The following is a 288358-nucleotide window of genomic DNA, read 5'->3' on the forward strand; positions in this document are numbered from 1 at the left end:
ACAGAGGACGTGTGGATTCAGATCCAACAGTGGGAACATTTTAATGGCCTCAGCAGAGGTAGAAAAAAATATGCTGCTCTACAAATACTGTAATAATAACAATAATAATAATTAGACCCAGCTTTCATTAAACTCCTCCCTGACCACTGTCTCTCCATATTTCATTAAAATCAGTCAACTTTCACTTCACTCTCCCTCCACCACCCCGTCACATTAGTTCCACCTCTGTAGTTGGTTGGAGGAGATAAAATTTTTGTTCTTTTTCTTTATTGTGGCACTTTAACGCTTCACCAACAAACTCACTAAGTCCCTCTTCCTGCAGTACTTCCTTTGTCCAGTAGGAGGCAGAAAACTTGCACGGACCGTCACCTCTGACGTCATCTTTTAAATGTTTTGATGGTAATAAACCTGGTGACCTGGTAACCATTTTAAAAGCTATATATTCATAAATATGTGGATTGTGTAAATTCACAGATTAATAAGAACAACATGAATAATAATAATAATAATAATAATAATACAGAAAAACCTCTTTTGAAAATATTTATTTAAAAAACCTGAAGTTGGTGTAAGAGCGACCACTTCACTGGGTTGCGTTGGGGTTTTCTTTTTTCCATTTATGTATTCATTTATTTATTTGTTGGGGCGGGGGGGGAGGTTGGACAAATACATTTTTGTTTTAACAGTCACTAAGTAAAAAAGATTAAAATCTATTTTACATATAAACTTACATATATTTGCAGTTATTTTACTACAACTAAAAATAATTAAATACAAAATGCAAATACATTTGCATCAATAAAACAAAGTGCAGAAAATTATGTGCAGTCCAAATAAATAAATAAAATATGAGTCATGTAACACAGTACTTCAGAGACCATCGTCCCTTTAAAGGTTTCATTTAACAACTTAAGAAAACTTATTACTTTACTGACAAGATGACAAAAGTCTAAAGTTGGACTTGGAACAGCAAAATTAAAACCTTTTACAATCTGAGTTGATTATGAAAAAGTTTTAATGATTTATGTCATCAGATGATTTATTGTTAAAATACTTGTAATTTGTGAACTTTCACCTTGAACTATCACTACTCTTATGGAAGCCCGTTTGTGCCACTTGAAAAAAAAAGGTTTTTTGATTAATTGCGAGATAGTATCTCGCAATTCTGACTTATCTCACAATTCTGAGATAGTTATCTCACAATTCTGACTTATTATCTCACAATTCTGAGATACTATCTCACAATTCTGAGTTACTATGTTGCAATTCTGAGATACTTTACGTTACGAAATGCATTGCCCCCTACCCCACATGGTCATTCCATGGATTCAATCATTGAAAGCTATTTTCGGTGTGGTTTCACAAACAGTGAGATTCGGACGCTATTACATGAGGAGCATGACATTGAAATAAGCCTCCGAACTTTACAAAGAACTTTGGCAAGGAACCATCTCTGGCGCAGGCGAAATAAAACGGATGTTGTCGAGATGGCACGTTATGAATGGCAAATGTGCACCCAGTCTGCTTCTCAACTGTACGAGGTCTGTGAGAAAAGTATCTGACCTTATTATTTTTTTAAAAGTTTATCCGGACATTCCACTGTTAAAGGAGATTTTTTAAATGAAAGACGTGCGGACGGATTGGTGCGTTGGCTCGCAGCCGGCGCGGCATGCCCGCCACAGGAAAATCACCTCCGTTGGAAGCCTTAAGGACAAGTTGGAACATGCTCTACTGTTAAACAATTTCTCAGATACTCACTCAACTGAAAGCCACCAACAGCCGCCTGGATTTTACAAATGGTTATCAACACGGAGGTGTTTTTCCTGTGGCGGGCGCGCCGCGCCGGCTGCGAGCCGACGCACCAATCCGTCCGCACGTCTTTCATTTAAAAAATCTCCTTTAACAGTGGAATGTCCGGATAAACTGCTGATTCCGACCTCTTCTGAAAGTTCTCTGTTCTCTCACGACATCCTGGGTCAACAGAGGCTTAAATTTGGAGGTTTTCAGCTTGAAACAGGATGACGACGTCACCTCGGAGCGCTGCGCGACGTCCCGCTCCGTGGGAAGTCCTTACAGCGATAGAAACAATCCAAAATCTCTCATCAGCCATTAAAATTTACACCGAAAACCAGCTGAATTTCTCGAATAGTGTCCACTCAGATGTGCCTCACAGTTTTTGAAAAAATTTTGATCAAGCACAGCGCCAGTCTCTCAGCAACTTCTCAGACAAAGGAATTCCGACGAGGGGGCTGGACCACTCCTTCCACAAGGTGTGCTCACAGGTGAATGACGTCACCGACAGGCGTGAAAAAACTCACGCATGCGCACGAGGGTTCAAGGTTGGCTGATGTAATCACACGTGATTCAAATCCATATAGTTTTAAAAAAAAAAACTGTCGGTTTCTTTTCTAATAGACAGGATAGGATGCCCATAGGCAGGAGCGTGGGAAGCGAAACGGAGACGGAGCGTACTGCCACCGTGTTGATCAGATGGTATCTCAGAATTGCGAGATATTTACCTCACAATTGTGAGATAATATGTCAGAATTGCGAGTTAGTATCTCGGAATTGCGAGATAGTATCTCAGAATTGTGAGATAATAAGTGAGATACTATCTTAGAATTGCAACATACTATCTCGCATTTATTCAAAAACCTTTTTTTTTTCAAGTGGCACAAACGGGCTTCCATATTTATACTCTTAAAGTCTGAACTGACCAAATATTTTCTGAAATTTCTCAAATAAAATGGTGTGTGGAGTCTATCTTCCTGCCTTATCAGCTCTCTGCCACAAGGTGTCACACTTTCTTAAGACAAGAACAAATATATATGACGTACCAGCAGCAATTATTAAGAGGCCTTTCAATGGCACTTTTCCACCTGAGCAAGTGCTCAAAAAAACTTTAACACTGACTTCAGAAGCTGCATGCCAAATGTTCACCTGCACATCTGTGCACAGCTGTGGTCATTTCAATTAAAAACACTTTTTTTTTCATCTCAGCTACAAACATGTCACCAAGAATATTGATTCCAAATTTAATGAATGAATGAATGAACGATCAATTAATTCATTAATTAATGATGTGCATGCCCCCAAAAGGAATGAAGTGATCCATTCCTTCTTTTAAAAAAAAAAAAAAAAAATATATGACATTACAGTCCCCCCCCAACCATCCACCCCACCCTTTTCTCTTTAGTTCATCCAAATAAGATTAGATTTTTAATTAGCCCTGATTGTCAAGTATGTGTGCAAATATGACATTATTTAACAGGGGAACTTTAATTTGGATAACAATGGTAAATGGACTGCATTTATATAGCGCTTTTCCATCTGCATCAGACGCTCAAAGAGCTTTACAATTATGCCTCACATTCACCCCGATGTCAGGGTGCTGCCATACAAGGCGCTCACTACACACCGGGAGCAATAGGGGATTAAAGACCTTGCCCAAAGGCCTGGTCTCAAGCCCAACACCTTAACCACTAGACCATCAAAATCTCAGGCAACCCCTTGGGGGGCGGGGGTGGGGGGGTGTTTGGGGCACACACTGACATTTGAATCATCCTGACTGATCTAGAAAAAGTTAAGGTCAGCACCTCCTGAACTCATATGAGTGAGTTGTGAGTTGAACTTATATTCCAAATATGTTGGGTTTGCCAATGACTTGGTGCGTTGAAGGCTTATTTTTACAGACTAACAGATTTTTACCCATCCTGTCTTCTTGTCTTAGGTAGTTTTTGGAGTTACTGGGGTGTATGTGTGTCTTGTCATGTGTCTCTATCTCTACACACCTACTTCATGTTTTCATTCACGCACCTGTTTGTCTCGTTATCATGTTTTCTGAGTTTTCAGTTGGTCTTTTGTCAGATTGTCTTTTTAATTTTTTCCTCATGTTTTCTCCAGCTCAAATTTTCTGATCTGCAAGAACAATACAGTCATATTTTGTCCATCGATTTGCTGTAAATAAATCACTTTATTTACAACTACTCATCTGTGATTTGGGAAATGGCTTTGGATTCTTGTATCTGCTATGACAAGATTTGAACCAGAAAAAGACTTGGTGTGGAGTCATCATGCGGTGAAGGCTACGGATGTGTAAGAGTGACCAGCAGGAGGTGCTGTGCATTAAATTAAATGTCATTCCCATCGGCCTCAAATTTGCAGACGTCATCTGGAAGTCAGCTGGGCAGTGAAATAATAAATACCGGATCTCAGCATCTGTAGCGACAGACCCATCAGGGTGTGAGGTCTCCTTCACTGCACAGCAACTCCTACTGGCTACCAGTACAGACGCACATGGATGGAACTCATTTCGACAGCTTGCACATGTTGGCAGCGGGAATTAAAAAGTCCCAAGAACTAAGATCAGTTAAATGGCCCTTTGAGGTTACCAAGAATTTCTACTATTACATTTTATTAATTTAATAAGAAAGTCGGCCGAAAAGCTTGATAAGAGAGTGAAGAGAAGTAGGGCAGATTTACACCCACAGTTCAGTTTTCAACATATTTTCTCTCTCAGCAAGAAGAAAAAAAGGATGATGAAACCTGGAGGGGAAGCGCGGCGGGCGCTTTGCTCCTCGAGGATATTATGTCAAGGCTGGTGTCAATATTTTTGACACAAACAGAATATATGAAGTTTTGGGGGGAAAGATTTATTCTCACCTTTGGATGAACTCCCCAAACTGAAGGCAGGCTAGAAGTGAGGAGGAGGAGGATGAAAGCTAACCGAAATAGAAGAAGGAGGAGGAAGAGGAGGAGGAGAAAGCAAGGCTCAGCTCTATGTAAATGATCCGCATTGTTCAGCTAATGCTGTGTGAACGCACAAACATCAAACGACGCGTTCAGGGTACAGGCTGGTGCGTCCTCATCCCTCACGGAGAGTGTTTTAATCCCCCCAAACACATAAAAGAGAGACATCCTTCTATCCAAGTGTCTGTGATGGCCACCAGCTCACCACAAACACAAATGTGGAGCTGCCAGCTCATCAACATGCAGTGATTCCTTTGGCATCCCAGCGCAGGCCGCTAATTGGCCGCCGAGCAGAGTGTGCGCTGCAAAGCGAGGCCTGCTTCCATATTTTCATCACGTCACGGTGCTTCGATTAAGATGTTGTTCCAGTTTCCAACAGACATATATGCACACAGGAGGAGGAGGTGAGGACGTGGGATTGCAGAGGAGATGCTGCAGGGTCCTGGTGGATTTACACTTTGGACCATATATATGTGGACAACGTTAGAGCATGTTATTATACGAATCACCAACCCTGCTCCTGGAGATCACCTAACCTTCTCCTGGAAATCACCAACCCTGCTCCTGGAGGTCACCTAACCTGCTCCTGGAAATCACCAACCATGCTTCTGAAGATCATCTAACCTGCTCCTGGAAATCACCAACCCTGCTTCTGGAGATCACCTAACTTGCTCCCAGAGGTCAGCGGCTCTGCTCCTGGAAGTCATCAACTCTGCTTCTGGAAATCACCTAGTCTGCTCCTGGAGGTCACCAAACCTCCAATTTACAACATGGTTGAAACATTAAATTGTAAATATTCACTGAGAGAATCCAATAAATTTAGGTGTAACAAATTGGAGTAAAATTTTTTAAAAGTTAATTCAAGTTTCCCTGACCACCGATGTCCACCATGGTGTGTAAGGGTTGCCACCTCTTGAGGCACCTAAGACCTTCACTCCACAGCTTCAGCAATGTAAGCTTTGAATGTTGCCCATTCTGGTTCAATGCCCCCAACCTCCACAGGGATGCCAGAAAAGCTCCACTGGAGGTGTGAGTTGAAGATCCTTCAGACAGTGGGCTCCTCCAGATGTCCCCATTTCACCCACACTATCCGTTTGGGTTTACCAGATCTATCCAAAGTCCTCCCCATCCTCTGATCCAACTCACCACCAGATGGTGATCAATTTACCGCTCTGTTCCTCTCTTCACCCGAGTGTCCAGAACATGTGGCCTCAGATCAGATGATACGATCACAAAATCGATCATTGACCTTTCCCCTAGGGTGCTCTGTACACTTATGAGCATCCTTATGTTCTAACCTTATGTTCATTATGGACAGTTCATGACTAGCACAGAAGTCCAACAACAAACGACAATTGGGTTTCGATCGGGGAGGCCATTCATCCCAATGACACCTCTCGAGGTGTCTCCGTCATTGCCCATGTGTACGCTGAAGTCCCCCAGCAGAACAATGGCAACCCCATTGGAACCCCATACAGGACTCCAGTCAGGGACTCCAAGAAGGCCAAATACTCTGAACTGTTGTTTGGTGTATAAGCACAAACAACAGTCAGAGTCCCGCCAGCAAAATGCAAAGGGAGGTGGCCCTCTCATCTTGGAAAACTCCAATGTAGCGGCGCTCAGCCGGGGACTTGCAAGTATCAACACACCTGCCCGGTGCCTCACACCCTGGTCAACTCCAGAGAAGAATAAGGTCCAGCCCTATCAAGCTGAGTGGTTCCGGAGCCGAGGCTGTGTGGAAGCAAGACCCAAAAGATCTAACTGGTAGCGTTCCATTTCCTGCTCAAGCTTCGACTCCTTCCACCACAGTGAGGTGATGTTCCACGCCCCCAGAGCTAGTCTCTACCACCTGGGTCAATCAAGTCCTTCAACTTTCATTACCACCCATGGGACAGCACACCCGAATCCAGCGGTTCCCCTGGCGGGTGATGAGCCCACAGGGTGGAGATGGAAAATCCATGTTGCCTTTTTGAGCTGTGCCCAAATGGATTCCGTGGCAAGCCTGGCCATTAGGCAGTTGTTGAAGGGCCATCCGTCCAGGCCTGGTTCCAGACAGGGGTCTCCAGATTCTGGCCCCTCGCCTGAGACCAATTTGCCAAGGAAAACCCTACCAGGAGCACGAAGGCTCCAGAGAACACAGCTCAGGTTCATAGGGGCACACAAACGTCTCCACTATGATAAGGTGATGATTCCGGGAGAACTCAGGGAAGCAGCCCGACTGAAGAAGGAGTCCTTCTGGGATATGTTATCTTGGAGGACTCTGGAGCAACTGGCTGTAAGGGCAGCAACCTCTGCTGTGAGGGAGGCAAAGCAGCGGGTGTGGGAGGACTTCGGAGTAAACATGGAGAAGTTGTTTTGGTTGGCACCAAGGTGCTTCTGGCGGAAAGTGAGGCACCTCAAGAGGGGAAAACGGGGAACCATCCAAGCTGTCTACAGTAAGGATGGGACTCTGATGACCTCAACAGTTAAATAGCACAATCCAAAGTACAGTACAGCCAGATTTTTCAGGGTGCTTGTTGGCTTCTTTTGTAAAGGTGGACGAATCACTATGTGGCAATACCTATATCCCATAGAGGCTCCGCCCACTAACTTATTTAACATATGGATTGATGACTCCATCAGATTTTGTGCTCAGCTCCAAAACTTATTAAATCTAGTTGACAGAGAAAGAAACAATGCAGCTGAAAATATGACATCCTTAATAGAGGTTAAAAATAATAATAGAGAAAAGCGCATCATGCAGTTAGAGAGGGATCAAGATAGTAATTTGAAGGCTACAGATTCTGAACTTTCCGTTCATGCCCTAATGAAGCCATGAGAGACTTTTCTGACATTTCTAGGTCACACAAAGGAAACACAAACCTGCTCTGCATAAACATGCACACACACACACACACACACACACACACACACACACACACACACACACACACACACACACACACACACACACACACACACACACACACACACACACACACACACACACACACACACACAGGTTTCGCTGCAGATTGCTGGTTATGTAATTCTGTCGGGGGAGACGCGAGGGAAGCTGGAGGACAGCTGCTGTGTCTCAGCTGTCTGTCACTCGTTGATGCCTTATTTAAATCATTATGTGTCAAAATATTATCATTTCAGACAGACTTTCCTTATTGTCAGAGTCAGATGGTGACAGCTAACATTAACCAGTTACCAAACCCAAGATAACTTAACATCACTTATTTCCAAAATCATGTCATCATCATCATCATCATCAGAACAAACCTGCAACCAGCCACCGACATGTCTACAGTATGAGGGAATATTAAAGCTGCTTCATCTCAATGCACACAAATCTATCGTGCATGTATGATGAAGTTCATATTTTGGACAGAAAATGCAAAATGCATCAACAATTAAACCGGCACCATAAATCATTGAATCAGCAGTGACCTTATGAAATGAAAAATTGACAAACAAGCTCATTTCAAGATCCATGGAACTTCAGAACCACTTATATTTTTGCCCAGCTGCATTCATTTTATAAAAGTCCTTTCTGCAGGGCTGTATGGATTTGTGACTTATTTGAGTTTTTGAATGTAACTGCTGTTACAGCACATTCAGAAAGTATTCACAGTGCTTCACTTTTTACACATTTTGCTATGTTACATACAGCCTTACTTCAAAATAGACTAAATTCTTTTTCCCCTCAAAATTCTACTTACAACACCCCATAATGACAACATGAAAAAAGTTATTTTTTTCAAATTTATTAAAAAAAAACACCTAAGAAATCACGTGAATTCAAGTGTTCACAGCCTTTACTCAACACTTTGTTAATGCACCTTTGGCAGCAATTACAGCCTCAAGTCTTGAATATGATGCTACAAGCAATCCTCTTTGCAGCACCTCTCAAGCTCCATCAGGTTGGATGGGGAGTGTCGATGCACAGCCATTTTCAAACCTCTCCAAGGCTGTTCAGTTGGATTCAAGTCTGGGCTCTGGCTGGGCCACTCAAAGACATTAATTCACAGAGTTGTCCTGAAGCCACTCCTTTCATATCTTGTTTGTGTGCTTAAGGTTATTGTCCTAGTGAAAGATGAACCGTTGCCACAGTATGAGATCAAGAGCGCTCTGGAGCAGGTTTTCATCCAGGATGTCTCTGTACATTGCTGCATTCATCTTTCCCTCAATCCTGACTAGTCTCCCAGTTCCTGCCACTGAAAAACATCCTCACAGCATGATGCTGCCATCACCATGCTTCACTGTAGGGATGGTGCCTGGTTTTCTCCAAACATGACACCTGCCATTCACAGCAAAGAGTTTGATCGTTGTCTCATCAGACCAGAAAATTTTGTTTTCCTCAGGTGTCTTTTGGTAAACTCCAGGTGGGCTGCCATGTGCCTTTTACTAAGGAGTGGCTTCCGTCTGGCATCTCTGCCACACATGCCTTATTTGTGTATTGCTGCAGAGATGGTTGGCCTTCTGGAAGGTTCTCCTCTCTCCACAGAGGAATGCTGGAGTTCTGACCAAGTGACCATCGGGAGGCCACTGTGCTCATTGGGACCTTCAAAGCAGCAGAAATGTTTCTGTACCCTTTCCCAGATATGCGTCTCGAAACAGTTTTGTCTTGGAGGTCTATACAGACAATTCCCTTGACTTCATGTTTGGTTTGTGCTCTGACCTGCACTGTCAACTGTGGGACCTTACATGACAGGTGCCTTTACAAATCATGTTCAATCAACTGAATTTACTCCAGGTGGACTCCAATTAAGCTGTAAAAACATCTCAAGGATGATCAGTGGAAACAGGATTCACCTGAGCTCAGTTTTGTGATACGCGGCAAAGGCTGTGAACACTTATATACATCGTTTGCCATCAAACACCAATGTCAATAACAAAATCCAAGACCGACTCAAGTGTGCAGAAACTACCTTCGGGCAGCTTCACACCATGCTTTAAACAACAGAGACCTTCAACACAAGATGAAAATCCTAATCTACAAATCTGTCATCATGCCAACTCTGCTGTACGGATCTGAGACCTGGCCCAACTACCACTGCCGCTTGAAGACCCTCTAGCAATTCCACCAATGCTGCCTAGTATTTTCTGCATCAGGTGGGAAGACTACTGTACCAACATCAGAGCTGGCTGATGTCATCATCAAGAACCAGCATTGGTGGCTGGGCCATGTTGTTAGGATGGATGATATAGCCGACTTCCCAAGCAAATCTTCTGCTCTGAGTTGTGCAAAGGAAAACAGTCCAGAGGAGGTCAGAAGACACGCTACAAGGACCTCCTGAAGCACAATCTCAAGAACTGCACCATCGACTGGAAGACCTGAGAAGAACAAGTGAGAGACTGCACCAGATGATGAGCAATGATCTGCATGGTAGTGGAGGTCTTCAAAAAATGCAGATGAACAACACAGAGGAGAAAGAAGGCAAGAGAGCTAAATCCTGACCGGCAGAATCCTCCTGCAGGATACTACCTGCGCTGCTAACAACAAATATCAGTACCGATTTGATCTCAGAGACCACTCAGTGGATTTCCTTAATTAAAAAAAAAAAAAAAAAGTTTCCTGCTACAATGTCATTATGACCAACCAGCATACAACCATTTAAAAAGTTGCACACTGCCAGTTTATGACCAGTAATGTTCATATATCACACTGCAAGTTATGATGTGGACATTTACCACCCCCTGTCCTCTACCTCGTCTATTTGTCTGGACTTCAGTTTATAAGTCTTATGCTGTAAGTAATTAATAATATTTAATTTCACCACGTGTCATAAACTGGTAATGTCTGGACACATCTCCAGTTACAGCCATTATTCTAGTATTTGCACCTACTGCTGATGAGAGTGCGACAGTGACTTTGTAAGTTCTTCAGTGTGCATGAAAGACCAAAGGTGACCTCAAGGTGCAATCATGTGTGTTTAATGGAGGATAATTAAATGCAAAATAGAAAACAGCCTTTTCTAATCACTATTGATTTGGGGTCCAATACGCTAAAGCCGAGTCTGTGAGAGACATCTGATGCTCCAAGGTTAGCTATCAAAAAGCTTTCATGTTTTAATGGTTTTATTTAATCCATCGCTGTGTGTTAAACCCTGCACTCACAAATTCCCAAAGCAAGTAACAAATCCATAAACTGGATCCTCCAATCAATGACGTCTGATGAAAATTAATAATCAGTCAGCAGCTTCTTGTTCTATCGCAAACATTATCTGCTCTTTCAAGCTGAGACATGTACAAAAAGATCAACAAATGTCAATAGACAGAGCACATACCTCAGCCAAGGCCCTAAACCCCCAAACATACACAGTTCAAACCTCAAAATGGTCAGAAAAATTGTCTGGCTTTTTAAAATGATTATTTTACACATTGCGTTACGGGTAAATAAAATAATTCTTTAACTAGTGCAAACATAAATTTCTGTTAATTTGGGGTAGATATTTTAGGGGAGAGATCTCAAATATTAAAGTAGTAATGTGAAATAGTAAAGTAAGTAAAATAGTAATGTGTGTAAAATGAACACATATATGAAATAAATATGAAATATTTCAACTACATAGTTAAATTATTACATAATATGAGGAAGTGTACATCAGCTTAACAAGCTAGCAAAACAAGCTAGTTGCATTTGTTTGCTACTGCGGTGACTGTGCTATTAGCTAGTTAGCAAAGTTGCTAACCAGACAATAAATGAAAGATTACAAAAGCAAATGTATTTATACTTTTCAGTCTAATCTTAAAACTTGCTTCAAAGTGTATTTGTGTTTCCTGAACATTTCATAAGCACTTTATACCATTTGTGACAGCTAGCTACTCTAATAGCCACCACTGTTATTTTTTGAAGATTATTTCAAGAAAGCAGATTGTATTGGTAACATTATGCGTTACCCAATATGTCCCTGCCGAAACAAATCTTTCTTTTGTTTGTCTCGACTGTTAGACAATGTATATTTTGTGCCTTTTTTGTGCTTCTGTTTCTTCATTGAACCCACATTCCTGTTTGCAAGCCTTGGTTCTTGTAACAAACAAACCTTGAGGCAGCCACGTCTTTTCCACACATGGCATCTAAAATAACATCATTTTGATTTACAACTCCCCATTTATGAGGTAAATGCAGGACTGTAATGACAAGCATCAAAATTGATCATAACTTTGTATTAAAGTGAATTTGTGGGTCAAATTCACCCAAACTCATGTTGACTTTCTGTTTTTGTTCTTTTGTTTTTGTAATAAAATGTAGTACATTTTCATAACATGCTCACCCGTTGCTGACTAATTTTAACCCTAACCATAACCCCAAATACCCCTCTGTGTCACCATCACAAAAATCAACTGTGTTGTGTTAATAAATTAAATCATTTTTCGTGATCACATCATGAATTTGGTGTGAGATCAGGTTGAATTCACCAGTGCTGAAGTCGACATAAAATAATTCACACGGATAATCCAAACTGTGGTGGATTCCACGGAAGATCACTAGAAAATGCTTGTGTGAGCGACTGTATGATATGAGTTGAGTCCATTAGATGTTGAAACAACAGTGAACACACGTTTACACATGTTCCGTGTTGTAATTGCCTCATCGACAAAACAAATGTTACTCTTTACTGTAAATTTTTAAAATGACCACATGCACGTTCCAGGCAGTTTGTGCGCTTCATGTGAGCCTTTGTTCTGCAGTGTTTGTCGGCCTATGACAATGGGCAGCTGTGATGAATGAGAGCGAGTCGATAATTGTGACAAGGACGCGGCATTAACACTGAAGCCGGGACAACGTGAAGCCCGTGAGGGGGCAGGAAGGAAGTATGCGCAGCGCGTCGAAGCGAGGTTATCTATAAAGTGATGTATGGACGCACGGCTGCATGGACGTGATACCGGGAAGAATCTGTGGATTATTTGGGGGATGTTTGAGAAAGATGTGCACCTCAAGGTGTACTGACAGGACAACCAATTAAGTGCAAACAATCATTTATTCAGATAAATAGAGGCTGCTGCACAAATAACCATAAACTACAGTTTTATATTAAAAAAAAAAAATCAACTCAAATAGTTCATCAGAATGTAGAAATTAATCATACATCATTTGTCACCCGTCAACATTTTACACATTTTATGTTTTTGTGACATCAGAGTTAAAGCTACAGTGTGCACTATTTCTCTGTTTCTTAGCAGAAATTGAATATAGCATTCATAACCCTCTGTTTATTAGTGTATAATTACCTGCAACAAGAAGTAAGAAATAATAAGCTTAAAATGAGTCCTACATATATCTACATGGGAGTGGACCTCTTCATGAAGGCTGCCATGTTGATACAGTAGCCCAAAAGGGACAAACATTATCCACCTTTCACATTTTGCAGCACAGCCAGAAGACTGAAGAAAAGAGAAACCAGTGGTTGCTCCCTTATACACTGTCTACTGGTAGCTCATCAGGCTGACAAGTTTCAGAACCCTCATTTTTGTGAACTAGAGGATGAGACATATTGTTTATCACAATATGTGATAAGCAATGCACCAATAACATGCTAATGTGTCAGGTGGCATGGTGGAGTATTGGGTAGCACTGACGCCTCACAGCACAAAGGTTGTAGGATCACTTCCCACCTTTTCTGTGTGGTGTTTGCATGGTCTGTCAGTGTTGTATGGTTTCGCTCCGGTTTCCTCCCACAATCACAAACATGCTGTGGCACATCTACTAGGGACAACAGATGGAAATTAGCGGCTGGCTATAATCTGGCTTGTTCATTTCACTGTATGGCGATGTAGATGAATTTGCACTGTGTCTTCACAAATAAATAAAAAATAACAAGAAGGCATGGGAGCAGGAATCCCTGTCATCAAAGAAAAGAAAACATGAACATAAACAAAATCATAACAAGTGACAGCACAATGTAATATGCAAACTCACCACTAGAGGACGCTAAATACTACATAGTGTAGCTTTAATGGTGTAAATTTCACAAAATTTACTTTGTGTTGAAATCTAGTTATTATTATAAAATAGCTCATATGCTGCAAAAAAAAAAAAAAAAAAAAAAAAAAATCTGTGAAATTTTCCCAATTTTTGCCTGGACTTATTCCCACCATGATCTCTTGCACCCTGAATTTATTAGCTGTGTACATTACTGTCTTTGCATTTCCATTATATATATATATATATATATATATATAATTTTATTTTTTATTTTGGCAGTGTCAGTCACAACAATTGAGTCTGCTGCGCCTCCAATTAAGAAATATAAAGTCTTTTTCATATTGAAATTTCTAAAAATGTACACTTTAAATTTACAGACAAAGAAAATTTCTACATCACGTAAATATTAAAGCCAAAACAATGATGTTCATGACATGCAATCTACAGCTCCATGGTGGTGTGGCAAAAAAATCTGATAGGCATGAGTGAAAATATAAAAACAATCATTTATTTAAATTATACATCTACTTTACTCATTTTTTAAAATTATTATACCTGCAGAGATGTTTTGTTGTGAAACTAGTACTTATCAAACATTATTGTTTTTAATCTGCTGCAAAATAAACGATGTGCTGTATATTAAAGTGTGTTTATATTTCAGTGCAAACGTGGTTGGGGGGGGGGGGGTTCTGTTCATGATGAGGTCAGGAGGTTCAGTGTTGCAGGTAATGGATTTGGTCTATTTTAAGTTTTTCTCTGCTTTGACATTTGTTCCGTCTTGCCTTTGGTGTCAGTAAGCTGATAAAATATGCATGGTTTGCACTTTTCACCTTTGCGATTTTTATTCCTTGTATAAATCAAAGGAAAATGGAGCCTTTCATGGTTGGAGCTCATCCATGTTTGATGTGCAGCCAGGAGGGAGACCCAGATAATAGAAGCTATCAGAGAAATCCAGAGCACTGCACTCCATGCCGCATGCTGCGCTTCAGGATTCTGTTTTATTCTCAGGCTTTAATGGATGTATTATGAAACACAGCATCAGATGGACTGACACTGAGCTAAGTGCATTCACACATTAACAACCACATTCACAGTCACAACAAAAACAAGTGCCTGCTTTAAATCAGAAGAATTTTTAACATTCCTGACAGATTTCTGAACCATTCTGCAGGTCAGATCTCTTTTTCATTCCTCAGATTCAAACATTTAGATGTTACAAATTTAAATTTGATCATCTGTTAGGGCCCCTTCACACACAATGCGAATTTGGTTGACTGTGCGCTGTGCAAGCCCACCGAACCCTCTCGCGGCAGGTGTCGGCCAAATTCCAGGTGACATGCACAAACATCTAACACCGTTCATTTGGCCATTCACACTATTAACACAACAGTCAGCAGAAAATCACTGTCGTGCTGGCAGTGAAATTTGTCTAAGTGCCCCACGAGTGTGGCTTTGGTCTGTGAACTGAACTGGCAGGAGGTGAAACGGACCAGCAGATCAGAACACGCAGCGGGCAAACTGACTGTTACGTCACCCACGTGAGCTCTGTTCCACATGACGCGGTGTCAGTCCTGCGGTGAGCCATCCACAGGACACATGTGTCAGGCAGGACACGCGCCAGCAGATGTGGACATGATGACACAAGCAAACTGCTTCTCATTCATGTCATTTCATGACTGTACATCTGTGACCATGGGTCATCTACAGAGGAACAGACGGATCATATTTGTATTGCCCACTTGATAAGAGGGATTCAATATAATGCGATGTTTTTATATGGTGTGTGGTTTTATTTTTTTCAACATCCATGTCCTTCCTGATATCAGGCAGTTTCCTGCATCCTTCATAGGCCAGCAATGGTAGCAATGGTTTTTTGCCAGCTTGCACTCGACCGAGACGGACGCACTTTTCTCTTCTCCCTCCCTCATCTTTCCTGCTTTTGTGGCGTGTTGTCTGTGAGGCTGCAGCTTTGCTCTTCTGGAAACGACAAAAATGGATCTGTTAAAGTGGTCTCTGAACGCAATTGACACTATTTTTTCTACAAGACCTTCGGGAGCGGAGGACACGACCTGTCCTGCTGGGACGCATGTGATGGGTTACGTGATGGACTCGTGGAGGAGATGGCAGGTCATGTGCCTTTACATGCTTTCTGTGGAGGACGCTGAAGATGTGTACATATTCGGCTTGGTGGTGACCGGCTTTTTGATGTGTGGAGCGGGCACTCTGCTGGTTTACCGGAAAATCAAGAAAGTGGAAGCAGCTTTGATTGGTCATTCCAAGCTGCCCTATATGATTGATTCGATTGGGAAGGCAGTGGCTGCGCAGTCGGCGGGGGTTAACCGTGCATTGGATGACATCTCTAGGAAGATTGCAGCCCTGGAAACCCGCTATGACCGTCTGTGAAGACCACATTCTACATTTCAGATGCATTGAGAGCCACTCTGTTCTCAGAACTGTGGAATCTTTCAGGCGTCTGTTAATCTGGCTATTCATTTGGCTTCCCCAAACACAGCTGCACTTCAAGGTCGCTGTGATAAGAAACCTCCTCAGAAGAACACACTTAAGCCTCGCTCCCTGGTCTTCCCCCCTCCCCTCAGCTTCTCCAGCTCTGACGTGAACTGTGGACTGTCCAGGACTTTCTCAGCCTGCGCAGGGCTGTTCCCTTCCCCCCCGAGACTGTCAGAGAAGGCCGTCGACGGCGCCGAAACTGGCTGCCTTCCGGAGTGTTCTGATAAACTGGTCCTTTCAAATCTCGGTTGTCGTCCTGTGTCCTTGTTTTGTCTCTGTGATTATTGTTTTTTGTGCTGATGGGATTTTTTTTTTTCCTCATAGCCGCTGCATTACACAGCGGCTATGAGGGTTTTTTTTTTTTTTCTTCTCCTTTTCCCTCGTGTTTTGCTTTCATATATATGTTTTATGTACCGGGCCGGCCTATGTGTTGTGTGTTATGTGTGTTGTTTGTTATGGGTCGGTGTTGGTTTGCTCAGCCCTGCTGTTGACCAAGGCAGGGATGTACATCTGGAGCTGGTCCCCGGGCGCCTAATGGCGACCTCTGCTCCTACTGGCAAATAGGATGGGTTAAATGCAGTAGCCACATTTCATTGTGCAGGAAAGTTCTTCTGTTCTGTGCATATGACAATAAAATTTCCTTGATTCCTTGATTCAGTGGTAAAGTTTCTGACTGGCAACCAGAGCTTTTGGAAAGCGCGGGTTCAAATCCCATGGGTAACTTTTTTTTTTTGTTTTCACAGCAGCTGCGCGATGTGGTTACACATCGCACTGCGTTCCTGCATGCATGAAACCATTGCAACATGCATTTTTTTAAATTTTATATTTATTTTTTCTTCACAGCTAACCACATCGCGCAGCTGCTGGCACTGTGTTCCCGCTTGCACGAACCATCGCAGCGATGTTTCATGATGCCTCATATGAGCTCTACCGCCGTGGGTCGCCCTGAGTTGTATGTATTCGCGCGCGCGTGAGAGAGAGAGAGCGCTGTCTGTCTCTCTGGCTTTATTTTTCAAAACTCTGGTGTTTCTGATCACCGGGCGCTGTGGCTGTGTGGATCAAGCAGTCAGTCACACGCACGTGCGCAGTTCTGATCACGCACGCACAGGTGCTGTGTAAGTGGATCAGACACACACACGCACGCGCTTCACCTTCTCTCCAGCTGATTCACTCTGGATGAATGCATTCAGTGTTTGGATGTGTTGTAGTACACGCATATGTACACGCGTGCACAAAAGAACTGCCTCGTACATGATTTAGCGACTCAAACGTTCAGAAAAGAATGCAGCCATTTGCGATCACACTCGGTTTTCCATTTTTATATGTCACACCTCTGTCGATCAAAGCTGTTCACACGTGAATGCCCGCTGCTGCTGGAAGTTTTTACACACTTGAAAGTCACGCTTCTGTAAACTGCCTCCTGGTTTGCACAAACGGAGGCGCAGTTCGCTGTGAGAAATCACAGCAGATGACATGAAATATTATTACGTCGTGTCTAGGGATGGGTATTGATAAGATTTTATCGATATCGATGCCATTATCGATTCTGCTTATCGATCCGATTCCTTATCGATTCCCTTATCGATACCTCTTGTAAATTTTGTACTAAAAGTAGGCTTTACAGGTTTTCTATGTATATCATTGAGTCTTAAAGTAAATAAATATGAAATTGGTCACTGTACCCTTGATCTCTGGACATAAATAAAAATAAACAAAACAGTGTTTTGCTTTGAAGTTATTAATTCAGACTGGATTCTATCGTTCTAACTTGACTCAGCAGAGAGCCGCATAGTGTTTGGAGCTGTGTGAACAGAACGGAGGACGATTCTCATTTCTTTCTTACAACAAGATAGGAGTCCCAGTTAGTAACTTTAATCCGCACAAACATGACTCAAGATTGACATATTCAGGGATGAAAGTGGTGAAAAACAAAAAAAAGCTGAAACCCAAAATTACCCCCCAACACCACCTGAACGAAAATGTTTGAATTCTAGAAGCTCTAAAATGCAATCTGGGACTATTCCAGATGATAAACTGCAGTGAGTGCAGCATCCATTCAGTGAGGAAAAAAAAACAACAACTTTCCTTATTCAAATTCATTCCAGTAGTATTCTGCTCTTACTAGGATGCAGCAGTTTTCTAGTTTGGCAGATAGTTCTGGAGGAAATCACTGAAGAAATTAACACATTGAAAATATGGTTTGACTGAAACAAACTGTCATTAAACTTAAATAAGACAGGGATGAAATGGAGGTGTAAGAGTCACTAGGTGTTCACAGGAAACACTTATTTCTGTATGTATGTATTTATTTATGTTCATTGTTAGTTGCTATTATATATTTTCTGTTGTGTTTCTATTCAGGTTCTTTTTGTCTCTTTCTCTAAAATTGTATATAATAATCATTAGATTATTAATATATAAACAAAAATAAATTTAAGAAATATTACAATTTGAAAACAAATGCACCCAAACGTGATGACGGCTGGAACTGCGTAATGCTAACTTTTAACATTGAAAATGCCATAGACATGCTAACGCGTTAGCATCGCTCCCGTTTTTAAGTTATAAAATACATCTATCAATTGTTTCAGAAGACCATAACAGGTCGGTTTAACATAGAAAAGGTAAATAATACTCACAGACGCATGCTCTTTAGGGTTTTAGCGGGGGAAAATTAAGCGAAAGAAAGAAAGTATAAACGAAGCTACAGATCAAAGCATTGTTTCAATCTGCGAACCACTGCTTCGATTGGTTCAAGGTTCAGAGCAAAGCCGCGCTGCAGAAAAGTTGATCACGGACCCGCTGCAGGGTCTGTAATCAATGTAGAGAAATTATAATTTTCCTGACAAACACCCCCCAAAACAACGGCCACTCTGAAGGACCGATAACAGAATCGTTAAGCACAAAGCTTATTGATGTCGGTGGATCGAATAATTTCTTAACGATACCCGAAAGGAACCAGTTCTCGATACCCATCCCTTGTCGTGTCAGCCCTCAGCTCCACTGAAACAAAGCTGATCGCGCTCCTGCAAAGCCCCCTGCTGCGAACAAATACTCAGTGATCAAGGATCACTTCCTCAAAACTTTTGAACTGTCAGACTGAAAGGGCCAGCAGGCACAGGCTGGAGGACAGTAAACCCTTCACAGTTCATGGACAGAATGCTGCACCTCTGGTCGGCCGTTTTGTGCAGGAACTCTGTCCTTAGGTGCATGCAGTGCTGGAACAACACCACGATCACGGACTGCCATGCACTGGTGGGGGAGGCCGACAAATTCTTCCTGGCCAGCCAGCACCATGGCATGACTGCAGGAGCACTCGCCGGCTTCTATACTATGTGAAAACATTCAGCTGGTTGAACAAAGTCAAAGTAAACGCTAACATTACAAAAACTAAGCAAACAATAAGAAACCATCAAGAACTACAGCAAAACAAAATATGGACAAATTGAGGTTTTTGGTAGGATTTGTTCAAATTTTTCGACAGTTTAAAATTCCAGACGAAGCACCAGCTGCAGGAAGGTTAAACGATGTCAACGAAAGTCAACATAAATTCAGATTTCTTCTTTCATTTGGGCTTTGTTGCCCTTTGTTAAGTGCTGTGTGACTGGGCCATAAAATGACTCAAAGAGCCAATATCACACTTATTAGTCAGGCAGTCAAATTCTTACAGCACTAAAATGTCTCAGTGAGCCAATAGCATGTCAAAATCTTACATCACTAAAATTACTTAGCGAGCCAATAACATGCTAACGAGCCACACAGCAGGAGTCTTCCATATCTAAAGTGAGTCAGCGATAACACTCTGACTAGTCAGGACTTTTATTGCTAAAATGACTCTGCAAACCCATAACATGCTAACTAGCCAGGTAGCCAAACCACTTCATTGAAATGTCACCCAAAACACACAAAACCAAATAAATTAAGCCACCATTAACAGTGACAATGTTTAAACTATTTTGAATTCATCAAATTACACCAGTTTAGTCAAGTCTAGGGGTGGTGGATAAATGGTTAGTCCACTTGGTTTCAGTGCAAAAGGTTCCTGGTTCAAACCCCACCCCTGCCACATTTCTCCATGTAATGTGGAGTTGCGATGGAGGGCATCTGGTGTAAAACCTGTGCCAAATCAACATGCACATCCACCTCGGATTTGCTGTGGCGACCTTGCGTGCAAACAAGGGGGCAGCCGAAGGGACCTATATCAATTTAATCAGGTTGTTGAACGCAGCCAAGCCTCTGAACTCGTCTATTTTGATGGATTGTGGTGATCAAATGATCTTTGTGAAGCCCACTGTGAAACACAGGAAGTAGATTTTGTGTGAAGGTGAAACGGTTTGTTCCACCGCACCTTTTTCCTGTTGCATGCATTAGCATGAATATCATCAGTGCACAGACACCACAAATCAAATTCATGACCTATAACGTGAATTCCATGAAGACAGTGAAGGACTGAGGTTCTTACTCACGTGAATTAGACATGAATGACATAATTACAAATGTCACACAGGTCCACGGGGAGATACGCTGAGAAGGGAAAGTGTCACTTTTCTTATTGAAATCCAACATTCAGGTGATAAATTGGCATCATTACTGTGCTGCACCAATATTAAGACAGATGGAACGTTATCCATACACAATATATTCTCAAGGTGATGAACTGCAGGTTATGCAGATCAGAGCAAAATCACATTTTCATGACATGTAATACAAAAAGTCATCCACTTGTTTTACTGGAGTTTTTTTTTTTTTTTTTTCATCCAAAAATGTAAAGCATTGATTTTCTTTTTAGGGTTCGCTTTTGATGTTGAGAATTTTCCCCATTTTGATATTCAATTTATGTTTATTGTTTCAAATTTGCTGTGCTTAAATAAATACAATTTGAACAAATATGACTTTGTTACTTTGACATGACTCCACTTACACTAATCAATCACAAATATTTCAACCCAGTCTCATAGCAGTTCGTGGGACTGGGTTACAAAAAGTACATTAATCTATGGGTTTGTGACGGGTGGTATGAAAATGGGCTGTTTTTCATAACGGGGGCACAAATTTATTTTGTGACGGGGCACAAAATGTGGGATGAAAGGGGAGGGGTCTGGGGACGTCATGGTTAATGTTTGGGGAGGGTACACACTTACGCTACGGTTAGAGTTAGGAGAAGGGGAAGATTATAGCAAAATAAAAACCAAACCGTGTCACGAGAAGTGGCCGGTTATCGTGATGGAAGCACGAAAAAAAACAAACAAACGTGAGACTGGGCTGAATATTGTGCTGCTCAATATAAACTTCAGATCATCTCTCTTGACCTATTGGTTGTGGAGATATAGAAGAAAATATGCTGTTTGCACCATGTTTTTGTTGTCCAATCCTATCCAAAAATTAATAATCTTGACATATTTGCCCAAGTAATATTCCCACCAGATTTGTTGAAAATCTGTTCAGTCATGTTTATCTTGTTCACAGACAGATGTGCACAGAGTTTACATTAACTGAACTTCATTCAGCTAAACTGAATTTAATAATTAAATATAATTATGCAAAACTGAATATGCTGAACGATGAAATTCAATGAAAATGTGATTTGTACCGCCACCTGCTGTTTTATGTATTAGTCGGAATAAATTAATTTCTTTTGAAGTTTTTCCAGTAGATGAATCCTGAATCTCACATAGAGTGAAAAACAAAGTATCTGTAGGATGTTTTTGCCGCATTAACTTCAGCTTGGTTTAACTTCCTCGTCTCGTGTGAGGTGAGTGCAAGGATCTGTGAGTGCATGACTGATTGTGGAGAATATATGGCAAGCAGACGCTGCGGAGGATAATTCCCCATCAGCTCTCAGCAGGTAATGTCAAAATAATTATCAAAGCAGACAGCTCAGTGTGCAGGCGACACTTCTTTATGGAGCGAGGTTGAGGGGGCTAACAACCTCATTGTATGACATTTGACAGGAAACTCTTCAAAAGCTGCTTCACTTCAATCAGGAGTTTTTTTATTTTCAGGTTTCTTTACATGATTTCTTTATGATTTGATGGTTTCTTTACACCGTTAGACCACCGTGGCTCTGAGTTCTTATAGAAACTCCACAGGAAGCTCTGTTGGAGCGAAGCTTTCTTGATGTTGAATTTAGTCTCTTCAGTTTTTAGCTGCTGGTGGAATCAATGCTTTGGAAAAGTAGATTACACCAAATGTGTGTTGATTGAGGAGTTACTGTAATGGCACAGACACAGGACCCCAACGCAGAAAACCATAGGGATGGTCGGTAAATGCTGGTTTACTCGGTACTTTAACGTTTACCTTAATGCCCCTGGTGGCCCCCTGCGCTTCCAAAAATGTACCGCAGACGTCCAGAGTCTCACCGCGCATGTAAACAATAGGTAACAAGGATGTGGATGGTGTTGATCCAGCGGATTCATGGACAATTATAATGATAAAACATTTTCCTAAGTTAAGAGGGTTATCTAAAAGAGGTGTAGAGCCTGTAGTGAACTTCTGTCATGCCCCAATGTTGCCTTGTTGTCGATACTTCACGACGTTTGTTTACCCTGAACCGGAACACTGCTGAAACTAGTGGTGGGCACAGCTAACCAAAAAGTTAGCTTCGATAACAGATAATCAGCTAACTGAAAAGTTATCTTTTATAAAGCTAAACCGATAAACTACCCACAAATTTATCGGAAGCTACAGATAACTTCCAGTATTGTCTCCGGTACACTTGCAACTACTAACAAGCTGATCTTGAGTTTTAACACCACGATCGCTTCTGGCAGCATCAAACGCAACTACAGACCCAAACAATGAGTCAGCACTTCTGTCTTTGAGCACCCTGCCCACTGCTGGAAGCTCCTGTTTATTACATAGGTTCCAGAGCTTCCAGCAGTGAAGCAGCTGAGAGGAACAGCGAAGCTCAACTCTCTATTCAATAACAGCCTTGCCGTGAAGCAGAGGTCTTGGAAAATAAAGCAGTGCTGGTTTATAAATAAAATTAATACTAATGGTTTTCAAAGTTATCTGAAAAGTTAATCCGATAATGAAAACATTATCTTTGATAATTAGCAGTAGTGGATTAGTGGAACTGTGCCCACCACTGGCTGAAACTGATCTCTTGCATGAGTCATGGACTGCGAGACGGCGCGAGATTCACAACTGCGAAACACTGAAATATTAACAGTTCCAGCAGACTGTATCAGAGGAATCAACAGTCCACAAACTATAACAGTCCGTGGACAATAGGGTTGCTTGCTTAAATCAGGCAGAGGTGAAAAATGCAGGAGATCAGTGCAATAAGCAACAATGTCTTTAAATGTCGCAGCAGAAGGGTTATCTAAATACACAAGCAGAGCTTTAATGTCTAGATATCTGTCGTACTAGGCGACCAAATCCAGAATCAGCAGGAAAGGCTCAGGAAACATGGAATGGCAGCATGCAACAGGAACACAGGGAAATAATGCGAGAAATCAGGCATGAAGTCAGACAATCTGCCAAGGATGTCATACGCTGTGTGAGGTTATACAACCCCTGGCAGTAATTATGGAATCACCGGCCTCAGAGGATGTTCATTCAGTTGTTTAATTTTGTAGGAAAAAAAAGCAGATCACAGACATGACACAAAACTAAAGTCATTTCAAATGGCAACTTTCTGGCTTTAAGAAACACTATAAGAAATCAAGAAAAAAAAAAATTGTGGCAGTCAGTAACAGTTACTTTTTTAGACGAAGCAGAGGGAAAAAAAATATGGACTCACTCAATTCTGAGGAATAAATTATGGAATCACCCTGTAAATTTTCATCCCCAAAACTAACACCTGCATTAAATCAGATCTGCTCATTAGTCTGCATCTAAAAAGGAGTGATCACACCTTGGATAGCTGTTGCACCAAGTGGACTGACATGAATCATGGCTCCAACACGAGAGATGTCAATTGAAACAAAGGAGAGGATTATCAAACTCTTAAAAGAGGGTAAATCGTCACGCAATGTTGCAAAAGATGTTGGTTGTTCACAGTCAGCTGTGTGTAAACTCTGGACCAAATACAAACAACATGGGAAGGTTGTTAAAGGCAAACATACTGGTAGACCAAGGAAGACATCAAAGCATTAAGACAGAAAACTTAAAGCAATATGTCTCAAAAATCGAAAATGCATAAAAAAACAAATGAGGAACGATTGGGAGGAAACTGGAGTCAATGTCTGTGACCGAACTGTAAGAAACCGCCTAAAGGAAATGGGATTTACATACAGAAAAGCTAAACGAAAGCCATCATTAACACCTAAAACAGAAAAAAAACAAGGTTACAATGGGCTAAGGAAAAGCAATCGTGGACTGTGGATGACTGGATGAAAGTCATATTCAGTGATGAATCTCGAATCTGCATTGGGCAAGGTGATGATGCTGGAACTTTTGTTTGGTGCCGTTCCAATTAGATTTATAAAGATGACTGCCTGAAGAGAACATGTAAATGTCCACAGTCACTGATGATATGGGGCTGCATGTCAGGTAAAGGCACTGGGGAGATGGCTGTCATTACATCATCAATAAATGCACACGTTGATATTTTGGACACTTTTCTTATCCCATCAATTGAAAGGATGTTTGGGGATGATGAAATCATTTTTCAAGATGATAATGCATCTTGCCATAGAGCAAAAACTGTGAAAACATTCCTTGCAAAAAGACACATAGGGTCAATGTCATGGCCTGCAAATAGTCCGGATCTTAATCCAATTGAAAATCTTTGGTGGAAGTTGAAAAAAATGGTCCATGACAAGGCTCCAACCTGCAAAGCTGATCTGGCAACAGCAATCAGAGAAAGTTGGAGCCAGATTGATGAAGAGTACTGTTTGTCACTCATTAAGTCCATGCCTCAGAGACTGCAAGCTGTTATAAAAGCCAGAGGTGGTGCAACAAAATACTAGTGATGTGTTGGAGCGTTCTTTTGTTTTTCATGATTCCATAATTTTTTCCTCAGAATTGAGTGATTCCATATTTTTTTCCCTCTGCTTGGTCTAAAAAAGTAACCATTACTGACTGCCACAATTTTTTTCGTGATTTCTTATAGTGTTTCTTAAAGCCACAAAGTTGCCATTTGAAATGACTGTAGTTTTGTGTCATGTCTGTGATCTGCTTTTTTTCTACAAAATTAAACAACTGAATGAAAATCCTCCGAGGCCGGTGATTCCATAATTTTTGCCAGGGGTTGTAAAAGCAGGAAAGAATTAGTCACATAAGTGCAGAGACACGCAAATCCAGAAACCAGCAAACAGGAAGTAAAGCATTATGGATTAAAATACAGAGATGTCAGAGTGAAAGCACAAAAAATGATTAACACATAGGAGAATCACTAGAGATCCTGAGGAATAACTAAGACAGAGGAGAGTGTCACTAGAAGGCAATGAAATAAGATGAAATATAATAATAATAATAAGTGGGATATGCTACTAAAAACAAAGTAACCCTGAGGCCGGTAATATAGGCAGAGGTTGGGCACATGAGTGGTCAGTCCAAAAGGCAACAGTTTTTGAGAGGAAACAGCAAACGGGTTATCCAGTGTACAGGCAGTAGGTCAGTACACAGACATATATCATACCCAGCAAACATATACAAGATGGCAGGCAAAAAGTCCGGAAAGAGGAAATGGCAGCATTAGTCTGTAACAGGCAAAACTCTGGATAACACTGGGAATCACAGAGATGATATAGCAGGTAAAAACCTAGACAATCTGGCGATAAAGGAACAGTAACAGCAGCTAAAAAGGCAAACAAACAAATGGTAAAGGAAATGGGAACCAGGAAGCCCAGAGAACAAGAAGTGATACTACACAGGGGGAATTCAGAGGGGACGTCAAAGTAAAAGCACCACAGACTGTAACATGGCAGAAAATTAACCAGATAACATGAGAAATAATAATAATACACTCAACAAAAATATAAACGCAACACTTTTGGTTTTGCTCCCATTTTGTATGAGATGAACTCAAAGATCTAAAACTTTTTCCACATACACAATATCACCATTTCCCTCAAATATTGTTCACAAACCAGTCTAAATCTGTGATAGTGAGCACTTCTCCTTTGCTGAGAGAATCCATCCCACCTCACAGGTGTGCCATATCAAGATGCTGATTAGACACCATGATTAGTGCACAGGTGTGCCTTAGACTGCCCACAATAAAAGGCCACTCTGAAAGGTGCAGTTTTATCACACAGCACAATGCCACAGATGTCACAAGATTTGAGGGAGCGTGCAATTGGAATGCTGACAGCAGGAATGTCAACCAGAGCTGTTGCTCGTGTATTGAATGTTCATTTCTCTACCATAAGCCGTCTCCAAAGGCGTTTCAGAGAATTTGGCAGTACATCCAACCAGCCTCACAACCGCAGACCACGTGTAACCACACCAGCCCAGGACCTCCACATCCAGCATGTTCACCTCCAAGATCATCTGAGACCAGCCACTTGGACAGCTGCTGAAACAATCGGTTTGCATAACCAAGGAATTTCTGCACAAACTGTCAGAAACCGTCTCAGGGAAGCTCATCTGCCTGCTCGTCGTCCTCATCGGGGTCTCGACCTGACTCCAGTTCGTCGTCGTAACCGACTTGAGTGGGCAAATGCTCACATTCGCTGGCGTTTGGCACATTGGAGAGGTGTTCTCTTCACGGATGAATCCCGGTTCACACTGTCCAGGGCAGATGGCAGACAGCGTGTGTGGCATCGTGTGGGTGAGCGGTTTTCTGATGTCAATGTTGTGGATCGAGTGGCCCATGGTGGCGGGGGGGTTACGGTATGGGCAGGCGTCTGTTATGGACGAAGAACACAGGTGCATTTTATTGATGGCATTTTGAATGCACAGAGATACCGTGACGAGATCCTGAGGCCCATTGTTGTGCCATACATCCAAGAACATCACCTCATGTTGCAGCAGGATAATACACGGCCCCATGTTGCAAGGATCTGTACACAATTCTTGGAAGCTGAAAATGTCCCAGTTCTTGCATGGCCAGCATACTCACCGGACATGTCACCCATTGAGCATGTTTGGGATGCTCTGGACCGGCGTATACGACAGCGTGTACCAGTTCCTGCCAATATCCAGCAACTTTGCACAGCCATTGAAGAGGAGTGGACCAACATTCCACAGGCCACAATTGACAACCTGATCAACTCTATGCGAAGGAGATGTGTTGCACTGCATAAGGCAAATGGTGGTCACACCAGATACTGACTGGTATCCCCCCCAATAAAACAAAACTGTACCTTTCAGAGTGGCCTTTTATTGTGGACAGTCTAAGGCACACCTGTGCACTAATCATGGTGTCTAATCAGCATCTTGGTATGGCACACCTGTGAGGTGGGATGGATTATCTCAGCAAAGGAGAAGTGCTCACTATCACAGATTTAGACTGGTTTGTGAACAATATTTGAGGGAAATGGTGATATTGTGTATGTGGAAAAAGTTTTAGATCTTTGAGTTCATCTCATACAAAATGGGAGCAAAACCAAAAGTGTTGCGTTTATATTTTTGTTGAGTGTAATTGGAAAATACTAGAAACAAAATAACTCAGAAAACAGAACTAAATGTCAAAACATGACAATGTTTTTGAAGAAAAATTAAGAACATTTAAGAATCTGTTCATGAATAGAAAAAATGTAAATTATGTCACTATTTTTCACCCTTAAAAACTTTTAGCATTTTTAGAAGCTAATAAATGATTAACAGAGAGCAAGATCTGTACGGGAAAATATCAGACCAAGGTGTTGACAGCACAGACAGAGCGAAAAACACCGAGGTCTGATATTCCCGTACAGAACGAGCAAGCTTCACTCAGTTTGTACAGTTTCTAAGAACATGGCTTTATTCAAAATTTTAAAGTAACTTATTAGTTAATGACTGCAACCTTCTTTGTAATATTATATACCAGGCAGGACATTAGCAAAGGGGTTTTTGTTTTGGATTTTTTTTTTCCCCTTTTGGAAGTGATTTATGAATTAATAATTGATTAGCTTCATGAATGATTTTTTTGTTTGTTTCTCTGTTTCTTGTTTGGACATTTAAAATTCGATTTTCTGTTGACCCTCCGATTAAGCAAAAAACAATAACTGATTTTTGAATACTTCATTGTTTTAGTCATTTTGAGGTTCCTAAAACGTTTTGCACATTTTAATAAAAGCATTGCAGATGATTACATCAGTAATGGCAGAAACGTGCGTTCTTGTGAAACGTGGATCAAACTGTGCAGTATAAACACACCTCCCGATCAGAATAAAAGTGTTTCCTTTGACTGAGGAGTCAGACTTATTGTTATTAATATGTTCTGTCCCGTCTCCCGGGTGAACTGCATTTTCAGCTCACCTTGACCGACCTCCCTTCCCCCCATCCACATCCAGGCGTTACACCACAGGGACTTCACATTAGGGACATTTCAGCTCCTATGATTGACTGCCTCCAATAAAAGACCTTGGAACAACATCTGGGAAAGTGACAAATGTGTCCCCATTGCTGCCTTTGTGTGAAGGAGACACATTTTGTGGTGAGACACCCACCACGGCGACTTATCTTCACTGCTAACAACCTGCTCGCGTCCTTGTAGCTCCCCGACATCACACAACTGTCCAATGGCAAACTTCAGGGATCAGTCACAGAATGGATCAGTTTTACCAGCAGCTGATTTAATCAAACCGTCTCCCTCACTTTAAGAGACGCTCAGGGTCACTGGGTCATCTGTTCATTTGTACCCGGCCCTATCATCTGCAAGAAAAGTGACTTTAAATGATCACTTTTTACATAAACCTTGAAGGACTTAAGTGGTCAAAGTCCTGGACTACAGGGAGGAACGGTGATGTTGCATCGACACTGAAGACTGCACCAGTATTTTGGACTGTATTGCCTGAAGTACAGATTAATGTGGTAAATAATGTTTAGGCACCACTGCATATGTGCAAAACAAGTAGGTCACCACTTCCTCTAGCTCACAGCATTCAACACACAAAACGATCCCTGAAGCTAAGCTTATGCTGTGAAGTCATTTGTATTGTTTTCTGCAGCATTTAGTGTCTGGTTAAATCGGTTTGCAACATCGGGTACCAGCTGCCTTGTTGCTCAGTGAGAAGCAAGAAAATGTGTTTTTAATATGTTGTTCACAGATTAACTTTTATTTGAACGTAATCATGTAGTTTGTGCATAAGGAAAGACATTTTTCTTCATATTTATATACAGAAAGTGAAGAAACATTTTAGGTTTACTGTGGATAAGCACATATTTTCACAGACTAAAGTTAATTATGGAGTTCCACAAGGTTCTGTGCTAGGACCAATTTTATTCACTTTATACATGCTTCCCTTAGGCAGTATTATTAGACGGTATTGCTTAAATTTTCATTGTTACGCAGATGATACCCAGCTTTATCTATCCATGAAGCCAGAGGATACACACCAATTAGCTAAACTGCAGGATTGTCTTACAGACATAAAGACATGGATGACCTCTAATTTCCTGCTTTTAAACTCAGATAAAACTGAAGTTATTGTACTTGGCCCCACAAATCTTAGAAACATGGTGTCTAACCAGATCGTTACTCTGGATGGCATTTCCCTGATCTCTAGTAATACTGTGAGAAATCTTGGAGTCATTTTTGATCAGGATATGTCATTCAAAGCGCATATTAAACAAATATGTAGGACTGCCTTTTTGCATTTACGCAATATCTCTAAAATCAGAAAGGTCTTGTCTCAGAGTGATGCTGAAAAACTAATTCATGCATTTATTTCCTCTAGGCTGGACTATTGTAATTCATTATTATCAGGTTGTCCTAAAAGTTCCCTTAAAAGCCTTCAGTTGGTTCAGAATGCTGCAGCTAGAGTACTGACGGGGACTAGCAGGAGAGAGCATATCTCACCCGTGTTGGCCTCTCTTCATTGGCTTCCTGTTAATTCTAGAATAGAATTTAAAATTCTTCTTCTTACTTATAAGGTTTTGAATAATCAGGCCCCATCTTATCTTAGGGACCTCGTAGTACCATATTACCCCATTAGAGCGCTTCGCTCTCAGACTGCGGGCTTACTTGTAGTTCCTAGGGTTTGTAAGAGTAGAATGGGAGGCAGAGCCTTCAGCTTTCAGGTTCCTCTCCTGTGGAACCAGCTCCCAATTCAGATCAGGGAGACAGATACCCTCTCTACTTTTAAGATTAGGCTTAAAACTTTCCTTTTCGCTAAGGCTTATAGTTAGGGCTGGATCGGGTGACCCTGGACCATCCCTTGGTTATGTTGCTTTAGACGTAGACTGTGGGGGGGTTCCCATGATGCACTGTTTCTTTCTCTTTTTGCTCCGTATGCATCACTCTGCATTTAATCATTAGTGATCGATCTCTGCCCCCCTTCTCAGCATGTCTTTTTCCTGGTTGTTTCCCTCAGCCCCAACCAGTCTCAGCAGAAGACTGCCCCTCCCTGAGCCTGGTTCTGCTGGAGGTTTCTTCCTGTTAAAAGGGAGTTTTTCCTTCCCACTGTGGCCAAGTGCTTGCTCATAGGGGGTCGTTTTGACCGTTGGGGTTTTTCATAATTATTGTATGGCCTTGCCTTACAATATGGAGCGCCTTGGGGCAACTGTTTGTTGTGATTTGGCGCTATATAAGAAAAAAAGTTGATTGATTGATTGATATTTAGAAATCTTACTAAATTGGGCCATGGCTAGGTGGAGGTATACGTTACTAGAGCTCTTGGAAAAATTCTATTGTACCTGCATTAAATTCCACCAGATGGAGATATTGCTCTATTTCAAGAACTGCGGGACCTGACAAACCTGTTACTTATAGTAGTAGATAAATTTTGTCACTCTAAGAAGCCCAGTATCAGAGAAATGCAGCATGTTGAAGCACAGCAACGTGAAAGAGCATAGCAACAACATTCAAGTGCAGCTACAATCGGTCCCGGATATGAAAGTTATCAAAAATAAAAATAAAGAAAGAAAAAGAAATACTGGAAAATATAGCGCCTCGCAGTTTCGCAGATTTTTTTAGTCCAATTTTGTATGTTTTTTTTTTTTTACAGTGCATTGTGCTCTGCGTCCTCATCAAGTAGGCCGGTGTTCTGTCGAGATGACGGGACACCTGTTGCGGCACCATGAAGGGAGAGCACGCGCATTGTGTTCTGCTTGTCTGTTTATAAGAATCTTCTCGCCCGGAAGAAAAAAGAGCGCCAACAACTATCCATAACTGTGTTCTTCACTCAGAAAAAGACACCTGCAGCGAGGTGTGACTCAGTGGAAAAAGGCACGACAGTGGCGTGGCGCCAGGACGAAGAGGCGCGATCAGAGGAACTGTGAAATACTGGTCCAGTCACTATTAATAATTTCTGTTGTGTCCCTAACCCTTGTAGGTTGATTGTTAAAATTAAATTTGTTAGTTCTAAAAGCCATCATAATTATTTATAGGAAAACGTTCTATTTTTATTTCTCAAACAAATGTTTGGGCCTGAAAACAGGTTGGTCTTATTTTTCTACTAAGGTTTGAACATTGAGAGTGTTTAGACACGAGAGAAAAGTGAGAAAATGTTAATGCCTGTTTGAGAAAAGTGTATAGTGTGTAGTGAGGGGTTTTACAGCCTTAAAACGTCTGTAATAATTGTAAAAAATAATGCTGACTACTTCACGGATTTCGCCTATCGCGGGCTATTTTTAGAACGTAACTCCCACGATAAACGAGGGACCACTGTATATCTACATGAAAGGTTGATGTGGGGTTAATCTACTGTCTCGTGTCATTTCTCAGATCAGTTGTTGCTTTGGTTTTGTGGTATGCAGGAGATCACTTGACCGAGGGTCTATATGTTCAAATAATAATTTAAAAATACTGTCATCATTCTTTACTCTTAGTCAGTCTTTTACAACGGTGTAGCCTAAATACACAAGCTTTATAGGAGCGCACCCAATTCATTACACACGCTCAGAGGCAGGTACCCTCCGGTGCGCACTTTTTTTGTGGGGGGGGGGGAGACCCCGCCCCCTGTGATAAACTCATCGCCCCCTTAATATTTTTTTTCTGGCGCCGGGCCTGGCTGCAATGCATCAGAGCACAGCAACACTGATCCAGCAAAATGACGTGACTGAACGCAGCAACGATGTGTCAGAGTGCGGCAATGACGTGCCCGAGCACAGCAGTGCAATCTGAGTTAATACTGATGACAAAAACTTGCAATGTAACATATAAAACAATGTCATAAATATTTCATATAAAAACCAGTTTTGCGTCACTGAACACTTTGAAAATAGGTCCATGGAAAAGTTCATCTATGAATATTTGATTTTTTTTTTAATGTATAAGGGCAAATAAGATTAATATTTTTTCCAGGTATTAAAATGTAAGGTGTGAGGAGGCTGATAAAGGTAACCAATCTCAAATGTAGTAGCTGGTAGAATTTCCTGTTTACCTTTAACAAGGTTAAAGTGCCTTAAAATCTAATTTCCATAAACAATGAAAAAGACAAATGCAGTGACTTAGACTGTGGCCCATTTGCAGAAAACAACAATAAAAGCATAAAATGAGTGTAACCATCTACAGCTGATAGTTTTCCTGCTGGTTCTGGCATAAAAAAAAAAACATTTGAAGACTCGTCCCATAAGATCTGCAGCAGCATTGTCTGAATTTCCTGCAGAGTTCCCACAATAACGTGAGCTCAATCCTATAAAAACGTCAGAGATCCACTCAAACATAAACTGACACACAATCACACTTGCAAACACACACAGACACACAAAGTGAGAGCTGAAGGTCATTCATAATGATTAAAGAGGCGCCTCTGCAATGATTTTCAAATGACCCTCGGGACGCCTCGACCACTGACACCTCTTGAAGAGAAAATTACTTTATTGTGCCGTGGGACAGCTGACTGTAGTCTGACACAGTGACAGTCTAATAGACAGCGAGGTGGTGAGGTAAAGGCAAACACAGAGCTCGACAGGTGTGTAAAGACACACATACGTGCAGCGAGCGAGAACGCTCGCAATCAGCACCTTTTGGGGATTCGACCTCCACGTGGCCCCAACGCCTTCCAGTTCCACCCCCAAGCTGCTGATCAAAAGTTTCAGTAATAGCCTCACTGATGGTGTGATGGCTAATTTCACCTTCATAGTTTACGTGTACGAGTGTAATAATCACCTTGAGCCATGAAGCTGGTGGATTTCCCCCGAGATGGGCTCCATCTGACAAACACAAACCGCTCAGTGGTCACATTTACATATAAAGTAAGAATAAAGCCAGACTCAAGGTTAGCAAAAAAAAAAAATAAAAAAAATAAAAAAACAAAGGATGGGTGAAAGATGGTTTTAGTAGTTTTATTTTTTATTCTATTTGCATCCCAACAAAGAAATGAAATTCTCTTTAAAATTTTTATTTTCTTGTAAAGTGTTTGCTGCAGGGGTGTCGCGACTATGATAGTTGATAGATGGATCAGGGCATCATCTAATGTTTTACAGACACTGTAAAGAACGCTGTTGTGGTGAAGGAGCTGAGCCAGAAGTCGAGACTCTCACTTTTTGCACCTGTCCTCAGCTATGGTCACAAACTCTGGGTAATGGCCAAAACAACAAGGTCACGGATACAAGCGCCGGAGATGAGATTCCTCTGTCGGGTATCTGGGCTTACAATCCTGGACAAAGTGACTATCTGGAAAGAACTGAGTAGACGTACTGTTTCTTTGCATTGAAAGGAGCCAGTTGAGGTGGTTCAGGCATCTGGTCATGATGTCCCCTGGTGGTCTCCCTACAGAGGAGTAACCCTGAGGCCGGTAATGCAGGCAGAGGTCGGACACACGAGTGATCAGTCCAAAAGGCAACAGTTTTTGAGAGGAAACAGCAAATGGTTATCCAATGTACAGGCAGTAGGTCAGTGCACAGAGATATATCATACCCAGCAAACATATACAAGATGGCAGGCATCTTCTAGGCACATTGAACTGGGACGTGGACCCTGGGAAGCCCCAGGGCACAGTTGATTTGGGAACACCTTGGAATCCCCCAGGACAAGTTACAGGACTTGGCTGAGGATAGGGAAGTGCGGGATGAGCTGCTTGATGTGCTGCCTCTGTGACCCGAACCCAGATAAGCAGCAGAAAATGAATGAATGAATCAATGGAGGTGTTCAATTAACACTTCCAACACAGAAATTGGTCGACCTACCTGCTTTAAATAGCAATTCCTCTCAGAAAAATGACTTGAGATGTTAAAATTCCATTTAAGGTATGTGTAAAATTTGATGTGTCAACTTAATTTCATATGCTGAAATTACATTTATTTGTCAAATTTTAGGTTACACAGTGAAACATCACTAAATGTACAGTAGTGTTCAGAATAATAATAGTGCTATGTGACTAAAAAGATTAATCCAGGTTTTGAGTATATTTCTTATTGTTACATGGGAAACAAGGTACCAGTAGATTCAGTAGATTCTCACAAATCCAACAAGACCAAGCATTCATGATATGCTCATTCTTAAGGCTATGAAATTGGGCTATTAGTAAAAAAAAAAAAAAAGTAGAAAAGGGGGTGTTCACAGTAATACTGCTGTTGAGGCTACAAACTCAAAACTATTATGTTCAAACTGCTTTTTTAGCAATCCTATGAATCACTAAACTAGTATTTAGTTGTATAACCACAGTTTTTCATGATTTCTTCACATCTGCGAGGCATTCATTTTGTTGGTTTGGAACCAAGATTTTGCTCGTTTACTAGTGTGCTTGGGGTCATTGTCTTGTTGAAACACCCATTTCAAGGGCATGTCCTCTTCAGCATAAGGCAACATGACCTCAAGTATTTTGACATATCCAAACTGATCCATGATACCTGGTATGCAATATTTAGGCCCAACACCATAGTAGGAGAAACATGCCCATATCATGATGCTTGCACCACCATGCTTCACTGTCTTCACTGTGAACTGTGGCTTGAATTCAGAGTTTGGGGGTCGTCTCACAAACTGTCTGCGGCCCTTGGACCCAAAAAGAACAATTTTACTCTCATCAGTCCACAAAATATTCCTCCATTTCTCTTTAGGCCAGTTGATGTGTTCTTTGGCAAATTGTAACCTCTTCTGCACATGTCTTTTATTTAACAGAGGGACTTTGCGGGGGATTCTTGCAAATAAATTAGCTTCACACAGGTGTCTTCTAACTGTCACAGCACTTACAGGTAACTCCAGACTGTCTTTGATCATCCTGGAGCTGATCAGTGGGTGAGCCTTTGCCATTCTGGTTATTCTTCTGTCCATTTTGATGGTTGTTTTCCATTTTCTTCCACACGTCTCTGTTTTTTTTGTCCATTTTAAAGCATTGGAGATCATTGTAGATGAACAGCCTATCATTTTTTGCACCTGCATATAGGTTTCCCTCTCTCCAATCAACTTTTTAATCAAACTACGCTGTTCTTCTGAACAATGTCTTGAACGTCCCATTTTCCTCAGGCTTTCAAAGAGAAAAGCATGTTCAACAGGTGCTGGCTTCATCCTTAAATAGGGGACACCTGACAAACTCACTGATTGAATGCCACACTACTATTATTGTGAACACCCCCTTTTCTACTTTTTTTTTTTTACTAATAGCCCAATTTCATAGGCTTAAGAGTGTGCATATCATGAATGCTTGGTCTTGTTGGATTTGTGAGAATCTACTGAATCTACTGGTACCTTGTTTCCCATGTAACAATAATAAATATACTCAAAACCTGGATTAATCTTTTTAGTCACATAGCACTAATATTATTCTGAACACTACTGTATGTACGATACAAGTGCCTTTGATAACTATATCACATTTTAGCCTCCTTGCCTAGCAAGGGAGCTAGCTAGCAAAAAGGGTGTCTTGCTTCGCTGATTTTACAGTAACCTAGTCGGGACACATTTAAGGAATTGAGAAATATATTGTGTAAAATTTTATGTGTTTGGGGGAGGGGGCATCAAGTTCAGAAGATCACTGGAAGGGCTCCTCATAGGACACTGCATCACGGGCACCCCACCCGAAAGAAGATGCGTTATAGTTGCCATGGCAATCGCTCTGTGGCGAGGAAGATTGTCTCTTGGTTGATTCCTGGGCAGAAGGGTGGAATTTCACATCCAGGATCGATCCAGACATACAAATGACGATCCATGTCGATCCAGGTTTAAGGAGGGAATGCTTTTGCACACCAACAAACACACGGTCCTTGACACATCTTTAGCCTGGTGTGATGGCTGGGAAATCCCCAACGATCAGGGTCTGGGTACCTTCTGCAGCCTTCACCCACCTTCACAGCCACTGGGTTACAAGCCATCAACTCTGACTGATACACTGTTCAGAACTTGTTTCACTAGAGCCCCATTAGTCTCTTGTTCAGGGTTCCTGTTGGGTCTTCATGGTTTCCGTAGCAGCTGCAGGACACAAAAGGTTCCCACTGTATTTCACACCAATCCCCTACTTGATTTATTGCCCAAGTGTCATGACTAGGGTTGGGTATCGAGAACTGGTTCTTTTCGGGTATCATTAAGAAATGATTTGATCCACTGACATCAATAGCCTTTTTGCTTAACAATTCCCTTATCAGTCCTTCAGAGCGGCCGTTGTTTTTCAGGGTGTTTGTCGGGAAAACTGATTATTTCTCTACATTGATTACAGACCCTGCAGCAGGTCTGTAATCAACAGTTTCTGTAGCACGGCTTTGCTCTGAAGCTTGAACCAATGAAGCAGTGCGTTTATCCGCTGCTTCTTTGGATCTTTGCTTCGCTCCTCTTCAGAAGCGGCAACTCCGCTTCTTAACCCCTCTCAAAGCCATTAAAATGTCAAACATGAGTCACTTTTGTGTGGATTAAAGTGACTAACTGGGACTCCTGTCTTGTTGCGAGAAAGAAACGAGAATCGTCTTCTGTTCTGCACACCAAACGCTGCACCGCCGAGTCAAGTTAGAAAGAGTCTGCTCGAAATTTATAACTTCAAAGCAAATCACCATTTAAATCAAATGACACATCTTTCCAAACATTGTAATACAAACAATAAACTGTAATTGATCAAAATGATTTTTTTTTTCCTCCCAAAATGAGACGTCCTGGCTGAGGTGCAGCAACCCAAGACTGTATGGCTGCAGACTCCAGCGGCCAGCTGAGCTCAGCTCAGACGTATGGAGAGACTTTCATACCATTAATGTCTGAAAGGAAATACTTTCGACAAAAACTACAGATTTTTTTTCTATGTCCAGAGATCAAGGATCCACCATGTAGAGTTTATTTATGTCCAGAGATCAAGGATCCAGTGACCAGTTTCATATTTATTTACTTTAAGACTCAATAAGATGTTTGACATAGAAAACCTGTAAAGCCTACTTTTTGTACACAGAAAATTCACAGGAGGGATTGCTAAGAGAATCGATAAGGAATCGGATTGATAAGCGGAATCGATAGATAAAATCTTATCAATACCCATCCCTAGACATGACACAGAAAAGGGGTTGGATTTTGACACCCACATGATATTTTGTTGCTGTAGAGGGGATGTCATCATAATTTACTGTATGAAGTGGCGTCACCAAATAGGGCAATTCCTCTTGTTTTCACCAATTGCAAGGGCACTTCAACGACATCTTTTCAATTATGGGACACCCTGGGAAAGGCAAAGAGGGAGTTGGGGATTGTACCCTACCACTCCCATGAGTCCGCCAGATGAAAATGGGGAGGTCCAACATGGTTTATATAAAACTTAAAATAGCAGGACACATTATGAAAATGTTTTATTCATGCCATCAAATTAAAGCTGCACCAAGAGTAATTCTTTTTTTATTTTATTGCAAAAATAGAATTTGATAACACTACAAAAACATCAACACAAACATAATACATGACGATTTCAAAGACAAAGCAATAACACATCAATAGCGAAGAATTTTTACTGTGCTTTTAAGGAATCATCATTTAAAACCTTTAATATAACTGTCTTTGAGGGGAAACCCAGTAATAACTGCAAACCTACTTTTGGATGTTTGTACTCTGAAGCAAAAATCATATGGCATGCATGCAAACAAAATGTACCAACTGATCTCTTCCTGAGACATGAAATACACAGCAGAGGTGGGTGGAGCTTTTGGTATTATTTCACCACTGTAAATGGGAAGAATATTTATTTTTTTTTCATCTTATAAACATAAAATTATTAAAGTGTCTGAATGTTTTTGAGAAATTTTGAAATGGAGATAAAAAATACAATAGCCATAAGCCCATTGAAAATGTCAGCCAGAGCTGAATTTAATAATTTTAGTTTAACTTATCCAAAGGGTACTGATGAATTTATGCCCCACCTTTCACACCATTGTTCACAGATGACAGACTTAAATACAGTGAGTGGTTGTTTAATAGTGTAATATTTTTCAGATTTTTGCAGCATGCTACACTCCACCCTCAACAAATTATTACTTTTTAAAATCATCTCCTAATTAGCAGCAAAAACGGGTTTTACTTCATGGAAGAATTATTCAGTGCACCTTACTACAACAATTTATTTGTGTGTTGCTTGGGATCACAGCGGTTGCCAGCAACTATGTGTTGACTGAGAAATATGTAGATGTTAATTGTCATAAAACAGTTGGAAGATTTGTCAACATCTCGAATTTGTTGAATCCTGCAATGGATATTGTGCTATCAGTATTGTGTAGCAGTAATCACAAAACATTAGTTTGCTACAGTCAAATTAGCTACAAACTATGGTGACACGCAGTTGGTTTGTCCTTTGATGGGTGTTTTGGGGCATCCACGCAACAAGATGTCTGGTAAATCACTTCAATTTCAATTTATTTTCATTTATATAGCACCAAATCACAACAGAGGTGCCTCAAGGCGCTTCACACAAGTAAGGTCTAACCTTACTAACCCCCAGAGCAACAGTGGTAAGGAAAAAATCCCTCTGAGGAAGAAACCTCAAGCAGACCAGACTCAAAGGGGTGACCCTCTGCTTAGGCAACACTTCAATGGTGTTATGTGGTTAGATTTAGAAGTGTTTATTTCTTGCTAACTTATACAAAACATATGATAAACAGATTTACACAGAAATAAGCTGTTTTGGAGCATTTTCTGCCATGACATTTTGTTTGAACGAACAACCAGCGGACGTTACGCTGCCTATTCACTCAGATTGACCGTCACTGTGTCACATCACTCAGTATTTGTATAAAATAGACTTCAGATCTATTTTGGCCCTGCCTAGCTGGTGACAGAGCTCCCATTATCCTTTGCCGCTGCAAAACACCCACTCCCATTGAAAATGAAAGACAAACTGTTGCTTGTCGCTAATATAACCTTAGCTTAAATGTCAGCACTGCGAGGTTAAATTAGTTCGCAAAATCCCTAAGTGGGTACTGGTTTACTGTTACCTGATGAACACATATTTCCTCAAAATTCAGATTAGCTAATTCCTTTTTGTCTGAGCCATATTCTCAAGGTTGGCGCTATGTCACTTTGACTTTATTGACGAGTCTGACCCCTTTGAAAAGTGAACAAATTACATGTATTTGTATTGAGCTTGGCAATGTTTTCACCGAGAAAACACACCCCTCAAGGTTAACTGCCTGGATACCAACCTTGAGAATAAGCAGAGTGGCATGGTACTAACCACTGTAGTAACTTGGCCCAGCTAGCTAACAAAGTTCATTGCTAACTAGCCAAGTTAAGAATTTTTTGGGAAATAGGAGCCCTGTAATACCAACTTTCAACTTACTGCAAATTACAGCTAGGTATTTAGAAGTGTTTGCACTCGCAAATGTATTGTAGCACATTACTAGCTAGCACAGTAGCTGCCTATTTTGGAAACAATTTCCTGCTGTCAATTCAAGTGGTTTCCAAAAAAGGGCCAACACAAACCTGTGTGTCAGAGTTAATCACTATTAAATCTGTTGCCAAATATTTATGTAGATTATCTAAGCAATGAGAACTCATGTACAATAAGAATTTAAATTAAAATAAATTGACAAATTTACAACCAAAATTACTTCCAAATTAGTTATCAAGAATGAATCTGACAGTTTATTTTTACAGAACTGTATCTTAGCATGGAGCTAGTTTTCAAGTTAGCATGTTGAGCAGTTTATGCTACAGAGCATATATTCTGTTAATGTGTTCGGCAGGTAACATTGGCCTAAGAAACCAATCATTTTACAAAATAAAGAAACAAAAAGTACATGCAGGAATTTGCAACAATTCGCCTGTTGGGTTTTGCAAAGTATTGCTTACATTTTGTTTTTCCCCCCCCATCATGCCATGCTTTGGGTATTTAGACTGACCACATTTCAAGTCAGGTCCAATGATCTCTTTCAATTTAGATATATTTTAAAGAATAAGAACTATAAGATCAGGGCCTCATGTACAAAGACTTGCGTACTTCAAAACCCATTAAAGTAGCGTAAGCCAAAAAAAAAAAAAAAAAAAATCAGATGTATCAAAGTGTGCATATGCATGGCTCCATGTATGTTCTGTTTGTACATCCCACTGAACATGGACTTAAGCGCACATGCACAAAGCTCCTCCCTTTCCACGTGCCTATTTAAATATGCAAATCCATGTAAATAGGCCCTGGGAGCTGAGAATCCCCTCCATCAGATCAGTCAACATGAACACAGAGAAGAAATGATACCGAATGTGAGCTACAGATGACAGAGACATGCAGCGATAGCTTATTTGGTACCCTGTCAAACGGAATAAACCATAAACTGTAAAAGAGTTAGGAGCGTGTGTGTGAGGCTGCAACGCTGTGGCCTCAGGGCGGCGCGCCCACAAATTAAGTAAAAGATGTGAGGGGTGCCGCGGCTGACACTGTGTGACATTCACAACTTTACACAGGTGTTTATTGAAAAATACTGAACACAGGGGGCTTTTTAAGAAGCTCTAGTTTCACAATAAAAAAAAATTAAAATAAAAAAATACATATTTGAATGTGCCCTTATCCAAATGTGTCTGTGCTGGTTTTCATTCAGAACAATTACATAAGTAAATTATTTTCACATTGCACACGTGTCAGATGGGGGTACGAAATACGAGGTGACACGGGGGGTTATGGCTAGAGTTAGGGGAAGGGGTTAGTCAGGAAGAAATGAGTCACGCATTGAATCAGGCCACCTAACCATGATGTTGGTTAAATGCATTTGAGCATCACATATGATATGAATGTCGATGGAATGAAAGTTTCCTGTTAAAAACAAATTCATCATGACAGCGCCTAAACCTGCTCTCGCTGCAAATTGACCTTTAATGTTGGGATGCGATGTAAATTCGGATAATTACGTTCCACACAGTTGGCATGGCTCGGCTCGACGATGACTGGCACACTCCTGACTGATCAATCAGCTGATGCTGCAATGCCCCTGGTGCCAGGAAGTGCAGCGTGGTCAGCATCTGTGTGGTCACAGACAACCCCTGGCTCCTCTCCGTGTTGTGCTCTGGGCTGGCTGCAGTTCTGTGCACAATTCCAGTGACAGTGGCCTTGGTAAATGAAATCGGCTTATGATCCAATTATTGTCATTTGAGCACAGTGGCTTAGTGGTTAGCGCTGTTGCCTCACAGCAAGAAGGTCGTGGGATCACTTCCTGCCCTTTCTGTGTGGAGTTTGCATATTCTCCCCGTGTCTGTGTGGGTTTCCTCCCACAGTCAAAAACATGCTTATGCATGAATTTGTATTTTAAATTTTGTCCCCTAACAACGCTAATACAGCCATTGTTAATGCCACTTTATACATCACTTTCAGATGCTTTTATGTCCACCCATATAATTGCAAACGCACATCACTCCGATGACCTCTTGCTTTTACACTATTAACAGTGTCCCAACATCACCTCTAAGTGTCGGCAGTGGACCAACAGCTGTAGAAATGTGCACACTCCTGCCAGGATTTTTGTCTGAGGCATTGCATGTTTCTAAGGTCATTTCACTTTTGATACATCTGAACATTATTGTGGAGAAGGATGTATGCCACGCTTTTGTGCATACGCACACTTTGTACATGAGGCCTCAAGTTCATGTAGGTTTTGTCAAGTGTATTTTGGGACATGTTGAAAATTTGCAGCCTAGAAAGACCATTACATCACAACGCGGGTTTATGAAGAGCATTGGCTGTACACGGGCCAAGTGTGGCAACCCCATACAGTCTTCATCTACAAACTTTTTGATATAAATATCCCTGCCCTTGCAAATGTTAAAAATGCTAGCCACATAAGCTAGCTCTGTATACATAAGCAATCAATGGAACCCCACCCACCCCCCGGATCACCACCACCACCGTCATCTTGCTTACGGTGGTTCAATGCCAAGCCAATACTGCTACCAACATGTATGATGACCACATCTCCATGCACTGTCGTATGTAAATACAGCAAAATCAGTTATCAGGTATTGCTTTTGAACATTTGCTTGAAGTCACTCAGATCTCCTCTCACACAGTTTACGCCATGCTTTTAATCAGTCAAAACACCAAACGGAGGATTCTGCACGCGCATGGATGAGAATATATTAGATTACCCTGTTCTCAAAGTGTTTAAAAAGACAAAGTTGTTAAGAAAATGTTGAAAATGCATTTAATTGGCTCCTGCAGAAACGCAGCATGCATGACTGTGGTAGCTGATGAGTTTTTGCTGGTTTGCATTGTTTCTTTGTGCTGAACTCATTTACATGTAAAGATCAGGAAAAAAGAAATCATGCCACTGCAAAAGTGCTGGTCACAAAAAAACTGAATCTATTTAACAAAATCACTTTTTGTAAACCAGTGCCCATATATAAACTGCAGTGTTTGCAGGAATCCAAATCCATACTTGTGTTTATGCAACTGCACTGAATATGTATTAACACTAAAAAAAAAAAAAGAAGTCTGGCTGAAGTCTGTGATTTTACAGAATCCTCTCACCATCTTAGATTTGTGTGCTTACATTCTGAAGGTGTCATTGTGCCGTATGTTGAAAAAAATATCAAAATTTTCACAAAAACTCATGAAAATGTGGAACTAATGCCCCTAAATTTGTGAATTACAGTGGAAAACAGTCCAGACCCGGAACATTTTCAATAAGTGTAAATAAACAAACAATTTTCACACCACTGGTATTGTTTGTTGTTCTGAGGACTTTGGAATTTTGGGTTGTTTTGCACCAATTGTGCCATTATGGCTCTGGTACTATGGTCTCTGATGTTTTATTAGTTCCTGCTCTAGCATTTCCACTCTGATGGTGCAGACAAGAACTAAACTGAACCAGGCAGACATTTGCAGCAAACCAAAAACGTTGTTTGGAGTTAAATAACGAGTGTGAATTCCAAAGATGTCAAAACTCAAACAAGACGAGAACGACAACGGTGCACAAGCAAGGAAAAGTGGCAGCAAAAACCGTACAGGAACTACATCAAACTGGTTCCTAACATGACTGACATGGTGCATGTTTTCAGTGCAACCAGACTGCAACAGGTGATGCCACTGATTAGCTCCTCCCCTTTACTCAAAGTAGTGTTATCCAGTTAAATCACCTGGTGGAGTCAGTGGATATCCTCTACCCTTCTAGGCTTATTCTGGAACCAGTTCAGGTGCTGTGGACATGTGGTCAACGGGTTGAGCTGTGTCTGGATTACAGAACTTTAAATTACGGACTGGAGCCAATGTGTACCTTGACAGAGGTCAGCTCGTTAATTAGTTTTTCCTTCCTTCTTTAATTTTGTGCTTCTCTGACACTTCAAACCATTCAAAGTTTTGAGAATTTAAAGCATCATCAGCATCAGGGAACTCAGTAGTTACACCTTAAATAACCAGGAGTCAAGTCACCTTCAGACATTACAGTCAAACAAAAAAGGACAACAAATTCCTCATAAAGTGCAAATTAAATCAGTTCCAACATACAAATCGTCTGACATTCGTATTATTGCCTGGAGACGGTGTCAATAAAGAGCCATTGGGGTGAAACCGGTGGTACTCCAAAGATGAGAGGCACTTATTAGGATGTGCTCCTCACCAACTGTTCAAATCCCAGACAAAAGCCCAACAATATTCCATTTAGAGTGGTACGATCAATATCTCCAACTTCATGTAACCAAGGAAACGCTAATCAAAAACACACTGGGGTGTAAATTAAACGCAGCCAGCCTAATTATTTCCACTCAACATGCCTGATATTGTCAAATATAAAGGTTTTATCATTATACACAGACTCATTACCATGAAAACAAAAACAAAAATCAGATTCTGCACAGCCATAATTCACATTGCCAGAAGCTTCATACAGATTCATCAAGACTAATGAGGAGGCTATGCAGAAAATTTAAGCAAACTTGACTTTTTTCAAACAAACGGGATATTAACTGCAATTAATTTCCTTTTGTGCTCTTTTATAAACAGTCAAAATATTATCTCTCAGAAATACTTCAGTTTGAAAGTAGCCGGTAAAGCTTGAACATCACAGGTGTAGAGATTTCACCTGGAACATAACTGAAAATGCATAAAAGCAAACATATCCCTTTAAATCATTACATTCTTCTTCTGTGCTTCTCTGTCACTTCTACACCTCATGAACAAAACCTTTACAATCTCATTTCTATCTGTTCACCTCACGCCACAGCACTAATCGTGATGCATTTTCAAGTCAAGACGAAAATGTCAAGTCATCTGTAAAGATATTTCATATATACACTCCGCATATAATCCTGCCTTATGTGAACAATGAACAAAAACATTTTTAACAATGGAGCGCTCATCTATCAGCAAAGAAAAGTACAGCAAGGGCGCGGTCAGTGACATTACCGTATAGGTCTCATCCTCAGTGTAAACCAGCTTTTTGAACAACCGCCCCAATTATGTTTGTGCATTTGAGGTCAATGTTCATGACTAATGTTCCTGTGGGGCATAATTTTGAAATGAAACATTATGCCATGATTATATAATCTTTCTGAACACACCTGTAGGTTACATCACTGCCTCTGGGTGAGTACGCAAAATCACAAACCGGGCAGTGACATAAGCTAGTGAACACATCCGTACAGACTGAACTAAGCTAGCTATGATAACAGGTTTGCTGAGATCTTCTCTTCGTCACATTTGCTGGAAGTAAACCTCCCAGTTTGCAAGTTAGCCTCCGCAGTGCACTGGTAACATACACCTCAGTGTGGAGGCTGTCAAAAATTGGCTGCCAAAATGTTAATGTGACCCTTACACAGGAAGTGATGTATTAGTTGAACCCGCCTGACAGCGCCATGGGTCCAAGTAGCGATTTAACGTGTACTTCTCCGACATGCTTGATCAGTAGTATCCAATGTGCCACACGATGGCAGACAGAATTACAATGCTCCCTGCTTTAAATATATAATACAATATATACATGAATGACACATATCATTAATACACTACATGTTCGGTGAGATGGCAGATGCTGCGACGTCTGGCACCAACGCTTGCACCAAAACCTGACATGTAGGCAAATCCGCTCAGTAATATAAACCAGGATGGTGTATTATGAAGCAACACAAACTATCTACATCATTTCTGTCCATTTTCAAACAGCATAAATTAATCAATGATGATCACGTTGATCAATAATGCCTCTGTGCTTTCAGCAGTTCTTCAGAGACTGAGGTTTTTCGCGGCAGCACGGTGAAGTCAGACTGTTGAGGGTTTGGTGTGGTACCTGAAGGTTGTGGGTTCCAAATGAAGGCTGTAAAATCTGAGTGTCATTTCCATTAGAATATTCAGAAAAGGTCCCGTCGTGATCCAAACGGCATCTTCTGGTTCCATCAGGATCAAGTGGACGCTCAGACTGAGTTCTGCTGAACATGACAGCTGAGTGACATTTCCATTTGAAGCTGTCAGTTTTCAGTCTGAATGCTGTTAGAACCAGTATGAAGGTTCTGTTAGAAGCTAAACAATCCCAGTGAAAAATCCAAAAGTATCCACGAAATATCAATTCCAGTTTTGGTGATGCTGAGCCTTTGCACAGATACAGTCATCAAGAAATTACAGCTGGTCCAGATGCTTCAGAAAGTACGAAAACATTCTGATCATAGTTTGTTTGATAATTCCACTCAATTAAAGAAAATGTAAGTGAAGTTGGGAAAATACGGAATACGACAGTCATACCATTAGTAATGCCAACATTTTTCTTTACGATTCCTAAAAATCATTGCATAAGAATGATTTGTTCCTTCACAGTCACCACACAATGGTGCATTTGTGTAAATCTCATAATTCACACTATTCTGGTTTAAGAATCAACAAGTTAAATGTGTTCAGAACATGACATGATTTTTTTTTCGGCATTTGATTCCTTTAAAATGAAAAAAAAAAAGTCATTTGCAGAAGAAATGTTGGTAAAATAAATTATTCCAGACTCCAAATAGCCTGTTGAAGTTTTAAGATTTGATTGCAGAGAAGGTTCTTGTGAAACCTGTCAGTATGTGTGGATTTTTTTTTTTTTTTTTTTTTTTTTTTTTTTTTTTTGAGAGAGCGATTTTGGAGATGACATAAAACCAGATGAGTGTCTGAAGCTCGATTTTTAAGGACCAGACTTGACCCACTTTGGCAAAACTTTGTTGCACTTTGTTACTTAAATGCACATTGTTCTTTTTTCCCCCTCAAACCAGGAGAGTATCCACACTTTTCATCACACTCCAGTCTCAACCTCTTTAATCAACTAATGTTGTATTTATTTATTTATTTGATGATGTACAGGAGGTCCCTGCTTTGCAAAGACGTTTGGTCCAACAAACGTACTTTGCCCAGATTAACAAAGTTTTATTCAGCTACATACACGTTAACTACATCCTTATATGAACGGTTGCATCATAAATATGTTCAAAATATGATGTGATGTGGCTGATAAGGAAATCATATCTAACAATCCATCGCAGGATTGTACAAAAAAAAAAAAAACGCTTTTACGAGATGTTGCAAAACTATTGTGAGATCTCGATGATACTTAAGGGCTCCTTACCACATCAAGATCTTCACAGTAAAAACAAATCCAAAATTCATTGAGACTTCTTCGCGGATCCGTGTTTAGCGGAGTCTGCATGAAACTGGTGTACTGGCGTAATTATGGCAATTTACACGAGGATCGAGCTATGGTGACGCGGCTACACTTAAGAAGACTCTGCAGTGGATGATTGGCTAACTCTAACTACGTTGACCACTATAAATTCTGCGATGGAGTACCAGTTTTGTGCAAATCTGCAATGACAATGAATTCTCGAGTCATTATCTTGGGCAATACCGAAAAGAGCCTAACAAATCCGCTTTGCTTCAGATGTCAGTAAGACACCAAAATCAAACTGCAAATGTATTCCAAAATGATGAAACTACTTCTATCTATGATATATATATATATATATATATATATATATATATATATATATATATATATATATATATATAATATTTTAGCTACATTTCCACTGCAGCAATTACTGTCTTATACAACCCCTGGCAAAAATTATGGAATCATTGGCCTCGGAGGATGTTCATTCAGTTGTTTAATTTTGTAGAAAAAAAAAGCAGATCACAGACATGACACAAAACTAAAGTCATTTCAAATGGCAACTATCTGGCTTTAAGAAACACTAAGAAATCAGGAAAAAAAAATTGTAGCAGACAGTAACGGTTACTTTTTTAGACCAAGCAGAGGGAAAAAAAAATATGGAATCACTCAATTCTCAGGAAAAAATTATGGAATCATGAAAAACAAAAGAACGCTCCAACACATCACTAGTATTTTGTTGCACCACCTCTGGCTTTTATAACAGCTTGCAGTCTTTGAGGCATGGACTTATTGAGTGACAAACAGTACTCCATCAATCTGGCTCCAACTTTCTCTGATTGCTGTTGCCAGATCAGCTTTGCAGGTTGGAGCCTTGTCATGGACCATTTTCTTCAACTTCCACCAAAGATTTTCAATTGGATTAAGATCCGGACTATTTGCAGGCCATGACAGTGACCCTATGTGTCTTTCTGCAAGGAATGTTTTCACAGTTTTTGCTCTATGGCAAGACGCATTATCATCTTGAAAAATGATTTCATCATCCCCAAACATCCTTTCAATTGATGGGATAAGAAAAGTGTCCAAAATATCAACGTAAACTTGTGCATTTATTGATGATGTAATGACAGCCATCTCCCCAGTGCCTTTACCTGACATGCAGCCCCATATCATCAATGACTATGGAAATTTACATGTTCTCTTCAGGCAGTCATCTTTATAAATCTCATTGGAACGGCACCAAACAAAAGTTCCAGCATCATCACCTTGCCCAATGCAGATTCGAGATTCCTCACTGAATATGACTTTCATCCAGTCATCCACAGTCCACGATTGCTTTTCCTTAGCCCATTGTAACCTTGTTTTTTTCTCTTTAGGTGTTAATGATGGCTTTCGTTTAGCTTTTCTGTATGTAAATCCCATTTCCTTTTGGCGGTTTCTTACAGTTCGGTCACAGACGTTGACTCCAGTTTCTTCCATTCGTTCCTCATTTGTTTTGTTGTGCATTTTCGATTTTTGAGACATATTGCTTTAAGTTTTCTGTCTTGACGCTTTGATGTCTTCCTTGGTCTACCAGTATGTTTGCCTTTAACAACCTTCCCATGTTGTTTGTATTTGGTCCAGAGTTTAGACACAGCTGACTGTGAACAACCAACATCTTTTGCAACATTGCGTGATGATTTACCCTCTTTTAAGAGTTTGATAATCCTCTCCTTTGTTTCAATTGACATCTCTTGTGTTGGAGCCATGATTCATGTCAGTCCACTTGGTGCAACAGCTCTCCAAGGTGTGATCACTCCTTTTTAGATGCAGACTAACGAGCAGATCTGATTTGATGCAGGTGTTAGTTTTGGGGATGAAAATTTACAGGGTGATTCCATAATTTATTCCTCAGAATTGAGTGAGTCCATATTTTTTTCCCTCTGCTTGGTCTAATAAAGTAACCGTTACTGACTGCCACAATTTGTTTTCTTGATTTCTTATAGTGTTTCTTAAAGCCAGAAAGTTGCCATTTGAAATGACTTTAGTTTTGTGTCATGTCTGTGATCTGCTTTTTTTCTACAAAATTAAACAATTGAATGAACATCCTCCGAGGCCGGTGATTCCAGAATTATTGCCAGGGGTTGTATATTCTGAATCCTTTTTTTAAAGTTGAACTGAAAATTATCCCCAAAATAGCCATTTATGTAAGACCATACAGTGTTGTACCATGTGCGATAAACTCACAAACTATAATATGTAGCCCTAAAAATTATATATATTCTGAATCATGACATGGGGAACAAACTGGTACCATTTTTTAAAGTTGAACTGAAAATTACCCCCCAAAATAGCCATTTATGTAAGACCATACAGTGTTTCTTATAGTGTTTCTTAAAGCCAGAAAGTTGCCATTTGAAATGACTTTAGTTTTGTGTCATGTCTGATCTGCTTTTTTTTCTACAAAATTAAACAACTGAATGAACATCCTCAGAGGCCAGTGATTCCATCATTTTTGCCAGGGGTTGTAATCTCAGGAGAATGTTTAATGCCTGCTTGGCCACGCACCACATTTCAGGTTAAAAATTACACCAGTAAGTTCTTCGATCCCAGTGACTTCCTGTTCCATTTCATGAAACACTGTCTTCAGAACAATTTATGAAAAACTCAGATTTCTTCAGGACATACAAGTCCAAAAGAACTAAATGTGACAGAAACATGCGGTCCAAAAATATGACTCCAACCCACTGCAGTGCTTCATGCTCCAACCAGGTTCATTTAAAAGCTTCGCTCACCCCCCAGTGCTCAAAAATTTCTCAATGAGGTCTGGATTTCAAATATTTAAGATTTAGGATTCTGTATCTGACTTCCAGCTACAAACTGAGTCTCAGGCTCCACCCACAGAAGCTAAATCATGGTCAGATCTGGGAGCATTTATCGCATTCTGGAACCACCATGGGGTCCAATTCCATCCAGACCATCGGTCCACCTGAAAACCCAGAAATTCCAAAAGCAAGGGTTCTTTTAAACCTTTTTTGTCTCAACATTTCAAAATGATACTTTCATTATTTCCTGTCAATTTAAGGTGCTGTAGCCACACATTGCCTCTTAATAATAATAATTATTGATGAAGATGAAGACAATGATGATGATCATCATCAAAATCCTGTATAAACCTTGAGGCCTGTTGGTGCTTATCCTTGGGTCCTGCAAGTGCAAAATGGTTGGAGTACCAGTCTATCACAGGTTTCTTCCCCAGCCAAGGCCAGAGCCCATTTCCAGCTGGGTGGACTGAGATGAAGCACATGACGTGACACATACAGGTAGCCTGACAGGGAATCAAACCCAGGTCTACATACTGGCAGTCCAAAGTTTTATCCCACTGAGCTGCTATAAATGATTGACAGATGTTGCAGTATAAGTGCTTACAGATCTTGGATTGTTTTTGGGACCCTTTGCAACTCAACGACCCCCTGCACGATATCTTCTGTAAATTGTAGAATTGATTTAATGCGATTAGCGTTGGCCTGAGACTGGGCAACAAACACCAAAACATCAACATGGTAAAGAAGGAACGGAAACAGACTGTTCTCTTGGTCCTGCATGAATGTGGCGAGTAATTCAACGACTCCTGATGGAACTGTACCTCCAGAGAAAACTGACAAAGTCAGAGCTAGGCTGAGGCCACCTGAGACCAAACAAAAAGGTTTGGTTTGCGCCCATACTTGAGACACAGCCAAAAAGTGCAGGTTGCTCTCAGAGCCAGATGTGCAATCTCTAATCAGTGTATTGATCGTAGAGAATCCAGTGCAGAGGATCCAGCAGAATCCTCACAATTCACAGACGGAATAATTACAAAAGTCCTAACGCGAGTTCAGCTCAGCCCACCTTCATCGGCTGCTCATGAAGATTCATTTGAGTGGTGGAGCGTCTCTGCCGATGGCCAGTCCAAATATCACACCCCAGAACCCAAATGAGTGGGTCCTCTTCTTTAGATCCATCCACGTTTAGATTCACTGTCAGCAAAAAGTGCTCAGCCGCTCTAGGTCCAACCTTCTAAACTTGACATCACATAGGTCTGAATATCCTGTGTGTACTTTTGTTGCGTGTATGCGAGTGTGTCTGCCTGTAAAAAACCATCAGATGTTTACAGCTGAGCTGCTGCTGTTCATAAGGACTCTCATCTCCTGAATGTTTGTGATGATTTTTTTCTGATGTCCAGCCAAGGTCACTCCCACCCGCCTCAAGTCTCTGAAAAACACACAGACACCGTATCTTATACATAATTACAATACAAAATACAGAAGTCAGTTGTGGGCGTGTATGTGTGCCCGCCTTTGACTGGCCATTGCCTTGCAAGAGTTACAGTGGCAATGCCCCCCTCCTCCCACACAACCTCTTCCCCCGTCTCTCACAAACACACAGTCGCACTTCCTTCCTTTCTGCAATGTCCAAAATACTTAATGAACATTAAGTCCTAATGCCCAGTCAATAAAATTATTGATTAGTTAAGATCAAAGTCAAAGAGAAAGATTAAAGTTGGCCTTAGAGTGGGATAAGGCAATGTCCAAATATTTATGGACCTGAGTGTCAAAGCAGAGGGGGATGGAGGTTGCCAGGCAACTGTACTGTCAAAGGCAAAGCAATCACAAATGTCGACGAGCTTTCACACTCGGGCATTGCCTGCTGTGGTTAAATAACAGGTCATGAGACACAGAATGAGCAGTCAGACGGGTCCTTCAGTTTATTGGACAAAGAGTCAAGAGCACTCCAGAAGAGCAAAGTGAAGACATTGATTATTAGCCTTCTGCGTGGACGCCTCCCATTGTTAGTGAGTTTCTTCATCCTCATGTGGCCAAAAGATCTGATGTCCTCGGATCAGGACCCGCTGACTGTTTCTCGCTCCGGTCTGAAAACTGATCTCAGACTGTCACTCCTAAACTCTGGAACACACCCCAATTGGATTGGAGACGAGGGATTTTTGTGTTTAAGCTCCATCACCCAATAAGCATCAACTTCCAGTGAATAATAACCAATAAATGTTAAGGAGAAAAAAATTCTAATTATAATAAAGCGCATGCTACATGCATCTGATTATCTACGAAATTATATAAAAATTAATAAATGCCAATGCAAGAGCTCATGAAAATTCAGTAGATATATCTTATATATTATATTCCAATTCTAAGGTGGAACTATGCTAGTATACTAAGGTATATCTAAATATCTAAAAAGGAAGCGTAAAATAGAAGAGTAGAAAAGAGTCGAGTAGAGCAATATAGGTGCCTGGTCTTGAGAACCAGGTATGGTAGGTAGGTAGTCATGAACAAGAACAATAAGATTAAACTACTACTAATTACTATTATTCATGGTTTTAGTCCAAAATAAAATTATTTCAGAACCTGAGGCATCAGTTCAAAGTTTTGATGAAACCTTTTTGTGTTTGCATAGAGGCACTCTTACTCTGATGTCATCTGAGCCACCATATCCAATGTAGAGTAGCCCCCCTCCATGAAGAGCTCTGTGTAGCGACCCATCTTTATGGTGTCCAGCCACTCGCCAACGCTTTGGATCCGATTGGTTCCATCCCCCTCCACGCTTGTGTGCTCCACTAACAAGTTAGAAACTCTGGTTTACAGAGAAGGACGGTGAGAAAAGAGGCAGAACACAAAGGGAACGTCAACATGGAGCAGAAACAGAAGCCCAAAAGGCAACAACATCAACATACAACAGCATCATAATAACCAAACAGAAAATGAAACCCACTCTTTACATCAAGTCCAATAATGATAATTTTAAGTATTTTCTCCTAAATTATACACGTGTACAGCAAACACAATTCACAAAACCATATCAAAGTACACTCATGTGCCACTTTATTAGGCACAACCTGCTCGGGCTGGGTTGGACCCTTTTGCCTTCAGAACTGCCTGAACTCTGTGGCACTGATTTAAAACAGTCCTGAAAACATTTCTCAGAGATTTTGATGCACATTGATATGATACCATCAAAAATGCAACACTGTTACGCCACCGCCGCAGCTGCCAGCACGCTGAACCCTTCATACGAGACAGGATGGCTCCATACTTTCAAATTCTGGATGTGGCAGGCAGGGTTATGAACCAGAACTTTTATCTTACTATAGCGTTGATGTGGCAAAATATTCAACCATTTCACATTTGATGTATCACTCCCCACCCTGACTGACTACGCACAGTGGTGGGCACAGTTCTGCTAATCTGCTAACTGCTAATTAGTGAGGCTTAGTTTTTTGTTAGTGGATTAGCATTTCAGATAACTTCAAAAACCATCAGCAGACCAATTAGGTTCTGCTAAATTTAGTTTCGCTAACTTTTAGTCCGCTAATGTTTTTTGCTGGCATAGTAAGTCAAGTTGAACGGTCAAAAAGGTTTGTAAACGCTAAAATCACATGTTAGTTCCTGTCTGTTATATGTATTGCAGCAGTCAGGCAGCTGTGAGGTGTTGAACTCAACCCGACCCCGGCAGAAAGGGCCTGGCTGCCCGGCTGCTACAAAGAGAAAAAAAAAAAGTTTTTTACATTCAACATAGAGTGCCCCAGATGTGTGGCAAAAGGCATAAAAGACAAAGCAGGTTTGTCTTATGGTGTGACTTAAAAACCAAACTTAAAAACCAAAATTTCGGCCGTTTTATTGATTGTAACATCAACACTGTCATTTTTACAAATTGAAAATATCTCAAATCTCTTTTAGTTTAAAATGCACTAATTTTGAAGGTTTGAGCACTAAAACTCACAGATGCCAAAAGGCATTATGGGAAAATAAGACTCCTCATCACTTGGTTGGTTGGTTTATTTGTAAATAACCAACACAAACACACAAGTTACTGTAGCGTGTGTATTGGTTTTTACAAATAAATGTGTATTTGTAAATATGTCATTTGTTTTTCCATTTGTAAAAAAAGGCATTTGCATTGCGATGAATCACACTTAAACAGAAGTTTTAGTTTTGCAAATGCCTTTTGCAAAACCACGTGTATACAGTCTTGACAATGTTTAACAAGCCACTTAGTTTGGCTGCTTAGAATGTTACGCTCAAAAATTACGCTCATTAAAGAAAATTTTTCCTTGCAGGTGAACAAAGATTCGGGTCTTTGGAGTCCTGATGCTTCTGTATTGAATGTCTAGATCTGAGACCTAGGCTCTTATCTTCCAAACAGTCTTCATTTTCACAGCCAGCACCCACATCATAGGTGTGTTCATGTAAAAATACAGTGTGGGTCGGCGTCATACATGATCACTGCTACTGTTAAAGATTTTGTATAGTGTATATAAGTTATCACTGTTAAACATTTGTACCTTACTCTTTCTTCATTTAATTGTACAGGCCTGCTGTGTGGTATCTGTGACACTGTTATTTTGGCTGTTGTGATTTTATGACCTTATGCTGTGCAAGTGCTGTGCAAGCAGGAACAGCAGATGCAGAACAGATGATAAGTGCAACCAGACAAGCCTGCAAGAACAGGATGTGCTGACCACCACTGATAGACTAAACAAAAGGAAACAAAACTGTTTCTCCACGCAGCTGCAATCATTGGCATACGTGCCATGAGATGTTTTGTATTACGGGAGGAAACTTGTCATGCGATGTTTCCCCCCACCCTTAGGACAAGTTTCACAATGTGGGTAGGGCTTCTCCTAATAAAAAGAGTGAGCATGCAGCAGTCCTCAGTGCTCACAGTGGTACTACGTGTACGGACTGTCTGCACTCCTCGCGAACTTCAATTGATATTCTGTCTCACTGGTGTTCTTGACTCTGTTTGTCTTGTTAAAGGTTTTAAGAATGTTTGGAGGAGAAAATACCCAACATTGACTGGGGGCTCGTCCGGGATCTCAACAACACCGGAGGTGTCCGGCGGAGGTCGTCAAGTCCAGACGTAAATCCTTGGCCAAGGTCCGATCGATTGATCGTGTCTGCAATTGTCGACCGCCGTTGGCATCGTCTGGTTGACGAGATTTTCCCGAAGAAAACAGACAGGAAGTCGAGTCAGTGAGTAGAATTTCTTTGTAAAAGTACTGAATGAGTGGTGATCAGATCACATAAAACATTTAAACTCCGTAAGCGATGGCGTGGAATCGTCTGTTAATGAAACACAGTTAAACTCCGCGAGGAGGGCGGACTCCTCTACGGTAGCGAGGAACGCACGTAGTTAAATTCCGAAGGAGGGTACGGACTCCTCTGTTTTAAAAGGAAATACCGGTTAGAGAATAAAAGTGTGGAAGTGTAATACTTTGGACAAGGGAGTGACAACCGTGTGTGGAAGCAGAGGCAAGTGATTCCGCTTCCTACGGGGAGGTGAAAGGAATCAATCACACGACGGAATAGTAATGGTCACATCCAAAGAAAGTGAAAACTTCAGATTTAGAACACCCTAGGTGTGCCCCCGTCTGAAGTCCAAATTATAACAAAGAATAATAAAAATGGGGGGAGAGACGTCTAAAAAGAAAGAAAATCAACTGACGATGGGAAATTTATGGAAGCAAAAAATCCAAAAACAACAAAAAAATTGGAGACCTGGATTAATAAACATGACTTTGACGGACGACTAAACTTGACCAGTATTCAGAAGATGAAGGAGAAGCTGGAAAAAGAACATAAAGGGGATGAGAAAAAGAAGCAGAAAGTAGGAGCAGACTTAGTGGCATTTTGGGAAGAAGAGGCGCAGAGCAGACAGAAAGGAGCAGAGAAGAGGAGGGTGGAAAAGGCAAGGAAAAAGAAATGCCAGGAACACCGGTTTATGAACAACAATTAAAGAATGCTCTGATCCAACACTCTAACAAAGATATAAAAGCTTGGATACAGAAACATTGGATTGGGCTGCCGACAGACACATTGGAAGAAACACACACTCACTGCTGCCATGCAGGAGAGGTTTTGAAACAAAAGAAAAAGGGAGACAGTGTTAAAGGAGTGTATGTGGCACAAGGAGATGATGAAATATATTACCAACAGGGCAATCTAAGGCAGCAGAAACAGTGGAAACAACCACAAAAGCCATGGCAAAATAGACAGGGTGGACAGCCACAACAACGTCAGCCGCCATTCCGACCACAACAACGGAATAGACAAGGAGGGGCACCACGTGGTCCCCTGATATGTTGGAACTGTGGCAGAGAAGGACATATTGCAAGACAGTGTCCACCACCACCAGCAGAGGGAGCAATGGGAGGCTTCCCACAAGGAAACAACCCTCCACAACCACAGTATCCACAATGACTAGATTCCATAATCCACAATATCACACCAGTGAGTGATCCTGAGTGTGATATGGATTTATGTGCACTACTGGGAAATCCAGTACCAAAACCAGAAGTGACTTTGTTATTGGATGGACTACCAGTGGTGTTTCTTTGTGACACAGGTGCGTGCAGAACTACATGTAATGACAACATACCTGTTCATAAATTAAGTAGCGAAACCTTTAGGGTTCGTTCTGCAAATGGACAGACATCAGACGTCTCTATTACCAAACCAGTAACACTGGAAGATCCATTCGGAATGACGTGTACAATGCCATTGCTGAATATGCCGCAGTGTCCCGTAAATCTCCTGGGACGAGATGGGATAACAGCATTGGGATTGTCCATAATTGTAGAACAAGGGAAACTAGTTGTCAAACGTGTAGGGGACGTCACTATGGTCAGAGAAGACAGTGAGGACTCCATATTCCATTATTATTATACATTTGACATTTCTGAAGAAGATGCTGCAGGATGGGGTAAAGATATCGTCCTGCAAACTATAGCCTTGCTGAAACAACCTGAACAAAAGATGTCACCACCTGACCTGCATGTCACAATGTGGCACAAAGACACTCCAGGTCCTGATGGTGACTACGAAAACAAATTGAATGGCATTTCACCTGTAAAGATGGAAATGACAGATTTGATTCATGACGGCAACTCAACAGCTGTCATAACCGTGACAGGTGCCACTGAAGATATATTGAAATTAAGACTCACAGGCATGCCATTACATGTGTCACTCTGTAAGCCATATTTGGCGGAATGGCAAGATCTAGGAGTGATGACTATGACGGCATTGTCAGTAACTGATTGGGGCAGAGTTGGGCCACACACTGAGTTTAGCCCATCAACAAAATTGTACAAGGTCCCAGTTAACGTGTCTATATTGCTGAAGGCAGGAATACATATTGATGTGTCCACTTCACAGTCCTGAGTGTTTCAGTTGAGTCCTGAAGAAGATTAACTCCTTTCTTCAGTACCTTCAGGACAGTGGACAACAGGTCCTTCAGATGTAGGACTAATTAAGAATGCACAGAAGCAGGAGTAGTAATTCCATGTCCAGACTCTCCATGTAACACACCGATATTTCCGGTTAAAAAGGCTCCACCCTCAGTGGGATGGAGAATGATTCAAGACCTCCAAGCTGTAAATGCTGCTGTGGTTAAAAGAGCACCGTGTGTTCCAGATCCGCACACTTTATTGAATTCATTAAGACCAAATTCCAGCTGTTTTTCTGTAATAGACATCAGTAATGCCTTTTTCTCTGTACCGGTAGATCCAGATAGTCAATTTTGGTTTGCCTTTACCTTCAAAGGGCAACGATATACATTTACCAGATTGCCACAGGGTTATGCAGGACGTCCAACCATTTATTCCCAAGTCATGTCAGCCTGCTTAGCTAATTTTGTTCCACCTGCAGACAGCCAATTGTTAGTGTATGTTGATGACATCTTAATTGCTTCTGATACACGTGAAAACTGCATCACTGACACAGTAGCACTGCTGTGTTTTCTATTTGACAATGGCCATAAAGTGAGCAAAAATAAAGTGCAGTTGTGTAGGGATAAAGTGACTATTTAGGGCATGAACTATCAGCTACAGGACACACTATGCTGTCTGATAGGAAAGAAGCACTTTTAAATGCTCCAAAACCACAAACCAAAAAGCAGATGATGTCATTTCTTGGACTGACAAACTATTGCAGAGCGTGGATTCCTTGCTATGCAGAGTTGACTAGTCCACTTTCAGATTTGATGTATAAAGATGATATTTCAATGTCAACCGTGTTGGAATGGAACAAAGATGCTGAGGAAGCCTTTGTGAAAGTAAAACAAACATTAGTGTCATCTACAGTTTTGGCACTACCGGATTATAGTAAGCCATTCATTCAGACAGTGGATTGTAGAAACAATTTCATGACAAGTGTCTTATTACAATCACATGGCACCAAATTAAGACCAGTGGCATACTACTCATCTAGATTGGATGCAGTGGCAAGTGCCTTGCCGCCATGTGTGCGAGCTGTGATTGCAGCCTCCATAGCTATTCAAAGTAGTAGTAACGTTGTTCTGTTCCATCAGTTGACATTGAAAGTCCCACATGCAGTTTCAGCACTTCTATTGCAAACAAACATGACATTCTTGTCTCCGGCTAGACATCTTTCGTGTATGTCTTTGCTGTTGTCACAACCACATCTAACAGTAGAAAGGTGCACGACATTGAATCCGTCAACACTGATACCTTTGCCTGAGGACGGTGAGCCGCACAATTGCCTTGACGTGGCAACAGTCTGTATGAAGGCTCGCCAAGATCTTCAAGATACGCCCATCCCACACAGTACAGTCGTGTATGTGGATGGCTCGTCCACTAAAGATGCTTGTGGACAGACACAATCTGGGTATGCTGTTGTCACAAGTTCAAAAGTATTAGACTCCTCTTCGCTACCCTCTTCGTTTTCAGCTCAGGCTGCGGAATTAGTCGCGTTGACAGCCGCTTGTCATTTGTTTAAAGGTAAATCTGTAACTATCTATACAGACAGCCAGTATGCTTTCAGCACAGTACATGTGTTTGCAAAGGTTGTTGAGGAGCGTGGTATGCTAACATCATCAGGAAAACCTGTGACTCACGCCACCCTTTTGACAGCCTTACTGAAAGCTGTCCAATTACCACAGAGGATTGCTATATGTAAATGTGCGGCTCACACCAAAGGTTCAGATGTAGTCTCGAAAGGAAATGACTTCGCTGACAGAACTGCAAAAGCAGCTGCAGTGTCCTCTCTTTTCGTTGTACAAGAGACCACTTTAGATACGAATTTGGATCATACACTGCTCACTGAGATGCAGCAGTAGGCACCTAAGAGATAAAAACAAATGTGGTTAAACAAAGGAGCTACGTTCGCGAATGATCTGTACACGTGACCACAAAAGAAACCCATATTGCCAAAAAACGTTTAAATGGGCGGCGGTTATGAGCCATGGCGTTACTCATGTCTCATCAGGGGGTATGATATCCCAATTACAGCCTATTTATTGTCTTTGTGGGTTTGATGCGTTTGCAAAGCAGTATTGCAGAGCATGCATGACATGTGCAAAACACAACTCACAAGGCCACTTGAGGCCCCAGAGAGGCAAATTTCCAACACCACAATACCCCTTTCAAGTAAATAAATATGAAGGAAAGGAATTTTGTTTAGTCATAATTGATGCCTTCTCAAAATGGGTAGAATTGTTCCCTACCAAGCATGCAGATGCACTTACAGTAGCGAAAGCGTTGTGTAAGGATATCATTCCACGATTTGGAATACCAGAAACCGTCTATCCAGATAATGGAGCACACTTCGTTAACGCTGTGGTGCAACATATAGGAGAAGCGCTACAGCATCACTGTGCTTATCATCCACAAAGTGCCGGATTAGTGGAAAGAATGAATGGTACGGTCAAGAACAGATTAAAGAAAACTATGGACGAAACAGGCAGACCATGGACACACTGTATAGATTTGGTGAAGATGTACATAAACATTACCAGTATGACAGTATGCCATACCGTCTCCCACATTATGGGCAAATCTGGGACGTTCCAGAAGAAGCAAATTTGGCAGATTATATGAGAAAAATGCTGGAAAAGCAAAAGGACAGGACCTCAAACATTGGAGAGAGACAAACGTGGATACATTTAACACATTGTAAGAAAGTGATCTCTGTAAACCCAGTGTGAGTACGGGAAGTGAGCAAGTCTGATAATAGTGTGTGGCTCGGGTGTTAAGATCCAGAGCAGACACGAAAATCAGCAGAAGCAATTACAAGCCACTGACCAGAAACTTAGGACACTGGCTTTAGGGAGATCCTGACTATGGGGCGCCATACACCATTATGGATGAAAACAGCATTGTGCTGCTGGGCGTTAGCGTTGGGAGCCATAACGGTCACTATATGGGGAATGCATGTGTGGAAAAAGGGAATTGACAACGGGAACGTAGAGAACACCACAACCAGAACAGATGAAATTACAATTAGTAATGCAATCGCTGGGTTAGCGACCCGGAACAATGGCTGCATTATGATTTTTATATGACTACAGGTTTTCCCCGAGCCAGTCATTGGTGGGGAAATACCTTTCTAACAAATGGCCACTGGGCGCAAAATTCTTATGGGTGGACAGATGATGCAGTTAAGTGGAAAAATATCATATCAAATTTAACAGTCAGCGGCCGAACCAAAACAGTGACATTCACAATAAATTCATTAGCAGTCCCGATAAGTAACCCAGTGCATGTCTGCCACACATTTGCACTGTGCGCCTACAAAGCGGGATATGATCCCTGCTGGAAGATTGTGCTGTGTCCAAAAACACCGTTCAAACCAACATGCCCTTTAAGCCAGTAAGCAGAAGTGACGTGTGGTGGTGGTGTGGAGATAATAGGCTTTTTGATAGATTGCCTAGGAATCCATCCCACTTTAGAGGGAGCAGCTCTCAATTCTAGAAATCTGGCCAATTTTTTTGGATCCTCCAAACTGTGACTGTCTAGCGTTGGGACCAGGAGGCAGAGCTGTGGTCTTATACACCTCTCTGCAGCTTCTCTCCCCCTGCCATCCCCTTATTACCCCATCCCCGTAGAGACGGTGCCTGCTCCCAGACCACCAATAACTAGCAAAAATCTATTTAAGCATAAAAATTCAAAAAGAAAAAATAATATAGCACCTTCAATTGCACCACAGACTAAAACAGTTAAATGTGGTCTATTAAACATTAGGTCTCTTTCTTCTAAGTCCCTGTTGGTAAATGATATAATAATTGATCAACGTATTGATTTATTATGCCTAACAGAAACTTGGTTACAGCAGGATGAATATGTTAGTTTAAATGAGTCAACACCCCCGAGTCACACTAACTGTCAGAATGCTTGTAGCACGGGCCGGGGCGGAGGATTAGCAGCAATCTTCCATTCCAGCTTATTAATTAATCAAAAACCTAGACAGAGCTTTAATTCATTTGAAAGCTTGTCTCTTAGTCTTGTCCATCCAAATTGGAAGTCCCAAAAACCAGTTTTATTTGTTATTATCTATCGTCCACCTGGTCGTTACTGTGAGTTTCTCTGTGAATTTTCAGACCTTTTGTCTGACTTAGTGCTTAGCTCAGATAAGATAATTATAGTGGGCGATTTTAACATCCACACAGATGCTGAGAATGACAGCCTCAACACTGCATTTAATCTATTATTAGACTCTATCGGCTTTGCTCAAAAAGTAAATGAGTCCACCCACCACTTTAATCATATTTTAGATCTTGTTCTGACTTATGGTATGGAAATAGAAGACTTAACAGTATTCCCTGAAAACTCCCTTCTGTCTGATCATTTTTTAATAACATTTACATTTACCCTGATGGACTACCTGCAGTGGGGAATAAGTTTCATTACACTAGAAGTCTTTCAGAAAGCGCTGTAACTAGGTTTAAGGATATGATTCCTTCTTTATGTTCTCTAATGTCATATACCAACACAGAGCAGAGTAGCTACCTAAACTCTGTAAGGGAGCTAGAGTATCTCGTCAATAGTTTTACATCCTCATTGAAGACAACTTTGGATGCTGTAGCTCCTCTGAAAAAGAGAGCTTTAAATCAGAAGTGTCTGACTCCGTGGTATAACTCACAAACTCGTAGCTTAAAGCAGATAACCCGTAAGTTGGAGAGGAAATGGCGTCTCACTAATTTAGAAGATCTTCACTTAGCCTGGAAAAAGAGTTTGTTGCTCTATAAGAAAGCCCTCCGTGAAGCTAGGACATCTTTCTACTCATCACTAATTGAAGAAAATAAGAACAACCCAGGTTTCTTTTCAGCACTGTAGCCAGGCTGACAAAGAGTCAGAGCTCTATTGAGCTGAGTATTCCATTAACTTTAACTAGTGATGACTTCATGACTTTCTTTGCTAACAAAATTTTGACTATTAGAGAAAAAATTACTCATAACCATCCCAAAGATGTATCGTTATCTTTGGCTGCTTTCAGTGATGCCGGTATTTGGTTAGACTCTTTCTCTCCGATTGTTCTGTCTGAGTTATTTTCATTAGTTACTTCATCCAAACCATCAACATGCTTATTAGACCCCATTCCTGCCAGGCTGCTCAAGGAAGTCCTACCATTATTTAATGCTTCAATCTTAAATATGATCAATCTATCTTTGTTAGTTGGTTATGTACCACAGGCCTTTAAGGTGGCAGTAATTAAACCATTACTTAAAAAGCCATCACTTGACCCAGCTATCTTAGCTAATTATAGGCCAATCTCCAACCTTCCTCTTCTCTCAAAGATTCTTGAGAGGGTAGTTGTAAAACAGCTAACTGATCACCTGCAGAGGAATGGTCTATTTGAAGAGTTTCAGTCAGGTTTTAGAATTCATCATAGTACAGAAACAGCATTAGTGAAGGTTACAAATGATGTTCTTATGGCTTCGGACAGTGGACTTATCTCTGTGCTTGTTCTGTTGGACCTCAGTGCTGCTTTTGATACTGTTAAAATAAAATTTTATTACAGAGATTAGAGCATGTCATAGGTATTAAAGGCACTGCGCTGCGGTGGTTTGAATCATATTTGTCTAATAGATTACAGTTTGTTCATGTAAATGGGGAATCTTCTTCACAGACTAAAGTTAATTATGGAGTTCCACAAGGTTCTGTGCTAGGACCAATTTTATTCACTTTATACATGCTTCCCTTGGGCAGTATTATTAGACGCTATTGCTTAAATTTCATTGTTACGCAGATGATACCCAGCTTTATCTATCCATGAAGCCAGAGGATACACACCAATTAGCTAAACTGCAGGATTGTCTTACAGACATAAAGACATGGATGACCTCTAATTTCCTGCTTTTAAACTCAGATAAAACTGAAGTTATTGTACTTGGCCCCACAAATCTTAGAAGCATGGTGTCTAACCAGATCGTTACTCTGGATGGCATTTCCCTGATCTCTAGTAATACTGTGAGAAATCTTGGAGTTATTTTTGATCAGGATATGTCATTCAAAGCGCATATTAAACAAATATGTAGGACTGCCTTTTGCATTTACGCAATATCTCTAAAATCAGAAAGGTCTTGTCTCAGAGTGATGCTGAAAAACTAATTCATGCATTTATTTCCTCTAGGCTGGACTATTGTAATTCATTATTATCAGGTTGTCCTAAAAGTTCCCTAAAAAGCCTTCAGTTGGTTCAGAATGCTGCAGCTAGAGTACTGACGGGGACTAGCAGGAGAGAGCATATCTCACCCGTGTTGGCCTCTCTTCATTGGCTTCCTGTTAATTCTAGAATAGAATTTAAAATTCTTCTTCTTACTTATAAGGTTTTGAATAATCAGGTCCCATCTTATCTTAGGGACCTCGTAGTACCATATTACCCCATTAGAGCGCTTCGCTCTCAGACTGCGGGCTTACTTGTAGTTCCTAGGGTTTGTAAGAGAAGAATGGGGGGCAGAGCCTTCAGCTTTCAGGCTCCTCTCCTGTGGAACCAGCTCCCAATTCAGATCAGGGAGACAGATACCCTCTCTACTTTTAAGATTAGGCTTAAAACTTTCCTTTTCGCTAAGGCTTATAGTTAGGGCTGGATCGGGTGACCCTGGACCATCCCTTGGTTATGTTGCTTTAGACGTAGACTGTGGGGGGGTTCCCATGATGCACTGTTTCTTTCTTTTTTTTGCTCCGTATGCATCACTCTGCATTTAATCATTAGTGATCGATCTCTGCCCCCCTTCTCGGCATGTCTTTTTCCTGGTTCTTTCCCTCAGCCCCAACCAGTCTCAGCAGAAGACTGCCCCTCCCTGAGCCTGGTTCTGCTGGAGGTTTCTTCCTGTTAAAAGGTGGCCAAGTGCTTGCTCATAGGGGGTCGTTTTGACCGTTGGGGTTTTTCATGGTTATTGTATGGCCTTGCCTTGCAATATGGAGCGCCTTGGGGCAACTGTTTGTTGTGATTTGGCGCTATATAAGAAAAAAGTTGATTGAGTTGAATGTGTCGGGCTACTGTGCCTTAGTGTCCCTACTCCTCCCAGTAAAGGCCATTCCCATTTTAGCTAAGGACTTGCTGTCGCACCTACAGTCTGTGGTGCCTGAAAATTGGCATAGAGTAAAAAGAGATTGGAAAGGAGTGGGAGATCCAACATATATTGATGCAATAGGAGTCCCCAGAGGAGTGCCTGATGAGTATAAACTGGCTGATCAGATAGCAGCTGGATTCGAATCCTCCATCTGTTGGTGGTGTTCAATTAATAAGAACGTGGACAGAATAAACTACATCCACTACAATGTACAGAAATTAGGAAATTGGACTGAGGATTTAAGGCTGTCCATTCACAGTTAGCAGCCACATCCCTTATGGCCTTCCAGAACCGGATTGCTCTGGATATGTTGTTGGCAGAGAAAGGAGGTGTTTGTGCCATGTTCGGAGAACAATGCTGCACATTCATTCCCAACAACACAGCTGCAGATGGCAGCCTCACTCAAGCCATCGACGGTCTGAGGACGTTGAACAGGAAGATGAAAGAGCACAGTGGAGTAAACACCGAAGGCTGGGATTGGTGGCTGGAAGGGATGGGAAAATGGAGGTCTTTGATTTCTTCACTATTAGTGTCTATAGCAGTGTTTGCTGCGGTTCTGACATTGTGTGGATGTTGTTGTATTCCGTGTATACGTGGACTTATTAATCGAATGATTACAACAGCAATAGGGCCAGGAATGCCCACTTCAGCTGCATACCCTCTCCTCGGACCCGAAGCCGGGGACGATGACGAGGATGAAGATGGCCACAATGATGACTGGGAGCAAGGAGTTCCTGAACTTTTCCCTGACCAAACTAAGTACGATGACCCAGACACCGATGATGATGAAGACGATGACATAACCTCTGGGGTGTAAGCCTGTAGAACATACCATGATGAACCTCTTAGTGAAAATCTCACAAAACAGAAGTGCTAAGCTAGGTGGTGACTACTATATGTTTAACAGGCGATAATCAGGAGGGAAATGTTAAAGATTTTGTATAGTGTATATACGTTATCACTGTTAAACATTTGTACCTTACTCTTTCTTCATTTAATTGTACAGGCCTGCTGTGTGGTATCTGTGACACTGTTATTTTGGCTGTTGTGATTTTATGACCTTATGCTGTGCAAGTGCTGTGCAAGCAGGAACAGCAGATGCAGAACAGATGATAAGTGCAACCAGACAAGCCTGCAAGAACAGGATGTGCTGACCGCCACTGATAGACTAAACAAAAGGAAACGAAACTGTTTCTCCACGCAGCTGCAATCATTGGCATACGTGCCATGAGATGTTTTGTATTACGGGAGGAAACTTGTCATGCGATGTTTCCCCCCACCCTTAGGACAAGTTTCACAATGTGGGTAGGGCTTCTCCTAATAAAAAGAGTGAGCATGCAGCAGTCCTCAGTGCTCACAGTGGTACTACGTGTACGGACTGTCTGCACTCCTTGCGAGCTTCAATTGATATTCTGTCTCACTGGTGTTCTTGACTCTGTTTGTCTTGTTAAAGGTTTTAAGAATGTTTGGAGGAGAAAATACCCAACAGCTACCATGTGGCAGCAGAAAGCAAATGCACTATGGGCCACCAAAAATGTGGGGATGCAGGTTCATGATGCACCAACGCTCCATTTTCACACACAGCAAAACTCAAATGAAAACAACCATTAAATGAAATATAAGTAACCACAAAGGGAAAAATATAAAACATCACCTCAGGGAGCTTTAGTGGCAGATCACTGCTTGCACACTTTGATGCATTGATGCTGATCTGTTAACTCGCTCGAATAACTTTTGTCTGCTTTCTAAAGAGTACAGCATGTTCTTAGAAGGGTTGAGAGATGACCATGTAGCTGGTTTATTGTATGTGACATCCAAAGGCCTTTGACATCGAGAAACACCTGGGAAGAGCTAGTTACGAGTTCATTAGACAGGTTTTTAGAGATGCATTTATCTTTTCAGGAAAATGAAGGTCCAAGTCTTTAAAGTCCTGGTGCTGCATGTCTTGCACTATGGATGCAATAACTGGATGCTAACCAGAGCCTAAGGCAACGACTACATGTCATTAGTACTAGGTCTCTTCAGAGGATCCTCCTTGGGCACCGCTGGAATGTCTTTGTATCAAAGGAGCACTTACTATGGGAGACTAAGATGAGGAGGATCGCTATGAGGGAGCATCAGCTTTGACATTTTGGCTATGTGTCAAGTTTCTCTGTGCATGATCCAGCATGCAGGTGCTTGAGTGTTGAAGACCCTAGTGGATGGAGAAGGTCACTGTGGTCAGATTGTGGACCAGTTATTTTGCTGGGTGGTTGCCATCCGCGACCCAACGCAGTTCTGTGGTGTTGTGAATGCAACGAAGTGTGGCAGCAGTGCATGCGCCGAGATTTGACTTGACACTCAAAGCATGTCCATGACTAATAAAAAATAAATTCAACCCCTTTGTCCCCCTGTGCCTTATTTTGGTGTCAGATTATGCAATTTAGAGTTAGACACCCCCTAAATGGACTTGTAATATGGACTATAAACCCTGCGCCATATATGATCAAGATAAGCCCCTAGATTCTAGTCAGTTACTTAAGATCAATGCCTTCGGTACTTGGTGCGTCCAGAGGTCTGTCACTGGAATGACTTGGTGTCAAATAAGCAGTTACTTAGGCAAATTAGTTGGAATACTATGACCATGTAGTGTGATTTTGTTAGGGATGGGCTTGGTTCTGATCATTTGACGACCCATCAGATATTGTTTGGGCAGATTGATACCTTATTAATTTATTAACTATGAGCTTATGTGAGCATAAAACAGCGAGAAAAAAGAAAATAAAACAGACAAAAACTGATCTCCCATTATTTCTGCAAAGACAATGAGGCAGTGATGGTGGTGGCAGCTAAATATCTGCTTTGGCGCACTTCGACTCATTTCATGCCATTATACACAAATGTAATGAATACGCAAAGTGAGAAAATACTAATTGGGTGTCCAAATGTTGAGGACGCCCCACTGATGACAATTCGCAGTAATGTGTTTGGGAAAATTGAGCTACTTTCATTTACTTCTCTGCTTGTCTTTGCTGGAAAAAGTTCAGAGCTCATTAGATTGAAGTTGTTGACGTCTGATGTGACACACCTCAGATTCTGTGCAATAATGACAAATACCTTCCGATTGTGACTGTGGTGGATACTAGTTTCAAAAAACAAAAAGAAAGTGTGACACCTTAAGAAAACAAAGTAAAATTAAAGACAAATCAAAGTTAATATCTATTGACAGCATAAATCCGACCATAAGCAATACCTGCACTCACATTCTGAATGAACCAGTTCTTCAGGCATAAATATTCATCTCCACGCATCATCCAAGCTGATACCTGTGACATCTCACAGAAACTGTTTCAAATTCAAAATGCATGCTTGTTCTGCAGTGCAAGTTCCCACCTGTGTGAGGAGTTGACCAGTTTTTTTAATGAGCTGGGGTTGCGGATGAGTTTGTCGAGGAGGCAGACAATCTCATCAAACTTGGGGCGTCTGCTGCGTTCTCGCTCCCAACAGTCCATCATTAGATGGTATAGAGCCTCAGGGCAGTCCATAGGACCCGGTAACCTGTAGCTCTCCTCCACCGCCTTTATTACCTGCACCCAGAAAAAAACGAGAGAGAGAGAGAGAGAGACTAGAATCATCAAGAACCACAAGCAAGCCCTTAAAGTTGTCGTTCATGTTGGAGTATCACCGGTCCCGGTTTCATAAAAGGTCTAATCTTGTTTAGTTAACTAAACTCATTTAATCGACTAATCTTTTAAATGGACTGCATTTATATAGTGCTTTTCCATCTGCATCAGACGCTCAAAGCGCTTTACAATTTATGCCTCACATTCACCCCGATGTCAGGGTGCTGCCATACAAGGTGCTCACTACACACTGGGAGCAATAGGAGATTAAAGACCTTGCCCAAGGGCCCTTAGTGATTTTCCAGTCAGGCGTGGATTTGAACCCAGGATCTTCTGGTCTCAAGCCCAACACCTCCCCTATTTTGTTTTGACGTTAGTCGTTGCCCAAAGTGTGTAGTTGGCTAAAGTTTTGCGTTACCCAAGTGAAGTTTTTAGCCCGGTACAGAGGAGGCTAATCTTATTTTAGTCGATAAAACTTCAGTGTCTTACCTCAGAAATGGCCGCTCTCATGTACCAGCACTTAATGGAACACTCAAGATCACACCTACGTCACTTGTATTCTTTCAAAAGGAGAGTTTCCTCTGCTTTTGGCCATGGTTGTAGCAGGCGGCTGTCATGATATGTTTGTGACAGTTCTCACATTAGCCACTGGGTGTCACTGTTATGCTGAGCAGTGTTGTGTGCACAAAAAGGCTTGATGGAAGTGTAGAAGAAGAATTGTTCAGAGCTAAGCATGTTGTTCAGCAGTTCGTATGTGTCTGTAAATATTACTAAAGCCAGTTAATGAAACAAAGGCTGGATAGTTCATGACAATGACCAACCCGGAAGTAAACAAAACTCTCACGCATTGGAAACGTTTCTTGCCAGCGCCGCTCACGAGGCCACTATGTCCGTGAAAATCGTTGACTAACATAAGATGGCTAATCTACAAGTTTAGCAGTCGATGTGAAACAACGATAAGACGGATAATGTTGGACGACTAACTGTAGTCGACTAAGTTTAATAGATTAAAAGATTAGGCTGCTTTATGAAACCGGACTCAGGAGGATTTCCATAGGCGGCGTGGTGCACTAAAGTTACACTACAGGTATGCTACTGTTGTTTTTCTACACATTGCATGGTACAAGCCTGGTGCTTTAAGAAAGACGCACTATATAGCAATGCTTTACAACATCGCAAGGTGCACTATAACAGATTTTTGTTGCAATTTGGTACTTTATACATCAATAAATTGAACAGAAGTTAATCAAGTTGCAATAGCTAGTGTCTGACTGAAATGTGACATTTTTGTCCACTCTATTTTATCTCAGCTGGTTTGTATTTGCTACTAAACGGCAGAATAGGCTTCTCTGTGGATGACACTCGAAGCTGATTTGCTACTAATCCTGCAGAGTTTCTGCTGTTTATCTGACCCCACTCTGAAAACTCCAATGAGACTGCAAGCAAAGAATCCCACTGTGAAGATCAACTAATCCCAAAAACATGATTTAATTTGCACGGCCTACAGCCCAGTTATCACTTCTGTCTGCAACAAGATGCAGCAGTGAATCACAGAAACATTTTTTTTCCTGAGTTGGCTGAATAATAAATAAAGCCCGGCTCTTACCGCAGTGGAAAACAGGCTGCAGTTTTCAGCCTCGCTCTGCCAGTGCAAGACACTGGAAAGAATTGAGTTGTTAAGTTCATGACAGTCAGTGCTTGTGTCAAACTTGCAGAAAATATAAATATGAGCGCACCCGATGCAGGTGCACGCCCAAACGTACACGCAGAGTGAAGCATGAGCTAACAGCTGCACGTCAGACTGACATGGAGAAAAGATCAGAGCGTGAATGACAGACAGGGGTGGGAAATGTGGAGGACGGGCAAGGCGAAAGAAAGGGCAAGAAGAGGCTGCATTTTGGAGAGGGAGAAAGGAGGAGTGAGAAGAGAGACAAAGTGAGAGAAAAGCAGAAACAGAAGGAGAGAAAGAGAGAGCGCGAGAGAGAGCACGAGTACTTTCTTGTGCAGATCACAGAAACATAACATGATAACATGCATAACACTTTCAATTAAACATCAAACGTCTTCTCCTCTGCTCTCATCCTCCTCTCCAGACTTCTCACAGACAGACTAATAACCAAACGGAGAGGGAGGAGGAGGAGAAGAGCTCAGGATGAAGAGGTCACTGCCGGGCTGCACGTTCATACAGTTGGATCCATTAATCTTTGGACACTGTTATTTTTCCCCCATTTACCACAGAATACTTAACAAGTAATGAACATTCAAAGTTCAGAATTTCAGCTTTAATTTGAGATTTACATCTAAATCAGGTGCAGGATGCAGGAATCAGCTGTTTCTTGTATGTGGAAGCTCTTTTAAGAGATCAGAATTAGAGAGAGTAAGATCTGCTAAACCTGAAAATCTTTGTTGAGATTCTTGAAATGCCAGATGGCGGCTTTCATCACTGCCAACGCTCTGCCAGGCTTCCACTCCACCCGTTTTTAGCTCCTGCTGGTTCGTGCAGCATTTTGCCTTCAGACTTGCCTTCAGGAATCGAAAGGTTCACTCTACCTTTTTGCATTCGAAACTTCTCAGGTTGATTTTTTTTTCTCCTCAGTTTGCACAGCAAACAGCTTGTGAACCATTCAGCTAATTGTGAGGTAATATTTTCATCTTCAACGCTGCAGAAGGTGCCCTGCTGTTTTTTCGTCAGCTGCATCATCAATAAACAGAGAATCGCCTCATTTGACAGCCATACACACACTTCAACGTTAATTTGGGGGAATTTTTACTTGTCCTATAGGGGGAATAAAGATTTTTTTCTAAAATGATGAGACAAAGCCAAACTGAATGAAGACCAATGCCAAAATGCTCACAATTAAATTAAACTTTATTCACTGAAATTTTAAATAAAAATTCTCAGTAAATTTGGAAAAAGCAGGACCAAGAGACACTGAAGTCCTTTGGACTGAAAGAGTAATTTTGACCAAATATGGGGAAAGTGGCATTAAGAAAGTCATTTGTATATATATTCTCCCAAAACTGTTAACCTATCTGAGGGGAGCATGGGCATTCAATTGGAAAGTCCAACTTATCAAGGCCAGATAGTCACCCAAGGAATGTCTGCACAGCATCTCAAAAAATTCACTGAATAGTTTTTGAGAAAATTAAAAAATTTACAGTTTTTCAATTGCAACTCAAAATGCAAAATGAAAGTAGAAAAAGGAAAGTTACTGAGCAGTTTTCCTGCAATTGAAAAGGATGCAAAATGTCATTTTGGCACTTTTGGGGGTCCCTTGGAATTATTCAGGGACAATGAGTGTATTTTGTTTGTCTGCAGGCAGCCCCCATAAGTTTCTTTATGCAAAATTAGAGAAAAAGTTATTGAACAGAGTTTCTGCAATAAATTGAACAGTGCGAAAAATGGGCTTTTTTGTTTGTTTTTTTTCCCTGTTTTTTTGCCGTTCTTGGGAGGCCCACAGGCATTCAAATAGCTCCAAATTAGAGGTGTTCGACCTTGCGTGGTGTGATGCTATCTTAGATTATAAGCATGCACTACTGGCTACAAAGTGGGCCTATTATTGTGATTTGATCAGTAAAAACAAGCATAATTCCAAGTTTTTGTTTGACACAGTAGCATTACTCATTCATGGACAGCCACCTGTTAGTCGCTGTCCCTTTTCAGCACAGGACTTCTTGGATTATTTTGAGAAGAAAATAGAAGGCATTAGGTTAAGCATATCCCAGCATGCCTTGGCCCAGCCACTGCACCCTGCTATGGAGGTGGGTGTTACCACTGTGGTGTAACCTAGATTTACAGAATTTGATAGTATCTCACTAGGTGCGATGATGAAACTTGTAACCTCTACAAAAACCACAACCTGCAGTGATTAAACCATTACTTAAGAAATCTAATCTTGACCTTAGTGTATTGAAAAAAATATAGGCCAATATCAGATCTATCATTTTGCTCTAAAATTCTGGAAAAAGTGGTTTCACGGTAACTCATGGATCATCTTACTGAGAATAATCTTTTTGAGGCATTGCAGTCTGCCTTTTCAAACATATCACTCCACAGAGACAGCGCTCATTGAAGTAATGAATGACCTTCTGGGAGCAATGGACTCGGACACCACGACGGCTTTGGTGCTGTTAGATCTTAGTGCGCCGTTTGATAGAGTGGATCATAATATTTTAATTGATAGGCTGGAGAATCAGGTTGGGATTACTGGAAGTGCCCTTGTGTGGTTGACGTCATACTTGTCCAGTTGTTCTTACTGTGTTTTGTACAATAACACTACCTCTAACCATAAGCCCCTTTTCACACCGGACCTGCTTCGAGTTGCGTCCTGTGGCGTCATGACAATGCAAGAATGTCTGCGTCAGGTGCGAGTCAGAGAGAAGGTGAAACGCAGCCTGTAGGTTCTCTGCATAGAGAAATCAGAGTGCACAGTTTGGCTGCAGCCAAACTGTGCACTCTGATTTCTCTTCTAGTTTATATTTGTTCTGGTGCTGAGCTGCAGGTTTGTGCTCTGAGTTCTGTTATAGTTTATCTTTCTTCCTTTGACCGTGTGCACGTGCGTGCAAACGAACAGTCTGTGAGTAAATGTGGAGATGTCTGGAGTTATATTTGATGTGTACATGTCCTGTCTCTGGCAATCAGTCTGTGAGTAGGACTTTTATGGACTTTATTTAAACACATTTGTGAGAGAAGAGTGAGAAGCTGAAATCAGCAGCATTTTTTTTTCTGTGCTCTTTCTGAACGTGTAGTTTCACTGCATTGTGTACACGGTATAAAAACAATCCTGCCTGATTTTACACTGTGGGAACAATGGAACACAGCAGGAATCATAAATTGACGTTGTGTAACGTTGTATTGTGAGGGTGTGGCTTCCAGTCACATCAAGTAACGTCGTTTTGCCCTGACTTGCGCTGAAACCACTTCCTTTCTGCATCGCGTACAGGACGCAAAAAAATTAAACGTTTAATTTTTGGCATCTGATTTGCTTCGTCCTTTGCGCCCCTCGCGCTGTTGCGGCGTCGAGCTGCATCGTCTCAACACTGAGTTGCTTCCACGTGGCGGTGTCATGACGACGCCCGACGCAACTCGAACCAGCCCCGGTGTGAAAGGGGCTTTAGTGACATGAAGTTTGGGGTTCCACAGGGATCTGTCTTAGGCCCCCTGTTTTTCTCCCTTTATGTAGCACCCCTTGGCCATATACTGCAGCCTTTTGGGATTGCCTTTCATTGCTATGCTGACAATACTCAGTTGTACATGCCGATAACGGCTGGTAATCTCATTCACATAAAATCCTTAGAAGACTGCCTTGCATCATTGAGAAGCCAGATGTCTGGTAACGTCCTACTTTTAAAGTCTGATAAGGCTGAAATTATCCTACATTATCCTTCGACCTCCACATTAGAGACATTACGAGGACTGCTCTCTTTCATCTGTGAAATACGATAGCGAAGATTTGTCCCATCCTCTCTGCGGCTGATGCTGAGACCCCCGATTCATGCATTTATTTCTTCTAGATTGGACTATTGTAATGCTCTATTTTCTGGTTTACCACAGTCCAGCATTAGGGGTCTTCCATTGGTTTAAAATGCTGCTATCAGACTTTTGGCACGAAGCAGAAAGTTTAATCACATTATGCTCATTTTGGCATCCCTTCATTGGCTTCCTGTCTCTGTGAGATCAGATTTTAAGGTTCTGCTACTGGCCTATAAAATTGTTCACGGGCTGGCACCTCCCTTCCTGGCTGACCTGGTTAAGCCCTACGTACCGGCTCAGGCCCTGTGTTCGCAGGGTGCAAGACTTCTCTGTGTTCCTAAGGTGAATAAAAAGTCTGCGGGTCAGAGCTTTCTCTTATGCCCCTGCTCTGTGGAACGATCTCCCTGCGCACTTAAGGCAGTCGGATTCTGTGGAGACTTTTAAATCAAGACTTAAGACCCATTTGTTTTCCTTGTTTTTCCGTTAGTATATTATGTTATTTTTTATTCTTTTTACTCTTTTATGTTTTGCTTTTATTATGTTTTTAATCTTTTAATTCATTTTGTTCTGTTTTCCGAGTTGTGTTCTGTGAAGCGCCTTGAGGCGACTGTCATGAGTTGGCACTATATAAATTAATCAATTTGATTTGACTTTGATTTGATTCAATCAGAAAGCCCGACTTACCATGACCACACAGTCCCCCAAGGACTGTTTCTACCAAATTTCCAAAAGATTCATCGAACGTTTAATGTACGAGCATGCTATGGACCTTCACCCAAAGCACTAAAAATTACTGATCAATAACTACAATGTTGCATGCTGTTTCATGTTCACAAAAATTGTGCAGTGTGGCTTCCAGCTTGAATGATCAAAGTGTGTGCGCTATACATTACTTGACCAGTAGGTGTCAGAAGTCTCTAGTTTCTTTTATTTTTTCATTAAAACCTGTTGGTTTCCTGAGTAATCCTGCTGACGGACATGAGTGAAAACTTCATAACAGAAATAGAAAAAATAATTCTATACTTGACATAAAATATACGTCACACGTTGTCTGTTCAATCAAACTTACATCTTGATTGGACATCTCCCAGTAGGGTCTCTCTCCATATGACATCACTTCCCACATAACAATCCCATAACTCCACACATCACTGGCCGAAGTGAACTTTCTGAAGGCGATCGCCTCTGGAGCCGTCCAGCGAATAGGAATCTTCCCTCCCTGTGACAGAAACAGAAACGATGCGGGTTCAGACATCACCATGACACCCTGTGACATCACAAAAAGATCAGAACACACTGTTGTAGCCCTTTGAAATAATCAATTTAGGGTTATGCTGTGAACTTGCTCCTGTGTGAATGTTGAATCTGAGCCAATTATGAACCAGTTCTCACCTGTGGTAATGAATTCTAGACAGTGAATAAATGGACAAGAGTTTGGATACAAGACGTAGAGACGCTGCCTTGGTCAGTGGAAGAGAAAGGAGCAGACCCTTAAAAAACATGTTTTTGATTATGGGAGGAAACTGAGGAAAGCCACACAAACATGGGGAGAACATGGAAACTCCAGATAGAAAGGGCGGGAAGCGATCCCACAACCTTCTTGCCGTGAGGCATTAGTCGTAACCACTAAGCCACCGTGCCGCCAAGAGCCACATGTTATCTGAGGCCATTCACTGTGTGATGAAGGTGTCTGCAACACACCTTACATTGACCTTCTGAGCACATCCAACAGGAATGTGATCGATCCAGAACATGCTGGAAGGAGTATATATCTTATCTGGCCTGGGAACACCTTGGAATCCCCAAAGAGGAGCTGGGGGATGTGGCTCGGAGGGACATCTGAGCGATCTTACTTAACCCGCTACCACTGCAGTCGCCATGGAGAACAAAGTCCAAAACCTCGACGAACACAAATTTGTTACCAAGTTGTACTTTCTTCTACAATTTGTCAGAGATTAAACTACTACTTCTCGTTTTTGTCATCTTCATTATCACATTTAGTTTGCCAAGACTGAAAAGTTCACAGGACAACTGCTGAGTTCCAGAGGAAACTGTTACTTCAGCTGATGAGTAGGGAAATGAGTGTGATGAAGAACACAGCAGCAGGTTATCTTTGCTTCTGATTAGTTGAAGGGTGTGAATTATATGACTCACAGCTCTGTCAGGGAGAGCGATGAGCGAGGCAGTGAGAGGTAACTGACAAGATATTTGGTGCCGAGGCAGTGAGACTGTGCTAATTGAGTGCTGTAGTGCCTGAACCGGGTACTAATTGGCCCTTCTTCTGCAGGAGACAACCCATCTCCGATTGACAGGACGCCACTCAGACACCAACGCACAGCTCAACTTAAAACCTGACGCTGCTGATTGTGCGGACGTGTTTGTGTCACACCAGTGGTGCTAACTCCCTGCAGCCAGGACCACCTTAAAGGCTCATTTATGGTCAACATTAAATATGGGCGGAGCATTCTGTTCATGCTCTATGTTCATTTCGTACATATTTCTGTCTGTTTTCAGAAAGCCGACGTTTATAGTACCACCGGAAATAATAAGACAGTATAGGCAAGGTTCAAGTGAGACACATTCATAGGCAAAAGAACACAATGTCGGAATACTTTGATGAGAGATTTTTTTTTTTTTTAATGTATACCTTAATTTTTGAAGTACAACTCACACCTGTCCAAAAAAAAAAAAAAAAAAAAAAATCCATTTTGAAGATAAAAAAAAAAAGGAATACAAGTCACACACCATTTCTGTACGAGGAAATCTCTTTTTTAGCACATGTCCATACCACAGCCTGTGCTGTTACTTAATATAAGCATTTGTAAATTAAAAAAATAGAGCAAGATAGACAAATAGACATGCATTTTTGCAACAAATAACTGGTTACTTTGGGAGACTCAGATGAGGTGCATTACTTGCATTGTCACCATGGCCACATGGCTTGCTTCCCAGACAAGGATTCAGTGTGCAAGTCCCTTAGTGTTGAAGACCTCTACCAATCAGAAAAGGCAAAGGGCATGCCCATATGTCCCTTAGGAACAGCAGATAAATGGTTACTTTTGAGAGGTGGGAACGGACCAGATGTCTGTCTGGACGGCTGCCAACCACTATCCAGGGTAGTTCCTTAGTTTGGTGAATGCGGCAACATGCAGTAGGAGCACATGTTTGCAGTCCTGGTACAGCCCAAAACAAGACTCAACAGATGTCATCTACAACATACTAAACTCAGTTTTAGTGGGAAAAATTCCCACCAGCCACTTGACCAGATCCTCCTCTGGGACACCAATGTGTTCCACTGCCAAATAGAGTATACTGTTTAATTCCTGTTGCATGTTGTGGATCTACTCTGAAGTCTCCTCCAGTTGGCTGTGCCTGTCAAAGCTCCCAATAGTCTTCATCAGACACCAAACAGCTCATCTTAAAGTGGAGCAGTGGTTCTACTTCATGGTTCTTCCATTTCCTCACCTTGTCCATAAGGTTGAGTCCAGCAAATGGTAAATGGACTGCATTTATATAGCGCTTTTCCATCTGCATCAGATGCAGAAAGCGCTTTACAATTACACTCAACAAAAATATAAACTCAACACTTTTGGTTTTGCTCCCATTTTGTATGAGATGAACTCAAAGATCTAAAACTTTTTCCACATACACAATATCACCATTTCCCTCAAATATTGTTCACAAACCAGTCGAAATCTGTGATAATGAGCACTTCTCCTTTGCTGAGATAATCCATCCCACCTCACAGGTGTGCCATATCAAGATGCTGATTAGACACCATGATTAGTGCACAGGTGTGCCTTAGACTGCCCACAATAAAAGGCCACTCTGAAAGGTGCAGTTTTATCACACAGCACAATGCCACAGATGTCGCAAGATTTGAGGGAGCGTGCAATTGGCATGCTGACAGCAGGAATGTCAACCAGAGCTGTTGCTCGTGTATTGAATGTTCATTTCTCTACCATAAGCCGTCTCCAAAGGCGTTTCAGAGAATTTGGCAGTACATCCAACCAGCCTCACAACCGCAGACCACGTGTAACCACACCAGCCCAGGACCTCCACATCCAGCATGTTCACCTCCAAGATCGTCTGAGACCAGCCACTCGGACAGCTGCTGAAACAATCGGTTTGCATAACCAAAGAATTTCTGCACAAACTGTCAGAAACCGTCTCAGGGAAGCTCATCTGCATGCTCGTCGTCCTCATCGGGGTCTCGACCTGACTCCAGTTCGTTGTCGTAACCGACTTGAGTGGGCAAATGCTCACAATCGCTGGCGTTTGGCACGTTGGAAAGGTGTTCTCTTCACGGAAGAATCCCGGTTCACACTGTCCAGGGCAGATGGCAGACAGCGTGTGTGGCGTTGTGTGGGTGAGCGGTTTTCTGATGTCAGTGTTGTGGATCGAGTGGTCCATGGTGGCGGTGGGGTTATGGTATGGGCAGGCGTCTGTTATGGACGAAGAACACAGGTGCATTTTATTGATGGCATTTTGAATGCACAGCGATACCGTGACGAGATCCTGAGGCCCATTGTTGTGCCATCCAAGAACATCACCTCATGTTGCAGCAGGATAAGGCACGGCCCCATGTTGCAAGGATCTGTACACAATTCTTGGAAGCTGAAAATGTCCCAGTTCTTGATGGCCGGCATACTCACCGGACATGTCACCCACTGAGCATGTTTGGGATGCTCTGGACCGGCGTATACGACAGCGTGTACCAGTTCCTGCCAATATCCAGCAACTTCGCACAGCCATTGAAGAGGAGTGGACCAACATTCCACAGGCCACAATTGACAACCTGATCAACTCTATGCGAAGGAGATGTGTTGCACTGCATGAGGCAAATGGTGGTCACACCAGATACTGACTGGTATCCCCCCCCAATAAAACAAAACTGCACCTTTCAGAGTGGCCTTTTATTGTGGGCAGTCTAAGGCACACCTGTGCACTAATCATGGTGTCTAATCAGCATCTTGATATGGCACACCTGTGAGGTGGGATGGATTATCTCAGCAAAGGAGAAGTGCTCACTATCACAGATTTAGACTGGTTTGTGAACAATATTTGAGGGAAATGGTGATATTGTGTATGTGGAAAAAGTTTTAGATCTTTGAGTTCATCTCATACAAAATGGGAGCAAAACCAAAAGTGTTGCGTTTATATTTTTGTTGAGTGTATGTCTCACATTCACCCTGATGTCAGGGTGCTGCCATACAAGGCACTCACTACACACCGGGAGCAATAGGGGATTAAAGGCCTTGCCCAAGGGCCCTTAGTGATTTTCCAGTCAGGCGGGGATTTGAACCCATGATCTTCTGGACTCAAGCCCAACACCTTAACCACTAGACCATCACCTCCCACCAGCAATCCTGTAAGGAAGTCCCATTTCATCTGCTTCTATACGTATGAACCATAGGTGAAGGAAATCAAATCCACTGCTAAAAATTAAGAGCTTTTTCTTTCATAGTGGCTCTTCTCTGTTAAAGCTGCTTCAGATATTATAATTCTGTATTCTTCTTTATAATTTTATTCCTTTTTTGCTCTTCTTTCTGTACCACTTCAGACTCTGCAGTATTCTAAGATCACATGAAATTCTATTACTGAAGGACTCCATTTCAAGTCACGGACATTTCTGCATAAGCGCTTCCTCCTCGTAATCACTTCTGAGTTTGCTGCATTTTCTGTGAACCAAAGTTCTAACATTTGGGAAAATGCTGCTGTTAACGTCTGAGCAGCGACCCTCTGAAGATCCATGTATTTATTATAGACTCGCTAGACATGAAAAATGGTTCAATAGCTATATTTTAGAATGAACCAAAACATTCCTAGTCCTTTGGAGTGAGGTTCTGATTTTCTGAGAAGTTTGTAGTTCCTGAAAAAATTCCTGAAGTGTGGAAGAACCTTTAGAACGTTCCACACAACACAAAATGTGAGAGAAAGCCAGTAAACTCAGAATTAAACTCAAGCTCCGCGCTCGTAAAGCGCAAACCTCTGCCAACACCAGTTTCCAATTCCACAAATCTCTACCTTGTAAAATATTTTCAAGGTCAAAGTCCTGTTAGAAGTGGCTTTTCATAAGCTAAATTAGATGTGATCACATGTCAGCACTATGTATTTAGTTCATGCACTTGAATCAAACTTTTTTTTGTGGTGGTGTCAGGTTTTTTTTTTTCAAACTTTTTTGGTTTCTGAATTCTTTTTCAACTGGAAGATAGACGAATAGGCATAAAATTGGAACCTCCATCCAATTTTGATGGTGTAGATCCACAACAAAAAAATGAGAGTGATTGAAGAAGTTTTGACTAAGACATAATGCAAAATGTACATTAAATGGGTTTTTCAATATTAAATTCAAATGTCCACAAAATCCACAATCCAGATCAGATCCAGATTAAACTTTGTCAGGCGACAGTGAGTCCCAGTTTGTACCTCACTTTCAAATATGAGAGTGATTGGGGCATGTTTAAGATATAATCTAAAATATACATTAAATGTGGTTTTCAATGTAAAATTTAAATGGCCACAAAATCTGTAATCCAGATCAGATCCAGATCAAACTTTGTCAGCCAGTAAAGGACACCATCCTACATAAAGCTCTCAAATGTGAAAGAAATTCAATTTTGACAGTTGTGATTTTTTGAAAATTTGTTCAATATTAAATATAGGGATTTTTTTCCAATTTTCCAAGATTTTACCTGACTTTGACCTTCACCCTCTGACCTTGAAAACTGAATCAGTTCTTGCCTATCAGGATATGAATCCTCTGTGAAAAAAATAAAATTCATAATGATATATATGAAAAATTGTGGGTTACAGGCTGTTCACAAACAAACAAACAAACAAACAGGGGCGAAAACATTACCTCGTCCAACTTCCTTGGTGGAGGTAAGGAGAATGTCCACTGAAGTAAATCTAGACTTTTTCTCTTGCTATTATTCTTTCAAGACAATAGTCCAGTCTTACCCGTGTTGTGTATGCAGCCTCTGGGTCATCTTCCAGAACTCTGGAGAGTCCAAAATCTGACACTTTGCACACCAGATTGCTGTTGACCAGGATGTTCCGAGCTGCAAGGTCCCGGTGGATATAGCCCATGTCAGAAAGGTACCTGCATTTATGAAAGCACAGAACAGGATTAAACCACATCCAGGTCTCACTGAGAAGCCAACCATTCTCAATCGGCGTCGTGTTTTGGTACCTCATGCCAGATGCAATGCCACGCAGCATTCCAACCAGCTGGATTACAGTAAACTGAGCATCATTTTTCTGAAAAAAGGAGAAAACTATGACAGTAAAGATGTCATTATTCACCATTTTTCCCCAAACTGGTTCAGTTTCAGCATTTTTGTTTGCAAAATTATTTACTATTAACAGATGCAAATGCCGAAACAAATTATCAATTTAGGATGAGATGATAAATCACTTTTTAAATAAAAAAACAGGTAGATCAGTTATCTGACTGAACATCTCCAAACAAGATCAAGATCAGATTTTGTCAATGCTGACATGTAAATTCTCCAAGATATACAATCACATCGCTGTCTCAGTATGGGTGACCTTTGATGTAATAAGTTATTTTTCAAAAGAGGGTGTGTGGCTATCATAATGTTACATAATCCATGCAGTCGTTTTGACATAATCTTCTGACAGACAAATAAATAAATCAATGCAGATCATTTTATTACGTCCTTGGCGGATGTACGTAAAAATAAATAAATTAAAAACTCCCAACAGAACTTGGTTTTGGTAAGGAATCAAACCAACACCTTGATGCTGTGAGAGCGAACCACAGTTCTTTTGTCTGCACTATGGTGCTGCTGTAAGTTGCAAGAAACTTTGGTTATTTATACCCCAATGTGCAGTAAATGACAGGTGTAAACAGTATGTCTACACCTCATGGTAATGACTACACTCTGGCAAACATCTACACTTAATTATAATTAAAAAGCTCTGTAATGATAATCAAACAAGCCTGAATGCCTGGAGTGCTGCGTATCATCGATGGAAAACTGGGTCAGCCTCAATCATGGGGGGGCATCTATGACCTCTTCTTAAAAAAAAAAAATAATAATAATAATAAGTTATGGCATTCAGTTACTCGTCTTTTTAAATCTACCTTCCAGCAAAAAATCCATACAGACATCAATAATCAGCAAAGAAATTAACCTATGATATAGCAGCAAGGTCGTCAGCGAAACAAACCCAAACATCTGCTGGCTTTCCTGCTATCTTATGTGCTCTAAGTCATGTTAGCTCAAAAACGAGCTCAATGAAATCCTTTTAAGGCAAAAATCACCTAGTAATATATAAAATTACATGTGTTCTATTGGGTAATGTCTCAGCCACAACCTCTGGTGCTGAAACCTGAAGCCAATGCGGAAGCATCTAAACCTGCAGTTCCTTGAATGGCCACTTAACGGCGTCTCCAAAAGAGCGTCACTTCCCATGGTATAAAGTCCAACTTTAAAGCAGATAAAAGCATGTCGACAGCGCGATACAAAAATGGTTTTGACCTATACAGCCAGTCCCACCCCTGCCCCCTTCATGAAAAACATTGAGGGTTTATTTATATGCATCTCAAGATTTAAAGCTGTTTTAAATCATAAAATTATAAATACTTAAGAGCATGGACACTGTGAGTGACAACTAGTGTGCTGGGTTCTGCTAGTAGTAGCCACTAGCACTACCAGTGACTGCTACCTGCTGTGGACTTGAATGTGTAGTTTATTTTTACTACAAATATGGTCTAATATGTCTTGCTGTGCAGCTAATGGTATTAATGGACCGCTTAAGAAGTTGGTGCTCCAGTATTTACAAATAGTAAAATTTTAGCATTAATTTGTGTGTTAGTGCAGCAGCTCGCTCTGTGATGTGTTTCTGTTGTGACTCCTCCCACTCCTCCCTTGGGGACACAAACCCACGATGTCTGGCATGGGAAGCGGATGCTCTGACCAGTTGATTAAAACCCGAACATGCAAACTCCACACAGAAAGGGCAGGAAGTGATCCCACAACCTTCTTGCTATTGCAGAAGATTTGTCCAGCATATATTGTTTCCATCTCACCCTGTCCTCTGTATCTTCCTCTGTCACACCAACCACCTGCATGTCCTCCCTCAGCACATCCATAAACCTCCTCTTTGGCCTCCCTCTTCTCCTCCTGCCTGGTGGCTCCATCCTCAGCATCCTTCTCCCTATATACCCTGGGTCCCTCCTCTGCACATGTCCAAACCATCTCAATCTCACCTCTCTGACTTTGTCTCCAAACCGTCCCACCTGAGCTGTCCCTCTGATATGGTCATTCCTAATCTTGTCCATTCTTGTCACTCCCAAAGAGAATCTCAACATCTTCAGCTCTGCCACCTCCAGCTCTGCCTCCTGTCTTTTTGTTAGTGCCACCGTCTCTAAACCATACAACATAGCTGGTCTCACTACTGTCTTGTAAACTTTCCCCTTCACTCTTGCTGATTTTCTTCGGTCACAAATCACTCCTGCCACCTTTCTCCACCCACTCCACCCTGCCTGCACTCTCTTCTTCACCTCTTTACCACACTCTCCATTATTTTGAACAGTTGACCCCAAATATTTAAAGTCATCTTCTTTCACCACTTCTACTCCTTGTAACTGCACTATTCCACTGGGCTCCATCCCATTCACACACATATACTCAGTCTTGCTTCTACTGACTTTCATTCCCCTTCTCTCCAAAGCATATCTCCACCTCTCCAGACTAGACTCAACTTGCTCTCTACTCTCACTACAGATCACAATGTCATCTGCAAACATCATAGTCCATGGGGACTCCTGTCTAATCTCATCCGTCAACCTGTCCATCACCACTGCAAACAAGAAAGGACTCAGAGCTGATCCTTGGTGTAATCCCACCTCCACCTTGAATGAGTCTGTCATTCCAACTGCGCATCTCACCTCTGTCACACTATTCTTGTACATGTCCTGCACTACCCTAACGTACTTCTCTGCTACTCCAGACTTCCTCATACAATACCACGGCTCTTCTCTTGGCACCCTATCATAGGCTTTTTCTAAGTCCACAAACACACAATGTAACTTTTTCTGGCCTTCTCTGTACTTCAACAGTATTCTCAGAGCAAATATTGCATCTGTAGTGCTCTTTCTCAGCATGAAACCATATTGCTGCTCACAGATCTTCACCTGTTTTCTAAGCCTAGCTTCTACTGCTCTTTCCCATAACTTCATGCTGTAGCTGATTAACTTTATGCCTCTGTAGTTACTGCAGCTCTGCACATCACCTTTGTTCTTGAAAATAGGAACCAGCAGACTTCGTCTCCACTCCTCAGGCATCCTCTCACTTTCCAAGATATATATATATATATATATATATATATATATATATATATACACACACACACACACACACACACGTACACACACACACACACACACACACACACACACACACACACACACACACACACACACACACACACACACACACACACACACACACACACACACACACACACACACACACACACAGTCTGGGGTCATGTGACACAACCTGTTTTAAACACATTATTAAACTTTGCAGTTGTGACATTCATTTGTTTACATATGATGATTAGCTCCACCCACACTGACAACACATTGGCTGCAGCACAGACTATTAAAAAGAAAACCTGCACAAAGGTTCCAGCTTCACGTATTTTTGTTGTTTTTGTGTGGTCCAGCAAAAACAAGAAAACAGCACAAAATATCAGCTCAAAGAGAAATATGTGCAAATAATGGAGCCTTTATTTCTAAATGTAGACCTTCACACCTTCTCATCTTTTACCTCATTTGCACAGGCAGGCATTTTCTGGCTCCAACCTAGAAACACTCCCACGAACCCGTCCGCTGAACATCCCACTTACAAGAGCAGAAAGATGTTCAGTTATGAGCCTTTCTCCTAACGCATGGCTGAGACAGCTAATCCTGGTTCCAGTCCAGACCCTGGTTTTGTCACAGCCATGTCATTTAGACTCGTCTCAGGACACCAGCCATGCATGTAATTACTTCACAGCGTTTTTCTACAGCTCCTCTGATGCCCTTTGCCATTAGAAACGACTCCCCAAGGCTCCCGGCACTGCTGCATCAGCACCTTTACGGACCACAGTCCATGCGCTCATATCTTCTGAAATTTGTCTTCCGCAGTCTACATGAACACATCCTGTCATATGACCATGTTTTACGTTCATTGTTGTGAAATGTCTTTACCACCGTATTGTCAAATATCTAAAAACTGGATTCTGAAATCACCCATAGCCTCAAAATTTCTCGTGTTTGCAAACATATTCCATTTCCAATAAAAATGCAGCAAAATTTCACATTTTAGAAGCTGAAATGAATGAAATCTTGACTTCAACCATGATCCAAACAACTTTTCATTATCTTCTGTTGGTTACTTATTTCTCCTCGTTTCCTACCTTAAGAAAAGTGTCCAGGGATCCGTTCTCCATGTACTCTGTAATAATCATCACTGGCTTGCCTAAAATAAAAATCAAGAACAAAAATACCCATAAATGGTCTAAACAAAAAATGACAAATACTTTAGTGCACTGATTACACAAAGTGAAGGTGACAGTGCATCTACAGTCATACATTTTATATATAATTACATACATACATACACAGGTGAACCTCGTACACACACCCACACACAGGTGAACCCCGTTAACTCACATAAGTCGGGGTCCACTAAATCGAACCACAAGTTAATAGGGTTGACCAAAAAGATAAAGTAGTCTTTATGCAGTAGTCTAAATTGTCGGGGTGGACAAATCGGCCGCAAGTAAAGCCAAATGTGAATTACACATAGGCAAGTTAATGGAGTTTACTTGTACATACACACACACATATACACATACATACACATATATATATATACATATATATATATATATATATACATATATATATATATATATATATACATACACATATATATATATATATATACATACATATATATATATATACACATATACACACACACAAACACGTACATACACATATATACAGTAGTGTTCAGAATAATAGTAGTGCTATGTGACTAAAAAGATTAATCCAGGTTTTGAGTATATTTGTTATTGTTATATGGGAAACAAAGTACCAGTAGATTCAGTAGATTCTCACAAATCCAACAAGACCAAGTATTCATGATATGCACACTCTTAAGGCTATGAAATTGGGCTATTAGTAAAAAAAAGCAGAAAAAGGGGTGTTCACAATAATATTTGTGTGGCATTCAGTCAGTGAGTTCGTCAATTTTGTGGAACAAACAGGTGTGAATCAGGTGTCCCCTATTTAAGGATGAAGCCAGCACCTGTTGAACATGCTTTTCTCTTTGAAAGCCTGAGGAAAATGGGACATTCAAGACATTGTTCAGAAGAACAGCGTAGTTTGATTAAAAAGTTGATTGGAGAGGGGAAAATCTATACGCAGGTGCAAAAAATTATAGGCTGTTCATCTACAATGATCTCCAATGCTTTAAAATGGACAAAAAATCCAGAGACGCGTGGAAGAAAACGGAAAACAACCATCAAAATGGATAGAAGAATAACCAGAATGGCAAACCTGGATTAATCTTTTTAGTCACATAGCACTACTATTATTCTGAACACTACTGTGTATATATACTCAACAAAAATATAAACGCAACACTTTTGGTTTTGCTCCCATTTTGCATGAGATTAACTCAACGATCTAAAACTTTTTCCACATACACAATATCACCATTTCCCTCAAATACTGTGCACAAACCAGTCTAAATCTGTGATATTGAGCACTTCTCCTTTGCTGAGATAATCCATCCCACCTCACAGGTGTGCCATATCAAGATGCTGATTAGACACCATGATTAGTGCACAGGTGTGCCTTAGACTGCCCACAATAAAAGGCCACTCTGAAAGGTGCAGTTTTGTTTTATTGGGGGGGGATACCAGTCAGTATCTGGTGTGACCACCATTTGCCTCATGCAGTGCAACACATCTCCTTCGCATCATCCGTGAAGAGAACACCTCTCCAACGTGCCAAACGGCAGCAAATGTGAGCATTTGCCCACTCAAATCGGTTACAACGACGAACTGGAGTCAGGTCGAGACCCCGATGAGGACGACGAGCATGCACATGAGCTTCCCTGAGACAGTTTCTGACAGTTTGTGCAGAAATTCTTTGGTTATGCAAACCGATTGTTCCAGTAGCTGTCCGAGTGGATGGTCTCAGATGATCTTGGAGGTGAACATGCTGGATGTGGAGGTCCTGGGCTGGTGTAGTTACACGTGGTCTGCGGTTGTGAGGCTGGTTGGATGTACTGCCAAATTCTCTGAAACGCCTTTGGAGACGGCTTATGGTAGAGAAATGAACATTCAATACACGAGCAACAGTTCTGGTTGACATTCCTGCTGTCAGCATGCCAATTGCACACTCCCTCAAATCTTGCGACATCTGTGGCATTGTGCTGTGTGATAAAACTGCACCTTTCAGAGTGGCCTTTTATTGTGGGCAGTCTAAGGCACACCTGTGCACTAATCATGGTGTCTAATCAGCATCTTGATATGGCACACCTGTGAGGTGGGATGGATTATCTCAACAAAGGAGAAGTGCTCACTATCACAGATTCAGACTGGTTTGTGAACAATATTTGAGAGAAATGGTAATATTGTATATGTGGAAAAAGTTTTAGATCTTTGAGTTCATCTCACACAAAATGGGAGCAAAACCAAAAGTGTTGCGTTTATATTTTTGTTGAGTATATATACACACACACCCTAGTGTTCAGAATAATAGTAGTGCTATGTGACTAAAAAGATTAATCCAGGTTTTGAGTATATTTCTTATTGTTATATGGGAACAAGGTAGCAGTAGATTCTCACAAATCCAACAAGACCAAGCATTCATGATATGCACACTCTTAAGCCTATGAAATGTATATATATATATATATATATATATATATACACACACATCATTGAAAACACATAACCCTTCTCAAATTTTTAATTTGCAAAGGTCAAAGAATAATGTTGCCATATTAACATATGTGTTTTTACTGTACATAAGCAGGTATTTGTAGCAACAGCTTATTGAGAATTTATACACAGAAGTGATTTTTGTGGTATTCAGGAGAAAACATTTTGGAATCTGACAAAATGTCTTTAAAATGTTTAAATGATACATTGGGTCAACTCTTTTTTTCAGCACTTTATTGTTTCCCATAATACTCCTGCGCTACCCAGAATGCACCACTGCACCAGCAGAGTTCCGGCATTTCAAAGCCATATAAACAATGGCTAGTGAGGATGTGGATGGCGCTGATTCAGCGAGTTTACGGGCGATTATGATGATACCATACCATACCCTTTATTTATATAGCACATTTCACAAACAGTTTCCAAAGTGCTGTACACAAAAAAAAAAAACACACAGAGGACCACACACTCACGCGGTGCTAAAAGCCAAAGCATAAAAATGGGTCTTTAGACGAGACTTAAAACACTCTACAGTGGGGGCTGTTCAGATATTAAGGGGCAAATCATTCCACAGCTGAGGGCCCACCACAGAAAAAGCCCCGTCTCCCCTGGTTTTAAGTCTCGTCACAGGCACCACAAGCTGGAACTGGCCCTCAGACCGCAAAAGATGGGGAGGCTGATAAATTCGGATGAGGTCCGAAATGTACGTTGGGGCGAGTCCATTCAAAGCTTTAAAAACAAACAATAAAATCTTAAAATCAACTCTAAAACAAACTGGAAGCCAGTGCAGAGACGCCAGAACTGGAGCAATGTGCTCCGTGACGATGACGCTCCGTGATGATGACACGTTCTCCCAAGTTGAGAGGTTATCTACAGGAGGTGTAGCACCTGTGATGAGCTTCTGCTGAGCCCCGATGTCTTGTAGTCCATACTTCACAATGTTTGTTTACATTGTGCCCTAAACCAGAACTCTGCTGAAAGCGACCTCTCACGTGAATCACGGACCATGAGACAGCACGAGATTCACAACTGCGAATGGCAGAATGTTTTAATGCCAGAATTTCAAAAGCTTCAGACTGGGAGACAGAGGCAAGAAACTGCAGACAAACCACACACACGTTGATGGTTGATGGGAAGGTCCTACATGTTCAGGATAGGTCCAGAGAAATGTGCAGAATCACATACTCTAGGTTCTTGTACTTTAGTCTCTCCCTCTCTCTCTCATTACATAGGAAGGTTTGACTGCACCATTTGTCTTGGACTTCCATCATCCACTGTTGGTTTTGCACTTGTTTTCCCATCTCCCAATCATCTCCGTCATTGACATGTTCTGACAATCCCTCAGTGGCAAAGAAGACTGACTCTCGGTTAATTCCTGGACAGGATGGTGGAATTCTACATCCAGGGTCGATGTAGAGGATCGATCCTGTAGGTGGGTTTGTTGAACATATGTGTTGCACACCGAGAAACACACGGCCCTTGACAGATCCTTAGCCTGGTCCAATGGCTGGGAAATCCCACATGATCAGGGTCTGTGGTGTGTAGTGAGCGCCTCGCATGGTAGCATCCTGACATCGGTGTGTGACTGCGTCTGTGTGAATGGGTGAATGTGAGGCATAATTGTAAAGTGTTTTGAGTGTCTGATGCAGATGGAGAAGCACTATATAAATGCAGTCCATTTAAGGTTGCTCACCTTTACAAATAAAAAGAAATGTAAAAAACAAAAAAGAAAAAACTGAAATGTAGCCATTTTGGATGCCACCTTGGATTTTGAAAGCCACAAGGGGGAAGTTCGGGGACTTTTAATTTGTGATTCTATTCTTTTTTTTTTTTTAATATCCTGAAAATTTGTTGGCAAAATTTCAATTTCATTTGAGCATATGCTCTTGGAAACAACTTAAGACCAATTTTAATGTAGCAGAACTCCGGATTCTAAACTATAAATACCCAATCATTACCCACAATCCACCTGGCAACCTGATATTTGATATATAAAACTTAAATACAAAGAGATCAACCTCTAGACCTCCTACATATTAATGCAGCTGGAATTTATGAGAAGAAAATAGAAACTGCGTCTCCGTCACTGCTCGAAGTGATCGGACGACTTGAAGCCGAGTCTGATGGACGTTTTATAATTCCGAGCTTCAGTGTGAAAATGGATGAAAATAAAGTCTTGCATGTCGACCTGAGCCTGACAAGTTGATCCTGAGCTGCCTGAACCATCAACACAGTAAAACCACGTTGGGTAGTAATCTGCATTGACATTTTTCATAAATTCTACAGTGAGCGTTAAAGTCCAGAAGTAAAACACGGTGTGTTAAAGCAGACACGTCGATGACTCACTCTTTGTGATCACGCCCTCCAGATGGATGATGTTTGGATGGTTGAACTGGCCCATGATTGACGCCTCCCACAGAAAGTCTCGTCTCTGCTGCTCTGTGTAACCCGCCTTCAAGGTCTTAATGGCAACCTGGATTTCTCTTTTCCCAGGAATCCTCAGCGGGCCGCTGCACACCTCCCCAAATTCCCCTAAACAAACAGACATGGGCGCTTAGATGTGATTTCAGCATTCAAACAATGTTTTTTTGGAAAAAACCAACAAAGATCATGCTGGTGACTGAGTGGAACCCAGAATAAACTGTAAACAAAGTCCACAATGTCCACCAACTGGACTTATGTGTGACTGTCTTTCTCTGTGTAAATGAGAACAGGAGAGAGTAGCTATATATCACACATCTTCCAAAATTATATACATTCATGTGTGATTTATATTTCAGCGTTCAATATTGCAACAAGTACAAGCTAACCTTTGTTAATTTGCAAGTGTTCTGTTTGTAAGATTGTTTTATTTGCAACTCTGTTGTCCCATTAAAAAAAAAATATTTTTTTTCTGAAATGTTATTTCTCAGTCGATGCCTTTTCTGAAATACATCCATTTACCTATTTTACTGTGTTTGCACTGCAATTGTCATATGTAATAATATTGAGTCTTATAAATGGCATGTCCAGTTTTTTGAAATGCCAATAATTTTCTAAAAATTACAGCACACAAAATATTTTCCAAATTGTGTTTCATGAAATGTTGCATCTTGTGAAGTGTCTTTTAAAATATTTTCTACAATATTCTTTATTCCAAAATATTGTATTTTCTGTAGTTGAAGCATTTTTCTTGTCAATTTGTATTGTTAAATATTTCTCATTTGCACTACAGGGCCACTGTATGATAGTCAAAAAAACCAAAGTAATAACTGAAATCATTAAATAATCAAGTGATAATTATCATCAAAACTAATTAAAATCCCACCTCACCCAAAAAATAAATAAAACTGTGCAAATGAAGGACGTACATATTTTACTTCAAACATTCTTACTGTTAATCATGGAGACCAGTACAATGCTCTACCACAATATTTGTTTAAAGCGACAATGTGTGAATTTCATTCAGCTTGAGGACATTTCAACAGTGACGAGAAATGAAAAGTTTTTATGCCAAATGTTTCAGCATGTCAAAAACAAAACAAAACAAAAAAATAATAATGAAAACAGGCAGAAAAATCCCTCAGACAGACACAGAAAGGCAGAGTTGGCTCACCGGCTCCGATAATCCTCTCTATGGAGATGAACGACACGTCAATTTCTTGAGCAAATTCATGCACAGCCTGGTTGGGATCCTCGTAGGTCAGAGGGTCAATGTAGGTACGCACCCCTGGGAACTTTACTGCAGACACACACGCACACCATCTCCACCATTTTTATTATTCCCCACATCAACACAAGCAATTAGTGAGTCTAAGACAGAAAAGCACATTATAAGACCACAGCATGAGTGACCCAGGTCCAAAAAATAACATTTAAACTTATACGTGTTAGCAATGAAATTATAGGCCTTTTCAGCTAACTAATATAGATCATCAAGTGTCCACGTGGGTGTATCTTACAGAGCACAAAGTGGCTCAGAATGGCTCAAAACGTGACCTTGGCCTGTGACCTTGTCTTTTAACCGAATCTTCTCAAAATCCACTCACTTTGTCCCTGATTGAGCCTCAATTATTCCACCAAATGTGATCAAATCTGAGTAGTTTGTTCACACTCAGACACCCAGGATCGACAAACAACACCCCCACATTCACTAAGGCATTCGCCCGGGTGTAAATATGACAGCTTTTACAAATGTTGCCACTTCTGAAACCACTACCGAGAATACTGCCAATACTGCAGCCCAGCTGGTACAACAGAATACAACGATTCATAACTTCAATTTTCCAAAAATGAAGACATTTTCTGCATAACACTGTAACTAATTACACTGTCATTTTACTGTAATTTGTTTTATGGTCTAAATCAATATGACAAGATGTTCTGGCAGTGCAATGGGTGCTTCTTCTGCAGCTGATGACCGACCCAACAGATGGGGAGCAGCAGACAATGGCCAGAAAAAAAGTGGCAGAGTACATTAAGCTGTCAGGGCCAATAAATCATTGTGTGTGTGTGTGTGTGTGTGTGTGTGTGTGTGTGTGTGTGTGTGTGTGTGTGTGTGTGTGTGTGTGTGTGTGTGTGTGTGTGTGTGTGTGTGTGTGTGTGTATGTTTGCCATGACAGCAGGAAGTGAACTGTACACACGCCTACAAACTTACAAACGCGGCCACTGTTCAAACTCAATGACGGCATCAAAGCTTGGAGATGGTCAGGAAGTCCTGACTTACTGTGACCGTTGTGGAAGTGCATCTTCTCCTCTTCAGGGTCCTGCTTTGCTTTGCTGTAGCCACATCGCCTTCAAAAGAAGAAAAACAGAGAATCAAAAAGAACGGCACTCAAAGTGCACACACCTCTGTCGCACAATTTTATAGTTGGATTAACATCATAAATGCATGTTTGTGGGTGTGTTTCTTCCTGCACAACAACGCTGTTCAAATAATGCACACACAGACATGCCGACAATGACCTACTTTTTCTGGGTCAAATGCAAACATTTAAATAATCTGACCGCATGAACGTCCGTTCGTTAATGATAATGGTCTGCAATCATGGTGAGATGGAGGCCACACCATGCAAATATAGTGGCCCTGCATTCAACCCGTGGAACATTATAGTGAGTACTGTATTTTGCAGGGGGGGTTTTTTTTTGGGGGGGGGGGTGTTTTTTGGCTACATGATCTTGAAAAGCAGGTCAAGGTCACTCATCTCTGAACTCATCCAAGACCTCCAACAGGTCCATAAGTATTGCAAATTAGGTAGGCTCCATCCCAGCCTATAGAAACTTATTTCAAGTACTGCATTTTTCAATTGATTTTTGTTTTCTGTTGTATTTTATGTGGTATATGATCTTGAAAATTAGATCAAGGACACTCATCAATGAACTGTACAATGATCCCCAACAGGTGCATATATGGTGGAAATTTGGTGTCTCTGCACTCAACCTGTGGAAAGTTATTGTGAGTACTGTGCCCACCCCATCCCCAGCCAGCCCCACCACACACACCGCTTTTATTTTTGTATTTTTCATTTTTGGCTGGCATGACCGTGAAATGCAGGTTAAGGTCATTCATCATTTAACTCATGCAAGACTTCCAACAGATCCATAAATGTTGCAAATTTGGGGGCCCTGCAGCCAATGTATGGAAACCCATTGCAAGTACTGCTTCTTTTTTCTGATTTTTGTGACCTTGAAAATTAGATCAAAGTCGATCAACATCATCCTCAACAGGTGCATATATGGTGCAAATGTGGTTGCCCTGCGCCCAACGTATGGAAACCCACTGCAATTACTGCAGTGGGTGACGGGGAGCAGAAACTTGGTTGTCTTGGTTGTCTGTGTTTTGTTAGTAATGCAGTAATTCATCTCACCTTCCACTGAGCAGGAATCCAGCAACAACTGCAAGCAGAACCACAGCCAATGTGACGGCCACGGCCACGATGGACGCCTGAGCGCGCTCACTGGTGGCAGTTACTGCTGAGAAAAACACAATGCACAAACAGATATATAAACACAGGAAAGACTAATTAAACAGCAGCTTTGGTGTCTCGACGATCTCTGAGGTTAGAGTGAAGAAGCAAAAGCCTCCTGTAGTGAGAAGAAGCAGAGTTCACTGTCAAAGTTATTACTCGGTGTCAAGTCAAGTCTGGAACCAAACGCTAGTGCTGCACTTCACAACATCCATAACACCATGGAATTGCCCTGGATCGTAACCACCCAGACAGACAACCGGTCCGTTCTCAATCCTCTGTCCAAAAATCTCATGGCTCTTCTGAGGCTCCTCTCGATCTCAAAGGTGGAGAACCCAGAGACATGCAAGTCATTGCTGAGTGACTGCCTCTACAAGTTCAACACTTTCACCACATACAGATACATTTCTGATGGCCAAGTCCAGGAAGTTATTAAAAGCCTGAATCTTAGACTTGATCCAAGACAATCACAAACTCAGATACTCTGATTCCTCACTCAGCTTCTCAAGTGCTGCAATCACAACATCCATGTAATTCCACAAAGAACATAGCATCGTCTGTCAAGTCAAGGTCAGTAAACCTGTCCTCACCAATAAAAGCAACCAAATCACTAGTGCCCACAACGCAAACCTAACACCTAGTCCAGGCAAACAATGAACAGTGAAGGAGCCTGAACACATTCCTGAGGAACACCAGGGAAACTCTCAGTCTTTGCATTCACTCTGCACAGCACTCACAGTATGTGTGTACAGGCTGGCTATGATATCCAGCAGCTTGTTGGGCATCCCACAAATTCTCAGGATGTCGTAGAGGACAGTCCACAAACCTGAACCAAACACTTTGCAAAAATCAAAACAGGCTGTGAAAAAGCACTGCTGATATTCAGGCTTGTGTTCCCCTGAGTACCCACAGGGCTAGAATGCAGATGATTGCAGATTTCTCAGGGGTGAAGCCAGACTGTGCCAGTCGCTGAGCAGCAAATAGCTGGAACAGAATCCTATTAAGAATGATCCTTGTAAGCACCTTCCCTGGCACAGACAGCAGTGTGACACCCCCTGTAGCTTTACAACCCGTGTGATCACCCTTTCCTTCCCACATTGTGGAACCTTTCTTCTAATGTTTTCTTCTGAACTGAGCATCAGACAGCAGTTTAAATGATGACTACAAAATCTGTATTTTTATACATTATCAGGATTTTTAACAACCTGGATGACTTAAAGTAGATTTAAGCATAAAAAGCAGCAAGTGACCTGTAGAATCTGACTAGAGGGCTTAAACTTGAATGTGCAGATGCGCATAGTGAAAAAGTGTAGGAATTCCACATTCTGTTACTTTGAAGAAAATTAAATAAAAACAAAAACACACCTGCTGCAAAAACTTTGACCTGATGATCACACAGAGACTCCAGGGCAGCAAGAGACTGAACACTAAAGCCATCTGATCCAAACCCCATCAGAGACTGAAGTCACTTCAGATTACACCCGAGCAGAAAGGACGCCTTACTTAATGTTTGGTCGCACTAATTTAATGTTTCATCCATTCTGGCCTGCTACTGTGTGTTTCTCGAGGATGCAATAAGACGTACTCACAGTAAGGGCTGGTCTGGAACTCAAAACGACGGCTAAAAGCACCATATCCTGCAGAGGTCCTTGCTCGCACCTGTAATACAAAATATTAAAAACATCTTCATTCATATCAAGTCACGTTCATCTGTAAAAGTGCGTAATAAAAGGTTGCACTGAAAAGCCTTGATAATATGAATCTTATCCGTGTTGTATAAACACGCAATTACAATTTCAACTAAATCCACTGTGATCCACGGATGGACTCAGAATGGCTGCACTAGTGTCGTCACATCCCCCACACGACATTAACACTGTGTGTCCTGACTTTCAACTACCTAATGGATCACAGGTTCATCCACACCTCACCTGCAGCAGTCAGGCGATACGTGGACTTGTCCTTTTCCAGTTGCTGGCCTCCTCAACACTGAGGCACCTGCACGCTGAATCGTGCTCAGAGAAATGCACAACGCGACTGTTGTGTTGCAGCTGATGTTACCTCACAATGAAAGTCTGAATCAGAGACTCCCCAAGTAAGCACTCTTTTGACCCAAAGTCAATCTAGTGGTACCACTAATCCTCCAGAGACCCAAAAGCTAAGACATCCAGTTGACACGTTAGATCACCGGTTAGAATCCAAATCTCACAACCACACAGCAAGTCAGGAAGCACCAGCACCTTGAAAACTTGTAGACCATAATCCAGTGATCAATTTTGACCTCATCAGTAACATGTTAGGGGGCTAAACGACACTTTCAATCCAGCTTCAGTACTATGACCTACACAAAAAGGTATGGTGGTTATTTCAGGGTGATAGCTGTAGCCAGCTAGGGATCAACGAAGGGTTATGCAGGAGTCAAAATTTTAAAAAGCGCCAATCATATTGAATAGTATACCACGTTATTACCACATTATTTGTCTGATCATAATGATTCCAAAAAGGTATAGTTTGGACTAACTGTGACTGAATGTTATGGAGTTAAAACGGCACAAATTGTGACAAGCTGCTCCAATTTTTGTAAAAAGTGATGAAAATTATTGATTGAGCTAAAAGGATTAATAAAAGGAATAGTTTTGACTGTGCTGAGTGTTTGGTTGGTCAAACAACGTCGACATCCATGACATTCTACGACGTGACATATGTTACCCCGTCAAGTGATAAGCATGACAGATGGTGCAAACTATTCCTTTTTAAAGCCCTATTAACTAAACCAATAATTTCCAACAGTTATTACGAAAATTAGAGCAAGTTTTTGACCCCTGTACAAACTGAAATTGACCTTTCGGTTTTTACCTTGTAACTCCAGAACACTTAGTCACATATAGTCCAAACTATACCTTTTTGGTATCTTTATGATCAGACAAATAATGTGGTGTACATTTCAATATCACTGGAGCATTTTCCATTTTTGACCCCCACCTGGTTACATGTCACCATGGGATGGCCACCATACATTTACGTGTAAGCCCTAGTGTACTGAGGCTCTAAGAGTTATTTAGTACCCTGTAATAACATCTGCATCACCAAACACCTGTCCAACAACCTGATAAAGCCACAGACTAGTTCTAGTTGCTACATTTCACACCAAGCATTGTGATAATCTTTCTTTTGCTCAGGGTCACCGCTATGCATCTGCATGTTGACTTCTCACAAATTTTTCCACACTGACAACATGGTAGCTGCAGCAGGAGCATAAATTTCAAAGCTTCCCGTGTTGCTCATTCTTCATACAAAACCTGGATCACAAATTTTTTTTCTTTTTTAATCATTAATTTGCCTTTCCTCATATTTGATCAGGATTAAACACTTGAAGTGCTTGTGTTCATTTTTCTAACCTGGAAGATGTAGCTTGAAGACGGTTTCAGTCCTTCCACCACCATCTCGGTCTCCTTGGATTTTATTATTGTGTAACTGGAATCCTGTTCCTGTGGGCGGCGTTAGAGAGGAGGTTATGCAAAATGACACAGGAGCCTAACACACACACACACACAGAAGTATCACACACACACACAGAAGTATCATTTTAAACTTTGCCAACTGGTTTTAGTTTGAGTAATCATTCTGTAACATGCAATGTGTGTGTGTGTGTGTGTGTGTGTGTGTGTGTGTGTGTGTGTGTGTGTGTGTGTGTGTGTGTCCTGGCCCTCATCATTTGCACACTTGCATATTGTCCTGCAGTGAGTTTGTGTGCACGGATCGGGTTTAAACGCAGCTAAATGTCCCCTCCATTAGCCAGAAGCCATTAGCAAAACCACTGACCACAAACCTGCCTTTCCTGTCCCGTACACCTTTATTCCGTCCTTCCCCGAAAAGATGACTTCAGAGGACAGAAAAAGAAGAAGGGCAGCGGAACAATGGCATGAAAAGCAGAATCAAGTTGCGTTTTGCTGGAGTTCAGTTTTAAAATAATACAGTGGGAAAAAAAAACAAAAAACATACAATACTGCTCACCTTTAAGATACTTTTTGGTGGAGTGGGGTAGATACATTTTGTTTAAAAAACTGTTGATGTAACATTGGGTTTGAGAAAAACTTCTTTCTTGCAACAAAAGACTACAGCAACAAAAATAAATAAAACTGCAAAATAAGCAGGGGTGGTGGCCAAGTGGTTAATGCGCTTGGTTTCAGTGCAGAAGGTTCCGGGTTCAAATCCCACCCCTGCCACATTTCTCCATGTAATGTGGAGTTGCGTCAGGAAGGGCATCTGGCGTAAAAACTATGCCAATTCAACATGCAGATCCACCTTGGATTTGCTGTGGCGACCCCAAGTGCAAACAAGGGAGCAGCCGAAGGGACTTATAATATTCATTGTAAAACTAAACAGGAGCTGTTTCACAGATTGTTTTTTACATGTAAACTGTAGAATTACATCCTAATAAACCATGTATATTTCATGCATCCTTCTGTCTGGCCACGCTACCATGCAGGTCTGATTGGTGGATTGCTGCAGAGATGGTTGTTCTTCTGGAAGGTTCTCCTCTCTCCACAGAGGAATCCTGGAACTCAGACAGAGTGACCATCAGGTTCTTGGTCACTTCCCTGACTAAGGCCCTTCTCCACTAATCACTCAGTTTAGATGGGCAGCCAGCTCTAGGAAGAGTCCTATTGGATCTGAACTTCTTCCATTTATGGATGATGGAGGCCACTGTGCTCATTGGGACCCTCACAGCAGCAGAAATGTTTCTGTACCCTTCCCCAGATTTGTGCCTCGAGACAATCCTGTCTCAGAGGTCTACAGACAATTCCTTTGACTTCATGTCTGCTTTGTGCTCTGACATACACTGTCAACTGTATGACCTTATATGTAGACAGGTGTGTGTCTTTCCAAATCATGTCCAATCAACTAAATTTACTCCAGGTGAACTCCAATTAAACTGTAGAAACATCCCAAGGATGATCAGTGGAAACAGGATGCATCTGAGCTCAATATTGTGAGCTTCATGAAAAATGCTATGAATACATGTGATTTCTTCATGTTTTATTTTTTAATAAATTTGCAAAAATCTAAAAAAAAAAAAAAATTTTTCACATAATCAATATGGAGTATTATGTGTAGAAATCTGAGGAAAAAAATAATTTCATCCATTTTGGAATAATATAATGAAATGTGGAAAAAGAGAAGCATTGTAAAGATTTAGATTAGAACTTTATTAATCCCTTGGGAAAACCCCCCTTCAGGGAAATTAAGGTTCCAGCAGCATTGTATAGCAGCACACAGGGTAAGAAGCACAGAGTCTCAAAAGCAGAAGTAAAAAGCAATTTGCAAAATGTAAATACAAATATAAATACCAGAACTACTGCTTGCTGCTGGTTTGCTGACTACTACTGTTCCTCTCTTTCCCGTCCTGTGTGTCTTTCATGTGTCACATGTTTTCAACAGGAAGTTTGTCTTTTATTTCTCAGGTAGGTTAAGGCCCATTAAGCTCATTTTAATAACTTAAGCTTCTGCGGTCCAGTAGAATCTGTGTGCAAAGTTTGGTTTTGTTGACAGCAATGGTCTGGGTTACCCCTCAAAAAGTCAGTTTTCCATGTTTGCTAATTTGTGGGAAAACCCATCTAGGCACAAATGGGTGTCACCTAACTCAGTTCGAGACAGTGAATGCATTCATATAAGGCACTTAAATGTGCGATGTACGGTTTGGGAGTTATAGAACAAAATGCAAACATTCTACTATAGCACCTCCTATATGCAGATTTGTTGCACATTTTTGTATCAGAGCTCATTGCAGGGTTTTGTACCAGTTCTGAAATAGCCACCTCTCCAACTTAATTCTTATAATAAAAGCGCAATGCTAAAATACCCACGGCCATGCAAATCAAGGAATATTTGTAGATTACCCTCTGTGATTTCCAGTTATTAATGAGACAAATATAATTCGATAGGAAGTTAGTTTTGAGTTAGCAAAAAAGTTAGCGTGCAAGCTAACGTCCGCAAAATGTCTTGTAAATGACTCCAGAGGTGTTATCGGGTTACAAAAACTGTTTTCAATTTTAGAAGTGTTTATTTCTCACTATGTTTTACATAATATATGATAAACATGTATGTAAACACACAAAACAAAGCAGTTTTGGAAAGAGCAGCCACTGACATCACAGTGCTGTCACCTGCGTCACTCAAAAACAAAACGGATCAGATTGAAATAGAATGTGACTTTTTAACCTCTTAAAATACATCAAGATTAGCCATTTTTGAACTTGTCCAAGGTCTGTGTCCCAAGAATGCTCCCTGTAAATTTCAAGAGTCTGGCAGTAATAGGACTGGACTTATGCTGAGCACAGACAGACAGACGGACAGACAGACACACAAAAAGCCTTCTCAATACCCAATGGACATATCTGATGGCCTCGGGTAAAAAACAGAATGAAAACAATAGGGTTTCCAGCCTGCTGGGTGCAGGCTGGGAACCCTAAAAATTAACACCTTGATAAACACCTCCAGACCACAATGGAAACAAGCACTTCTCACTTTCTTGTGCTATTCGTGTATTTTAATGCGCAAATATGTATATATTTCATGCATTATTTTACTAAATAAATTCAATCAATCGATTACAGAAATACTTTACATTCATCAAATTATGCTACACAGAAATATGAATTTTCACCAGATTAAAAAAAACAACTGAAAGTTCATTTCTGACCAAACAAACTAATCAGCCGCGTACGTGTTTTACAGTACAAAACATCACAAATATGATGAGGTATAAACAAACAAAGAAATGACAGTTGAGGATGACATAAGACTAATTGAAGTCACATCAGACTTCAATTAGTTTTTTTATTGTTACGATGATGGAAACGAGTTGCAAAGATTTTTACCCAAGGCCAAACTATGGTCATCGAGTATTGCGTCCGTCTGTTCATTTGTCTGTGCTCAGCAAGGGTCTTCAAATTCACAGGGAGCATTCTTGGGACACAGACCTTTTACAAGTTTAAAGATGGTTATAACCTTGACCTATTATAAAGGTCAAAAGGTCACATTCTGCTTCCTATTTTTATGCTCATGTGGCCGAGGTTATTTTAGCACTGAGTTATAGTTACAGATTTTAATTTAAAAGCTGAAGTTCTTACCTTTTCAAAGTATTTGATTTCATACTCCAGGATAATGCCATTGGGACGATCAGGCTCTGCCCATGAAAGTGCGATGCTGCTCTTCCCAGTGTGACCTTTTCTCACCACACTGACAGGGGAGGGCGCTAGAAACACAAATAAAACAAATATTAAAAAAATGTGCAGTTAAAAACAAAGCAAATATGAAACCACGTACGGCAAACGATAAAAACAAATATTAAACAGTAAGAACATGAAGGTCAATATGAAAATGTACTGTCAAAGACAAAAGCAAACGTGAAAACATGTATAGTAAAAAAAAAAATTATGAAAATAGTATGGGAAAAACAAAAGAAATAATATAAAAACATACTGAAAATAAGCAAATATGGAAACGTACATGAAAAACAAAAACATCTGAAAACATACTGTAAAAGACAAAAGAGCAAATACAAAAACAGGCACAGTTAAAAAAGAACATGAACACACAATGGTAAAAACAACAAATATGAAACTGTACTGTAAAACAGAAATAATTTTGAAAACACATACACTAAAAGCAAAAATATGAAAACACTATGGTAAAAACAACAAATATGAAACTGTACTGTAAAACAGAAATAATTTTGAAAACACATACACTAAAAGCAAAAATATGAAAACACTATGGTAAAAACAAAACAAGTATAAAACGTACAGTAAAAAATACATGAAAATACATAAAAACAAATATGAAAACATCCTCTCAAAGACAAAAGGAAATATACGAGGTAGGTAGGTTAAATCAAATATGAAAGCAGGTACAGTAAAAAAAATAAAAAAATAAATAAATGAAAACACTACGGTAAAACAAACTGAATATAAAAACATACAACAAAAATATTTTCAGATGTAAAATCTGCAACAGTGCAAGATCATCTTGCTGATGCATTTAAATAAGTTTCTTTTTGGCACTCAAAAAACTGAAAGTTTGCTGTTTTTACTGTATAATGACTATACTTTTCGAAGTATATTTATAATTTGGTTGAAACTCATCACTCATCTTCAACTGCTTTTCCGGGTTCGGGTTGCGGGGGCAACAGCTCCAGCAGGGGACCACAGACTTCCCTTTCCCGGACCACATTGACCACCTCTGACTGGGGGATCCCGATGAGGTGTTCCCAGGCCAGTGTGGAGATATAATCTCTCCACCAAGTCCTGGGTCTTCCCCAGGGTCTCCTCCTAGATGGACGTGCGTGGAACACCTCCCTAGGGAGGCGCCCAGGAGGCATCCTTACCAGATGCCCGAACCACCTCAGCTAGCTCCTTTAAACGCGAGGGAGCAGCGGCTCTACTCCGAGCTCCCTACGGATGACCGAACTTCTCACCCTATCTCTGAGGGAAACTTTACATTATAAATATACTCAGAGAGAAACTAATGAATTTAAACGCAACAAACGAGTAATTTTTTTAAAATTTGGTCCCAGTTTAACTTTTTTCAGTGGATTCTAGTCAAACTTGGCACATTTACAAAAAGAGTATGAATGATCAATACACACACAGCAAGAAATTATGAGAATCAGAAGATTCCACTCTCAAAGGAAACTTTACATATAAATATTTATATTTATTTGACATACTGGTAAACATTCCAACTGTTAGATTTTCACTTCAGCATAACATTAATGCAGGTTTTATTTGCAGAAACTGTTAATTTCTCATCGCCCCTTTCCTGATCACTATCATTAATTCAAACCGAGCCCAGTCGCATCCATCATGTGCTCATGGCGCTGTAACCCGACCTGTTGGCCCCCCCTCTCAGGGGGACCATTGGAGAGTCGGTGGCACATAAAGAGCTTTTAAGGAGTCAAAGCGCTCCCTCAGGCTGCATCCCGATCGTGTGCGAGCCGCCACTGAAAACGCTAAACACCGTTTAAGTTTCAGTGGCCTCAGCAGAATTCCACAGGGAATAAATCACTGCTGCAAACACAGTAACTTCATCCGGAGCCAACAGTTAAACAAAAGTGTTATCTGCAGCATCTTAAAAGCCTGAAACCAGAGACCCAACTGCACACACACTGCGCTTAAATGGTACAAAACATCAGGTTTCCTTGCCCAGCAGCTTTCGGAGGTAACGGGACACCAAAGCTGTTTTTATGTTTAAATCCGTGGATGCAGTTAACTGGATGCAGTTAATGGAGCTATGGTGTATTTAATCAAAGGCTTTTGAACATGACCAGAGGATACTGGGTGGGGATGTGCAGTTATCAAATGTCTCTGTGCATGGCTCAAATTACAGGGGGTACTCAACGGGCCCAACATCCCGCCCCTAAAAAAGAAGTAACATAACAGTTTGGCAAGGTTGGAAATAGCCATCTTTGCTCAGGGAAAAGATGTTCCAGCTGCCCGCCCACTAGAGCCTTGGACCCGTGAAGCATCGCACACTGGAGGATCCCTTAGTACCGCACCAGCCACCACCCTTCAACAACATGACCCTTGGTGCTCTAATGTGGTTTCTTCTTGTCCAGCGATGAGATGCCAAATGCCCTCCACCACCATCAACATCATAGCATGTTAGGCTCCAATGGAAGTCAGCTAGAGGATTCCTTCCATGGATTGGGGAAAAAGAATTTTACTTTTATGGCATCAAGGTTTGCGAGACAGACCTAGCTGTGGCAAATGGATGGTTACTTTCAAGAGGTGGGTATCGATCAGTTGTCTGTCTGGTTGGTTGCCATCCAGGACCTGGGACAGTTCCATGGTGTGGTGACCACCCAGTTATTAAACTGACAGCTGCATCAAAACTACAAAACAGCACTCAAGATGCCATAGGTATTAAAGGCACTGCGCTGCAGTGGTTTGAATCATATTTATCTAATAGATTACAATTTGTTCATGTAAATGGGGAGTCTTCTTCACAGACTAAAGTTAATTATGGAGTTCCACAAGGTTCTGTGCTAGGACCAATTTTATTCACTTTATACATGCTTCCCTTAGGCAGTGTTATTAGAAAGCATTACTTAAATTTTCATTGTTACGCAGATGATACCCAGCTTTATCTATCCATGAAGCCAGAGGACACACACCAATTAGTTAAACTGCAGGAATGTCTTTCAGACAAAGACATGGATGACCTCTAATTTCTTGCTTTTAAATTCAGATAAAACTGAAGTTATTGTACTTGGCCCCACAAATCTTAGAAACATGGTGTCTAACCAGATCCTTACTCTGGATGGCATTACCCTGACCTCTAGTAATACTGTGAGAAATCTTGGAGTCATTTTTGATCAGGATATGTCCTTTAATGCACATATTAAGCAAATATGTAGGACTGCTTTTTTGCATTTGCGCAATATCTCTAAAATTAGAAAGGTCTTGTCTCAGAGTGATGCTGAAAAACTAATTTATGCATTTATTTCTTCTAGGCTGGACTGTTGTAATTCATTATTATCAGGTTGTCCTAAAAGTTCCCTGAAAAGCCTTCAGTTAATTCAAAATGCTGCAGCTAGAGTACTGACAGGGACTAGGAGAGAGCATATCTCACCCATATTGGCCTCTCTTCATTGGCTCCCTGTTAATTCCAGAATAGAATTTAAAATTCTTCTTCTTACTTATAACGTTTTGAATAATCAGGTCCCATCTTATCTTAGGGACCTCTTAGTACCATATCACCCCAAGAGAGCGCTTCACTCTCAGACTGCAGGCTTACTTGTAGTTCCTAGGGTTTGTAAGAGTAGAATGGGAGGCAGAGCCTTCAGCTTTCAGGCTCCTCTCCTGTGGAATCAGCTCCCAATTCGGATCAGGGAGAAAGGCACCCTCTCTACTTTTAAGATTAAGCTTAAAACTTTCCTTTTTGAAAAAGCTTATAGTTAGGGATGGATCAGGTGACCCTGAACCATCCCTAAGTTATGCTGCTATAGACTTAGACTGCTGGGGGGTTTCCCATGATGCACTCAGTGTTTCTTTTTTATTCACCTCTTTTTGCTCTGTATGCACCACTCTGCATTTAATCATTAGTGATTGATCTCTGCTCCCCTCCACAGCATGTCTTTTTCCTGGTTCTCTCCCTCAGCCCCAACCAGTCCCAGCAGAAGACTGCCCCTCCCTGAGCCTGGTTCTGCTGGAGGTTTCTTCCTGTTAAAAGGGAGTTTTTCCTTCCCACTGTCGCCAAGTGCTTGCTCATAGGGGGTCGTTTTGACCGTTGGGGTTTTTCTGTAATTATTGTATGGCTTTTGCCTTACAATATAAAGCACCTTGGGTCAACTGTTTCTTGTGATTTGGCGCTATACGAGGGCTGTCAATAAAGTAACGGTCCTTTTTATTTTTTTCAAAAACTATATGGATTTCATTCATATGTTTTTACGTCAGGCATGCTTGAACCCTCGTGCGCATGCGTGAGTTTTTCCACGCCTGTCGGTGACGTCATTCGCCTTTGAGCACTCCTTGTGGGAGGAGTCGTCCAGCCCCTCGTCGGAATTCCTTTGTCTGAGAAGTTGCTGAGAGACTGGCGCGTTGTTTGATCAAAATTTTTTCTAAACCTGTGAGACACATCGAAGTGGACACGGTTCGAAAAATTAAGCTGGTTTTCAGTGAAAATTTTAACGGCTGATGAGAGATTTTGAGGTGATTCTGTCGCTTTAAGGACTTCCCACGGTGCGAGACGTCGCTCAGCGCTCTCAGCCGCCGTCGTCAGCCTGTTCAAGCTGAAAACCTCCACATTTCAGGCTCTATTGATCCAGGACGTCGTGAGAGAACAGAGAAGTTTCAGAAGAAGTCGGTTTCAGCATTTTATCCGGATATTCCACTGTTAAAGGAGATTTTTTTAATGAAAGACGTGCGGACGGATCCGCGCGTCGGGACGCAGCCGACGCGGTGCGGCGGCACAGGAAAAACACCTCCGTGTTGATAACCATTTGTAAAATCCAGGTGGCTTTTGATGGCTTTCAGTGGAGTGAGTATATGAGAAATTGTTTAACAGTTGTCCTTAAGGCTTTCAACAGAGGTGTTTTTCCTGTGGCGGAGCATCGCGGCGGCTGCGTCCCGACGCGCGGACCCGTCCACACGTCTTTCATTAAAAAAATATCCTTTAACAGTGGAATATCTGGATAAAATGCTGAAACCGACTTCTTCTGAAACTTCTCTGTTCTCTCACGACGTCCTGGATCAATAGAGCCTGAAATGTGGAGGTTTTCAGCTTGAAACAGGCTGACGACGGCGGCTGAGAGCGCTGAGCGACATCTCGCACCGTGGGAAGTCCTTAAAGCGACAGAATCACCTCAAAATCTCTCATCAGCCGTTAAAATTTTCACTGAAAACCATCTTAATTTTTTGAACCGTGTCCACTTCGATGTGCCTCACAGGTTCAGAAAAAATTTTGATCAAACAAAGCGCCAGTCTCTCAGCAACTTCTCAGACAAAAGAATTCCGACGAGGGGCTGGATGACTCCTCCCACAAGGAGTGCTCACAGGCGAATGACGTCACCGACAGGCGTGGAAAAACTCACGCATGCGCACGAGGGTTCAAGCATGTCTGACGTAAAAACATATGAATGAAATCCATATAGTTCTTGAAAAAAATAAAAAGTACCATTACTTTATTGACAGCCCTCGTATAAATAAAATTGATTTGATTTTGATTTGAAGATTGTACATTTGTCAAATATTTAATAGAACGATCAAGCTAAACCTTAAACACACATTTAGACCAAGGGTTGGCAACAGCAGGTGCAGGTTTCCCTAGCAACCGTTACCTCAACAGTGATGTCGCTCATTGAGTTGAGGTGATAAAACCTTTCACCGAGGTGAAGAAATGCAACAAAAACTCCCAACTGCTTAGACTTTCATTGCGTACAGTTGCCGATTCCTGATCTGGACTTTCTTTAGCAACATCACGGTATTAAACACAACATGTTATCAATAACACCTTCACACAACATGACAACATTCTCACGCACAGTGCAACAGATCGGAGCTATGAGGAGGGAGCGTGAATGGAAGATGAGAGGATGAGGTGACCAAAAGCGAATAAATGAGTAGAGAATGAGGTGATGGTGTAGACAGGGGGCGCTGTACCACACCTCGCAGGTTCAACATGTCTAGTGTCTGTTACATGTGCTAATGAGCAGCTGAAAGCATAAATCAAGATCAGCACCAGATCTTTTGGTCCAGGTCACATCTGTAAGGCTCCATCAATACTGCAGAAGCCTTTCAAATCTGTATCTGTCTGAACAATCGCCAAAATCAATACAGACCCCTCAGCCACCTGGTTTTTAATCCTACAACAACCCTCAGGGAATGACAATCTGATAGAAGCATAAAAGAGAGACTGACAGCCACACAGACGCAGATGTCTTCATTAAGCCTGTCGAGTATCAGATCTGTTCTCTTCCGACTCCTCGTCTTCATGTGGCATTTCGTCGACAGCTTTCCTACTCGCTACATATTTCTGCTAACCAAAGCAGCTGTGTGGGGTTTTACTACGGGTTCACGCCGCACCATTTCTTGACAAAGCCAACTGCTTACTAGATATTAAACATTAAGATGGAGGTCTATCCTATATACGCGTCTTTACCGGCTTGTTCCTCACAGACGCAGCTGTCATTTTTGCGCACAGCTCCAACACTGTTTAAACAGCAGGTCTACTTGTGCTCATCTGTGCAGCCATAGTTGTGACATCCGAAAATGAGGTGTGGTCAGGTGCAGTACATGGTTATCAGGAAGCAGAAAAAGCAACAAAAATTCATTGATTTTCTGCTGCATATCAGGCCAAGGTGGCAGTAGACCACACTCTCTATCCTCGGCCAAGCCCTCTAACTCTTCCTGGGGGATTCCTCGGCATTCCCAAGTCAGTGGGGGATATATAATCCATCCTGTTCTGGGGCCTCCTCCCAGTTGGATGTTCCTGTAAGACCTCCATAAGGAGACGACCGGGGGGGTCTCCTCACCAGAGGCCTGAACCATTTTGACTGGCTTTCAATGTGAAGAAGTAGCGGCTCTATTCATTGTTCTTCCCAGATATTTCAGCTTCTCACCCTGCCCCTGAGTTTAAGCCCAGATACCCAAAGAAAGAATGTAATTTCCACTGCTTGTATCCATGACCTTGTTCTTTCGATGATTAGCCAAAGCTCATGGCCACAGGTGATTATTATGGAGCTAAATCAAGGCCAAACGTTTTGTAATGTGAAAATAAAAAAAGATTGAAACAATAAATTTTGAAACTGAAAATTAAACTTTTGTAATGTGAAAATAAAAAAAGATTGAAAAAATACATTTTGAAACTGAAAATTCAATGTTTGTTCTTGAATTTTATAATCATTTAAAAAGTATTATCACAATAAAAATAAGTGTAAGATATATATTTTTCAGTTTAAATACATTTTTGATTCAGCTCTAATTTTTTTGATCAAATAATTTATTTTCATTCAAATTTCTTTTTTTCACCTTCAGATCTTTTTTTCACTTTCAGATCTTATTTTTTCAGTGTCAAACTTTTGGTCCCGTTCTGGCGTGGGAGGGCGTGGCTTCGATTGAGAGGGGCGTGGAATTGTGAGTGACAGGAGAGCAATCAGTCCTCACATGATGTTGCTTTCAGGAAACGTGGGTACTTTGATAATGACTCTGCTCCCGTCTCCGTCGATTATTTACTACGCGGCTGGCGTAAAATATATATCTTACACTTATCTTTATTTTGATAATACTTTTTAAATGATTATAAAATTCAAGAACAAACATTGAATTTTCAGTTTCAAAATTTATTTTTTCAATCTTTTTTTATTTTCAGATTACAAATCTTTTGGCCTTGATTTAGCTCCATAGAGGATAGGAGGATAAATCGATCGGTAAAGCCGTGTCTTCTGCCTCAGCTCTTTCTTTACCACCACAAGTTGCTCCCACTGTACAGTTAAGCGCCTTAAATAGTAACATTTCAACATTGGTGTGTATGTGAGTGAGTGAGAGAGAATGTGAGGCATCATTGCAAAGCACTTTAAACTACTGATTGAAATGGAAAAGTGCAATATAAATGCAGTCTATTTTCCATTCACAACAGTCCAGTACAGCATCTGCAGTACATTAGTTACAGCCCCAACCAGTCTGTCAATCTCGCACTCCATCATAACCCCAAATCATGAACATGAATCATTATATACAGTGCAAAATTCAGATACTACTTACACAGGCAGGTTCATGGTGCTCAGACACTGCAGAGACGCACATTAGCACCTAGACTCCTCGTCTTCACTCAACCGTAAAGAAAATTAATGGGAAATCTAAATGTTTCTAAAAATGAAATGATGATATGATGTTCCATGAGGTGACGGGACTCAATGATGAAGTGGTTTGTGGTCCACGTCTTTCCCCATTAACACACATTGGATGCAGCAGACCCAGTTCTGTGGACATATTTCAGGTGCTTTTGAACACAACGGCAAACTTTGCTGAAATTCACCCTGATGTTTGCGTGAGCCATCACGTCCTCGGTGCTTCCTTGATGGAAAGTCTTGACAACCACTGTCCAGTCCAGGTGTCCAAAATCAATTCAGGACAGAGAAAGTCTGCGAGCTTCAGCACCAAAGTGCTTGCAGTTGAATTTCTGGCTCGTTTGATCTGCTGGTGCTCCAGTTGTCACTTTTGCAGCTAAAGCAGTTTGATGGCTACAAAGTTCCAGTGTAGTGTGACAGGAAGGAAGCCAGACAGGGCTGATAATGGAGCCCTGATAACAAGCATCGTGGCAAAGCTGACAAGAATACAGTTCCACATGGCCCTAGGAGAAAAATAATCCACGCAGCCCACTGATGTTACAGCGCACAACAACAACACAATGACGAGGAGGCGATGGCTGTAAAGTTAGAGCAATGGGTTCGAGACCAGAGGATCCACCGGTAGATTCTCTCTTCTTAACATGGGAAATCACTGAAGACTCTTGGGCAAGGTCCTTAATCTGAAGTTGTTCCCAAAGTGCAGGCGAGCACTTTGCATGGCAGCACACAGACATCAGCAACATGATTTTCAATTTTAACTCCGTGAACAAAGTTGGAGGATGTGGTGTTTTCACCCCTGATTGTTTGTTTGTTTGTTTTTGAACAGCTTGGAGCCCACAATTTTTCATATATCATTATGACATTTTTACTTAAGATTGATATCCTGATGGGCAAGAACTGATTCAACTTTGAAGGGCATAGGTCAAGGGAAAAGCCAGGAAAAATCATGGGAAAATTGGAAAAAATCCTTATCTTTAACATAATGAATTTTCAAAAAATTCATAACCCTGTCAAAAAAAGAACAAATTTCTTTCATATTTGAGAGCATTATGTGGGATGGTATACTTAATCGAGTGAAAGTTTCATCCGGATCTGATCCAGATTAAAGAGTTTGTGCCCATTTACATTTAACATTGAAAATGCCATTTAACATATACACTCAACAAAAATATAAACGCAACACTTTTGGTTTTGCTCCCATTTTGTATGAGATGAACTCAAAGATCTAAAACTTTTTCCACATACACAATATCACCATTTCCCTCAAATATTGCTCACAAACCAGTCTAAATCTGTGACAGTGAGCACTTCTCCTTTGCTGAGATAATCCATCCCACCTCACAGGTGTGCCATACCAAGATGCTGATTAGACACCATGATTAGTGCACAGGTGTGCCTTAGACTGCCCACAATAAAAGGCCACTCTGAAAGGTGCAGTTTCATCACACAGCACAATGCCATAGATGTCGCAAGATTTGAGGGAGCGTGCAATTGGCATGCTGACAGCAGGAATGTCAACCAGAGCTGTTGCTCGTGTATTGAATGTTCATTTCTCTACCATAAGCCGTCTCCAAAGGCGTTTCAGAGAATTTGGCAGTACATCCAACCAGCCTCACAACCGCAGACCACGTGTAACCACACCAGCCCAGGACCTCCACATCCAGCATGTCCACCTCCAAGATCATCTGAGACCAGCCACTCGGACAGCTGCTGAAACAATCAGTTTGCATAACCAAAGAATTTCTGCACAAACTGTCAGAAATCGTCTCAGGGAAGCTCATCTGCATGCTCGTCGTCCTCATCGGGGTCTCGACCTGACTCCAGTTTGTCGTCGTAACCGACCTGAGTGGGCAAATGCTCACATTCGCTGGCATTTGGCACATTGGAGAGGTGTTCTCTTCACGGATGATGCGAAGGAGATGTGTTGCACTGCATGAGGCAAATGGTGGTCACACCAGATACTGACTGGTATCCCCCCCCAATAAAACAAAACTGCACCTTTCAGAGTGGCCTTTTATTGTGGACAGTCTAAGGCACACCTGTGCACTAATCATGGTGTCTAATCAGCATCTTGATATGGCACACCTGTGAGGTGGGATGGATTATCTCACCAAAGGAGAAGTGCTCACTATCACAGATTTAGACTGGTTTGTGAACAATATTTGAGGGAAATGGTGATATTGTGTATGTGGAAAAAGTTTTAGATCTTTGAGTTCATCTCATACAAAATGGGAGCAAAACCAAAAGTGTTGCGTTTATATTTTTGTTGAGTGTATGAGAAAGTTCGATCTGGATCTGATCTGGATTGGGGATTTTGTGAACATTTGGATTTAATATTGAAAAGCCCATTTGGTGTACATTTTGCATTATATCTCAATCAAAATTGTCAATCACTCATTTGTGACAATGAGGTGCAGACTGGCACTCTCAATAAACAGACTAAATTTGATCCACATCTGAGCCATATTGCAGATTTAGCAGATATTTGATTTTAACACTGAAAAATCATTTTTAATCTATATTTTGTATTATATGTTAGCTTATGAAAAGCCACTTCTAACAGGACTTTGACACTGAAAATTTTTTCCAAGATAATTTGTGGAACTAGTGGAAACTAGTGTTGGCAGAGGTTTGCGTGTTGTTTTTTTTTTTAAACTTCACTCTACTTCACCACATTTGTCACATCTTTTTTCCATCTCAGATCAAACCACCCTCGCATCCTTTACCTCTCACTCATGCCTCATGACTGTCTTTATTATTCCGAGGATCTTCACAGGCACACCGTGAAATCACCGCCTTCATGGATCCTTTAATGAGCACGACACTTCCCACACATCAAACTGTAGATATTCAGGACTCTCTCCCACATCTCTATAGCCATGTTGGTATCTTCAGTTTAAATCATTTCAGTATCAATAATCAGTAACCTGAACAATGTCAAAGTATTTTATTCACAACTGTCAGAAGAAATGCTGTCCTTCCGGTAAATCTTTGTATCATAACTCAAAAACCATAAAACTCTCAAAATTTAAATTTTTATACATTAATACTTAGATCAAAGCTCTGCATGTCAAAAAAATCATGCATTTCTGACATTTACAAATGGTATTTTCCCTGAATTTTGGGTTTCACAAGTAGAAAATGTACCACTAGATTGCGACAAAAGCTTCTGAAATGCGCGTCAAGGTCTCGACTGTTTATCCATTTCAGAAGTTAACTTTTGGCCAAAATAAGATGTGCTGACAGACAAATCTCAGCTTATAGTTGTGTCCCTCACCCTTATGGGAAACTTACTTATAGGAGATATTTGAAGAATTTATTAAAATTTTGTTGCCCATCATTTAAATGTATGGAGTGAGGTTGGTAAAACAGCATACATACAGTAGATTTAACAATGATGAAACTTTGGGTCAAGATAACTCTCTCTGACTTACTACCCCAACTTGGTTTCCAACTTGGAATCTGAGACCATCCTGAAAAGTCTCCAAAAGATTAGAAGGAATAGTGGGATTATGTCTGCTCTAAGGTCATTAAAATTAGAAGTGCACATGTCATGCAAACTTTTTTGTCATAATTATGTTGATATTTTGAACTATGTATTCATATCATTTTGACCTGTTTACTGATTTTTCATTGATTTAAAGACAGAATATTGTATAGTTAATCTTGACATTTTTTAAAGAGTCTTCTAGTTCAATTTTTCTTAATTGGAGATAATGTTTGACATTTTTTGCGGTCACCTTCTAGATTTTGCCTGCATATGCCGACGTATTAAAAATACGTCGGCATATGCAGGCAAAATCGTCAAGGTATGACGGGGCCATAAATGGTGTTGACAGCAAGCCCGGCACCCCAAAAAAAAAAAAAAAAATATTAAGGGGGCGATGAGTTTATCACAGGGGGCGGGGTTGCCCCCCCCCCCCCAAAAAAAAATGCGCACCGGAGGAGCCATGCCTCTGAGCGTGCGTAATGAATTGGGTGCGCTCCTGGAAAGCTCATGTATTTAGGCTACACCGTTGTAAGAGACTGACTGAGAGTAAAGAGTGATGACAGTAATATTTTAATTATTATTTGAACGTATAGACCCTCGGTTAAGTGATCTGCATACCACAAAACCAAACCAACAACTGATCTGAGAAACGACACGAGACAGTAGATTAACCCCACATACAGCCCTCCATCACAAGCGCAAATACAGCGCAATGGCACAGAGCCCAACTACACATGCAGTCACAAAGTTCTTCTGAAAAACTGGAGCGATCTGAATTCTGTTGGATGAATGGGTGTGTGTGTGGAGACAATTCACCTCGTTCACAACGTGACAGAACTTAATAGCGCGCAACAACACGGAACACTATTCTTGACTGTGCGTAATGGTTCCTGATAATTCTCCAGCAACATGTGCCATTAATCGTAACGTGTGGTAACAGGTTGCAGCAGTTCCTGAGGACACCTGACACCTGAGAATTGTATTGTTGCGCGCTATTGCGCATAACAGCGCATCGTTAAGTTCTGTCACGTTGTGAACGAGGTGAATTGTCTCCACACACACACCCATATTCATCCAACCGAATTCAGATCGCTCCAGTTTTTCAGAAGAACTTTGTGACTGCCTGCATAGTTGGGCTCTGTGCCATGTTGTGGTGCAGAGAGGAGGAGGAGGACAGAGCCAGATGTGCGGCTTCATGCGGGTCTCGTCTCACGCATTTTCCCAAACATCAGGCACATGCAGCAGGTGGAACACCTGCAGGAGCGCGCTGAAGAGCACTGCAATTAGACTTTTAGCCGACTTGGTGTCAGCAATCAAACTGAATGCGATGCAGTAGGGTTTAATTGTGCACGCGCTTCTTCCTCCGCCGGACTGGAGGAGGTGCAGAGATGTCTGGTTGCACGTGAGTCTCCTCTCGCTCCTCTGGCTCAGACTCGTTCTCCCGCTCATTGGTTATAACAGCAGGTGGAACACCTGCAGGAGCGCGCTGAAGAGCACTGCAATTAGACTTTTAGCCGACTTGGTGTCAGCAATCAAACTGAATGCGATGCAGTAGGGTTTAATTGTGCACGCGCTTCTTCCTCCGCCGGACTGGAGGAGGTGCAGAGATGTCTGGTTGCACGTGAGTCTCCTCTCGCTCCTCTGGCTCAGACTCGTTCTCCCGCTCATTGGTTATAACAGCAGGTGGAACACCTGCAGGAGCGCGCTGAAGAGCACAGAAATTAGACTTTTAGCCGACTTGGTGTCAGCAATCAAACTGAATGCGATGCAGTAGGGTTTAATTGTGCACGCGCTTCTTCCTCCGCCGGACTGGAGGAGGTGCAGAGATGTCTGGTTGCACGTGAGTCTCCTCTCGCTCCTCTGGCTCAGACTCGTTCTCCCGCTCATTGGTTATAACAGCAGGTGGAACACGTGCAGGAGCATCCTGAGGAGCTTCAGCAGGAACTGTGGAACGACACTTGGAGCCGAGTTTAATTGTGCGCACGTGACAGAAAACTGATTCGTCGTGGCGCGCAGTGAAATGTGACGCCGCGTTACAAGTCGTGTCAAAACTTGACAGTTTCCGTGTCACTTCGTAATAACGCCTGACAGTTTGGGCTCCAAGAACCATCACAGGAACCACTACGAATGTTGTCACGTTCTATTAAGGATCAATACTCATCAAGACGGATAAATACGCTCAGTTGCAACCTCCACGACGTGAGACGAAATGAGGGTGGTGTGTGACATTCGTGGAAGATTTTTTGACAGGCAAAAACGTGCTCCACAAATATCAAGAATATCATGCACCAACACGCACTATTAAGAAACCTATTTAGATGCGTTGTCACATTAAGAATGTCAGGAATGTGTTATGAATGACAGAAAAATGACATTCGTGACTTGTCATCGTTATGTGTAAACGCAGCATTAACACCCTCCCCAAGTGAGTCGTGCTGCATGATCTGCCTTTTGCTTGGTGGACTTGACGAATCCCAGGAACTCCAGCTCTGACACTGCTTGAATAAATCGAGCATGCTTTGTCCACCTTGTCATACTCGCTGGACTCGGGATCCTTGCCCTCTGCCGCACTGACAAGCGCAACCCTCAACCTATCAAATCGCTTGAACACAACACACCATATCCGTTTGTTTTAAAATAAATTACTTTAGTTAATTAATTTGGTTTATTTGTTAAATACGTGATATTATTGAATAATTAATATTTTGCTATATTTTCCAGTATTTCTTTTTCTTTTTTATTTTTATTTTTGATAACGTTCACATCCGAGGGGGCGGGGTTGATGACGTGAGGGGGCGTCGCCCCCAAACGCCCCCTCGTGGCGCCGGGTCTGGTTGACAGCATGTGACTTATTATTTGTCTTATATTATATTATACACCAAACATGATCCTTAATTTTTATTTCGTCCACTGACTGGACTTTAGTCTTCAATCCACTAAACCAGCTGACAGCTTCAGTAACAACTGTTAGAAATCTGCCCCTCAATCTACGTTAACCGTCAGAAAACCATCTGCCTCTTTGTGTTTGTCTTTATTTTCACATGTACAAACACTATTTGTACTTCTTAAGATTCCTGAACTTCAAATGAACCATCTGTTCCATGTACAAGAACAAACACTCCTTCAAAACTCTGCCATGAAGGTTATGTTTGTCTTCACGACATTGTGTTGGTTATTAGGAGGACTGCTAAAAAAAAACAAAAAAAAAAAAAAACACATTACAACCTCTACAATTTTAATCCAATGCTGGTATCTCATATAAATAAACTGAATTAAATAGCATGAAAAGCTTGCAAAAGTGTCCAAATGTACCCAGGACAGCCAAAATATGAAAAGTGTAGCTGTATTTATTTATTCATTTAAAATGATTTCTGTAAGCATTAAATATCAAACCACGGAACACACAAAAATATAAAACTTCTATATAGGTTGTGGTTCTAAAACCATATACATTTTTGCGATGTGGACATCCCAGTTTTCATCACTGAAAGATTGAATTCATTCAAAAAGGATTTATTGAACACGCAGACATCAAGCTGACACTGGTCATTGATTTGCTCTTTTTGGAATGTTCTCCACTGGGTGTCAGTGCTGCAATGCATGGCACATTTTATTTTTATAAATTTGTTTAAAACCTTTTTCATATATTCCACTACTTTTGTAGCCTAAAGACTTTGGCAAACCCATTTCTTACAGCAAAAGAGTTCATCCACATAAAATGTATATTTGCTAAAGATTTGCTTAATAAGTGCCCTCCTACCTTCTCTTGTGTTCTTACAGAATGCAGTCTCACAGAATAAAGCAATAATCTGACATTTTACTATCAAGTGTATTACTCATTTGATTACAGCTCACATAAAGAACCGGCTTCCCAAAATGGTTATTCATTTTAATCTCCGCTGCTAACACATGTTATTATGGCGGCATTTTTTTTACAGGTCTACAGGGCGCAGTAGGATTCACACATGGTCAAACATCAGTACAGAGCAAAATACTCTCAAAAGAAATGATTATATCAGTTCAGGCCATTTGTGTAACCGACTTCCCTGCTAAAAATGAGCACACAGACACATCGATCACTTGTCTTTTTTTTCTTGGCATGCAGAACAACATCTGCTGTGACACCACTCACACAAACAGTCTGAAAGGCTTCTCACTGGATTTCCTAAAAGATAAATCCCAATGAAGCGCAGCTAAGAGGCCAAGCTGCTTTTCTGCTTGCAATCGAAAAAGAACAAAAACTGTGCAACGCTCTCTTCATCACTGCAGGAATGACACATGAGAATCTAAAAAGTTAGAGCTTTCGATGTGAATAATGAATGTACGTAAGGCTGAATGCCTGCTGGCCCCAATCTGGACATGGCTTTAATTGTATTAAGATACTTGTTGACAGATTTGTGCACATTAAGAATTATTAGGCAAGTTCAGAAATCAGCAATGTGAAGCTGGCTGAACACACATACCAAGTTTGGTAACAATCGGGCCAGTACAACTGAAGTTATCACACTCACGACGGAAATGCCGCATAACTGACTGACGGACTCCCCACTAGGAATGAGATGATTAATCTTTTGCGATTAAAAACTTTACGATTAATTAATCGTAAGAGCTTCTCAATATCGTCATGACGACATTCTTAAGAAAATGTACTATGCCGGGAGCTGGAAGTATATATATATATATATATATATATATATATATATATATATATATATATACACACACACACACACACACACACTCAACAAAAATATAAACGCAACACTTTTGGTTTTGCTCCCATTTTGTATGAGATGAACTCAAAGATCTAAAACTTTTTCCACATACACAATATCACCATTTCTCTCAAATATTGTTCACAAACCAGTCTAAATCTGTGATAGTGAGCACTTCTCCTTTGCTGAGATAATCCATCCCACCTCACAGGTGTGCCATACCAAGATGCTGATTAGACACCATGATTAGTGCACAGGTGTGCCTTAGACTGCCCACAATAAAAGGCCACTCTGAAAGGTGCAGTTTTATCACACAGCACAATGCCACAGATGTCGCAAGATTTGAGGGAGCGTGCAATTGGCATGCTGACAGCAGGAATGTCAACCAGAGCTGTTGCTCGTGTATTGAATGTTCATTTCTCTACCATAAGCCGTCTCCAAAGGCGTTTCAGAGAAACTGGCAGTACATCCAACCAGCCTCACAACCGCAGACCACATGTAACCACACCAGCCCAGGACCTCCACATCCAGCATGTTCACCTCCAAGATCGTCCGAGACCAGCCACTCGGACAGCTGCTGAAACAATCGGTTTGCATAACCAAAGAATTTCTGCACAAACTGTCAGAAACCGTCTCAGGGAAGCTCATCTGCATGCTCGTCGTCCTCATCGGGGTCTCGACCTGACTCCAGTTCGTCGTCGTAACCGACTTGAGTGGGCAAATGCTCACATTCGCTGGCGTTTGGCACGTTGGAGAGGTGTTCTCTTCACGGATGTATCCCGGTTCACACTGTTCAGGGCAGATGGCAGACAGCGTGTGTGGCGTCGTGTGGGTGAGCAGTTTTCTGATGTTTTCTGCTCTTCTCCCTGTACACTAACTGCTGCACCTCCAGCCACATCTCTGTAAAGCTCATCAAGTTTGCGGACAACACCACCCTCATCGGACTCATTTCGGATGGGGATGAGTCTGCCTACAGGAGGGAGGTGGACCGGCTGGTGACCTGGTGCAGCAGCAACAACTTGGAGCTCAACGCCCAGAAAACAGTGGAGATGATCGTGGACTTCAGGAAAGCCACAGCCCCCCGCCCTCCCTCGCCCTCACCAACAGCCCCATCACCACTGTGGTCTGTCACCGCTTCCTCGGCACCATCACCCAGGACCTCAAGTGGGAGTCAACCATCAGCTCCCTCATCAAGAAGGCCCAGCAGAGGATGTACTTCCTGCAGCAGCTGAAGAAGGCCAAGCTGCCTGTCCAGCTGATGGTGCAGTTCTACACGGCCATCATCGAGTCCATCCTCTGCTCCTCCATCACGGTGTGGTACGCCGGGGCCACAGCCAGGGACAGACACAGACTGCAGCGCATTGTGGCCTCTGCTGAGAAGGTGATCGGCTGTAGCCTTCCATCTCTCCACGACCTACACGTCTCTAGGACTCTGGGCTGAGCAGGTCGGATCACAGCTGACCTTTCTCACCCTGCACACGGTCTGTTCAAACCACTCCCCTTGGGCAGGAGGCTACGGTCCATCCGGACCAGAACCTCCCACCATAAGAACAGTTTCTTCCCCTCTGCCGTTAGACTCATGAACTCCTCATAACTCAGTCACCTTAAGCTTAACTCTGTCACTTTATCATGGGTCACTTTAGACAGTGTACTTTGGTTTTTAATTGCACTCCTCCCACTGCACTGTTTTTTCTGTTTCTCTGTTTTTCTGTTGCACACAGCCTTTCATATTTCTTTTTTTTTCCTTTTATCTTAGATTTTATCTTATTTTGACACGTTATATTTTATCTTAGCATTTTATCTCTTCTTAATGTTGCACCATTGTACCGAAGCAAATTCCTAGTCTGTGAATCCTGTTCACTGGCAATGGCAATAAACTTCTTCTGATTCTGATGTCAGTGTTGTGGATCGAGTGGCCCATGGTGGCGGTGGGGTTATGGTATGGGCAGGCGTCTGTTATGGATGAAGAACACAGGTGCATTTTATTGATGGCATTTTGAATGCACAGAGATACCGTGACGAGATCCTGAGGCCCATTGTTGTGCCATACATCCAAGAACATCACCTCATGTTGCAGCAGGATAATGCACGGCCCCATGTTGCAAGGATCTGTACACAATTCTTGGAAGCTGAAAATGTCCCAGTTCTTGCATGGCCAGCATACTCACCGGACATGTCACCCATTGAGCATGTTTGGGATGCTCTGGACCGGCGTATACGACAGCGTGTACCAGTTCCTGCCAATATCCAGCAACTTTGCACAGCCATTGAAGAGGAGTGGACCAACATTCCACAGGCCACAATTGACAACCTGATCAACTCTATGCGAAGGAGATGTGTTGCACTGCATGAGGCAAATGGTGGTCACACCAGATACTGACTGGTATCCCCCCCAATAAAACAAAACTGCACCTTTCAGAGTGGCCTTTAATTGTGGGCAGTCTAAGGCACACCTGTGCACTAATCATGGTGTCTAATCAGCATCTTGATATGGCACACCTGTGAGGTGGGATGGATTATCTCAGCAAAGGAGAAGTGCTCACTATCACAGATTTAGACTGGTTTGTGAACGATATTTGAGGGAAATGGTGATATTGTGTATGTGGAAAAAGTTTTAGATCTTTGAGTTCATCTCATACAAAATGGGAGCAAAACCAAAAGTGTTGTGTTTTGATATTTTTGTTGAGTGTATATATATATATATATATATATATATATAAAACTGCATGTGGGCAATAACACAAAGCGGCCATTGTGTTTTTGGCTGAGGTCTGTGGCACGGTAGTCGACGGAGTCAGGAGAACTGCTATAACAACGGCAGAGGCAACGATGACAAAAGATTTATTTCTCCCATAAAAGCGAGTCAAATTGCCAGTGTGGCAGTTTTTTGGTTATTCACAGGATGACAGTGGAGTCATTGAAGATGGCAGGGATCCAATTTATAAAACCTGCCGGGAAAAAAAAGTGCAGTGAAGTCAGGTAACACTACGAACATGATACATCACCTAAGGGACAACCACACATCTGTATACACTCAAATGAAGATAATGCACAATAACAGATATAGAACATATGAATGACATGCTACTATAAATGTGTCACTCTCAATGGTGTAACTGCCCTGAGCCTAAAGGAACTGACTACTTTTCTTTCAAATGGATATGACAATATGTCCTTTAAGACACACATATTTTGTTTACTTTGAGTTTCACCAAAGAATTTAATATTTTGTGTTATAAAGAATATTGTGTGTTAATATTCAGCCTTGTGTTGTCTTTTTTTGATAACAAAAAATCTTATTTCTTGTTTACATTCAATAAATAAATAAACCGTACATTGTTCCCGTGATTTCTGGTACTTTTGTTTAACTGTGATTGGTTCTTAGGCAATAATCTTACTATCAACATCTGTAATCATCTCATCCCAGCTCTCTGCATATAATAACGTCTACTCCACCAGCTTCGCCGTAGGAAAAACTGAACAGTTTGACAATTGGGGAACTATGAACTGTTGACAGATTTGGCACAACGTACCTGCCTGATTGGTGGTCACATTAAGTGTCACATACTGCTTGGCGTGGTCTTTGGCCAGCTCTGACACCCCGTTGACTGCCTCCAACAGGAAGCTGTAGTTGGTGTGCGACTGCAGGTCGGCCACCATCACCGACGTGTTTGACAGACCAACGTGCCGTGGAAGAAAACGTACGTTGGGGCCACATTCCTCCAAGTCTCTTCCGTCTACCAGGACCTGTCTGCACAGGATGTTGTAGTGCACATCCTTCCTGCCCCCAGTCTCCATGGGAATGGACCACTCCAGGAAGACGCTGGTCTCATTGACGTTGGAGATGGCGTTGCGTGGCGCAGAAGGAGGACCTGGGAAAGATGGAATGTGGTAACATGAAAAAGAGGGTCAAGTATTTTGGGATTAGAAGTGCAGGTAGCTAAGTCGATAGGACCTGGACTGCCGCTACGTATACCTAGGTTAGACACCCGATCACTCTGTGTCCTTGGACAAGACAAGTCCAAGTCCACCCAGCTGGAAATGTGCACTGGCATTAGCTGGGGAAGCAACCTGTGATGACCCATGGACTGTCATCCATGTCATGCTACAGAATCCGCAAATAAGCACCAGGATCAATGGACCTCAGAGCCCACACAGGACTTAATCCCGTCTCCTTACCACCTGTAAAATACTCCTCATATACACAGACCCATCAGTGAAGTAAGTGGGTGGAGTCATTGGGGAACACCAATGTAATTTTTATTCATGTGGCTCGAGGGTAAAAGCTGACAAGAAGCCTAATGATGGGCTAAAGTTGTGGAGCTAATCCTCATATCAATTTTAATGTTACCCAATTTAGTAAAAATCACAAACTGGGTAGAAGCCCAACAATACCTCGCAAATACATATTAAACAGAATTCATTACTTGGTGTAAACAAGCTTAATGTGCTTGTTCTGGAGCCAGATACAGACTAACAAGTCAAGCTAGCCGGTTTGATGAGTTACTGGAGCAAATAACCTCTGCTAGCTATAGATATATATTTTTAATTAACAGAAATGTGGCAGGAAGGTGTTTGAATTACGTCATCAGTCTTAACTCACATCTGACTACAAGGCGTATGATTTGGTTTTAGCGTAACGCTCTGGAGGAGAAGGATTTTGTAAAATTCAGTTATAAAAAAAGCTAACATACGTAGTTGCCACCTTTGTGGACAGAAGACTGTCACAGGACAACTCTACTGTAACAGAATTATAATGAAAGCTAAATCTGGCCATATTTTTGCTTACCAAAATATTTCTGAATTCTGATACCATAGAATGTGTATGGTTTGTGATTAGGCAACAGCAGAAATCTGCATGTCGAATTGCATACCCATGAACTCAAACAGGAATAACAGTAGAAGATGGACTATGCTCTCCAGAACAATAGGTGCACTCAAAAACAAAAAACCCTACGTGCAGCATAAGAATAAAACTAAACATGCACAGTAAAAAGTCTGCAGCACTTTAAATGTGTTAAATTCTCACGTGTGCAGGCCATATTAGCAGGATCCGAGTCGGTCTTATAGTGTCCATCGTCACACTTGCAGGCGGTGGATCCTTTCTGTTTGGCCACACTGTGCGGCGGACATTTACTGCAGGCCAAAGTCTCCAGCAAAGAGCGATAAAAGCCGACTCTGCAGACTGAAAGACACAGGAAGGAAGGCGTGAGGAGGAAGCAGGTGGATAAAGATGAGATGATTACAGCAGATGGAACGATAACATGGTCATGAGAAGCAAGAAAGCAGGGCGAAAAGACTTCAAGGAGGTCAAGGTAGAACATTTGTTCTGTGTGGTCATTTTGAAGCACAGATACTCATCGCACAACTTTTTTGGTGTCATATTTTTACTTTCTCCATTTCTTTTCATTTTATTGAGCATTCCTCAGGGGATTATTTCTTTTATCTCATCTGCACAACCTGTTTTCTTTTAACCATCTCAACAAAAGCAACTGTTTTTGTTTTTGTGCTGCAAAAACAGCTAATTAGACAAGTTTGGCGTTTCCTAACTCTTGACAGGTTGATCATTGCTGAAGAATTAAAGAATGAATTATTTCTTGGTGGAGCAAGCTGGGCAGGAGCAGGGTTGGTGATTACTGTATTAAGCCTCAAACACACAGCCATCACATCATAAGCAACAGATGGGCATGTGCATATTTACAGTGGGCACTGCTCAGTATTTCCACATCATTTGTCTTTGATTATGACTTTATCCCACACTGTATCTTCTATCCAAATCCATTACTTAGTTATTTATTGTGTGTGTGTGATTTTTACAGTAATGTGATTTTTACACCTTTGGTTTTTGTGTGCGCATTATTTATTTTTTTAAATGGCTGGTGAAGCTGATCTGACCAACACCTCCCCAGAGGTGCAAGGTCATGTCAAATATGTAATAATATATAAACATGAAAATATAACACATAACCGCATATAGACTCACCACCAGCTTTTCCTTTGTCAGATTATTTTTAAAATCCAGATCTTGTGGGTCACACAGAGCTCCGTGTGGGTGTGAGTGTTTGCGGTAAAGAGCAGAAAGTGAGTTTTTGTAACCGAACAGCAGTCACATCACTCCACTCCAACCCACCCACCTCCACAAATCGCTAAAATAGGCTACCGCAGTCTCGTTTGGGGGCATATGACATAATTTCTCTTCTTCCAACCATGGCATTTTCAGTTGGTTTTTGGGCAAATTACACACAAACAAAGTGAAAATGCAAAGAAAAAGTGACGATGTGGTGGGAAAGTGGACATGTGTTGCGGTTTGCTTATGATCCAGAGCTCAACGTGTTGAAGCGGTTTTGCAGGTGAGAGAACAGAGCTACTCTGGTTAGCTGTGTAGGCTAACACGTACAGACAACATCTCCTACTCGCTTCATCTTTTCTTCTCTACTGGGAACCAAAAAAAAACTTTGCGCATTTGCTTTGGTGACTGATGCTACTATCTATTTTAGCTGCATGCTAATAACTGCACATGTGACAAACAGGTGCTGGGTGTATTCTGTAGAGAGGCAAATGACACACGAGGCAAAACGTGTTTGGGATGTTTAGCTCTTGTCCCTGTTGTGTAAGGTTTATTCTGTTAATGTGCATGCCTAAATGAAAATAAACACACAACGTGCACGCAACACCTGCAGTGTGTTTCATGCCTTCGTGTTCAATTGTGACTGTTGGTGTATCTTTAACGAATTCCTTGGTAATTAAAGGGAAGCAAACACTTTTGAGAATTTGTTTGTGCATTCCTTGGTAAAAATTAAGTCTTATTCATACACTTGTAGAATGTTTGAGTGCAGTGTAGATAATATTATTTGAATCAAATTTGCTGCTAAATTGACTCGCCATTGGCTGAAGTCAGTGGAGAGCATCTCCGGTTGACATCACTGGTTGGAGTCGTCCTCTGCTGGGGACGAGTGCAGTTTACTGAGCTCGCTCAGTGAAGTTCTATTAGTCTCGTCAAGAAACAGGTGGAATATGCTGGAAAGCTGCGCATGTTGGCAAAACCGCAAACAGAAGAACAAGAGAGACAATATTTCCTTCCATAAGTAATTGGTTTTGGTTATTCTTGTCACTTAGTGACATTTGCCATGCCTGTGCCATCCATTGACACAGACAACACACACACACACACACACACACACACACACACACCACTGACTTCATGAATGAAACTCGGTCAATAAAGGATAATTGTGTAAAAATATAATATAATATATATATATATATATAATATATATATATATATATATATATATATATAATGTTTCGTAATGGTTTTAGGAGCCGCGCTATGCTGAAAACAGCAGCAACACCAGTTCGGTTCAGCCCAGCAGCGCAGCTTAACAATGCAGATCCGTGTAACTTTCAACACTAATATTTGGGAATGTGTGGGTGTCAGAGTAAGTTTAATACTTTCCTGACCTGATTTAATGTTAGTTAATTTTTCTGGCTTGATATCCAGGTCAGAATGGCATTTTAACGTGTATTTTGCAAGTGTGCTCAGTCACGAATCCCCATTGAAAATGCATTAACATCCGGGAACTTCATCAATATTTTGCCTGGTTAGGAGGCATCATGTCGCTGTCCATGAAGGGACATTCATTTAGTGGGCGGCATTAGGAGCGCGGACTCCAGTAGTCATATATAACCTCTTTGTTGGTGCCTCTGACAGGGAATCTCAGAACGAGGCTCATCTTCCCACCAACCAGTGACGTCACCCACCTGAGCTGCATAAATGGCGGCAGCCGGTCGATGTCAAAGCCTCTCAGACCACGACTAAAACAAGGTTTTCTGTAGAGGTTTTATGGTCTTTAGTGTTTCTTGAACTACAACCCCTGGCAATAATTATGGAATCACCGGCCTCGGAGGATGTTCATTCAGTTGTTTAATTTTGTAGAAAAAAAGCAGATCACAGACATGACACAAAACTAAAGTCATTTCAAATGGAAACTTTCTGGCTTTAAGAAACACTATAAGAAATCAAGAAAAATAATTGTGGCAGTCAGTAACGGTTACTTTTTTAGACCAAGCAGAAGAAAAAAAAATATGGACTCACTCAATTCTGAGGAATAAATGATGGAATCACCCTGTAAATTTTCATCCCCAAAACTAACACCTTGCATCAAATCAAATCTGCTCATTAGTCTGCATCTAAAAAGGAGTGATCACACCTTGGAGAGCTGTTGCACCAAGTGGACTGACATGAATCATGGCTCCAACACGAGAGATGTCAATTGAAACAAAGGAGAGGATTATCAAACTCTTAAAAGAGGGTAAATCATCACGCAATGTTGCAAAAGATGTTGGTTGTTCAGTCAGCTGTGTCTAAACTCTGGACCAAATACAAACAACATGGGAAGGTTGTTAAAGGCAAACATACTGGTAGACCAAGGAAGACAAAGCGTCAAGACAGAAAACTTAAAGCAATATGTCTCAAAAATTGAAAATGCACAACAAAACAAATGAGGAACGAATGGGAGGAAACTGGAGTCAACGTCTGACTGAACAGTAAGAAACCGCCAAAAGGAAATGGGATTTACATACAGAAAAGCTAAACGAAAGCCATCATTAACACCTAAACAGAAAAAAAAACAAGGTTACAATGGGCTAAGGAAAAACAATCGTGGACTGTGGATGACTGGATGAAAGTCATATTCAGTGATGAATATCGAATCTGCATTGGGCAAGGTGATGATGCTGGAACTTTTGTTTGGTGCCGTTCCAATGAGATTTATAAAGATGACTGCCTGAAGAGAACATGTAAATTTCCACAGTCATTGATGATATGGGGCTGCATGTCAGGTAAAGGCACTGGGGAGATGGCTGTCATTACATCATCAATAAATGCACAAGTTTATGTTGATATTAGGGACACTTTTCTTATCCCATCAATTGAAAGGATGTTTGGGGATGATGAAATCATTTTTCAAGATGATAATGCATCTTGCCATAGAGCAAAAACTGTGAAAACATTCCTTGCAAAAAGACACATAGGGTCAATGCCATGGCCTGCAAATAGTCCGGATCTTAATCCAATTGAAAATCTTTGGTGGAAGTTGAAGAAAATGGTCCATGACAAGGCTCCAACCTGCAAAGCTGATCTGGCAACAGCAATCAGATGAAGAGTACTGTTTGTCACTCATTAAGTCCATGCCTCAGAGACTGCAAGCTGTTATAAAAGCCAGAGGTGGTGCAACAAAATACTAGTGATGTGTTGGAGTGTTCTTTTCTTTTTCATGATTCCATAATTTTTTCCTCAGAATTGAGTGATTCCATATTTTTTTTCCCTCTGCTTGGTCTAAAAAAGTAACCGTTACTGACTGCCACAATTTTTTTTTCCTGATTTCTTATAGTGTTTCTTAAAGCCAGAAAGTTGCCATTTGAAATGACTTTAGTTTTGTGTCATGCCTGTGATCTGCTTTTTTCTACAAAATTAAACAACTGAATGAACATCCTCCGAGGCCGGTGATTCCATAATTTTTGCCAGGGGTTGTATCAAAAGAAAGCATTTTTTGTATTTATTCATGCTATAAATAATCAGTGGGCTTTTTTGTTCCCCTTTAAATTTGTTGTCCTTGGGTGAAATTTGATCATTCTGACAAGTTTCCTCTAAATCAGATCAAAACTTTGAACACCAAAAACAATAACCAGCAACTGCAACTGCAGGTTTGTGTCAACTGAGGAACACGTGATGTGACTGACCATGTTCGCCCCCTACTGGCATTATGTGGCATACTGCTTCATGCACAGGTCATCTGACTGTACTGCCCTTTCATATTTTTTGGTTTGTGACATTTGCTGGAGCTTTGAGAATTTGTGTCCGACAGAATAAACACAGAAACCCAAGCACAGAGAGCAACACCGTGTCCACAAACACATCAGCCGGCTGAATGAGGTGCAGCAGGTAGGAAGCACAGCGACGCACTCGGAATGTTAAACACACACACACAAAAAAAAAAACACATCCACATCCTCAGTCACCATGGCAGCGCTCCAAGCTAGCCAGTCACCGACTTATCACAGCATCATCATCTTCCTGATTTTGTTGTTACACCCAGACAGGTAAAAACGTCACCACAGCAGCAGGAAGCCGTAATGGGGACACTGGGTTACACAGATTACTGTGTCCACACAAAACGTCTGTGCTGCCGAGAGCTGTTTGTTGAAGACGATGCAGAAGCTCAGCGAGAAGAGACAAATAAAGCGAAAGGGGCGATTACCATGACAAACAGGACTGGAGATTGAAGATGCTTCCTGGGTGTTTGTCCTTGTTGTTGTTATATGAGATCTGTTAGAAAAGTATCCAACCTTTTTATTTTTTTCAAAAACCTGATAGGTTTGAATCACGTGTGCTTGTATGAGCCAACCTTGAATCTTCGTGCGCATGCGTGATTTTTTTCACGCCTGTCGGTTGCGTCATTTGCTTGTAAGCAGCCTTTGTGTGAGGATGGGTGTAGTCTCTCGTTTTTTCTTTGCAAGGAAAATGGCGGAACGACTGGAGCAGCGCGACTGCATCAAATTTTGCCAGAAACTGGGCGACAGCCGGGTGGAAACCATTCAGATTATTCAGACGGCTTTCGGTGACGATCCTATGGGTATCACACAGATTAAGGAGCGGTACAACCGGTTTAAAGATGACCGCACAACGGTGGAGAGCACGCCGTGCTCCAGGCGGCCATCAACATGCTGAAATGACCGGATCATTTCCAAAGTGAACGCTGTGGTGATGCGGGACCGTCGTGTGACTATCCGAGAAATTGCGGAAGAGGTGGAGCACTTTTTCAGCACATTCCACTGTGAAAGAAGATTTTGCCATGAAAAGAGTTGCAGCGAAATTCATCGGCACGAAGCTGATGGCGCAGCAAAAGCGCCTTCGTGATGAAGTCTCACAGGACATGATGTAACATGCCCACCTTGTCCACAATTTCTTGGATAGTCACACGACTGAAAAGCCACCGAAAGCAGTCTGAATCTTCCGAATGGTGGAAGAGGTGGGAATGTTACAACATGTGCTGTGAGGCTTCAACACGGTGGCGCTTTTGTTCCCCCATCAGCTTCGTGCAGATGAATTTCACACTAAAAATCCATCAGGTTTTTGAAAAAAAATAAAAAGGTTGGATACTTTTCTAACAGACCTCGTAAAAGAGGTTCTGAGCGTGGACGGTTTTTCTCCCACCGTCTCTTAACATGTCGGACAACAACACAGACTAAATGTAATTCTCATGTTTATATGCAGAAATGTTTGGTGCGTGTGTGCGTGCGTGCGTGCGTGTATGTAAGAGGATGGTTAATCACACAAAATAGTCAAATTTGCAAATTAAAATACAGTAAAACTCTCATATAATGGATTCAAGTGGACCAGCAATATTTGTCAGTTATAATCAAATTCAGTTCTATGTATAAACCTGACAAAATCTGTTATATGTACGTAACGGATTACAGCCAGGAGGCACTGAACAATCTACGAGGATTCCTGAATCGGGACCTGCCTCATTTAATGACTGGGTCAAAACTTTGTCAGGGAAAAAAAACCTTCTCCATTGCATCTTTATGCAATTTGCCACCGGAACGGTGGCTTTTTCTGGATTAATTTGTCCCTCAATGAGCATCTTTTTTACAATCATCAACCTCCAAACCAAAGGTAAGGTGTCCAATTTCCTCCATGAATTGCAGGTCATTTGAATGTCTTTTTCTGACTCCATGTTGTGAAGTTGGTCATATTTGCAGACTTTTCTGCCAAATGTATTTCATCCATGATAGCAATGTAGTCAGTGTGCGCACTGCAAAAACTTTTAAAATATGATGGGAGAGTAAGGAGTGAAAACATAAAGAGGACAAATCACAGCTGTTTGTGGTGTTTGATTTAGCAGGTGTGTTCTGCGCTGGTTCGCAGCCATGCAGAGGGATCTGATCTAAAGCTCTCTGGTTTGCCACACCCAGGGATGTGTGTGAAACTTAACACTATATTACAGTGTAGGCAACAAGCAGCATTTTGTTAATAATCACCGGCCTTGAATTACGCCCTGCCTCGTTCAGGTCCCACGTCTGAGCATGGTAGGAAAAAATTAAACGGCCAGTCTTTTAATGACAGAAATATGGTGCCTATTTTCCTCATCAGCGAGTGTCAGTACTGAACCTCATTTCGTAGCTGTTACTGGGCACATCCAGACTGCTCTGTCCACTATGTATGAGGGGTTCTTAATGAAAATACATTACGATGGGGTGGGATGTTTCGTCCAGTGTGAGAGAAATCCATTATACAAAATCTGTTATATACAGTGTTTATTACATGGAAAAGCATTCAAAAACATTGGGACTTTTGCTTCTGTGTGGTGAGTGCAAATATCCAGTTTTTTCGATGACCGTTTAGGAAAGTATTCATTTTTATTGTAAACCATTTTCCAACCAGCCCACTGAACATTAAAAATCTGAAAAACATTATGAATCAAATATTTTTTTAAACCTACAAGAGCTGCATGTGGCTGTTAATTAGGTTATCAAACTTAAAAACTCTATTGTTCCATTTTTCTTTTACTTTCTTTTTGTCAGATTTTTTTCTTCACATCTTTTTTTTCTGGCGTTTGGGGGGGGGGGGTGCATCCCTATACCACACACAAAAAATATACATAAAGTAAACTGACTGCATGTATACAGCACTTTCATGGACAAAGCGCTTTACAGTGATGCCACACACACACACCATCATCAACTACCCAAGGAGGCTTAGTGGTCTGACGGGGATTTGAACATAGGAACCTCCGGTCACAAACCCCCCGCTTTACCCACTTGACTGTACCTCCAGTTAAATTGAGATTTGTGCTATTTATAAGCACCAAAGTCCAATTTAAAGCAAAACGTGTGCAAGAATGGTGCGATAATTTTCATGCTCGAGTGCAAAGCTGAAATAAAACTCTTTAAAAAGGACTGCCAAAGAAACACAGATGGTAGGAGAGCGAGGGAAGTAAAAAGTAAAGCACAGGAAAACAAAGTGGAGAAGAGAGAGTATGAGGAGGAGATAAGAAATCCAGGCTCAAAACAATAAAAGAAAGGATGTGGGGACAGAAGAAAAACATTAAAAATTATGACACAAAGACAAAAATGCATGTCAGTGGTGCTGCCTGCGATTCACCTTGACAGAACCTTGGTCTGCTGTCATGGAACATTAGGCACAAAGAAAAAAAATGACACACACACAAATACCACACATAACTAATGACACTGCCAATGCTTACAGTGTTAACTGCAATTAGTGCATATAGTCCCTTTGAAAATTTTAAATAAATTTAGTCTTAAAGTATGATAGAAATGATTGAACAATTTTAAATTGTACTAAAATTAACACTGCAGTGAGTGCATATAGTCCCTTTCAAAAATAGCGTTATAGTTTACACAATAGAGCTGATTTAACATGGTTTAAATGGGAGAAAACACTCGCTGCAGTTTTTAATGGAACTAAAATTAACATTTTAGTTGGTTCATATACTTATTTTTTCAAAAATAAAAATAAATTTATGGTTAAAGTTACTTTACACTATAATCAAGTAATCAAGTAATGGGAGTACAGGCACTCACTGCAGTGTTAAATTTAAATTAACACTGCATTGAGCTTATATTATAGTCTCATTCAAAAACTGTTCAATTTTGCTTTAGTTTGCAGAACAACAGTGTTGATTAAACACTTTTACTATGCACACACTGCAGTGTTAAATTAACACCATGCGGCTGCATTCAAAACCAGCATTGTCTTTAGTGTTAAAGTTAGTTTACACCAGTGACTCCCAAATGATTTCTGCAGGGTCTCACTTTTGTATGCACTCTATTGTCAGTGCTGGATCCTGGTGACTTGCAGGACGCGGTGTGAGGATTTGGGGTTTTTTTTCTTCTTTTTGCTGTTGCAATAAATCAATAACGATGTGTTGAAGAATTGACAGTGCATCGGAGGAGTCTGTAACTATTCCTATGAATTTATTTATTTTAAGTGTGACAATAACGGAACGCAAACAGAGAAACTGATGGTCAGAAAAACATCCACCAAAGGTCACTTTACTGATAAAGTCGGCTCCATTTGACTAATAAGATGCAGCGATGAGTCATTCATCATAATTAATTCCAGTTCATTACCGTTAGTTAACGAGGTAAATGGATTATTTATGCTTCACGGGCAGCGCAAACACTGAACAGGTGTGGAAATTAAATACATGCGTATTTTATCACAAATGACAACAAACGCACAAATAACTGCTGGGATGTATATTAAAACATGCTCGGCCATTTTTCCTCTTAATTACATCTTGGTTATGAAGGAAACCAAAAAAAGTATCCAGAATAAAGAACCTCATCACCTTCACAAATGAGTCCGTGAGAATTTATTTTGTTGATTAGTCAAACCTGAGTCACCTTTTCAAACACCTTCGTCACACAATTATATCACATCTGCAGGAATTCCTGTTTGTAGTTGGCAGTTAAAACATTTTACAGGAATTACAACTTGCATGTTGGCTTCCAGCTTTCGAGAGATTAAGTTAAGATGTGATTAATTAATCCAGCAGGGGGAAGCAAACAACCAAATGCTAAGCTGTCAACTTAACAATAACTCAGAAGAAGAAATGATCATAAAGGAATAGGTCCCGAGCAATCTGGGAAGATGGAAACGTCAGTAGTTGTACCTTGACAATGTCAGAATTACGGTGCTGTGCAAGACTTGTGTAACTGTACAGAGCTGTTGCACAAACCTGGAAATATTGTTTAAAGATTTCCAGACTTTTAGACTTCCAGATTTAGATTTCCAGACTTTTGCATTTAAGCAATATTAAAGCCTCACCCTCAAACCATTTAACAGAAAGTGAGTTGCAAGGTCACTAGGCAGCTGAGACACCGGGTCAGTGCCTTGCTTCCATTCCAGAAACATGCAGTACCGTTCCAGAAATGGCCAATATCGGATGAACAAAAGCAGCTGATCTGGTCCATTTTCCACACTGAAGGTCAAGTCAGGCCAAGTCTGAAAGCATGCACTGGTGCCACGTGTCGCCACACTGCATTACAGAACCACCTTGGGTCCTGGATGGCAACCACCCAGACAGAGGACCAGTCCATCCACCTTTCCAGGATAACCATCTATCTGCTGCAGCCAGGTAATGTGAGGAGGTGTCCTTGGTGTTCTCACGATGGTGGGATACCAAACTCAACTCATGACCAGAGAAATGCACCACATGGTCAAAACATCACAGCTGATGTTTAACACGAATCACAAGGTAACACTTTTGTGACAAAGTCATTCCAACACTACCAAAGGATCCTCCAAAGAGATCTGGTACCAAAGACATTGAGTCATCACCATAAGTCACTGGTTAAAATCCAACTCAGACAGTGACTGTAGTACAAGAACTACATGACTGCAGCCCGTTTCTGCAGGCGCCGAACATCGGTGCAATGCATGCTGGTCACTGTAGGATTTCCCACAACCAGCAATAAGTAAGAGATGTTTTTCTCTCTTTTCTTCTGGTTGTATCACAACAATTTGAAAAGTAATTACACATTTATAGTCGAGAAGAACATCCAGTTCTTGTGTACATGTGCAGCAAACAGATGGATAATTGTTGCCGTTACATTAGCTACAGTGTCGCTGGCGGAAACGACCCATTGTTCGCTGTGAATGCAACCTGAATTTACACTGTGCTGGTGGGTGAGGAGGGGGTGGAGAGGGTGAGAATAAATGCGCATGCTGTCCTTGAACGAGCTGTCGTTCTGATGCCACGCGGTTCTTAATGCGCAGCACAAAGGTTAATGGGTAATTAATATGCAATTCACACTAATTTGTGTGTGTGTGTGGTTAATACGTAATTAATATGCATAACACACCGCATCCCTGACAATTAAGGATCCATCGGCGTCCGCTGGCACTTCTTAACAAGCGTCCTGCTCTAAATTGGAAACATTTAACTGTAAACATGTTGATTTATGTGTCTGACTGTCATTTAGTGACATTAGAGGAAAACCATTAATGGAACAAAGAAGATTTAAATACACACACACACACACACACACACCCCTCCAATATTAAAGGACTTAATTTTATTAGCAGTTAACCTTTTAGCCTGAATACATAAATAATTCAAGACATTATCTTAATGATTTGGTTATTATCAGTTTGTCAGCTCATCATGTAAAAAAAAAAAAAGAAGAAAAAGACAGTCACCCAGTCGGGCAAAAGGAGGACAAAAAGACAAATAGCTCACATCATCTAGGTTTTTCTCCCCTTTCCTACTATTATTCTTGTTTTGTCACAGATTGAAGGTGATTGGCATCAAAATAAACACAGGCAGAAGAACCTTCAAGACTCTTCATACTGAAATTCAACACAATGCTCATTTTGTTACCAGATATTTTTGTGGACCAATAAGTCTCAAAGACAAATGGTAAATATCCTGTTCCTGTGTTTGTCTCCGGGAGCGACTGTGTGGACGGACATAAACACGTGTCTTTCTGTGTGTACGAAGGCAGCGTGGCTTCACCCATCTACACACCGATACAAGCTCATATTTTTTTGTGAAAACAAACACAACCAGTAGATAATGTTGTAATAATACATCAAGTTAATGGGCATTTCCTGTCCACGGCTCATTGTTCCGAGCTCGCCAATTCTCACAAGAACACAAGGGTCAAGCCAGGTCACTGCAGTTCAAGAGCAGCCAAGATGATTAATCAATCACTGGAATCACTACAAATCAAACTATATCAGAAAAAAAAGAACATTGGAATCATCAAACGTAGAATCATTCGGTTGCAGGTCTGTCCAGAGCAAGATCTCACTGATTGTTGAGGAGCGTTTCTTCATTTCGGTATCGGGTCAGGTCTGGCAGCAAATGCTGGAGCCACGCAACGCTGCATCCACCGCTCACTTTAGTCAGAGTAAACCATCGTCATCGTGGCAATCACTCTGTGACAAGGAAAATGGTCGATTACCAGATGGGATTCCACATCCCGGGTCGATCTAGAGATGCCTGTGTGTAGGTTTGCTTAAGATGGGAATGCTGTTGCATACTGACAAACACACAGTCCTTGATAGATCCTTAGCCTGGTCTGATGGAAATCCCAGGTAATCGGGGTCTGAGGGCCTGCTGCAGCCTTTATCCGCCTTCACAGCCGTTAAGTTACAAGCCATCACCTCCTCCACCTGATCCGCTGTTGATTTCTTGTTTCATCAGAACCCTATAAGCCATTTTGTGTTCAGGGTTCCTGTTGGGCCTTCACGGCTAAAAGTAGTGGATAGAGGGCACACAAGTTCCTCAAGTCTCATCCCAACAGACAATCCCGTATTTAATCCTTTATCCAGGTGTCACTATGTGGACGAGGGGTTGGACTTTGACACCAGTCATCATAACTAAGTTTGGTTGACACACTAACATTCCAGGAGCACCAGCACCCAATCTCTTCCCAGTCAAGACCCTAAAGTCTTGCATGTTTGGTCTCTTGCAAAGGTATCAGCAGATCTTCCTCAGGTTCTCTCAACCTCAAATAGCAAGGTCCCAAAGAGATGAACATCACTACTGAGAAACTAATCTCTCAAGTTCGACACTTTCACCACATACAGATATACCACTAAAACATTCTTGGCAAGCCTTATTTTAACTAATTTCGGGTGGTTTTAGATGCACTGAAAGCAAGAATAAGAAACAAAATATTATATTTATGTTGTAATATTTCTAAGATCAAAGTTCTTTTTTGCATGTTTGTCAAAATCTAAATTAATAAATTAAATAATGTTGGAAATGATTAAAAAAACATTAATATTTAATGGACATAGCATTTAGCTTTTAATCCAGTGAAGCAGGCAGTTTTTCTGTCATCCTGACAGTTTGGGGGGGTTTTTTTCCCAACAATTTGAATGGGATTGCATTAATTTTTCTTTCTAAACAATATAACACCTAACTGCATTGTTTGAACAAGAGCTGAACCTGGACTGATTTGTCAAACCTGCTCTTTTAAATGAAAAACTTTGTGACTCAGTTTCACTTTCCTCTTTCACTGATGCTGTGCCACTCCTCCTCTCCACCCCTCCTCACATACCGTCTGCTGTTTTTCAAACTCTGAACCTTTTGGAAACACAAAGCCTTTCAACTGTAAAATAAACTAAATTTCTGAATGTATCTTCACATACAGCTACAGAAGGACCTCTGGATTTTTGAATGTGTAATGAATTTTCATGGTGGCTTTCTTTTTTTGGCATCAGTTCAGAGCAGAGCAGAGATGTTTTCAGCTGCTGCCCTTCAGAGCCACAGAACATGCTGACTTTCTGATCGCTGCTGTTTGCGATTTGATAAGAAAATGAGAAATATATTTCTTATTACTTTAAATAGTGGTTTAAAATGGCAAAACTATGACTCTATAAGCTTGAAATACAATCAAATTGCTACATTTTCAGCAACATTTCAGTTCATTTTTAAGAAATTCTGTGCTGGGTAGCACAGCCAATATGAACCCGAGAGCCGGGTGGAAATTTGCAGTACCGGGCGGGGCCCCCTGCCGCCGCCCAACGTGGCTAGAGGCCTGGAGTCCAACCCCTCCAGGTTGTTAAAACAAAAACTCAAAAACAATCAAACCTATGAGCGTGTACACATGAAAAATTAAAGGGGACATAACGATGGCAAGCAGATTCAAATCTGATGAGCTCTAATGGATGTGATCAATTGAAAAACAAACTGTTTATGTAATATTTCAGACTGCCTGCTTCTTCCTCTAAGGTTAGTAGTGGATGCTGGCTGGATGATGGAAATTAAAAGCAGGTGTCACTGACAGTGTTTATGTAATATTTCAGACGGCCTGCTTCTTCCTCTAAGGTTAGTGGATGCTGGCTGGATCATGGAAATTAAAAGCAGGTGTCACTGACAGTGGGAGACGCAGGTGTCACTGACAGTGGGAGACACAGGTGGCTTTTGCGCTGATACAGACTAAAACACTGAAGGAAACCATTATTCTTTGACTATTTCAGATTGGTTGTATTCTAAAACTCAAATGTCAGTCACATCCCCAGACAATCCCATGGAAAGGAATTTATAGCAATTTAGCCACAAAAGCCAAGAAAGTGAGGGAGGTAGTCACACTATACAATGTTGATGAAATTAGTCAGAGAGAGAGTGTTTCTGGACTAGATTTACTAAATCAGAGAAATAAATCTTCATTAACAGGTTGTTACCGGTGGTTATTGTCTAAAACTCAAATAACACTGTCATAAAATCTACAGAACCCTGAAAAAAGGATTTTATAACAGTTTCACCACACGCAGAAAAAATGCAGGATGCAGTTAAGTGAGGTGTGAAATGAATGAGGTTAGTGAGAGAAAGTGTGTATGGTGAGACATTTTCTAAATCAGATAATTAAGATGAGCAAGGTCAAGAGGTCACCAAAGCCTATGTCTGGACACCAAGGGCACAGCTGCTTGCCCAACAGAGAGTCATTGAAATTCTGAGTGTGAGATCATTATAAAATGTCTGATATGAATGATCAGTTTAAATGGTTGACTATTTTGCTATCAATCAACTGATCATATTTGATTTACTCTTTAAGTGTGGTTCTAACAATTACGAGATGTCAAAGAGCTTTTATCCTGATGAGAACATCATGTCAGTCTGAACAGCTGCAAGAAAATAAAAACACAAATCTAAGAAAGTGTCACTTGTGTTGATGCATCATTATTTCGGAAAAATGTGTCATTTGGGAAACTGAGCACTTGTTAACCCAAATGCATCAATGGCATCTGTCACATCCCGTGTATAACCGATGGAACTGGAGCTCATGAAACACCAAAGTATTTGCAAAAAGATGCTCGTCTCACCAAAACAAACAATTTATTAATATTTCACCAGCTGCAGTAATCTTCACGCACCTTTGTGCCCTCACACTTCCATCTTTGTGAGAATGTCGCTACGGCTGCAGCTAACAATTATTTTCAATTGGCTATTGTTTTCTGCAATAATCATTTCATGTTTAACAGCTACATCCTACATATACCGACATTCTATTGCATTGATATGAATAGGGCTGGGTATCAAGAACCGGTTCTTTTTCGGGCATTGTTAAGAAATTATTTGATCGACATCAATAGCATTTTTGCTTAAAGATTCCCTTATCGGTCCTTCAGAGCAGTCGTCGTTTTTGAGGGTGTTTGTCAGGAAAATTATCATTTCTCTACGCTGATTACAGACCCTGCAGCAGGTCTGCAATCAACCGCTTCTGCAGTGTGACTCTGCTTGAAGCTTGAACAAACGAAGCAGTGCTCCGATCTGCTGCTTCATTGGTTCTCTGCTTCGCTGCTTTTCAGAAGTGGCAAGTCGGATTAAAGTCACAACTGGGCACTCTTGTCTTGTTGTGGGCAAGAAACGAGAATCGTCCTCCTTTCCGTTCACACAGCTCCCAAACGTGTGCGCTGCTCTCTGCCGAGTTAAGATAGAGTCCGGCCGGAATTAATAACTTCAAAGTGAATTGCCGTTTTAAATCTAATGACCACCTCTTTTCAAACGTTGTAACACAAACAATAAACTACAATCGACTAAAATGTTTTTCACCTCCAAAAATGAGACATCCTGCATTCTTTACGAATTACATCCTGATGTGCAGCGAAGCTGGCTGAGCTCAGCTCAGTATGGAGTATGATGTGACATTTGTGCCATAATGTCTGAAAGGAAATACTTTTGACAAAAACTACAGATTTTGTTTATTTTTATTTATGTCCAGAAATCAAAGATCCACCATGTAGAGTTTATTTATGTCCAGAGATCAAGGATCCAGTGACCAACTTCATATTTATTTACTTTAAGACTCAATAAAATGTTGACATAAAAAAACCTTTAAAGCCTACTTTTAGTACACAGGAAATTCACAAGAGGTATTGATAAGGGAATCGACAAGGAATCAGATCGATAAGGAGAATCCATAATGGCATCAATATTGATAAAATCTTATCAATACACATCCCTAGATAAGAACATACTCAGACTGAACCAGAGAAAAAACAGAGAGAAAAATATGACTACAACTGCTCCAGTTTGTTTTGTTTTGCATTTTTCCCACAAAGAATTCCACTCTGAAGCTTTGTGTGTATTTGAATTGCTATCCAAAACAAAACTTGAAGGAACACACTCCAAATTAACCCGGTCTCATGGATTGTCGTGATTCAGCAGCACAAAATATACATTAATCTGTTTGTTCGTCATACTGTCATGAAAAGTGCAAAAATTTCATCATGGCAGCACGAATTCATTCCGCATTCCGTGATCACTGCACGAAATTAAAAGTGCAGCGGGGGGGGGGGGGGGGGGGGGTATGTTTAAGGTTAGGGTTGGGGTAGGTGTAGGGTTAGTAATAGTGAGTTAAAAAAATCACGTAAATTTTAAATCATTTCATGACGGGGGAAAAAAAAAAAAAAAAAAAAGTGAGACTGGCCTGCCAAAACTCCAGCAGCACAACTTATCCAAGAACAGAGAAAGGCTAATGAGCCATTGGTCCAGGGACGCAGAAATGAAACCTTCTAGGTACCAAGACCTCCAATCAAGGGAAGGACCAGTGTTGCATTAGTCAGTCTGGTCTGAGGTGTGTGGATGAGGTGAGCGTGGTATTTCCTAACAGGGTTCATTCTTCATTCACATGGGAACAACTAGAAAATTGTCAAGTGAGAGGACAACGGACAGAGGAAAGGTCAACTGGATCAGGGGTACTTCTCTGTGACTAATAAGAATAATCCCAAAGCTAACCAATTTCAAAACTGGAAGAAGTGTAGTAACTACTAGAGTCCCTACAGGATATGGATTTTTAGGGGCCAATACGATTTAGGTATTAGGGAGTAAAGCCTTTTGATACCAACCGATCTTCTGATACATTAAAATTATAAATGATTCCTAACATTTCTTTAATAAAAATGTAATTGAGGCTTTATTAGATTTTTTACAGTTTAACATGAACTTTATTTTAAATAACTATAATATAACCAACAACCAAACAACTAACATCACTCTACCTTCACACTGATTGTCAGTCACCATGTCCCATCACCTCAGCGTTTGCATAAAATACAGTTTTCATCTATTTTGGCCCCGCCTAACTGGGTGATATAATGATCATTTGTTTCGTGATGCTGTAAATTAATGGCAGCTGATCGCTTTGTATCTGTCTCTTGTAGCCATATTTGACAGCAATGCTGTGGGAGTGCCATCTGCTGAACAAAGTACATAACAATTTTCAATAGCCAAAGTGTTTTCATTTTCAAATCTGAAAAAAATAATGCAGATTCGATAGGTTTGTGAAAGGCTCATATTGGTCGATATTGTCAGCCAACCAACATATTGGTGGGGCTCTAGTACAAACCCACCTGCTTGTTTTGGTAAATCTAAAATTGATTTTCCACAACATATGTGGTGACTTGCCAACCCACTAAAAACAACAACAAAAAAAATAAAAAAATAAATAAAAATAAAAATCTGATTCATTACTATACAAAAAAAGAAAAAATTATTTAGGTGACACCTGGGAGCATGTGAGCATATCTGCATCCACCACACCACAGATTGACCTTGGTAGTGTCAAACATTCCATCTCAATCTCTCAAAAGCGATGCCTGTTGGTGACAACCAAGATGAAAAGGGCGTGTCCTCCACTTTTTCCAGTTATTGGGGTCTGAAACACACTGAAACAGCTGTGTGCCAGATCATGCCAAAACAAGTGTGGCTACTAAGTAACCACTAGTTTGACACAAAGTCATTCCAGTTGTACACAAAGATCCTCCAAAGAGACCCAGTAGTAAAGTCATTCAGTCATTACGTTAGTTCACCGGTTGAAGTCGAAGTCTCACAACCAAACAATAAGACAGGAATCATCAGGACCTTAAAGGACCTTCGTTCACCTGCCAAGATATCACAATCCGTAAACTTGTTTGACCAACAACCTCAGGACTCCATAAGCTCTTCCTTGGTGTCTCTCAATCGTAGAATGAGGACCCAGAGACATGGAGATAAAAGAAACAAGTTCAACACTTTCACCACATGCAGATACACTTCTGTTGGGTGAGTCCAGGAAGCCTGGGTCTTGGGTCGTACTATATCCAGGATATAAATTTAAATATCTTGTTCAAATATCACCGGTCGCGGCCGCATCGTAAATCCTACGGTTAGCTGAAGGGGCCAATAAAATAGTAAAATATGAAGTCTGATGACCCAAACTGGCCCAAAACGCCAAGTCAGACAAACAGGCTCCATTAATGTCGACCCCAGTTTGATACTTCTCACACTCCTAACAGAATATGTTTTCTTGCATCGCTGTTACGGTGCATTGGAACGGCAGTCCTCAGAAGCGAAGCACTGTCTCTGTGCTGGCAGTTAGAAGAAGGGGGAAGAGGACGAAGCACTTCTGGGGAAGTCAGTTTACCCAACAAGCACTCAGGAAGCACTTTAGTTGTCATGACAGCATCACTGGGTTGAGATGACAGGGTGATGGAGAGAAAAAAAAGAAAGAGCGAGAGGGTGCAGCAGGAAAAAAAACCACGAGTGTCGACATGAAGATCTAAAAACATGAATGAACCCTTTTAGTCTTAAATCCAGTTGATTCATATTTCAAAAGATGATGGAAATAAAAGTGCTTCATACTGTTCACATGTGTCTGAACAATAATCCACGAGGTTCTGTCTCACCACAGACGCTAAATTTTGTCAGAATTTAAATACTAACTTTTTAATTATCTTGTCAATGTTTTAAGTTAAATCAGATCCACCACTGGGTACCTCAGACTCCCGGTAAGGAGTCTGAGGTACACAGAGGAACATCACTGCAAGCATGAAGGGAACCCATCAGATCTTTGCTGATGGTAACTCCACAGTTTTTAGGCCAAAATGCTCAAAACGTTACCGTTTTGTGTTTATAATATCGTCAGAGTGCCATCTACCCGGCTGCGTGTATGGTTGCCACCCAGGAGGGTTCTGTATTGCGGTGAATGTAGAGATGTGGAGACCCAACACACAGTCCCAGCCAGACCTGACCATCGACACCAAGTATGCCAGACATGAAGCCAGAGTTTTGATTTCTCTCATGCCAAATATGAAGTAAATACCGTGGGTGGTTTCTGAAACCTCGCTAGGGACAGACATGAAAGATTGGACAGGAATGCCCAGCACAAGTGAGAAAGCTGTTTGGACAACAGCGGTATTCCATTATGGTGTCCAAACCTGACAAGAGCTAATCTGTAGTTTTCCAGACTATACAGTATGTCGCAAAGGAAGTCTCATATGACAAAGGAGTCAAGAGACCCTGAAGTCCTTTGGACAAAGAAAAAGTCATTTTGACCAAATATGGAGTAAGTGGTATTAAGTCACAAAATCAGAAAGTCCGGCTTTGCTCTTAACTCTTAGCTTCATAGTGCAGTAGAGCGGAGAAGATTATTTCACCAAAACAGATCAAATCCAGGCTTGCATCTCAGATGTACCTTCTGGCAATTGTAGCTAAACGTTCAGGTCTTTTTAAGAAAATCCTCCCCTATACCACCTCATCATTAACCTGCACAACTGGCGATGCAAAATGCAAAACTTGCACTGTGCACAATTTCTCCAATCACAGCCACATAAGCCTATAACTTCTTCTGGGTTGTCTGGGTGTCTTGGTGGCTTTCCTCACTCTTCTCCTTCTTGCACAGTCACTCAGTTTTTGAGAACTGTCTACTACCTACATGCAGATTTACCATAGAGTGCCATACTGTTTGTATTTCTTCATAATTCAATCAATCAATCAATCAACTTTTTTTCTTATATAGCGCCAAATCACAACAAACAGTTGCCCCAAGGCGCTCCATATTGCAAGGCAAGGCCATACAATAATTATGAAAAACCCCAACGGTCAAAACGACCCCCTATGAGCAGCACTTGGCCACAGTGGGAAGGAAAAACTCCCTTTTAACAGGAAGAAACCTCCAGCAGAACCAGGCTCAGGGAGGGGCAGTCTTCTGCTGAGACTGGTTGGGGCTGAGGGAGAGAACCAGGACAAAGACATGCCGAGAAGGGGGGCAGAGATCGATCACTAATGATTAAATGCAGAGTGATGCATACGGAGCAAAAAGAGAAAGAAACAGTGCATCATGGGAACCCCCCCACAGTCTACGTCTAAAGCAACATAACCAAGGGATGGTCCAGGGTCACCCGATCCAGCCCTAACTATAAGCCTTAGCGAAAAGGAAAGTTTTAAGCCTAATCTTAAAAGTAGAGAGGGTGATGGCTTCACCATCACAGAACCTCATTCACAACCACTACAAAAGACTCTAAGCTGTCATTGATGTTCAAGGGGGAAATACGCAGTGTTGAGATTAAGAACAGGGGTATGTAAACGTTTGATCACTGTCATTTGGGTAGTTTCTGTTGTCAATGTGATTTAAAAAGCGTAAACACAGATGTTTGACAATAATGGCTTCACACAACCACTAACCATGAGTTGAAAACAAGTTTTTGTGTCATCATTCATATTCTCTGAAAAATGGCCAAAAAACAAAAATTCTACCAGGGTACGAGAGGTGATGGTCTAGTGGTTAAGGCATTGCGCTTGAGACCAGATGATCCTCAGTTCAAACCCCGGCCTGACCGGAAAATCACTAATGGCCCTTGGGCAATGTTCTTAATCCCCAAGTTGCTCCTGGTGTGCAGTGAGCGTCTTGCATGGCAGCACACATCGGTGTGTGAGTGTCTGTGTGAATGGGTGAATGTGAGGCATAATTGTAAAGCACTTTGAGTGTCTGATGCAGATGGGAAAGCGCTATATAAATGCAGTCCATTTACCATTTGTATGTAAACCTTTGAGCACAACTGTGTTTGTGTATTTATATTTACATTTGTAAATTGTTTTTTACTTTCATTTTTGATACCCTGTGTGCTGCTATCCAATGCTGCTGGAACCTCAGTTTCCCTGAGGGAGTCATCCCAGGGGATTAATAAAATTCTATCTAACCTAACCTATTCGACAAATGGGTAAAAATGCTTTATTGTTGAAGCCTGACATGCAGCGTATTTCACTGGTTCTCATATCTTAATATTAATATCATCTTATGCTGCTACTGAAACGTTCTGTTCTTAAAAGAGCCTAGATTCAAATTCAGCCTTCAAAATATGGATATGAAATATGCATCTTAAAAAAAAAAAACACACTAAATACTGTAAACTTGAATGGTGACTAAAGTGAAAATAGTTGAGCCTCTGCCTCCAACAAAACCCCAAATACCCTGTTGCATAACGTCACTAACGGAGTTAAAGCATCCTGGCATTATGAGGATCTGGCAGCATGGTGCTTTAGTGGAGAGCACTGCTGCCTTGCAGCAAGAAGGTCCTGGGGTCACTTCCTGCCTGGTGCTTTCTGTGGGGCGTTTGCGTGGGTTCACTCCGCGTGCATTAAATTGACTGCAGTTGTGGTTGTGTTTGTCTGTATGTATATGTGGCCTTGCGATTGACTGGCGTCCTGTCCTCTCGCCCTGTGACTGCTGGGATCCAGCTCCCCTGTAACCCTTAATTGGAGTAAGCAGGTATAGAAAATGAATGAATTATGAGGATCTGACAAAGTTTAAAGGTTTCTATTACAAGCTCAACACAACATTATACAATAACCCATTGATCATTAAGCATTCTTGAGTTTACAGCCGACACGTTACACATTCTGAAGGTGTAGTTGAGGACTCGACAGGTCTGGTGGCTTTTTTCAGAACCTGACTTCGAGTGCAGTGTGGTGATAACCAGCACCTCCCTCCGCTGGGTTTGGAGCAGCATCAGCAGTGAAACCTTAAAACTTCCCAGTCAAATCACCCTCACCTGCAAATTCTGGGTCCTGACCTGAAGAATGAGCTCACAGATACAAGCGGCCGTAATAAGTTTTCTTTGCAGGGTGGCTGCACTCGACTTTCAAAACCGCATGAGGTGCTCAGACATCAGACCGATCTTGGTATCTGATTTACTACCACTGTGACCTGGTACGTATGAAGAAGAGGAAAAGGCCGCATTTGTCTTGTGATGTTTAAAAAGAAAAAACTTTTTAAAGAGTAAAGGCATCTACTTGAAACTTGTGTTTACCTCCTCCTTGGGGTTGAAGTTTTGTGAAATGAGACGATGGGATGCAGGCAGATGGCTCCTGGGAGGAGATACAATAGACGCCCACAGGAGACAGATGATATCGACATAAAAGACATTTGACGTTAACAGCACATCTGGGTAATCACATTGGAACGGCAGAAGATGTTATCTGTAACACCATTATCACCACGACACCACCATTATCAACCACAAGCTCCCCCCACTGCAGGGGCAAGCCACTTGCATACATCCCATAATTCCCTGAAGGGGAGATGGAGAAAAGCTTCCTCGCGTTACTACACCAGCCAGTTTCTAATGGGAGTGACCAGATCGAGTTTGACATATGCAACAGTGACATCTGACAGGAAGCCAAACACAGAGGAACCACCGGGGAACCCAGGACCTCAAACAAAGGAGCAGCAGGAATTAAAGTGCTTCTCTGACAGGTCCTCAGCTCAGAACACTGGGAAACTCATCTCATTAAAAACTTTTTCAGATCCATGTTTTCATTTGCATTCCTGATCCACTGTTAGGCGCCCTCCACACTGCCAATCACTTAACTGTTTATTTTCCCTTCAACACAGGTGAACCAAAACACATGGCCATCAGTTCAGCATTCTGTGCTGCCTTAATTACCACACATTCCATAATTCAGCCAAAACATCTCATTGTTCAGGTCATGGAATTTTTACAGTGAATTCAAAATCCTAAACTTCTATTCCACACACTTGTTAAATATGAATATTTTCTCCTTTTTAATTTATTTTTATTATTATTCTCTGACATTCTAAGACACCATTTGCTTGTTTTACACTGAACTGGTTGGAAATTTTCACTGAACTCACTCACATCTTTGACCGCTTACTCAATAAGGCTCATGGGGGGCTGGAGACCATTACAGCAGTCACACAGTGAGAGGTGGGTTACGCCCTGGACAGGACCACATGCAGACAAACTAATAATAATAATAATAATATATAAACAAACATTTAAACACATATAAACAAACACATTCCACCTGCACGCACACCTACGGACAATTTAAAGTTTCCAGTTCACCTAACCTGCAAGTCTTTGGATGCAGGAGGGAGCCGGAGCACCCGGAAGGAACCTACACAAACACGGAGGAGACTTGCAAACTCCACACAGAAAGGCCACAGGTGGGAATCGATCCCATGACTTCTTGCAGTGAGGCAACAGTGCTAACCACTAAGCCATCGTGCCACCCGCCCGTTACTGAATTCTTGATAGTAAAAAGTAAAAACAATAAAATTTAGTAATTCTAACAGTAAAAAAATGTTTAATCTTTAAACGTTATATCTCCATTAGTTATCACGCACTTATAACAATGTTTCAGTGTCGTGTAAAAAAGGTATAACAAATGTTGCAACATGGTTCAGTTGAGTGTACGAGTGCTTTTAGCAGTTGGCGACTGATGACTTGGCCTTATGTACTGCCAAAGTTATTTCATAATTTATCTTGTACTTAAAATGCAAGCACAAACAAGTAGAAAACAGGAATAAAATGCATTTCAGGTACACAAATGAATCAACCCAAGCACAACATAGAATTCATACATACAATAGAATTTTAAGTATTTGAAATGAGTACTTGAAATGCTATTGGATGAATATGAATTGTATGCTGTGTTTTGATTTATTCATGCACACAAATCAAAATGTGTACACAAATAATCAAAATGTGTGTATAAATCAATCAAAACAAGCATAGGAATTTATGTTGTGTATTTTGAGTTAGAGTTTTGAGTTTGAGAATCTGTGTACAAATTATTCAAAATGTGTGCACAAATTATTCAAAACCAGCATAGAAGTGTATGTCTTGTGTTTTCCTTTATTTATTTATTTACTGGAGAGGTGATTGTCTAGTGGTTAAGCGATGGGCTTGAGACCAGAAGGATCCCCATCAGGCTGGAAAAATCAGTGAGGCCCTTGGGCAAGGTTCTTAATCCCCAAGTTGCTCCCAGTGTGTAGTGAGTGCCTTGCATGGCAACACCCTAACATCGCTGTGTGTGTGAATTGGTGAATGCGAGGCATCACTGTAAAGCACTTTGAGCTTCTCATTCAGATGGAAAAGCGCTATATAAATTGAGTCCATTTACCATTCCTGCACAAAGTCAAAACAGGCATAATTTTGAGTGCTTGAAGTCTTTTTACACATCATACTAGTTTGATTTTTTTTGTTTGTTTGACTGTATTGTAAAGCATTTTGTTATTCTGTGAAACTTGCTTTATAAATAAACTTTAGTTTGTACACTTTAAATTCCACTTATACACAGACACATACATTCTCTGCAGACTTCCAGTTGTCATCAGTCACATTAAAATATTAGATAAAAATAGGTCAACACCAAATGTAATTGTTTTATCACAATTTTCCTATGCTATCATTCTTTTAAACATTTTAGTGCATTTCATTTTAATTATTGCTTTGATTTCAAAACTCCCTTTCCTCAGAGTGTAGCACACGCTTGAGTTTTATTTCTGATTTGGAAGGTTTTATACAAACTCATTAAATATTAGCAAATAGTCTTGAATGTCTTACTTCTTATTTAAAAAGCTTCAATTTTTTAACAGCTATCTGAGTGAAAATTCAGCCACTGAAGAGTTCAGGCATTTACATCCAGCTACGTTCAGAATTTTCACATTTTAAAAACCAGGCAACCGATCCAAACTGACACTGAATACATCAACTTGTGAACACGTCTGGCTCCAGTGTGATTGAAATGCACATGAAAAACTATTTGCTAAAGTGGTGAACACATATGGTTACAAAGCTGTGCGTGAAAGACAGAAACCCTGCCACGTCAGTCTCTGCAGACAGCTTCAAAGCCTCGTCTGCATATGAAACCAACAGAGAAACCCTCACTACAGCTAAATTAATTGCTCGCCGTGTGCTCCTTTATGCCAGCTCACAGTCAGTTTTGTTGACTTTACTTCACTTTGCATCTGGAGCACATTAAATATAATCCATTTTACTTTGAGGGCTGGAGACATTTAATCATGGGCACTCATTTGCATGTCACACATTTTTTTTTTTATTCAAATGCAAATATTGAAACTCATTAAATGGAAAATCAATTACACTTTTTTTCTGGCCGAAAGTGCTCCACTGCAGCAGGACAGTGGAACCAGAGCACAAAGCGTTATATCCACGAGTGCATCTGACAGGACGAAGAAGCAAAGTCAGATTTTACTCTGTGACTGAATATACGAGAGCATCAGCAAAGCCGCTCTCCGACGGGTCTCATTAAAGTCAACCACACCATGACGCCAAGTTTTGATTGTTTTTTTTTAGTGCTGGAGTTGTCCACAGTCACATCCACAACAGCCCACTACCACAGGCAGGGAGATTGTCTCTGATCAATGATTTTAATAAAAAGCTCAATCTGAAGCCAGTGCATTACCATTTAAAGCAGTCCATTTATCACCTCGAGACAACCATTTTATAACAATACTCCATGGGCCAGATAGGTTGGTCACTACCATTATCCTTTTTAGACATCAATGTGAACAAGACCAAAGAGAGGGCAATTGATTTTCAGAGACAACAGGAAGCCATCTCACCTGTAGTTATTAATGGCTTGAGGCAACTTTGTTGTGATTTGGTGCTATATAAATTAGAATAAATTATAATTAAATTAATGATCTGGCTGTGGAAACTACAGAATTATAAATACCTTGGGACTTTTATTGACAATATAGACTTATTTTTGAGCATCAGATTGATCAGGAATGTAAGAAAGCTCACCACCGCATGCATTTTTAATTTAAACTCATGCATTTTAATGTGGACAGCACTTTTATTAAGATGGTGCTTGTTGTTGCTTTATTGAACCTGTTTTTACCTTTTCTTTTATCTACTGGTATGGGTTTTTAACTTGAAAACATAACGCAATGCTAAAATACCCTCGACAATATGAGCACTGTGTTCTTTGCAGTTGTTTAATTAATTAATTATTCACCCTCTGCGGTCCGAGGGAATTTTTTGGACACTTCACTCGCCTGGCATACATGTTTTATTATTGCTGTTAACAGCTCTCTGTCTCTATCTCTCTTTTCAGGACAACCTGTGCTTTCATAATATATATGCTTTTGTTGTGTTTTTACAATTTAATAAAGGTTTACAATCAAAAATTATGGAAGGAAAAAGTTAAAGCGAAACTTTTCCACATACATTTATTCAAAAACACAAAGCAAACTATAATAAACTGTTTTGACACTTTATAAAGGTAATTTGAGGTCTTGTGTGAAAGACTGTACAACAAAAAGGTTCAAACAATAAACACAAATGCACATTTTGAACAACATATACAAAATGGTCTATGCGTTTGTATTGTCTTCATGGTAAAAGCAACAGAGTTATCCAATAACATTCACATGAAAACCAGTGGAGCAATCCTGATAGTTACACACTCTTTGTTTGAGCATGTGAGATTGTCATCAGAGGCCTCTCCATCTGCTTTCAGTGATCACTGTGCGTAATGGCGCAGGGTGCATTTGGAGCCCAATAGTATGTACTCATTGGAGTACCCAGGGGGCTATTCAAACGGGGCCAACTAGTAACATTTCACTCCTGAAACGATCTTTGGCTTTTCACGTGAGGTGAATCTGCCCTACGGTTGGATTTTGGAAAACCATGTGACGGTGAACCAATTCTGATTGGACACTCACATTGCGCACGTCATCACACAGCTTCTATGAGGAGTACAAGATGGCCGATGGCTGGCTCAAAAGTCTGTGGAATTAACCTTTCAGCGAAAAAAGTAAGTTTCTATCTCATATTAAAAGTTATTTATAATTTAGTAAATCTTGGTCTTAGCCATCGTATAGGACGGCGTCGGCCCCAGAAGGTTAAGATCCTATTGTCTTACGTACAATTTGTACATGTTCAATAAAACCCCTCTACCAATTATTCAATAAAAAAAAAACGTTTTTAACGGCGTATGCAGGAGGCTTTGCATGCGTGTTTACATGAGCTTTCGACAAGAGAGTAAGTTGTGCATGTTAAGGAATATTTATGGATCACCCTCCTGCGCAGTTGCTGGTATTAATGAGACAAATTAACTCCATAGAAAGTTAGCTAACATCCGCTAAATGTCATAAATCACTTCAGATGTGTTATTGGGCTCTAAAAACAGCCTTAGAAGTGTTTATTTCTCACTAGCTTTTACAGAATATATGACAAAACGGTTATATTTAGACACAAACGAAACAGTTTTGCAGCTAGCTACCAGCCTGTGATGTCACCATGCTAACGTCCGCGAAATAAGTTCAGAGGTGTTATTAGGTTCCAAAAAACAGCGTTCGAATCAAAGCAGTGCGTGCAGCAGAAGCCCCTGGTTGCAAGCATAGCGATGATGCCAGATTGGGTGGCTTTGCATTTTATTTTGTCAGATGAAGGTGGGTTTTGAATGGCCTTTGGACTGGAAATCTTAAGCTGTATCTGGCAACACTGCAGCAGCAGCAGCAACTCACATGATGATGCCATGATGTGTCACTATGTTAGCCCTGAGCATGAATGATTTTTACAAATCTATTTATTAAAAAAAAAGGAAAAAGAGGCAACATGCAGCCTCGCAATCTGCCTCAGAGGATTTAGTTGCTGGATGTGGATCAACCTCGGGTGCCTGCCCAACACACTCCAAAAACTATTAGATACAAGTAATCGTGACACTTGTGACCGTTTTTCCTATTGTTTTTACTTTACCCTTAGGTTTTAAGGAATTAATAACCACGGTTTTCCAGAAACATTGTATCTATTAATATCGTTAGTAAGCAACAATTAATGCAGACTCGTATTAAGACTGTTACAGACACATTTCTGAAGAATGTCATCAAATTATCGTTAATTCACACACATCAAGAGTTATGTATGAGATGGGACAAAAAAGAACTATGTAAACTTGGACAGTTGGTCCTGGTTACATCACTGAGACTGGTCAGTAGGACGTGATGTTTACAGTTAAGAAGCATTATGAGCTGAAAAATGTTTCAGTTTCTGTAGCTCCATGAGCTCGCCGTGTCATTCAGAGCTGCTTGGGGTCCGGAGTCCAGAGTGAAGGAGACAGGACGAGGGTGAAGAAGTGCCACTGCAATCATTCAGCCTGGTGGTGGGAATGTTTGGATCAGAGTGGAGGAAAGGGAAATTCCCTCCACTGGGGCAAGCACGCAGAGTAAACCGAACCACAAAAAACAAGCCGTCACGCAAACCCAGGCAGAAAAGACGGGATGAAGAGCAAAGCAAAAGAAACACAAAGTCATGCATGCTAAACGGAGTGGGCTCTGTATAAACAGCTGTTTATAAATATGTAATTAAGGTTCGAGTCTCCCATGTGCCCTTCTGGCAATGTCAAGGCTACAACTGTAAATGTCTTTAACTAATCTCTCCCTCTCGTCCACTCAATCATGAAGCTGTGACGGGTGAGGGCCAACGTCATATGTGCAATATCTCCAATCACAGCCAGTGGAGCATGTAACTTCGTCTTGTCAAGAATGTCTTGGAGGCTTCCCTCACTCATCTCTGTGCGGCCTCTGTTTTTGAGGATGTGCTGCTCTTGACAGCGTAACCACGCTATTCACTGTTGTCTACATTTCCTAACGACTGATTTAATTGAACCCAAAGGGAAAAGCTACAAAAGGGGTGATTAAGTTGAGGTTTATTTGTCCAATCCTTTATGTGTGTTTTTACATTTTTAGCTCATTAAGTTAGTCGGCGCATTTCCTCTTGCTTCGTTTCACATAAGCAGCACCAGTGGAGCCAACAGCCAGTCAGTGGTGCTGCTCCACCAGAGAGCAGCGATGCATGTGTTTAAAGGACATTAACTTTAAATACACAAGGTGATTGTATTCACACATCGTCAACAATGAGCATCAATCCTCGCTCTGTTTCATAACATCAGTGCTGAAGCAGCGGTAACAGAGCGCTCTGACAGACTTGCAGCGGTACAAATTTTAAAACATATCCCACTCTCGTTCACTTTAAATACACAACTAGTCTGTTTCTGATGAATGTGGCATGTGATATAGCATTTGCTGCAGTGTAACAACAACAACTATATGTCAGACCAGAAATCAAAGCACTAAACAAAATTAAAAAAGTACAACTATAACAATGCACAAAAATAAATAAATAATTAAGTGTTGGTCATTGTCACATCTGTTTTCTCCTCACATACACCCGTGCAGGTATGTAGGCAGAGGAGCGAGAGGCAAGGGGAGAGGACAACCCCCCCCCCCCCACCACACCCCCCCCCCCACACACACACACACACCACATAGGAAGAAGGAGAAGAAAGAGAATGAATTAATTTTTAATAACTAAAACATTCAATGAATATTATTGCGATTGTCCTACTTTTACTACTACAATCCTGTCCTAAGTGGGACTGATGATATCAAATCAACCACATCATACAAAAATACCCAATTAATTAATTTTTTAAATAAATAAAACACTAAGGTGCAGGTTGGATTGAAGGTGGCTTATTTTTCTTAACAGACGGGAGGACCTGACTAAGCTTAGACCTTACTTGTGTGAGCGCCTTGAGGCAAGTTTGTTGTGATTTGGCACTATATAAATCAATTCAATCAATCAATCAACTTTTTCTTATATAGCGCCCCAAGGCGCCTCAAAATGAAAATAAATCGAAATTGAAATTGGAAACTTGTTAAACTGTCAAACATATAGTGGCTTGACTTTCATGATTTTGCAGTGTACTTTGTGCAATGGCACTATCTAGAAAATACAAGTATTGGATCGGGACTCTGTATTGGCAATAGTCAATATCAAATAAACAAACAAACAAACCAAAAACCTAATTAGAACATCCCTAATTTTGATTTAGGATGTTCACGATATTGAAAACTATACCAACTTAATAGTCTGATCATGAAGATTCTAACAAAGGTACAGTTTGGACTATATGTGGACTGAGTATTTTGGAGTTATGGGGTAAAAATGACAAAAATCGTGAAAAAGGTCAATTTCAGTTTCATAATAATAATATATATCGCAAGTGTTTTAATGAATAGGGATGAAACCAGGTTGTGAAAAAGCACAACCTGTTTATTTGATCCCATACCCAACAAAATTGTTTAAGGACCTGTGGCCCACTCTTGGGCCAACTGTGCTGGAAATTATTAATCTGTCATTAACCTCTGGATCTGTTCTGAAATGTTTTAAATCAGCAGTGATTAAACAATTACTTAAGAAATCTAATCTTGACCCTAGTGTATTGAAAATTACAGGCCGATATCAAATCTCTCATTCTGTTCCAAAATTTTAGAAAGGTGGTTTTCACGGCAGCTCGTAGACCACCTCACTGAGAATTATCTTTTTGAGCCGCTGCAGTCTGCTTTAGGAAATATCACTCCACAGAGACAGCGCTCAATAAAGTAGTGAATGATCTTCTGCGAGCAATGGACTCAGACACCACTACGGGTTTTGGTGTTGTTAGATCTCAGTGCTGCGTTGATACTGTGGATCATCATATTTGCTCAATAGGTTGGAGAACTTTTTTGGGGATTACCGGAATACCCCTTGCTGGTGACCTCAGTTATCTGTCCACGTTGTTCTCAATGTGTCTTGTATACTGTCCCTACCTCGACCTGCTGACATGAGATTTGGGGTTCCACAGGGATCGTTTTAGGCCCCTTGCTTTTTCTCCTTGTATGTGGCACCCACTTGGGCGTATACTGAGGAGTTTGGGATTGCCTTTCATGTTATGCTGATGATACCTCAGTGTACATGCCAATAACTGCGGGAAATCTCACTGCCATACAATCCCTGGAGGAATGTCTTCTATCAGTGAGAGTTGGATGTTAGTAACTTCCTACTTTTGAACTTTGATAAGACTGAAATGATGGTCTTGGTCCAGCGAGACATCGGTATCAGTTTGACCAGCTGTGCGCTCAGCTGGGTCGTGTGTCATACATCATATGGACAAAAATGAGGAACCTTGGGGTGAATTTTTGCTCCCACGTTGTCTTTTGACCTCCACATCAGGGATGTTACTAGGACTGCTTTTTCCATCTGAGAATATAGCGAGGATCTGTCCCATCCTGTCCATGGCTGATGCTGAGACCCTGATTTCATGCTTTTGTTTCTTCTAAACTAGATTATTGCAATGTTCTATTTTCAGGGTTACCACAGTCCAGCATTAGGGGTCTTCAAGCTGGTTCAGAACGCCTGCCGCCAGACTACTGACACGTAGCAGAAGGTTTGAAATATCACACCCATTTTGGCATCTTTGCACTGGCTCCCTGTCTCTGTGAGAGCAGATTTAAGGTTTTGCTATTGACCTTATAGGGTTGTTCATGGACTTGGCAACCATCTTATCTGGCTGATCTGGTGGAACTCTACGTGCCGGCACGGGGTTTGCCATCGCAGGATGCGGGACTTCTCTGTGTTCCAAGGGTGAAGAAAGTAGTCAGCAGGTCAAACAGCCTTTTCGTCTCGTGCACCACCTGTGGAACAGCCTTCCTGCGACCGTGAGGCAGTCTGAGTCCCGTGGACATTTTTAAGTCAAGGCTCAAGACCTATTTTTATTCTCTTTCTTATGGATAGTTTTTATTTTTATTTGTTTTATTCTTTTACTTCTGTTTTATTTATGTATTTGAATTTTTTTTTTATTCATTTTTAATTATTTATTCAATTTTATGTTGACTTGTTTTATGTAAGGTGCCTTGAGATGGCTTGTTGCTGTGATTTGGCGCATTATAAGCTAATTAAATTAAATTAATTAAATTAATTGAGGTGATGTCACAAAACAAGAACATGTAAGGGGAAGTGAGTGTATTTACAGACACTATCCAACAAATAAAACACATTTCCTCTCTTACCTTGACAAGACCCGTTGATTTCCTCAAATCCGGCCTGCACACGCATTTCCCAATGGGCACCAGCCATTCCCCCTCTGTGCTGCAGTGCATCCTAGGAGGCTCGTATAAGGGCAGTGAGTTATTGACGCACTGACCACAAACCTCCACCAGCTGTGACGCCTCTGAGACCGGGATGGTATCGGGGAAACTCAGCAAGACTCTTCACTAGAAAATGGGCCAACGTTTGTAGAAAACCCGTACAGACACTAAAGCTATACAGGCCCCCAAATCCTGAAATGCCAGGTAGAAACCCTTCCGGGTCAAAGGTCCCAAATCACGAACTTCAGTGTTGAGCTTCATCACGCGGTCTCCCAGGTCCAACTCAGTGAACTCTCATCAGCAGCTATGGTTGTCGATTTTGATGTACCTGCTTTCTTTCATCGCCCTGTCTTCCTCCCCGGTTATCCCAGGTCTGTCCTTGTCTCGCTTTCCACCATTTCGTCCTCATCCCCGTCAGTTTCATAGTAATACATGTTAAACGTCTCCTTGCAGGTTCCAACTCCACCTGGCAAACTGTTACAGTCTCGCAGGGTGAACTTGAGCTCAATGAAGACCCGCTGGGCACCCTCGGTCAGGATCCAGTTGGTGTGGAGCCAGTTGTTCTGGTTCTGCTCCATGACCCGGCACACTTGGTAGGTATGGATGGGTGCATAGTCCTCATCGACCTCCCCTATCTCCTCCCACTGAGGTAGAGAAGGAGACAGGAGAAAAGAAAAATACTCATCTATAAATTTAAGAAGTACACATTCCAGAACCAACAAACTAATGGAAAATTCTACAGTCACAGAATTACAGTGGGACCAAAATTTAATGCCGAGGCAAAATATGGCCAGATTTTGTTGTCACTGTAATTTTGTTACCATGAATTTGCCGTAATGTAACACCATGAAGCTGTGATTGAAGAAGCAACTAAGAAAAATCTCTCCAGTCACAGCCGTTGCACCTCTACAGTAACTCCTTCAGCATTGTCATGGTAGCCTTGGTGGCTTTCCTCACTAGTCTTCCTCATGTATGCTCATGTATTGTTTGAGGATGGCCTGTTCTTGAAGAATTAAGTCTAGAAAAAAAATTGAAGTATGCACTGGTGCTGCACATGCCCACATCCACCACACCACAGGTACCAATTTACAGCTGGTGGACTGGCACAATGTCTTTTGACCCCAAAGACAAAAGGCTTATTGGGTTTAATATTCATAACACGCATACCAAATTTGTTGACTATGAGACAGTTAATAAAGAAATTATTGCGCTCACAAGATTTTCACAAAGCAAGCTCCAGTGATGTTGACCTTTGTCCTTTTGACCCTCAAAGTAATTGGTGTCTTGGGGTCATAATGTGCAACACATGAGCACTTTTGATGGCAAAGAAATGCGGTTGTGGAACCCTAATAAGAATGAGTTTCAGAAACACCTTTTTAAAAAGGTGCAACAGGATGGAGGACATTGTAAAGATGTGTGTGGCTGGATACAGATACAATAATCCTCCTCCCTTCCACCTCCTGCAACAGACAGAAAACCAGTGACATAATGTTACACTGCATACAGTAGTGTTCAGAATAATAGTAGTGCTATGTGACTAAAAAGATTAATCCAGGTTTTGAGTATATTTCTTATTGTTACATGGGAAACAAGGTACCAGTAGATTCAGTAGATTCTCACAAATCCAACAACACCAAGCATTCATGATATGCACACTCTTAAGGTTACAAAACTGGGGTATTATAAAAAAAAAAAAAAAAAGTAGAAAGGGGGTGTTCACAATAATAGTAGTGTGGCATTCAGTCAGTGAGTTCGTCAATTTTGTGGAACAAACAGTGTGAATCAGGTGTCCCCTATGTAAGGATGAAGCCAGCACCTGTTGAACATGCTTTTCTCTTTGAAAGCCTGAGGAAAATGGGACATTCAAGGCATTATTCAGAAGAACAGTGTAGTTTGATTAAAAAGTTGATTGGAGAGGGGAAAACTTATACGCAGGTGCAAAAAATTATAGGCTGTTCATCTACAATGATCTCCAATGCTTTAAAATGGACAAAAAAAAACAGAGATGCGTGAAAGAAAACAGAAACAACCATCAACATGGATAAAAGAATAACCAGAATGGCAAAGGCTCACCCATTGATCAGCTCCAGGATGATCAAAGACAGTCTGGAGTTACCTGTAAGTGCTGTGACAGTTAGAAGACACCTGTGTGAATCTAATTTATTTGCAAGAATCCCCTGCAAAGTCCCTCTGTTAAATAAAAGACATGTGCAGAAGAGCTTACAATTTGCCAAAGAACACATGTACTGGCCTAAAGAGAAATGGAGGAATATTTTGTGGACTGATCAGAGTAAAATTGTTCTTTTTGGGTCCAAGGGCCTCAGACAGTTTGTGAGACGACCCCAAACTCTGAATTCAAGCCACAGTTCACAGTGAAGACAGTGAAGCATGGTGGTGCAAGCATCATGATATGGGCATGTTTCTCCTACTATGGTGTTGGGCCTATATATCATACCAGGTATCATGGATCAGTTTGGATATGTCAAAATACTTGAAGAGGTCATGTTGCCTTATGCTGAAGAGGACATGCCCTTGAAATGGGTGTTTCAACAAGACAATGACCCCAAGCACACTAGTAAACGAGCAAAATCTTGGTTCCAAACCAACAAAATTAATGTCTCGCAGATGTGAAGAAATCATGAAAAACTGTGGTCACAGGATTGCTAAAAAGCAGTTTGAACATAATAGTTTTGAGTTTGTAGCGTCAACAGCAGATGCTACTATTATTGTGAACACCCCCTTTTCTAATTTTTTTTAATTTTTTTTTTTACTAATAGCCCAATTTCATAGCCTTAAGAGTGTGCATATCATGAATGCTTTGTCTTGTTGGATTTGTGAGAATCTACTGAATCTATTGGTACCTTGTTTCCCATGTAACAATAAGAAATGTACTCAAAACCTGGATTAATCTTTTTAGTCACATAGCACTACTATTATTCTGAACACTACTGTATATGCATTTATGGTGACAAGAAGCCGGAAGTCTAGTCAGCAAAAAACGATTTAGTGAGCACTTTCACCCACATACAGTAAATGTGCATGTCCGAAGTGTGCAAGAGTGCATGCATGTTAATAATTCTGTCGGCTTTTGTGCGTGCGTGTGTGTGTGTCTGTCTCAGACAACAGCATTAATTCCCTCTGCAGGTCTCCTGGGACGTGGCTATTATCTGCATCACTAGCACTCTCCCATGGCTAATCCAGGCCCTTCATCATGTCATTGTAATATGGCCAGAGGGACCAGACTATGATCTGGTGTTATAGCTTAATAGCCCATATTAATCAATCCTCGCTGTAGCTTTGTGTGCTACCTTCTGTCTTTGTCCTTCTGTCTTCTGTCTTTCCTCACTCTCTTCTGCCTGACTTCTTCTCCATCTGTCTGCTTCTTCCATTTCTTTCTCTTTTAGTATGAAGCTTTTGTTTTCTACTTATTACGATTCTGTCTCCGATCCATCTGTGACTGAACACAGCCGCGTTACAAGACAATATAAAAGTATTTAAAAGAATTTGCCCCTGTGCTTTTTGGAAAGTGTCCAAAACTAACTCATCCCCCTCAGTGCGAGATATCAACACTAGTTTGCCTGCCCTCAGTCCACATTTCCTCTGGCAGTGGCCACCAAAGCTCCCTGAGGTGAAGCAGACAGGTTTGGTTTTGTATCTTTCCCATGAGGCTTTCTACTACTTCATTTAATGGTTCTTTTTCAATTCACTTTCTTTGTGCATTTTATGCATATAATGTTGTCTGTCGTCGGCTTTTTCATCAACCAACATTGCTTCACACAAGGTGATGCTAAATGCTCACTTTACTGAGGTACAACCAGTGTTGCTAAACAAAACAAAAACAACTCTTCAGAAGTCACTATTGGCTCTCTGAAATATTACTAAAATCATTACATTATATATTGATGTAATAATGTCTAACTTGCATATGGGGAAGATGAACTACATCATGTTCTCTTGAAAGTTGGATTATTTTATTTTTGCTTGTTGGTCTTTTTTTGGTGGAGTGGGGGTGGGGAACACATGTGGGGACTAATGACTTTGGTATTTTCTGTAATTTTTATTTTAGTAAATTAATCATTTACAAACTAACTTCTTTGTGTGTAATAAAGTTGACAGATTTCTCACTAGATATATTTTTAGTTGTTAGGGAAGGTCAAAAAGTTGTTAAATTGCCAACATTGGAACTTTGTGCTGCACCAATCTGGATGGTCTTTTTCCTCTTGTCTGGAGGACAATCTGCAGCCATGAACATGGCTGCAGATTAAGGTATACAGCCACTAAGCTTTTTAAGATTTAAGGCATAAAAGAATCTTCTTTGGCACCATATAATTTTATTTATTTGCAATTGCTTCAAAATTTGTGTTGTCTAAAAAAATAAAAAATAAAATAAAGGGTTTCCCTGACGGGTAAATTTTCAAAAGAACAGCCGGCCTTGAACTACGTACGGCAGCAAACCATACAGTCGATGGCAGTGACATCATAGATCACGCGGGGGCTTCCCCGGACTTGCGTGAGGGATTCTGGGAAGGACACGGTAACAGCCAATCAGAGCAGAGAGGCACCGTGATGCCGCTGGCTGGTCTGTCTCTGGTTGCTAATCAAACATGGTGGAAAACGCTCTAAAACTGCAGCGTTTGTGTGTAAATCTAACATGTTTCTCACATATTATGTAAAAGTTAGTGACAAATAAACACTTCTAAAAATGCTGTTCTTGTAACCAAATAACACCTCAAATAGCTTAAAAGACATCTCACAGATGTCGGCGTGCAGGCTACATGCAGGCGCATCACCCACGGTCAAACGTATTTTCTGGTCTTTTCAAAACCTCATGCATGCGCACACGTACAATCTCCTGCAGACCCAGATAAATATGTTCTCTTCGTTAAAATATGAGCTGTAATTTTACAAGACGTTTCTAAAATAAACCAACATTATAATGCTTGGGTTTCAGTAGAAACTACAACCCCAATTCCAATGAAGTTGGGACATTGTGTAAAATGTAAATAAAAACAGAATACAATCAATTGCAAATCCTCTTCAACCTATATTCAATTGAATACACCACAAAAACAAGATATTTATTGTTTTTGTGCAAATATTTGCTCATTTTGAAATGGATGCCTGCAACATGTTTCCAAAAAGCTGGGACCGTGGTATGTTTACCACTGTGTTACATCACCTTTCCTTCTAACAACACTCAATAAGCTTTGGGAACTAAGGACACTAATTGTTGAAACTTTGTAGGTGGAATTCTTTCCCTTCTTGCTTGATGTACAACTTCAGTTGTTCAACATTCCGGGGTGTCCGTTGTCGTATTTTGCACTTCATAATGCGCCACACATTTTCAACAGGCGACAGGTCTGGACTGCAGGCAGGCTCTAGTACCTGCACTCTTTTACTACAAAGCCACGCTGGTCTAACACATGCAGAATGTCGCTTGACATTGTCTTGCTGAAATAAGCAGGGGCGTCCCTGAAAAAGACGTTGCTTGGATGGCAGCATGTGTTGCTCCAAAACCTAGATGTACCTTTCAGCATTGATGGTGCCATCACAGATGTGCAAGTTGCCCATGCCATGGGCACTAACATACCCCCATACCATCACAGATGCTGACTTTTGAACTTTGTGCTGCACCAATCTGGATGGTCTTTTTCCTCTTGTCTGGAGGACACGTCCATGATTTCCAAAAACAATTTGAAATGTGGACTCATCAGACCACAGCACACTTTTCCACTTTGCGTCTCTCCATTTCAAATGAGCTCGGGCCCAGAGAAGGCGGCGGCATTTATGGATGTTGTTGATGTATGGCTTTCACTTTACATGGTAGAGTTTTATCTTGCACTTGTAGATTAGGGCTGCCACGACTAGTCGACTACGTCAACTATTGAAACCGTCGACAACTAATTTAGTAGTCGATGAGTCGTTTATTTTATTTAAGTCTTTGTTTTTCTCTCAATTCATAGTTTTAGGCAGCGAGCCGTCCTGCCGTCATTTGGACGTTCAAATTTTGAAAAACAGACGACTGATTAAAACAGCGGCCGTCTTGTTCAAAGCCGTCTAAAATGCGCAGTTTACCGAAGGAACTGTGTGTGTGTGTGTTGCGCGCGGGTCAACTGGCTGCAGACTGCGAGGGAGGGAGATTCCGGGGGCACGAGATGTTACGTTCTGCTGAGAACCATCAGTGCACGTGAGACAGTGAGCGCAGAGCAGAGAGAGAGGATTTTAACCCGAGTGAACATGTTAAAAAAAAAAAAAAAAAACATGGAGCTGCCTTTATTTCTCTGCACTTTCTCTACCCGCGCGGGTCATGAGATGAAATAAACGGGCAAATATCCTTAAAAAATGAGAATATAAATGAACTGAGCAAAAATTATGCATACACGGGTTTAAAATAACCCTGATGTAGAGAAGCTGTGTAGTGATGTTTAGAGGCACAGATCACAAAAAGCAAGTGAGAACTCTGAACTTTAACAGCTGTTATTTTCCAAATGTATGTATTTGTTCAATCTTGAGCTTAATGTAGTGTTTAAGCACAAAACGTGACTAATGAAGAGAAAAAAGACTTCATCACACTAAAATGAACTGGAGTCAGAATAAAATACAAGCTGCTGATTTTTGTTATTTTTCACAGTTATTAAGCTGCAACTATATGTTTTATTTATTTCAAAGTGAGTTGCCTCTTATTTTATTCTGTTTATACAAATATATGGGAAGTCAAATCAGCCTGCATTGTTCTGTTCAGTTTATATCAAAGTTCCCTGTCTGTGTATTTTTTTTCCTTCTTTATAAGAGTTTGGTGTTTGCATTTGCTCCACAAAGTTTTAAAACAAAATAAAATGTTCACACTTTTCTTTATAGCAGTTCTGTCATTTCAGAAATGCAACAGAAACAACCACAAATCAGAAAAAGTTGGGACTATATGTAAAATGAAGATAAAAGTAAAAATGTTGCACTATTCCCAGTTTCTCCACTCACAGAAGGGCAATTCTATGGTAACGGAATTACAACAGCAGCAAAATCTGGACATATGGCATCTAACCATGACAGATTAGCTCAGATTGTAATTCCGTTACCGTAGAATTGCCTAGAAGCCAAAGTTCTTCGAGAGTCTTGGTGGCTTCCCTCACTTGTCTCCTTCCAGCGTGGACATCTGATTGAGAATTGCCTACCTGACACAGATTTACTATTATTTTTACTTCGCAAAAATAATCGTTGACTAGTTGACTATCAAAATAGTCGTTGTGGCAGCCCTATTGTAGATGTAGCGACGAACTGTGTAAACTGACAATGGTTTTCTGAAGTGTTCCTGACCCCACGCGGTAAGATCCTTTACACAATGATGTTGGTTTTAATTGCAGTGCCGCCTGAGGGATCAAAGGTCACGGGGATTCAATGTTAGTTTTTGGCCTTTCTGCTTATGTGTAGAAAGTTCTCCAAATTCTCTGAATCTTCTGATTATATTATGGACTGTAGATGATGGAATCCCTACTTTCCTTGCAATTGAACATTGAGAAACATTGTTCTTAAACTGTTGGACTATTTTTTCACGCAGTTCTTCACAAAGTGGTGATCCTCGTCCCATCTTTGCTTGTGAACGGCTGAGCCTTTTGGGGATGCTCCTTTTATACCCAATCATGACACTCACCTGTTTCCAAACAGGTGTTCTTTGAGCAATCATCAACTTTCCCAGTCTTCTGTTGCCCCGTCCCAACTTTTTTGAAATGTGTTGCAGGCATCCATTTCAAAATGAGCAAATATTTGCACAAAACCAATAAGGTTTATCAGTTTGAACATTAAATATCTTAAAAATCTTAAAAAGATTAAGTCATAAGTCTTTGAGTTTGTCATTCTGCCAGACTCCAGAACAGTCCGTCCCACTTCAGGCATTAAGCTTCTTATGAGTTAGATCACACAGATCCACCAGGCTGCACGGCTTAACTCACACATATACTAACTCATGCATTTGGGCATTTCCATGTGACTCACATTATAGATTTTAGTCAAATTTCAAGTTTTTTTTGTGTACCTCCCACAAATACACATTTTTAGACACCATATCTTGCATGCACGTGCCAGTTGACACAAGGTGTGAAATGACAAACAAAAGCAAGACAAATCTTTAATTAGTCTTAATTACAGTGTGACTCATGTTACACCAAAAGTTCTTTGTTTCCTGAAAAAATTATATCTAGAAAACTGAAAATGCAAGGGAAACCCTGTAAGAAACATCTTGCCTAATTTTCCCATTCAGCATAGAAATGCACATTTACAGCTCTGAGCTCAACTGGATTCTGAACTGAAAACCGACTTCCAGACTCACTCCCTAAACTTCAGAGGAAAATCTTCACTCAGTAAGTTGTCCCTCTAAAAACAGACTGCAGTCTATTTCCTGGTGGTTTAACCTCCTACATCTTACACTCTGAAATTCAGCAGCTGTTCTTCACGACGTACCACGACTCTGATCAGTATCTAGAATCAGGCGGACACACAGGGAGGCGTTTGCACTTTATGATGCGTTGCTTTGTCATATAGAAGAACCCAGAACTGGCAGTACACACCATACACACAAAAATCCTGAACCAGTTGAAAATGTTCTGTGGATTCAAGTAACGTGCTGCGAGTGTCACAGATGTCAGCCGACCCCCTGCGGCACTGCTGAGTGCCCTCCCAAGTCTATAAATCCATCTCCAACATATTATTACTGCACATTACTGCTGACCGCCGTGACTCCGTAATAGAACTGTCTCTCACTGCTTTCAGTTTTTCACATTTTGCTTTGTCCGCCTCTATAAACCTCTCTCCATTATCCATCCCTCAAAAGTGTCCTTTAACCAGCCAATCACAAGACAGCTTTACAGCTGACTTTTCTTCCTCTTCTATCACACATTTTTCAGTTACGCTCACAGACTGTGTGGTGACAACTATGGAAGTTGTGTATACACCATCACAGTGTTCCGCTCAGTGCGCATGCAGACGACAGTTTCATTTAACTAACACACACACACACACACACACACACCTTATTATCCAGAGTATAATTTGCACTTTTTCTGTTTATTTTAATTTTAGTTTATTTTGTTTAGTGCTATGATTAATGGGAATGTCTGATGTAAATAGCCATTAGTATTTTTTATAAATGTGTGATTTTTTTTTTTTGTCCAGTATATACGTATGTCTCCCAAACTATTAAAAACAAAAAAACCTGCAACTTTTTCTCTGGAAAATACAGTGTGTAGGTGTGTGCACATATCCCATTTGCCTGTTGGAGGGTCCAGGACTAAGCACCACCCCCATTTTTTCAAGAAAGTTGGTTAAATGGCCACCTGACATTAAATTACATTTAATGAATGAGAAAAGGAGACAAAATGGACACAATCAGGTGAGTTATTTGCAATAAAATTTGATATTTTATTGAAACTGGCATTCCGATGTACATGGTATTGGCCATGCTCGTGCATCGGCATGCACACACAGACATACACACAAACACACAGATTTCTGGTTTACAATTTTATATAATTATTAGGTTTAGATTATTTGTTTTCTTTTTATAAATCACAGCTTAAAAGTAATTTGTCTAGTATTTCTTTCAAAAATGTATATTTTCCTCAAAATTGTTAATAAAAAAAGACATCTTCAGTTTAGTAGATGTGTTTCATCCCTTGACTTCAAAGCATGTATTTACCTCTTAATGATACACATTCTTTGAGCAGCGTTCAAGAATTTCAAGGTCATCAATTAAGTCTTTTTCAGCCTGTGTTTCACCCACCCCAATTCTATTTTTTTTTCCACACCAGCTTTGAGAAGACAAAGTCATTCCAGTTGTACACAAGATCCTCCAAAGAGACCCAGTAGTAAAGTCATTCAGTCATTACGTTAGTTCACCGGTTGAAGTCGAAGTCTCCAACCAAACAATAAGACAGGAATCATCAGGACCTTAAAGGACCTCGTTCCACCTGCCAAGATATCACAATCCGTAACTTGTTTGACCAACAACCTCAGGACTCCATAAGCTCTTCCTTGGTGTGCTCTCATCGTAAGAGGACCCAGAGCATGAGATAAAGAAACAAGTTCACACTTTCACCACATGCAGATACACTTCTGTTGGGTGAGTCCAGGAAGCCTGGGTCTTGGGTCGTACTATCCAGGATATAAATTTAAATATCTTGTTCAAATATCACCGGTCGCGGCCGCATCGTAAATCCTACGGTTAGCTGAAGGGGCCAATAAAATAGTAAAATATGAAGTCTGATGACCCAAACTGGCCCAAAACGCCAAGTCACAAACAGGCTCCATTAATGTCGACCCCAGTTTGATACTTCTCACACTCCTAACAGAATATGTTTTCTTGCATCGCTGTTACGGTGCATTGGAACGGCAGTCCTCAGAAGCGAAGCACTGTCTCTGTGCTGGCAGTTAGAAGAAGGGGAAGAGGACGAAGCACTTCTGGGGAAGTCAGTTTACCCAACAAGCACTCAGGAAGCACTTTAGTTGTCATGACAGCATCACTGGGTTGAGATGACAGGGTGATGGAGAGAAAAAAAAGAAAGAGCGAGAGGGTGCAGCAGGAAAAAAACCACGAGTGTCGACATGAAGATCTAAAAACATGAATGAACCCTTTTAGTCTTAAATCCAGTTGATTCATATTTCAAAAGATGATGGAAATAAAGTGCTTCATACTGTTCACATGTGTCTGAACAATAATCCACGAGGTTCTGTCTCACCACAGACGCTAAATTTTGTCAGAATTTAAATACTAACTTTTTAATTATCTTGTCAATGTTTTAAGTTAAATCAGATCCACCACTGGGTACCTCAGACTCCCGGTAAGGAGTCTGAGGTACACAGAGGAACATCACTGCAAGCATGAAGGGAACCCATCAGATCTTTGCTGATGGTAACTCCACAGTTTTTAGGCCAAAATGCTCAAAACGTTACCGTTTTGTGTTTATAATATCGTCAGAGTGCCATCTACCCGGCTGCGTGTATGGTTGCCACCCAGGAGGGTTCTGTATTGCGGTGAATGTAGAGATGTGGAGACCCAACACACAGTCCCAGCCAGACCTGACCATCGACACCAAGTATGCCAGACATGAAGCCAGAGTTTTGATTTCTCTCATGCCAAATATGAAGTAAATACCGTGGGTGGTTTCTGAAACCTCGCTAGGGACAGACATGAAAGATTGGACAGGAATGCCCAGCACAAGTGAGAAAGCTGTTTGGACAACAGCGGTATTCCATTATGGTGTCCAAACCTGACAAGAGCTAATCTGTAGTTTTCCAGACTATACAGTATGTCGCAAAGGAAGTCTCATATGACAAAGGAGTCAAGAGACCCTGAAGTCCTTTGGACAAAGAAAAGTCATTTTGACCAAATATGGAGTAAGTGGTATTAAGTCACAAAATCAGAAAGTCCGGCTTTGCTCTTAACTCTTAGCTTCATAGTGCAGTAGAGCGGAGAAGATTATTTCACCAAAACAGATCAAATCCAGGCTTGCATCTCAGATGTACCTTCTGGCAATTGTAGCTAAACGTTCGGTCTTTTTAAGAAAATCCTCCCCTATACCACCTCATCATTAACCTGCACAACTGGCGATGCAAAATGCAAAACTTGCACTGTGCACAATTTCTCCAATCACAGCCACATAAGCCTATAACTTCTTCTGGGTTGTCTGGGTGTCTTGGTGGCTTTCCTCACTCTTCTCCTTCTTGCACAGTCACTCAGTTTTTGAGAACTGTCTACTACCTACATGCAGATTTACCATAGAGTGCCATACTGTTTGTATTTCTTCATAATTCAATCAATCAATCAATCAACTTTTTTCTTATATAGCGCCAAATCACAACAAACAGTTGCCCCAAGGCGCTCCATATTGCAAGGCAAGGCCATACAATAATTATGAAAAACCCCAACGGTCAAAACGACCCCCTATGAGCAGCACTTGGCCACAGTGGGAAGGAAAAACTCCCTTTTAACAGGAAGAAACCTCCAGCAGAACCAGGCTCAGGGAGGGGCAGTCTTCTGCTGAGACTGGTTGGGGCTGAGGGAGAGAACCAGGACAAAGACATGCCGAGAAGGGGGGCAGAGATCGATCACTAATGATTAAATGCAGAGTGATGCATACGGAGCAAAAAGAGAAAGAAACAGTGCATCATGGGAACCCCCCCACAGTCTACGTCTAAAGCAACATAACCAAGGGATGGTCCAGGGTCACCCGATCCAGCCCTAACTATAAGCCTTAGCGAAAAGGAAAGTTTTAAGCCTAATCTTAAAAGTAGAGAGGTGATGGCTTCACCATCACAGAACCTCATTCACAACCACTACAAAGACTCTAAGCTGTCATTGATGTTCAAGGGGGAAATACGCAGTGTTGAGATTAAGAACAGGGGTATGTAAACGTTTGATCACTGTCATTTGGGTAGTTTCTGTTGTCAATGTGATTTAAAAAGCGTAAACACAGATGTTTGACAATAATGGCTTCACACAACCACTAACCATGAGTTGAAAACAAGTTTTTGTGTCATCATTCATATTCTCTGAAAAATGGCCAAAAAACAAAAATTCTACCAGGGTACGAGAGGTGATGGTCTAGTGGTTAAGGCATTGCGCTTGAGACCAGATGATCCTCAGTTCAAACCCCGGCCTGACCGGAAAATCACTAATGGCCCTTGGGCAATGTTCTTAATCCCCAAGTTGCTCCTGGTGTGCAGTGAGCGTCTTGCATGGCAGCACACATCGGTGTGTGAGTGTCTGTGTGAATGGGTGAATGTGAGGCATAATTGTAAAGCACTTTGAGTGTCTGATGCAGATGGGAAAGCGCTATATAAATGCAGTCCATTTACCATTTGTATGTAAACCTTTGAGCACAACTGTGTTTGTGTATTTATATTTACATTTGTAAATTGTTTTTTACTTTCATTTTTGATACCCTGTGTGCTGCTATCCAATGCTGCTGGAACCTCAGTTTCCCTGAGGGAGTCATCCCAGGGATTAATAAAATTCTATCTAACCTAACCTATTCGACAAATGGGTAAAAATGCTTTATTGTTGAAGCCTGACATGCAGCGTATTTCACTGGTTCTCATATCTTAATATTAATATCATCTTATGCTGCTACTGAAACGTTCTGTTCTTAAAAGAGCCTAGATTCAAATTCAGCCTTCAAAATATGGATATGAAATATGCATCTTAAAAAAAAAAAACACACTAAATACTGTAAACTTGAATGGTGACTAAAGTGAAAATAGTTGAGCCTCTGCCTCCAACAAAACCCCAAATACCCTGTTGCATAACGTCACTAACGGAGTTAAAGCATCCTGGCATTATGAGGATCTGGCAGCATGGTGCTTTAGTGGAGAGCACTGCTGCCTTGCAGCAAGAAGGTCCTGGGGTCACTTCCTGCCTGGTGCTTTCTGTGGGGCGTTTGCGTGGGTTCACTCCGCGTGCATTAAATTGACTGCAGTTGTGGTTGTGTTTGTCTGTATGTATATGTGGCCTTGCGATTGACTGGCGTCCTGTCCTCTCGCCCTGTGACTGCTGGGATCCAGCTCCCCTGTAACCCTTAATTGGAGTAAGCAGGTATAGAAAATGAATGAATTATGAGGATCTGACAAAGTTTAAAGGTTTCTATTACAAGCTCAACACAACATTATACAATAACCCATTGATCATTAAGCATTCTTGAGTTTACAGCCGACACGTTACACATTCTGAAGGTGTAGTTGAGGACTCGACAGGTCCTGGTGGCTTTTTTCAGAACCTGACTTCGAGTGCAGTGTGGTGATAACCAGCACCTCCCCCGCTGGGTTTGGAGCAGCATCAGCAGTGAAACCTTAAAACTTCCCAGTCAATCACCTCACCTGCAAATTCTGGGTCCTGACCTGAAGAATGAGCTCACAGATACAAGCGGCCGTAATAAGTTTTTCTTTGCAGGGTGGCTGCACTCGACTTTCAAAACCGCATGAGGTGCTCAGACATCAGACCGATCTTGGTATCTGATTTACTACCACTGTGACCTGGTACGTATGAAGAAGAGGAAAAGGCCGCATTTGTCTTGTGATGTTTAAAAAGAAAAAACTTTTTAAAGAGTAAAGGCATCTACTTGGAAACTTGTGTTTACCTCCTCCTTGGGTTGAAGTTTTGTGAAATGAGACGATGGGATGCAGGCAGATGGCTCCTGGGAGGAGATACAATAGACGCCACAGGAGACAGATGATATCGACATAAAAGACATTGACGTTAACAGCACATCTGGGTAATCACATTGGAACGGCAGAAGATTTATCTGTAACACCATTATCACCACGACACCACCATTATCAACCACAAGCTCCCCCACTGCAGGGGCAAGCCACTTGCATACATCCCATAATTCCCTGAAGGGGAGATGGAGAAAAGCTTCTCGCGTTACTACACCAGCCAGTTTCTAATGGGAGTGACCAGATCGAGTTTGACATATGCAACAGTGACATCTGACAGGAAGCCAAACACAGAGGAACCACCGGGGAACCCAGGACCTCAAACAAAGGAGCAGCAGGAATTAAAGTGCTTCTCTGACAGGTCCTCAGCTCAGAACACTGGGAAACTCATCTCATTAAAACTTTTTCAGATCCATGTTTTCATTTGCATTCCTGATCCACTGTTAGGCGCCCTCCACACTGCCAATCACTTAACTGTTTATTTTCCCTTCAACACAGGTGAACCAAAACACATGGCCATCAGTTCAGCATTCTGTGCTGCCTTAATTACCACACATTCCATAATTCAGCCAAACATCTCATTGTTCAGGTCATGGAATTTTACAGTGAATTCAAAATCCTAAACTTCTATTCCACACACTTGTTAAATATGAATATTTTCTTCCTTTTTAATTTATTTTTTATTATTATTCTCTGTACATTCTAAGACACCATTTGCTTGTTTTACACTGAACTGGTTGGAAATTTTCACTGAACTCACTCACATCTTTGACCGCTTACTCAATTAAGGCTCATGGGGGGGCTGGAGACCATTACAGCAGTCACACAGTGAGAGGTGGGTTACGCCCTGGACAGGACCACATGCAGACAAACTAATAATAATAATAATATATATAAACAAACATTAAACACATATAAACAAACACATTCCACCTGCACGCACACCTACGGACAATTTAAAGTTTCCAGTTCACCTAACCTGCAAGTCTTTGGATGCAGGAGGGAGCCGGAGCACCCGGAAGGAACCTACACAAACACGGAGAGAACTTGCAAACTCCACACAGAAAGGCCACAGGTGGGAATCGATCCCATGACTTCTTGCAGTGAGGCAACAGTGCTAACCACTAAGCCATCGTGCCACCCGCCCGTTACTGAATTCTTGATAGTAAAAAGTAAAAACAATAAAATTTAGTAATTCTAACAGTAAAAAAAATGTTTAATCTTTAAACGTTATATCTCCATTAGTTATCACGCACTTATAACAATGTTTCAGTGTCGTGTAAAAAAGGTATAACAAATGTTGCAACATGGTTCAGTTGAGTGTACGAGTGCTTTTAGCAGTTGGCGACTGATGACTTGGCCTTATGTACTGCCAAAGTTATTTCATAATTTATCTTGTACTTAAAATGCAAGCACAAACAAGTAGAAAACAGGAATAAAATGCATTTCAGGTACACAAATGAATCAACCCAAGCACACATAGAATTCATACATACAATAGAATTTTAAGTATTTGAAATGAGTACTTGAAATGCTATTGGATGAATATGAATTGTATGCTGTGTTTTGATTTATTCATGCACACAATCAAAATGTGTACACAAATAATCAAAATGTGTGTATAAATCAATCAAAACAAGCATAGGAATTTTATGTTGTGTATTTTGAGTTAGAGTTTTGAGTTTGAGAATCTGTGTACAAATTATTCAAAATGTGTGCACAAATTATTCAAAACCAGCATAGAAGTGTATGTCTTGTGTTTTCCTTTATTTATTTATTTACTGGAGAGGTGATTGTCTAGTGGTTAAGCGATGGGCTTGAGACCAGAAGGATCCCCATCAGGCTGGAAAAATCAGTGAGGGCCCTTGGGCAAGGTTCTTAATCCCCAAGTTGCTCCCAGTGTGTAGTGAGTGCCTTGCATGGCAACACCCTAACATCGCTGTGTGTGTGAATTGGTGAATGCGAGGCATCACTGTAAAGCACTTTGAGCTTCTCATTCAGATGGAAAGCGCTATATAAATTGAGTCCATTTACCATTCCTGCACAAAGTCAAACAGGCATAATTTGAGTGCTTGAAGTCTTTTTACACATCATACTAGTTTGATTTTTTTTGTTTGTTTGACTGTATTGTAAAGCATTTTGTTATTCTGTGAAACTTGCTTTATAAATAAACTTTAGTTTGTACACTTTAAATTCCACTTATACACAGACACATACATTCTCTGCAGACTTCCAGTTGTCATCAGTCACATTAAAATATTAGATAAAAATAGGTCAACACCAAATGTAATTGTTTTATCACAATTTTCCTATGCTATCATTCTTTAAACATTTTAGTGCATTTCATTTTAATTATTGCTTTGATTTCAAAACTCCCTTTCTCAGAGTGTAGCACACGCTTGAGTTTTATTTCTGATTTGGAAGGTTTTATACAAACTCATTAAATATTAGCAAATAGTCTTGAATGTCTTACTTCTTATTTAAAAAGCTTCAATTTTTAACAGCTATCTGAGTGAAAATTCAGCCACTGAAGAGTTCAGGCATTTACATCCAGCTACGTTCAGGAATTTTCACATTTTAAAAACCAGGCAACCGATCCAAACTGACACTGAATACATCAACTTGTGAACACGTCTGGCTCCAGTGTGATTGAAATGCACATGAAAACTATTTGCTAAAGTGGTGAACACATATGGTTACAAAGCTGTGCGTGAAAGACAGAAACCCTGCCACGTCAGTCTCTGCAGACAGCTTCAAAGCCTCGTCTGCATATGAAACCAACAGAGAAACCCTCACTACAGCTAAATTAATTGCTCGCCGTGTGCTCCTTTATGCCAGCTCACAGTCAGTTTTGTTGACTTTACTTCACTTTGCATCTGGAGCACATTAAATATAATCCATTTACTTTGAGGGCTGGAGACATTTAATCATGGGCACTCATTGCATGTCACACATTTTTTTTTTTATTCAAATGCAAATATTGAAACTCATTAAATGGAAAATCAATTACACTTTTTTTCTGGCCGAAAGTGCTCCACTGCAGCAGGACAGTGGAACCAGAGCACAAAGCGTTATATCCACGAGTGCATCTGACAGGACGAAGAAGCAAAGTCAGATTTTACTCTGTGACTGAATATACGAGAGCATCAGCAAAGCCGCTCTCCGACGGTCTCATTTAAAGTCAACCAACACCATGACGCCAAGTTTTGATTGTTTTTTTTAGTGCTGGAGTTGTCCACAGTCACATCCACAACAGCCCACTACACAGGCAGGGAGATTGTCTCTGATCAATGATTTTAATAAAAAGCTCAATCTGAAGCCAGTGCATTTACCATTTAAATGCAGTCCATTTATTCACCTCGAGACAACCATTTTATAACAATACTCCATGGGCCAGATAGGTTGGTCACTACCATTATCCTTTTTAGACATCAATGTGAACAAGACCAAAGAGAGGGCAATTGATTTTCAGAGACAACAGGAAGCCATCTCACCTGTAGTTATTAATGGCTTGAGGCAACTTTGTTGTGATTTGGTGCTATATAAATTAGAATAAATTATAATTAAATTAATGATCTGGCTGTGGAAACTACAGAATTATAAATACCTTGGGACTTTTATTGACAATATAGACTTATTTTTGAGCATCAGATTGATCAGGAATGTAAGAAAGCTCACCACCGCATGCATTTTTAATTTAAACTCATGCATTTTAATGTGGACAGCACTTTTATTAAGATGGTGCTTGTTGTGCTTTATTGAACCTGTTTTACCTTTTCTTTTTATCTACTGGTATGGGTTTTTAACTTGAAAACATAACGCAATGCTAAAATACCCTCGACAATATGAGCACTGTGTTCTTTGCAGTTGTTTAATTAATTAATTATTCACCCTCTGCGGTCCGAGGGAATTTTTTGGACACTTCACTCGCCTGGCATACATGTTTTATTATTGCTGTTAACAGCTCTCTGTCTCTATCTCTCTTTTCAGGACAACCTGTGCTTTCATAATATATATGCTTTTGTTGTGTTTTACAATTTAATAAAGGTTTACAATCAAAAATATGGAAGGAAAAAGTAAAGCAGAAACTTTTCCACATACATTTATTCAAAACACAAAGCAAACTATAATAAACTGTTTTGACACTTTATAAAGGTAATTTGAGGTCTTGTGTGAAAGACTGTACAACAAAAAGGTTCAAACAATAAACACAAATGCACATTTTGAACAACATATACAAAATGGTCTATGCGTTTGTATTGTCTTCATGGTAAAAGCAACAGAGTTATCCAATAACATTCACATGAAAACCAGTGGAGCAATCCTGATAGTTACACACTCTTTGTTTGAGCATGTGAGATTGTCATCAGAGGCTCTCCATCTGCTTTCAGTGATCACTGTGCGTAATGGCGCAGGGTGCATTTGGAGCCCAATAGTATGTACTCATTGGAGTACCCAGGGGGCTATTCAAACGGGCCAACTAGTAACATTTCACTCCTGAAAACGATCTTTGGCTTTTCACGTGAGGTGAATCTGCCCTACGGTTGGATTTTGGAAAACCATGTGACGGTGAACCAATTCTGATTGGACACTCACATTGCGCACGTCATCACACAGCTTCTATGAGGAGTACAAGATGGCCGATGGCTGGCTCAAAAGTCTGTGGAATTAACCTTTCAGCGAAAAAAGTAAGTTTCTATCTCATATTAAAAAGTTATTTATAATTTAGTAAATCTTGGTCTTAGCCATCGTATAGGACGGCGTCGGCCCCAGAAGGTTAAGATCCTATTGTCTTACGTACAATTTGTACATGTTCAATAAAACCCCTCTACCAATTATTCAATAAAAAAAAAAAAACGTTTTAACGGCGTATGCAGGAGGCTTTGCATGCGTGTTTACATGAGCTTTCGACAAGAGAGTAAGTTGTGCATGTTAAGGAATATTTATGGATCACCCTCTGCGCAGTTGCTGGTATTAATGAGACAAATTTAACTCCATAGAAAGTTAGCTAACATCCGCTAAATGTCATAAATCACTTCAGATGTGTTATTGGGCTCTAAAAACAGCCTTAGAAGTGTTTATTTCTCACTAGCTTTTACAGAATATATGACAAAACGGTTATATTTAGACACAAACGAAACAGTTTTGCAGCTAGCTACCAGCCTGTGATGTCACCATGCTAACGTCCGCGAAATAAGTTCAGAGGTGTTATTAGGTTCCAAAAACAGCGTTCGAATCAAAGCAGTGCGTGCAGCAGAAGCCCCTGGTTGCAAGCATAGCGATGATGCCAGATTGGGTGGCTTTGCATTTTATTTTGTCAGATGAAGGTGGGTTTTTGAATGGCCTTTGGACTGGAAATCTTAAGCTGTATCTGGCAACACTGCAGCAGCAGCAGCAACTCACATGATGATGCCATGATGTGTCACTATGTTAGCCCTGAGCATGAATGATTTTTACAAATCTATTTATTAAAAAAAAAGGAAAAAGAGGCAACATGCAGCCTCGCAATCTGCCTCAGAGGATTTAGTTGCTGGATGTGGATCAACCTCGGGTGCCTGCCCAACACACTCCAAAAACTATTAGATACAAGTAATCGTGACACTTGTGACCGTTTTTCCTATTGTTTTTACTTTACCCTTAGGTTTTAAGGAATTAAATAACCACGGTTTTCCAGAAACATTGTATCTATTAATATCGTTAGTAAGCAACAATTAATGCAGACTCGTATTAAGACTGTTACAGACACATTTCTGAAGAATGTCATCAAATTATCGTTAAATTCACACACATCAAGAGTTATGTATGAGATGGGACAAAAAAGAACTATGTAAACTTGGACAGTTGGTCCTGGTTACATCACTGAGACTGGTCAGTAGGACGTGATGTTTACAGTTAAGAAGCCATTATGAGCTGAAAAATGTTTCAGTTTCTGTAGCTCCATGAGCTCGCCGTGTCATTCAGAGCTGCTTGGGGTCCGGAGTCCAGAGTGAAGGAGACAGGACGAGGGTGAAGAAGTGCCACTGCAATCATTCAGCCTGGTGGTGGGAATGTTTGGGATCAGAGTGGAGGAAAGTGGAAATTCCCTCCACTGGGCAAGCACGCAGAGTAAACCGAACCACAAAAAACAAGCCGTCACGCAAACCCAGGCAGAAAGACGGGATGAAGAGCAAAGCAAAAGAAACACAAAGTCATGCATGCTAAACGGAGTGGCTCTGTATAAAACAGCTGTTTATAAATATGTAATTAAGGTTCGAGTCTCCCATGTGCCTTCTGGCAATGTCAAGGCTACAACTGTAAATGTCTTTAACTAATCTCTCCCTCTCGTCCACTCAATCATGAAGCTGTGACGGGTGAGGCAACAGTCATATGTGCAATATCTCCAATCACAGCCAGTGGAGCATGTAACTTCGTCTTGTCAAGAATGTCTTGGAGGCTTCCCTCACTCATCTCTGTGCGGCCTCTGTTTTTGAGGATGTGCTGCTCTTGACAGCGTAACCACGCTATTCACTGTTGTCTACATTTCCTAACGACTGATTTAATTGAACCCAAAGGGAAAAGCTACAAAAGGGGTGATTAAGTTGAGGTTTATTTGTCCAATCCTTTATGTTGTGTTTTTACATTTTTAGCTCATTAAGTTAGTCGCGCATTTCCTCTTGCTTCGTTTCACATAAGCAGCACCAGTGGAGCCAACAGCCAGTCAGTGGTGCTGCTCCACCAGAGAGCAGCGATGCATGTGTTTAAAAGGACATTAACTTTAAATACACAAGGTGATTGTATTCACACATCGTCAACAATGAGCATCAATCTCGCTCTGTTTCATAACATCAGTGCTGAAGCAGCGGTAACAGAGCGCTCTGACAGACTTGCAGCGGTACAAATTTTAAAAACATATCCCACTCTCGTTCACTTTAAATACACAACTAGTCTGTTTCTGATGAATGTGGCATGTGATATAGCATTTGCTGCAGTTTAACAACAACAACTATATGTCAGACCAGAAATCAAAGCACTAAACAAAATTAAAAAAGTAAACTATAACAATGCACAAAAATAAATAAATAATTAAGTGTTGGTCATTGTCACATCTGTTTTTCTCCTCACATACACCGTGCAGGTATGTAGGCAGAGGAGCGAGAGGCAAGGGGAGAGGACAACCCCCCCCCCCACACCCCCCCCCCACACACACACACACACACACACATAGGAAGAAGGAGAAGAAAGAGAATGAATTAATTTTTAATAACTAAAACATTCAATGAATATTATTGCGATTGTCCTACTTTTACTACTACAATCCTGTCCTAAGTGGGACTGATGATATCAAATCAACCACATCATACAAAAATACCCAATTTAATTAATTTTTTAAATAAATAAAACACTAAGGTGCAGGTTGGATTGAAGGTGGCTTATTTTTCTTAACAGACGGGAGACCTGACTAAGCTTAGACCTTACTTGTGTGAAGCGCCTTGAGGCAAGTTTGTTGTGATTTGGCACTATATAAATCAATCAATCAATCAATCAACTTTTTTCTTATATAGCGCCCCAAGGCGCTCAAAATGAAAATAAATCGAAATTGAAATTGGAAACTTGTTAAACTGTCAACATATAGTGGCTTGACTTTCATGATTTTGCAGTGTACTTTGTGCAAATGCAATATCTAGAAAAATACAAGTATTGGATCGGGACTCTGTATTGGCAAATAGTCAATATCAAATAAACAAACAAACAAACCAAAAAACCTAATTAGAACATCCCTAATTTTGATTAGGGATGTTCACGATATTGAAAACTATACCAAATTAATAGTCTGATCATGAAGATTCTAAAAAAGGTACAGTTTGGACTATATGTGACTGAGTATTTTGGAGTTATGGGGTAAAAATGACAAAAATCGTGAAAAAGGTCAATTTCAGTTTCATAATAATAATAATATCGCAAGTGTTTTAATGAATAGGGATGAAACAGGTTGTGAAAAAGCACAACCTGTTTATTTGATCCCATACCAACAAAATTGTTTAAGGACCTGTGGCCCACTCTTGGGCCAACTGTGCTGGAAATTATTAATCTGTCATTAACCTCTGGATCTGTTCTGAAATGTTTTAAATCAGCAGTGATTAAACAATTACTTAAGAAATCTAATCTTGACCCTAGTGTATTGAAAAATTACAGGCCGATATCAAATCTCTCATTCTGTTCCAAAATTTTAGAAAAGGTGGTTTCACGGCAGCTCGTAGACCACCTCACTGAGAATTATCTTTTTGAGCCGCTGCAGTCTGCTTTTAGGAAATATCACTCCACAGAGACAGCGCTCAATAAAGTAGTGAATGATCTTCTGCGAGCAATGGACTCAGACACCACTACGGTTTTGGTGTTGTTAGATCTCAGTGCTGCGTTTGATACTGTGGATCATCATATTTTGCTCAATAGGTTGGAGAATTTTTTGGGGATTACTGGAAATACCCTTGCCTGGTTGACGTCATATCTGTCCAGTTGTTCTCAATGTGTCTTGTATAATGTCACTACCTCTGACCTTGCTGACATGAGATTTGGGGTTCCACAGGGATCTGTTTTAGGCCCCTTGCTTTTCTCCTTGTATGTGGCACCACTTGGGCGTATACTGAGGAGTTTTGGGATTGCCTTTCATTGTTATGCTGATGATACTCAGTTGTACATGCCAATAACTGCGGGAAATCTCACTGCCATAAAATCCCTGGAGGACTGTCTTCTATCAGTGAGAAGTTGGATGTCTAGTAACTTCCTACTTTTGAACTTTGATAAGACTGAAATGATGGTTCTTGGTCCAGCGAGACATCGGTATCAGTTTGACCAGCTGGCGCTCAGCCTGGGTTCGTGTGTCATACATCATATGGACAAAATGAGGAACCTTGGGGTAATTTTTGATCCCACGTTGTCTTTTGACCTCCACATCAGGGATGTTACTAGGACTGCTTTTTTCCATCTGAGAAATATAGCGAGGATCTGTCCCATCCTGTCCATGGCTGATGCTGAGACCCTGATTCATGCTTTTGTTTCTTCTAAACTAGATTATTGCAATGTTCTATTTTCAGGGTTACCACAGTCCAGCATTAGGGGTCTTCAGCTGGTTCAGAACGCTGCCGCCAGACTACTGACACGTAGCAGAAGGTTTGAACATATCACACCCATTTTGGCATCTTTGCACTGGCTCCCTGTCTCTGTGAGAGCAGATTTTAAGGTTTTGCTATTGACTTATAGGGTTGTTCATGGACTGGCACCATCTTATCTGGCTGATCTGGTGGAACTCTACGTGCCGGCCCGGGGTTTGCCATCGCAGGATGCGGGACTTCTCTGTGTTCCAAGGGTGAAGAAGTAGTCAGCAGGTCAAACAGCCTTTTCGTATCGTGCACCCACCCTGTGGAACAGCCTTCCTGCGACCGTGAGGCAGTCTGAGTCCGTGGACATTTTTAAGTCAAGGCTCAAGACCTATTTTTATTCTCTTTCTTATGGATAGTTTTTATTTTTATTTGTTTTATTCTTTTACTTCTGTTTTATTTATGTATTTGAATTTTTTTTTTATTCATTTTTAATTATTTATTCAATTTTATGTTGACTTGTTTTATGTAAGGTGCCTTGAGATGGCTTTTGCTGTGATTTGGCGCATTATAAGCTAATTAAATTAAATTAATTAAATTAATTGATGTGATGTCACAAAACAAGAACATGTAAGGGGAAGTGAGTGTATTTACAGACACTATCCAACAAATAAAACACATTTCCTCTCTTACCTTGACAAGACCCGTTGATTTCCTCAAATCCCGGCCTGCACACGCATTTCCCAATGGGCACCAGCCATTCCCCCTCTGTGCTGCAGTGCATCCTAGGAGGCTCGTATAAGGGCAGTGAGTTATTGACGCACTGACCCACAACCTCCACCAGCTGTGACGCCTCTGAGACCGGGATGGTATCGGGGAACTCAGCAAGACTCTTCACTAGAAATGGGCAACGTTTGTAGAAAACCCGTACAGACACTAAAGCTATACAGGCCCCCAAATCCTGAAATGCCAGGTAGAAACCCTTCCGGGTCAAAGGTCCCAAATCACGAACTTCAGTGTTGAGCTTCATCACGCGGTCTCCCAGGTCCAACTCAGTGAAACTCTCATCAGCAGCTATGGTGTCGATTTTGATGTACCTGCTTTCTTTCATCGCCCTGTCTTCCTCCCCGGTTATCCCAGGTCTGTCCCTTGTCTCGCTTTCCACCATTTCGTCCTCATCCCCGTCAGTTTCATAGTAATACATGTTAAACGTCTCCTTGCAGGTTCCAACTCCACCTGGCAAACTGTTACAGTCTCGCAGGGTGAACTTGAGCTCAATGAAGACCCGCTGGGCACCCTCGGTCAGGATCCAGTTGGTGTGGAGCCAGTTGTTCTGGTTCTGCTCCATGACCCGGCACACTTGGTAGGTATGGATGGGTGCATAGTCCTCATCGACCTCCCCTATCTCCTCCCACTGAGGTAGAGAAGGAGACAGGAGAAAAGAAAAATACTCATCTATAAATTTAAGAAGTACACATTCCAGAACCAACAAACTAATGGAAAATTCTACAGTCACAGAATTACAGTGGGACCAAAATTTAATGCCGAGGCAAAATATGGCCAGATTTTGTTGTCACTGTAATTTTGTTACCATGAATTTGCCGTAATGTAACACCATGAAGCTGTGATTGAAGAAGCAACTAAGAAAAATCTCTCCAGTCACAGCCGTTGCACCTCTACAGTAACTCCTTCAGCATTGTCATGGTAGCCTTGGTGGCTTTCCTCACTAGTCTTCCTCATGTATGCTCATGTATTGTTTGAGGATGGCCTGTTCTTGAAGAATTAAGTCTAGAAAAAAAATTGAAGTATGCACTGGTGCTGCACATGCCCACATCCACCACACCACAGGTACCAATTTACAGCTGGTGGACTGGCACAATGTCTTTTGACCCCAAAGACAAAAGGCTTATTGGGTTTAATATTCATAACACGCATACCAAATTTGTTGACTATGAGACAGTTAATAAAGAAATTATTGCGCTCACAAGATTTTCACAAAGCAAGCTCCAGTGATGTTGACCTTTGTCCTTTTGACCCTCAAAGTAATTGGTGTCTTGGGGTCATAATGTGCAACACATGAGCACTTTTGATGGCAAAGAAATGCGGTTGTGGAACCCTAATAAGAATGAGTTTCAGAAACACCTTTTAAAAAGGTGCAACAGGATGGAGGACATTGTAAAGATGTGTGTGGCTGGATACAGATACAATAATCCTCCTCCCTTCCACCTCCTGCAACAGACAGAAAACCAGTGACATAATGTTACACTGCATACAGTAGTGTTCAGAATAATAGTAGTGCTATGTGACTAAAAAGATTAATCCAGGTTTTGAGTATATTTCTTATTGTTACATGGGAAACAAGGTACCAGTAGATTCAGTAGATTCTCACAAATCCAACAACACCAAGCATTCATGATATGCACACTCTTAAGGTTACAAAACTGGGCTATTGGTAAAAAAAAAAAAAAAAAAAGTAGAAAGGGGGTGTTCACAATAATAGTAGTGTGGCATTCAGTCAGTGAGTTCGTCAATTTTGTGGAACAAACAGGTGTGAATCAGGTGTCCCCTATGTAAGGATGAAGCCAGCACCTGTTGAACATGCTTTTCTCTTTGAAAGCCTGAGGAAAATGGGACATTCAAGGCATTATTCAGAAGAACAGTGTAGTTTGATTAAAAAGTTGATTGGAGAGGGGAAAACTTATACGCAGGTGCAAAAAATTATAGGCTGTTCATCTACAATGATCTCCAATGCTTTAAAATGGACAAAAAAAAACAGAGATGCGTGAAAGAAAACAGAAAACAACCATCAACATGGATAAAAGAATAACCAGAATGGCAAAGGCTCACCCATTGATCAGCTCCAGGATGATCAAAGACAGTCTGGAGTTACCTGTAAGTGCTGTGACAGTTAGAAGACACCTGTGTGAATCTAATTTATTTGCAAGAATCCCCTGCAAAGTCCCTCTGTTAAATAAAAGACATGTGCAGAAGAGCTTACAATTTGCCAAAGAACACATGTACTGGCCTAAAGAGAAATGGAGGAATATTTTGTGGACTGATCAGAGTAAAATTGTTCTTTTTGGGTCCAAGGGCCTCAGACAGTTTGTGAGACAACCCCAAACTCTGAATTCAAGCCACAGTTCACAGTGAAGACAGTGAAGCATGGTGGTGCAAGCATCATGATATGGGCATGTTTCTCCTACTATGGTGTTGGGCCTATATATCACATACCAGGTATCATGGATCAGTTTGGATATGTCAAAATACTTGAAGAGGTCATGTTGCCTTATGCTGAAGAGGACATGCCCTTGAAATGGGTGTTTCAACAAGACAATGACCCCAAGCACACTAGTAAACGAGCAAAATCTTGGTTCCAAACCAACAAAATTAATGTCTCGCAGATGTGAAGAAATCATGAAAAACTGTGGTCACAGGATTGCTAAAAAAGCAGTTTGAACATAATAGTTTTGAGTTTGTAGCGTCAACAGCAGATGCTACTATTATTGTGAACACCCCCTTTTCTAATTTTTTTTAATTTTTTTTTTTTACTAATAGCCCAATTTCATAGCCTTAAGAGTGTGCATATCATGAATGCTTTGTCTTGTTGGATTTGTGAGAATCTACTGAATCTATTGGTACCTTGTTTCCCATGTAACAATAAGAAATGTACTCAAAACCTGGATTAATCTTTTTAGTCACATAGCACTACTATTATTCTGAACACTACTGTATATGCATTTATGGTGACAAGAAGCCGGAAGTCTAGTCAGCAAAAAACGATTTAGTGAGCACTTTCACCCACATACAGTAAATGTGCATGTCCGAAGTGTGCAAGAGTGCATGCATGTTAATAATTCTGTCGGCTTTTGTGCGTGCGTGTGTGTGTGTCTGTCTCAGACAACAGCATTAATTCCCTCTGCAGGTCTCCTGGGACGTGGCTATTATCTGCATCACTAGCACTCTCCCATGGCTAATCCAGGCCCTTCATCATGTCATTGTAATATGGCCAGAGGGACCAGACTATGATCTGGTGTTATAGCTTAATAGCCCATATTAATCAATCCTCGCTGTAGCTTTTGTGTGCTACCTTCTGTCTTTGTCCTTCTGTCTTCTGTCTTTCCTCACTCTCTTCTGCCTGACTTCTTCTCCATCTGTCTGCTTCTTCCATTTCTTTCTCTTTTAGTATGAAGCTTTTGTTTTCTACTTATTACGATTCTGTCTCCGATCCATCTGTGACTGAACACAGCCGCGTTACAAGACAATATAAAAGTATTTAAAAGAATTTGCCCCTGTGCTTTTTGGAAAGTGTCCAAAACTAACTCATCCCCCTCAGTGCGAGATATCAACACTAGTTTGCCTGCCCTCAGTCCACATTTCCTCTGGCAGTGGCCACCAAAGCTCCCTGAGGTGAAGCAGACAGGTTTGGTTTTGTATCTTTCCCATGAGGCTTTACTCTACTTCATTTAATGGTTCTTTTTCAATTCACTTTCTTTGTGCATTTTATGCATATAATGTTGTCTGTCGTCGGCTTTTTCATCAACCAACATTGCTTCACACAAGGTGATGCTAAATGCTCACTTTACTGAGGTACAACCAGTGTTGCTAAACAAAACAAAAACAACTCTTCAGAAGTCACTATTGGCTCTCTGAAATATTACTAAAAATCATTACATTATATATTGATGTAATAATGTCTAACTTGCATATGATGGGAAGATGAACTACATCATGTTCTCTTGAAAGTTGGATTATTTTATTTTATTTGCTTGTTGGTCTTTTTTTGGTGGAGTGGGGGTGGGGAACACATGTGGGGACTAATGACTTTGGTATTTTCTGTAATTTTATTATTTTAGTAAATTAATCATTTACAAACTAACTTCTTTGTGTGTAATAAAGTTGACAGATTTCTCACTAGATAGGATTTTTAGTTGTTAGGGAAGGTCAAAAAGTTGTTAAATTGCCAACATTGGAACTTTGTGCTGCACCAATCTGGATGGTCTTTTTCCTCTTGTCTGGAGGACAATCTGCAGCCATGAACATGGCTGCAGATTAAAGGTATACAGCCACTAAGCTTTTTAAGATTTAAGGCATAAAAGAATCTTCTTTGGCACCATATAATTTTATTTATTTGCAATTGCTTCAAAATTTGTGTTGTCTAAAAAAAATAAAAAATAAAATAAAGGGTTTCCCTGACGGGTAAATTTTCAAAAGAACAGCCGGCCTTGAACTACGTACGGCAGCAAACCATACAGTCGATGGCAGTGACATCATAGATCACGCGGGGGCTTCCCCGGACTTGCGTGAGGGATTCTGGGAAGGACACGGTAACAGCCAATCAGAGCAGAGAGGCACCGTGATGCCGCTGGCTGGTCTGTCTCTGGTTGCTAATCAAACATGGTGGAAAACGCTCTAAAACTGCAGCGTTTGTGTGTAAATCTAACATGTTTCTCACATATTATGTAAAAGTTAGTGACAAATAACACTTCTAAAAATGCTGTTCTTGTAACCAAATAACACCTCAAATAGCTTAAAAGACATCTCACAGATGTCGGCGTGCAGGCTACATGCAGGCGCATCACCCACGGTCAAACGTATTTTCTGGTCTTTTCAAAACCTCATGCATGCGCACACGTACAATCTCCTGCAGACCCAGATAAATATGTTCTCTTCGTTAAAATATGAGCTGTAATTTTACAAGACGTTTCTAAAATAAACCAACATTATAATGCTTGGGTTTCAGTAGAAACTACAACCCCAATTCCAATGAAGTTGGGACATTGTGTAAAATGTAAATAAAAACAGAATACAATCAATTGCAAATCCTCTTCAACCTATATTCAATTGAATACACCACAAAAACAAGATATTTATTGTTTTTGTGCAAATATTTGCTCATTTTGAAATGGATGCCTGCAACATGTTTCCAAAAAGCTGGGACCGTGGTATGTTTACCACTGTGTTACATCACCTTTCCTTCTAACAACACTCAATAAGCTTTGGGAACTAAGGACACTAATTGTTGAAACTTTGTAGGTGGAATTCTTTCCCATTCTTGCTTGATGTACAACTTCAGTTGTTCAACATTCCGGGGTGTCCGTTGTCGTATTTTGCACTTCATAATGCGCCACACATTTTCAACAGGCGACAGGTCTGGACTGCAGGCAGGCCAGTCTAGTACCTGCACTCTTTTACTACAAAGCCACGCTGGTCTAACACATGCAGAATGTCGCTTGACATTGTCTTGCTGAAATAAGCAGGGGCGTCCCTGAAAAAGACGTTGCTTGGATGGCAGCATGTGTTGCTCCAAAACCTAGATGTACCTTTCAGCATTGATGGTGCCATCACAGATGTGCAAGTTGCCCATGCCATGGGCACTAACATACCCCCATACCATCACAGATGCTGACTTTTGAACTTTGTGCTGCACCAATCTGGATGGTCTTTTTCCTCTTGTCTGGAGGACACAACGTCCATGATTTCCAAAAACAATTTGAAATGTGGACTCATCAGACCACAGCACACTTTTCCACTTTGCGTCTCTCCATTTCAAATGAGCTCGGGCCCAGAGAAGGCGGCGGCATTTATGGATGTTGTTGATGTATGGCTTTCACTTTACATGGTAGAGTTTTATCTTGCACTTGTAGATTAGGGCTGCCACGACTAGTCGACTACGTCAACTATTGAAACCGTCGACAACTAATTTAGTAGTCGATGAGTCGTTTATTTTATTTAAGTCTTTGTTTTTCTCTCAATTCATAGTTTTAGGCAGCGAGCCGTCCTGCCGTCATTTGGACGTTCAAATTTTGAAAAACAGACGACTGATTAAAACAGCGGCCGTCTTGTTCAAAGCCGTCTAAAATGCGCAGTTTACCGAAGGAACTGTGTGTGTGTGTGTGTGCGCGCGGGTCAACTGGCTGCAGACTGCGAGGGAGGGAGATTCCGGGGGCACGAGATGTTACGTTCTGCTGAGAACCATCAGTGCACGTGAGACAGTGAGCGCAGAGCAGAGAGAGAGGATTTTAACCCGAGTGAACATGTTAAAAAAAAAAAAAAAAAAACATGGAGCTGCCTTTATTTCTCTGCACTTTCTCTACCCGCGCGGGTCATGAGATGAAATAAACGGGCAAATATCCTTAAAAAATGAGAATATATAAATGAACTGAGCAAAAATTATGCATACACGGGTTTAAAATAACCCTGATGTAGAGAAGCTGTGTAGTGATGTTTAGAGGCACAGATCACAAAAAGCAAGTGAGAACTCTGAACTTTAACAGCTGTTATTTTCCAAATGTATGTATTTGTTCAATCTTGAGCTTAATGTAGTGTTTAAGCACAAAACGTGACTAATGAAGAGAAAAAAAGGATGACTTCATCACACTAAAATGAACTGGAGTCAGAATAAAAATACAAGCTGCTGATTTTTGTTATTTTTCACAGTTATTAAGCTGCAACTATATGTTTTATTTATTTCAAAGTGAGTTGCCTCTTATTTTATTCTGTTTATACAAAATATATGGGAAGTCAAATCAGCCTGCATTGTTCTGTTCAGTTTATATCAAAGTTCCCTGTCTGTGTATTTTTTTTCCTTCTTTATAAGAGTTTGGTGTTTGCATTTGCTCCACAAAGTTTTAAAACAAAATAAAATGTTCACACTTTTCTTTATAGCAGTTCTGTCATTTCAGAAATGCAACAGAAACAACCACAAATCAGAAAAAGTTGGGACTATATGTAAAATGAAGATAAAAGTAAAAATGTTGCACTATTCCCAGTTTCTCCACTCACAGAAGGGCAATTCTATGGTAACGGAATTACAACAGCAGCAAAATCTGGACATATGGCATCTAACCATGACAGATTAGCTCAGATTGTAATTCCGTTACCGTAGAATTGCCTAGAAGCCAAAAGTTCTTCGAGAGTCTTGGTGGCTTCCCTCACTTGTCTCCTTCCAGCGTGGACATCTGATTGAGAATTGCCTACCTGACACAGATTTACTATTATTTTTACTTCGCAAAAATAATCGTTGACTAGTTGACTATCAAAATAGTCGTTTGTGGCAGCCCTATTGTAGATGTAGCGACGAACTGTGTAAACTGACAATGGTTTTCTGAAGTGTTCCTGACCCCACGCGGTAAGATCCTTTACACAATGATGTTGGTTTTAATTGCAGTGCCGCCTGAGGGATCAAAGGTCACGGGGATTCAATGTTAGTTTTTGGCCTTTCTGCTTATGTGTAGAAAGTTCTCCAAATTCTCTGAATCTTCTGATTATATTATGGACTGTAGATGATGGAATCCCTACTTTCCTTGCAATTGAACATTGAGAAACATTGTTCTTAAACTGTTGGACTATTTTTTCACGCAGTTCTTCACAAAGTGGTGATCCTCGTCCCATCTTGCTTGTGAACGGCTGAGCCTTTTGGGGATGCTCCTTTTATACCCAATCATGACACTCACCTGTTTCCAAACAGGTGTTCTTTGAGCAATCATCAACTTTCCCAGTCTTCTGTTGCCCCGTCCCAACTTTTTTGAAATGTGTTGCAGGCATCCATTTCAAAATGAGCAAATATTTGCACAAAACCAATAAGGTTTATCAGTTTGAACATTAAATATCTTAAAAATCTTAAAAAGATTAAGTCATAAGTCTTTGAGTTTGTCATTCTGCCAGACTCCAGAACAGTCCGTCCCACTTCAGGCATTAAGCTTCTTATGAGTTAGATCACACAGATCCACCAGGCTGCACGGCTTAACTCACACATATACTAACTCATGCATTTGGGCATTTCCATGTGACTCACATTATAGATTTTAGTCAAATTTCAAGTTTTTTTTGTGTACCTCCCACAAATACACATTTTTAGACACCATATCTTGCATGCACGTGCCAGTTGACACAAGGTGTGAAATGACAAACAAAAAGCAAGACAAATCTTTAATTAGTCTTAATTACAGTGTGACTCATGTTACACCAAAAGTTCTTTGTTTCCTGAAAAAAATTATATCTAGAAAACTGAAAATGCAAGGGAAACCCTGTAAGAAACATCTTGCCTAATTTTCCCATTCAGCATAGAAATGCACATTTACAGCTCTGAGCTCAACTGGATTCTGAACTGAAAACCGACTTCCAGACTCACTCCCTAAACTTCAGAGGAAAATCTTCACTCAGTAAGTTGTCCCTCTAAAAACAGACTGCAGTCTATTTCCTGGTGGTTTAACCTCCTACATCTTACACTCTGAAATTCAGCAGCTGTTCTTCACGACGTACCACGACTCTGATCAGTATCTAGAATCAGGCGGACACACAGGGAGGCGTTTGCACTTTATGATGCGTTGCTTTGTCATATAGAAGAACCCAGAACTGGCAGTACACACCATACACACAAAAATCCTGAACCAGTTGAAAATGTTCTGTGGATTCAAGTAAACGTGCTGCGAGTGTCACAGATGTCAGCCGACCCCCTGCGGCACTGCTGAGTGCCCTCCCAAGTCTATAAATCCATCTCCAACATATTATTACTGCACATTACTGCTGACCGCCGTGACTCCGTAATAGAACTGTCTCTCACTGCTTTCAGTTTTTCACATTTTGCTTTGTCCGCCTCTATAAACCTCTCTAACCATTATCCATCCCTCAAAAGTGTCCTTTAACCAGCCAATCACAAGACAGCTTTACAGCTGACTTTTCTTCCTCTTCTATCACACATTTTTCAGTTACGCTCACAGACTGTGTGGTGACAACTATGGAAGTTGTGTATAACACCATCACTAGTGTTCCGCTCAGTGCGCAATGCAGACGACAGTTTCATTTAACTAACACACACACACACACACACACACACCTTATTATCCAGAGTATAATTTGCACTTTTTCTGTTTATTTTAATTTTAGTTTATTTTGTTTAGTGCTATGATTAATGGGAATGTCTGATGTAAATAGCCATTAGTATTTTTTATAAATGTGTGATTTTTTTTTTTTGTCCAGTATATACGTATGTCTCCCAAACTATTAAAAACAAAAAAACCTGCAACTTTTTCTCTGGAAAATACAGTGTGTAGGTGTGTGCACATATCCCATTTGCCTGTTGGAGGGTCCAGGACTAAGCACCACCCCCATTTTTTCAAGAAAGTTGGTTAAATGGCCACCTGACATTAAATTACATTTAATGAATGAGAAAAGGAGACAAAATGGACACAATCAGGTGAGTTATTTGCAATAAAATTTGATATTTTATTGAAACTGGCATTCCGATGTACATGGTATTGGCCATGCTCGTGCATCGGCATGCACACACAGACATACACACAAACACACAGATTTCTGGTTTACAATTTTATATAATTATTAGGTTTAGATTATTTGTTTTCTTTTTATAAATCACAGCTTAAAAGTAATTTGTCTAGTATTTCTTTCAAAAATGTATATTTTCCTCAAAATTGTTAATAAAAAAAGACATCTTCAGTTTAGTAGATGTGTTTCATCCCTTGACTTCAAAGCATGTATTTACCTCTTAATGATACACATTCTTTGAGCAGCGTTCAAGAATTTCAAGGTCATCAATTAAGTCTTTTTCAGCCTGTGTTTCACCCACCCCAATTCTATTTTTTTTTCCACACCAGCTTTGGGAGAAGAAAGAAGCGGAGAGAAGATGGTGAGATAAAAAGAGCAGCAGATGAGAAGAAAAAAGTAAATGGAGATAAGGAGTGAAACAAATGTTCTGGGATGCTGAAGGCTGGGGAGGTGGACGGAGACGGGAGGAGGAGGAAAAGTGGGATAAAACAAACCATCTGAAACATGAGACAAAAATCTTATTGGTGTTTCCTCGACATCTCATTTAGCCAAAGACTTCTGCTGCCAATCGCGTTTTTGCTACAACACTACACTTTGGACACTCATATGAATACCAAAATACGACACGCAACAATGACAAATTCTGTTGTCTCAAATAATGACTGCTTTATTTATGAGCAACAGCTAATTAACAAATTGTTTCAGCACTGCCTCAATTACTGTGATCCCTCAGAGACTCTATATAAGCTCCCCCCTGTCAGGGTGACGGGAGCCCGGCGCCCGGAGAAGGTGGACCCACAATACAAATTCCCAGACCAGGCTTTTGAGTAAAAGCAGTGATCATGTTTATTCCAGGCTGGGATTCGGTACACAGGTTGTCTGGCAGCGGAGCAGAGGTACAGACAGGGTTTGGCAAAAATGCAATCATATCCAGGCAGGGGTCGGAGGCACGAGCAAACACTGACATCAGGGCTGAGGCAAAAGGCGGGGTTGGGAAACACAGAGCAAGATACTGGTACACGGCAAGACAAATCAGGACTGAATACAAGGAGGATGGAATGTGTGCTGGAAGCAATGACAAACTGGCGAAGGACTGCAACGCCAAGGGTTTAAATGATGGTGAACTAATTGGTGTGAAATGAGGGACAAGTGGTGTTAACGAGGTGCAAGTGAGGAGCAATCTTGAAAGGGGGCGTGGCTAGTGGACCAAGATAAAACATGTTGCAAGATAGTGAGGAAGGACAACACAAGGTGGAGTGAGGTACAACATAAAGATGCGTGAGCAGGTGCAAAGAGCGAAAGTGAATGGAAACACAAAACAGACTCAATCAAAGTGAGGGGAAAAAACATAATGGTAGGTGCAGGGCATAGAGTGAACATAATTAACTGGGTATGAGGAATAACAAGAAACAATGAACATAGCTTCAACTGAATATAATATTACTATGAACAGGAACTAAAATCAGACATGAACATAAGAACTAGAAGAAACTACATGAGAACTGATAAGAAAATAAACACGAAGACCAAACTGATTAGTTTCTATAGCGCCAAATCACAACAAAAGCTGCCTCAAGGAGCTTCACATTAGTAAGGTCTAAACTTACAACCCTAAAGCAAGCACAAGGGCAAGCACATGTCAAAGACTGTGCAGAGTATACTTGTACTCTCTTATTTGGAGAATCCAATGAATAATTTAAAAGTGTCATGATAGGACACATACAGTTTGTTTACAGATGATTTCTTGTAGTTCCACCAAATTTGAGCTGTGTACATAGGCGAGCATTATGAATGAAACAAGGTTAATTTAACATCAAGATTACACATATGAAATTTGCGTAGGCTTGCTCAAATTCCCTTGAGCATATACAACCCCTGGCAAAAATTATGGAATCACCGGCCTCAGAGGATGTTCATTCAGTTGTTTAATTTTGTAGAAAAAAAGCAGATCACAGACTTGACACAAAACTAAAGTCATTTCAAATGGCAACTTTCTGGCTTTAAGAAACACTATAAGAAATCAAGAAAAAAATATTGTGGCAGTCAGTAACGGTTACTTGTTTAGACCAAGCAGAGGGGAAAAAAAAAACTATGGAATCACTCAATTCTGAGGAAAAAATTATGGAATCACCCTGTAAATTTTCATCCCCCAAATTAACACCTGCATCAAATCAGATCTGCTCATTGACATTGACCCTATGCCATGACATTGACCCTATGTGTCTTTTTGCAAGGAATGTTTTTGCAGTTTTTGCTCTATGGCAAGATGTATTATCATCTTGAAAAATGATTTCATCATCCTCAAACATCCTTTCAATTGTCCAAAATATCAACATAAACTTGTGCATTTATTGATGATGTAATGACAGCCATCTCCCCAGTGCCTTTACCTGACATGCAGCCCCATATCATCAATGACTGTGGAAATTTACATGTTCTCTTCAGGCAGTCATCTTTATAATTCTCATTGGAAAGGCACCAAACAAAGGTTCCAGCATCATCACCTTGCCCACTGCAGATTCGAGATTAATCACTGAATATGACTTTCATCCAGTCATCCACAGTCCACAATTGCTTTTCCTTAGCCCATTGTAACCTTGTTTTTTTATGTTTAGGTGTTAATGATGCCTTTCGTTTAGCTTTTCTGTATGTAAATCCCATTTCCTTTAGGCAGTTTCTTACAGTTCGGTCACAGACGTTGACTCCAGTTTCCTCCCATTCGTTCCTCATTTGTTTTGTTGTACATTTTTCGATTTTTGAGACATATTGCTTTAAGTTTTCTGTCTTGACGCTTTGATGTCTTCCTTGGTCTACCAGTATGTTTGCCTTTAACAACCTTCCCATGTTGTTTGTATTTGGTCCAGAGTTTAGACACAGCTGACTGAACAACCAACATCTTTTGCAACATTGCGTGATGATTTACCCTCTTTTAAGAGTTTGATAATCCTCTCCTTTGTTTCAATTGACATCTCTCGTGTTGGAGCCATGATTCATGTCAGTCCACTTGGTGCAACAGCTCTCCAAGGTGTGATCACTCCTTTTTAGATGCAGACTAACGAGCAGATATGATTTGATGCAGGTGTTAGTTTTGGGGATGAAAAATTACAGGGTGATTCCATAATTTATTCCTCAGAATTGAGTGAGTCCATGTTTTTTTCCTTCTGCTTGGTCTAAAAAAGTAACCGTTACTGACTGCCACAATTATTTTTCTTGATTTCTTATAGTGTTTCTTAAAGCCAGAAAGTTGCCATTTGAAATGACTTTAGTTTTGTGTCATGTCTGTGATCTGCTTTTTTTGTACAAAATTAAACAACTGAATGAACATCCTCAGAGGCCGGTGATTCCATAATTTTTGCCAGGGGTTGTAGTTGCCTGCATTGTCTGGCTATATCAAGGTCATCACTTACAGTAGTGTTAAGAATAATAGTAGTGCTATGCAGTGGTGGGCACAGATGACCAAAAAATGAACTTCGATAACAGATAATCAGATAACTGAAAAGTTATCTTTGATAAAGATAAACTGATGAACCACCCAAAAATGTATAGGAAGTTACAGATAACCGATAAATTCCAGTGTTGTCTCTTGTACATTTGCAACTGCTAACAAGCTGAATTTGAGTTTAAACACCACGATCGCTTTTGGAAGCATAAAAAGTGACAAAAAATTATCTTCGATAATTATCTGTTATCAGATTATCGGAAGAGTGCCCACCACTGGTGCTATGTGACTAAAAAGATTAATCCAGGTTTTGAGTATATTTCTTATTGTTACATAGGAAACAAGGTACCAGTAGATTCAGTAGATTCTCACAAATCCAACAAGACCAAGCATTCATGATATGCACACTCTTAAGGCTATGAAATTGTGCTATTAGTAAAAAAAAGTAGAAAAGGGGGTGTTCACAATAATAGTAGTGTGGCATTCAGTCAGTGAGTTTGTCAATTTTGTGGAACAAACAGGTGTGAATCAGGTGTCCCCTATTTAAGGATGAAGCCAGCACCTGTTGAACATGCTTTTCTCTTTGAAAGCCTGAGGAAAATGGAACGTTCAAGACATTGTTCAGAAGAACAGCGTAGTTTGATTAAAAAGTTGATTGGAGAGGGGAAAACTTATACGCAGGTGCAAAAAAATTATAGGCTGTTCATCTATAATGATCTCCAATGCTTTAAAATGGACAAGAAAAAAACAGACGCCAATATATGAAGAAAACGGAAAACCATCAAAATGGATAGAAGAATAACCAGAATGGCAAAGGCTCACCCATTGATCTTCTCCAGGATGATTAAAGACAGTCTGGAGTTACCTGTAAGTCCTGTGACAGTTAGAAGACGCCTGTGTGAAGCTAATTTATTTGCAAGAATCCCTGCAAAGTCCCTCTGTTAAATAAAAGACATGTGCAGAAGAGGTTACAATTTGCCAAAGAACACATCAACTGGCCTAAAGAGAAATGGAGGAATATTTTGTGGACTGATGAGAGTAAAATTGTTCTTTTTGGGTCCAAGGGCCGCAGACAGTTTGTGAGACGACCCCCAAACTCTGAATTCAAGCCACAGTTCACAGTGAAGACAGTGAAGCATGGTGGGTGGTGCAAGCATCATGATATGGGCATGTTTCTCCTACTATGGTGTTGGGCCTATATATCACATACCAGGTATCGTGGATCAGTTTGGATATGTCAGAATACTTGAAGAGGTCATGTTGCCTTATGCTAAAGAGGACATGCCCTTGAAATGGGTGTTTCAACAAGACAATGACCCCAAGCACACTAGTAAACGAGCAAAATCTTAGTTCCAAACCAACAAAATGAATGCCTCGCAGATGTGAAGAAATCATGAAAAACTGTGGTTATACAACTAAATACTAGTTTAGTTATTCACAGGATTGCTAAAAACACCCCAGTCATGAAGGTGCACCAAAACAATAATAATGCTCTCTGCTGGCGAGGCTGTGGATGTCAGACTGCGAATCACTATCATGTTTTTTGGGATTGTCCAAAAATACAAAATTATTGGAAAAATGTACATAATGCAATACAGGAAGTCCTCAATACATGGATACCATTCAACTTCAAAACCATGTACTTAGGACTTATCCCATCAAGACTGATGGCTAAAGATAAGTATCTGATAGGGGTGTTGCTGGCAGCAGGGAAAAAGGCTTTAACTAAGAGATGGAGGCTGCAAACCGGACCTACACTTAATAATTGGATAGATGTGACAATGGAAATATACATTTTGGAAAAGGTTACCTTTTCTTTGAATCTAAAGATGGACATTTTTATGAAAAACTGGAAAGGATGGGTGCATTTTATTAGACCTCGAAGACCAGACTTTGTCACGATAGTGAACTAAGGGAACGGCAACCTCTCATCTATTACACAGGGTGTTTTTTTTTTTTTTGTCTTCAAGTCTTCAACAGTATCTCAATGACTAAGATAACTGAATGAAACTAAAATATTGCAGATACTCTTTAAAAAGTATTTTATGTGTTTTTGACTGTTTTATAACCCCTCTGGATGTAAATAGTTCAACTGAACATGTCCTGTTTCTTCCCCCCCTTTTTCTTCCTTTCACCCTCTATGGTGTTAAAACGAAAGGAAATGGACCAGCCATACGGCCGTTGTAAACCTTTGGAAAAAGAAATTCCATTACAACTATAACATAACAGTTAAAAAAATGTGGTTGTATTTGTATTTGGATGTTTTATAACATGTATCTCCAAATAAAAAGATAATTAAAAAAAAAAGGATTGCTAAAAAAGCAGTTTGAACATAATAGTTTTGAGTTTGTAGCGTCAACAGCAGATGCGACTTATTGTGAACACCCCCTTTTCTACTTTTTTTTTTACTAATAGCCCAATTTCATAGCCTTAAGAGTGTGCATATTCTGAATGCTTGGTCTTGTTGGATTTGTGAGAATCTACTGAATCTACTGGTACCTTGTTTCCCATGTAACAATAAGAAATATACTCAAAACCTGGATTAATCTTTTTAGTCACATAGCACTACTATTATTCTGAACACTACTGTAGGTCATTACCGATTATGTGTCCGAGGTATCTACATGAGTCAGCTTCTTTCAGTACTTCACCATTTAGTTTAAAAATGGGCAAATCTACCCCTTTTAGATAGCTGGCCCTAAAGCACATTACACAGTGGTTGTCACCAAACAGCTTGCATACTTTCAACAGTTTATTGAGCCCTGCCATTAGCATCAGGTCATCTGCATACATAATGTGGTTTATTAGTATGCCACTATAATAGCAACCAACATGACAATTATTTAGCCTGTGGCTCAGGTCAACCATGTAGATATGAAATAAATGAGGGGACAAAATGCCACCCTGTCTCAGAGATCATTCTCCCACCTGATACACATTTTGAGGTTAGCATACCATACCACCAGTAATCTGGTAATATAATCGGGAACTCCTCTCCTGATGAGAGCTTTATATAATACTGAGTGATTTACCCTATCGAAGCCTTTACTAGCATCATCTAAGGTGCAGCTCCACCCAGGGATGGGTGTGGTGTCCGTTTCTGTAACCCAGTGTTGTATAGTAACGAAGTAAAAATACTTCACTACTGTACTTAAGTACGTTTTGGGAGACTTTGTACTTTACTTGAGTTTTTTAAATTCAGCTTACTTTCACTTTTACTTCACTACATTTCCGACCTTAATTGCATACTTCTACTCCGATACATTTTCTATGCGCCATGCCGTTACTCGTTACAAAACAAAACACACACATACACGAAAAAAGTCGTGTTTTCACCCAGAGACACTAGTGACTGCAACGAAGTCAGGCCGATTTGTCATGAGGCATGTCCGGTAGGCTTTTTTGCAGTTGCGCAAAAAAATGATCATTTCTCTACATTGATTACAGACCTGCAGCCGGTCTGTATAATCAACTTTTCTGCAGCGCGGCTTTGCTTTGAACCTTGAACCAATCGAAGTAGTGATTATGGATCCATTGTTGCTTTATCCTAATTTGTCCCCGCTAAAACCCAGAAGAGCATATGTCTGTAAGTATTATTTAATATTTTTATGTTAAACCAACCTGTTATGGGCTTCTGAAACAGTTGATAGATGTATTTTATAACTTAAAAACGGGACCGACGCTAATGCATTAGCATGTCTATGGCGTTTTCAATGTTAAATTAGCATTAAGCTGTTCACATCAGCATGTTTGTGTTGATTTGTTTCATCTATAATTAATGGCTCAGCGTTCATTGTCGTAAAACAGAAATTGTAATTTTTAAATTTATTTTTATTCATATATTATAGCAACAACAATAACAGTCTACATAGACAATAGTCAATAATAATAGACTAATAATATTAAAATACAATTTTAGAGAAAGAGACAAAAATAACCTGATGAAACAAAACAGAAAAGATAAAACCATGTAACAATGAAAATAAATACGAGGTCTATTAGAAAAGTATCCGACCTTATTATTTTTTTAAAAAACCATATGGATTTGAATCACGTGTGATTGCGTCAGACAAGCTTGAACCCTCGTGCGCATGCGTGAGTTTTTTCATGCCTGTCGGTTGCGTCATTCGCCTGTGAGCAGGCTTTGAGTGAGGTGTGGTCCACCCTCTCCTCTATTTTTTATTGCGAATAAATGTCCGAACGATTTGGAGCTTTGCTGCATCAATTTTTTTCCAGAAACTGTGAGATACCTCCAGGTGGACACCATTCGAAAAATTAATATGGCTTTCAGGGACGATTTTATGGGGATTAAACAGATTAAGGAGTGTTACTGCCGCTTTAAGGACTGCCCACAACTCCCAGCTCCCATCAACAGGCTGACACCCCACTGAAACAACCAGATCATTTCCAACGTGAAGGCTTTGTTGATCCGGGACCTCGTCTGACTTTCACAAAAAGGCAGAAGTCATGGACATCAGCAATTTTTCCGGCACATTCCACTGTTACAGGAGTTTTTTTCATGGAAAGAAAAGCGGAGGGACGCGCCACGGAGCCGTTCATTACGCGGGACAAAACCACCTCGGTGTTGGTTACAACGCGCTCAACTTTTGTTCAGAATCAGCTTCTTATCACGTAACAATGCGGCTTTCCTCTCACTCAAACCCGCAGCTTCACAGTGCTTTAAACAGTGTGCAGACTTCAACAGCGACACAAAGCATGCAGCAAAACGAGACGAGTCATTGGATAAATGCTGGGCTTTGCCCCGGCCAGCGGACGTTCAGCGTGTCTGGGGGTCTATGGGGCAGTGGGCTGGCCTTGGCTGGCCCGGACGCACAGCTTCTGAATGATGATTGGATGATCTGTCTGAGGCTGAATCCCTTTTTGATTGTCAGCGAAATGAGCGAATCAGCGATCTTTTGGTGTAAACATCCGTGGGAGCATTTTCATTCTGTTCCGAGTTGAACCGGAGACTTTCCTAATCCTCTTAGCGGCATTTTCTTTGTTAAAAATGACTAGCGACAAATCGAGCTTCTATTTCTGGTGGGGTTTTTTTGTAGCTCCTTGTGTTTGGAGACTGACTTCTATCACTCTTTCTGACTTCTATCGCAGTTTCTGTCCCTACTGAGCAGCGGGTGCTGCTGAGCTCCTCCACCGTCACAAAGCACTCACAGGCGGACACACTTCACACTAGCCTCGCGCCAGTCCCAGCTAGCTAGGTAGCTAGCTGCACATAATGGCAGACAATTTGAATGTTGTGGACCGGATTTTGGCGAAGCCATTTGATAGTCTTCCTTACGAAGAAAAACTTAGAGTTACATAGCAGGGCAGATCAACTCCTCAGATTAATTTGGTGCAATGTTTGTGCATTGCTATGCACACACATTGCTGTTATGTTGTGGATTTCTATGTTAATTTTGGAGATTATTTAAGTATTGTATTTATTATTTAAGTATTTTATTTTGATTACAACTTTATTTTTCTGTAAGATAATGTGAATGTCATTTGATTCTATTTTGTATTTGGATATTGAACATTTTGCACACCATTGCACATCTGAAAGAAATTAAACTATTTAAGTGTTTACTATAAATGCAGTCTCCTGCCTGCTGATGTTACTTTCAAATAGTTAAATTAATGAGCCATACTTATACTCTGTATGTAGAAGTTAATTAAAACATATTTATGAGTTTGCTACCCCTTTAAGGTTAAAAACAAGAATGACACCTGTATGATGTAAGATAATTACACATAATGCTAATGATTGTGGGTATGTTACACACATAACAGTGTAGCCTATGGAATAATGAGGCATCTGGTGCTGAGGTGATGGTAGGGGGCCCCCCAAATGAAATTCTGCTTAAGGCCCCATAAAGGCTTGGGCCGGCCCTGTCTGCAATACACACAAGCATATACAGGAAAAATCTTTAACAGAGCATCAGTTATACAGGCATATCTATTATACTCTGCTTCAGAAAGAATTTCTCAGTTCAGTCTATGGGTGCAACTGTTGGCAATATTCATCATACTAGGTATCTCTTCAACCTCCAGATATAAAGCAACTGGAATATGACCTTCATCTGTCAAGTTATAACATACATTCATAATCACTGAAAGCACCGTCAAAGGCTTCTGTAGACACAACATGGTCTACCCAGGATTCAGAACCCCAAGAGTCACTGACATAGGTGCAACTGTCACTGGGTAACACACGACAAGAAGAAATTATGAGATTGTGATCATCACAGAAGTTAAACATATGCTTGGCAAATAAGGAATTGGCTGGATCCTTCAGGTTTACATTCCAGTCATCAATCAATACCACAGCAGTGGAGTGAAATTGCTCAATTAAAGCAGCCTGAACACCCAAATCATCCAAGTACTTTTCTTCATTTTCCCTGCACTGATTAGGTAGATATAAATTAATAATCAATAATTTTTTTAGCACTGATTTCAACTTGTATAGCAATATACCAATTTAAATTGAGATGCAAAGGCTTAATGTATCTGTCCAGTTGCTAACGCCGAAGAACTGCAAACTCCCATACACAACATCTGTGAGGTCAGTTGATGAAGCTCAGATGCAATGGAAAAGTCGGTGTAGATTGTTTGGGTTATGCAAGTCCCGCTTACTGTACCATGTTTTCTGACTTATAATGTCATTGCTGTCCAACGCGTACATCAGATCCTGTCAAAGATCAAGATCTCTTGCAACCTTGGGGAAACCTCTGCTGTTGTACCTCAGTAGACTTAGTTTACTGACCACTGGAAGTGGATACACACTTTCTTTCAGTTTTAGACACAGCCTGAAGACAGGAACCCTTCACTGCACCCACAATTCCCTTTGGTCTTTGAGCTTTTGCTTGAATTTGGGTTCCATCTTGTATCTTCCTTATTTTACCATTGACTCTGGTGACAGTTCTCCAGGTGTCAGGGTCAGGATTCACAGCAGACCCTTCTGTTGACCTCAGGCAACAGAAGGGCAACTCGCTGTGCATTTATGCACAGGGAGTTCTAGGCGTCTCAGAAGCAATTTAACTTCAGCCACCACACTCCTCAAGTCATCACAAGCCTTATTTTGTGAGCTAACGCAGGCCTTCAACATGTATCAACTTCATCTTGAGTCGTCTTTGTTTCAGTAGTGATAAAACATCAATATTGTCAAAGTTGAAGGGCAGCAACTTACTTGCGTCTCTTACCACAAAGACTGGCATGTCCCTACCATCCTCTTGAAGTAGCTTGATGATAGCTTTCTAAGTTTTGTTTGTTTTTCTTTGATCCTTTCCTGATTCTCCTACGTGAAGTTTTTTCATCCACACAAAGGCCAAATAGCTTTTTCTTGGAGCTCTCGATCTCCTCATCAACATATGTTGTCAAGCACAGCTGTACAATCATGTTCGTAGGCAACAAATCCAGCTTGTTGGTCATGAAGCACAGAAACTCAATAAAGCAGCTACGTTCATTTAGATTGGCGTTCTGTAAGTGATATATCGATGTGTTTCAGGAAACGTTCAGGCTTCAGTATGGTAGAATTTTGTGGGATCATATTACATGACTCAGCAAATCAGCCATAATGTTAGCTGTCACCAGTCTAGATGTTATTTATGTCAAATTTCCTCAAATATCAGCAGACTTAAGATACCATGAAATTTGGGCATCAATGCAAATTCCAAATAAACTGAACCGACAAAGGGAAACTCCAAGTTCAACAACCGCAGTGTAATGTTTGACACCAATTCACGTAATTAATTCTTTATAATTAATTAACACCATAATCTGTGGTGCTGTGTTACTTTGATTTGATAAAAAATTTAACTACTTTAACCTCAATAAACACACAACCCTTCCACCATGTGTAACACATATTGGCTACAAACTGGTCGAGGTACTCAAGGTCACCAAAACTCAAAAGGTCACATGACCAATAAAAAGGCAATATATTACTTTATATTAGTGTTTAATACTAATCATGGGTGTATCTTTAACCAATTCCTGGAGGTAGCATTCTAAATGAGTTTGCCCTTTCCATGACAGCCAAGGTCAAAGGTCATATGACCCAGTAGAAAGGAGATATATGCATAGGTGTCAACCTGACTCCAGAAAGGGAAAAGAGGGTTCAGCTTTCTTTGTAACCACCAACTCCACCAGGTGATTTCATCAATTAAATCACCTGGTGGAGAACATATATTTGTTCTGCTTCCCAAATACAAAGGTCCCCAGTTCAAAGCCACCCATGCTCAAGCCTCCACGTATCTGAAGGATAAGAGCACCAAGAAGGACATATGTTGTAAAATCTGTGCACATTCAATGTGACCTCAAGCAAAATGGGAAAAACCTTAAGAAACTAGCATAAGCATTGGAACAAAATTTTGGCCTTGGCTTCTCATCAATTTTTTCTCAAAACCAAGTCATTTTGTCCTTGGCTCACCCTCAAGAGATTAGTCCAAATCAGCTCAAAACTCAGAGTTATGTACAGACACATAGGATCAAAAACAATACCTCTGCAAGTGTTACCGTGCACAGGCTTAATAAATGTGCAGATTATCCCTGGGTATGTGTTGTCTCGTGGGGCAGGGACTGCGTTAATTTGCCAATGTACTGCAGTTTCAATCCAATGATGCATCGTGTATCACATCTTTAATGTGGTACTATATGTAGGCTTCTTTTTCATTTTGAAATTATTAATTAAATATTCTATAATTGCTACATTATGTTACTATATATACATGATACCCTCCATTAAGCAGCAGTGAAGCGTGCGTGAAGTGAATGCAGGAATTGTCCTTTGAGGTTCTCCTCAGTGATAGATTCTGGCATTCTCTTATTCCGTCTTTAATTTTCCACACCCACCCGACGTCCAGCCTGAATGCACTAAACGCACACATTACACCTTCATTAATACGACCGCACCTGCTTTTATCAGCACTATCGTTCCATCTACATATGGCCACAAACAGGCTGTAATGAGAAAAGCCAAAGCTATGAAAATACTCTGGTCAGCACTATTATTCCACTGTGTACAGATTTACATGTGACCATGTGAGAGATTTTTCATTTGGATAAAATGGATCCAGAAATGAATTTCTCTCTAAACCAACCAGAGCACGATCAGTTCTCTGGAGGGGTCGGAATTCATTTTTTTTTTTTCCCCTCAGGAAAGGTGACAAACCAAAGTGTTGAAACTCTACAATTCATTAATACATTTCCTAAACATCATTTTGTTTCCATTAAAAATACAAGACATAATACCTTAAAATAACTATTTTCATAACTGCGGTGAGTCATTCTTTAATTAGTCATTGCTGTGGGAATACTTGAAATGGAAATTCAATTCCTGGATAGGGAACAATAAATTCTACACTGACTTTGAGGATCTCATTCATAAATTGTATTTAGGCCAAAAACGAACTGTCAGTTCTAAGTCTTGATAAGACAAATGATGAATCTTTACTTTTGTATCAGTTCATTTTGTTTGAATCCGATTTTCAATTTGCTTGAAAGTGCTTTGAAAAAGTTTTAAAACAGTCAAATGTGTTAAACCATTTTAAATATCAAAGAAAAGTTTAAGACCAGATTGCCTATATATGAAATGAATTAAATCTGATTAAACCACTGAGTTAGATTAAAACCTGTTTAAATTAGTTTAAAACATGTAAAAATGTTTACAACCCCTGGCAAAAATTATGGAATCACCGGCCTCTGAGGATGTTCATTCAGTTGTTTAATTTTGTAGAAAAAAAAGCAGATCACAGACATGACACAAAACTAAAGTCATTTCAAATGACAACTTTCTGGCTTTAAGAAACACTATAAGAAATCAAGAAAAAAAGATTGTGGCAGTCAGTAACGGTTACTTTTTTAGACCAAGCAGAGGAAAAAAATATGGAATCACTCAATTCTGAGGAAAAAATTATGGAATCACCCTGTAAATTTTCATCCCCCAAACTAACACCTGCATCAAATCAGATCTACTCGTTGACATTGACCCTATGTGTCTTTTTACAAGGAGTGTTTTCGCAGTTTTTGCTCTATGGCAAGATGCATTATCATCTTGAAACATCCCCAAACATCCTTTCAATTGTCCAAAATATCAACGTAAACTTGTGCATTTATTGATGATGTAATGACAGCCATCTCCCCAGTGCCTTTACCTGACATGCAGCCCCATATCATCAATGACTGTGGAAATTTACATGTTCTCTTCAGGCAGTCATCATTATAAATCTCATTGGAACGGCACCAAACAAAAGTTCCAGCATCATCACCTTGCCCAATGCAGATTCGAGATTCATCACTGAATATGACTTTCATCCAGTCATCCACAGTCCACGAATGCTTTTCCTTAGCCCATTGTAACCTTGTTTTTTTTCTGTTTAGGTGTTAATGATGGCTTTCGTTTAGCTTTTCTGTATGTAAATCCCATTTCCTTTAGGCGGTTTCTTACAGTTCGATCACAGACGTTAACTCCAGTTTCCTCCCATTCGTTCCTCATTTGTTTTGTTGTACATTTTTCGATTTTTGAGACATATTGCTTTAAGTTTTCTGTCTTGACGCTTTGATGTCCTTCCTTGGTCTACCAGTATGTTTGCCTTTAACAACCTTCCCATGTTGTTTGTATTTGGTCCAGAGTTTAGACACAGCTGACTGTGAACAACCAACATCTTTTGCAACACTGCGTGATGATTTACTCTCTTTTAAGAGTTTGATAATCCTCTCCTTTGTTTCAACTGACATCTCTCGTGTTGGAGCCATGATTCATGTCAGTCCACTTGGTGCAACAGCTCTCCAAGGTGTGTTCACTCCTTTTTAGATGCAGACTAACGAGCAGATCTGATATGATGCAGGTGTTAGTTTTGGGGATGAAAATTTACAGGGTGATTCCATAATTTTTTCCTCAGAATTGAGTGATTCCATATTTTTTTCCTCTGCTTGGTCTAAAAAAGTAACCGTTACTGACTGCCACAATCTTTTTTTCTTGATTTCTTATAGTGTTTCTTAAAGCCAGAAAGTTGCCATTTGAAATGACTTTAGTTTTGTGTCATGTCTGTGATCTGCTTTTTTTTTCTACAAAATTAAACAACTGAATGAACATCCTCAGAGGCTGGTGATTCCATAATTTTTGCCAGGGGTTGTAATATCAAGTTTTTTCACTAAAAGAGGAAAGAACCAAATCCTCACCATCACAAAGCTTGCACAAAATTTAGCATTTTAACATTGTTAATGACTTGTTGAAACAACTCCTTGTTCTGAAAACATGCGTTTGCACACAAAACGACAACGGACGCTGGTGAGCACCTGGACAGAATTACAGAGGTGTGGCATGTTTTGATCAATGAAGCTGTCTGTAACAATTAGGAGTGGCACTTTTGTTGGGGTATATGGGGCCTATAAAAGCAAATGATAAAATTTGAAATTTGCTGTATTTTTGCTACACCTCACTGAAACTCTTCATGAATGCGCCATTAGCATGCTGCGCGGAATTCAGCCAGATGTATAAATGTTCAAGAGTCGACTATCAGCCACTTAAGCAGGAGGTTCTGTGACACGAGGAGGATGCGCGGCAAACTCATAACACTTATGGGATGTTCTGGATTGTCGCATTTGCGCTCATATCCCGATACCAAACACTGTTTTTCAACTCCAGAATGCCTTGAGGGAGGCGCAGTAGGCCGTTCCTCAACAGGAAATTCACCATTTAGTGGGTTCCATTAATTAAATTTAAAACAGTGAATAAGATAAATTACTATTTAGGGATACTGAACAACTATATGTAGTTGTTTCTTGCAGCCCCACAACTTTACAGATGTGTTCATGAACTCAGGTGTATTAATATCAAAGCTGTTCAGTATTTCTCTTCAAAACAGAAATGTTCTAACTCCAACAAGATAACCTGATGAAATATGCACATGAACTCTGTTTCAGTTGTTGCCATGACAAGTGTAAAACAAAATCAAAATTGTTATATTTCACAACAATTATTATTGTAGATTTATAGAGCTGAGCTTCATAACAGTTGTACTCACCCCATTTTTTGGATAGGCCACCCAGCCTAGGTCCCCCATCACAGAGCGAGAATCCAGCAGGTTCACTGTCAAATATTTAAGGGGGGGAGCAGTGTTAATCCTCCACACTAAACATGATCACAAATTTAAAGGATTACAGCACATTCTGAAATTGTTTGTACACCTTTAGTGTGTTTATCATTGTCATGTTTTTGTACCTTTTTTTAATGTTTAGCTGATATGTGTACAACACTACTTATACAATTACAAATAAACTATTCCATACACATACATTTACAAAAAAACTTTAAAGTCCTGTTTTTCTCATGACTTTGAACTCTTCAAGCAACAACAAGACAAAAATGGGACGTTAGTGTTTTGGGGAAATCGCGTCCATGGAATTGTTGACTTATAAGCAGCTTTATTATATGGCTGTGATGCTACGCGCGTTCTGATTGGCTGATTACCGGTCAGCTATTTTCCCATATCGGACCGGTTTCCATGAGAATCAGTCCGAAACACTTCTTTTTTTTTTTTTTTTTTTTAAACACAACCCAGAAGCTAAAAACACGATTAGAAAAAGCAAGTCGGACATGAACGTACTCCATAAATATCTAAACAGCAACTGAAAAACCACACAGATTGAAAGCTGACCAGCCCTGTCTATGAGCCGTCAGCAACTTTCATATTCGGGCGTTCGCGTGTTCATATATAGTGAGGAAAATAAGTATTTGAACACCCTGCGATTTTGCAAGTTCTCCCACTTAGAAATCATGGAGGGGTCTGAAATTTTCATCTTACGTGCATGTCCACTGTGAGAGACAATCTAAGAAAAAAAAAATCGGAAATTACAATGTATGATTTTTTAATAATTTATTTGTATGTTACCGCTGCAAATAAGTATTTCAACACCTGTGAAACACCTGCACACTTATCAACTTTTATTATTCAGGATCAACATTTCATCATTTTTTAGTGATTATTTGTGCACATTTTTTTTTGGTGTCACCTACACTTTAAAGGTCAACACTGCATGTTGGCATCTTCCCTAAAACTGCTACTAGAAGAGAATGCACGTGACGGGACGATATGGCAAACTCTGGTACAACACACATATGCCAACTTTAAAAGGAGCCACCGGCAAAGAGTTAAAGCAGACAACAGCAGCAGCTGAGATACCTGGACAGTTTTCCAGTCCTCACTGTGGACGATCATGCAGATCAAAACTGGGATTCCACAGCCACCTACGATTCCATATCACATAAGACTGAGTTGCACACAGACATTAATGTCAACACATCAGACTGACAGTTGGTGGACACATCAGCACTGTCCCAGTGTCTGACCAAACAATCTGCATCAATTTAAAATGAAAATCTATTATTCCAGCAAAGAGGAGACGTAAGCAGAAATCTATACTTGAGTGAGCAAGAAACTGTCACAGGGAAGCCCCTCCCAACAAACACCCTCACCGACACTACCCGTCTCAACCGTTCTGCAGAGAGTAATAAAAGATGTCCTGAGGAGGCGATTAGACAACTAATTAGGCCATAAAGAAGAGATAAGTGAAGCTGAACTAGATCATAAGGGATGGCTTACCTCTTTCACTACATCTCGTTCTCTGAGGATCAAACCGTTGAACAAGTGGAGCTTAGCTGTGACAGTCATCTGATATTAAAAGCAAGAAAAACTGATTCCGACATCTTTTAGTCACTTCAAGGATATTTGATTGTTTTAAATGTGTTGAAATGGATTTCCAGTGGGGGGGGCTGATACATTTCTCCTTGAAATGCCAGTGTGTTGTTCACATTTGGCTTAATGGATTTAAGTGCTGAATGAATGTCATCCGTCACTTAATCTAATCTGGAAACAATGGTTCAAGTGTCAAACATGACATTTTGTCTTGGTATTCGCCTCTTTAGTTTTAACTGTCTGGACTCCTTCACCAGCCTGGCCTTTTTTCTCTAATGCACCGAAACAATTTTTTTTTCCAATTATGTCATTTTGCACAAATACAGCAAACCATTTGTATGACCAACACTGGAAGCCTTTATAACTCACTTATTTTCAGGCTCAAATCTGCCTCTACATGAAAATACTGAAGGTATAAACCTATTTATCAACTGCACATTTGTGTGTGACCATCTCAACACGAACAAAAAACACTCTGCAGCAGTCACCTGACTGTATATCGCCAAGTTTCCAGCCCCACCCAGTTGCATCATAAATCCATATTACTGTGTACAAAACTAAAGCGGACGGTTCCACTGATAGTGCAGCAGATAAATTCACACATCTTAAGAATCTTTCATTCTGTGACGCAAGCACCACATTTGGCACAATGGTACTTATGACCATTAGCCGCTTTTTTGTGACCATTAGCCACTTCAATTTTCAAGATGGCAGCCTTTTTTTTAAAAAAAGATGGCGTCCAGAAATATGTATTTTTGGCATATATTTTCAGAATCTTGGTCTATTTGCCTGTTATATATTGTTCTGTGGACTGGGGGGATTTTAATTTAACTTCAGGCAATATTTTCATGCTTTTTAGATGGATTGTGTATGGCATTAATAAGTGTACATACATGCTGCAGAACGTGTGAAAGTGTTTGGGGTGTAAGGATGTAGTAGCAGAGGTAGTATTTTTGCTTTTAAAGTCAGTCATGTCCTTTGGAAGAACAATAGTCCTCACTGCTTACCTAACTGTTACCAATGGGTCCAAGGTAGTAGCTTGTGCACTGCAATGGCCACACCCCATTAAACTGTATTGGCTTGTGGGTTTAAGTAAGGATAGAACACAGAGAGATTCTTTGTGATGGAGTTTGCTTTGCTCTCATATCAGTGCATGTGGTAGTCAATAGACCTCACTCTCCAGACAGCCAAAGGATACCGGTCTGCCCGGGTTTTAGGCGACTTGCGAGAGCGGCTGCCTGTCATTCCAGAGACCATGAGTTCACATCCCAAGTGGAGCAAGTGGGAGGAGTTAATCACAACACAACACAGAAACGAGAGAGCACAGCCACTACACACGAAGACTGGAAACTTCCAGAATGACTAACATTATACCCCCCAAACATTAAAAATTCAAATTTCATGTGGCTAACAGCTTTTTTGAAGAAAAGGACTTCTTAGAAGTATTTGTATAATCACCTGAACGACTCTTACACTTGTCTGCTGCACTATGAGTGATTAACCGCACAGATAACTAATGCAAACATTCCACTTCAAGCAAATCAAATCAATTTTATTTATATAGCACCAAATCACAACAAACAGTTGCCCCAAGGCGCTTTATATTGTAAGGCAAAGCCATACAATAATTACGGAAAAACCCCAACGGTCAAAACGACCCCCTGTGAGCAAGCACTTGGCGACAGTGAGAAGGAAAAACTCCCTTTTAACAGGAAGAAACCTCCAGCAGAACCAGGCTCAGGGAGGGGCAGTCTTCTGCTGGGACTGGTTGGGACTGAGGGAGAGAACCAGGAAAAAGACATGCTGTGGAGGGGAGCAGAGATCGATCACTAATGATTAAATGCAGAGTGGTGCATACAGAGCAAAAAGAGAAAGAAACACTCAGTGCATCATGGGAACCCCCCAGCAGTCTAAGTCTATAGCAGCATAACTAAGGGATGGTTCAGGGTCACCTGATCCAGCCCTAACTATAAGCTTTACCAAAAAGGAAAGTTTTAAGCCTAATCTTAAAAGTAGAGAGGGTGTCTGTCTCCCTGATCTGAATTGGGAGCTGGTTCCAGAGGAGAGGAGCCTGAAAGCTGAAGGCTCTGCCTCCCATTCTACTCTTAAAAACCCTAGGAACTACAAGTAAGCCTGCAGTCTGAGAGTGAAGCACTCTATTGGGGTGATATGGTACTATGAGGTCCCTAAGATAAGATGGGACCTGATTATTCAAAACCTTATAAGTAAGAAGAATAATTTTAAATTCTATTCTAGAATTAACAGGAAGCCAATGAAGACAGGCCAATATGGGTGAAATATGCAAGAGCATCCACTGATCCACACAGATTTACTGTCAGACAATGACCATTACCTTAAAAAAAAAAAAAAAAAAAAAAAAAAAACAACAACACATACTTCCTGTTAACTACACGACTGTGACCCCATGATTTCAAGTCCTCGGCGCATTCACTGCAAGCATTGTTGACGCATGTTCTCCAAAATAACTACATCAACTACAGGGAACACTACAAGCAGGACAAAGGAGAAAATATTGAAATGGAACTGTCAGTATCGGATCCATAAGGCCTGCCGGACCGCTGCAAGCACAGACAGACTGTTCTGGATAAATAACAGCAGTAGTACCGGTCTTAATGTTTCTTAACAAAACAGACTGTCAGACTTTTGCCTGACTGTCTGTCAGCAGGGTTACGTTAAATCTACTGCACGGATTTTGAAGAAAGTTTCACCAAAGATCGATATTAGGGCATGGAAGACTCCATTAAATTTTGGAGGTGTCCAGGATCCAGATTCTGGATCAAGATTTCACTTTATATAGCCTTTGAAGGATTATGCTAAAAAAGAAAGAAAAAAAACTAGTAAATCTGCACCACAGATAGGTATTACGGCATGGAAGACTCCATTAAATTTTGGAGGTGATCCAGATCTGGGTCCGTATTCTGGATCGAGATTTCACTTTATACAGACTTTGAAGGATTATGTCAAAACTACTTCACAGATTCTCATCAAATTTTCACCACACAATGGTGTTCGGCCTTGGAAGACTCCATTAAATTTGAGAGGTGATCTGGATCCGGATCCAGATTCTGGATCAGGATTTCAATTTGTAGAAGGATTACGTCAAAACTACTTCACAGATACGCCATCATGATGTAAAACCAACATCAGGAAGACACTATTTTGTTTCAGCTTGTGAATTAAATATCAGATTGCAATATCTTGATCAATCAGACCATTCTGGATCAGTATGCAATTATTGCATTGTGTAGTGGAATCCGGATCCAGGTACAGTCCAGGCCACGATGTGAATTGCATCTCGTCCTCATCAACCCTTGGCGGACATCAGAAACCTCTGATTGCTTTTGTTGAGCTAATGCGTACACTGGATCTGGTGGACGGTACGAATCTGGTACTTGCATGAACAACAACAAAACAAAAGTAATCGCTCATTTGACACCAAATCATTCCAGTGTTACACAAGGATCCTCCTAAGACACCTGGAACCAAAGACATCCTAGTTGTAGTCTTAGGTCACTAGTTAGCCAGTGACCCAGTTTTGAGACATTAAATAAATAAATAATGATGTGGACAAGCAGTTAAGTGTGCTTATTTCCAGTGCAGAAAGTTCCTGGTTCAAACTCACCCCTGTCCATTCTCCAGTATGGGGGTGCATCAGGAAGGGTATCCAGTGTAAAATTTGTGCCAAATCAACATGCAGCTCCACCTCTGATCTGCTGTGATGACCCCGAGTGAAAAACAAGGAAATGCCAAAAGGACTGACTAAATGTGAATGTTTTATTATTTATTTTACTAGTTTCTTTAAAATTGTCATAATGTGTTGTGGACAAAACAAGACATTTGAAGGCATCATCTTGGGCTTTGGAAAAAACTGATTGACATTTTTTACAATTTCTAATATTTTTGGACACAGCAACTAATCACTTAATCGTTCGATTAATCATGGATGAAAATAACTGATTAATTGCAGCCCTACACATGAAGCTGGGGCCATCACAAACAAATCAAAGACACTCAGCTGAAAACTAGAAATGATTCATGACTAATCTGCCCCCTGCTGGATAACGTGTGTTGTGCCAAACATGTGTGCCTCAGAATTTATGGGAAAATGATTGTAAATGCTTCCTGAGATGATATTAAGCCTTCCGTCCTATGCGTTTGGTGGAAGTTGCTATTGTTTCAAATCTTAAGTTTTTAAGAGTGCATTTAGATGTGAAGTGGTATCTCCCAACCAACCTAATCTGCCTTAATTTTCATCATGTTGTTTAACTTTTAAGTGACAGTCCCATTGGTTTCAAATCTAAATAGACTTGAACCAGCAGATCTCCAGCTGAGGAGCTTTTTTAAGATTCCATATAATTTACACCAGTGAACCCTGATCCAAAACCTTTGAGCAGACAAACCAATCCAGGACCCCTGAGTGTTCAGTGGCCCCACATTGGGAACCACTTTTGTTCATCTAAACATGAACAAATAAATCTGCCATGTGAAGAATGAGCATGTTGATGGATGCTGCCTCTTCTCCAGTTTATGTTCTTTAAACAATGGCATTCATCTCAAGCTATTAAAACGCTGCAGACAATAGGGTGGGAACCATATTTCACACATTTCTCATTTTTAAAGTGGTTTATACTGTTTTTTTTAATGCTTCTAAGACGTTAAAAGGCTTTCATTTAAATGTTTTCTTATTCTGATGGTTTCAAAGAGGACCAGTCCAATAGAAGTCGCTTTCAATTATATTTAATCTGCATTGATTAAGAATGTTTAGTTTAACAGCTCTTCATCTAATGTAAACTGGATTAAAGTTGTGTGAAACTGAAGACTTTAGCAGTTCGACACCAGCTGTGTACATCTTAGAATGCTTTGAAGCTGTTTAATCTGGATTTAAACCACATCTTTTTCCTCTTTTGTTAACCTGGATTTAAACTGTTCTAAAGCAATGAAAAACTGACTGGGATCCACCCAGGAGGGACCCCTGGCTCTCACCCATTGTTGTATATAGAAGTTCAATTCTCACCAGTCAAAAAAAAAAAAAGACAGAAAATCTCAATAGATTTTCATAAAGAACGGTGAAGATGTGTCCTCCACCTCAGTAAAAGTGATGTCCAATTTAATTTTTGCATTATTCATAGATATTTTAAAGACAAATCACAATGCAATGATAATCCCCGGATTAACTGAATAAGAGATTAATATTTGCAAATTTAAAGAGGTGCCAATAAGAGCCAGAATGGGAAACCATATGTTGTATACCTTAACATGTCAAAATGTCATTTTTTGAGACTTTTTTAAATACTCCTTTATTCTATTCACTGAAAACAGTTGTGTTGGATTTAGATGATTTTAATATGTACATCAGTTGCACGTGATCAGAATGTGTCCAAATAATATTTTTCTTATGTTAGATGAGGAATATAACTAAATTATATTATTTGGGCACATTCTGATCATGTGGGAGTGGAAGGAATGTATAACCCCCCCCCAGTGTTTGACAGATTACATGTGAGCATTGTTATGTCCACAACACCAACAGATTCGGGGTGGAGGTTAATGATCACCTGTCTATCCATTTCTGCAGACACATTGTGTGATAAGACAATCCTTATCGGTATGTGCACATGCACACATATGTACTGTATATACGCATAGGAACTTATGTTGTATTGATTTATATGTGCACATCTAAATTAATTTTATTATGACACAGGTGTACCTCTTTCCTTTTGTACTTTCTTCTTCAATCCTGTGGCATTTTCACTGCCAAATAAAAAAATCTTCCCATTGTTTAATCATGAGTAGATAATAAAATACTGGTAAAGGTCAAGAAAAACTAACTAAACTGATAAGGCCACACCTTTAAATGGCTTGTTTTGACTGACCAGCAATCCAAACCTCAAAACCATCACATTTACAGCGATCAAATAATCTGAAAGTCGATAAATCAAAGTTTGCAGTTTTCCTCTCTTGTTAAATTTTCAGGAATAACCGGACATTAATTCTTTATCCATTTACTTTCTCTTCACTTTCTCTTTGAAGTCAACTTTCTGATCTGACTCTTGTTTTACCATTTTTGTTGTTATTTTTATTTACTCCACCAGAACATTTCTAAATAAAAGCAACATGAATAAATGCATGTTTAAAACATCAAATAAATTAAAATCCAGTTCACTCCCCACGTATTTTAAATAAGAAATTAAGTGCACGTAAAATCAGGTGGGTGACATAAAGGCACTTTGTGCTGTTTTGTGGTATTTTAGTGACATTATGACTTTTTGGTATTAAAAGACGCGCCGCTTATCGCACAGTTTTGAGTCCAAAGGTTAATTTATATTTCAGTTTTATTGTCGTTTGGAGAACAAACAGTCCTCGGGACGCAGCTGTCCTTAACGTTAATGTTTGACAGGTGTTTGTGCAGCGCAGACAAATACCGCGTGCGTGTTTTTACCTTCATTAGCGGGGATGCACCGAACTCCAGGCAACGTCACGCTCCAAAACCACGTCCACGCCAGCAGCCGAAACGCACAGGTCCACGAGCGAGGCTGCATGACGCGTCCACAAAATAACCGCACGCGGTCCGTTCGAGGTGAAGAGCGAGTCTCCGAGTCAGTGGGAAGCGGCGCGCGGCGACCGCATCTGTGTAGCGGCGCACGTGCAGTCACAGAGGTGAAGCTCGCGCTCTTCGGCTGGAAGACAGCCGACTGACGGGCTCCGCGCGCGCAGGCTGAGCGGGGGCGGGGCAGCGCGCGGGAGGGGCGGAGACAGGCGCGCAGGCTGTCCAATCAGACAAACCGTGCACAGGTGAACCGCGGCGCAGACAGACCATCCAAAAATCATCAGCGAGAGGAGCACTCGGAGAGAGGTACTGCTACAAAAAAATACAAACCTCCACCCAAAACATCATTAACGAGAGCAGCATTCTGAGAGAGGTCATCCTCCAAAAAATACAATCCTCCATCCAAAACATCATCAACGTGAGAAGTATTCTGAGACAGTTCCTCCTCCAAAAAACATCAACTAGAGGAACACTCTGACACAGGTCCTCCTCCTAAAAATACAGACCTCATCCAAAACACCATCTATTAGATGAGGACTCGCAGAGAGTTCCTCCGCCAAAAAATATAGACCTCCATCCAAAACACGATCAACCAGAGGAGCACTGTGAGAGAGGTCATAATCCAAAAAATACAAACTTTCATCCAAAACACCATCTACTAGAGGAGCAATCGGAGAGAGGTCCTGCTCCAAAAATGCAAACCCCCACCCAAAACACCATCAACTACAGAAGCACTTTGAGAGAGTTCCTCCGCCAAAAAATACAGACCACCATCCAAAACATCATTAACTAGAGGAGCACTCAAGGGAGGTCCTCCTACAAAAAAATGCTAAACTCCATCTAAAACATCAACCTCCATCCAAAACAACATCAACTTGAGGAGCATTCTGAGATAGTTCCACCTCTAAAAAATACAAACCCCCACCCAAAACACCATCAAGTAGAGGAGCACTCTGAGAGAGGTCCTCCGCCAAAAAATACAAACCCCCACCCAAAACACCATCAAGTAGAGGAGCACTTTGAGAGATTCCTCCGCCAAAAAATACAAACCCCCACCCAAAACACCATCAAGTAGAGAAGCACTCTGAGAGAGTTCATCCGCCAAAAAATACAGACCTCCATCCAAAACACCATCAACTAGAGGAGCACTCGAGGGGGTCATCCTACAAAAAATGCAAAACTCCATCCAAAACACCATTAACGAGAGCAGCATTCTGAGAGAGGTCATCCTCCAAAAAATACAATCCTCCATCCAAAACATCATCAACGTGAGAAGTATTCTGAGACAGTTCCTCCTCCAAAAAACATCAACTAGAGGAACACTCTGACACAGGTCCTCCTCCTAAAATACAGACCTCATCCAAAACACCATCTATTAGATGAGGACTCGCAGAGAGTTCCTCCGCCAAAAAATATAGACCTCCATCCAAAACACGATCAACCAGAGGAGCACTGTGAGAGAGGTCATAATCAAAAAAATACAAACTTTCATCCAAAACACCATCTACTAGAGGAGCAATCGGAGAGAGGTCCTGCTCCAAAAATGCAAACCCCCACCCAAAACACCATCAACTACAGAAGCACTTTGAGAGAGTTCCTCCGCCAAAAAATACAGACCACCATCCAAAACATCATTAACTAGAGGAGCACTCAAGGGAGGTCCTCCTACAAAAAAAATGCAAAACTCCATCTAAAACATCAACCTCCATCCAAAACAACATCAACTTGAGGAGCATTCTGAGATAGTTCCACCTCTAAAAAATACAAACCCCCACCCAAAACACCATCAAGTAGAGGAGCACTCTGAGAGAGGTCCTCCGCCAAAAAATACAAACCCCCACCCAAAACACCATCAAGTAGAGAAGCACTCTGAGAGAGTTCATCCGCCAAAAAATACAGACCTCCATCCAAAACACCATCAACTAGAGGAGCACTCGAGGGGGTCATCCTACAAAAAATGCAAAACTCCATCCAAAACACCATTAACGAGAGCAGCATTCTGAGAGAGGTCATCCTCCAAAAAATACAATCCTCCATCCAAAACATCATCAACGTGAGAAGTATTCTGAGACAGTTCCTCCTCCAAAAAACATCAACTAGAGGAACACTCTGACACAGGTCCTCCTCCTAAAAATACAGACCTCATCCAAAACACCATCTATTAGATGAGGACTCGCAGAGAGTTCCTCCGCCAAAAAATATAGACCTCCATCCAAAACACGATCAACCAGAGGAGCACTGTGAGAGAGGTCATAATCCAAAAAATACAAACTTTCATCTAAAACACCATCTACTAGAGGAGCAATCGGAGAGAAGTCCTGCTCCAAAAATGCAAACCCCCACCCAAAACACCATCAACTACAGAAGCACTTTGAGAGAGTTCCTCCGCCAAAAAATACAGACCACCATCCAAAACATCATTAACTAGAGGAGCACTCAAGGGAGGTCCTCCTACAAAAAAATGCAAAACTCCATCTAAAACATCAACCTCCATCCAAAACAACATCAACTTGAGGAGCATTCTGAGATAGTTCCACCTCTAAAAAATACAAACCCCCACCCAAAACACCATCAAGTAGAGGAGCACTCTGAGAGAGGTCCTCCGCCAAAAAATACAAACCCCCACCCAAAACACCATCAAGTAGAGGAGCACTTTGAGAGATTCCTCTGCCAAAAAATACAAACCCCCACCCAAAACACCATCAAGTAGAGAAGCACTTTGAGAGAGTTCATCCGCCCAAAAATACAGACCTCCATCCAAAACACCATCAACTAGAGGAGCACTCGAGGGGGTCATCCTACAAAAAATGCAAAACTCCATCCAAAACACCATCAACTATAAAAGCACTCTGAGAGGGGTCATCCTCCAAAAAATACAAACCTCCATCCAAAACAACATCAACTTGAGGAACATTCTGAGATAGTTCCACCTCTAAAAAATACAAACCCCCACCCAAAACACCATCAAGTAGAGGAGCACTCTGAGAGAGGTCCTCCGCCAAAAAATACAGACCACCATCCAAAACATCATCAAGGTGAGAGGAATTCTGAGAGAGTTCCTCCTCCAAAAATGCAAACCCCCACCCAAAACACCATCAACTACAGAAGCACTTTGAGAGAGTTCCTCTGCCAAAAAATACAGACCACCATCCAAAACACCATCAACTAGAGGAGCACTCGAGGGGGGGTCCTCCTACAAAAAATGTAAAACTCCATCCAAAACACCATCAACTATAAAAGCACTCTGAGAGGGGGCATCCTCCAAAAAATACAAACCTCCATCCAAAACAACATCAACTTGAGGAACATTCTGAGATAGTTCCACCTCTAAAAAATACAAACCCCCACCCAAAACACCATCAAGTAGAGGAGCACTCTGAGAGAGGTCCTCCGCCAAAAAATACAGACCACCATCCAAAACATCATCAAAGTGAGAGGAATTCTGAGAGAGTTCCTCCTCCAAAAATGCAAACCCCCACCCAAAACACCATCAACTACAGAAGCACTTTGAGAGAGTTCCTCTGCCAAAAAATACAGACCACCATCCAAAACATCATCAACCAGACAAGCACTCAGAGAGACTTCCTCCGCCAAAAATAGAAACCTCCATCCAAAACACCATCAACTGGAGGAGCACTCTGAGAGAGTTCCTCCTCCAAAAAATACAGACCTCCATCCAAAACACTATCAACTAGAGGAGCCCTCTGAGAGAGGTCCTCCGTGAAAAAAATACAAACCCCCACCCAAAACACCATCAAGTAGAGGAGCACTCTGAGAGAGGTCCTCCGCCAAAAAATACAGACCACCATCCAAAACATCATCAAGGTGAGAGGAATTCTGAGAGAGTTCCTCCTCCAAAAATGCAAACCCCCACCCAAAACACCATCAACTACAGAAGCACTTTGAGAGAGTTCCTCTGCCAAAAAATACAGACCACCATCCAAAACACCATCAACTAGATGAGCACTCGAGGGGGGGTCCTCCTACAAAAAATGTAAAACTCCATCCAAAACACCATCAACTATAAAAGCACTCTGAGAGGGGTCATCCTCCAAAAAATACAAACCTCCATCCAAAACAACATCAACTTGAGGAACATTCTGAGATAGTTCCACCTCTAAAAAATACAAACCCCCACCCAAAACACCATCAAGTAGAGGAGCACTCTGAGAGAGGTCCTCCGCCAAAAAATACAGACCACCATCCAAAACATCATCAAGGTGAGAGGAATTCTGAGAGAGTTCCTCCTGCAAAAATACAGACCACCATCCAAAACACCATCAACTAGACAAGCACTCAGAGAGACTTCCTCCGCCAAAAATAGAAACCTCCATCCAAAACACCATCAACTGGAGGAGCACTCTGAGAGAGTTCCTCCTCCAAAAAATACAGACCTCCATCCAAAACACTATCAACTAGAGGAGCCCTCTGAGAGAGGTCCTCCGCCAAAAAATACAAACCCCCACCCAAAACACCATCAAGTAGAGAAGCACTCTGAGAGAGGTCCTCCGCCAAAAAATACAAACCCCCACCCAAAACACCATCAAGTAGAGGAGCACTTTGAGAGATTCCTCCGCCAAAAAATACAAACATCCAAAACACCATCAACTAGAGGAGCACTCGAGGGGGGTCCTCCTACAAAAAATGCAAAACTCCATCCAAAACACCATCAACTATAAAAGCACTCTGAGAGGGGTCATCCTCCAAAAAAATACAAACCTCCATCCAAAACAACATCAACTATAAAAGCACTCTGAGAGGGGTCATCCTCCAAAAAAATACAAACCTCCATCCAAAACAACATCAACTTCAGGAACATTCTGAGATAGTTCCACCTCTAAAAAATACAAACCCCCACCCAAAACACCATCAAGTAGAGGAGCACTCTGAGAGAGGTCCTCCGCCAAAAATGCAAACCCCCACCCAAAACACCATCAACTACAGAAGCACTTTGAGAGAGTTCCTCTGCCAAAAAATACAGACAACATCAACTTGAGGAACATTCTGAGATAGTTGTTGTATGGCTGGGGGGGCCTGGCTGCCTTTTTGTTTGTCTTTTGTCCTGTCTTTTGTTTTTCCTTCCAGGTGGCTTGCATTTGGGACTGAGTGGCTGTGTAGCTGAGTTTATCAGGACCTCACCCTGATCACCTGAGGCTGATCACCTGCGGCTCATCAGGACTCACAGCTGTGGTGCATCTACATGGATTGGAACATGGTGGCATTTAAGACTAGAGTACACAGTGTGTATTTGCCAGAGACTCGACCTTGTGACCAGACGGGTGAGATCGTCGTCTCAAGAGCCATCTCATCATCAGTGGATGCAGAGAACGTCCAGGTTTGATGCATGGTCTGTGAAAGAGGAGGGGGTGAGGTCTCACGCTCGTCAGCACACTTCCTGAGGTACGTTAGATTTTGTGACTAACATTTATACAGTCAGTAAATGTGGTGTCCCTCACACCTTATTATATTGAGCTGTATGTTGGTCGTGTAATCAGCTTCCACTGCAGTGGAGTTTTGTGAACTGGATGTTCCATGCCTGCAGGGTGGGAAGCTGATTAGTAATTAAGCCAGGAAGTGTTTGCTGTTTGTCTCTCTGTGTGTAGAGTGTGGACTCACATAATGATTCCTTCTTTCACAGACTCGGTTTGTCGCGGCCACCTGGGGGGTGTCGGTGGGGTCCTTGGGTCCGAATTGGTTCTGGCTCCGGACCGTTGGCGCTGCTGGGAGCGCACCGCAAATCCGCCACGCCAGACCGCGCACTTATTTGTTTGTATTTTTTCACATCACTGTTATGTTTATTAAACTCTGGTATCCTTTGTACCGTGCTCTGCTTATTTTATACTGGGTCCTTCAAACGCTGGTCAGTTCTCCGGGCTGCGTCCGACACATAACAATAGTTCCACCTCTAAAAATACAAACCCCCACCCAAAACACCATCAAGTAGAGGAGCACTCTGAGAGAGGTCCTCCGCCAAAAAATACAGACCACCATCCAAAACATCATCAAGGTGAGAGGAATTCTGAGAGAGTTCCTCCTCCAAAAATGCAAACCCCCACCCAAAACACCATCAACTACAGAAGCACTTTGAGAGAGTTCCTCTGCCAAAAAATACAGACCACCATCCAAAACACCATCAACTAGACAAGCACTCAGAGAGACTTCCTCCGCCAAAAATAGAAACCTCCATCCAAAACACCATCAACTGGAGGAGCACTCTGAGAGAGTTCCTCCAAAAAATACAGACCTCCATCCAAAACACCATCAACTAGAGGAACACTCTGACAGAGGTCCTCCTCCTAAAAATACAGACCTCATCCAAAACACCATCTATTAGAGGAGGACTCGCAGAGAGTTCCTCTGCCAAACAATACAGCCCTCCATCCAAAACGCCATCAACCAGAGGGGCACTGTGAGAGAGGTCCTGCTCCAAAAAATACAGACATCCATCCAAAACATCACTAACTAGAGGAGCACTCTGAGAGAGTTCCTGTGCTAAAAATACAAACCTCCATCCAAAACACCATCAACTTGATGAACACTCTGACATAGGTCCTCCTCCAAAAAATACAGTTCTCCATTGAAAACACCATCAACTTGATCACGGGTGGGCAACTTGTTCCAGAAAGGTCCAAGAGGGTGCAGGTTTTCGTTGCAGCCACTGACTCCACTAGGCGAAATCACCTGATGGAGTCAGTGGCTGCAAAGAAAACTTGCACCCTCTTGGCCATTTCTGGAACAAGTTGCCCACCCCTGAACTAGATGAACACTCTGAGAGAGTTCCTCCTCCAAAAAATACAAACCTAAACCCAAAAAAACCATCAGTGAGAGGAGCACTCAGAGAGAGGTCCTCTGCCAAAAAATACAGACCCCCACCCAAAACACCATCAGCGAGAGGAGCACTCAGAGAGAGTTCCTCTGCCAAAAAATACAGACCTCCATCCAAAACGCTATCAACTGGACAAGCACTCAAAGAGAGTTCCTCCTCTAAAAAATACAAACCCCCACCCAAAACACCATCAACTAGAGGAGCACTCTGAGAGAGTTCCTCCTCCAAAAAATACAAACCTCCACCCAAAACACCTTCAGCATGAGAGGTATACTGAGAGAGTTCCTCCTCCAACAATGCAACCCTCAATCCAAAACACCATCAACTACAGAAGCACTCTGAGAGAGTTCCTCTGCCAAAAAATACAAACCTCCACCCAAAACACCATCAACTAGAGGAGCACTCAGAGAGAGTTCCTCTGCCAAATATACAAAACTCCATCCAAAACACCTTCAGCTACTGGAGTACTCTGAGAGAGTTCCTCCGCCAAAAAATACAGAACTCCATCCAAAACATCATCAGCATGAGAGGTATACTGAGAGAGTTCCTCCTCCAACAATGCAACCCTCAATCCAAAACACCATCAACTACAGAAGCACTCTGAGAGAGTTCCTCTGCCAAAAAATACAAACCTCCACCCAAAACACCATCAACTAGAGGAGCACTCAGAGAGAGTTCCTCTGCCAAATATACAAATCTCCATCCAAAACACCTTCAGCTACTGGAGTACTCTGAGAGAGTTCCTCCGCCAAAAAATACAGAACTCCATCCAAAACATCATCAGCATGAGAGGTATACTGAGAGAGTTCCTCCTCCAACAATGGAACCCTCAATCCAAAACACCATCAACTACAGAAGCACTCTGAGAGAGTTCCTCTGCCAAAAAATACAAACCACCACCCAAAACACCATCAAGTAGAGGAGCACTCTGAGAGAGGTCCTCCGCCAAAAAATACAGACCACCATCCAAAACACCATCAACTAGACAAGCACTCAGAGACAGTTCCTCTGCCAAAAAATACAAACCTCCATCCAAAACACCATCAACTAGAGGAGCACTCTGAGAGAGTTCCTCCTCCAAAAAATACAGACCACCATCCAAAACACCATCAACTAGACAAGCACTCAGAGACAGTTCCTCTGCCAAAAAATACAAACCTCCATCCAAAACACCTTCAGCTACTGGAGTACTCTGAGAGAGTTCCTCCTCCAAAAAATACAGAACTCCATCCAAAACATCATCAGCATGAGAGGTATACTGAGAGAGTTCCTCCTCCAGCAATGCAACCCTCAATCCAAAACACCATCAACTACAGAAGCACTCTGAGAGAGTTCCTCTGCCAAAAAATACAAACCTCCATCCAAAACACCATCAAGTAGAAGAAAAAATACAAACTTCCATCCAAAACACCATCTACTAGAGGAGCAATCGGAGAGAGGTCCTGCTCCAAAAAACACAGACCTCCATCCAAATCACTATCAACTAGAAAAGCACTATGAGAGAGGTCATCCTCCAAAAAATACAAACCTCCATCCAAAACATCATCAACTAGAGGAGCATTCTGAGATAGTTCCAACTCCGAAAAATACAAACCCCCATCCAAAACACCATCAACTAGACAAGCACTCAGAGAGAGTTCTCCGCCAAAAATAGAAACCTCCATCCAAAACACCATCAACTGGAGGAGCACTCTGAGAGAGTTCCTCCACCAAAAAATACAGACCTCCATCCAAAACACCATCAGCGAGAGCAGCACTCAGAGAGAGTTCCTCTGCCAAAAATACAAACCTCCATCCAAAACATCATCAACTAGAGGAGCATTCTGAGATAGTTCCAACTCCGAAAAATACAAACCCCCACCCAAAACACCATCAACTGGAGGAGCATTCTGAGAGAGGTCCTTCGCCAAAAAATACAGACTACCATCCAAAACATCATCAATGTGAGAAGTATTCTGAGAGAGTTCCTCCTCCAAAAATGCAAACCCCCATCCAAAACACCATCAACTACAGAAGCACTTTGAGAGAGTTCCTCCGCCAAAAAATACAGACTACCATCCAAAACACCATCAAGTAGACAAGCACTCAGAGAGACTTCCTCCGCCAAAAATAGAAACCTCCATCCAAAACATTATCAACTGGAAGAGCACTCTGAGAGAGTTCCTCCACCAAAAAATACAGACCTCCATCCAAAACACCATCAAGTAGACAAGCACTCTGAGAGAACTCCTCTGCCCAAAATTATAGAACTCCATCCAAAACACCATCAAGTAGAAGAGCACTCTGAGAGAGTTTCTCCATCAAAAAATACAGACCTCCATCCAAAACACCATCAACTAGAGGAACACTCTGACAGAGGTCCTCCTCCAAAAAATACAAACTTCCATCGAAAACACCATCTACTACAGGAGCAATCGGAGAGAGGTCCTGCTCCAAAAAATACAGACATCCATCCAAACATCACTAACTAGAGAAGCACTCTGAGAGAGTTCCTGTGCCAAAAATACAAACCTCCATCCAAAACACCATCAACTTGATGAACACTCTGACATAGGTCCTCCTCCAAAAAAATACAGTTCTCCATCGAAAACACCATCAACTTGATCAGGGGTGGGCAACTTGTTACAGAAAGGGCCAAGAGGGTGCAGGTTTTCGTTGCAGCCACTGACTCCACTTGGTGAAATCACCTGATGGAGTCAGTGGCTGCAACGAAAACCTGCACCCTCTTGGCCATTTCTGGAACAGGTTGTCCACACCTGAACTAGATGAACACTCTGAGAGAGTTCCTCCTCCAAAAAATACAAACCTAAACCCAAAACACCATCAGCGAGAGGAGCACTCAGAGAGAGTTCCTCTGCCAAAAAATACAAACCTAAACCCAAAACACCATCAGCGAGAGGAGCACTCAGAGAGAGTTCCTCTGCCAAAAATACAAATCTCCATCCAAAACATGATCTACTAGAGAAGCACACGGAGAGAGGTCCTGCTCCAAAAATACAAACAACCATCCAAAACACCATCAACTACAGGAACACTCTGAGAGAGTTCCTCTGCCAAAAAATACAGACCTCCATCCAAAACGCTATCAACTAGAGGAGAACTCTGAGAGAAGTCCTCCTCCAAAATATACAAACCTCCATCCAAAACATCATCAACTAGAGGAGCATTCTGAGAGAGTTCCTCCTCCAAAAAATGCAAACCTCCACCCAAAACACCATCAACTAGAGGAGCACTCAGAGAGCGTTCCCCCGCCAAAAATACAAATCTCCATCCAAAACACCATCACCTCAAAGGAACACTCTGAGAGAGGTACTTCTCCAAAGAATACAAACTTCCATCCAAAACACCATCAACTAGAGGAGCACTCAGAGAGAGTTCCTCTGCCAAAAATACAAATCTCCATCCAAAACATCATCAACTAGAGGAGCACTCAGAGAGAGTTCCTCTGCCAAAAATACAAATCTCCATCCAAAACATCATCAACGTGAGAGGTATTCTGAGAGAGTTCCTCCGTCAAAAAATACAGACCTCCATCCAAAACGCTATCAACTAGAGGAGAACTCTGAGAGAGGTCCTCCTCCAAATATACAAACCTCCATCCAAAACACCAACAACTAGATTTGCACTCTGAAAGAGTTCCTCTGCCAAAAAATACAGACCTCTATCCAAAACACCATGAACTCAAGGAACACTCTGAGAGAGGTACTTCTCCAAAGAATACAAACTTCCACCCAAAACACCATCAACTACATAAGCACTCTGAGAGACTTCCTCCGCCAAAAATAGAAACCTCCATCCAAAACACCATCAACTCTACGAACACTCTGAGAGAGTTCCTCCACCAAAAAATACAGACCTCCATCCAAAACACCATCAACGAGAGGAGCACTCTGAAAGAGTTCCTCTGCCAAAAAATACAGACCTCCATCCAAAAAACCATCAAATAGATGAGCATTCAGAGAGAGTTCCTGTGCCAAAAAATACCGCCCTCCATCCAAAACACCATCAACTAGAGGAGAACTCAGAGACAGTTCCTCTGCCAAAAAATACAAACCTCCATCCAAAACACCATCAAGTAGAAGAGCACTCTGAGAGAGGTCCTCCTCCAAAAAATACAAACCTCCACCCAAAACATCATCAACTAGAGGAGCATTCTGAGAGAGTTCCTCCTCCAAAAAATGCAAACCTCCACCCAAAACACCATCAACTAGAGGAGCACTCAGAGAGCGTTCCCCCGCCAAAAATACAAATCTCCATCCAAAACACCATCAGCTCAAAGGAACACTCTGAGAGAGGTACTTCTCCAAAGAATACAAACTTCCATCCAAAACACCATCAACTAGAGGAGCACTCAGAGAGAGTTCCTCTGCCAAAAATACAAATCTCCATCCAAAACATCATCAACTAGAGGAGCACTCAGAGAGAGTTCCTCTGCCAAAAATACAAATCTCCATCCAAAACATCATCAACGTGAGAGGTATTCTGAGAGAGTTCCTCCATCAAAAAATACAGACCTCCATCCAAAACGCTATCAACTAGAGGAGAACTCTGAGAGAGGTCCTCCTCCAAATATACAAACCTCCATCCAAAACACCAACAACTAGATTTGCACTCTGAAAGAGTTCCTCTGCCAAAAAATACAGACCTCTATCCAAAACACCATGAACTCAAGGAACACTCTGAGAGAGGTACTTCTCCAAAGAATACAAACTTCCACCCAAAACACCATCAACTACATAAGCACTCTGAGAGACTTCCTCCGCCAAAAATAGAAACCTCCATCCAAAACACCATCAACTCTACGAACACTCTGAGAGAGTTCCTCCACCAAAAAATACAGACCTCCATCCAAAACACCATCAACGAGAGGAGCACTCTGAAAGAGTTCCTCTGCCAAAAAATACAGACCTCCATCCAAAAAACCATCAAATAGATGAGCATTCAGAGAGAGTTCCTGTGCCAAAAAATACCGCCCTCCATCCAAAACACCATCAACTAGAGGAGAACTCAGAGACAGTTCCTCTGCCAAAAATACAAACCTCCATCCAAAACACCATCAAGTAGAAGAGCACTCTGAGAGAGGTCCTCCTCCAAAAAATACAAACCTCCACCCAAAACATCATCAACTAGAGGAGCATTCTGAGAGAGTTCCTCCTCCAAAAAATGCAAACCTCCACCCAAAACACCATCAACTAGAGGAGCACTCAGAGAGCGTTCCCCCGCCAAAAATACAAATCTCCATCCAAAACACCATCAGCTCAAAGGAACACTCTGAGAGAGGTACTTCTCCAAAGAATACAAACTTCCATCTAAAACACCATCAACTAGAGGAGCACTCAGAGAGAGTTCCTCTGCCAAAAATACAAATCTCCATCCAAAACATCATCAACTAGAGGAGCACTCAGAGAGAGTTCCTCTGCCAAAAATACAAATCTCCATCCAAAACATCATCAACGTGAGAGGTATTCTGAGAGAGTTCCTCCATCAAAAAATACAGACCTCCATCCAAAACGCTATCAACTAGAGGAGAACTCTGAGAGAGGTCCTCCTCCAAATATACAAACCTCCATCCAAAACACCAACAACTAGATTTGCACTCTGAAAGAGTTCCTCTGCCAAAAAATACAGACCTCTATCCAAAACACCATGAACTCAAGGAACACTCTGAGAGAGGTACTTCTCCAAAGAATACAAACTTCCACCCAAAACACCATCAACTACATAAGCACTCTGAGAGACTTCCTCCGCCAAAAATAGAAACCTCCATCCAAAACACCATCAACTCTACGAACACTCTGAGAGAGGTCCTCCACCAAAAATACAGACCTCCATCCAAAACACCATCAACGAGAGGAGCACTCTGAAAGAGTTCCTCTGCCAAAAATACAGACCTCCATCCAAAAAACCATCAAATAGATGAGCATTCAGAGAGAGTTCCTGTGCCAAAAAATACCGCCCTCCATCCAAAACACCATCAACTAGAGGAGAACTCAGAGACAGTTCCTCTGCCAAAAAATACAAACCTCCATCCAAAACACCATCAAGTAGAAGAGCACTCTGAGAGAGGTCCTCCTCCAAAAATACAAACCTCCACCCAAAACATCATCAACTAGAGGAGCATTCTGAGAGAGTTCCTCCTCCAAAAAATGCAAACCTCCACCCAAAACACCATCAACTAGAGGAGCACTCAGAGAGCGTTCCCCCGCCAAAAATACAAATCTCCATCCAAAACACCATCAGCTCAAAGGAACACTCTGAGAGAGGTACTTCTCCAAAGAATACAAACTTCCATCTAAAACACCATCAACTAGAGGAGCACTCAGAGAGAGTTCCTCTGCCAAAAATACAAATCTCCATCCAAAACATCATCAACTAGAGGAGCACTCAGAGAGAGTTCCTCTGCCAAAAATACAAATCTCCATCCAAAACATCATCAACGTGAGAGGTATTCTGAGAGAGTTCCTCCATCAAAAAATACAGACCTCCATCCAAAACGCTATCAACTAGAGGAGAACTCTGAGAGAGGTCCTCCTCCAAATATACAAACCTCCATCCAAAACACCAACAACTAGATTTGCACTCTGAAAGAGTTCCTCTGCCAAAAAATACAGACCTCTATCCAAAACACCATGAACTCAAGGAACACTCTGAGAGAGGTACTTCTCCAAAGAATACAAACTTCCACCCAAAACACCATCAACTACATAAGCACTCTGAGAGACTTCCTCCGCCAAAAATAGAAACCTCCATCCAAAACACCATCAACTCTACGAACACTCTGAGAGAGTTCCTCCACCAAAAAATACAGACCTCCATCCAAAACACCATCAACGAGAGGAGCACTCTGAAAGAGTTCCTCTGCCAAAAAATACAGACCTCCATCCAAAAAACCATCAAATAGATGAGCATTCAGAGAGAGTTCCTGTGCCAAAAAATACCGCCCTCCATCCAAAACACCATCAACTAGAGGAGAACTCAGAGACAGTTCCTCTGCCAAAAAATACAAACCTCCATCCAAAACACCATCAAGTAGAAGAGCACTCTGAGAGAGGTCCTCCTCCAAAAAATACAAACCTCCACCCAAAACACCATCAACTAGAGGAGCACTCAGAGAGAGTTCCTCTGCCAAATATACAAATCTCCATCCAAAACACCTTCAGCTACTGGAGTACTCTGAGAGAGTTCCTCCGCCAAAAAATACAGAACTCCATCCAAAACATCATCAGCATGAGAGGTATATTGAGAGAGTTCCTCCTCCAACAATGCAACCCTCAATCCAAAACACCATCAACTACAGAAGCACTCTGAGAGAGTTCCTCTACCAAAAAATACAGACCTCCATCCAAAACACCATCAACTAGACGAGCACTCTGAGAGAGGTCCTCCTCCAAAAAATACAAACTTCCATCCAAAACACCATCTACTAGAGGAGCAATCGGAGAGAGGTCCTGCTTCAAAAAACACAGACCTCCATCCAAAACACTATCAACTAGAAAAGCACTATGAGAGAGGTCATCCTCCAAAAAATACAAACATCCATCCAAAACATCATCAACTAGAGGAGCATTCTGAGATAGTTCCAACTCCGAAAAATACAAACCCCCACCCAAAACACCATCAACTGGAGGAGCACTCTGAGAGAGGTCCTTCGCCAAAAAATACAGACCACCATCCAAAACATCATCAATGTGAGAAGTATTCTGAAAGAGTTCCTCCTCCAAAAATGCAAACCCCCATCCAAAACACCATCAACTACAGAAGCACTTTGAGAGAGTTCCTCCGCCAAAAAATACAGACTACCATCCAAAACACCATCAACTAGACAAGCACTCAGAGAGAGTTCTCCGCCAAAAATAGAAACCTCCATCCAAAACACCATCAACTGGAGGAGCACTCTGAGAGAGTTCCTCCACCAAAAAATACAGACCTCCATCCAAAACACCATCAGCGAGAGGAGCACTCAGAGAGAGTTCCTCTGCCAAAAATACAAACCTCCATCCAAAACATCATCAACTAGAGGAGCATTCTGAGATAGTTCCAACTCCGAAAAATACAAACCCCCACCCAAAACACCATCAACTGGAGGAGCACTCTGAGAGAGGTCCTTCGCCAAAAAATACAGACCATCATCCAAAACATCATCAATGTGAGAAGTATTCTGAGAGAGTTCCTCCTCCAAAAATGCAAACCCCCATCCAAAACACCATCAACTACAGAAGCACTTTGAGAGAGTTCCTCTGCCAAAAAATATAGACTACCATCCAAAACACCATCAACTAGACAAGCACTCAGAGAGAGTTCTCCGCCAAAAATAGAAACTTCCATCCAAAACACCATCAACTGGAGGAGCACTCTGAGAGAGTTCCTCCACCAAAAAATACAGACCTCCATCCAAAACACCATCAACTAGAGGAACACTCTGACAGAGGTCCTCCTCCAAAAAATACAAACTTCCATCGAAAACACCATCTACTACAGGAGCAATCGGAGAGAGGTCCTGCTCCAAAAAATACAGACATCCATCCAAAACATCACTAACTAGAGTAGCACTCTGAGAGAGTTCCTTTGCTAAAAATACAAACCTCCATCCAAACCACCATCAACTTGATGAACACTCTGACATAGGTCCTCCTCCAAAAAATACAGTTCTCCATCGAAAACACCATCAACTTGATCAGGGGTGGGCAACTTGTTACAGAAAGGGCCAAGAGGGTGCAGGTTTTCGTTGCAGCCACTGACTCCACTTGGTGAAATCACCTGATGGAGTCAGTGGCTGCAAAGAAAACCTGCACCCTCTTGGCCATTTCTGGAACAGGTTGCCCACACCTGAACTAGATGAACACTCTGAGAGAGTTCCTCCTCCAAAAAATACAAACCTAAACCCAAAACACCATCAGCGAGAGGAGTACTCAGAGAGAGTTCCTCTACCAAAAAATACAGACCTCCATCCAAAACACCATCAACTAGAGGAGCAATCGGAGAGAGGTCCTGCTTCAAAAAACACAGACCTCCATCCAAAACACTATCAACTAGAAAAGCACTATGAGAGAGGTCATCCTCCAAAAAATACAAACCTCCATCCAAAACATCATCAACTAGAGGAGCATTCTGAGATAGTTCCAACTCCGAAAAATACAAACCCCCACCCAAAACACCATCAACTGGAGGAGCACACTGAGAGAGGTCCTTCGCCAAAAAATACAGACCACCATCCAAAACATCATCAATGTGAGAAGTATTCTGAGAGAGTTCCTCCTCCAAAAATGCAAACCCCCATCCAAAACACCATCAACTACAGAAGCACTTTGAGAGAGTTCCTCCGCCAAAAAATACAGACTACCATCCAAAACACCATCAACTAGACAAGCACTCAGAGAGAGTTCTCCGCCAAAAATAGAAACCTCCATCCATAACATCATCAACTGGAGGAGCACTCTGAGAGAGTTCCTCCACCAAAAAATACAGACCTCCATCCAAAACACCATCAGCGAGAGGAGCATTCTGAGATAGTTCCAACTCCGAAAAATACAAACCCCCACCCAAAACACCATCAACTGGAGGAGCACTCTGAGAGAGGTCCTTCGCCAAAAAATACAGACCATCATCCAAAACATCATCAATGTGAGAAGTATTCTGAGAGAGTTCCTCCTCCAAAAATGCAAACCCCCATCCAAAACACCATCAACTACAGAAGCACTTTGAGAGAGTTCCTCCGCCAAAAAATACAGACTACCATCCAAAACACCATCAACTAGACAAGCACTCAGAGAGAGTTCTCCGCCAAAAATAGAAACCTCCATCCAAACACCATCAACTGGAGGAGCACTCTGAGAGAGTTCCTCCACCAAAAATACAGACCTCCATCCAAAACACCATCAACTAGAGGAACACTCTGACAGAGGTCCTCCTCCAAAAATGCAAACTTCCATCGAAACACCATCTACTACAGGAGCAATCGGAGAGAGGTCCTGCTCCAAAAAATACAGACATCCATCCAAAACATCACTAACTAGAGGAGCACTCTGAGAGAGTTCCTTTGCTAAAAATACAAACCTCCATCCAAACCACCATCAACTTGATGAACACTCTGACATAGGTCCTCCTCCAAAAAATACAGTTCTCCATCGAAAACACCATCAACTTGATCAGGGGTGGGCAACTTGTTGCAGAAAGGGCCAAGAGGGTGCAGGTTTTCGTTGCAGCCACTGACTCCACTTGGTGAAATCACCTGATGGAGTCAGTGGCTGCAAAGAAAACCTGCACCCTCAGGTTGCCCACACCTGAACTAGATGAACACTCTGAGAGAGTTCCTCCTCCAAAAAATACAAACCTAAACCCAAAACACCATCAGCGAGAGGAGCACTCAGAGAGAGTTCCTCTGCCAAAAATACAAACCTAAACCCAAAACACCATCAGCGAGAGGAGCACTCAGAGAGAGTTCCTCTGCCAAAAATACAAATCTCCATCCAAAACACCATCAGCGAGAGGAGCACTCAGAGCGAGTTCCTATGCCAAAAATACAAATCTCCATCCAAAACACCATCAGCGAGAGGAGCACTCAGAGAGAGTTCCTCTGCCAAAAATACAAATCTCCATCCAAAACACCATCAGCGAGAGGAGCACTCAGAGCGAGTTCCTATGCCAAAAATACAAATCTCCATCCAAAACACCATCAGCGAGAGGAGCACTCAGAGAGAGTTCCTCTGCCAAAAATACAAATCTCCATCCAAAACATGATCTACTAGAGAAGCACACGGAGAGAGGTCCTGCTCCAAAAAATACAAACAGCCATCCAAAACACTATCAACTAGAGGAGCACTCTGAGAGAGTTCCTCTGCCAAAAAATACAGACCTCCATCCAAAACGCTATCAACTAGAGGAGAACTCTGAGAGAAGTCCTCCTCCAAAATATACAAACCTCCATCCAAAACATCATCAACTAGAGGAGCATTCTGAGAGAGTTCCTCCTCCAAAAAATGCAAACCTCCACCCAAAACACCATCAACTAGAGGAGCACTCTGAGAGAGTTCCTCCGCCAAAAAATACAAACCTCCATCCAAAACACCATCAAGTAGAGGAACACTCTGAGAGAGGTCCTCCTCCAAATATACAAACCTCCATCCAAAACACCATCAAGTAGAGGAACACTCTGAGAGAGGTCCTCCTCCAAATATACAAACCTCCATCCAAAACACCATCAAGTAGAGGAACACTCTGAGCGAGGTCCTCCTCCAAAAAATGTGATTTTTAAGAACTATCAGATAATATCAAGGTCAAAATCTGGGCCTTACAGTTATGTATCAGGGAACTGGTTACTATTAAAAACTAATATGAAGTCATATGTCACCTTTATATTGATCACATGACCTTTGTTCTTGAAATAGCAAACTCAAGATCATAGCTGTTTAACTGAAACCATTTGAAGCTGATATCAATTAACCGCGGTGGAAGGGTTATGCGTTAGTTGATGATAAAGAGGTTATATTTTTGCACAAACCTGATCAAATGTCAACACATTTATATATTATCATAAAATAACTAATTTGTATGACTCAGTGTCAAACATACAGCGAAGTTTACAGTCACATAACCTCTACCCTCCTCCTCGTTAAGGAGCGAACGCATTTCTCTGCCAGCTGCCAGAGAACGGCTGTCTGACCTTTACCCCCTTAAGCTCTTTGTGATGTCATAAGGCAAGAACGTCAAAGAAAGAGATCAACCATCTATTGTAAGATTACTGAACCTGAAGACACACCATGTTCCACTCCTTCTCTCCTCCTCTTCTCTCCTTCATGTCCGACTTAGTCTTCTTCTTGTGATAATATACCACGCTGACACCTCTCACACGCCACGTGTCTGCCTGAAGGCGTTTACATGCTGACCTTTGACCCCCCGCACTCTGGATCTAAGGTTAGAATGCTGAGATTCAGACACAGCCTGTTTTACGTAATGTTAGCCGCGCACTGTAAGCAGGAAGCCGGGCGGGAACATGGCGGTTATGATTGACAGCAGGTGTGGAGGTGGTTCTGGATTGTTGTCTGCGGAATTTGATAAAATATCTGTGAACATGTAAAAAAAAAAATCCTACCTCAAGCCGCCGAATACCTTCAGCACTGTGTATATATATATATATATATATATATATATATATATAGGCACATTTAATGCATCATGAAAGTATTAAAAAATCTGAAAACCTGCTAAATATTCATAAACAAAATGTGTGCTGAATTTGAACTTTGACGATAATCAATATGACAATTGTTCATTGTGATGCCAGTTGTCTCATTTGTATATGTCCTCATTACTCTCTCTGTGAATAAATACATCCTTCATCCATGTATTTATGAAATCATAAAGTTAATGTTTTAGAAGATAAAGTGATTTTTTAAACAACCTTAAAACTGAGCCTCAAAGTATAGACATTAACCGTTAACACCCCACCACCACTACCTCACTCTTACACACACACACACATACACACATTCCCAAAATAATCAGCTTTAGGTCTTGACCAGCTGGCTTCTGCTGTAAGGAACTCTGGGATTTTCCCATAATGTCATGATAATTTGAGATGCTGATGCGCACGGGGCTGAATGAGCAAAAGTTAATTTTATTTTTCCTCGGTGACTATCTGTGAGTTGATTTGAAGCTGTTAAGACACTGCAAGATCTTAATTTGGTTAATTGTCTGCATGTCCACATGGTGCTTCGTTTGATAGACACACAGTAAGAACCTGCTGATGAACAGCTGCTACATATTTATGAATATATTTGAAAGAAGTAAAAGGTACGGGCACTTTTCACATAAAAAAAAAATCATTGTTTGGGAGGGGATAAAATGAGATGTTTTTGGTTGTCTACTGCAAATTAGAGTAAAATCAAGTTGTATTTAATGGCGTTTTTGCAGTTATTTTATTGCAAGTATTTTTAAGGGGGTTTTGCACTTGATAATGAATTAGCATCTGTTGGGAAGGTGTCGTAGCACGGACCCACAACAGGGGGCGCAAATGAACGGACAATGAGTAAGCCAAAAGGTAACAATTTAATGTTGTGATATTACACAACGAAACGTGTCTTAATTTCACAGTCAATAAACACCAGGTGAAGTGTGGGCAGGCTCGAAGATAGAAGACGCCCAACGAGAGAGAAGCCGCGTCCCACACGGCTTCCACCACCAACGGCCTGAAGAACACCGGAGCCGCCAAGTCCCGAGTCCCCAGGTGGCCTCTGTCTTCGACTGTCGACCCTGGTACTGCTGGCAGAAAGCAGAAATATGATGTGTGAGTGTGAGTCCGCACACTCAGTAATCTATAGTCCAGATACCGTTAGGAGGGAGCACCTCCACCTCCAAATCACACACACTCGTGCAGCTCCTGTTTGTCCCTCTTCTGGGTCTTCACAGGAATGCGACTGCACACAGAACAAAGTTAGACAGCGTATTTGTCAGCAGAGAAATTACCTTGGTTCTGGTAGTCGATTTCTCGGCGGGGAGGTGGAGTTGCAGTCCGGCTTTTATGGTAGTGATGATAACGAGTGACAGCTGGTGCAGAGGATGAGTGACAGCTGTCACTTCTTCTGGGTCTGGCGCCCTCTCATGCCCGCACTCCAAGCAGGGCGCCCTCTGGTGGTGGTGGGCCAGCAGTACCTCCTCTTCAGCGGCCCACACAACAGGACCCCCCCCTCAACGGGCGCCTCCTGGCGTCCGACCAGGCTTGTCCGGATGTCTTGTGTAGAATTCGGCCAGGAGGGCCGGGTCCAGGATGAAGCTCCTCTTCACCCAGGAGCGTCCTTCAGGTCCATACCCCTCCCAGTCCACCAGATATTGGAAACCCCGGCCCTTACGACGGACGTCCAGGAGCCTGCGGACTGTCCAGGCAGGCTCCCCGTCAATGAGCCGGGCAGGAGGCGGCGTAGGTCCCGGAGTACAGAGGGGCGAGGTGTGGTGTGGTTTGAGACGGGAAACATGAAAGACAGGGTGAATCCGCAGTGAAGCCGGGAGTTGAAGCTTCACTGCGGCCGGGTTGATGATCTTGAGGATACGAAAGGGTCCGATGAATCTGTCCTTTAGTTTTGGGGAGTCAACACACAAAGGGATGTCCTTGGTCGAGAGCCACACCTCCTGCCCGGGCTGGTATGTTGGGGCCGGGGAACGTCGGCGGTCCGCATGGGTCTTGGCCCTCGTCTGGGCTTTTAACAGGGCAGAGCGGGCGGTCCGCCACACCCGGCGGCACCTCCTGAGGTGGGCCTGGACCGAGGGCACACCGACCTCTCCCTCCACCAGCGGGAACAATGGGGGCTGGAACCCCAAACATGCCTCAAAAGGGGAGAGGCCGGTAGCAGACGAGACTTGGCTGTTATGGGCATACTCGATCCAGGCCAGATGGTGACTCCAGGCCGCCGGGTGCGCGGAGGTGACGCAGCGAAGGGCCTGTTCCAACTCCTGGTTAGCCCGCTCTGCCTGGCCGTTGGTCTGGGGGTGGTACCCGGACGAGAGACTCACGGTGGCCCCCAGCTCCTTACAGAAACTCTTCCACACCTGCGAAGAGAACTGGGGACCACAATCTGATACAATGTCCGATGATATCCCATGCAGCCGCATGACGTGGTGGACCAGAAGGTCTGCCGTCTCCTGGGCTGTCGGGAGCTTCGGGAGGGCCACGAAGTGGGCCGCCTTGGAGAACCGGTCCACTATCGTGAGAATAACGGTGTTGCCCTGGGACGGCGGGAGGCCCGTGATGAAGTCCAGGCCGATGTGAGACCAGGGACGATGAGGCACCGGCAGGGGCTGGAGGAGTCCCGTCGTCCTCCGATGGTCTGCCTTGCCCCTGGCGCAGATGGTACAGGCCTGGACGTAGTCCCGGACGTCGGTTTCCAGGGACGCCCACCAGAAGCGCTGCTGGACTACTGCCACGGTCCTACGCACTACGGGATGACAGGAGAGCTTGGACCCGTGACAGAAGTCCAATACGGCAGCTCTTGCCTCTGGTGGGACGTACAGTCTGTTCTTGGGGCCAGTCCCCGGGTCCGGGCTCCTTGTCAGGGCCTCCCGGACGGTCTTCTCCACGTCCCAGGTGAGGGTGGCCACGACAGTGGACTCGGGGATGATGGTCTCGGTGGGGTTCGACAGCCCCGCTTTGGCTTCTTCTTCGTGTACCCGGGACAATGCATCTGGTTTTTGGTTCTTGGTCCCGGGGCGATACGTGATCTGGAAGTCAAAGCGCCTGAAGAACAGAGACCAGCGGGCTTGCCTGGGGTTCAGCCGCTTGGCGGTCCGGATGTACTCCAGGTTCCGATGGTCAGTGAAAACCGTGAAGGGCAACGATGCCCCCTCCAGCAGGTGTCTCCACTCTTCAAGAGCCTCCTTCACCGCAAGAAGTTCCCGATTGCCGACGTCATAGTTCCGTTCAGCTGGGGTCAACCTGCGGGAATAAAAGGCACAAGGATGGAGGACTTTATCAGCCTCCACGCTCTGGGACAGCACGGCTCCTATCCCTGAGTCAGAGGCGTCCACCTCTACTATGTACTGGCGATCAGGATCAGGCTGCACCAGAACTGGTGCAGTCGAGAACCGGCGTTTCAACTCCTGGAACGCGGCTTCGCACCGATCCGACCAGGCGAAGGGGACCTTGGTGGAGGTCAGGGCAGTCAGGGGGCTAACTACCTGACTGTAACCTTTAATGAACCTCCTGTAGAAATTTGCAAAGCCTAGGAACTGCTGTAGTTTCCTGCGGCTTGTTGGTTGGGGCCAATCTCTCACCGCCGCAACCTTAGCCGGATCAGGGGCGACGGAGTTGGAGGAGATGATGAACCCCAGGAAGGACAAAGAAGTGCGGTGGAACTCGCACTTCTCGCCCTTCACAAACAGCCGGTTCTCCAACAACCGCTGTAGGACCTGACGTACATGCTGGACATGGGTCTCAGGGTCCGGGGAAAAGATGAGTATATCGTCCAGATATACGAAGACGAACCGATGCAGGAAGTCCCGCAAGACGTCATTTACCAAAGCTTGGAACGTCGCGGGGGGCGTTAGTGAGGCCGAACGGCATGACCAGGTACTCAAAATGACCTAACGGGGTGTTGAATGCCGTCTTCCATTCGTCTCCCTTCCGGATCCGAACCAGGTGGTACGCGTTTCTAAGATCCAATTTTGTGAAAATTTGGGCTCCATGCAGGGGCGTGAACACTGAATCTAACAGAGGTAACGGGTATCGGTTGCGAACCGTGATCTCGTTCAGCCCTCTGTAATCAATGCATGGACGGAGTCCGCCGTCTTTCTTGCCCACAAAAAAGAAACCAGCACCCATCGGGGAGGTGGAGTTCCGGATCAGCCCGGCAGCTAAGGAGTCCCGGATGTAGGTCTCCATTGATTCGCGTTCCGGACGTGAGAGGTTGTACAGCCTGCTGGACGGGTACTCAGCGCCCGGGACCAAATCGATGGCACAATCATACGGTCGGTGCGGGGGAAGAGTGAGTGCCAGATCTTTGCTGAAAACGTCAGCAAGATCGTGGTACTCCTTTGGCACCGCCGATAGATTGGGGGGAACTTTGACCTCCTCATTAGCCGTAGTGCCGGGTGGAACCGAGGACGTCACCTTGTCGGAACCGGAAGGGGGAGGGACGACTCGTGCCCGGTCATGCCTCCCGGCCTGCTCCCGACAATGCTCGCTTAAACGGTTGTCTAAACGTATAACCAAATCGATCAGCCCGTCAAATTCCCGCGGTTCCTCCTTGGCCAGTAGGTGCTCCTTGAGGACCGGGGACAGTCCATTTACAAAGGCGGCACGGAGCGCAACGTTATTCCAGCCGGACCTCGCTGCCGCGATGCGGAAGCCGACTGCATACTCGGCTGCGCTACGGCGCCCCTGTCTCATCGACAGCAGCACGTTCGAAGCGGTCTCGCCTCTGTTGGGATGATCAAACACTTGTTTGAATTCCCGTACAAACCCAGTATAAGACGTTAGGAGCCGTGAATTCTGCTCCCAAAGCGCCATAGCCCATGCGCGTGCCTCTCCTCGAAGCAAATTAATAACATAAGCCACCCGGCTAGCGTCTGATGCGTACATGACGGGGCGCTGTGAAAAGACGAGCGAACACTGCATGAGGAAGTCCGCGCACGTCTCGACACAGCCCCCGTACGGTTCCGGAGGGCTTATGTATGCTTCAGGGGACGGTGGGGGGGTTCGTTGAACGACCAGTGGAACGTCTAATACGGGCCCAGGACCAGCCAGAGGAGTGGCTGCAGCAGCGCCCTGATCGCGCGCTTCCACCCTGGCGGTGAGAGCCTCCACCCTCCGATTAAGGAGGACACTCTGCTCGGTCACAAATTCTAACCGGGCCTTGAAGGCGGTTAAGATCTGCTGCAGCTCACTCAACCCGCCTCCCGCTGACGCCTGCGCTCCTGGCTCTTTCATTGGCCGTTCAAGCTGGAGTTGACGCTCCTCGGAGTCCATGACGATGGCCGAGAAATCCTGTTGGGAAGGTGTCGTAGCACGGACCCACAACAGGGGGCGCAAATGTAAGCCAAAAGGTAACAATTTAATGTTGTGATATTACACAACGAAACGTGTCTTAATTTCACAGTCAATAAACACCAGGTGAAGTGTGGGCAGGCTCGAAGATAGAAGACGCCTGACGAGAGAGAAGCCGCGTCCCACACGGCTTCCACCACCAACGGCCTGAAGAACACCGGAGCCGCCAAGTCCCGAGTCCCCAGGTGGCCTCTGTCTTTGACTGTCGACCCTGGTACTGCTGGCAGAAAGCAGAAATATGATGTGTGAGTGTGAGTCCACACACTCAGTAATCTATAGTCCAGATACCGTTAGGAGGGAGCACCTCCACCTCCAAATCACACACACTCGTGCAGCTCCTGTTTGTCCCTCTTCTGGGTCTTCACAGGAATGCGACTGCACACAGAACAAAGTTAGACAGCGTATTAGTCAGCAGAGAAATTACCTTGGTTCTGGTAGTCGATTTCTCGGCGGGGAGGTGGAGTTGCAGTCCGGCTTTTATGGTAGTGATGATAACGAGTGACAGCTGGTGCAGAGGATGAGTGACAGCTGTCACTTCTTCTGGGTCTGGCGCCCTCTCGTGCTTGGAGCCCGCACTCCAAGCAGGGCGCCCTCTGGTGGTGGTGGGCCAGCAGTACCTCCTCTTCAGCGGCCCACACAACAGCATCTGCCACAAAAAATGGGGGGGGGGGGGGGGGGTGCTCACATTTGATTTCTGCTGGAATTGACATCTATGAATTTTTCAAATTAGATTTTCTGGTGGAGTAACACAAACTACTTCATTTTCATCAAATTTCAAGTTTTACTGTGTCACCGTGATGTGTACAAATCTTTGTGATGTCATAAGGATGCTTCTTGAAATACCCTGAAAGTAAATCCTGTATAATCAACCTTTAAACTGTCGCTATGATGCGGTGCTTGTTCAAGACTTTGAAGAACCAGTCTGAAGGTTTGCAAGAAGATTCACAGTTTCTGAAGGAAAAAATGCAGATGTTTCTGCTCCACAAGCTGTTTGTGGCTTTTACAAAAAAGTTCTGCTTTTCACTAGTTTTACTTGTTTGTTGACTCGTGAGGTCTTGAGGTCTTGAGGTCATGAGATCTGGTTGTCTGTCTGGGTGATTGTCACCCAAGCTGCTTCAGTGGTGTCATGGATGCAGTGAAGCGTCACACTCGAGTTGTTGGCTCTTTGATTTTCTGGATTATTCAAAAAATAAAAATAAAAAATCTGCCTACCTGTCTATCTGTTTGTCACTGTGTCACTCTGTCCCTCTGTCTGTCTCTCTGTCACTTTTTGTGTCTGCTTGCCTGTTGGTCTGTCATGTCTGTGACTTTGTCTGCCTGTCCCTCTGTCTGTCTGCCTGTCCCTCTGCCTGTCTGTCTGTCTGTCTGTCTGTCTGTTTGCCCCTCTGTCTGTCTGTCTGGCCCTCTGTCAGTCTGTCTGTTTGTCCCTCTGTCTGTTCCTCTGTCTGTCTGTCCCTCTCTCTGTTTGTCTGTCTGTCTGCCTGTCTGGCCCTCTGTCGGTCTGTCTGTTTGTCCCTCTGTCTGTTCCTCTGTCTGTCTGCCTGTCTGTCACTCTTTCTCTCTCTGCCTGTTTATCATGCCTGTGACTTTGTCTGCCTGTCCCTCTTTGTCCGTCTGTCCCTCTGCCTGTCTGTCCCTCTCTCTGTTTGTCTGTCTGTTTGTCCCTTTGTCTGTTTGCCCCTCTGTCTGTCTGTCCCTCTGCCTGTCTGGCCCTCTGTCTGTCTGTCTGTTTGTCCCGCTGTCTGCCTGTCTGTCACTCTTTCTCTCTCTGCCTGTCTATCATGTCTGTGACTTTGTCTGCCTGTCCCTCTGTTTGTCCGTCTGTCCCTCTGCCTGTCCCTCTGTCTGTCTGTCCCTCTCTCTGTTTGTCTGTCTGTTTGCCCCTCTGTCTGTCTGTCCCTCTGCCTGTCTGGCCCTCTGTCGGTCTGTCTGTTTATCCCTCTGTCTGCCTGTCTGTCACTCTTTCTCTCTCTGCCTGTCTATCATGTCTGTGACTTTGTCTGTCTGTCCCTCTACCTGTCTGTCTGTCTGGCCCTCTGTCTGTCTGTCCCTCTCTCTGTTTGTCTGTCTGTCTGTTTCCCCCTCTGTCGGTCTGTCTGTTTGTCCCTCTGCATGTCTGCCTGTCTGTCACTCTTTCTCTCTCTGCCTGTCTATCATGTCTGTGACTTTGTCTGCCTGTCCTTCTGTTTGTCTGTCTGTCCCTCTGCATGTCTGTCTGCTTGTCCCTCTGTCTGTCTGTCTGTCTGTCCCTCTCTCTGTTTGTCCCTCTGTCTGTCTGTTTGTCCCTCTGCCTGTCTGGCCCTCTGCCTGTCTGTCTGTCCCTCTGTTTGTCTGTCTGTCCCTCTGCCTGTCTGTCTGTCCCTCTCTCTGTTTATCCCTCTGTCTGTCTATCTTTTTGTCCCCCTGTCTGTCTGTCCCTCTGTCTGTCTGTCTGTTTGTCCCTCTGTCTGCCTGTCTGTCACTCTTTCTCTCTCTGCCTGTCTATCATGTCTGTGACTTTGTCTGCCTGTCCCTCTGTTTGTCTGTTTGCCCCTCTGTCTATCTGTCTGGCCCTCTGTCGGTCTGTCTGTCCCCCTGTCTGTCTGTCTCTCTGTCTGACTATCTGCCTGTCTGTTCCTCTGTCTGTCTGTCTGTCTATCTTTTTGTTCCTCTGTCTGTCTGTCCCTCTGTCTGTCTGTCTGTTTGTCCCTCTGCCTATCTGTTCCTCTGTCTGTCTGTCCCTCAATCTGTCTGTCTGTTGATGATATCTCAAACAGTAGCTTAAGAAGTTTGACTCCACCAGGAATAAAAATGGAGTCTGACTGGATCTGGCCCAGTTCTGATCCAGGTGTTCTGGTACTGGTCCAATATGATGTTGCTTCAGATGAATTGTGGTGTTTGTCAGTGGATTTATATGTCTATACTAAATACGTCCATAGTATAGGACCACCACATACAGAAGACAAACCTCGTCCATCTTCTTCGTGAAATCCGGTCATTAAAAAGCACGTTGGTTTTTATTAAAGAGTTGAATCACAGCATACATCAAACGTACGTCAACGTTTCACTGGCGTTAAGTCCAAACTTGGTTTCAGATTGTCTGGCCTCTGTTTGACCCCGAAACGTGTGGCTCTTGTTTTGGGCTTATAAAGAAGGAAAGCACACTGAATCTGTACACGAGCCCCTGGGCATCGTTAAGCTGTGCTGAGCCTGGCAGCTGATAGTCTCCCTGCTCCAAATCCTTCCTGCTCTTTTTTCACACGTTTTATCTGCAGCTCACAACTAACAGAATATATATTTTATATGAAAGTGAGCATGTCAGGGCCGTGGGATAACGTATTTCAAATGCAATCCATGATGAAAAACGCTGGAGGGGCAGAGACGAGACACAGCAAACTCAAAAACAACTGTGGTCAGTGTTTGCACCCGCTAAAGAGGTTTTCTTCATAAATGTAATTAAGCACAGCCCATGTTGAAAGCAGTCAGGTTGCTCCCGTGTAGGACTGAAATATAAATCATCTGTGTTAAAGTCGTTATGTTGCGCAAATTAGTTTTTTTTTTTTTAGTAATGATTAAAAGTTAAATATGTTCTAGGTTTCATCGTCAAGCTGTTTATGATGATTTCTGTGTATCTGAACTCCTGCTGGAGACACACCCACTGAGTTCATCTGCATTCTACATAACACGCCCACATGATCTGCTCCTCCAGAAGGGGCGTGGCAAACACCAGCTCTTTCCATTTAAAGTGACAGGCAACAGTAAGCAGGCATTTCTTAGGCTACAGAAATAATTTGTTTACAAGGCAATAGAAATCAGTCATTTCCTAGACAACAGAATTCAGTCATTTCCTCTGCAACACAAATCAGTCATTTCCTGTGCAACAGAAATCAGTCATTTCCTGTGCAACAGAAATCTGTTTTTTCCCCTAGGCAACACAAATCAGTCATTTCCTGTGCAACAGAAATCTGTTTTTTTTTCCTAGGCAACAGAAATCAGTCTTTTTGTGTGCAACAGAAATCTGTTTTTTCCTAGGCAACAGAAATCAAGCATTTCCTGTGCAACAGAAATCGATCATTTCCTAGGCAACACAAATCAGTCATTTCCTAGACAACAGAAATCAGTCATTTCCTAGGCAACACAAATCAGTCATTTCCTAGACAACAGAAATCAGTCATTTCCTAGGCAACACAAATCAGTCATTTCTTAGACAACAGAAATGAGTTTTTTCCTGGGCAATAGAAATCAGTCATTTCCTAGACCACAGAATTCAATCATTTCCTAGGCAACAGAAATGAGTGTTTTTGTGTGCAACAGAAATCAGTTTTTTTCCTAGGCAACAGAAATCAGTTATTTCCTGTGCAACGGTTATCAGTCATTTCCTAGACAACACAAATCAGTCATTTCCTAGACAACACAAATCAGTCATTTCCTGTGCAACAGAAATCTGTTTTTTTTTCCTAGGCAACAGAAATCAGTCTTTTTGTGTGCAACAGAAATCTGTTTTTTCCTAGGCAACAGAAATCAAGCATTTCCTGTGCAACAGAAATCGATCATTTCCTAGGCAACACAAATCAGTCATTTCCTAGACAACAGAAATCAGTCATTTCCTAGGCAACACAAATCAGTCATTTCCTAGACAACAGAAATCAGTCATTTCCTAGGCAACACAAATCAGTCATTTCTTAGACAACAGAAATGAGTTTTTTCCTGGGCAATAGAAATCAGTCATTTCCTAGACCACAGAATTCAATCATTTCCTAGGCAACAGAAATGAGTTATTTCCTGTGCAACGGTTATCAGTCATTTCCTAGACAACACAAATCAGTCATTTCCTAGACAACAGAAATCAATTTTTTTCCTAGGCAACAAAAATCAGTTATTTCCTGTGCAACAGTAATCAGTCATTTCCTAGGCAACACAAATCAGTCATTTCCTAGGCAACACAAATCAGTCATTTCCTGTGCAATAGACATCTGTTTTTTTCCTAGGCAACAGAAACCAGTCATTTTGTGTGCAACAGAAATCTGTTTTTTTTCTAGGCAACAGAAACCAGTCATTTTGTGTGCAACAGAAATCTGTTTTTTTCCAAGGCAACAGAAATCAGTCATTTCCCAGGCAACACAAATCAATCATTTCCTGTGCAATAGAAATCTGTTTTTTTCCTAGGCAACAGAAACCAGTCATTTTGTGTGCAACAGAAATCTGTTTATTTCCTACGCAACACAAATCAGTCATTTCCTGTGCAACAGAAATCTGTTTTTTTTTCCTAGGCAACAGAAACTAGTCTTTTTGTGTGCAACAGAAATCTGTGTTTTTCCTAGGCAACAGAAATCAGTCATTTCCTGTGCAACAGAAATCAATCATTTCCTAGGCAACACAAATCAATCATTTCCTGTGCAATAGAAATCTGTTTTTTTCCTAGGCAACAGAAACCAGTCATTTTGTGTGCAACAGAAATCTGTTTATTTCCTAGGCAACACAAATCAGTCATTTCCTGTGCAACAGAAATCTGTTTTTTTTCCCTAGGCAACAGAAACTAGTCTTTTTGTGTGCAACAGAAATCTGTTTTTTCCTAGGCAACAGAAATCAGTCATTTCCTGTGCAACAGAAAACAGTCATATTCTAGGCAACACAAATCAGTCATTTCCTAGGCAACACAAATCAATCATTTCCTGTGCAATAGAAATCTGTTTATTTCCTAGGCAACACAAATCAGTAATTTCCTGTGCAACAGAAATCTGTTTTTTTCCTAGGCAACAGAAATCAGTCATTTCCTGTGCAACAGAAATCTGTTTTTTTCCTAGGCAACAGAAACTAGTCTTTTTGTGTGCAACAGAAATCTGTGTTTTTCCTAGGCAACAGAAATCAGTCATTTCCTGTGCAACAGAAATCAATAATTTCCTAGGCAACACAAATCAATCATTTCCTGTGCAATAGAAATCTGTTTTTTTCCTAGGCAACAGAAACCAGTCATTTTGTGTGCAACAGAAATCTGTTTATTTCCTAGGCAACACAAATCAGTCATTTCCTGTGCAACAGAAATCTGTTTTTTTTCCCTAGGCAACAGAAACTAGTCTTTTTGTGTGCAACAGAAATCTGTTTTTTTCCTAGGCAACAGAAATCAGTCATTTCCTGTGCAACACAAATCAGTCATTTCCTAAACAATAGAAATCAATCATTTCCTGTGCAACAGAAATCTGTTTTTCCCCCAAGGCAACACAAATCAGTCATTTCCTGTGCAACATAAATCTGTTTTTTTTTTCTGAGGCAACAGAAACTAGTCTTTTTGTGTGCAACAGAAATCTGTTTTTTCCTAGGCAACAGAAAATAGTCATTTCCTAGGCAACACAAATCAGTCATTTCCTGTGCAACAGAAATCTGTTTTTTCCTAGGCAACACAAATCAGTCATTTCCTAGACAACAGAAATCAGTCATTTCCTAGGCAACACAAATCAGTCATTTCTTAGACAACAGAAATCATTTTTTTCCTGGGCAATAGAAATCAGTCATTTCCTAGACCACAGAATTCAGTCATTTCCTAGGCAACAGAAATGAGTCTTTTTGTGTGCAACAGAAATCTGTTTATTTCCTAGGCAACAGAAATCAGTCATTTCCTGCGCAACAGAAATCAGTCATATTCTAGGCAACACAAATCAGTCATTTCCTAGGCAACACAAATCAATCATTTCCTGTGCAACAGAAATGTTTTTTTTCCCTAGGCAACACAAATCAGTCATTTCCTGTGCAACAGAAATCTGTTTTTTCCTAGGCAACAGAAACCAGTCTTTTTGTGTGCAACAGAAATCTGTTTTTTTTCCTAGGCAACAGAAATCAGTCATTTCCTAGGCAACACAAATCCATCATTTCCTAGACAACAGAAATATGGTTTTTTTTTCCAAGGCAACACAAATCAGTCATTTCCTGTGCAACAGAAATCTGTTTTTTTTCCCTAGGCAACAGAAATCAGTCATTTCCTAGGCAACACAAATCAGTAATTTCCTAGACAACAGAAATCAATCATTTCCTGTGCAACAGAAGTCTGTTTTTTTCCTAGGCAACAGAAATCAGTAATTTCCTGTGCAACAGAAATCAGTCATATCCTAGGCAACACAAATCAGTCATATCCTAGGCAACACAAATCAGTCATTTCCTAGGCAACACAAATCAGTCATTTCCTAGGCAACACAAATTAATCATTTCCTGTGCAATAGAAATCTGTTTTTTCCTAGGCAACAGAAGCCAGTCATTTTGTGTGCAACAGAAATCTGTTTATTTCCTAGGCAACAGAAATCAGTCATTTCCTGTGCAACAGAAATCTGTTTTTTCCTAGGCAACAGAAATCAAGCATTTCCTGTGCAACAGAAATCGATCATTTCCTAGGCAACACAAATCAGTCATTTCCTAGCCAACACAAATCAGTCATTTCCTAGACAACAGAAATCCATCATTTCCTGTGCAACAGAAATCTGTTTTTTTCCTAGGCAACAGAATTCAAGCATTTCCTGTGCAACAGAAATCGATCATTTCCTAGGCAACACAAATCAGTCATTTCCTAGACAACAGAAATTAGTCATTTCCTGGGCAACACAAATCAGTCATTTCCTAGACAACAGAATTCAGTCATTTCCTAGGCAACAGAAATCAATTTTTTTCCTAGGCACCAGAAATCAGTTATTTCCTGTGCAACAGTAATCAGTCATTTCCTAGACAATACAAATCAGGCATTTCCTGTGCAACAGAAATCTGTTTTTTCCTAGGCAACAGAAATCAGTCATTTCCTGTACAACAGAAATCAGTCATTTCCTGTGCAACACAAATCAGTCATTTCCTAGACAACAGAAATCAGTCACTTTCTGTGCAACAGAAATCTGTTTTTTTTCCCCCTAGGCAACACAAATCAGTCATTTCCTGTGCAACAGAAATCTGTTTTTTTCCTAGGCAACACAAATCAGTCATTTCCTAGACAACACAAATCAGTCATTTCCTAGGCAACACAAATCAGTCATTTCCTAGGCAACATAAATCAGTCATTTCCTAGGCAACACAAATCAGTTATTTCCTGTTCAACAGAAATCTGTTTTTTCCTAGGCAACAGAAATCAGTCATTTCCTAGGCAACAGAAATCAGTCATTTCCTGTGCAACAGAAATCAGTCATTTCCTGTGCAACAGAAATCGGTCATTTCCTAGGCAACAGAAATTGGTCATTTCCTGTGCAACAGAAATCGATCATTTCCTAGGCAACACAAATCAGTCATTTCCTAGGCAACACAAATCAGTCATTTCCTAGACAACAGAAATCAGTCATTTCCTAGACAACAGAAATCTGTTTTTTTCCTAGCCAACAGAAATCAGTCATTTCCTGTGCAACAGAAATCGGTCATTTCCTAGACAACAGAAATCGGTCATTTCCTGTGCAACAGAAATCAGTCATTTCCTAGGCAACAGAAATCAGTCATTTCCTAGACAACAGAAATCAGTTTTTTCCTGGGCAATAGCAATCAGTCATTTCCTAGACCACAGAATTCAGTCATTTCCTAGGCAACAGAAACAAGTCTTTTTTTTGTGTGTGTGCAACAAAAATCTTTTTTTTTCCCTAGGCAACATAAATCAGTCATTTCCTAGGCAACACAAATCAGTCATTTCCTAGGCAACACAAATTAATAATTTCCTGTGCAATAGAAATCTGTTTTTTCCTAGGCAACAGAAGCCAGTCATTTTGTGTGCAACAGAAATCTGTTTATTTCCTAGGCAACAGAAATCAGTCATTTCCTGTGCAACAGAAATCTGTTTTTTCCTAGGCAACAGAAATCAAGCATTTCCTGTGCAACAGAAATCGATCATTTCCTAGGCAACACAAATCAGTCATTTCCTAGCCAACACAAATCAGTCATTTCCTAGACAACAGAAATCCATCATTTCCTGTGCAACAGAAATCTGTTTTTTTCCTAGGCAACAGAATTCAAGCATTTCCTGTGCAACAGAAATCGATCATTTCCTAGGCAACACAAATCAGTCATTTCCTAGACAACAGAAATTAGTCATTTCCTAGGCAACACAAATCAGTCATTTCCTAGACAACAGAATTCAGTCATTTCCTAGGCAACAGAAATCAATTTTTTTCCTAGGCAACAGAAATCAGTTATTTCCTGTGCAACAGTAATCAGTCATTTCCTAGACAATACAAATCAGGCATTTCCTGTGCAACAGAAATCTGTTTTTTCCTAGGCAACAGAAATCAGTCATTTCCTGTACAACAGAAATCAGTCATTTCCTGTGCAACACAAATCAGTCATTTCCTAGACAACAGAAATCAGTCACTTTCTGTGCAACAGAAATCTGTTTTTTTTCCCCCTAGGCAACACAAATCAGTCATTTCCTGTGCAACAGAAATCTGTTTTTTTCCTAGGCAACACAAATCAGTCATTTCCTAGACAACACAAATCAGTCATTTCCTAGGCAACACAAATCAGTCATTTCCTAGGCAACATAAATCAGTCATTTCCTAGGCAACACAAATCAGTTATTTCCTGTTCAACAGAAATCTGTTTTTCCTAGGCAACAGAAATCAGTCATTTCCTAGGCAACAGAAATCAGTCATTTCCTGTGCAACAGAAATCAGTCATTTCCTGTGCAACAGAAATCGGTCATTTCCTAGGCAACAGAAATTGGTCATTTCCTGTGCAACAGAAATCGATCCTTTCCTAGGCAACACAAATCAGTCATTTCCTAGGCAACACAAATCAGTCATTTCCTAGACAACAGAAATCAGTCATTTCCTAGACAACAGAAATCTGTTTTTTTCCTAGCCAACAGAAATCAGTCATTTCCTGTGCAACAGAAATCGGTCATTTCCTAGACAACAGAAATCGGTCATTTCCTGTGCAACAGAAATCGGTCATTTCCTAGGCAACAGAAATCAGTCATTTCCTAGACAACAGAAATCAGTTTTTTCCTGGGCAATAGCAATCAGTCATTTCCTAGACCACAGAATTCAGTCATTTCCTAGGCAACAGAAACAAGTCTTTTTTTTGTGTGTGCGCAACAGAAATCTTTTTTTTTCCCTAGGCAACAGAAATCAGTTATTTCCTGTGCAACAGTAATCAGTCATTTCCTAGACAACACAAATCAGTCATTTCCTAGGCAACACAAATCAGTCATTTCCTAGGCAACACAAATCAGTCATTTCCTAGACAACAGAAATCAGTTTTTTCCTGGGCAATAGCAATCAGTCATTTCCTAGACCACTGAATTCAGTCATTTCCTAGGCAACAGAAACAAGTCTTTTTTTTGTATGTGTGTGCAACAGAAATCTTTTTTTTCCCTAGGCAACAGAAATCAGTTATTTCCTAGGCAACACAAATCAGTCATTTCCTAGACAACAGAAATCAGTTATTTCCTAGGCAACACAAATCAGTCATTTCCTAGACAACAGAAATCAGTTTTTTCCTGGGCAATAGCAATCAGTCATTTCCTAGACCACTGAATTCAGTCATTTCCTAGGCAACAGAAACAAGTCTTTTTTTGTGTGTGTGTGCAACAGAAATCTTTTTTTTCCCTAGGCAACAGAAATCAGTTATTTCCTGTGCAACAGTAATCAGTCATTTCCTAGGCAACACAAATCAGTCATTTCCTAGACAACATAAATCAGTTATTTCCTAGGCAACACAAATCAGTCATTTCCTAGACAACAGAAATCAGTTTTTTCCTGGGCAATAGAAATCAGTCATTTCCTAGACAACAGAATTCAGTCATTTCCTAGGCAACAGAAATCAATTTTTTTCCTTGGCAACAGAAATCAGTTATTTCCTGTGCAACAGTAATCAGTCATTTCCTAGACAATACAAATCAGGCATTTCGTGTGCAACAGAAATCTGTTTTTTCCTAGGCAACAGAAATCAGTCATTTCCTGTACAACAGAAATCAGTCATTTCCTGTGCAACACAAATCAGTCATTTCCTAGACAACAGAAATCAGTCACTTTCTGTGCAACAGAAATCTGTTGTTTTTTTTCCCCTAGGCAACACAAATCAGTCATTTCCTGTGCAACAGAAATCTGTTTTTTTCCCCTAGGCATCACAAATCAGTTATTTCCTGTGCAACAGAAATCTGTTTTTTTCCTAGGCAACACAAATCAGTCATTTCCTAGACAACACAAATCAGTCATTTCCTAGGCAACATAAATCAGTCATTTCCTAGGCAACACAAATCAGTCATTTCCTAGACAACAGAAATCAGTTATTTCCTGTTCAACAGAAATCTGTTTTTTTCCTAGGCAACAGAAATCGGTCATTTCCTGTGCAACAGAAATCGGTCATTTCCTAGGCAACAGAAATTGGTAATTTCCTGTGCAACAGAAATCGATCATTTCCTAGGCAACACAAATCAGTCATTTCCTAGGCAACACAAATCAGTCATTTCCTAGACAACAGAAATCAGTAATTTCCTGTTCAACAGAAATCTGTTTTTTTCCTAGCCAACAGAAATCAGTCATTTCCTGTGCAACAGAAATCAGTAATTTCCTAGGCAACAGAAATCGGTCATTTCCTGTGCAACAGAAATCGATCATTTCCTAGGCAACACAAATCAGTCATTTCCTAGACAACAGAAATCAGTTTTTTCCTGGGCAATAGCAATCAGTCATTTCCTAGACCACAGAATTCAGTCATTTCCTAGGCAACAGAAACAAGTCTTTTTGTGTGTGTGTGTGTGTGCAACAGAAATCTTTTTTTTTTCCCTAGGCAACAGAAATCAGTTATTTCCTGTGCAACAGTAATCAGTCATTTCCTAGACAACACAAATCAGTCATTTCCTAGACAACAGAAATCAGTAATTTCCTGTTCAACAGAAATCTGTTTTTTTCCTAGCCAACAGAAATCAGTCATTTCCTGTGCAACAGAAATCGGTCATTTCCTAGGCAACAGAAATCGGTCATTTCCTGTGCAACAGAAATCGATCATTTCCTAGGCAACACAAATCAGTCATTTCCTAGACAACAGAAATCAGTTTTTTCCTGGGCAATAGCAATCAGTCATTTCCTAGACCACAGAATTCAGTCATTTCCTAGGCAACAGAAACAAGTCTTTTTTGTGTGTGTGTGCAACAGAAATCTTTTTTTTTTTCCCTAGGCAACAGAAATCAGTTATTTCCTGTGCAACAGTAATCAGTCATTTCCTAGACAACACAAATCAGTCATTTCCTAGACAACACAAATCAGTTATTTCCTAGGCAACACAAATCAGTCATTTCCTAGACAACAGAAATCAGTTTTTTCCTGGGCAATAGCAATCAGTCATTTCCTAGACCACTGAATTCAGTCATTTCCTAGGCAACAGAAACAAGTCTTTTTTTGTGTGTGTGTGCAACAGAAATCTTTCTTTTCCCCTAGGCAACAGAAATCAGTTATTTCCTAGGCAACACAAATCAGTCATTTCCTAGACAACAGAAATCAGTTTTTTCCTGGGCAATAGCAATCAGTCATTTCCTAGACCACTGAATTCAGTCATTTCCTAGGCAACAGAAACAAGTCTTTTTTGTGTGTGTGTGTGCAACAGAAATCTTTTTTTTTCCCTAGGCAACAGAAATCAGTTATTTCCTGTGCAACAGTAATCAGTCATTTCCTAGACAACAGAAATCAGTTTTTTTCCTGGGCAATAGCAATCAGTCATTTCCTAGACCACTGAATTCAGTCATTTCGTAGGCAACAGAAACAAGTCTTTTTTTGTGTGTGTGTGTGCAACAGAAATCTTTCTTTTTCCCCTAGGCAACAGTAATTAGTCATTTCCTAGATAACACAAATCAGTCGTTTCCTAGGCAACACAAATCAGTCATTTCCTAGACCACAGAATTCAGTCATTTCCTAGGCAACAGAAACAATTCTTTTTTTGTGTGTGTGTGCAACAGAAATCTTTTTTTTCCCTAGGCAACAGAAATCAGTTATTTCCTGTGCAACAGTAATCAGTCATTTCCTAGACAACACAAATCAGTCATTTCCTAGGCAACACAAATCAGTCATTTCCTAGGCAACACAAATCAGTCATTTCCTAGACAACAGAAATCAGTTTTTTCCTGGGCAATAGCAATCAGTCATTTCCTAGACCACTGAATTCAGTCATTTCCTAGGCAACAGAAACAAGTCTTTTTTTTTGTATGTGTGTGCAACAGAAATCTTTTTTTTCCCTAGGCAACAGAAATCAGTTATTTCCTGTGCAACAGTAATCAGTCATTTCCTAGGCAACACAAATCAGTCATTTCCTAGACAACATAAATCAGTTATTTCCTAGGCAACACAAATCAGTCATTTCCTAGACAACAGAAATCAGTTTTTTCCTGGGCAATAGAAATCAGTCATTTCCTAGACAACAGAATTCAGTCATTTCCTAGGCAACAGAAATCAATTTTTTTCCTAGGCAACAGAAATCAGTTATTTCCTGTGCAACAGCAATCAGTCATTTCCTAGACAATACAAATCAGGCATTTCCTGTGCAACAGAAATCTGTTTTTTCCTAGGCAACAGAAATCAGTCATTTCCTGTACAACAGAAATCAGTCATTTCCTGTGCAACACAAATCAGTCATTTCCTAGACAACAGAAATCAGTCACTTTCTGTGCAACAGAAATCTGTTGTTTTTTTCCCCTAGGCAACACAAATCAGTCATTTCCTGTGCAACAGAAATCTGTTTTTTTCCCCTAGGCATCACAAATCAGTTATTTCCTGTGCAACAGAAATCTGTTTTTTTCCTAGGCAACACAAATCAGTCATTTCCTAGACAACACAAATCAGTCATTTCCTAGGCAACATAAATCAGTCATTTCCTAGGCAACACAAATCAGTCATTTCCTAGACAACAGAAATCAGTTATTTCCTGTTCAACAGAAATCTGTTTTTTTCCTAGGCAACAGAAATCGGTCATTTCCTGTGCAACAGAAATCGGTCATTTCCTAGGCAACAGAAATTAGTAATTTCCTGTGCAACAGAAATCGATCATTTCCTAGGCAACACAAATCAGTCATTTCCTAGGCAACACAAATCAGTCATTTCCTAGACAACAGAAATCAGTAATTTCCTGTTCAACAGAAATCTGTTTTTTTCCTAGCCAACAGAAATCAGTCATTTCCTGTGCAACAGAAATCAGTCATTTCCTAGGCAACAGAAATCGGTCATTTCCTGTGCAACAGAAATCGATCATTTCCTAGGCAACACAAATCAGTCATTTCCTAGGCAACACAAATCAGTCATTTCCTAGACAACAGAAATCAGTAATTTCCTGTTCAACAGAAATCTGTTTTTTTCCTAGCCAACAGAAATCAGTCATTTCCTGTGCAACAGAAATCAGTCATTTCCTAGGCAACAGAAATCGGTCATTTCCTGTGCAACAGAAATCGATCATTTCCTAGGTAACACAAATCAGTCATTTCCTAGACAACAGAAATCAGTTTTTTCCTGGGCAATAGCAATCAGTCATTTCCTAGACCACAGAATTCAGTCATTTCCTAGGCAACAGAAACAAGTCTTTTTGTGTGTGTGTGTGTGTGCAACAGAAATCTTTTTTTTTCCCTAGGCAACAGAAATCAGTTATTTCCTGTGCAACAGTAATCAGTCATTTCCTAGACAACACAAATCAGTCATTTCCTAGACAACAGAAATCAGTAATTTCCTGTTCAACAGAAATCTGTTTTTTTTCCTAGCCAACAGAAATCAGTCATTTCCTGTGCAACAGAAATCGGTCATTTCCTAGGCAACAGAAATCGGTCATTTCCTGTGCAACAGAAATCGATCATTTCCTAGGCAACACAAATCAGTCATTTCCTAGACAACAGAAATCAGTTTTTTCCTGGGCAATAGCAATCAGTCATTTCCTAGACCACAGAATTCAGTCATTTCCTAGGCAACAGAAACAAGTCTTTTTTTTGTGTGTGTGTGCAACAGAAATCTTTTTTTTTCCCCTAGGCAACAGAAATCAGTTATTTCCTGTGCAACAGTAATCAGTCATTTCCTAGACAACACAAATCAGTCATTTCCTAGACAACACAAATCAGTTATTTCCTAGGCAACACAAATCAGTCATTTCCTAGACAACAGAAATCAGTTTTTTCCTGGGCAATAGCAATCAGTCATTTCCTAGACCACTGAATTCAGTCATTTCCTAGGCAACAGAAACAAGTCTTTTTTTGTGTGTGTGTGCAACAGAAATCTTTCTTTTCCCCTAGGCAACAGAAATCAGTTATTTCCTAGGCAACACAAATCAGTCATTTCCTAGACAACAGAAATCAGTTTTTTCCTGGGCAATAGCAATCAGTCATTTCCTAGACCACAGAATTCAGTCATTTCCTAGGCAACAGAAACAAGTCTTTTTTGTGTGTGTGTGTGCAACAGAAATCTTTTTTTTTCCCTAGGCAACAGAAATCAGTTATTTCCTGTGCAACAGTAATCAGTCATTTCCTAGACAACACAAATCAGTCATTTCCTAGACAACACAAATCAGTTATTTCCTAGGCAACACAAATCAGTCATTTCCTAGACAACAGAAATCAGTTTTTTCCTGGGCAATAGCAATCAGTCATTTCCTAGACCACTGAATTCAGTCATTTCCTAGGCAACAGAAACAAGTCTTTTTTGTGTGTGTGTGCAACAGAAATCTTTCTTTTCCCCTAGGCAACAGAAATCAGTTATTTCCTAGGCAACACAAATCAGTCATTTCCTAGACAACAGAAATCAGTTTTTTCCTGGGCAATAGCAATCAGTCATTTCCTAGACCACTGAATTCAGTCATTTCCTAGGCAACAGAAACAAGTCTTTTTTGTGTGTGTGTGTGCAACAGAAATCTTTTTTTTTCCCTAGGCAACAGAAATCAGTTATTTCCTGTGCAACAGTAATCAGTCATTTCCTAGACAACAGAAATCAGTTTTTTTCCTGGGCAATAGCAATCAGTCATTTCCTAGACCACTGAATTCAGTCATTTCGTAGGCAACAGAAACAAGTCTTTTTTTTGTGTGTGTGTGTGCAACAGAAATCTTTCTTTTTCCCCTAGGCAACAGTAATTAGTCATTTCCTAGACAACACAAATCAGTCGTTTCCTAGGCAACACAAATCAGTCATTTCCTAGACAACAGAAATCAGTCACTTCCAGAAATGAGCCTGTGCAAAAGAATCCCCCCCCCCCCCCCCCCCCCCCGTGGAACAGAAATCAGTTGTTTCCTCAGCAACAGAAAAAAACAAAAAAAAACATGTGGTTATGTTAACTGAAATGTGAGATGTTTGGATTGTTCCATCTCAAATGACTGTCTCCATGATCCTTTATTCGAACAGTCGTGCTCAAAATTCTGGAAAAATGACAATGCATGAAACAAACTTTGATGTCCTAAACTGTGTTTGAACTGGGACAACATTTTAGGCATTATGTCCATCCTGGACACGTGGGATGACCGTGATCCTATTAGAGGTTCATCTAACCCTTCACGCTTAACACTGGCTCTAAAAATAACATTCTGGGACCCACAAATGATTCGACTTCGCCTCAGGTTTTTGGTTTAAACTCAGCGGATACATCGATGCCACGTTAAGGTCTTTTTGGAGTTACGTAATACAAATTTGCTCCTCTTCCCAAAACACTATTTCCCAGTGGTGCAGCCTGCAGCCCACTCCACTCCACCAACCTTTCACCAACCTCCATTTCATCCTTTTTGGACCTGCCCCTCCACTCAGCCATCCTTTGCTGTATGCATCCGTGCACTTTTCTATCACTTTATTCACACAAAGCTTTTTTCCTGCATTAAGACTTGCATGCTTGTATTCTCTTTGCACTTAGGTCCTGTGCTAATTTTCCATTGTTCTCTTCCTCATCGCTCTTCTTTTACCACACAAATGCACTCTGTTGTAGTCGTGAGAACTTTTCTAAACTTTAATCCTGCACATGGCAAAGTAAAGAGTCTACTTTCTCTGTGAATACACACAGTACTTTGATTATATCTTCATTTGGAACATTGTGTGCCTGGTTGGGTCGAGTCAAGGGTTCAAGTTTGAACGAAAAAGTACTACCATGTACTGCTTCTGCCTCTGCACCTGAAGCCGGTCTCCCATTGCCAATTTTCACCTTCCTGATTCCAGAAATAATGAAATTGGGCCCGAATCATCACAGTTGCAGTCTAAAGTTGTGGGTCATTGTATTTTACACCAGGTTACGCAAGATTACAAGAGACATTGAATGCAGCCCCATGACACGGGAGCTACTTGGCAGGCGGCTCACAACAGTACTGTGTGCAGTGCTAATAACAACATGTTACAAAGCTAAAATGTATCTGTTAGTGCAGCGTGCATTTCATGGGATTATGGATGTACAGTATATTGCATTTCCAGAGGAGATTTAAAGAGGCCAGGGAACAATGAGCCCTGCACACACACTGAACGCTCTGCTGCCTGCTCCGGTCAATGAAATCGCTCTGCATTGTATTTTCATTTTAGCCCTGTAATTTTAACCTGGCATCAAAGTGACATCTGATTATTCACTTTTGTGGATTACAAAGGGTCACAACATTCCTGCAACATCACTATTACTACAGATTACACACTACAGCATGCCTTGATTGTGTATCCGATTGTTTTTTGAGCCACAGAAATGAAACGTAGTATTGGTTCTGGCAGAAGACTCATGAGTTAGTTACTTACTCAATCAGCTAATTGAATCCAGCTGTGCACTTTAATCCGAAACAGCTGTTTGAATTAACATCACTGGAACCAATATGGTGTTGGCTTCACCGTTAAAAGCTCATTGTCTTACTCACTTCCTTCTGTTTGCAGTTGCTGCCAGAAGCTGCTCCATCACCCCACCACCACCAGTTGGTCCCTGCCTGTCGTGGGAGATAAGCTCTACCCCTGCCTCTTTCATCGGCGGGACTTGAGAGACACTGCTTCAACGGGGACCAAGGCCACAACTAACATTGTACATTATAACAACTTGTGTAATAAATTCATTTTCTTTAAGCATCTGAGTCTTCTCTTAGAACTGAACAACTGGGTGCCAGAAATCCATAATAGGAAACCTGCTTAAGAAAGCTGATTTCATGACTTAGCTCATCTAAACCTGAAGAGCTGGTTTAGTGAGGGGATGGATTAAATATGTGGTCGGACATTTACTTTCTGGAATAGGGGGTTTTCCACCTCTGGTTAAAATGGGCTGGAATGGTGTTCTAGTACCTTTGACAACTTTTTCTACAACTGCCATTAAAGGCCAAGCACAGAAAAAGAATGGTCTCTGCAGCAGAACTGGCTATACACAGGCTCGTTGACAAGAAAACAGGAGGACTTTGTGTTCAAAGTGGATCAGGAGTTATAACGGATTTTCAAAAGCACCATCATGCCTTTCAGACCAAAGGAAACCTAAAAGTCACATCCAAATTTGTTTGAAGACGAGTGACTTGTGTTATTCCATTAGCCGTGTAGGCTAATGGAATTTAACATAGCTTGTAGTACCAAGCAGAAGGTTCTCTGTTCTGTAATCAAAGAGTTTGTGCTTTAAATAAATAAATTCAATTTGCAGTTTCACATCAAACTTGAACAAATCTTTACATTTGAAGCTTGCATTTTGTGAGTCCAACTGTGTCATGAAGCAGCACTTTGTAACACTGTGCTAGGACAGCTAGCTGCGATGCAACATGATCATTAGTAATAAAAATGAAAGCTGGCCAAAGTACGAGGTCTATTAGACAATAAACCGACCCTTTTATTTATTTTTTAACTATATGGATTTGAATGACGTGCGATTCCACCAATCATGCTTGAACCCTCGTGCGCATGCGTGAGTTTTTTCACACGTGTCGGTGACGTCATTTCCCTGTGGGCAGGCCTTGAGTGAGATGTGGTCCCGCCCTCTCGGCTGAATTCCTTTGTTTCACACGCTGCTCGAGACGGCGCGCGTTGCTTTATCAAAATTTTTTCTGGACCTGTGAGGAATATCCGAGTGGACACTATTCGAGAAATTAAGCTGGTTTTCGGTGAAAAGTTTAACGGCTGATGAGAGATTATGGGGTGTTTCTGTCGCTGTAAGGACTTCCCACAGAGCGGGACTCCTGCAGCGCTTCCAGGCGCCGTCGTCGGCCTGTTTCGACCTGAAAACATCCTAATTTAAGGCTTAATTCACCCAGGACGTCGTGAGAGAACAGAGAAGATTCAGAAGAGGCCGGCATGAGGACTTTATGCGGACATTCCACTGTTTAAGGACATTTTTTAATGAAAGACGTGCGTGCAAATTCGCCGAGTCGTTTCCGTGACGACTCAGCAATTCTGTGTGCGCTGCGACAGGAAAAACACCTCCGTGTTGAAAACCATTTGTAAAATTCAGGCGGCTTTTGATGGCTTTCAACAAGTGAGTAACTGAGAAATTGTTTAACAGCTTGGGCATGTTCCAACTTGCCCGTTAAGGTTTCCAACGGAGGTGTTTTTCCTGTCGCGACCCCCCGCGGTCGAGTCCGGCCCGACATGCGACTCTGCCCGCACGTTCTTTCATTACAAAATGTCCGTTAACAATGGAATGTCTGAATAAACTCCTCATGCCGACTTCTTTTGAAAGTTCTCTGTTCTCTGACGACTTCCTGGGTCAACAGAGCCTGAAATGTGGAAGTTTTCAACTTGAACCGGCGAGACGCTGCCGCCTCGAAGTGCAGATCGCCGTCAGGCACCGTGGGCCGTCCTTACGGCGACACTACCAGACCAAAATCTCTCATCAGCCGTTAAAATTTTTACCGAAAACCAGCTGAATTTATCGAATGGTGTCCACTCAGTTGTGCCTTATAGCTTTGAAAAAATTTTGATCAAACAAAGCAGCAGTCTCTGAGCCATTCCTAAACAATGAAAAAATCGACGAGAGAGTGGGCCACTCCTCACTCAAAGACTGCCCACAGGCGAATGACGTAACCGACAGGCGTGAAAAAACTCTCGCATGCCCACGAGGGTTCAAGCATGTCTGATGTAATCACACGTGATTCAAATCCATATGGTTTTTGAAAAAAATAATAAGGTCGGATACTTTTCTAATAGACCTCGTAAAAAGTTACAGGGCAATGTTGATTGTGACGAGATCTCGTTTCAGTGTCCTTTGTTGTCAAAACCATGTCTTCTTCTGGCTGCTCCTTTAGGGTTGCATCAGCAACTAATTGTAATACTGACACCTGCTGGCCAAATAATTTGAAGCACAATGCAATTTCTTTTTTCTTTTCTTTTTTTGTCTTCTCCTGCAAGTAATATTATAGGCATTACTGACAAGTCATATAGTACAACTCCAAATCAATTAGCACTGAATTTAATTAACTGCAGCACATTTTTCTTTCTCTGTAGTAGGTCAGCTGATCACACAGCCTGTCCACAAAGAAAACAAGTCCACTGGCACTCACAGGAGTTATTTTGAGGTGTGTCCTTTTTTTCTTTCTTTCTTTTTTTTTTTTTTTTTTTTTTTTTTTTTTTTTTTTTGTTGTTTTTGTTTTTGCACTTGATTTTTGGGTTCCCCCACCTGCAAAGTCGCACTTTAACCCCTGGGCAGAGATTCCACTTATTGTGGATACAACTGAAGCCATGGTCACATTTGTATTCTGGCTGCAATTTAATTAATTTCAATTCAGTTTGTGGCCATTATCATTTTGAGGAGTTTGTTCATTATTTCAGCTTTTGAAGGACATTTTGTCCTCACAAGTATAGAAAGGCACACTTCCATTGTATTTCCTCTTCCTATTAACCTCCAGCTTCCGCAGCGTGCTGGTTGCATGCAGAGATACCCTGGGGGTCGAGGACAATCCAATCAAATGTCTGTCCAGTTCAATGGTGTCAGCAAATTGCTGGCACCCATTTTCTCTCTGTCTCTCTAATGCTGTCCATTTGTTATCTGTCCGCGACCGTCTGAGGGTACAAATAATGAGAAACATGCCACATTTTCACCAAAGTACAACAAAGAAAGTCCTGCAGACATATCTGCTTCTATAGAATCCATATGCTAACACGTCACAGTAAATATTCATTTTGGGGGGCCAAAACACAGATCTTAATCTATGTAATAGTGATAACTCAAGAAAACCCAAAACATCCCCTAATATGTCTTTCACAAAGCTTGTTTTTTGTAGAATGTTTTCTCAGACCAAGGTGACTTTTTTTTTTTGGCCATTTGTACAAATGATTTGTCTTAATGATGCATGCTGTCATATTTTTGCATCATTATATATTAAAACAGCATAATTGTCAGATTTTATCTGTATGAAATTAATATATTTTACAGCAGTAAAATAACTGGTATGTAACCACAGAGTGTTCAGTTAGAAATCAATGTTGTGATCATGTGTAATAAAGAAAATTGATTCCTTACAGTCAACAGGCACATGAATATGTTCCAAAATCCAAGGAGTCACATGCATGTATATACCATATGCATGTTCTACTTCTCACTACTGTAGTAAACATGTGCCACCCCCTGCACAAACACACACACACACACACACTGCTTCCTGTGAATGATAGATGCGCATGATAGCTGTGCAAACCGAGTCCCTGTAGGTCAATAACAGCCTGGATCGTGTGTGCACGTGTTACTGGGGGTAACAGAGAGAACAAACAGAAGCTCACAGGGGATAAATTTGTTCTCTTAAAGTTAGGGCAGTTATGATCTAATGTACATTAATTCATGTGTGTGTAAAACAATATCATCACACTGGATGTTAGTGTGTCGACACACAAACACACAGTGTGACTCCTTTGGCCTTCTCAGCAAATGTTGCATCTGTCGTGCTCCTCTTCAGCATGAAACCATGTTGCTGTTTGCAGAGCTTCCTTAGATTTGCAGCAAAAGCTATGTGAAGGGGCAGAGCAAGTAGATCCCCCCCCCCCCCCCCCAATGTAATAAATAAATCTAATTAATTAATTACTTTCACATTTCAAAATAGGCAGTTTTACATATTAATGGATATTTTCATAAATAGATAAAACTGGTCTTGAGTCAGTATCATTACACTTTCACTCTAAAAACAGGCAGAGGATGTATTTGTATTATTATTATTATTATTATTATTATTATTATTATTATTATTATTATTATTATTATTAAATTGAAAGGCAGGGTGCAATACTTGAATTGATTTGGACTTAACCTGGAATTCTTCTAGCTGTAAAGAAAAATACTGAATGAAAGGCATCAGAGGGTTGATTCATACCCTGCATGCTCCAGCAGTGGTGTTCAAACTATTCCACAAAGGGCCGAGAGGGTGCAGGTTTTCTTTGCAGCCACTGACTCCAGCAGGTGATTTCACTGATGAACTCATCCCACCTGCTCAATGTGATGTTTATATATATATATATATATATATATATATACACACACACACACACACACACACCACGGTCAGTGAGAATTCCATGTCTAACTGGCGTGCATTATTTTCGTGTATACGAATACATACTGTAGTTCGGCAAGTTAAGTCATTGTTATAATCACTCCGCTCTGGTCGTCACCACAGCAACGTGCAAATCAGTTGGCGCAGATCACCTGTGTTTTGACAGGTGAATGACAGAAACACGATAAAACATGGATTTCCAAGTGAATTTTAATATTTTTGGCCAAAATAAAACGTTTGAGGAATGGAAAGAGGAGGAGAGCAAACAAGAAGAACAGCAAAAGCAACGGCGTAAAGATTTAACATTGGACAAACTGGACAAGATTGAAGACGGGAAAGAAGAAGAGAACGGTTCTATCCTTGCGGGCTGTCGGCGCGCTCCACATCAAAACAGCGAGCGTAGTTTCTGGACCTGTTGCCAGAGCTGGCGCGAGCCCGCAGACTCAATAAGTGCATCGGAGACAAAATATCTTCAGACGTATAAAATAGTCCCAAATACTCACACATTTTTATCAAGTTCTGTTAACTTAAATAAATATTTGTGTGTTAGCTCACTGTGTGAGACCATGGTATAAGTGGATTAAACAACTAGAAGCCGTGCATTACACGGTTTGAATGCAGTTCACGGAGTAACACCACTCCGCTTCGCGTTGTGGTGTTTTATACTCTGCGTTGTGCATTCAAACCGTATAATGCATGGCTTCTCGTTGTTTAATCCTTATATATATGCTGTTATTCTGTGACAAGGCCAAGATGGATTATCTGTGTATAAAAGACTGTGTTTGCTGTGCACCGTTCACTTGAGCCTCTGATGTCCGACACTTTCTTGTGTACATGAATGCATCACTCCCTCTGTGCCTGCACATGTAGAGCAATACAGGCAAGAGTGATTATGGCAAGGTTTGACTTTTCTTTTCTGGTGATGTCGGAGGGATGTTTCTTTGTTGTGTGCATCCATGACTATAACCACACAGATTTAAATGTATGACTATATAAACAGTCAACTCTCAAAAGAGACTCTGCATCTTCTTCATCATACTCTCACCTGAAGCATCGCAATTAGTGACCTGACCCGATACCCCTAAGTGTTTTCTGCCACACCTAGTGATTCGTCTTATTCTTCCAAACAATTTTGGTCCTTCGAGCCGGATATAAGCAACCACTTTCGTCCAAGATGTTCAGGTCAGAACAGAGAGCACCAGAAGGAGATGTGGACCATCCATGCAGACGTAGCCACCCACCACCCTACCTCCAGGACTATGAGGTCAATTACCCTAGGAGGCGCCACAGCCCAGTCGATGACCATGCTAGACAAACTACTACCACTGCTGTTCTCCAATGTCTTCATAGCATGAGGGAAGAAAATGAACAACTGAGACTTGATGTGCAACGCCTTACTAAGATTATATCTAGCTCTCCTGTAATAGCCTCACCATATGCTATGTCACGGCCCAGATGCAATGAGGAGAAGATGCCTCCCACACATGCACATACTAGTACGTTATACAAAGAGTTTAATGCTGTTGTTTGTGTGGAGCCTGATCAGAGCATGTCAAATGCATTTCTTCTGTCGTGAATGTACTGAGATAACCCATAATGCACCTGGACACAGCATGTCCACACTAAAACCTTAAAAATTAGTGCATTACTTTAAAACTAAAACATATATTTGATATTTTCACTTTATAAAACTTCAGATGTGACGTTAATTTAAATACTTGTCCAAAAATAGTTTGGTTAAAATTTTAACCACAAGTTAAAACTGTGTGCCTCTGGATGACTTGGGTGATATTGCCAGGTATCAGGATGGGATCAAAAGAAATGAGCTTTTCCTTTTCTGTGACTGTTTTGCCTTTGTTTGCAGAGAATACAGAGGCTTCTTCTGGAACCAGCTCTCCTCTGTTTGTAGAAGATATAACTGCACATCAACTACAAAACATTTGAAAGATAGACACTCAGCTAATTTTAGACCTAAGAAATGTTTGTAACTGTTGGTGAACTGCTTTGTTCACCCCACCTGCAAAAATATGATAGTGGTCTAAAAATTATTGGACCTAAACTTATTGGAAGATAATTGGTCCGATGATGGTTTTCAAAGTTATCTGAAAAGCTAATCCAATTAATGTTTTCATTATCTGATTAAAACATTAGCTTTGATAATTTGCGGTTAGCAGATTAGCGGAACTGTGCCCACCACTGTGTGTGTGTATAGTTGGATTCCCACCTGTGGCTTTTCTGTGTGGAGTTTGCATATTCTCCCCGTGTTTGCCTGGGTTCTCTCCAGGTGCTCCAGCTTCCTCCCACATCCAAAAGGTTAGGTTGATTGGAAACTTTAAATTAGCTGTAGGTGTGTGTGTGAATGTGTTTGTTTGTCTATATGTGGCCCTGTGACAGACTGGCATCCTGTCCAGGGTGTACCTCGCCTCACGCTCAGTGCCTGCTGGGATAGGCTCCAGCACCCCCACGACCCTTAATTGGAATCTTCTTGGCTGTTGAGATATACAAAAAAAAAAGGTGTTTTGGGCCATGTTTTCCTTGACCTTTTACCAATCTACCCAACTCAAAACAGCTATTCAAATAATATACTCACCAAGTTTGAGTATAATGGAAAAAAATGCCAGTGGACTGACTTTCGCATTCATTGGTCTCCTGAAATGAAATAAGACCAGTCCAGTCTCACGTTTTTTTTTCGTCCTCCTGTCACAAAATGATTCAAAATTTCATGACGGGGATTTTAAACTCACTATTACAAACCCTACTCCTACCCCCAACCCTAACCTTAACCCTACTAAACCCTAACCATAATCAACCCTGACACCCCCCCCCCCACACACACACACACACTGCACTTTTAATTACGTGCAGCCATCACTGAATGAATTAGAATGAATTTGTGCTCCCATGATGAAAAATTATTTTGTTATTACTTCTATTTTGTCATTTGATTTTTAAATGGACCACAATGTAAATACGTGTTTTCACTTTCTTGTGTCATCCATGTATTTTAACGTATTTACAATTATATGTACTTACACTCGCGCTTTTAATATAAAGATGATTTACTGTCCCCTGCTGGAAAGGTGTGAGTCCAAAATGTAATCAGCAACATTTGTTGGGAAAGTGTAGTGACACGGACCCACAACAGGGGGCGTAAATGAACGGACAATGGAAGGAGTCAAATTATAACACTTTACTGGTGTGAATGTCACAACCAAACACAGCAGAATCAGAATGTGCAACAGTCAATTAATAAAGGTGTCGTGTGGGCAGGCTCGACGATAAGAGACGCCCGTCTGGAAACGAACTGGAACCACACGATTTCCACCGCCACCTGAACCCGAGGAATACTGGAGCCGCCAAGTCCCGGAGTCCCCAGGTGGCCACCTTCCCGGCATGTCGGATCTGGTACTGCTGGCAGAAAGCAAAAGACAGTCAAAGGGTGGGTGTGTGAACACCCAGTAACAATGGTGGGAATGCCACCTCCACCTCTCACTCAGCGCGTTGCAGCGGTCTCAGCTGAAAAGGAGTGCCGTCTTGCACAGCCTCCTCAAAAACGACCGATTCTCCTGCAAACACTCACAATAATAGATTTATCGATCTCACAAAAGGGGCTGAGAGTATTACCTCCAGATGAAGATGATATCTCGACAGTTTGGTGGAGGTGTCTTCCTGCTTTTATACCAGATGTGTTGATTAGTGACAGCTGTCAAGAGATAATGAGTGACAGCTGTCACCACGGCTTGTTCCTGAGGCGGCAGCGCCCTCTCGTGCCTGAAGCCCGCACTTCAGGCAGGGCGCCTTCTGGTGGTGGGCCAGCAGTACCTCCTCTTCTGGCAGCCCACACAACAACATTAGCGATTATCTGTAGCTTCTCCAAAACTATTAGTCCTATCAGCGTGCCGTTCATCCTTGACCCAAAATACATAAGCATAGGAAATGGTAAATGTCAGCCTGACACACACACACACACACACACACACACACACACACAGAGGCCAGTTGGCTATTATAATATAGATTCCTCCTCCTCAGAATAAGTTGTGGTTTTCAGTGAGAAGTGAAACGGCGCGTGAAGCTTTGTGCTGAACCTTGAGGGGATTGAAGCATCAGTGAGGTGCTGGCAGTTTAAAGGATGCAGACTGTGCTGGAATCTTCAAGACTCCAGGAAAACATGTCCTGCGTCGGCACTGAGACGTCTCAGCTGGAACAGAGCTGATCACCTTGTCTCTCGTCTTCCCGTCTGATTGCGTCTCACTGTCACTCAATGTCTGTGTTCATGTCTCTGTCCTCACTGTACATTTTGTTGTCTTTGTTTCATGCACCATTCACCTAATCACCTGCATTGAATAATTATGAACATACAAGGGGAAGGTGGAGTCAGAGATGACAAGAAAGACCTTTAAAAAAAAACACACATTTCAAGTTAAGCCCCTTTCACACCGGGCCCGCATAGAGTTGAGTTGTGATGTGGAGTCCGCTGGAAAATTGCGCAGCTTTGGAGTCGTCCCTCTGTAAGCTATTGCGCTGATTGCATACGGTTGCATTCCTAGTCTTTCTTGCAGTTGCTATACTCCATGTATATACAACCCCAATTCCAATGAAGTTGGGACGTTGTGTGAAATGTAAATAAAAACACAATACAATGATTTGCAAATCCTCTTCAATCTATATTCAATTGAATACACCACAAAGACAAGATATTTAATGTTCAAACTGATAAACATTTTTGTTTTTGTACAAATATTTGTTCATTTTGAAATGAATGCCTGCAACGCAAAAATTGTATGGTGGCCATCCCAGGATGGCAGCTGTAGCCAAGAAAGAGTTAATTAAGAATTTCAACAATGTTCCAATCATATTGAAAGGTATATTTTACTTGTCTGATCATAAAGATTCCAAAGAGGTATATTTTGAATGAACTATGACTGAATATTTTGGAGTTATGGGATAAAAACTGCAAAAATAGTGACAACTGTCAGTTTCAGTTTGTACAGGGGTCAAAAATTTAAGTTGCTCCAGTTTTGGTAAAAAGTGATTAAAATTATTGATTGAGCTAATAGGATGTGAAAAAAAGGAATTGTTTGCACCATCTGTCATGTTTAGTTATCAAGTTATTGGGTAACATATCATAGAATCAAATGGACATTGACCTTGTTTGACCTTTACTTTAGAGCAGTGGTTTTCAAACTGTGGGGCACCCAGAGTTCTTCAGGGGGGCAAAAAAGGAAAACGAAAACATTGTTAGCTAACATGCCAGGAGCAAAATGGATAAATTTTTAGTGCATAAATCTGCCAGTGAGAAGACAGAGTTTAGGGCAACCAAAAAAAGAAGAAAGTAGAGGACGATCTTCCTTTGCTCTTTCTGGTGCACAAAGTACACTGCTTTAAACTTGTGTCTGTAATCTAGAACAGATTCTTAGCTCAGTGGAGATAGATGTTACCGGCACTCCAGACGAGGTTAATGTTGGGCCAGCTAGTATGCCTATTAGCATTAGCCTAGAATTGCGAGCGGTGGATGACGGCTTTCGGACTACGGTTAGGCGGAGGAAGTCACGTAGGGCTTGGTGCCCGGTTGGGGTACCCCAATCACACTAACCCACTGCAAAATGTGAACCAGTTTTCTCCCTTGGATGTACCTGTTAGTCCTTTGAGCCCACAGGTGACTTCCACTCCTATCCCCAGGCCAAAACACCAGGCTTTAGTGACAGGGGATTCCATCACTCACAAAGTCAGGTTACAGATGCCGGCTGATGTTAAATGTGTTCCTGGGGCCAGATCTCCTAACACTGCTTGTCTTCTGAGGGTGCTGACACTGCAAAAGGGTAGACAGACAAATGAACATGACATTGGATATAGCCACATAGTTATTCACGTAGGCGCCAATGATGTTCAGATGAAGCACTCTGAGGTCACAAAAATTTACACATTTTTTAATTTAATTTCACACATTTTAATTTTAAAAAAATGGACATAGAGAGGACTTGTGACCTTGCCAGAAAGTTGTGTCAGCATCAGTTAATAGTCTCTGGTCCCCACCCCTCCCGGGGTAATGATGAGGCATTAAGCAGGCTGACATCGTTAAATAGGTGGCTGGTGCAGTTTTGTAGACAGCAAGGCTTTAGTTTTATTGATAACTGGCCTTTGTTTTGAGGTCACCGTGGCTTGCTGATGCCAGATGGCCTCCACCCTACTGGGGAAGGTGCCGTCATCTTGTCTGTGAACATAGATAGAGCTCTACAGGGAGGATAACACTTGTGTGAAGCGCCTTGAGGCAACTTTGTTGTGATTTGGCGCTAAATAAATAAAATAAATTAAATTAAATAAATTCAGCATCATGTGAATGTCTTCTTTGCCAGATTCCACCAAAATCCATTACTCAAGTCATAGAAATATGGGTGAATACACCAAATCATAGCAGATTGCGTTGAAATCTACCGCGTGCTGGGTAATCGGGAGAGTCGGGAGTTTTCCCAGTGGGCTGGTCCAACCTGGGGCCGTTGTGATTGGGTGTTAATATATACATACATATATGACCACCACTGTTAGGCTACACAGCAAGACACTTAAGACACCTGGGCTGCTGTATCTTAAAGAGAAGACATTAAGTGTTATAAACATCTTACAATCATGAAAATTCACAAGAAAATAACTTAAGACTGCTTCTTTTGCAACGTTATCTTTTCCAAAGCCCGAGGTAGGGACATCCCATTACACGTTTAACACCCCTATGCATTCATTACAGTTAGTTCAGTCCAATCAAGCCCTGTGCGCTTAGATGGGACTTGCCCTACGAGCAAGTATAGGAGGAGTGGCCCGTGAAGGAAAAGATGGACAGAAAAAAGCCAGGTGGAGCTGAAAAAGCTAGATTAAGAAAAAGAAAAAGACACTGACTTGGCTGGGCATACACTGTACGATATTTTCAATCGTTGTAGTCGGCTCCAGCTCAAACTGCGACAAAACCGCAGGGTTTAAAAGTTCAGAGTGCACGATTCATGTTCTCACAATGTACGGCCCCATGCTCTGATGCGATCTGACTGCTCACATTGTACCTCAAAAACCACACGTCGGGGTCGCGTTTCTTTTTTTAAAAAACATTTATTTCATGCCTATCAGCGTGCACAGTGAGTGAAATCAGGTGGGTGGAGACTGAGCGCATATGCGCGCGCGTGCACACACAGCAGACAGCAACGTGATTCATGAGAGGATGGTAAAAAAAGAAAACAAACATTCATAACAAGTGTTGTTACTTACACTGTTGTATAAACTATATTTCATACGGAGTCATACAGCTGTGCAAGGTGTAGCAACTTATTCCCTCATCTGTCACGAATCCTGTTGTTGTCTGCTGTGTGTGTGTGTGTGTGTGTGTGTGTGTGTGTGTGTGTGTGTGTGTGTGTGTGTGTGTGTGTGTGTGTGTGTGTGTGTGTGTGTGTGTGCGTGCATATACGTTCAGTCTCCCCCACCTGATTCCACTCACTGTGCGCGCTGATAGGCATGACCTTTAATATGATATTAGGTTATTGCGAGGGAACGCAATAAAAAAAAAACAAGACTTTACATGAGATCACTGTTTGCTCTCTCCGGTGTTTGCACATGTGCAGTGCGCGACGTAATCAGCGCGTAGACGCTTGTAGCACTGCTTCAACAGCGCGGAACCCTCACGAGCCACGACGGCCGACCAAAATATCAAACAGGGTTGATTTTCATCCGACCATATGATTCCCCATCGGAAGGTGGTCGTGAGATGTTACACGCAGCTCGTTACTCCATGTAGACTGCACGATGCAGGACGCACGATTAAGCTGAAACTCGGCGTGATCCAAAAAATTCTCGCACAAGTGAAAAATCAGCTGAAAAAGGGCCAAAAATGGTGAGTTAACAATACTGTTCTTGTTTTAACTAACTAGCTTTTACTTTCTATTATAAGCTACCCAATTTTCACAGTCAGTCGGCACATAAATGCTGGATTGAAATGCCACAGCAGAACTCTTATTATCGGTTTTTGGGCCGGTTGGATATGAAACGGGCTGAAAAATGTTCCCAGCACGCCCCTGGTTGAAATCAACTAAATTTGGCCCAAAATTCAACACAAGTGTGAGCACCACACTGGAGACATCTGAGATGAAGTCATCACTGGATACCTTCTGAAATTTTAATCTCTGCAGTAGTAGTAGACCATTCCAGCTCCTTCCTCTTTCTCCTCCACTCCATTGTCTATTCCCCTCAGCTCCTCTCCCCCTGAGTCCTTTCCTCTTTCTCGCACTCTCTCACCCTCCACCCTACAGGGACAGACACACAGTAGAATTACCATCCTCTTGATCTATAATTACCGCACAGCTCCTTCTACCCCTGGCTCCTGTTCTCCTTGCTTCCTTGCCAGCTCGTCTCAGAGCTCGTGCACAATCAATGAGGATACAAACATCATCCTTAAAACATTTTCCTCATTATGCTCGGCTCCTGTTTGTGTGAAGAAATACAACAATGAACAAATGGTGCATGACGAATTGATAGTACCAACACCTGTAGATGGAAGGAGCCCTAATGAACACATGGAAAGTTTTAGACCAGCACTCGGAGAGGGTCTACAGCTGCCATGGCCAAGAAATTCCTGGAAACAAAATATTGTATGTTTGTAACCTGAGAGCAGCTTCATTAACGTCACACTTTTATTGAGGTACAGTATTGTCCTGGTCAGAATTCACTGGCAATATTCAGCACAGAATTAAAAGCAGGTTGATAAATAAATGTAAATGAGCCCAACTGGAGCAAATTAAATGACAGACAAGTAAAAGACCAAGCAGGGAGTGTGTCGGGATCAGAGGGCGGACACTGGAAGAGGAACACAGAGGCCATAGCAGGGAAAAGACATCTGGAGGCACCCAGAGGTCCAGAGCAGGTAAGAGATTGCTTTAAGCCTGGTTCACACGGCAGGATAATTAGGCCGATATCAAACCCGATCTTCCCCTTCCGACAATCTTAAGGACACCCCGACAATCGTGATGACGTCAAAGATAATCTTATCAGATATTCCTGCCGTGTGTTGTGTGTTCAGAGTGCTCTGATCTGCTCGGAAGGGCGTCAGGAGCGCTCCGATCGCAAATCGGGGATATTCAACATGTTGGATTTTTTTGGCCCGATATCGCAGCGTGCATTGTGTCCTCCGACCACAAACGAGCTCACACTCAGCCTGCTGAATGTGACGTGCAGCCAATCAGAAAGCGAGGTGACGGACGTACGGAGTGGAAAATAAAATCAAAACAGCTGTTCTGACTTATCAGAAAGTCCGGTGGTCGCGCTGTATCCACTCCTTTAAAGAACACCTTTTCTTTTTCTTTTTGTGTCGTTTTTCCCTCTGTTTTAAATAGTCCACAAAGTATCTCCGTTTGTTTACTCTGAAGTCACGTTTAATCTCGAGAGATTTTGCGAGATTTCCTGTCTGAACTGTAAATGTTGGTGTGTGAAATCTGTTTGTGTGTGGTGGTGTTGTTATTACCGTGTGGCTGAACACCACACACTGTACGACCAAACCTGTTAGAGCTATGATTTTTTATCTTTACATGTGTGGTCTCTCAGGTTTTGGAAACCTAAAGATAATTTTAAAATCCTGTCGTGTGAACCAGGCTTTAGGGTAGTCTGAGATATCTGGGTGGGCGGCAGGCCGGGAGGCATCTGGAGGCCACATAGGAAGGCATAGCAGCTATGCTGAGATAACTGGAAGATGGCCGGGAGGCTGCAGCAGGTAAGAGACCTTTGGAGCAATGCGTTGAGGCAGTCACAGAAAAAAATATTGCTCGATGGTGTCCAGGAGATTGCAACAGGGAGTACACAGTTGGAAGGTAGCCAGGAGGCTTTGGCAGGCCTGAGACATCTGGAAAGTGGCTGGGAGGCTGCAGTAGCACTAAAGCCTCTGGAGGGCAGCTGGGAGACCTCGGTACAGATGAGCCCGGTGGAGGGCAGCGTCTGGCTGAAACATGGAAGTCAGCTGAGAAGCTGCAGCAGGTAAGAGACCTTTGGAGCAGGCAAGAGACATCTGGCAGGCATCCAGGAGGTTGTTGCAGGAAAGAAACTGCAGGAAGGTAGCTAGGAGGCCACAACAGGAAAAAGAATACTGGAATGCAACTGGTTTACTGCAGCAGGAAAGAGATCACTGGGGGGTTGCCAAGAGAGCAAGTCATGGAAGGTGGCAGCAAGGCTGAGATATCTGGAAGATGGCTGAGTCAGTCAGTAATTGAGATCATTAAGATAAGTTTGGTGAGTCACAAGAAACATTGTTATTAAAATCCTTACCATTTGGAAGTGACCCCACAAACTAAATGTCTCATAATCATAACCAAATTAGCATCAGAGCAGATGATGATAGAGTCAGTGAGATCACTAAGATAAATCTGGCCAGCCATGTAACATGTTTTTATTAAAATCCTTACTATTTGGAAGTGACCCCACAAACTTTACGTCTTATTCATAACTGATTTAGCATCAGAGCGGATGATGTAAGAGTCAGTCAGTCAGTCAGTGAGTCAGTCCGTCAGTTAGTCAGTTGTTTAACTATGATGAAATTAATAAGGCAGTAGATGAGGCAGTGAGGGTAAACACAGTTTGTAACCTACACTTCTATTCTCCTCAACATCTATTATTCATTGGTGAAGATGATTCTTTCATGAGGCAAACTCGTCGCACATAATTCATAACGCAGGCTGTGGAAACTAGGACAGAGTGAGATACAGAGAGAGAGGGGGAGGAAAGATGAGAAAGAACCGGAGAGCTGAGGGACAACGAGGGTGACGAAGAGGATGAAGACAGAGACCGTGTCAGGATGAGGATGTGAGACAGAGACAGAGACAGAGTGAGAGACACAGAGAGAGAGAACGAGGCACTATTTGGGTTTATAGAAATGCAGCTGAATATGGAGACAGTCTGTTCACAGCACAGGCAAGAAAGAGATGGAGAGATTAAAAGATAAGAGGGAAGGAAAAACACCGGAAAATTAAAAAAGGAGGGAGAGTGAAACACAAGGCAGGGAAGGCTGCGACTATCTGTGATGTGACAGGCGTCTCTATCAAGCGGAGGGAGAGGAAGAATAGTGTGAAGACAGAATGTTATCACCAGTCTGCTGTTCTTTAAAACAGCAACATGTGAATGCATTTAACATTTAACAGTGGTGCATGATGGGAAAACAAATGGCTTCTGCGCTTACACTCACTTTGAACCAACAAAGAAGAATACATCAGGTAACCTGCCGCAATCACTGTGACTCATATTTCTTATTTGACAAGTTGAAGTTTGGAACGGAAATCAGGTGAACACTTTCCTAAATACGTCTGGGTAACATGCAGTGAGTGTCAGGGCAGTAGACAGGAATTTACAAGGTGGGTGAATGGGCTGGGGGGGGGGGTGCTGAATTACACACACATAGATCAGTTTCCCACCCCCTCATCCACAAACCACCCCACACCTTCACACTGCACACTTCCACAGCAGGCATGTGGAGATTAATCGATACGAATCAGTATCTAGATAGAAACGTGAGCGATACGAGTGTATCGATTCAAGGGTGATTCTTAGACTACGGGCACTTTTATGTCCCTTGATCATATTTTATGAAAAAAAGAAAAAAGGGGAAATTTCACACTTTTATAGTTATCTTTACAATGAAAGTGTTTTAAGAAATTTGTCCTAGTAGTCTATGATGACTTTTTCATCTTTTTTCAGCATCATTATATGCAAATATTGCCGTTTTGTGCTTGTCCCACAGCCAGACTTATGATCTTCAATGATAAAAATGAATAGTAAACAAACGTTTTTTCTAATGTTTTAAAATATCTCTGAATAAAATATCAGTAAAATAATCAAAATATAATTGGGGTATTCAATGTCATACAACTGTTGTGATTTTTTTCAAATGAAATGTAGTTGTCCCACACTATTGCCGTAATTTCCACCACAACAATAATGTCCCTTTAAAAAGTTTGTATGAAAGATTGTGTGGGTAGTTTCTATGGAGATAAACAGTAACATCAGAGCACATGTATATAGCACCAAATCACAACAAACAGTTGCCCCAAGGCGCTTTATATTGTAAGGCAATGGTGTGGTGGAAATTACATTTACAAGGCCAATAGTGCCCGTAGTTAAAGAATCACCCTCAAATGACATGTGAAATCACGATGGATCGGTCGCTGCGTGCTTGCATCAATTTTTTTTTCAAAGGCACAATGAATGCATCATCCCTGATTCACATTTTGTTTTGAACATGGACGGAAGCCTGAAAGCACATTTCTTCCACAACAAAATGGAGGTCTGCGAGCGGTTGGAAATTTTTGACACACTTTAAACATGTAAATCAGGCAATAGGAGATAATTTGGCTGTTTTTAAAAAGATGGGAAACTTGACAAGACGCAGGTCGTTTGTAGAGAATGCCGTGCTGCTGAACCATACGGCTCAGATTGTAAACCAAGTTTCAGCAAAACTGGTGAGAAAATACGAGGTCTGTCCGTAAAGTATAGGTCCTTTTTATTTTTTTCAAACCTATATGGATTTCATTCATATGTTTTTACGTCAGACATGCTTGAACCCTCGTGCGCATGCGTGAGTTTTTCCACGCCTGTCGGTGACGTCATTCGCCTGTGAGCACTCCTTGTGGGAGGAGTCGTCCAGCCCCTTGTCGGAATTCCTTTGTCTGAGAAGTTGCTGAGAGACTGGCGCTTTGTTTGATCAAAATTTTTTCTAAACCTGTGAGACACATCGAAGTGGACATGGTTCGAAAAATTAAGCTGGTCTTCAGTGAAAATTTTAACAGCTGATGAGAGATTTTGAGGTGATTCTGTCGCTTTAAGGACTTTTCACGGTGCGAGACGTCGCGCAGCGCTCTCAGGCAGCGTCATCAGCCTGTTTCAAGCTTAAAACCTCCACATTTCAGGCTCTGTTGTCCAGGACGTCGTGAGAGAACAGAGAAGTTTCAGAAGAAGTCGGTTTCAGCATTTTATCCGGATATTCCACTGTTAAAGGAGATTTTTTTAATGAAAGACGTGCGGGCGGATTGCAGCGTCGGCTCGCAGCCGCCGCGACGCTCCGTCACAGGAAAAACACCTTTGTTGGAAGCCTTGAGGACAAGTTGGAACATCTCCAGCTGATAAACAATTTCTCATATACTCACTCCACTGAAAGCCATCAAAAGCCAACTGGATTTTAACAAATGGTTATCAACACGGAGGTGTTTTTCCTGTGCCGCCGCGCCGCGTCGGCTGCGTCCCAACGCGCGGACCCGTACTGCTGGCCCACCACCAGAGGGCGCCCTGTCTGAAGTGCGGGCTTCAGGCACGAGAGGGCGCTGCCGCCATGGACACAGCCGGGGGTGACAGCTGTCGCTCATTACCTCTTGACAGCTGTCACCCATCTACTCAACATCATCTCACTCCATAAAGACCAGACGTCATCTCCACCTCGTTGCCGAGATATCATACTTCATAGGAGGTAATACTCTCAGCCTTTTGTGAGATTTGTAACTCTGTTATTGTGAGAATTTGCAGGAGAACCGGTCGTTTGTGAGGAGGCTGTGCAAGACGGCGCTCCTTTTCAGCTGAGACCGCTGCAACATATTGAATGAGAGGTGGAGGTGGCATTCCCACCGTTGTTGTTACTGGGTGTGCACACACCCACACTTGACTGTCTTTGTTCTTCGCCAGCAGTACCAGATCCGACAGTCGGGGACGGTAATCACCTGGGAATTCGGGACTTGGCAGCTCCAGTATTCACCAGGTTCTGGGGCGGTGGAAATCGTGTGGTTCCGGCTCTTCTCAGGACAGACGTCTTCTATCCTCGAGCCTGCCCACACGTCACCTCTGTGTATTGACTGTTATGATATTCTGTGATTGTCTGTATGTTCGTTGTGCACATTCACAACATTAAATTGTTACTTTTTGGCTCATCTATTGACCGTTCATTTGCGCCCCCTGTTGTGGGTCCGTGTCACTACACTTTCCCAACAGGATATCTCGGCCAGCGTCATGGACTCCGAGGGGCGTCACCCGGCTGTTGAACGACCAATGGGAGAGCAGGGAGCGCAGGCGTCTGCAGGAGACGTGATTGGTGAGCTGCAGCACATTCTCACCGCCTTTACGGCTCGGTTGGATCAAATGACTGAGCAAAACATCCTCCTGGACCGCAGGGTGGAGGCTCTCTCCGCACAGATGGCGGCGAGCGCTCAGGGTGCTGCTGCAGCTCGTCCTCCTGCTGACCCTGTGCAGGATATAAACGTTCCCACCATCCCCTGAAGCATACTTAAGCCCTCCTGAGCCATACGGAGGTTGTGTGGAGACGTGCGCGGATTTTCTTATGCAGTGTTCGCTCGTCTTCGCACAACGTCCCGTCATGTACGCGTCAGATGCTAGTAAAATAGCTTATGTGATTGCTCTGCTTCGGGGTAAAGCACGCGCCTGGGCTACGGCGCTCTGGGAACAGAACTCACGGTTGTTATCAGCATACACTGGGTTTGTGGGGGAGTTCAGAACAGTGTTTGATCACCCTAACAGAGGAGAGACCGCTTCAACTGTGCTGTTGTCAATGAGACAGGGACGCGAGAGCGCAGCCGCTTATGCAGTCAACTTCCGCATCGCGGCTGCGAGGTCCGGCTGGAATAACGTTGCGCTCCGCGCCGCCTTCGTAAACGGACTGTCGTTGGTTCTGAAGGAGCAGCTGGTAGCTAAGGAGGAACCGCGGGATTTAGATGGGCTTATCGATCTCGTTATACGGTTAGACAATGGGTTGGAGGAACGCCGTCGGGAGCGAGGCGAAGGACGTGACCGGATACGCGCCGCCCCTCTCCCTTCCGGGTTCGATAAGGCGCCGCCCTCCCCACGCTCCACAGCCGCAGCGCTTTGTGGGGCAACAGCTCCCCCTGCTGACGTTGTTAGGGAAACGCACAGGGCCAAAATGGGGAGGCTGATCCGTGGAGAGTGTTTTCTCTGCAGCTCAACTGAGCACACACAGAGAAACTGCCCCAAACGGCCAAAACGACAACAACCGCCCTTAGAGACTGGGCTAAGGAGGGGTCAAACCATTCAAGTGAGACACACACAAATTGCCACACGACTCCCAGTCACAATCCTGAGCGGGGATTTAACCCTTCAAGCCCGAGCACTGGTGGACACGGGGTCAGAAGGGAATCTGCTAGACAGCAGATGGGCAAGGGAGGTAGGGCTCCCTCTGGTGGCGCTTCCTTCGCCATTGCAGGTGCGGGCACTAGATGGCACCCTCCTCCCTTTACTCACACACAAGACACAATCAGTAACTCTGGTAGTGTCTGGAAACCATCGGGAGGAGATTGAGTTTTTTGTAACTCCTTCTACCTCCCGCGTGATTTTGGGCATCCCATGGATGTTGAAGCACAATCCCCGGATTGATTGGCTGTCTGAGGTGGTGGTTCAGTGGAGCGAAACCTGCCATCGGGGGTGTTTAGGATCCTCGGTTCCTCCCGGTTCACAGGCTAAGGAGGAGGTCAAAGTCCCTCCCAATCTGACGGCAGTGCCGGTTAAGTACCACGATCTTGCTGACGTCTTCAGCAAGGATCTGGCACTCACCCTTCCCCCGCACCGTCCGTACGATTGTGCCATTGATTTGGTTCCAGGCGCTGAGTTCCCGTCCAGCAGGCTGTACAACCTCTCACAACCTGAGCGCGAATCAATGGAGACCTACATCCGGGACTCATTAGCTGCCGGGCTGATCCGGAACTCCACCTCCCCGATGGGGGCAGGTTTCTTTTTTGTGGGCAAGAAAGATGGCGGACTTCGTCCATGTATTGATTACAGGGGGCTGAATGAGATTACGGTTCGCAACCGATACCCGTTGCCATTGTTAGATTCCGTGTTCACCCCCCTGCATGGAGCCAAAATCTTTACTAAGCTGGATCTTAGGAATGCGTATCACCTGGTTCGGATCCGGAAGGGAGACGAATGGAAGACGGCATTTAACACCCCGTTAGGTCACTTTGAGTACCTGGTCATGCCGTTCAGCCTCACCAACGCCCCCGCGACGTTCCAAGCCTTGGTTAACGACGTCTTGCGGGACTTCCTGCACCGATTCGTCTTTGTATATCTGGACGATATTCTCATCTTTTCTCCGGATCCTGAGACCCATGTCCAGCATGTACGTCAGGTCCTGCAGCGGTTGTTAGAGAACCGACTGTTTGTGAAGGGCGAGAAGTGCGAGTTTCACCGCGCGTCTTTGTCCTTCCTGGGGTTTATAATCTCCTCCAACTCCGTCGCCCCTGATCCGGCCAAGGTTGCGGCGGTGAGAGATTGGCCCCAACCAACAAGCCGTAGAAAGCTGCAACAGTTCCTCGGCTTTGCTAATTTCTATAGGAGGTTCATTAAGGGCTACAGTCAGGTAGTTAGCCCCCTGACAGCCCTGACCTCTCCAAAAGTCCCCTTCACCTGGTCGGATCGGTGCGAAGCCGCGTTCAAGGAGTTGAAACGACGGTTCTCTACTGCACCAGTTTTGGTGCAGCCCGACCCTAGCCGCCAGTTCATGGTTGAAGTGGACGCCTCTGACTCAGGGATAGGAGCCGTGCTGTCCCAGAGCGGAGAGACCGATAAGGTTCTTCACCCGTGTGCCTACCTTTCCCGCAGGTTGACCCCGGCTGAACGGAACTATGACGTCGGCAATCGAGAACTCCTGCGGTGAAAGAGGCTCTTGAGGAGTGGAGACACCTGTTGGAGGGAGCGTCTGTGCCATTCACGGTTTTCACTGACCATTGGAACCTGGAGTATATCAGGACCGCCAAGCGGCTGAACCCCAGGCAAGCCCGCTGGTCACACCTATCGCCCCGGGACCAAGAACCAGAGATCGGATGCCTTGTCCCGGGTATATGAAGATGAAGTCAAAACAGAGCTGTCGGATCCACCGGAGCCCATCATTCCGGAGTCTGCTATCGTGGCCACCCTCACCTGGGACGTGGAGAAGACCGTCCGGGAGGCCCTGGCACAGAGCCCGGACCCTGGAACCGGTCTGAAGAACCGTCAGTACGTCCCACCAGAGGCCAGAGCTGCAGTCTTGGACTTCTGTCACGGTTCCAAGCTCTCCTGTCATCCAGGGGTGCGAAGGACCGTGGCAGTTGTCCGGCAGCGCTTCTGGTGGGCGTCTATGGAGGCCGACGTCCGGGAATATATCCAGGCCTGCACCACCTGTGCCAGGGGCAAGGCAGTACATAAGAAGGCCCAAGGACTCCTCCAGCCGCTGCCGGTGCCTCATCGCCCCTGGTCCCACATCGGCCTGGATTTCGTCACGGGCCTCCCGCCGTCCCAGGGCAACACCACCATCTTCACGATAGTGGACCGATTCTCCAAGGCGGCCCACTTCGTGGCCCTCCCGAAGCTCCCAACAGCCCAGGAGACAGCAGACCTCCTGGTCCACCACGTCGTCCGTCTGCATGGGATACCCTCCGACATCGTCTCTGATCGTGGTCCCCAGTTCTCCTCACACGTCTGGAGGAGCTTCTGCAGGGAACTGGGGGCCACCGTGAGCCTCTTGTCCGGGTACCATCCACAGACGAACGGACAGGCAGAGCGGGCCAACCAGGACTTGGAACAGACCCTCCGCTGCGTCACATCCACGCACCCGACAGCCTGGAGTAGCCATCTGGCCTGGATCGAGTATGCGCATAACAGCCAGGTGTCTTCTGCCACCAGCCTCTCCCCATTTGAGGTGTGTTTGGGGTATCAGCCCCCGTTGTTTCCCGTGGTGGAGGGAGAGGTCGGTGTGCCCTCGGTCCAGGTCCACCTGCGGAAGTGCCGTCGGGTGTGGCGCTCCGCCCGTTCTGCCTTGTTGAAGGCCTGGACGAGGGCGAAGACCCATGCAGACCGCCGGCGATCCCCGGCCCCTGCTTACCAGCCCGGGCAGGAGGTGTGGCTTTTCACGAAGGACATCCCCCTCCAGGTGGACTCCCCGAAACTTCAGGACAGGTACATTGGCCCCTTCAGGATCCTCAAAGTCCTCAGTCCTGCCACAGTGAAGCTCCAACTCCCGGCTTCACTGCGGATCCATCCGGTTTTCCACGTGTCCCGCATCAAACCTCACCACACCTCACCCCTCTGTGCTCCCGGACTGGCGCCGCCTCCTGCTCAGATCATCGACGGGGAGCCGGCTTGGACGGTGCGCCGGCTCCTGGACGTCCGTCGGATGGGTCGGGGGTTCCAGTACTTGGTGGACTGGGAGGGGTATGGACCCGAAGAACGCTCCTGGGTGAAGAGGAGCTTCATCCTGGATCCGGCCCTCCTGGCCGACTTCTACCGCCGACACCCCGACAAACCTGGTCGGGCGCCAGGAGGCGCCCATTGAGGGGGGTCCTGTTGTGTGGGCCGCCAGAAGAGGAGGTACTGCTGGCCCACCACCAGAGGGCGCCCTGTCTGAAGTGCGGGCTTCAGGCACGAGAGGGCGCTGCCGCCATGGACACAGCCGGGGGTGACAGCTGTCGCTCATTACCTCTTGACAGCTGTCACCCATCTACTCAACATCATCTCACTCCATAAAGACCAGACGTCATCTCCACCTCGTTGCCGAGATATCATACTTCATAGGAGGTAATACTCTCAGCCTTTTGTGAGATTTGTAACTCTGTTATTGTGAGAATTTGCAGGAGAACCGGTCGTTTGTGAGGAGGCTGTGCAAGACGGTGCTCCTTTTCAGCTGAGACCGCTGCAACATATTGAATGAGAGGTGGAGGTGGCATTCCCACCGTTGTTGTTACTGGGTGTGCACACACCCACACTTGACTGTCTTTGTTCTTCGCCAGCAGTACCAGATCCGACAGTCGGGGACGGTGATCACCTGGGAATTCGGGACTTGGCGGCTCCAGTATTCACCAGGTTCTGGGGCGGCGGAAATCGTGTGGTTCCGGCTCTTCTCAGGACAGACGTCTTCTATCCTCGAGCCTGCCCACACGTCACCTCTGTGTATTGACTGTTATGATATTCTGTGATTGTCTGTATGTTCGTTGTGCACATTCACAACATTAAATTGTTACTTTTTGGCTCATCTATTGACCGTTCATTTGCGCCCCCTGTTGTGGGTCCGTGTCACTACACTTTCCCAACAGTATCATCAGTATCGTCATGTATCGCTTTATGTATCATATCGCATCGTGTCATCAGTATCGTCATGTATCGCTTTATGTATCATATCGCATTGTATGGTCAGTATCGTCATGTATCGCTTTATGTATCATATCGCATCGTATCGTCAGTATCGTCATGTATCGCTTTATGTATCATATCGCATCGTGTCATCAGTATCGTCATGTATCGCTTTATGTATCATATCGCATCGTATCGTCATGTATCACTTTATGTATCATATCGCTGGTAATATATCGAGATGCATATCGAGTCGTCAGTGATGAGATTCACATGCCTGATCCACAGCCTAACCTATCTGTCAAATTATGCAAAAAGTAGATAGTAGAGCAGAGATGTGTGCACATCATTTAGGAGAGGATAACTCAGCTGTTCTAGACTCATATGACCCCCAATGAACAACTTGGGACATGTGCCAAAATCTCTATCTGGGACGAACAGTCCAAAAATGATGAAGGCCACCAGCAACTTCTGCTCCAGTCTGCTCTTCCTCAGGAGCTTCAGCCATGGTGTTGGTGGACCAGGAGAGCTCTTCTTGAATGTGGACTCCCAGACGACACTCTCTCCACTAGATCTCCATTGATGTTGAGAGGGGCAGCTCACCCCCCCCCCCCCCCCCCCCCCCCCCACCACCACCACCACCACCACCCCCAGTTTCTCCTGTAGTCTATGATGGCCTCCTGCGTCTTTGTGGTGTTCAGTAGCAGGTTGTTGGCCTGACACCACTCTGACAGGTGCTGGACATCCTCCTTGTAGGTCACCAAAATTAAAATCAACATAGTCCACAGCCACACACAATGCACCTGATGAAAAACAGGCCTCAGAGTTAAGAGATCCCAAAGAGTGAAGAAGAAGAAAGATACTCCTGTACTGTGACTGCTTTTATCAAATCTATCATTTACCATGCATCCAGAAAGTTTTCACAGCGCTTCACTTTTTCCACATTTTGTTATGTTACAGCCTTATTCCAAAATGGTGTTATGGTGCAGACCAGAGTGGAACGGAGAACACAAGTGCTGGGAGCAGAAACGAGAGTGGATGAAATCAAACAACACATTTATTGATAATGAAATGTGCATGGAGGATGTGGACGAGTCAGCAGCCTTGCAGAGTGGAGACAGGGCCCACACAACGGAGGAACCAGGGAACCACAGTCCGGATGGCGATGGAAGCAGAGCGAGGAGTGGATGATGCAATCCGGTAGCCAGGTGGCCACCTGCAAGGTGTCGACGTGTAATCTGGAGAGGACACACAGGTGAGTGGTTTGCAGAGCACATAAACCCAGTCCAGTTCCAGAAGCCAATTAAGTTCACGGTCAGGCACAATCAATATGTTAGCAGAATCCCAAATACTGGTACAAGCTGAAAGCTGGAAAAAGACAGACAAAAACGCTGAGCTTGGAAGCTCAGGAAAAGCTGCAAGAAAAGTAGTAGCACGCAATTATTGAGCGTGGGAGCTCAGAGAAATAACTGTGTAGGAACGCACAAACTCTGAAGAGACAGAATGGCCAGATTACCATGACAGATACGCTGAGTTTCTGGTGACGATGAAGTGAAGAGCCGGGGTTTATATGCAGAGACTGATGAGATGAGAAGCAGGTGTGTCGATCAGCTTGAGGCACGCCACCTGTGCAGAGCAGAGAGAGACAGAAGCAGCAGTAGCAGGAACAGGCAGCCCACAATAAATGGAGTAAATTCATTTTTTCCCATCAAAATTTTACTCACAACACCCCATAATGACAACATGAAAAAAGTTTTTTTTTTTTTTTAATAAATTTATTAAAAATAAACTGATAAATCATACGTCCAAAAGTATTCACACCCTTTGCTCAATACTTTGTTGATGCACCTTTGGCAGCAATTACAGCCTCAAGTATTCTTGAATATGATGCTACAAGATTGGTGCACCTATCTTAGGGCAGTTTTGCTCATTCCTCTTTGCAGCACCTCTGAAGCTCCATCAGGTTGGATGGGGCTCGTCTGTGCACAGACATTTTAAGATCTTACCAGAGATGTTCAATAAGATTCAGGTCTGGGCTCTGGCTGAGCCACTCAAGGACATTCACATAGTTCTCCTGAAGCCACTCAATTTTGATATCTTGGCTGTGTGTTTAGGGTCAATGTCCTGCTGAAAGATGAACCGTCATCCCAGTCTGAAGTCAAGAGCGCTCTGGAGCAGGTTTTCATCCAGGATGTCTCTGTACATTGCTGCATTCATCTTTCCCTCAATCCTGACTAGTCTCCCAGTTCCTGCTGCTGAAAAACATCCCCACAGCATGATGCTGCCACCACCATGCTTCACTGTAGGGATGGTGCCTGGTTTCCTCCAAACATGACATCTGCCATTCACGCCAATCTTTGTCTCATCAGACCAGAGAATTTTGTTTCTCATGGTCTGAGAGTCCTTCAGGTGTCTTTTGGCAAACTCCAGGTAGGCTGTCATGTGCCTTTTACTAAGGAGTGGCTTCCGTCTGGCCACTTTACCATACAGGCCTGATTAGTGGATTGCTGCAGAGATGGTTGTCCTTCTGGAAGGTTCTCCTCTCTCCACAGTGGAATGCTGGAGCTCTGACAGAGTGACCATTGGGTTCTTGGTCACCTCCCTGACTAAAGCCCTTGTCCCCCGATCACTCAGGTTAGACAGGCGGCCAGCTCTAGAAAGAGTCCTGGTTTATCCGAACTTCTTCCATTTACAGATGATGGAGGACACTGTGCTCATTGGGACCTTCAAAGCAGCAGAAATGTCTCTGTATCCTTCCCCAGATTTGTGCCTTGAGACAATCTGTCTCTGAGTTCTACAGACAGTTCCTTTGACTTCATGCTTGGTTTGTGCTCTGACATGCACTGTCAACTGTGGACCTTATATGTAGACATGTGTGTGTCTTTGCAAGTCATGTCCAATCAGCTAAATTTACCCCAGGTGGACTCCACTTAAACTGCAGAAACATCTCAAGGATGATCAGTGGAAACAGGATTCACCTGAACTCAATTTTGAGCTTCATGGAAAAGGCTGTGAAAAAAAATGTTTTTCACATTGTCATTATGGGTTAGTGTGTGCAGACGTTTGAGGGGAAAAAAATAATTTTATCCATTTTGAAATAAGGCTGTAACATTGTAAAAAAGTGGAGAAATTGAAGTGCTGTGAATACTTTCTGGACGTATCGTATAATAATATTACACACGATTGTAGCATGTGTATCTGTATGCAGCGACCCCACACACGCAGAAGCTATTGCACACACAACCTCCGTGCACACACCTTTTTGGTGGTTTGTTCATTTGTTATTTTTTGCTTTGCTATTTTATGAAATTGAGAAAATTGTGGGGGAATTTTATGTATGTATATGTAATGTTATATTAATTTTATATTAACACTTTCCCAGGAGGGCACCACGACTGCTGCTCTGTGACCAAAGTGTTTTTTTTTTCCTGTGTTGTTCAGCAGAAATAAGCAGGATGTTTGATAATGTTGTGAATTATGGTGTCAACAAAAAAAAAAGAAAGCTGTCATTCCCCCCAGTTAAAGACACAACCTGGATAAAAGTTTGAAGGACTTCTCTTTGGTTTTGGGTTTTGTTGCTGTGAGAAAAAAGGATCAAAATTCAGAGATCATTCAGCCGCTGCGCAAGAGTGAGATCACAGAGCGAGCATGTGCATTTTCTTCCTGCTTCATAGCTCTGGGCCGTGTGCACAGCAGAGAGTCACGACCCTAAAGCGCTGCTCGTGGTCTGAATTCAAACAACGTTTTGGCTGAGACGGTGCATTTCTGTGCAGGTCAGTGTGTGTGTGCAGATAGAAAGGTCGGTGTGAGTGTGTTCCTGTGGGAGCCAACAGAAGGAAATAAAAGCTGCTGAATTGTGACAATGACACAAACACACACACACACATACACATTTGGAATGGCGTGAGTGCAGGACAGCACAAGGTGACTACAAATACAACAAGGGTCACTATCGTGGCACTTTACATTGATCCACCGCAGCAAAAGACGAGGTCTGTAAAATAAAGTTAAATGAGTGAAGATGCATCATACGTACAGTGTTATTACTTAATAACAAACCGTAAAAATCTTCATCTCAAAAAGAATCAATCCACAACTGTACGTTGTCCTTGTCAGGAGAAAATTCCATCCTTTTGTACATCCTTCTGGCAAACGTTTGTATCTTGAAACTCAAGAAAAGTAAAACTCTCGAAAAACATTAAACAATATTTGGAGGTCAAAGCTCTGCTTGCCAAAAAATCATGCATTTCTGACATGTACTGGTGCCTTTTTCTTTTTTTTTTTTTTTTTTTTTTTTTTTTTTTTTTTTACTGAATTTTGAGTTGCAAGTAGGAAATGTACCAGAAGCCCTGAAAAAACTCATCTCGCCCACTAGATGGCGACAGAAGCTGTTCAAACGTGGAGAAAACTTGACTATTCGTTTGAGAGGTTTTGCAAAAATCAAATGGCCTGACACCCAAAAATCAACTTACAGTTGTGTCTCTGATCTTACGGGCAACATACTTGTTTTTGAAGGAGACGAGCAAATGGAAGAAATAAAATGACACTGATTCATGCAAATAGGAAGCCAATGTTTTTGTCTGAGATGCTACTGTTTCAGTCATTACATCACATTTCATTTTTCTCAAATGCATATTTTTTTCTTTTTTAAATTCATGTTGTAAGAGTCCACATGATCCCATAAGAGTATTTCTATGGTTTGCAAAAGCTTCCTGATTGATTCCAGTTTGTATTTCAATTGTACTGTTGCTGTTTCTGTGTAGGCTCTCAGTTGTCCAGGTGGTTTCCATAGTAGAGAAACTTGAATCTTCGACTGGACTGGGTTGCTTGACGCGAGGACATTTCGCTTCAAATCGCAGAAGCTTCCTCAGCTAAAATTCTTGCTCTGGTGGTCTGACTTCTGTCTTGACTCTTGTAGAGAAGAATAATCAAGAAGTCACAAAAGCTGGAGTTTTAAACCTAACCAGACCCCTCCTACCGAGAGGCAGACTGCTATAGGCTGGTGACTAAACAATAGCTCTAATTAGCACCTATTGTGCTCTAGTTAACACCCTCCTAATGACAGGGCAGCTGTCCCTCTCCTGATGGCTCCCTTGACAACGCTGCTGATGACGTGAATGACTCATTACCATGAACAAAAGACTGAAACTGCTTTGACCTGTAGGGCCCTACAGGTGCCCACAACTGCAGAGGGAAGGGCTAAAGAACAACAACTTATCCGGAAAGCCCTCACAGTATGTGGGTACCCACGATGGTCCCTGGACAAAGTGCAGAAGTCCCAGAGAACAAAGAGACCAGATAGACAGGAGACTTTTTTGTGCTGTCTGAAGACAGCACAAAATCCCAGTTTACTTTAAACCGGTTAACACCTTGAGACAGAAATTAGTTCACCCTAAGGACAGGATCCCTAGTTACAAACAGAGCAATGTAGTGTATTCTATCAGATGTCAGGAAAACTGTAACGAACATTACATAGGTGAGACTAAGCAACCTTTACACAAAAGGCTATACCAGCACCGCAGAGAGGGTGCCAGTGGACCTCAGTCTGCAGTTCATCTCCACCTTAAAGACATTAACCACACGTTTGAGGACAAGGAAGTTAAAATATTAGCTAGAGAGAAGAAATGGTTTGAGAGAGGGGTCAAGGAGGCATTCTTTGTGAAACATTTGAAACCTAGCCTTAACCGGGGAGGGGGTCTGAGACACGCTTTATCCCCTGTTTACAATGGGGTACTCAGGTCAAAGGAGTTTCAGTCTTTTGTTCATGGTAATGAGTCATTCAAGTCATCAGCAGCATCGTCAAGGGAGCCATCAGGAGAGGAACAGCTGCCCTGTCATTAGGAGGGTGTTAACTAGAGCACAATAGGTGCTAATTAAAGCTATTGTTTAGTCACCAGCCTATAGCAGTTTGCCTCTCGGTAGGAGGGGTCTGGTCAGGTTTAAAACTCCAGCTTTTGTGACTTCTTGATTATTCTTCTCTACAAGAGTCAAGACAGAAGTCAGACCACCAGAGCAAGAATTTTAGCTGAGGAAGCTTCTGCGATTTGAAGCGAAACGTCCTCGCGTCAAGCAACCCAGTCCAGTCAAAGATTCAAGCTTCTCTACTATGTACTGTTGCTGGTTAAAAAGATAAAAAGAAAGAAAAAACCTATCAGCACGATGTTGACTACATCCTTCAGCTTTTTATGGTGCTTTCTGAAAATCTGTTCCCCACAAAAACTCAACAAACTCACAAAACGATACCGTGAATGGGAAGGCTTCCCTTGTCGTAAAGTTCACTCGCGATTAACAGGATGATGTCACAGCTTAAATTTAGCGTCAAGTGTCTGGGGATTTTTTGGGGGGGGTTTACATCCTTGACTTAAAACCTTTGGATCTGCACTAAACAGAAACTTTAGAGGATCCTCTGGTTACCAAACACCTTTTTAAAATCAATATCAGGAGCCGCTGCCCCTTTAAAGATCAATAGTGGCTCTTAATGGAAGGGTTCAGACAGTGGTGAAAAAGGGACTCAGGTCTTTTACTTAAGTAAAAGTAGTGATACCACACTGTAACAAATACTCTGTTGCAACTTTGAAAGTGGTACCTAAGCAGAAGTACAAAATTATGATCATTAAAATATACTTAAAGGAGCAAAGATAAGATTGTGTAGAATGGCCTGTTTAACAATAATATTTACCAGGAGAAACCAGTGATTAGGTCTGCCAGTGTTCAAAAAAAGGTTAAAGGTGAAGACTGGACAACGTCTTGCAAAAAAATCTGTAATTTGTAAAAAAAACAAAAAAAAAACTGCACAGTAGAAATGTTTGGCAGAGACGGACACTCATGATGCTGTGGATAAGCACCCCAGATTTATAGATAAGGTTTGCATGTATTTTGACCATAGACTGTAGAAGTATTTTGGGAAGAGATGTATTTATCTGGCCCCAATATCATTCAGAGTTGTGGATGTGGTTGCCAGGCTTGTACCTGGCAACACACAGCCAAATCTGTGTGCCAAATCTGTGTACCAAATTTGGGTGAGCTGGGTCCCATAAGGGTAAAAGTGGGTATTTTTCTGTCCCCAATAACTTTCACGGTTCCAGCCCAATCATGACCTAATTCAGGCATGTTCTGGCAACATCCAGTCAAATCCACATACCAAATTTGGCTGAACTGGGTCCCGTAAGGGAAAACGTGGGTATTTTTCTGACCTCCAATAACTTTCTGGCTTTTGGCCCATTCTTTACCTAATTCAGGCATATACCTGGCAACACCCAGCTGAACCCGCCTACCAAATTTGGCTGAGCTGTTGTTCCATAGGGATAAAGGTGTTTTTTCAGACCCAATTAACTTTTAGGGTTGCAGGCTGATTGTGACAATAATGAAGTAGGACCTGCTCCACCCCCAGAGGAACAAATGTGCCAAGTTTTGAGGAGATTGCAAAGCGACCAGTGAGAGTCAGTCCAGAAACTTCAGCATGACAGACACACAAATGCATATCAGCAATTATTATAAGAATATTTTAGAATTGGTTTCATATTATTGTTGCATTCATTTGTTTATTGATTTAATGTTGCAGGAGCTCAATTTAATTTATCTAAATTTAGAGTGAGATCCATAAATATTTGGACACAGACTTTTTGAAATTTTGCATCTCTACACCATCACAGTGGAGTTGAAATGTAACAATCAAGATATGCCTTCAGTGCAGAAGTGTAGTGTGTCATGTAGTGCTGCATTTGTTTGGACCAGGTCTCCCTGTAAAACCAAAATGTCATTTATTTGATTAAAATCTGTGGAACTGAAGGTTTTGAATCTGCAGTTTCAGCTTTTTCTTTTTTTCTTTTTTTTTTTTTAGTGTACAATGTCTCTCCGTGCATGAAAGACACATAATGAGATAAGGTCTTTTTATGTCTCTTTTCATTGCTGTCCAATGTGTCTGGCTGCAAGCTGTTCACTCAGCGTCGCCAGATGTGCCGCGCCTCCCCTGGCACGTAAATGATGAGGCCTGATGAGAGGAAATTGTACCATAATGTCACATTTGTAAGGGGAAAAAAAACTTGTTTGCATCTCAGGTAGTACATTTAACATAAAATATGGCTAACATAAGATGTCATGGCATATGGCTGAAAAAATGTAAATGAGTAAGATATTGACCTTCAGGCATCCTTGGAATGGACAATAAATCTGGTATTCAAGGCGTTGGGATTTATTATATTTCACTGAAGAAAGAGAGTGAGTGAGACCGGTGCAGACATAAGTCACAGTAAAATATACTGCTCATCTTGCAGCCATGCGTAAAATGTAATGTTATCTGTCAATATACGAGGGCTGTCCGTAAAGTATAGGTCCTTTTTATTTTTTTCAAAAACTATATGGATTTCATTCATATGTTTTTACGTCAGACATGCTTGAACCCTCGTGCGCATGCGTGAGTTTTTCCACGCCTGTCGGTGACGTCATTCGCCTGTGAGCACTCCTTGTGGGAGGAGTCGTCCAGCCCCTCGTCGGAATTCCTTTGTCTGAGAAGTTGCTGAGAGACTGGCGCTTTGTTTGATCAAAATTTTTTCTAAACCTGTGAGACACATCGAAGTGGACACGGTTCGAAAAGTTAAGCTGGTTTTCAGTGAAACTTTTAACGGCTGATGAGAGATTTTGAGGTGATACTGTCGCTTTAAGGACTTTTCACGGTGCGAGACGTCGCGCAGCGCTCTCAGGCAGCGTCATCAGCCTGTTTCAAGCTTAAAACCTCCACATTTCAGGCTCTATTGATCCAGGACGTCGTGAGAGAACAGAGAAGTTTCAGAAGAAGTCGGTTTCAGCATTTTATCCGGATATTCCACTGTTAAAGGAGATTTTTTTAATGAAAGACGTGCGGGCGGGTTGCCCTGCTGGAAGCCTTAAGGACAAGTTGGAACATCTCCAGCTGATAAACAATTTCTCATATACTCACTCCACTGAAAGCCATCAAAAGCCAACTGGATTTTAACAAATGGTTATCAACACGGAGGTGTTTTTCCTGTGCCGCCGCACCGCGTCGGCTGCGTCCCGACGCGCGGACCCGTCCGCACGTCATTCATTAAAAAAATCTCCTTTAACAGTGGAATATCCGGATAAAATGCTGAAACCGACTTCTTCTGAAACGTCTCTGTTTTCTCACGATGTCCTGGATCAATAGAGCCTGAAATGTGGAGGTTTTAAGCTTGAAACAGGCTGATGACGCCGCCTGAGAGCGCTGCGCGATGTCTCGCACCGTGAAAAGTCCTTAAAGCGACAGAATCACCTCAAAATCTCTCATCAGCTGTTAAAATTTTCACTGAAAACCAGCTTAATTTTTCGAACCATGTCCACTTCGATGTGTCTCACAGGTTTAGAAAAAATTTTGATCAAACAAAGCGCCAGTCTCTCAGCAACTTCTCAGACAAAGGAATTCTGACGAGGGGCTGGACGACTCCTCCCACAAGGAGTGCTCACAGGCGAATGACGTCACCGACAGGCGTGGAAAAACTCACGCATGCGCACGAGGGTTCAAGCATGTCTGACGTAAAAACATATGAATGAAATCCATATAGTTTTTGAAAAAAATTAAAAGGACCTATACTTTACGGACAGCCCTCGTATGTGAAATGTAAAGTGATATATTGTGAAATAATGTTGAGTCGACAAAGCATCTCCGACAATTAGTGGACGAGAGTAATCGCAGTGAGTGCTGCTCTTCTCCACAGACCCCGCCTTCACTAAGCCACGCCCACTTTCAAATGATCAATTCAGTTCAAATTGAACACTAAATCTCAGACCAATCTTATTTCCAAGCAATTAAATTATGATTCTTTGACATGTTAATAATGACAATGTTATCAATCTGCATTAGTATACAAAATACGGGTAAGGAGAGTAAAAAAAAAAATCTTGTTTTTGCAAATGTGACTAAAATGAACCAAATCCTAAAATGTAGCCATTATCCAAGTGTTAGTAAAACAAACAAGACAGGATTTAGTTTTTTCAACATTTCACATGAATCCTGTTTCTGATGCAATCCTGAAAAAAACTATGACTCATTACAGACAGTTTCTAACCCTCAGTGGATTCTTGACATTCTGTACATAAAGGGTGGGGGGGGGGGCACACACAATTACAGCCAGTGCATGGGGTGTTACAGGTTCCGCAGGTAATCAAATTCAAATCCAGACACGGAGAACATGGTAGGATATTTGCAGTAAAATTGTTTATTTACCTGTTGATGTACAGAACACAGAATGACAACCTCTGCAAAATGCAGGACAGCGACGGTTGAAGAGCACACAGGGCAGAAACAAGAATGCAGAAATCACAAAATGACAACCAATGAGAACCAAAGTCTTATAGAGTGTTACTGCCTCTTGGGTGTTGAGATATACAAAAAAGGATGTTTTCCTTGACATTGTCCTTTGACCGATGACCAAACTATTCCAAAATCTAATCACCTCTAGATAACTATCCAAGTAATATTCCCACCATGTTTGATTTAACTGGGCTTCTTGGGTGCTGAAATGTACAAAACAAGAGTGCTCTGAGAGAACAATATCCCCCACTGGCACATGCTGCTTTGGTACAAGTGCCTGCTACATTCTGATACCATTTCAAGGAATTGTACCTGGTTTCTCAAAATCCCTCCTAAAGATGTGAGAGGAGTTGATTTTAGAATCCAGACACCAACTTATGAAACTGGCAGTGTCTAAGTTTTTAATCAAGGACCATAACTCTGAAAAAATGTGTCAATCTTGTACAATATTACAATATGCATATTATCAACCTATTACAAGGAATTGTACCAAGTTACATGAAATTCCTCCTAAAAATGTGAGAGGAGTTGATTTCAGAATTCAGCCACCAACTCATGAAACTGGCAGTGTCTGTTTGTTAATCAAGGACCATAACTCTGCCAAAATGTGTCAGTCTTGTACAATTTTACCATATATATATTATCAATCTATAACAAGGAATTGTACCAAGTTACATTAAATTCCTCCTAAAAATGTGAGAGGAGTTAATTCAGGCATCAACTCATGAAACTGGCAGTGTCTAAATTTGTTAATCAAGGACCATAACTCTGAAAAATGTGTCAATCTTGTACAATATTACAATATGCATATTATCAACCTATTACAAGGAACTGTACCAAGTTATATTAAATTCCTCCTAAAAATGTGA

At 41.7% G+C, this 288358-nt stretch overlaps 1 protein-coding gene, 1 long non-coding RNA gene and 1 pseudogene across 2 annotated transcripts; all 3 read right to left on the minus strand.

Moving 5' to 3' along the window:
- Positions 1 to 34547: 34547 nt before the first annotated feature.
- On the minus strand, positions 34548 to 38900 carry LOC117529231. The gene is made up of 3 exons (XR_004565953.1): positions 38107 to 38900; positions 37758 to 37759; positions 34548 to 34560 (listed from the first exon to the last, which is right to left on the minus strand). It is a non-coding gene; the product is annotated as an uncharacterized LOC117529231 (long non-coding RNA).
- Positions 38901 to 50432: 11532 nt separating this feature from the next.
- LOC117529226 (ephrin type-A receptor 5) lies at positions 50433 to 211496 on the minus strand. The gene is made up of 19 exons (XM_034191956.1): positions 211256 to 211496; positions 203122 to 203186; positions 178072 to 178792; positions 122082 to 122237; positions 120586 to 120924; positions 100632 to 100756; positions 96897 to 96986; positions 95088 to 95157; positions 93400 to 93502; positions 92259 to 92326; positions 91149 to 91274; positions 89900 to 90085; positions 85010 to 85071; positions 80766 to 80833; positions 80534 to 80675; positions 74640 to 74789; positions 67868 to 68061; positions 52592 to 52756; positions 50433 to 51379 (listed from the first exon to the last, which is right to left on the minus strand). Exons 1-19 carry the CDS (start codon positions 211353 to 211355, stop codon positions 51268 to 51270), a joined length of 3042 nt encoding a protein of 1013 aa, XP_034047847.1. The 5' UTR covers positions 211356 to 211496; the 3' UTR covers positions 50433 to 51267.
- On the minus strand, positions 145223 to 155075 carry LOC117529443 (annotated as a pseudogene).
- Positions 211497 to 288358: the final 76862 nt, after the last annotated feature.

This window comes from Thalassophryne amazonica, chromosome 17 (assembly GCF_902500255.1).
Source record: "Thalassophryne amazonica chromosome 17, fThaAma1.1, whole genome shotgun sequence".
In the NCBI taxonomy this organism is placed as follows: Eukaryota; Metazoa; Chordata; class Actinopteri; order Batrachoidiformes; family Batrachoididae; genus Thalassophryne; species Thalassophryne amazonica.

What these genes read in the sequence shown, in the direction of transcription:
- LOC117529226 (XM_034191956.1), bottom strand. Translation starts at nt 211,355, where the DNA reads ATGCAGCCTCGCTCGTGGACCTGTGCGTTTCGGCTGCTGGCGTGGACG. An exon ending in GCACTTCCACAACGGTCACA is followed by an intron (nt 91,275 to 92,258) that starts GTAAGTCAGGAC and finishes GTGTGTCTGCAG; the next exon opens with TAAAGTTCCCAGGGGTGCGT. An exon ending in GGGAGATGTCCAATCAAGAT is followed by an intron (nt 68,062 to 74,639) that starts GTAAGTTTGATT and finishes TTCTGGGTGCAG; the next exon opens with GTAATAAAGGCGGTGGAGGA.